Source organism: Denticeps clupeoides, chromosome 16 (genome assembly GCF_900700375.1).
Source record: "Denticeps clupeoides chromosome 16, fDenClu1.1, whole genome shotgun sequence".
NCBI lineage: Eukaryota > Metazoa > Chordata > Actinopteri > Clupeiformes > Denticipitidae > Denticeps > Denticeps clupeoides.
The window spans coordinates 11590133-11878490 of NC_041722.1; the positions used below are offsets into that span (position 1 = coordinate 11590133).

General features: G+C 44.6%; 7 protein-coding genes and 1 long non-coding RNA gene across 19 annotated transcripts; 4 read left to right on the forward strand and 4 right to left on the reverse strand.

Moving 5' to 3' along the window:
* Positions 1-6165: 6165 nt before the first annotated feature.
* LOC114766112 (protein FAM92B-like) lies at positions 6166-9411 on the reverse strand. Of its 3 annotated transcripts, none has more exons than XM_028956730.1 (9): positions 9275-9411; positions 8675-8909; positions 8298-8366; positions 8101-8202; positions 7851-7856; positions 7559-7663; positions 7205-7315; positions 6955-7113; positions 6166-6563 (listed from the first exon to the last, which is right to left on the reverse strand). In XM_028956730.1, the coding sequence occupies exons 1-9, from the start codon at positions 9292-9294 to the stop codon at positions 6408-6410; spliced, it is 963 nt and encodes a 320-aa protein (XP_028812563.1). In that variant the 5' UTR covers positions 9295-9411; the 3' UTR covers positions 6166-6407. The 3 variants fall into 3 exon arrangements, with proteins under 3 accessions (XP_028812563.1, XP_028812562.1, XP_028812564.1); XM_028956729.1 differs by having other exon boundaries at positions 7205-7318; XM_028956731.1 differs by lacking the exons at positions 7851-7856; positions 8101-8202; positions 8298-8366 and having other exon boundaries at positions 7205-7318.
* Positions 9412-78194: 68783 nt separating this feature from the next.
* On the forward strand, positions 78195-194214 carry gse1b (Gse1 coiled-coil protein b). 7 transcript variants are annotated; one of them, XM_028956069.1, is made up of 16 exons: positions 78195-78357; positions 169628-169825; positions 179599-179807; positions 183986-184152; positions 184583-184780; positions 185289-185468; positions 185585-185931; positions 186340-186676; positions 187763-188409; positions 188513-188625; positions 188741-189008; positions 189550-189663; positions 190174-190548; positions 190854-191156; positions 191425-191528; positions 191736-194214. In XM_028956069.1, exons 1-16 carry the CDS (start codon positions 78330-78332, stop codon positions 191871-191873), a joined length of 3726 nt encoding a protein of 1241 aa, XP_028811902.1. In that variant the 5' UTR covers positions 78195-78329; the 3' UTR covers positions 191874-194214. The 7 variants fall into 7 exon arrangements, with proteins under 7 accessions (XP_028811902.1, XP_028811903.1, XP_028811908.1 ...); XM_028956070.1 differs by having other exon boundaries at positions 78196-78357; positions 179599-179798; XM_028956075.1 differs by lacking the exon at positions 78195-78357 and adding an exon at positions 124379-124592.
* Positions 194215-194778: 564 nt separating this feature from the next.
* Positions 194779-197664, reverse strand: gins2 (GINS complex subunit 2). The gene is made up of 5 exons (XM_028956971.1): positions 197504-197664; positions 196632-196746; positions 196453-196552; positions 195327-195453; positions 194779-195045 (listed from the first exon to the last, which is right to left on the reverse strand). The coding sequence occupies exons 1-5, from the start codon at positions 197591-197593 to the stop codon at positions 194923-194925; spliced, it is 555 nt and encodes a 184-aa protein (XP_028812804.1). The 5' UTR covers positions 197594-197664; the 3' UTR covers positions 194779-194922.
* Positions 197665-197808: 144 nt separating this feature from the next.
* emc8 (ER membrane protein complex subunit 8) lies at positions 197809-200483 on the reverse strand. The gene is made up of 5 exons (XM_028956281.1): positions 199734-200483; positions 199578-199654; positions 199422-199491; positions 199255-199349; positions 197809-198551 (listed from the first exon to the last, which is right to left on the reverse strand). The coding sequence occupies exons 1-5, from the start codon at positions 199944-199946 to the stop codon at positions 198392-198394; spliced, it is 615 nt and encodes a 204-aa protein (XP_028812114.1). The 5' UTR covers positions 199947-200483; the 3' UTR covers positions 197809-198391.
* A 34-nt stretch (positions 200484-200517) lies between these two features.
* On the forward strand, positions 200518-202060 carry cox4i1 (cytochrome c oxidase subunit 4I1). Of its 2 annotated transcripts, none has more exons than XM_028956282.1 (5): positions 200518-200598; positions 201111-201187; positions 201286-201450; positions 201575-201706; positions 201781-202060. In XM_028956282.1, exons 2-5 carry the CDS (start codon positions 201112-201114, stop codon positions 201915-201917), a joined length of 510 nt encoding a protein of 169 aa, XP_028812115.1. In that variant the 5' UTR covers positions 200518-200598; position 201111; the 3' UTR covers positions 201918-202060. The 2 variants fall into 2 exon arrangements, with proteins under 2 accessions (XP_028812115.1, XP_028812116.1); XM_028956283.1 differs by having other exon boundaries at positions 200544-200624.
* A 3119-nt stretch (positions 202061-205179) lies between these two features.
* On the forward strand, positions 205180-218241 carry dusp22a (dual specificity phosphatase 22a). Its single transcript, XM_028956818.1, has 7 exons — positions 205180-205499; positions 206247-206280; positions 206688-206770; positions 207362-207411; positions 213410-213484; positions 213616-213787; positions 217300-218241. Exons 1-7 carry the CDS (start codon positions 205479-205481, stop codon positions 217492-217494), a joined length of 630 nt encoding a protein of 209 aa, XP_028812651.1. The 5' UTR covers positions 205180-205478; the 3' UTR covers positions 217495-218241.
* On the reverse strand, positions 213184-218658 carry LOC114766170 (uncharacterized). Its single transcript, XR_003742750.1, has 3 exons — positions 218586-218658; positions 218371-218487; positions 213184-213515 (listed from the first exon to the last, which is right to left on the reverse strand). It is a non-coding gene; the product is annotated as an uncharacterized LOC114766170 (long non-coding RNA).
* A 102-nt stretch (positions 218659-218760) lies between these two features.
* Positions 218761-223076, forward strand: irf8 (interferon regulatory factor 8). Of its 3 annotated transcripts, none has more exons than XM_028956528.1 (9): positions 218761-218877; positions 219224-219398; positions 219773-219956; positions 220123-220223; positions 220349-220457; positions 220855-220902; positions 221201-221587; positions 221810-221925; positions 222135-223075. In XM_028956528.1, exons 2-9 carry the CDS (start codon positions 219225-219227, stop codon positions 222243-222245), a joined length of 1230 nt encoding a protein of 409 aa, XP_028812361.1. In that variant the 5' UTR covers positions 218761-218877; position 219224; the 3' UTR covers positions 222246-223075. The 3 variants fall into 3 exon arrangements, with proteins under 3 accessions (XP_028812361.1, XP_028812362.1, XP_028812360.1); XM_028956529.1 differs by having other exon boundaries at positions 218811-218877; positions 219190-219398; positions 220126-220223; positions 222135-223076; XM_028956527.1 differs by having other exon boundaries at positions 218811-218877; positions 219190-219398; positions 222135-223072.
* The last annotated feature ends 65282 nt before the right edge of the window (positions 223077-288358 follow it).

Here is a 288358-nt window from a genome sequence, read left to right on the forward strand (position 1 = left end):
GCTGATATTATATTGTACCAATCTGGGTGGGTTCTTTCAATGTGTTCATTGCCACTTATACCTTAGTTTCTGAGTATTACAGATCCAAAAGTCTGTAGAAATGATTTGTGACAATGACCATAAATAAATGTTAGTCCTTTGTCTCTTTGTCTTAAGGTAACATTACCCAGAAACCATCATTTGTGTCAGATAACGGAATCTAGAATGTAATGTTCTGCTTAAGTTCAAAACAGCTGACAGAGGGGCTGATTTAAGTCTAGAATCAACGTCTGCTGGGCACAGCTGCTGTGACACACACACACACACACACACACCTGGACTCACCACTAGACCAGACAGGACAGCCTCTGTGTAATTGTTGTGTAATTATTCTGAGATACCTCAATCTAATTCAAACTTCACTCACTTGTGTTTTTGTCTTTCATGGTGTAAAACTTTCACCATGCTGTGTCTTTCAAAGCAAGACAGAGATCACTGGGTCCAATGAGAAAAAAAGATATTTCCAAAGAAAAGACCCGCTCTGCCCAACGATTATCGAATAAGTCATGATTAATGAAAGCATTGATATGTAAAATATCTTGTGGAAACAGATTAGTGTGGAGCAATTCCCCCTAAAATTAAACAACACACCAGTGCTCTTTTCATTTTTCACCCGTCATCTGCCAAACCAATGGCCACACTTTAATCAAGAACTTTTCCACCTACTGCTTTCACAAATCTTAATTACAAATGGGAATGAATCAGGACTTCCTGTCTTTGCCTGCTTGACTGATGTCCGTCAGGAGGTCATCTAGATAATGTCTTTTTAAGAGCTTCCTTTAAATCACCATCCCTGCACTGATTTTAAGAGGATTAAAACGATTGTGTCTCCAATTGTAAATTGAAATGTTCAGTCTACAAAAGAAAGATCTCAATTCAACCCTTCAGACTGACCTCTCCAACCCTCCACTCAGCCTTCAGATGTAACACACACAGTAACCGGGAATTCTAATTAAAATAAAGGGAATGCTGCAACACCGGACTACGTCAGGGTAACCTGGCAACTGCTCCATACGATTACCATTAACCATTCATATGACACACAGCCATGTCCTCGTCCTCGTCTTCCTCCGCTTATCCGGGTCCGGGTCGCGGGGGCAGCATCCCAAGTAGGGAATCCCAGACAGCCCTGTATGTAAATAACAGAAATAAAACCCTGAGGGGCTTAGACAACATCGCACTAGGTACAAAGTGTGTTAAACTTGAAAGACAATTACCATTAGAGAAAAGCAACAGTGCACACACAATACATTATATAATGCAGGATTTCACATGAAGTAAAGAAGTTTTTTGATAATGTAGGAATATGGAGCTTGAAATTATGCAGCAGGTACTAGACAGACTGAGCAATAACAATCTCTGCAACTCATAAGAGACAGTGCATAATTGCATAATATCACTGCACATTAGTGCATGTTAAGCAGGTTTATTGCGGTGGGGTAGAAGATGTCCATGAGTGTTGCTGAGCAGAGGGAAGCGTGACCTTTACCGCATTCCACCCATTCATGTCTTAGTATTTATGAATGGCTAACAGATGCCCCTGAACTGAGAAACATTAGCTCTACACTACAGGCCAGTTTAGTTTTAGTACACATTAGAAACATATCAGGAGTATCTGCAGCTCATTGGAGGACTCAAATGAATAATCTGCGCTGCTGTTGTAAAGAAAAGACGTCCTCTGGTAGGAATGAACTGGATGAAAATTCAAATCCATGAAAATCCAGGTGGTAGTAGCCTAGGGGTAACACACTCGCCTACAAACCAGTAGACCCAGGTTCAAATCCCACTTACTACCATTGTGTCCCTGAGCAAGACACTTAACCCTAAATTGATTCGGGGCGGACTGTCCCTGTAACTACTGTAAGTCGCCCTGGATAAGAGCATCTGATAAATGCTCTAAATGAAATGTATTATTTCTTTTCTCATTCATGGCCTGAACCCAGCTGGTCTGCTTAATGCTCCACAGCTTACATGCTTTGAAGTGTAAAGTGTGCGGGGGGTGCTGTGATGCCCCTCATTTTATGCTGCCCTCTGTTTTTAACCTTGTCCTGTGTTTTCAACATTCTCATCTTCTCTGCCACTGACAGAGCCACCTTGAGGGTCTGTAATCAACTTTCCAATAACCCTGGCTCCACTTGCCGACACCAGACACCCTCCATCACCAGTCCTGGCGGAGAGAGGTATAATGCACTGCGGTCATCAATAATGAACGTGCTGAATGTGCCAATTTGTGGGAGTTCTTCTAGACTCCAAAACAGTCTCAGCTCCTGCACCAGGACATTCATCCACAGTTACAGGGAATTTTCTATGCAGAATTATTTTCTAGCCAGCTGTGCACACTCAACTCTTATCATGCAACTTCCCCCTGAGGGCCTTTTACTGCATGAGCTACAGTCCTTTGCCTGAGGTCTGTGGTAAGGTCATCTGAAGGATTAAGAGGTTCCACTCTGGTGGCCCCCAAGATCCCTGCACAGCTCACAGCTTTCGCAGCTTGTGACGCCATTTGTGTTCCACCCCACCCCCACTTGACTGGCGAGCAGCACGTCTCAGATGTTAGCACGGCTCGGGAAAACGTGACTGCTGTCTCGACGGATAACCATCTCCCCATCCTCCTCACCCTCTTCTGTTTCCCCCACTCCCGAGCATTTAAATGTGAAGAGCTCGGATGCTCGGTTACCGTGTGTTACTGTATGCATGAGCTGAGATGTTGCAGCAGAATGGTAAAATGCACATCACTGTGGACCCAGAGTGGTTTCCTAAGACCGTCTCAGATTATGCCCTGAGCTTTAACACATTATGAGGAGCATGTCTCATAAAAAATTACACAGCCGTGGTGATACTGCCCTTTTCTCACCCTCTACCATCATACCCAGCTCTTCTTCAATTGGCCCATTTATAAAAGGCAAATCCTAGTTTCTAGGTTTTGATTGGCTGATGCCTGCGTTGAATGTTGCTTTTTATGGCCATATCTCGGGACCATCGCTTGTTACTGTATTGCTGTCTTCAGGCCTATATTTTATTCAGTGGGTTTTTGTTCAGCGAGTGAGATCATCTGCATTTCAATGCAGACTGGGAGCCCTCGTCCACACTTGCAATGGGACATGTCCCAGCGCCTGTTCATCCTAAGTGGTATTCACAGTGTTGGGGAGCCCATCTGTTTTGTTGGCCAATCTATTCAAAGAGTCTCACTACCATAAGTGAGCCACGTCATACCAACTGCGGTTGCTGTGTGCGAGCATCTGTGTCCATTCCGCACTTTTTGCACGTGTGACTCTTCACTCAAGCGGATGCACAGCTGAGGTCTGCTGCCCTCTCCTGGATTACATCCTCTAGCAGCATGGATTTATTAGTGAAGGAAAATGAGCATGTTGTGACACTGGATCTGCTCATGATTCCACTGTCTTTTTTTTTGTGTTCTTGATGAACCTTTTCATCAGTCAGTAAGGAGGTTGTTTGGAAAATTTATTGTTTCCAGTAAGATAACCTTACCTCAGTTTGAGGTGTATCTTAAAATAAAAAAATAAAAAATGTGTCATAATACACAGTGCATCACAGTTGAGGCTGAGTAGCTGTAGATCGGGTTATTGTGCCCATGCTGACCTGTATGCATCCGCAAAAGTATTGAAAATGGGCATTTGAGCATCAGAACTGGACCACAAAAGAATGGAAGACGCTGTCCTGGTCTAATGAATCATGTTTTCTTTGACATAAAGTGGCCAGGCGCCTGTGTGTCTCGTCTGGGGATGACATAGCTGACATTGAATGGATGACATTCACTTTCACCTCACATCGCATGGCACCCGGATGTACGATGGGAAGAGACAGTGTGATACTTGGGTCAGAGTTTTCCTGGGAAACCTTGGGTCTTGCACTCATGTGGATGTTACATTGATGTCCCACCCTCCTAAATGTTTTTGCTGACTAAACCCAACCATTCTTGGAAACAGAATTCCCTGATGGCTGTGCATTCAGCAGGAATGTCACACTAGAAAAGAAGAATGGCATAAGAAACAAACCACCAGCAGATACTGGAAACTTGCAACACCATACATTTTCATTTACAACATTTACCAGACACACTCATCCAAAGCGCATTAGAATCAGTAGTTACAGGGGACAGTCCCCCTGGAGACACTCAGGGTTAAGTGACCTGCTGAGGGACACAATGGTAGTAAGTGGGATTTGAACCTGGGTCTACTGGTTCACAGGCGGGTTTGTTACCCACTAGGTTACTAGAACAATACATTCCCCTCAAGAAAGTCTGGTCACTGCGCATGATCTCTCAGAAAGGTGTTTGATGTCCAAAGCTGAATAGGTTCTAGTATTCAAAAGCAAGTGCTTCAGCTTCAGATAAGAGAGCTGCTCCTCTGGAACCTGGTAATTGCTCTCACCCTTAATCAAGACATAATCAGCTTTTCTCTATTTTTTTCCATGGATCCATGCCCACCCGTTTCTTTCTCTACCATTCATCACCCTTCCTTTGGTGCTTTATTGCTCTTTATCTCCTACTCACAGCTCTCTCTATCTTTCTCTTTTTCTCTCTCAGCCAGTTCTCCTGGCAGATCTCCTCTGTCTCTCCTCTAATGGTCTGTTTGGGGAATAGCTTAGTTGATGTCGATCGCAAAGAGGAAGGGGAGCAAATGTCAGCGAGTTTAGGCAATATACACAATATAGACAGCCTACACAAGACAACAGCAATTCCAGGCATTGTGGTCCCCATTGTGATGGTTATTCAAGGAAATATGAAATATTTATAGCCATTCTCTGTGAGCTAGAGGTCTTGGCCTATTGCTGTCTGTCCTCTCTGTCTCCCTGTCTTTCTCTCTCGTATTTGCCACTGTCCTTCAGGATATGTTTTGTGTATTTGCAGCAGTTACATGCCTGGGCTGTTGACAGTCCCCTGTGCTCATTTCACACCTATCCTCGGACTCTCTGACAATGTTGTTGCTATGGCAGCGCTGTTAGTACCAGATGACAAAAAAGTATTATATCAATATATATATATATATAGTTTCAATATAATTATTTAATAAATTGTAGATTAGTAGACAAGAGGTGTGACCCTGTTTTGTTATCTGCATTTGTGTGAATTGTACGTTATACATACTAATTGTACAGACATTTTCATTTCTATTTCCAGGAGTTCTCATTCATTGGCCTACGCTGGAGTAAATAAGTGAAACATTTTTAGCTTCGCCTGGTCAGCGTGTGCTTTCCCTTAAATGGTTCAATCTTTTTAATGATTCAGATTAATATAGCTGCAGGAACTCATAAGAAAAAAAACTGAACAATGATTCTATTTAAAAGCTGAAAGTTGTAGGTTATAAAAGAAATTAACTAGCTCTACACGAATGATAACAATATGGGGGAATTAGTAAATTAGCAGTAAATGTTCAGCAAGTTGTCATCGGTTGGCAATTTCTACCAGCTTCCGTAAGCGTGAGGTCTGACTCTCTCCGCCATGTCTGGACGCGATGACCAGCTGAGCCTCAGAGCCAGAGAGCTGGAAACGTTTTAAATATAGAACTGAGCCATCTCTCTGGGACCCAGCTGAGCTCTCCCTCTCCCCACACCATCACCGAGATGCTAAATGGCAGAGACACCATTGTCTCTGTCTGTTCCCGAACACGTTTTTACTGATGATGGCACATATGAAAACCGCGTGGCGGGCAGCTTTTAATAAAGCGTATGGGTTCTATATCACATTTACTTCACTATCATGAGAGATTTGAAGTAATCTGTTTGTTTAGATGTTGTTTATCCAATAACTTGTGCTAAGCACATTTTATTAAATCTGCCAGATATGATTATAAAGAACAATAAAGAATACATGTTTTACTGACAGTTTAATGAAACATTTGTGTCTAAGGAAATCAAATTCAGAAGGTAGTCGCACAGAAGACAGGTCTAATCCCATGTTCTTGCTTTTCCAGCATCACTCGTGCTGGCAAAATGGCAGTAAAACAGGACGTGCTGGCAGCCCCGCGCTGTATTCATCAGCAAAACAATGCACATTGTTACCCTCTTCGTCAGAGAAGTGAGGTTATTATGGCCAGATCTGCTGAGAGTCACAATGAGGAAACTCATTTTATTTTAATGTTATGTGCAGTTATCCAGGGAACAGAATCATTTTCATATAAATATATTTTTGGAATAAGGCTAACATGTGGTCTGAAAGAATGTGATTTACATTTCTTGTGAAAGTCCCATTGTTCTGCATATATTTCACATTGCTAATCTACAGACAACTCATTTAATGCTGTATGCACATAAACATTCCAGGGATTAATATCATACTAACATAATAACAGACTCAAAGTTACTTGAAGGGGTTTAATAATCTAAATCGAAAACTGATCCTCAGTGTCTTATTTCTGTCTGTGAAGTCGAACATATGTTGCAGCATATGACTCCCTCTGGCTCTCCGACTCCTCATATGGGCCCTCTGAATCGTACGCATCCTCCTCTTCCTCTTGGTCTCCATCATTGTCATCATCCACCTCTTCCTGCCGTCGCAGTATCCGCTTGTGGGACCGAATCAAAAGACATTGACAAATTTTGCTTTATAGGATTAAGGCACAAAAACACAGTAGAAACTGTCCCCTGGTTATTCTGACCAAATCTACTCTTTATTTTCTGTCTTAAATGAATCAGGCCGGTCCTTCTTTTCTAAGTTCCCTTCAATTATGTCCTTTTACCATTATCCCCATTTCATTTATGTGAAACTGCCTTAGCTGAAAGGGCAGCGTCTTCATTCTAACATCAAAAAATCTGCATGATGACAGAGTAAATGATCAATAATTACCTCCATTACCTTGATTCAAAATTCCAATGTTCATTATGAATATATACTGTTAGCATAACATATTTTCTTGAATGCTCACATATGGACAAACACATATTTTCTGATCTTACACGAGTTTTGAAGCTTTTCATCTGTCTCAAGCTGCTGGTTTGTCTGAAGCTGGAATGTGTTGGGCTGGGGTAGGTTGGCCCAGGGGAGCTGGAAAGTGGACTCTGCAGCACCTGGCTCTCGAAGGGTATGTCTGTTAACTGGATCCGCCTTCTGAACAGCTGAGAATGCGGAGTTTTCATAATTACGATTATCTATCATAATGTGATTTTAAATATAAACAAACAAATAAATGAGATTTCAGGAGCATACTTCTAAATCCTTCTCAACATCCATGGTCTCCAGGTTTTGAAATGTGTGTGTGTAGACTTCCAAGGCTTTGGCATGGAACAGCATTTCCACCATAATGAATTCTGAAAAGATCTTCTGCAAATATTTCAGTAACAAAGGTTTGTGTCATTCCCCAGACTTCACATTTTTAAAATGGCTCCGCAAATGTAAAAAAGGTTTGGTTTGCATGATGGTTCATTATCTACATTATATTAAAATATTGACTATATTTTGTACAAACACAAAGCACCACCTTGCATAATTTAGGGATTGTGGAACATGCAATTAAATTTAGTTGACATACAGATAAAATAAAGGTAGGTTTTTATTACTGACCTTTATGTCCTCTAGTTTTTGTCTCTGAAGATCCATAATTGTCTCTTCCATCTTCTTGGTGTTTCTACTGGCGTTCATGGATGCATTATGCGCATTCATCTCTGCCTTTGGATTAAAAAATATAATTTCCTGGTGCAGTTCACTTTTATTGTGATGAATATTGGAATTTCTGTATCTACAGTATTTTGATTATTAAATAGCAAACATGATATTGGAATATGATAGCCTAATTGACTGAGAAAACATTTCCTCTAAGGCACAATGTCCAGCTCATTTGCTATGACGATGGTACCTGAGTCTGAAGAGACAAGTTAAGGTAATGAAGCGTGAGTTTATGATGTATGAGCTCAGAATGAATCCCACGACTCATTCATTATCACATCTTAAAATGATCAGTAACCGAATTAGGAGCATTAATTAGCAAAGGAATGCAGATCTATTCTTAAGATATTCTAAAGCGGCAAGCACTTTTTTTTTCTACATCTGGCCAGAGAAGAAGCTTGTAATTAAACTTTGTCCCATCTGCAAATGATGAAGGATACGATGGTTTGTCGGTCTGCTGGGTTTTTCTGCCTGATATTGTTCAGTTTCTGAAGCTCTTTGATCTCCCTTTTGCGATCTGCACTGAACCTTTTCAGATCTGCCTGTTACAACATGATGAATATGACAAATACACATAAATGTAAATGTACTCAGCATAAAAATTCAAGCTTGAAATGATCAGTCATGGCCTACTCACTCGTTTAATCTTAAATATGTCCCCATATGCCTTTAGTGGACTGACAACTCTAATTTCCAGTCTCTCAACCTGTCAGAAAACCAGAAACTACATTACTTTAAGAACAGTCTGCCAAATGGCTTAAATGTAAATGTAACAGTGTGTTCTGTTTTTTGTGAAAAGCAGGAATCAGCGTGTTACAGGGAACAGTCTGAGCTCAATCAAACTTTGCACTTTGAGTATGAAAGAGAAGGTGGTATTGGATTCATTGCATTCCAGGTGAAAGATAAAAAGCCAAGTTGTTAAAGGAGCCCAATCAGCCAACAGGAAGGAGAAACCCGGACAATGTTTCATCAATGTTTCTGCTTTCTGAATCTCCTTTTTTTCCACAGGCTCACCTCAGCTTGTCTGTAGTCCTGCACCATGGCCAGGTCCTCAGCAAAGTTCTTAATGGAGTTCCGGACCTCAGGTTCCTCTCTGCTGGAAAAGTTGTTCAGTTCTCTGACCAGCAGGTCGGCCTTGTCCCTGAGCCTGGCGGTCTTCCTTGTGTACGAGGCCAGAATGGAGCAGAACTGGCCAAGGTGCTTTTCGGAGTCATCCAACATAGCTTCCATTTGCTTTATTTGAGAATCTCTGTTTAAAAAAGCGTAGAAATCTATATTTAATTATTCCGGTGTGTAATGCACGTGCTTTAGTTGTATACGTACATTTTCCGGGATTTATAGATATTTTTTTATACATGAACACATACACCACCAGAGACTCAATCCACATCTGCGTGCATAATTCCACAAGGCATAATTAATCATGAAAAATATTACACTTAAGCACACAACTTTTTTTACAGCAGACTGGAGGGGTGCTAATTAGACCTTGCATCCATGGTATACGCTGCATTGTCTTAAAAACTTAAAATATTGTGGAAATAGTCACAATCAGTATTAATTATAAACTTCCAACATACCCTATAAAAATGATAAAACTTAATGCACCGTTACCTGGAGAAAATCGAGTTCATGTCGACGCTGTTTGTTCAGCAAAGTGCTTCCTTCTCTCAGCGCGTACCTGCTGCAGGTGAACTGTTTCTATGACGACAGAAATACAAATATTCCATGTTGCAGTTGCTACGGATGACCACATGATGGGAGCAGGCACCAATCTATCCGCCATGCCCAACATCGTTCCAGTTCTTATGATGATGTCCATTGATCTTCTCAAACCTTCTGCCTACATCATACTTATATCTCAGAATTCCAGAGAAAACAGCACCTTGCCTCAATAGTAATATTGTTTTTTTCATATTGATTTATTTGTTTTTTTTTTACTTAATGATTAGAATATTAGGGAATGTGTGAATTGAGCTTCTGCATATCATTGTTAATGAAACATGATATGGAATGAGTGTGTTTCATGGCTGTCACAACAGACTACTATTGTCTAATTATACATAAACATTTTTATGTGCAATCTCTCCCTCTCTCTCTCTCTCTCTCTCTCTCTCAGCGTGTGTGTGTGTGTGTGTGTGTGTGTGTGTGTGTAAAAGACAAGGTGGGCTGTGAATGGGAATGGAGCTTTGATGTTCCTTGCCAAGTTTCCCTTGTGGACAGCTGTTCTGATAAACACTCCTGCCTAGTAGCAACAGATCCTTCCCCAAGGTGTGGCTCCACCCCTCCACTCGATCTGCGCTCAGCCCGGCCCCTGCGGACGCGTGCTCAGGTGCGCGCACCTGTCTGCTGTTGCCGCCTTTACTGCCCATGTCACGCGCTGGCTGTAAAGCACGGTGCTTGCAGGCAGAGTGCGGTGCCGGCGTGGGCCTGCGACGACTGAGAGGTGAAGCCGTCAGATAAACGGTGTCCAGATGGAGTCGGTAGTTTGCGATCTGGCCAGGCACACTTCCACTCCCTTGTTCTGGCCACCTGCTGGCTCTCTGTGAATAAAGGACCCTTGCCAGGAAGGAAGGGAGGATTAAAGAGGAGGCACTCCATTGAAACAGAAGTAGCAAGATGGGATAGAAAAAAATGTCACTCACGCGCAAATCATTCACGTTCAGCATTCACGTGGATGAGAGCTCCCTGTTCAGTTCAGGCCACATGATGTCAGCACACCTCCTGTCGGCCTCTTCATTCCGCCATGATGGAAGAGGTGCGTCGTCGCAGAGTTATTGCAAAGGCGCCGGCGTAATAACACACGTTTCCACACACACACACACACACACACACACACACACACACACACACACGAATGCACTTAGCGCCTGGCGAGCCAAGAAACCACAGAAAGGCCACAGGGCGAGGGAGATGCACAAGGTTTCCGAATGCTGAATCAAATTGCTGGAGCTGGAACGAGGGAGAGGGGAAGAGTGAGATCAGACGTGATGACATCTTCCTGCTTAGGAGCCAGGCTCTCGTCACCTCTGAGATACGGCTTTCCTTCGCGCCCTCTCACTCTGACTCTGTCTTACACTCTTTCTCCTTTGCTGTGGTCAGGATCATGTCTGACTTTGATGTGGCAAGCTGAGCTTCCTATTATGCCAGGAAAAGGAATACGCATTGAGCCTTGAACTGGTTCCTTTCTGGGATGAGACGGTCCGTCATACCTAGCCAATGTCTGCATCGTCAGTGGGAACTGTAGGGACCAGATCAAGCTCAACGTCTCGAGCGTTTGTCCTCGGTTCTTCCTTTAGATTATCCCTTATGATGGTCCCCGTCTGGAAGTTCTTCTTACACAACGGCTTCTGATTAAGTGCAGGCCATGTCTACCGCCCAAACACACTCCTCTTCTGTGGTTTTATTGAGCTTCTCTAGCATCTGAAGAGGTTTGGTGATTTGGTGATTTGAAGACGAGATGTTCCTCGTCATGGCCTTCTCATCATTGTGCAGTAGGAACTGGTCACGGAAACCCGCTTTCCTCGTTGGCTGCCGCCTCCCCCGGCGCCACGCATCATTCGGCGGGCAAATACATCACCAAGACTTTCTATCTTTTGCAGTCAAGCTATATTGCGGCGTGATTAATGGGGGAGAGGACATGGAGTGGCGGCTATTTTCCTTTCTCTAAAAATGTCCCTCAAGTGTCCTAAGGAAAACAGATCCAGGGTGGGCGTGGGGTTAGCAGGAGATGGGCTGATATGGGAGATAATTGATGGATGGTCCTCGCGTAGAACGCGCTCTGGTCCCCAGAAGTCCACTGGGCAGTGAGAGGTCATCCAAAATGTGCGAACAGCCCCTTCAACAATTTATGAGAAAAACAACACACTTTTAAAGGTCTGTGACCGAGAAGTGTGTGTTCTACAATTCTGGGGTGGGGGTGAGGAAACCAAGTTAAACAAGCATTGAGATTTATAGAACATTTAACATCAGTTGGAGAAATGACCCTGTGTTAATCACATGACTTTTATGAATTGAGGTTTAATAATATGAGAAAAAAAACTGTAATGTAACATTACCGGCCCTAGAATGCTGCATGTGGTCTCACGCACGAGCTGTGCCAGTTATAAAGGTCCCACTAGGTTCATGAAAGAGCTTTTCATGACTTGCTGAAACTTTACGCCTGGTTTTAAAGGTGCAAAAGCCGACATGAGATAAGTGGCACGATCGGTGAGGGCGCTCATTGATTCCGCTCCCGCCCCGGTCTCTCTAGCCCTGCCATTCTACCACTTCACCCACCACTCTTCCACACACTGCAAGAGACCTCACGCCTCCTGGTCCTTTTCCTGGAAAGCCTCCCTGTGACCTCCGTGTGTGTGTGTGTGTGTGTGTGTGTGTTTGGGTGTGCGCCTCAAGGTTGGGTGTTTGCATGTGGATGTGAGAGAGAGTGGAGTTGGGGAGGGAGGCTTGTGTGATGTTTCCACTGCTGCCCGGATGAAAAGTTTCCCCCTGTCTTTGAGACCCCCTGAGCTAAGTAAACACTCCTAATTGGCTGTGGAGCCCCAGAAGTCTGAGGTTTCGACTTTTTTTTTTTTTTTTTTCGCAGGGCTGAAGAAAAGAGAGAAAGCGGGTGCAGGAAGGCTGGAACTGAGAAAGGGTAAAGGTTCTGTATGCCACTTAATGTGAAGTCATCCTCTCGACATTAATAAAATTGTAAAAAAAAGTTATCATCCGATGTGACAAGACCTCTAGTGGTGGATTAGTGAACTGCAGCTTGAATTCAAATATAATCATGTTTAGATTCAAGAGAGGTTTATTGTCAGGACAACAGAATACACAGTATACAGTGTCTTGAAATGCTATTTCACCCCACCCATAGTGCAAATACAAAAGACATATATATACAAGTATTACACATTACAATTATATTGAAGAAAAATGCACCGAAATTAAACTTAAATACCTATACAGTTTATAAAAACTTTCTGTACACTAAACAAGGACAACAACAACAGATGCTCAAAGCTCATGTTTAAACCAACATGTCTGACATGTTTTTTTTTTTTTATATCTAAGTGTATATAGAACTTTTTATATTTTTGTTAGACTATATGATATTCTATTCTTCTGAACCTCACTGATGTATGCATTTAAATGTTCATCTGTTGGCAACATTTGTGCACTTAACAAATAAAGACAGCTTGAACCGGAACTTATTATTATGTGTGAGTGTGTTTGCATGATAGCTACAGGAAGCTGTGACATGCTAATTACACCTTTGGTTATCTCAGTCCCATTTAGCACTGAACGTTTTACAAGGAAAATAGTGTGCAGAAGCCAGTGATATAAATTCTATCATCCCTGGGAAAAATGTTGTGTTCAGCTCCAGTATTTACCCAGAGGCCACTGTGTGCCAATTCCTAACATGATTACTATTCAGTATGGATAGCTGACATGAGCTCCCTCAAGTGTTATCAATTATCCTCTGTCTTGAAACAGACTTTATTGGCGTCATTTCTTCACAGAGCTGTCGTAATGACTCAGATCAGAATTATTCCACAGCTTGACACATGATTGTAAAAGACGTCATGATAATCAACGGTTTATCGTATGCCCAATAGAGTTATATCTATATTTATGAAGACATTTTCCAGATGTGAAGACGTAAAATGGAATGATTATTTTATTCTCTGGAAACATTTGAACAGTTATCAGCGGGAATATTTTATTGGATATTACCAAAGCAAACCAGCATTATAAATCCATGCATAAAAAATGATTCATGGATAACAATACATTTTAACACATTACATACATTATAATAATATATCTTTTCAGAAAAGGTTTTAGCTTGTATGGTCTTCTGGACTGGTGCAGTCCAGTACAATGTTGGGACCGGACACTTATCTGCTCCTTTCATCGGCGTGTCCAAGTGATGTGAATCTAACTTAATCAGCTTGTGGAAGTCATCCAGTGGTTCGGAATGAATGGACATGGGACAGAGAAGCCACTGGAGCGGTGTTGTTCCCCGTGCGGTTGGACAGCTCTAGGTTTTTCACTGGAACCCTGGCTTCTGGCCCACCATGCCTGGAAGAGCGCACCAAGGATTGTGAAAACAGTCATTCTGCAGGGGAGCAGAGAAACTGCGCGAGGGAGGGAAAGGAGTCCGGAGCCGAAGGCAAGACCTGCTGCTGTTCATTTTTATCTCTTTACTTTATACGCTAGGATTTTATGGGATTAGGCTGTTGCACGAGCGCTGGGCCAGGCAGACAGGAGGAAAGAACGAAAGGGAGGGAGAAGTGGAGAGGCATGTCCATAGATAATGATGACAACAAAAATGCAGAAATCTGAAAGCAAGAGGAAGTAGACATACAAATCATTGCAGAGAGCCGATTGCAGAGAGCCGCATGAAGAGCCAGGCTCCATTTCAGCTCTGCTGTAGGTGAACGGTTCTCATGACAGCCCATTGTCAGGATGCGTGTGATGGTTGGAAAGCCACTGGAGTCGGGCTTTCCAGTGTACTGATTGTGCTCTTTGTGTTCAGAGTGTCTGGTTATACTGTTTTTGTGACAGGCAAATCATCTCCACAGGCCAACTACAATAATGTGAAGACTGGAATCAGCCACAAATACTTACTGTCAGTTGTATCACATACATGCCCAATGCTCACTAAGGGTGATGGGTTAAATGCAGAGGACAAATTTCACTGTGTGCACTGTGTGCAGTGTGTCACAATGACAATCACTTTGCTTCTGATTACAGGGTTTCTTCTTTACCATTAACTTTCAGCAGATGATTTTTCTGATTTTCTTTCCAGGACCCACGACACTTGCTTATCATACTCTGTTCTCCTGGTCTCTAATTCTTAATAACATGATGCACTGCAGCCCAGATTCTCACAATTTAGATACAGATTTTTTTATTTATTTCAGAAGAATCCTGTGAGCAAAGGCCTTCCTGCGTTCTTTGTTGTGAAATTTTAAACAACTCTTCAGCCGTTCTCTGCAGCGAACAGACCTTGGCTCTCTCAGTCAGACACTTCATGGATCACCCAGCGTCTGTTCTCTTCCCTGAGGAAACGGTCCTGTTCTACAGAGAGAGATCTCCTGCCGTGCAGGAAGCAGCATTTATGCAAGACACACACACACACACACACACACACACAGTAATAAAAGTTACATTACACTGAAGATCCTGTTGGAAAGCAACATCTGAATACCCTTGTCAGGGTAGAAGAATGGGGTGATTGGGCGTGTATTGCGTGAGGAACATGAGGGTGTTCGTGGCCTCCGGCATGAGGCAGTAATTGGTGATGTAACGCATGAGACTGAGAGGATTTTGGATTTTGTTGGTGTAGGTGATTTTCATCATCATTTGAAAGGAAGGACGTAAATGTGAATGATACGTTCTCAACATTGTGTCCTGAGCTCAGTGAAGAGAGTTGGATTAGTATGTGTTTGTGTGATGTGCACTACAGATTTATGTGATCTGCGCATAAATTGTTGAATAGTCATCAACTCACACCCAGTTACATGTGTACATGCATATTACATCTCTCCCACCATCTCTCGCTGGTGTGAACCTAAGTGTGGCACTTGCGGCAGGACAGTATTCAGTGGGTTATAGAGGGGACCGAGGAGGGAGTCGGGCCAGAGCCAGGGGGAGCAGGGAGGAAGGGAATGAAGGGGTAAACCTGGGTCTGTGAGTTGGTTTCTCTGTGTATGTGGGAAAAAAAGACACTCATTCTTCTTCCTTTATCTTGCACATTCAAATACAGTAGAGGCAATGATTTGTTTTAATATTATTATAGGAAGATATATCATTTAATTTCAATATTTTCTGGCTTGTTAAGATTTCCTTTTTGCAGAGTAAAAGAGAGAGAGAACTTCCGACATGTGTAGGTACGACAGGGCAGTGTGTGTGTGTTTTCAGAGACAGATAGACAGCTCCTGTGTGTGTCCTGGTCCGAACAAGTATAGTGCGCTTCTGAGTGTGCATGCGCAAACAGTGTGTGTGTGTGTGTGTGTGTGTGTGTGTGTGTGTTGTGTGTTGCTGAGTGTGATTTTTTTGTGTATGTGCGTGGGGGGGGTCATCCCTAGCTGATCACTTTTTCCAGGGACCTCTCAGCAGATGTCATGTCATCAGCATTTCCACGGCATCTCGCTGTGAGTGAGTGGGTGAGTGAGTGAGTAAGGGAGGGAGGAGGCTCTGGTGTTGGTGGTGGAGGGGTGGTGAACCCAGGCTTCTTCCAAAGGCGGCAGACAGCCAACAACAACAGCCGACTCCAGTAGGTCGGCACAGGAAGAGAGGGAGGGGGGGCGCTCGAAACTGATTTGTAAGCCTGCCGTTGCCGGGGCCAGAAAGCCTTCATTGGGTCTGCTCTCCAGGGACCCGTTACAGCCACAAAACAGCACATTCCTTTCACATTATCCCCCCTCTCTCCTTTTATGAGCAGCTTGATTTGCCGATTTTTTTTTTTGTGTGCGTGTGTGTGTGTGTGTACAGTCAGGTAGGGCCTGTCTTTGTCTGCGTGTGGGAGAGGAATGTAAGTGGACACAAATAGAGTCCTCTCTAAGCTCGAGTGCAGGACGGAAAAATGGACGTACAGTAGTTCCTCTGTACGGGGTGGAGTGGAGCGCAGACATGCTGACTCCTCTCTCGTTTTTTTTTTTTTTTTTTTACAGCCGAGGTCTCGCTACGCCTTCATTGGGTCTGGGTGCGAGACCAGCGTGCGTGGACAGCCGCGACACTCCTGCCTATTTACTGTAAATCCTAAACGGCGGCGAGAGAGTCAGTAAATGTTCTATATCTGTTAGCGCCGAGCTTTTTATGAGCAGGGAGGGGCCGTAGCTGTTATTTGTATTTTGACGATTTCGTGACACTTGTCTGTAATTTGACTCGCTGCATGCAAGCGTGTTGGCAGCAGCTGTATTTTTTTTTCCTGGTGGGTGATGGGAAAAGGAGTGGGTGGGGTGGGGTGGGGTGACGGGGACACAGTCACCCCCCCTCCTTCCTTCTTCCTGCCTGACTTTGCAGAGAACAGGTGTTCCAGGCAGGCGCCCTCTCCAGGGTGTGGGAGGTGTGTTCACGACAGTGGCACACCTTTGGGATTTGAATCCCCAGCCCCCCGCCTCTCGCTCTCTCAGGATTAGCGGTGACCTAAGGGTGTCGGTATGTTGTTCACAGATACCCCAGAGGTGTCGGTGTCATGCGGGGCGATTGACAGATGCAGGTGACGTGCGCTGCCGTTTGTGCAGAGCCTGCAGAGAAACTAACACTCATCATGGCCCTTATTAAAGCAGGAGAACAGTTGGCTTATAATAAAAAAAATCCCACATGGCAGTGCATTTGAGCTGTTGGTGAAAATAAATACATAAATAAACAAGTCAATAATAAATACAAATACATGGGGCTAAATATACACACTTGGGGCTGTATTTTAGTGAGGCCAACACAAATTACACATCAAGTGTATCTTGCATCATGAACTTTTTGCTATTTGTCATTTGCTGACTACCCAAACTACCTGAGCTCAGGCTCTCTGGTGCTCGGACCCTTCAGTCTCTTGAGTTGTACGTAGAGGTTGCATCAGTTAACCCACAAAACAATAGTTTGTTACTGTAAAAAAGTAAAGTAATAGATTGGTCCAAGACAAACTCCTGTACATGTACAGACTGTCCTGTTCTACATGGGACCACTGTGAAACCAAACAAGAACATTCGTCACTCTAAAGTGTTACTGTGGGCCGAACGCCATGGTAGTCAGTAGATGGGACTTCCTATCTGCCCGAGTGAACTGTAACCCTCTAGCCGGGTCACTTCCTGTGTCAGTGGGCCACATTGAGCCCACTTCCTGTCAGGCAGGATATTGAGGTGGCAGGGCGAAGATATGGGCTAGATCTCGGCAGCTCAGACAGTTCCCCTAACTGTCAGGCAAATAAACATGGCCATCCGAAGACTGGGCAGGAATGGAAACAAGGTGCTAGCGTTGGAGGCTTTCTCTCTCCTTCATGTCAATGATTGAATGGCTTATATTGTTTTATTTGATCTCTCTCGCTCTCTTTCTCTCAGTTTTCCTCCCGCTCCCCCTCTCATCCTGGTTTCAGTGCACTAGGAATGTTTTAAATTAAACATCTGCCCTAAACTAGACGTGTCTCTGTCTCCACTGGCGATGAAAAAAACGTGTCTGTGAGGGCGACTGGCTGCTTCGCTCTACAGCTGGAACGCATAAGACCCTACTTGCTCTCTACCGCACACCACACACACCCCCTCACGCACAAGCACACACAATCCATTGCTGTAATGCCAGACTGTCAGTCACCCTCTCCTGCCTTCCACAGTGAAGCCACAACAGAGGAAGTTCTGCTCTCCTCACACCCGGCCTCCTTCTGGTGGCTGTGACAGGAGAGCGGGTGGCCTGAGGGACAGTCAAAGAGTTTCAGCTTTTTACCATCGTGATTCTAGTACCAACAGTGGGCCTTTGACAGAGCTAACAAGACAAACACTCTAAGCCCAACCGTAGAGTGTGGTCTAAAATTTCACCATGTTCAATGCGTAGTGGCTAGAACGACAAAATATGTAGAAATAATGAGTGTTGTGTTGAACATAACACAAAATCTGCTGTAGATGCATACATTGGGATGAAGGTTGAGTAAATAAATAAAGAGCAGATGAATTTCCCATTGCTCTGTAATGGCCCTCTTCCACTGTAAATGGCTGAGCACAGCAGCCATCCTGATGTAGCATGAAGGGGCAGACAGGACCTTCTCTCTGTGAAGCCAGAGCGGGTGGCTCCACGCGGCTTCCTTCTGCAAAAACGGACAGAACAGGGCTCGGCCGAGGTGTTTATTGTTTTCCCATGATCCCTCTTGGCCCAGGCCGGCGCTCCGAGTCAGAGCGGACCACTTATCTGACTGTGATGGCCCTGTGCCATAACACCTGGGCAGACAGAATTCTGGATCAGGGATGCTGGAGTTATATGACACACAGGGGATGTGAAGGGAGAGTGAATGCACACACACACACACACACACACACACACACACACGTATACATATACATAGACTAGGGTTCATGTCCACAAACAGTGAACTACGTAAAATATATTCACATAAAGCATCTGTCCATACTTGCACATGACTATGGACTCTATTATTCCATATTCATGTTAAAATCATGACATGAGTTTATGTAAATTATATTGACCTGAGAAGAGCAAGACAACCCTGCTCAAAAGATAATGTACATTTGTGTTCTGCTATTATGATTTATATGCAACTATTATACATGTTCCTTATGTAACTTTCTATATTCTCTGTCTCCAAATCTACTCCACCTACTTTTAAATCGCTGAAGGCTGTCTGCTGAGGAAAGAAATCCGAGGTGCATTTTGATGGAATATGAGATGTGTGAATGTGTTTGTGAACTGCATTTTGGGTTTTGAATGTGCATGTGTATGTATCAGTGAGACGAGACAGGCTCTGGTTTTGTGTGAGCGTATGTGTTTCTGTGTGTAAGCGTGCCAGCGGCCTTCAGATCTGTTCCCTGCTGTGAGGATTCAGTGGTTCTGATGGGAAAGACAAGGAGCGAAGAAGTGGGATCACAATGCAGCACTGCTGGGTCTGTCAGGTGATGTCTCGCATTACACACACACACACACACACACATACGCACACGCATGAACATGAACACGTGGAATTTATTCTCTTCATCTCTGCAGGATGCTACTGAAACTTCAAATGCTGTTGAGTGTATATACTTTATATATATTCTAGAAAAAAAAATCTGCACAAGTTTATGTTATAACACTGAGTTTGCTTAATATGATATTCTTATATGCCTATAAGCCTTTCACACGCACACACACAGGGAAGCCATGTTAGAACAAGGTATCTGTTTAAAGGGGTTCAGCAACTGAAACAGGTCAGCCATTGTGTGTGCAGTGAGTCTGCTGAACGCTGAACTGAGATCAGAGGACAGAGAGGTAGCAGATAGAGCTCCCTAGACTGTGTGTGTGACAAGCTGTGAGTGTGTGTGTGTGTGTGTGTGTGTGTGCACCAGCCCCAGACAGTGCTGAAGGTTAACAAGGCACCCAGAGATCCTGCTGTCAGATTTGGGAGTCTCTAGCTTTGGCAGCCATCCCCCGACACCCCACTGTCATCACCACCCTCCACACAGTACCTGTGAGACATGCACATGCAACACACATGAACACACCCATATTCAACAAGGAGTTACCTGTTCCCTGTACCATGCCCTGTCCAGGCCACCCAACACACACACACACACACACACACACACACAGAGAGAACGTTATGGAATAGGACGTTGTGCCACATAAGGAACATCATGAGAAAAAAAAACATTTCAATGATTTTAAACAAAGTCAAAGAAAACACCAGGCATGACTCTGCTGAGACATGGAGAAAGAAACTTTCACAGTGGATCAGTTTCAGTCACTCACACGATCCCCGCAGCCCCCCAGTCTCTTTCCCTCTCAAACGGTCTGGCAAGGAACCCAGATCACATGGGCAACCACCCTCCTTCTATGAGAAATAAAACATCACGCACATCTGCACTCTGTGTGGGAGTGTGTGTATGTGTGTGATTTTACGTTATAAATGTCACTGGAAAGGTTGCGGCTGCTGTATATTTTTCATGAGCCTCTGAAGAACAGGACTGTAATGCTGCTGTTCCTACAGTGGAGGGCGCTGTTGCGGACACACTTCATCCTTCAATCATGACTTACTCTAAAAAACAGTTGAATCTTATGATGCTACGTAGAAAAAAAACAGACAGACTAAAACCCGAAGTAATAAAAAGGGGACCTTGACTCCATTCACTCTGGTGCAGAAGAAACCAACCTGTCATATGGGATTAATAGGATTTCTTTAATCATATTGCTATTATTTTAATTGATTCTAATTTATTTTCATTCACATTTTTTACTATTTTGTATTTGTATTGGTTGTTTTATAGTTTTTATTGTAATTCTGTTTTAGTATTATTATTTTTATTTATGAATATTATTTTATGTCTTATAATTATAATTAGTAGTAATAAGGAACGTGGTGTAGCTATGATATGTATGATATGTTCCTAAACAGCGTGAGAACTTTAAGGTAGAGTGTGTGTGTGTATGCGTCCTTATCACTACTACAGGATTATTACGTTTTTTTGCTGCTTATGTGCAAAAACAAAACAACAAAACACAAGTGTTTAACATCTGTATATACCTTTAATAAGTATATCTGATGGTTAGAATTAATTAATTACACATTAATTACACATTCGGTCCCCCACATAGGGTGGCACATGGGGTTAATTGTGCAGAAACACACAGGACACCCCCCACATATATAGGCCCTTCCATTTTGTGTGAGTGAACTGGTATGAGGCAGTGACGTGTCTATTACCGCACTCTGACTCCGTATTGTGCGGACAAGAGAACAGGTGGGCTGCAAACGTGTGTGTGTATGTGGGTGTGTGTGTGTGAGAGAGGGGGGGGTCAGACTTCTGGACACTCTCTGGAGACCTATATACTACCAACCCCATTAGCACTGGTAGCCATGAGAGCAGTATGTAATTACTTTGACCCAACTGACTTTGGCTGTGACAAATCAGATGCACACCAACTTCAAAAATTCCTCTTTTATTTCACTCTGCATTAGGCTGGGCTGATTATTATTAGGAAAAAGGCCATGGTCCTGCTGAATAATTATATAAATATTAATAATATCTGAAACGCAAGCAGGGACACATGAAGCCAATTAATTGACATGTTAATCAAACTGAGGCCTGTTATCCCCATGAGCCAGGCTGCTTTAGGAGGGTATCTAAAGCAGTGACAATCAAGCCAAATTAAAAGCATAAAAAAAAAGTCATGAATATGATTCTGTCAGAATGTTTTAACTGGTAGTAACTATTGATATACAGTACTGGCTAAAAATTTGGACACACCTTCTCATTCAATGTGTTTTCTTTATTTTCATGACCATTTACGTTGGTAGATTCTCACTGAAGGCATCAAAACTATGAATGAACACATGTGGAGTTATGAACTTAACAAAAAGTGGAGACCTGACCTCCACAGTCACCGGACCTGAACCCAATCGAGATGGTTTGGGGTGAGCTGGACCGCAGAGTGAAGGCAAAGGGGCCAACAAGTGCTAAACACCTCTGGGAACTCCTTCAAGACTGTTGGAAAACCATTTCAGGTGACGACCTCTTGAAGCTCATCGAGAGAATGCCAAGAGTGCAAAGCAGTAATCAGAGCAAAGAAACTAGAATATAAAACATGTTTTCAGTTATTCCTGGGCCGGTTCATTCATAGTTTTGATGCCTTCAGTGAGAATCTACCAATGTAAATGGTCATGAAAATAAAGGAAAAGCTTTGAATGAGAAGGTGTGTCCAAACATTTTGGCTGTACTTTATTAGAAACAGGGGTGGTAGTAGCCTAGTGGGTAACACACTCGCCTATGAACCAGAAGACCCAGGTTCAAATCCCGCTTACTACCATTGTGTCCCTGAGCAAGACACTTAACCCTAAGTTGCTCCAGGGGGACTGTCCCCTGAAACTACTGATTGTAAGTCGCTCTGGATAAGGGTGTCTGATAAATGCCATAAATGTAAATGTAAATGTAGAAACTGGTGTCATACACACTTTTACTATTAATCGTTATTATGACATATTATTTAATATATAATGGGTCCAGTGTTGTAGAGTCCTATCTATCTATCTATCTATCTATCTATCTATCTATCTATCTATCTATCTATCTATCTATCTATCTATCTATCTATCTATCTATCTATCTATCCTGAATGTTCTGATGAAAAGTGTAGTGAGAATGACCACGTGTATTAATAAACCGTGACCGGTAGAAAGCAGCCGTTTCGTGGCCCCCAGCGAGGCCCGGACTCTGGATGCGGCTCCGCTGAAGCTGATCCAGCAGTTTGGAGATGGCGCTGTGTACAGAGTGAGCGGCGCAGGCAGCGCGCAGGGAGAGAAAGTTTCGCCGGAGGAGCCAGACTTCCCCCCCCCCGTCTCTCTCTCTCTCTCCCCCCGTTAAACCCACGAGATCCAGCGTGGACGTGACAGCGCCGTCGCCGTGTTTATTTTTTTTTATGGATTCTCGGAGCTTTCGCCTCGTCTTTCCAACTCGCCGGCCGAGCCGCTCCGCGCAACAGCTTCAATGGGACCGCGGCTGCTCGGCGTGAGGAGCCGGGAACGCGCGCGTTTCGGAGGGTAAGAGCCGCGTCTCCGGGACCATGAACGACCCGGTACCGACTCCGCGGAAGCACCGACTCATGGCCGCAGCCCTGCGCGGGGAGGAGAGCGCGGCGCCGGACCGCAACGGGGTCGCGCCGGTTCACTGCTTCGTCTGCGGCAGCGGCGTCACGCCGGGCAAAGAGCTGCCGCTGCGGGTCAAGCACCAGCGGGACAACGCGCCCTTTTTCCCGTTCCTGCAGAGCCAGGAGCCGGCCCCGGGCGCCGCGGAGGTGGGCGCGGACGGGTGCGCCGCGGCGTGCGCCGTGTGCCACTGCTTCCTGCGGGAGCAGTGGAACGCGTTCGAGCGGAGCAGGACGCCCGTCGAGAAGCGCATGTACTGGCTGAAGAGGCCGTACCAGTGCGACTCCCGGCGGGCGCCGCAGGAGTGGAACCTCTCCTACGACCTGGAGCGGAGGGTCGGCGCGGGCGGCCACAACTTCGACGGCAACGAGTCGGACTTTTCCTCCTTTTCGGACAACGACAACATGTCAGACCAGGAGCTGGACTTCACGGACAGAAGCGGGGCGAGCAGGAAGTATTTCCGGCCGTCCGGCGGCAAGACGCCGAGAAAAGGTGTCAAGAGCAGCCCCGACCCCCCGGCGCCCAACCACGCGTCCCGGTCGCCGGTGTCGCTGGCACAGCTCCAGCGCCGCTACGACGCGCCTCCTGCCGGGCCACCCGCGCGGGACAACGGGCTCGTCCTGCGCGACAAGCGGTGGCTCCGCTTCGGCGGCGGGGACTCCTCCGACAACTCTGACGTCAACATCACCAGCGACGACGAGCGCGGAGACGCGTCGCACTTCCGACCTCGCAGGGGGCAGGGCCAGCCCTCCAGACCCCCGCCCGGTCGCGCGTCTCCGGACGGCTCCGCCTGCTACGTCTGCGGGAGCCGCCTGTCCCAGGGTGGACGCTTCAAGGTGTCCGTGCAGAAGCAGGAGCAGGCGGCCCACGAACCCTTCTTCCCCTTCCTGTGCCTGCACAACCCGCCGCCCGGCGCTTTACCCATCAGCCCCGGCGGCTCCACGCTGGTCTGTGGCAGCTGCCACTCCTCCCTGGTCCAGCAGTGGCAGGGCTTCCAGCTGGCCGAGGTGCCCGTGCTCCAGCGCCTGTACGTGGTGCCCCTCCACGCCGCCGGACGCCTGTCCCCTCCGGCCCCGGCGGAGGACGCCAGACGGGAATCCAAACAGCCCCGTCCCCTCCTGCAGCCCTCGGCCTCCGCCGCGCCGCTCCCGCCCGCGGCCAAAGAGGCGTGCTACCTCTGCGGCCAGGAGTGCGGCCGGGAGGCGAGGGTGGCCTACGCCCGGGCGGGGGCGGGCAAAGCACGCGGCTCCATGTACTTCCCCTTCATCAACCTGCTCCCCTGCCCGCCCAACGCCCGGGGCGTGCAGGACGGGCGCGTCCACTGCTGCGCCACCTGCCACTCCGTCCTGGAGGACATCTGGGCCGCCTACCGCCTGTGCCTGAGCGAGGAGCTCATTGCCTCCGTCAACACCTTCTTGGGGAGGTACCACCAGACCCTGAACGGCGGTGCCTTGTGCGCCGCCTCGGCGGCGTCTGCCGGCGGCCACGTGTCCTTCTGCTACCTGTGTGGAGCCGAGCTGGGCGCCGGGGCCGAGCGGCAGCTGCGGGTGAACCCCCCCGGGCGCTGTGCCGAACGCGAGCCCTTCTTTCCCTTCCTGACCGTGCACCCTCCCGCCCCCCGGGCCCGATCCCCCGACGCCACGGGCCTGGTGTCCGCCTGCGCCCTGTGCTACCACGACCTCCTGGGCCAGTGGGCGCAGCACGAGAGCCAGAGCTCCACCTCCGGGACCCCGGTCAGCAGCCCCTGGTCCCGGCAGTACAGCTGCGACTCCTTCGTCTGCTTCTTCTGCCGGCGGGAGAAGAGGAGGACCCTGGGCCTGCGGCCGGTGAAAGTGGCCCGGCTGCCCGTCTTCCTTTACGCCCCCAGGGTCGGCCGCACCCTGATGGTGGACACCGGCAAGCAGCTGATCATCGGCTCCTGTGTGGATTGTAAGGCAGTGGTGCTGGCCGGGCAGAGCGCGAAGCGGGATCCTGACAGGCCGGAGCGAGGGACGCCTCATGCCGGCGTTAAGGTAAGGCTGCGACGGGAGGTGTTTGCTTTGGAACGGGGACGCGCGTATATTTCGCCCTGGCGTCCTGTTGAGCGCGCGCCAGTTTCCTCTCGCCGCTCGCGATGCTGTTTATTACTTTTGCGCTCGGCGGGGCCGAGCTGTCCCACGGCATGGGAATGTTCCTCTCAAACAGTGATAAGTCCGATAAGTCAGCCCTGTTTTTCCAGCCATCGGAACAGGGAGGATAAGAAAGGAGCCTCTTATATCAGGATTAAACATTTGGATACGAACGGAAGAACTTTTCACCTTCACACTTGAGCTTAAACGACATTTCCGGGCCTCGGTGGTGCCGGCGTTTCATTTCATTCCATGTTGTGCGTGGGCCTGGACACGGAGCTGTTAATATAAGGGCAGTGGTGGCCTAGCGGTTAAGGAAGCGGCCCCGTAATCAGAAGGTTCAAATCCCGATCCGCCAAGGATCCACTGAGCAAAGCTCCTTCCCCGCACACTGCTCCCCGGGCGCCTGTCATGGCTGCCCACTGCTCGCCAAGGGTGATGGGTTAAATGCAGAGGACACATTTTAGTGTGTGCACCGTGTGCTGTGCTGCTGTGTATCACAAGTGACAATCACTTGACTTTATAACTTTATTTAAGGAGATAACCCAGAGCTGAGGTGATTATGAAGGGTCGAGGTGGGGGGGGCTGCTGACCAGGGAGGGGCATTCTTCAGCAGTAACAGGGTAGTCTGGGTCACTGGGCGGATGGATAGGATTTCTGGATAAGTCCCTGTGTTTTTTTTTGTTTTTTTTTGCGTGACAGAGAGAGATGGGGGGGATTCAGGATGGAAACCTGTAGCCAATAAAGACTCGGTTCTCATCTGTTTTAAAGACTTCTGAGCATTCCCATGATGCAGAGGGCTCCAGCTGTTGAAGACAATGGATAGCCCTTCTTTTTTCTTAAGCAGCTTGCTGTGGGCGTGGTCCTCTCAGGCCGCCCAATCAACGCCCAGATGAGACATGGATTTGTGCAGACACACTGAGGAGCAGAAAATACTCCAAATACAGAGAAGCCATTAGAAATACTTAAAGCTAATAATGATTTTTGGAGTGTACTTTAACAGTGTAATTGAACGCATGTGAAAGTTTATGCACGAGTTTCATGTTTTGTCACAGCATCACAATTTTTTTGTAATGTAAATGCACAAATGCACACCTGATAAATACGACCAGTATTTTGAGCCTTTGTGGCTAAATAATGTGTTCATACGGCCAAAAAAAGGACTGAAAAACAGTTGAATTTGTTCTATGTATTTCATATACAACATTTCTGGCCTGTAGTGCATGTGAATATGTGGTCAACATGTCCCTCGTTGTCTAAGGTGGTTGAGAGAAGAGAAGAGTGTGAAATGCTGCCATCGCTGCTTTGAAGAGCCTAAAAAAAAAAGAGGGTGTGGCGCCTGTTAACAGGCAGCGTTTCTCTGTATCAATGTGTGTGTTTTTTGTGGGTCGGTGTAAATAACTGAGAGCGTGAGTGTGTGAGTGGGTGTGTGCAATCTATTGCAGTCACCAGCTGTCCTGCAGGGGGTCTCAGCCAAAACCATTAGATGGAACAGAGTGTCTCTCACTCTCCGTTGGTCCATCTCTGCCCTTTGATTGGCTGGGCCGCAACTCTCCCAGATCCCAGACCAGGGACTCGACCAGGTTGGACCAGGATATCAAGTGTTTTTTATTCATCTGCCAAGAGATGATCTCATGGCTGAGTGAGGGTGTTGGGGTGGGGACTGCGAGGTTGATCCGGGGGCCGCCGCTGGTCCGAGGAACAGGTGCTGTGTCCTCCCCGGACACACGATCCCCTCCGCAGCTCCTCTGTCATCACTCAAACGTCAGGACAGGGCTGCACATCTGCTCCGACTCTATCTGTGAGGGTGAAAGAGACATGAGACGCATGGACGGGGAGGGCGGGGTGGGGTGATGAGAGTGAGTAAGAATGAACAGAAGTAAGGGAAGAGGAAGCTCCAGCTCCTAGGCCAGATGCTTTTAATCCTCCGTCCCGCATTTGTCTTTTTAACTTTTCCCCCCCACGAGTCCGCTGGTGTAAATTAGAGAGACCCTTGGCTGTTCCTTCGTTAGGTCCAAATTAGCTGTGGAAATGGGAGCTGCAGGAGTGTCAGAGCCTGGGAGCCAGATGCTTTTTTTTAATATATAAGCCCAGGCGTGCAGGCGGGCCGTAATTACACGGCAGGCAGGCCTGCCCTCTGCTCTTGTTGGAACGAGCATCTGTCCCCAGGCCACCAGGCCTCTCCGTCTGCAGGACAGTCCCCGCTGTGTCACTAGCGGCCACCCAGCGAGGGCCCTGAAAAGGAAGAGCGAGGAGGAGGTAGACGGGAATGAGAGGAACGAATCCCTGCCAGGGATCCCCTCTCTTCCTGTTGCCTCTCTCTCTCTCTCTCTCTCTGTTTTATGAAATTCTTCAATTGGAGTGTTGCAGCTCTCAGAAGGGACGATCAGTCTCATCTGAGTTCAGTCCCCTTTTAGAACCAGAGCATTGAGAAGGGCTACAGCTGTAACGGTGCACACTGGGTATGTCAGTCAGTGACAGAGTCGATGTAAAAATGCACATTAACACAGAGAATAACACACAACACACACTGAACCAGAAATCCTGGAAATGCTGTTGGTGTGAGCATGTGTGCTTAAGACAACACGCCTGCCAGCTGACCCCTTGGAAATAGGTGTGTGTGTGTGTGTGTGTGTATATGTGTGCATGTGTGTGTGTGTTTATTACCCTCTATAAAGATGTGGTTCTAGGTGAATGACTGCAGATGACCCCTGTGAAGAGTGGAGACTCAGAGTCTGTGGAGTAAGAGTGTCTCTGGTTTCATCATTGGGAGCCTTGTGTGTGTGTGAGTGAGTGAGAGAGAGAGAGCGACCGAGAAAGAAAGAGACCAGGATTTCAGTTGGACAATTCTGATTGATCATTTTAAAACATTTATTTTAATGTTTCCTGTGTGAGCCTGGTGTTTTCAACACAATTGAGGAATATTGCTCTATCATTATTATTAGATGCTGATTGGAATAATTGTCCCTAAAGTCCCTAAAATGCATTCAATTGTATGCACTAAATTATACCTAACAAACTGTACATTTCTCCAGCACACCCAAACATGCTTATTTTTTTAGGAGATATATAAAACAATATATAGAAAAGAACTACATTTTAATACCTCATATAGAGGCATAATAAACGTCTGGGGACTAATGAACGTGGGCACTAATAAACATGAGAGCTAGAGGACATGGCCCATAACAAGCCCGTTATGCAAGAGTGTGTATGTGAACCTGATGTGTGCCGCATGAATTGCGACCTGTGACGGGTGTCAGGAACAGATCTCAGGCCTGGTAGCGAACCAGGCTGATTTTCTGATGGTCGGGTTTTACTTTCGGCCATGTTGCAACTCGCCTCCTGCACGAGACCTCAGCCCGACCAGCTCAATGTCGTTCGGTACACGTGTTTTATTTCTCACTGTTTTGGGGGAAATTGTAACAGACATTTGCATTTTGGTTGAGATCCTGAGGTGCATTATTTACCACATCTCAGCCTTCCCTGAAAGAGTCAACTTTCCTCATGTTTCCTCTAGAGAAGGAGGCTCCTTTTTGCTAAACATTAATGGGGGAGTGTTTTTTTGACACTTTGAGATTACATTTACATTACATTTTACAGCATTTATCAGACGCCCTTATCCAGAGCGACTTACAATCAGTAGTTACAGGGACAGTCTCCCTGGAGCAACTTAAGGTTAAGTGTCTTGCTCTGGGACACAATGGTAGTAAGTGGGATTTGAACCCGGGTCTTCTGGTTCACAGGCGAGTGTCTTACCCACTAGGCTACTACCACCTTGGAAAAATAAATTTCAGGTGGAGGTAGCTCCTTTGCGCCTGGGGACACATATCTGGCTAGATCTCCTCTGCATTCCCCCCATTATGCCTTATGTGTGTTTTCACTCATGTCATATCTACAGGGATGCTGTACGCCCCACATTCCTCTGCCTTGAGTGACATCGGTGTCACGCTGACCCAGCCAGTGGCTCTGCAGCCAGAAAGAGTCTCTGCAGCCAGAAAGAGCTGCGTCTCTCATCGCCATAATGCCTGCTCTTAATAATGTCACCGAGAGAGAATGAACACAATGACATCTTATGTGGGCTTTGGGTGGCATGCGTTCCAACAGCTATTACAGCCACTTGTGTCGCAGTGACCTATGGCACGTAGCGCCTCATGTCTCGTGTGATGAGACAATGCATCCTCAACACAATATGGGCTTGACAATTCGGTTGCCAGACAAATGGCTTGAAATCAACTCAATCAATCAATCAATCAATCAATCAATCAATGATTTTTTATTTACACAGCGCTGTAACAATACGCCTTTCACTTAGCATGGTGAACCAGGCACAATGTCAGATTGTAGGTCAAAGAGGTTAAAGGTGTACTATCTGCTGTGTCATATTCCCTGTTTCATATCTAGAGGGTAATGGTGGGGTGGTGGGTAAGGAAGCGGACTTGTAATCGGAAGGTTGCTGGTTCGAATCCTGATCCGCCAAGGTGCCACTGAGGTGCCACTGAGCAAAGTACCGTCCCCACACACTGCTCCCCGGGCGCCTGTCATGGCTGCCCACTGTTCAATAAAGCAGAGGACACATTTCGTTGTGTCACCGTGTGCTGTGCTGCAGTGTTTCTCTTCACTTTCACTTTTTTTCAAACATAACGCCTTATCAGAATATGAAGGGAGGGACACACTGATTAGATTTAGCAGAGCACTAAAGTTTAGTTAACTACCAGGGAGGACTAAAAACCCAGATGGGATTTGGCGGAAGCGCCAAACATTTTCTCCAGGCCCCCCCTTATTTCTCAGTCTTGTTGATCTTTTTGATCAGAAAATAAAAAGAGGAATCTTGTCCTATGTGGGTCCATCATTTATATAATTAAGTGAAAAATGAGAGCGCTGAGTTTGACAGTTCTATTATTAAGTGTGTAAATCTTCAGAGCCCTTGTGGATTTCATCTCACCGACTGGTTCCTTCTTGTCACATGGGACTGTGTGCCCTTGCGGCTTAGAAAAAAAGTCGAAATACTTTTATCTTTGTCAAGCTGCCCATACAGCTTGGAAAAGAGACGTGTCAAGACGCGAGTGCAATGTGAGCTCAATTTAAAACAATGGAAATGCATGTGCAGCGTACATTTTTTCATATTTTTGTCACATCACTGCCAGTGCAAACAGCTTATATATTATATCTTACAGTACAGACCAAAAGTTTGGACACACATTCTCATTCAATGTGTTTTCTTTATTTTCATGATCATTTACATTGGTAGATTCTCACTGAAGGCAACAAAACTATGAATGAACACATGTGGAGTTATGTACTTAACAAAAAAGGTGAAATAACTGAAAACATGTTTTATATTCTAGTTTCTTTGCTCTGATTACTGCTTTGCACACTCTTGGCATTCTCTCGATGAGCTTCAAGAGGTCGTCACCTGAAATGGTTCTCCAACAGTCTTGAAGGAGTTCCCAGAGGTGTTTAGCACTTGTTGGCCCCCTTTGCCTTCACTCTGCGGTCCAGCTCACCCCAAACCATCTCGATTGGGAATCTACAATTGTAAATGGTCATGAAAACACTTTGAATGAGAAGGTGTGTCCACACCTTTTGACCTGTATGGAATATAATATACGCATGTAGTACATTTTGTCCATGTACTGTATATAATATAAGATTGTCTAATTGCCCGTGCTAAACATATGGGTTTGAGTGTGTGTTAGAATAGACTCCAGCTTCCCAGCAGAAGCTTGAATGGATGGGTTTGAAATATATATATTTTATAATAAAATAAATAAAATAATTAAAGTTTTAAGTCAGTTGAATAGCTCTGGTATCCTCAGGCAGTAACAGGATCAGTGATAATGATAGTGCTGGCCTCGTCACTTCCTGTCCTAGAGCCGCGTGGACGTGATTGAGCTCTCCTCTCCATGTGTGGAGCTCCAGGGCCGAGTGCCTCTTTTCAGATGTCAGCTCGGCCCATCACCGTCTGCCATGCTAGTGTGATGTCACACCTCAGCACGGAGCATGTCCACAGATGAAGGGCAGAGATTGTGCTGTCAGTACCGAGTCGGATGGGTGGAAAGCAAAGAACGCTTTTGATGTGCCGAGGCGAGGTCTTCCTGCCAGGAGCACAGTGCCGTCCTTCCTCTCTCTGTATCTCTATCTCGCTATCTCCACCCTCCTCGTGTACGTCTGTCTCTCCTCCATACTTTCGGAGCGGGAACTGGCATGCAGAGCCAGAGCCGATCAGATACAGAGGACAGGGTTCCAGCAGCGTCTGGCAGGAGACGAAAGGGGGGTTTCCACGACTGAAATGAGGAAGAGTTCCGTCTGAAATACTCACCCTTTATCTTCTTCTCCTCTCTATTCGTCTTCTCCATGTTTTCACTTGATTGCAGCCATGGTGTTTTGGGACCTTGTTTGCCAGGTTGAACAATGTTCTTTTTTTTTAGCTGTGCTGTGTGTCACTGTCTTTACTGACTATATGAACACGGTAATTTAGATAAGGCAACTAACAGACCAGACATTTAATAAATCTCACAGCAGAAGTAAAGATAAAGAATTTTTTCTTAGCCTATAATCTCTTACATTGTTTTTTTGCAGTTAATCATACACACCTTTTCTTACTTTTGGCAAAACGTCCACAGCTCATGTCATCTCACAGCAATCCTTTAATTATCGGGGTAATAAATCTACACAATGGGTCCTGCTGTAGGCATGTTTCAAAGCTCATTTGTTATGGGTAACGTAACATATAATGATAAAAAACAAAAAACTGGCCCTTCCTACCCCAGCTGAAGAGTGACCTGTTGGGAGTGTTCTGACTCAAGCTTAAATAACATAATGGAAATTACCAACATGTCAATTATTAAATGTGTTTATTTGTAAAGTTGTTCATAATATACAGTTCAGAAAAGGCAAAAAAAAAATCTTCCAATAATAAATGTACTGTGTAAGTAATATGTACATGATACATATATTCGTAGGTTGTTACTCGTGTTGCAGTTATGGTCATGTGGATTATCACCTCTTTAGGCCAGTCAGGGCTCTGTTGAAAGCATTTGTGCAAAGGCCAGGGTTCGAAGGTCAGACATTTGGACATGACCGAACAACCTCCTCACTGTCTGAAGTCCTAGCGTCTCATTTGTCATGTAAACAGGTGTTTACCAAGCCGGTTTGGGAAAATCACTTAATCAACACTAACCAGATGTCACTTTTGTTACCGTCCGTTTTTTTTTTTTTTTTGGGGAGCCTTGAACCTTTAACACATGTTAACAAATGCAACTGAATTGTAACAAAAATAGGTACTTGAGAGTCTCACTTTCCTGCGGGGCCAAGGGTTGGAACAGAGAGGCTCTGTGCAGTTCTCCCTGCTGACCCTGCCAGGCTTCAGCGGCGGTGGCACCTCCTGGCACAGTTGCGAGCGGGCCCCCAGTCTGCTGAACCCGGCCTGAACTGAATGAATGACGGCGCTCCTGGTCCCGTGTGAACCTCTCCTCCGTGCTTCCCCTCAGCAATTATCTGTTGACCTGAGAGCTTGACTGGAGCCATCGGGGGCTGGAGGGCCTGGAAGCGGCCAATGAGAGTTGGTTTGGGCCTCCCATGCTGCGGCCCTGAGACTTGGCAAGCGGCGCCCGACTCCGGTCCGGTTGCGGTGCGAGCTCATCTCCCCGGAACACAATGTTGTTCTCAAACACTGGGCAGCGGGCCAGAGCCCTCTTATTTCTCCACTCCTTTCTTTCTTTTTCTCTCCGCCTCCCCCCATCCTCCCCTTCTTGTTCTAGTGTCTCTTGTTGTGGAGCATGGGATCACTGCCGATGGAGTGAAGCCGTCGCTCTGAGAGGCGTCAGTGTGTCAGGGCTGACTGGTGCTGGATGCTGAGGATATGAGGAGATCTCATGAGTCACTGTTCCGCAGGCATTTCAAAGTAAATATCTACTGCAGCCGAGCAGGATCGGACATTTGGACGGGGGTCCTTCTAGATTTTTACTGCTGGAAGAGGTATTGGTGTGGTCAGGGGCGTCATCCTGTGTTCTGTGTACAAGATCTGTTACGTCTTAATGATCTCCTTCATGGAATTTGGCATTATCTCTCAAGTGCCAGTCAACCTCATAGCGTGTGTGTTGGTGCTATTGTCACCAATAAAAGCCATAGCTACATTATCCAGGGATGGGCACATTCATCATCATCATCATCATCCTGAAGACTGTTCTCCCATCAGAAATGTTTCATTAATAATATGAAGGTGATCACTCACCATCACTTTGGACTGATCTGCAGTGGCCCCCACCCACTCCGCAAGTTGTAAACTTGTTACCGAACGTAATGTGGTGTCTCATGTTTATTTTTAATAGAGCAAAAATAATTTGTCATCATTGCTGAGCCTCTCTCCACCCAGAGAGAGAGTGAAATCAGTCAAGGTCACGGCAAAGCAAACTGGAATTTTCAGCAGACCGTGGAGAAGGACCAGCAAAATGAGAGTGTGTGTGTGTGTGTGTGTGTGTGTGTGTGGGAGGAGCAACAGGTGACATGTGTTGCGTGTGTCAAATTGAAAGACCCCACACGCTTCTGGAGGGCTATAAACTGACCACCGTGCCGCTGTTTTTATATCTTCTTTTAAATGTCTCCTCAGTCTGTGTCCCGGTTTTAATGCCAGAGTCGCAGTCACATGCCTTGCTGAGATTTGCAGTGTGTTCTCTGTTTAATCCGTGACTCAAAGGGCAGCCTAATTTGAGACATTATCTCCCTTTGCAGCCGCGGTAGGGGCTTGGTTGCCGATGTTTGGGTGCTGTTGTGGAATGAGTTATATGCAGATTTCAGAGAAGTGACTCAGGGACTGGAGACGTTCTGTTTTGGGTCTGTCACTGACTCCAGTCTTCATTCTACATGTGTTCATGATCAGAATTTGTGAGATGGTGGGTAACACACTAGCTGGATAGACTAAACTACAAATGGTTTTATATTACTTTCTGGCAACACATTGAAACAAATTTCAATGCTAAAAATGATAGATATAGAAATTTGTTTATGATCACTGTAGCAATGTAGACGTGTATGGCATTTAGCTGTTTTGATATTAATGTATAGAAATGGGGGTGGGGGGGGGGGGGTGGATAAAACTGAAAAACCTCTACTGGCACACTGGCACCTGGGAAAGGAAGAGGGGCGACCGCAACATTTCCCCGAGACCTGGATTTACTTTAGTAATTACAGCTGCGCACGGAGCACAGCGCTCCGCCGCGTCCCAGCCAGATCACCCAGCGTGTGCCGCAGCCCACCAGGAGCAGAGAGGAAGGGAGTGGAAAGAGAGAGCAGGATTTGGATGCTTGTGGCAGCGCTGTGGTATAGGATGTCCTCCAGGTGTGAGGGAGTTGTAGCAGGTGGTGGAGTGGAGCACAGCTGGACTGTGGCACAGCTGCTGTGTGGGAAGGGAAAGACAGAGAGGGCTGGGGTGGGGGGATCGAGAGAAGTCAGGAAGAGGGAGAATGGTATGAATTAAGCCGATTCCGCATCAAGATTGTCTTACTGTATATTCTCACATATTTAATTTATTCAGCATGAAAATATAGTTATGCATATCATTGTTTATATTGATCATTGTTTATATTGATTCATTTGCATATAAACAACATATATACTGTGTAAGTACAGTATATGAGCAGTCATATGCATACTTTTTTAAAATTAGAAATATTTATTGCTGATGAGGAAATATTATTGGCTTTTGAAGAATATAAGCGGTGCACCAAATGAAAATTAGCAACAGCTTGGCTGCATTATGAAAAGTCTGGCGGTTTTGGACAACAAAATGATAAATACTGCATCCATTGCATCCAAATGAATTCACGTATTTCATTACAGTATGTTCTGTTACAGCCTAATCAGAATCAGAGTTGAACTCTATTGCAAGTTTTTACTTGGTGGAATGGTGAAACATCAGTAATAATAAGACATCAACATTTGAAAATGAATTTGATCCTTGAGAAGGGATTGTTTTAAAATGGGTGTATAATGTTGCCAGTTCATCAACGTGTCACCTCGCTTAATCAGATGTGTGGTATGTCCTCCAGGTGTGAGTGGGGTGCAGCAGGTAGAAGCTTTACTGTGGCACGGCTGCCATGTGGCCGAGAGATACAGAGAGAGAGAGAGAGAGAGAGAGAGAGAGAGAAAAGAAAGACATTAAATGAATGTGTGTGGTATGTTCTCCAGGTGTGTGGAAGCAGGTGTTCAGTGAGACTTTTTAATGTTTAAGACTGTGTGTGTGTGTGTGTGTGTGTGTGCCCCTGACTGCCAGAAAGCAGATGTCTCAATCAAAGCACAACAAACCCAGAACCAATGATGACACTTTCTGTGTTTGGCTGAGTGTGAATTCAGTTCCAGTGAGTTTTGAGAAGCGAGTGTGTTAAACACACTCAGACTCCGCTCTGTCCATCTGTCTCGCTCGCTCAGAGGCTCTGTCTGTCTGTTCCTAACGGGGTGTGGAGACCCTGCTCAGCACTTTGTACGTGTCGGGGATGCGGCGCCGGGACAGCTGGTCATTCCAGCTCAGAGGGGGAAAGTTCAGCTGACCAGGTGCTAAATTTACCCTACAGACCCCCCAACCCTCAGTCACATACACACGCTCACCTTTTAAAGCGCCGTGTTGCCAGGGAATCTCGGGGAAGATGGTGTAGGCCTCCCGCCGTGCATTGCCACCTGGCCCTCCATATCCTCTTGTACCGCACCGGCCAGGACAGCTGGAGAGAGGAACTGGTCCCCGACCCGGGTCACTTGAGAATGGCCATCCCTCCCTGAGCCCTGGTTGCTAAATACCCTCCTTCTGTTCTCCGAGTGGGCCCTTAGGGACACGAGGCCTGAGGATCAGGGCCCGTTCGACGTTGTCTGTTCAGCCGGCGCCGGCACTGATAAACACTTATGCCGGTGTTAGGCAGGCTCTGGGCCTCTCATGTTTTACTCACCCTCTTTTAAAATGCCCACGGGTGTGTTTCCCAAAGCTTGTTTTAGCATTGTAACATAGCTGGACCCATTCACTCGCATGTTTCCAACTATGTAAGCTGTAACATACCCCAGATCAGTGGTAAAATATCCATTTCAATAGCACGCTATGTCTTTAAGAGCATGGGTAAACTTAATACATCATTAATCAATATTTCACTGGAATAGAATTTGGCTTTAAATTTGCCTGTGACCTTTATTCTCAAATGTTAATTTAAATTTTTTTTTTTTTTTATTTGAATCTTGATGATTATCTAAATGTGACACAGATACTAGTACCAAGCCCTAGTATATGAATTGTGGAAGGGAGGTTCTGAGGGTGTTGTTCTAGTCCAGTCTAGGCATTAGTAACCTAGACATCTTTAATCATTTTAGATGTAGGTTTGTAAAAACCATAATCTGCACTCAGAAATGAGTCGTTCCTGTGAATGCCATTTTATCCAACTATTGTGTGTGTATTTGTGTGTGTGTGTGTGTGTGAATGATACAGACAGAGCCTCTCTGGAGATTACTGCAAATCAGAGGGCCATCAGCTCTGAGTCTCACCACTCACAAACCTGTTCAAGTGTGGATTACAGAGACCTTGTGTTGTGTGTGTGTGTGTGTGTGTGTGCCCATTTTATCCACTTTACTCATTGTGTCAGTGGGCAGCCCTCAGACATATGTGCAATTACACAGCACTGGCACAACGCTGCTGTCATGACTTATGCACACAGATCAAGGAAGGGATTAGAATCTGTGTGTGTGTGTGTGTGTGTGTGTGTGGGTCGGTGGGTGGGGGGACTGGAATAGTTTCCGATGGATGGATGGAGAGGAATGTGACATCCCTGACGTTCCAGACAGACGAAAATACAAGCAGAGATACAGAAAAAAGCCGTCCACACCAGTCCCCTCAATGTTTATTCAGCCGTCAGGACCAAACCTCTTTAGGGAGTACACAAACACACACACACTTACAAATATACAGAGCAATTACCATATACAGCCAATGATCTGACACTGAATATCTGGGATGTTATGTTATGGAAGAGATGAAAATGAACCATGTTTATTGAACATTTTTGGCCACGTTATCTCAGATTTCCAAGTAGTCCATAACATCCCATTATTGCATTATTGAGTCCATACAGTGTTTTGTTGTCATTAAAGCAAGAAAGAGAACCACATTCTAAAATGTATTTGTAATTTTAAATGAGTAAATTTGTAATAATAGAATGTTGTTAGAAAGAGTTGGAAATAGAAATATTGTCATTCATAGATACCTCTGAATTACCTCTGATGAATGATTGAAGGTGCTTCATCAACTGGACGAGTTTATTATTCCCTGAGTGGCTCTGGACCCCAGTGGCTTAAAACACATTTAATTCTTTCCACTTTCCATGTGCTGTGTTGTTCCAAAGCCCCACCATGTGATCCATTAGATAGCTCTGACTGAGTGATGCCTCGTCCCTGATAGTTTTTCCATCTGCGGCGCCGTATAACAGACTGTAGACTTTTATAGAGACTCCCCTCAAACTCCTGCCGCAGGACCCGTGTCAGGATTTAATTCTTACGGACACGTTTGGCTGAAGGTGTTGGCCTGAGCTGAATCGAACCACACGTCTGCGGCTCCGTGTTGTGGTTGCTCTGTGTTGTCCTGGGTGGAGTGGTGGGTGAGGGAACTTGTTCCTACCTTGAAGACGGACATAGAATTCCCTGCATTAGAATTATTTTAGACGTTTGTGTGTCTGTGTAATTAATTGCTTTATTAATTCACGCCAAAGGGCGACAAAACTAAAGAAAACATTATTCATTTCAAATTCAAGTGATTAATGGATGCCAAAATATATATGGCCTTTGTTGAAACTGTCATTCCCTGCAGTTTGTCCTTAATATGTATATTTTGTCAACACATGATAATAAATAGGAAATGAATGGAAGCGAGCAGATATGAATGTCTGGTCACATATTGTACAGGTGAAAATATGTGTTTTGATTTGCATTCATTTTATTGGGCTGTCCATGGCATTCAACCCATGGAAATAGAACCAGATCCTGTTCCTGGTCCAGAAAGGAAGAATTTAATTCTAATTTGCAAAATGCTGTATATACATATATTTCGATTGCATACAGTTAACCTTTATTAACTTAGGTCATCGACTTGTGTATTTGTGTGTGTGTGTGTTAATTGTTTTATACACTAAAAAGTCTTTAACAATTGGGTTCCGTGCTGTAGAATGCTCAAGTAAAACATGTTTTAAAGGAAGCTGTTGAACCGACCTGTGCGTTCTTCATAAATCTGTGTGCCATGGGAGGAAGCCGGAGTGATGCCTCTGAGGAGCTCCGGGCTCGCTGCGTAGTCTTGTAACGCCAGCGGCGTGGCGCAGAGTGACTGCTTGTAATGGCAGAGGTGGCGCCTGCTTCGCCCCGCTGGCCCGCAGTCCAAACACTCAGGAGCCGTGTGTGTTGGCCCCGAACCCCTGGCAAACACATCCCTCAATCGAAGTGCATTTATTCAGCTGAGATGCAGTAAATGTTGGATGACGGGCTGTTTAACGGCGGGGACTGTCCACATTGACGCTTGGCTATGGGTGGCCGAGGTTACGGGTTGGTTTGCAGTGTGTGTTTGTGTGTGTGTGCGGTTTAATGCATCTCTGACCCCCACATTTGCGGCCTCAGTTGTGCTCATGCATGAAGGAATGCGTGCCGGCCTGATCTCCGGTCAGTGAGTGACAGGCCAGGCCTGGCCCGCTGAACAGACTACAGAGCTTTCAGTCTTCACACGTTCCCTCTGGCCCCACGCACACGTGTGTGTGTGTGTGTGTGTGTGAGAGAGAGAGAGCGCCGCTCGCCTGTGTTCATTAATGTGTTTTAACCAGGCTCCGCTTCGAACCTCTATACTGTATTTGTTCCTGAGCGCTCTTCCTCTCTCTCTCTCTCTCTCTCATGTGCGCTCGCTCGCCCGCCCGCCCGCCCGCTCCCTCGCTCCCTCTCTGTCTGTGAGGGATTAGTGTGGCCACATGTTGGTCGGCGGAGGCCAGCGGTGGCTCCAGGCAGGCGCGCGGGCGGCGTTGCTCGTGGAAACCCGATCGCTGGCGGCTCAGCGCTGTGTTTGATTTATTCCCCAGACCCAGCAGATGGCTGCAACAGGAGTTTGTTTAAGTTCGCTTCAGAGCCGGGCGAGCGGCCAGGAACACGGGGAGGGGGGAGGGGGGGCGTAGAGGTGATGCCAGAAAAATGTTCAGCATCTCTGGGCGCCCACCCTCCGCCGCTAGGACCCCCCGTTGACACACACCAACACACACACACACACACCCACACACATCCACACAGAGAACCCGCATTTCCTTAAACCCAAACAAACACCCACACACTTGCTCACACGTATCCACATGCTCGCACACACATTCGTCATCATCATCATTTTCCTTGTCATCCTATTACATTCATCTTTCCATCTGCCGCACAAACGCACACAGAGATACACACTCTGGCGGCGTGTCGTTTCACTTAGCACCTCTGGGTGCTGCGTCCAGTTTAACTGCGTTGCTCTCGCACCTACGGGACCCTGAGTGGCCTGTCTGTCTCTCGCCAAGCTGGCTGAAGAAGTTGGAGGTGTCTGTCGGCCCGAACGTGTGGCAGCTGAGCGGAGCCATATGTCCGCTTCCTCTCTCTCAGCATTCAGGCCAGACCTGCAGTGTGTCCCGGCGCTCTGGTTAGTGGGGACAGAGGAACATGTGCTGAGTGTCTCAATGCGGCTTTTTTTTTAGGGGAACAGTATTGTGAGTTTCTCAGAAGCGCCTCTCGCAGGATCTCAATGGTCTGGGATAATTGATTGTCAAAGTGAATAGAATTACACACATGCACACAAACACACGCAGAGGGGGAAATGCAGCCCAGTGAAATGGATCAATCGGCATGCCTGTGGCCTTTCTCATGTGCTGTGGGAATGGGTCTCCTCTCCCTCTCCCCTAATCTCTCATCTGGACTTTGAATTTGATTCATTTTTGATCTGAGTCATTTGGAACTGACCCATTTTGGGTGTTTTAAACACTGGCCACTCGATGAATCACTTCACCAAAGCCTGAGCCTGACGATTTCCTCCAGAGTTGTTTGATGGGCATCGGACCAATTTCATTTTATATGCAGAATCAGGGGAAAGATTGTGCGTGGATTGTGCGTATCCTATTATTAGCCACGTCAGTCTCAAAACTTTCTATTTCATTAATTCCTCGCTTGTCTCATTTGTTGCTCAACGCTCATCTGTGTATCCTCCTACACCCAGAGGGTCAGTGTGTTCTGGGAGAACGAGGGAGAGAGAGGGATAGAGTAACAGCATGAGATTGGGGGCAGACGGAGGGTCAGGTATTAGACAAGCCCTTCCTGATTTATGAGCAGCCAAAGGGGGTGGGCAGGGTCAGACTTCGGTGGGCATGGGACAGGGTACAGGCAATCAGAGAGGTTGCTGTCGGGGGGCAAAGCTCACGGTAGCTGCCCCGACTTTCCGGATGGGGGTGAGGCGACGGAGGTAGACCGCCGCGGAGTCTCGCGTAGGAGTCTGCATACCTCGCAAAGCCAGCAGGCCCACCGCCATCCATCTTCTTCAACCCCTCTCCCCTCTTGCTCAAGGCCAACGGGGAGGGAGTAGTGGGCTGGGGAGGTGTGACATCTCACCCTGAAGATATGCCTGGAATGACCGCACTCCCATCCCAGCGTCACAGAGTCCGGGCTGAATCTCCATATTAGGGGGCGACATCTTTTGTTGGCTGCTTGTTTTTTTGCCACTGAACACATGTGTCTAGGAAGTGAGAGATCCCATGTGACTGCGCTTAGAATTAACATATGAGATGCCAAAACATGTTGGGCCACTCAGTTGAGATGCTGTAAATCATGCACACGTCATTTACAGTTATCAAGGTGTTACCGGAGGGATTCACACATTGTACCACAATACTCTTCTTTTACTATAGAGAAAGTGAAAGTGAAGTGATTGTCATTGTGATACAGTGCAAAGCACACGGTGCACACAGTGAAATGTGTCTTCTGCTTTTAACCATCACCCTTAGTGAGCAGTGGGCAGTCATGACAGGCGCCCAGGGAGCAGTGTGTGGGGACGGTGCTTTGCTCAGTGGCACCTTGGCGGATCGGGATTCGAACCGGCAACCTTCTGATTAACCCTTGGGATTAATAGCTTGCCTGCCACTATCGATAATCAGTCACAATCGATAATCAGTGTAGGATTTTGCTGTTATTTTCTGGGGGGTTGCAGAACAAGTGAAAAACAAAGCAAAACATTTTTTTGTATAATTTGTCAGTCAGAATACAACAGAAAAGTGTTTGTGGGTCATTTTGTTGGTAATTGCAAGACATTCGTGTCACACATGTGGCTGCCTGAAGCCCAGTAGACTCTTCACAATTTTCGACAGCATGCCTATGAGTTCAGATTCCATTTTTAATCCACTTTAGTCTGGGTGCGTGCGACTGGATGCACCCACTGCTGTCACTGGTCGAGCAAAACTTATTGGTCAAAGTTTAGGAAAGGTAGCTGATTGGACAAAATTGCAAATGCTCAGAGTGAAATGTTGTCCTAGAAATATTGCTAAATCTAGGAGGGACTGAAATATGTGAAGGATCATGATCTGCTTCATCCTCATAAAAAACACTATTGAATCACAGCATCGTCAGTTAGATCATAATGATGCCAATGACCTCAGAGCAGATCATTTTAATGGGTGATCTGAGGAAATGGGCAAATATTCTGGAAGCAGAAATTGCTTCCACTTGTGTTTTCTGGAGGGCTGCGGGTGTCTCTGTGGTTCCGCAGGCACTTGTGTTTTTTCACGTGTTTTCAGCTTGTGTGTGTGCGCGTGTGTGGAGATTGCTTTAATCGCCTCATTCATAAGAGGCTTGTGGTTGGAACTGATATGGGGTATACCACACTACATGGCCTGCCAGGGCCAAACCCCATCTGGGGGGGAAAATTCAGCAAAACAGCAGTCATAATGGCACGGGAAAACCTCTTGGTGTTGAAGCTCTTTTGGCTCTGTATTTTCTTCATAATTGCATTCGTGGGCAAATTTTCCCTGCCTTCCTGCTTTAAAGAGGCATTGCCGGTGGCTCTGGCGCACAGAGCGCTGGTCGTGATGGTCACACAGGAAAACCGCTCTGCAAAACCTCCGTGGCCAGAGTGGGACCGAATCGGAAGGCGAGGCCAGGCCTCAGATGACAGCTGCTGCACTGTTCGTCCAGCCCCTACATTTGATCCCATGGGTCCACACTGTTGCAGCGACTGCATGCAGAGCACAATATTTCCAACAACTTTAAACAATAAAATGTTGTCATTTTGGTCTATATTTACTCCTGATCATTTTGATGGTCTGTCAACCAAAAAAAGACATGAGAAGGTGAAAACCCCATTCTCCATGTTGTAAGTGACTCTGGTAGCTGTAAATTTCAGTTAATGACGGAATATTTGCACACATGTAGAGAGGAACTTTGTCAATGGAATGCTGTGTTTGTTAACACAAGTCTGTCACTTAAAAAAAAAGCTTCATTCATTATTAGAAAAACATTTCAATGATCTTAGTAGAGCTGAAAACAGTTGCACTGATTAAAGAAGCAATAAAACTGGCCAAATTCACAGTAGTACAAATAGTACAGTATCTAGTACATCAGCAGATGTGAGATTGACTACATCATCATTTCACACTTTGTCAATGATTATTATTCTTATATTAGAGTAAAAATACTCTATTTAAACCCTTTTCATTTCTAAAATGTATGTGTGTAGTATGTAATAGTTTTATTATGTCTTTTTTTGTACAAGTCTTCTTTTTACACACATGTACAGTACCTGTGTATTAATGAGAATTGATGTGAGAAACATGTGTGACTTAAAAGAGCATGTATGTATGTAACTGCTCCTGTAACAGGTCCCATGTTGCTTTCTGGGAACGGAGCCTGGTGTGTGTTCAGGCCACAGTGTTAATGCAGCCGCCCTTTTCACCCAGGGGTCACAGGTTAAGCAGGTTTTTAACATTAAAGCCACGAAGACCTCTGGAATGCAGCTAAAGGGTTCAGTCAGGTTTGATGTCAGGGATCTAGGCAGTTTGACACACTCTGGGGAAGGTGTGATGATAAACAAGGTTGTTAAATGATGGTAGCTTTTATCATGCAGCGGCTTTTGCTGTAGTTTATAGCACATTGGGAGACACATGGGAATTTGCAATGTGGGTGTAATGCTTTGTTGATTTGGCTACATTTTTTGTACTTAACTATATCTTAATCATTTTGTAATATTTTCAACACTTTCTGAATGACCCTACATTTTTGAACATCTTTTGAACAATTCTCTATGTACAGTCCATGTTGTATTTTTGTAATGGTTAGTGGCGTGTAGGTACAGTGCTCTTCAATAGTTTTTCGTCTGTGTTGATCCCCACACTTGCTTTCTCCTTTAACCCTGGCTGTCCCACTTCTCCCCTAATCTCCACTCATTGTAACGGTAAAGCCCATTAACCCTGTTATCTGGCCCAACATGTGTGACACAGCCTGTTTTGGGGAGAGGTTGGGTACATTTTTGTTTAGAGATCACGCCTGGCTGGTGGGATCAGGGCGTGGTTCAGGGGGGCTCACTATGGTGCCTTTCTGGTGGGATAGGGGAGGCCTGATAGGGCACCTTGAGCCTGTGATTGGCTGACAAAGTATGAATGACAGCAACGTGAGCGTTACATGCGTAACACATGCATTGCTTTTTGGGGAGTGGGGTGGGTTCCTTGGTAACTGTAGCCACCATTCCCAAGTCTGGAACTGTCACAGCTTGGGGTAAACTGGTGACTTCCTCAAGCACAATCACTTTGTGTCTGTGTGTGTGTCTGAGTGTGTGTCATTGTCTGTCTGTCTGTGATCCTTATCTGTGTGTTTGACCAACTGAAATTGGAAGGATAATGTTCAGCAGATTATTTTCGCTAAAGCCAGTCACCTCACGCTCGCAAATATTTACAATCTCCCTTTGTGATTTAGAAAAAAAAAAAGGCTTAATGTGAGCGGTTCTTTTGGAGAACGGTCCCCTCTGCGAACAATTGCTCCGCTCCCCGACATAAACAAAGGTCCCTTAGATGTGTGCCAGGACCCCAGCAGTTCTCCAGTTTATCTTATTTTGGACACTTCCTTCTCTCCAGACCCCGTCTTTGCGGCTGAGTTGATTTTAATCATCAGAGATGGAGGAACGATCCACACTTAGCTCCAATGGTGGCTTCAGAAGATCATAGATACATAGATAGATAGATAGATAGATAGATAGATAGACAGACCCAGAGGGCCTTTTTCTTCCTCTCCTGTTCTCTTTTTTCTTTCCTTCTCTCTCTTTTTTCTTTTTAAGAAAAAAGGGGAAGTGTCTAATAAAAGCCTGCTGTAGAGGAATGACTGCACAACTCTGCTACGCTTTTGCCCGGCTCCCCCCTCTTTTTTTTCCCAAAGCAGGAAGCCGAGCCGGAGCCGGTGCCAAGTCCGACCTGAATTCCTGCCAAGAGTCGACTTGTTTGCTCGTCTCGCTGGAGCCAGAGGCTGACCTTATTAGCCGGGAGGGCAGCCGTCTTATTAAAACACATCTGGCGCTGGGGGAGCCCAAATAGTCCTCATATTGTCTTCCTGCTAGCTCCTGACCTTGCGTTACCTAGCAGGAATGCTGACAAGGGCTTCACGCATCTGTTGAGAGTTTCTGCAGGTTTTTTTTTTTTTTTTTGTTCCTTTTTTTATTCTCTCTCATTTTCTTTTTACCTCTCTCTCTCTCTCTCTCTCTCGCTCTCTTTCTCTCGCTGTCTCCCTCCCTCCCTTGCTGTCTTTACTGGCGCCTGCACGGTAGCTCTGTGGGACCTGTTTTTCTTCCCTTCACCACCCCCCCTTCCCATTTTTTTTTTCTCCTCTTTTCCTCCTTTCTCCTTCCTCCTCCCCCTGCCAGCGCTCTCCCGTACCCCCCACAGCTGTGATTTTTTTTCCTCCCCTCCTCCTTTCCAGTTGGCCGTGTTGATACAATTATTCCTGTGTATATGGGTTATTAGTGGCTGTATTCTGGTGCTGTTTAAATAGTGTTTTGCTAGTTATTTTTAAGTGTGAATGGAGCCGCTGCCTGCCGTTTGCGGCGCAGGTTTATTGTGTGTTTGGGTTTTTATGTGAACCTTTTCATAAAAGGGCCTTGGGAGACCTGGCCTGCATGGGTCCAGTGCTCTAGAGGGAACATGTTCACCTCTGCAGCTGCCTGGTGTGTGTGTGTGTTTGAGTGAAGATGCTGTTTTTTCACAGAATTATTTGCTTTGGATTCTCATATTACGTCTGTCTCACCAATTATGCAATATATAACATATGCTTTACAAATTACTTATGAATTATTTATATGCAAAATGTATCATTTTATCTCTTTGTGAAGAAAAATTACACAAATGACACAATCACACACTTCCCATGTGTGGTACCCTGTCACCTCACTGCTCCTATATGCACAGTTTTACCCATGAGCCCTCGGTGTTGTGAGTGTCCCATGCAGGCCGCCCACAGTCTTTATTCAAATATCCTCATTTTAACTTTCTCTCTCTGTCTGGCTCCCCTAATGACTCTACAGCCGGGTGTAATTGCAGTGGGATGCCATTTGCCGCCTGAAAATAAACACGGCGCTGCATCATGACTGCGGTTTATTTAGGCTTTTGTCAGGGGAAGTTCATGTGAGATTAACCTGCCTTCTTCCACCAATACCTGCTCTGTGTGCGATAGTGGGGGTCTGTATTTTTGTGGGCGTGGTTGCGGTGGTCTTCTCTCGTTCAGTCATGTGAACTAGATTTGTTTGATCAGATTGGTTAAAGAGTCTCTCACCTTTACCGGAAGAATTTTTTAACCTCTCTGTATAGAAAATACTTTTTGAATTCCAAAACTTTTGCAGACCGATGCAACTAACGTTATGTTCATGTTGCAATGATTCAGACATTCAGTCACATCCATTTTACACCCAAACACACTCACAAAAGTGGAAGATGTCTCTTATGTATTAATGGATGTGGAATGAATGAGGATGTAGAGTGTATCAATCATCAGCTCCTCCCATTTTCAACTCTGTGTAGTACACTTGACAATGAGTGTCTGAGCTTTAATCAGCTTCCATCCATCGTTCCTTGGCTGGGCCTGCTATCAGTCACGCAGGGTTGCCTGCTCGGGTTAGATTGCCCTCGACAGGCGCGCACACATCCACAACACAACAGGGCTGAGAACAGACCCAGCTCTAAACTCTGTACTGCTCTTGCCTTCTCCTCAAGGCTCCACACTTCACTCAGGGTTGAGTTTGGGGTCCAGTCCTGCCCTTTCCCTGTCAGTCTGAGTATATTGTTCTTTAAAAACACAGACACTATAGATCACATATTTTGCAGAGGAGGGTCTTGCCTAATTGTCTTTAATGAAATAGCTGAGGTTGTGAATAATGAATGGAGCTGTCTGTGGTGCTGAATCCTGAGATCGTATGGGGTTAATGAAGAAAAGTCCCGACTGTAGGGCCTAGAGGCAGGCCGCCTGTGTGTTGAGTGAAGGTTTCATGCCTGCTTCAGACTTGGACTGGATGAGCAAGACTCATGGGCAAGGCTCAGTTGAGAGCATATCTTGTGTCCCTGGTGAACATGAGTGATGGCTGATGAGGAAGTGTTTTTCCACCATTGGCGTGGGTCGTGGGGGCAGCGTGGGAAGTGGCATGCGATCTGCAGTAAAGGGGCAGGGAGGCATCTTTTAATGGACTTTTAACCTCCCCTGGTCAGTGGTGTCATTGCTGGGGTGATGCTGGGCTAGAGGTCAAGGGTTAATAGGCAGAGCCAAGTTTCCAGGTGCTGGATGACCTCACTTGTGGGGTGTCAGACGGGGGACCCCCTTAGGGTTGTGTCAGCAGCTCACGTGATCAGACATATAGTATAGCCACTCATACATGATATTAGCACCCAAGACAAATTATATTATCTATGTAATGTAACCCACCGGAACTGTAATATGAGCATTTGTTTCAGTGTCTATGTGGATTTGAAGGTTTTGGTTTTAAGGTTTTGGAAGGTGTGTGTGTGTGTGTGTGTGTGTGTGTGTGTGTTGAGGGGATGAGGGTCTGTGTTGAAAGTCTCAGCCTCCTCCCCAGAGATTCCTCACATTCCTTCACTTCCCACAATGGCCGCTACAACACACACCGCGTTCCCTTCAGGCTCATTACCCACTACTTCACATTAATTTTTCTCAAGTAAAACAATTTCAATTGTTCAGTGTAACTTAATAAGGACAATTTATTGTCATTTCACAAAATTGTCAAATGAATGCAAAGAAACTGATGGCAAAAAATGTTGAAAACCTATTGAAATATCTGGACCGTCCTTTTTCATAATGGATTTTTTGTTTAAAATGATGAGACACTTTGGACTAGATTAGATGTACAACAGCAGAAGGAACGAGGGAGCAAAACAAAGTCTCCTTCCTGGAGCAGATACACTCTCCCTCACACACACATGCACGCATACACACACTCAAACTCCTGCGTCCTTCCACTTGCCCCCCCCCCCCCCCCTTGCAGTTCCTGCACGTGTAAAAGAACAACACACACAAGAACAACTGAAGACACATGCAAGCAAGCAAGTACAAGAACACGCACACACACACTCCCTGCAGGTATGTTTCCTGTTGCTTCCCACTGAAGTAATCTTATACTGTGGGCTGCTATGTGCGTGTAGCAGGTGTGTGCGTGTGCAATTTCTTGTGTGTTTTTGTTTATTTCCCTCATACAATTTTTTGCATGCTCTTTATTTGTGTATATGTGTTTCTATACGCATATATTTTTATTATAGTGGTAGTTACAGAGTATAACACTTATATTAATTTTATATTTACCATAGCTTCAAGGCCAAATGTATGTGTGTGTGTGTGTGTGTGTGTGTCTGTGTGTAGAAGTGGGTCCTGTGAGCAGCTGCCTTGAACGCAGTCCCATCAAGCTGGAAGGCAGGCCACACATGGGTCTGATTAGCACACCATGACACAATCTCCCCACCACACAGACACACACACACACACACACACACACACACACACACACTCACCCCCCTCCGCCCTCCAGCGGAGCCGCGGCACGGTGGCGGCAGCGGCAATTTTAATGCCTCGTCAAGAGTCTGCCAGGAGCTGAGGCTTTCTCCTCTTAAGCCTTGATCCGTTTTTTTCCCCCCTTCCTCCTCTCTCCCTGCTGCTCTGTGTGTGTTCAACTCTGACCCTCTTCCTTTTTTCCAACACGTGCTCCCCTCCTCCTCCTCCCCACCTCCTCCACTCCCTCCTTCCTTCACTCCAGCTGTGGGAACATAAAGTAGAAATGCTTGTTAGTCCTGACGTTGTTCTCCATCTGATGCAGAGGTCCCAGCTGTAGTAGTGCTTCGTGTTCTGGTTCTGCTGGAGAACATCTGCGGATCTACATGTCTTATAAGTTTTTAACTGGATGCCAGTATGGATGACTGTCATTACTGTCCTAAAAAAATGTTGTCTTCAGTTTAATTTGTACTCTGCGCTGCACCTTCCTTTATTGCATACACAGGTAATTCCTAGAATCCTGCTTATAAGAAAACCAAACTTTTATGTCTTTATATGATACAGTTTGTATAAATTACTGAGAAGGTCCTGTTAATTCCCATATCATACCAGTGGAAATATTTCCAGAATATTTCTAAAGCTCCCCATCTTAACTGCAAAGTCTAGAACGTTTGCAGGCCTACTAGTTTGTCATGCTGGTTTAATCTGGTCTGTACCATGGGATAAATGGACAGATCTGATTACTGCCTGTGATCTCTGATGACCAGCATGTATGTTCTTCAGCTCCTTGTTCTGGTGAACCCTCATTTACATGCTGAAGACATGTCTGTCATGTCACTGCGCTGCCTTTGGGGAGTTTGGACAAGGGTGAACATAAGTTGATGGGTTGATGGGCGCAGGCCACAGGCCTCTATAGCGGAGCTTGCTATGTCACAGAGCCGGATAATTCATAATTTGGCCCTTTTAAATGATACCAGAGATGCTGTTACGGATGTGTTAGCACTTTGTGAATGATTTAGATAATTTAGTAAACCTTAAACCAGGTGAAAAAAATGGGATGATAACATCAGAAAATAAAAGTTCTGAAACAATGAGCTCAATGAGCATCTCTGCTGGTAACTAATTTAGTCACCATGCTGACACTGGCAAGTTTATTAGGTCACCCCTGATTTATTGATTTATGGTTTCTTTTGAATTGATATTCAGCACATATGTTAGGGTCTAAGGTCTGAATGTTGTGGAGTCAGAGGGTGGTCAAGGCTGCACTTCCTGTCAGGATGTGGTCTGCATGTTCCAGAGAGATAAACTCTATTGCTTCATCACAGAAGCCGTTCACTTTTCAGGCATGTAGGGTCTGTACTATGTAGCTTGTTAGAAGATAGCACCTTTTACAGAAAGAAGACAAATTCTTCTAACAAGCTGCACCAAACAGAACAAAAACCTTTTTGGACGTTTTCTTCCTTGAACATCACGGGAAAATCCGTTCAGTTCTACAGCCTTCTAACCCTGTTACAAAATTATTTCTCAATTACTAATTGGTGATGTACTGAAGCGTTCGTTAAAGCCTTGTTCTAGTGTCGACACAGATTTACACTTTCGCTGTGAGCTGTTTAACCTACAAGTCATTCAGTCCTTCAGTTAAATGGGTTGAGCCAACTTGGTCAACTTGAAGTTCATGTATGCAGTTCAATGCAGCTCATGTAGGGCTATACTCCCCATGCACCCCATACATCTGTACGTACTGAACACTAGGTGGCGACAGGGTTCCACTGTAATTCTGTATGTGCACCATGTGCTCTTGTTGCGTCACAGGAAGCGGTTGAACTGACAGTTGGGGTGACCCACCATGCTGCTTTCTGTTTCTTATTAGCTGTTCTGTAAAATTTGCCCATGGGACTCAATGGACAGATTCCGACTCTGCTCTGTTTTTGTACTGGATATGGCTCTACTTTGGATGCCTGAGGTTGTGCACGCCAAACCCACCCTAATCTCAGGACAAGCCGCCATAAGCCTGAATGGAGGTGGTGCTCAGAGACAGGAAAATGTGAGAGGAAGTGAATGTATGGACTTCTCGGGCTGACCGCTGCAGGAAGGAGAAAGCCTCACACTTATTCCACAAGTATCCACCATAATGTTGATATTATTTAGTTTTTTGGTGGTTTCTCTATTTCGTTTTATTTCACTTAACACATTCCTGAAAGGTGCGTTCTGCTCCTGACTGAAATTGACAAAATTAGTCACATCCTTTCAATTGACATAATTAGAAAGAATAAAAAGTAAAACCCATTTTCTACCAATTTCTATATTTATTGAGTGTTTTTGTCTGTGTATGAAAATTGTCCTCTATACACAGCAGGCACGTCCTGTCTTTCCCAGAGAGCCAGAGATAGAGAGACACAGAGGGAGAGCAGCACTGCTATGGAAAAATGAAAAATGGCCTCTCCTCTCAAGCAGCTAATAGGGTGAACATTATAAATGCCCAGTGCATGATATGTGTGCCCGTTTGCATGGGTGGAATTATAGAGTATCTGTGGAGTAAAGTGTTAAATTGAAGTCTGCTCAGTTCGGGTGTGTGGGCCGGGGTGTTTTGTATGCTTTGTGATGCAATGGACTGAAAAAAAATCATTTGCATAATTACAAGTAGGAAACTCTACCTCTGCCTCCTACTGGTTGACTCCTCAAACACCTGGGCTGTGCACACACACACACACACACACACACACACACACATAAACAGGGCACTAAACCCACCGCCGACTAAACACTCCACACTGAAAGCATACAGTTGTTTCAGCGATGCCCCTAGGGGAGGGTTGGGCCACGGTTCAGGAAAGATTAGGGAAAGGTTGAGCTAAGGTTTAGGGACGCACCCGGCGGGGGTGGATGGTGAGGGTGGTGGGCCTGTGCACACAGCTGCAGGCGGAGGGGCCGCACCTGCAGCCACAGCTGTGCACGGCGGTGAGCCCTGACCCCGGCCATTAGGCTTCATAAACTTCACCTCCCTGATTTGGCTATAGAGAGTCCCGTTGATCATGTACACAGTGGTCCAGCTGCCTAAAAAATTCAATAGTGTCAACTAGGTGGCTTCTTTCTCTGGCACGACACAATCTGGTTCTAAGGAATATGCTGAATAAATTATTTTATAGACTCTTTTGTGGGTTCACTCCACTCCAATTCAAACTGATTGTGAATGCTGATGGTGTCTCCAATCACAGAAATGGCTGATAAGTATGAAAATTATGTAACTCATCAGCCTCCAAATCATGGCCAAGATCAACACCATGGGAGACTGGAATCTGTATCTATAGGTGGGTGTGGTCCAGATATGTCTGTAACAGAGATCTGCTGACTGTCCATGCACGAGGTATGCATAGAGAACTTTTGCCTGTGACATACTGACAGTGGTCAGTCATCACAGCAGGATAAAAACTAAATTAATTCACCTTCTAGTTGGGTATTTAGTTTCTCTTCTCTAAGATACAGATAGGTCTCTAAAAAGCCGTATTGGAAGTGATAATAAGCAACATGCCCGATACTTATATAGTGCTGTAGACACCTTGGAATGCTTTCATTGGTTCCTAGGTGTCTGATATATTATTATGATTGTAATGTTCTGTATGAAGGACCAGTAGGTATTACGGTATTTACACACACAGGCCAGACTGTTGCACTGCAGGTGTTCGGGGCCTGAATCGCTCACTCATGTTGGCGAATCTGTCCGGGCTCTGAGGTGCTGGTATATGGGGAAGCCTGCTGCCAGTTGGGCAATAAACGGATCTTTTTCTCCCTGGCTGTGTCTCTGTATATTCCTCTCCTCCTCCTGAAGCTCTGTGTCTCCCCTCCACGCTGCACGGCTCTGTGGCGACAGGACCCAAATCGCGTTGGCTGGGCGTGCTGTCTCCGCTCTGTGGCGTAAAATAGATTAGCCTGCATAAAACGAGATAATCCCCGCCTCTCCTCACAACTGGATTGTAAGAAGGGGGATAATCTAAATGAGGTTTTCTCGAGCAGCTGGGTGGTGGGGAGTGGGTGAATGAAAACGAGTTGACTGCAGAGCTGTGGGGTTTGGGGAGAAAGAGGGAGAGTTTCCTCGTCAAAACTGCTGCTCTGGCTGGCAGGGAGGTTTTTCCTCTCTGCAGTTTATAATAAATTATAATAAATGTTGTGAACTGAGTACACACCTTGCAAATGGAGAGAAATGGACATGATAAGTATCTACATTTAAAAGGTCAACTGTAACCGCAATGTGCTCCGATTAGATCAGTGACCGGACGATAAGTGTAAAAAGGGATCCTGAACCTCACATCATGTCTGGACATGACGATCTGGATAAGGAATGATCCAATCTCATCTATGGGATTAGTCCCAGTATTTAAATATATGATATCTATATATTTTATTGTAACACCTAGCTCATAAATTCATGAAGATTGCAAATGCAGAGTGCAAAAGTGGCCACTGATTCTGATATGCTGTATTGGATAATCTGCATTTTTTTCATGCTGCTGCTGAAATGACCACTGAACAAGAGTGATGGATCCACAGAGACCCAAATCACTGCCACAGTTATATTCTTTAGCACTATTAGTATGGGATATGGCAATGTAATCACACAGGGGAATTGAGTAATTGGTCTTTATTTATCCAGAAGTGTGGGTATTATTAAGTAATGCCACCCTGGAGCAGGTTCAACGCTGAGTTCGCTCTGGTTTCAATTAAACACGTTTCGGAGGCAGAAAGATTGAAAAGGGAATTGCGGCCTCCCCCACTGCTCGCCACTGCGAGTGCATCAAATGGTTACGATCGGCCAGCGCGGCTGGATGCAGCACATAATGATGTAGAGATGACGTCTGCTTCTGAATCTGGATGTTCTGAGCCGGGATTCATGGCAAAAATGTCTGGCTGTTCTTAACTATAATCAGGGGTGCACATAATATTTTTAGTGAGCTACTCAGGTGAGTACCAGGAAATGGTGTTTGGTACTCACCCCATACATAGCGTGGTCTTAATAAGTGCAGTCTTCCTCACTGTCCTCCTCAGTATTGCTCCCACTGACCTCTGCTTCAGCTTCCTGCATGGTAGATGATGAACATGCTGCAGATGCACCTGCCTGTCCTTGGTTGAGCCTCCGATTAACGGTCTCCATCCACAGGTCAACAGCTGGCTTTGGGTCAAATGTCTCTGTGGTCTGCTTTGACAGGTGAATGTGCAACAGGGCTGAGAGATGAGCGTGTGACAGACGAGATCTGTACTTGGTTTTTATCAAGTTGAGATGTGAGAATCCCCTCTCACAAGCTGCACTGCTTAAAGGCAGTGTAAGAGACAGCTTAACCACCTTGTTGATGTTGGAGTAAGCATCTGGGTTACTTGTATTCACTATTTGGACCAAGTCATACACAGAAGAGGCTCCCAGGCGTTTTCCTGCCTGCTTTAAGCGCATCCATTCTGTCACAGTGGTGTCTTTGTCAAGATGCAAGATGGCCTCATATTTCTTGAGAATGCTGCAAACAGTTATGTTTCCAAAAATGTGGAGGTCTTGCTTTTCCTGAGGCCATGTTGAAGGATCAAATACTAAGAAATGATCACATGACTTGAGGGAGTCATATCTGATTTCAAACTCTTCAATTAACCCCCTGAGTAAGTTTGTCTTGTCTCTGTCAGCATCAGCATTAGAAACAGTGTGTGCTCTGTAGTGGCCCTCACTATCAAGCAGAAGGGTGAACTGTCCAATGGCCACCATGAGTTCATCCTTACATTCTCCAATAATCAGCTTTTCCTTCTGAAACCTAATGGATGTGGTCTTTAAAATGTTGCCAATGTCAAGCATGTTTGACAGAAAGCATTGAAAACGCTCTGTACAGATATGCTGCAAGTCACTGTTATCACTCGTAGCCAGTTGCATTTTAATGGCTGGCAATAGTCTTGATATTTTTAACAGTGTTTCATGCCTCCATGCAGACCACCTGATATTATGAAACTTACCCAGCTTCACAAAGGGGATCCCATTTTCTTCACACAGCTTCTTCAGGGCAGCTATTTTTTTTGCTCCACCTTTTTGCAAATAAAACTGCAGCAGCTTGACCACGGAGCAATTAAATGTCTCACAGTAAGGAACGTTGCGATCAGCTGATTTTAAGCAATTCTCCAGTGTGTGTGCCGTGCACAGAATGTGCACAAGGGATTCTCTAACTGCAGCAAGTTGCCGGAGTTTTGGCACAACGCCGTTGTACATACCGACGTTGACAGCAGCCCCGTCTGTGCACACAGCGACCAACTTTGTTGCCCAGTCATTCAAGCCTGCGTTCTGGAAAAGTCTCACAAGTCCGTCTGTTATGGCCTGCGCGGTTCGATCAGTACCCAGTTCAATCAGTCCAAGAAAGTCCGACGTAAATTCTCCGTTGCTGGACACAGACACAATGTAAACGATTTCCTGCTCAGTTTTTGTGATGTCCTCAGATCCATCAAAAAGCAGCCCCCAAAATTCGGCAGACTGCAATTTGGCTCGTAACTCCCCGCTGATGGTGTGAGCGATGGTCTGCACGATTCGTGTGCCCCCTTCACGTGAATGATATGCAACTCCGACATTTACTCCTAGCCGCTTCAGTAAAGGAATATCCTCAGAATATGAAGACATGGGACGTGCGTGTTTAGCTTTATGGAAAGCGAGGAGAAAAATATTAGACAGAGCTGCTGTTCTTCATTTAGCTTGTCTCGCCATCTATTAAGCGGGCGACTGGACATTTCTTCTCGGCTAGCTTGTTTATTAGCAATGACTTGCGCCACATTCACATGCTCCTTGCTCTTTTCATGTTTCTCAAATAAAGGATGGTTAAAATTCTTTGAGCCCCTGTAAAACGCACCTGATTTGTCTGCTATATGTGGATGCGAGCGGCAAATCTTGCACCACATTTCAGTGCGCTCACTGTTAGCTTCCAGCCACTGCACATCTTGGAGCCACTTTTCCGAAAAAAATCTTTTCTTCGGCTCTGGCTCCGGTTGGCGTTTCTTAGCTGGTGGCGAAACGCCAAAGAAGCTGCTTAATGTCTGTTGTTTTTTGGACATTTAGTTGGTGACAAGCAACGTGTAAGATTAAATGAGATAGTGGTGTTGAAAACGTGATGGTCAAGTACGCAAAGGCGCGTGGTGACACAATTGTCACTACGCATTCCTAATTTTTGTCGCGCATGCGTAACTGCGTACCAGTTATGTGCACCCCTGACTATAATACTATTCCCACATTCTGCAAACTCTACATTTCACAACCAGTCAATTATAATTATTATTTAAATAATATAACTTTATTATGGTCATATAATCTAACATTATAAATCACTATGTTAAGCATAAACAGCATTGTAATGGCAGTAGTTTTCCATTAACAGTGAACAGCATATAAAAATGATAGCAATAATGTCCTATAATATGCTGTGTAATATTCCTGGTCCCTGGCTTTGAAGAAGGAGCTGCATGTTCAGGACAGCAGCCCTCAAGGTCATTTTTCATTAAGGGCTTTTGTGTGTGTCCTCTCACCTCCTCTCTTTTAAAAAAAAACGATCAGGTGGGCGTTGTGAGCGCCCCAGTTCACTCGCGTTCGTCTCGCTGGGCGACGAGTTCTGTGTAGTTAATTAACGCCACCGGCACAGTCAGACAGTGTGAGACCCCACACGTCTGGGATTACTGCTCTCCTCTCACCGCCGAACGTCACCGGATCCAGTCTCACTGGATTAAAGGGGAGGCTTGTAAAGCTCGTTGTCTAAAAGGCCTGCGCTTTGATTGGCTTTTTTCACTGTGGGGCAGACGAGCCAAACCTTGCCATGGAAGCACACACACACACACACACACACACAGACACACAGACACACACTCGCACGCGCTTGCTACCTTTCTAACAAAGAGTGTACCTGGAGATGCACGCTCACACACCGACACTCAACCTCATGAGCTGCGACTCCCCTAATAACGAACAAATCCTGAGCTGCCGTATCCACACACACAAACACATCTTTACGTCATGCTAATTAGACATTTATAGATCACTGAAGAGTCCTGAGCTGCAGAAACAGACACACAGAAACGTTCCTGAGTAGACAGAGCTGAAGGCTGTGTTTGTGTACGTTGTGTTCTATCAGAAAAATTTCATTCAGTACAAATGAGAATATTAAGAAAAAAATGCTAATTTCCAAAATGTACTATTGAGTCAGAAGTCTTACCATTTGTTTTTCTGTGCAATTATAAAATATATATTATGTTAGATATATATTACTCTAGGCACTTGTGTGTGTGCTGTGCTCAGATGACACACAGCACTGATATTTTACGCAGCTGTCGTCTGACACAATGCATATACTGTTTCTAATCCCATGTCAGCGGTTTACGTGTGGCGTTTAGGCAGGATTAGCAGGTCCAGAATGAAGTCACTCTCCAGCTGCACCTCCATCCATCTGTCCGTCCACACATCCTGCTAGCAATGCTTGGTTAACAGAGCGCTGAACGAACAACAGCCCTGCTGCATCCAGACTGGGTGACCTGAAACCTGCTATTGTTGTTTGTGAAGCCATGCGGAGCGCCTTCTTCTTCTTCTCACTCCCATTCTAGCCTTGACCCTTGACCTCTAGTTTACGGACAAAGAGGTAAAGGACTTTCGGTACTAGGTGAGCTTTACACAGAGGTTACAGAGTATTTATCTCTGTTTACAGTTCTCTTTGGAATAATACAAGGATAGTCTATACGTCTATTCATGTGTTCATTCACTAGTATACTCTAGTATAATTGATCTGAGACTATATTTTAAGTATTTTAACCATTTAAATAAATGACCATTAAAAACCAGAGATAACCTGCTGTCCAAACCTCCAGCAACTTCCTCCCATGTCTACAGGGTGACTCTCGTGTATTCTCAGGCCTGCTGTTGGATATAATCTAATGCTGGATGTTCTCTTTATCCTATAATAGAAAGTGAGTCCCAGCAGCCATCAGCACTGATAACAAGTCATCTGCTCAGCATGAAAAGGCAATAAAACGAGTTGCAGTGGGCCAGGGTTCGGGGTGTAACATCCCAAGGGCACAAGGCACAAAGCAGAGTAGCTACAGGCATCATAAACCTCGACAACAAAGACTGGAATGTGTGTGTGTGTGTGTATGTGTGCGTGTGTGTTTGTGTGTGAACCAGAACATGGAATGTTCCAATACTTTGCTGGCAGCAGCACTAATAAGGAGGTTAATTACGGCTCTGTTTTGTGCACATCACCTTCAGGGAGTTAATGAAGGCTTTCCTTCTGACTGGCTGTGATTAGTGTCATTGTTATGTTTTGAGTCACAAAGCTTGTGACTCAGGCTACTGTATGTATCGAAGAGCAATATAGGTTTATGAATCTGACATTTTCCCTGACTTCACTAGCATCTGAGTTGAACTCTACCAAGTTATTAAAATCTGTCCCAGGCTAGATTACTTATGCATTATACTTGTAATTGTACATGTGGTAGTAGCCTAGTGGGTAACACACTTGCCTATGAACCAGAAGACCCAGGTTCAAATCCTACTTACTACCATTGTGTCGCTGAGCAAGACACTTTACCCTAAGTTGCTCCAGGGTGACTGTCCCTGTAACTACTGATTGTAAGTCGCTCTGGATAAGGGCGTCTGATAAATGCTGTAAATGAGATCATGAGAGGGTACTGCTGTGAATCTTAATAGAACGTTTAAGATCATAATTATCACATTCACCTATGAACCAGACGACCACACAAGTCCCAGATTCAAACCCCACTTATGACCATTGTGTCCCTGAGCAAGACACTTAACCCTAAGTTGCCTCAGGGGGGAACTGTCCCTGTAACTACTGATTGTAAGTCTTTCTGGATAAGGCCGTCTGATAAATGCTGTAAATGTAAGTCCCCCACCAACCTGAGAGAATGCTTTCATTCCAACCTCCTGTGCTTTCAACTCGCCACACATGATTAGGTTGTTAACAGTCAACTGATCCTAATTAACTGGTTGGCAGGTAAACTCCCTGTCATGGCCGCCCTCCAAGAACAGGAGGGAAGACCCTCCTGTGCTAGACTCCGGCCTGAAGGGATCCGCGTCGTGTTTTACTAAGATTTAAACACATCTGGCTCTAAGTGGTTCATATGACGTCAGTGGAGATGAGTTGGGATGAATGGCAGCACTGTAATGGCAAAATGGGCAGCTGCTCCATCAGCTTCATACATAAGTTTCTGGTGGATACCTTTCCTATCACAGGACACCCTGTGTGGGTGTCCCCTTCCTCAAGGAAGGGCATTTTGTAATAGCTAGGACATGAAGATTTGTTCAGGATTATTGAGGTTACAGGTTTATGAATTGTCTAATACAATTCATCATAAATCCTGACAAACAATGTAAAGCATATGTTTCAGATTTGCCCCTCCTCTTCCATCAAGCAGTCATGCAAACACTCTAACAAGTAGCAGTTAGTGTGAGGGACTGCATGTGTGTGTGTGTGTGTGTGTGTGTGTGTGTGTGAGCAGTAATCCTATTGAAATCAGAGATCCAGATCTGCACATGGCCTCATGCCCCACAGCATCTGGCCAGTTCAGTGCGGATCGCTCCACTGTGTACAGAGGGGTGGGGCGTAAAAAAGGAAGATCTCTGTGACGGATGCTTCGACACATGCACCTCCACCTCATTTACCTTTGCACCCGCTGGCTAATCAGCTGCCGGGATGCCGCATCGCACCGTGAGCCGTTTCCACTTCTCTCCATCTCAGTGAGAGGTGATTTCCCCCACCCCTGGTGCCGCAGATGAGTTGGTAGCTCCTGCCCGTGGGCTCTCTGATGCCTGTGAACACACAGTCATTATCTAATCTCCTCCTTTATGTTTAATTTACAGGATTTGCTCCTTGAGCCATATGTTCCCTTTGTCTCTGGATTTGTGCTTTATGGGCCTGGAGTCCAGACGCCTCCAGCGCATTTACCTCAGCGCAGTGCAGAAAGAAATTAAAATAATAATTTATAAATAACAGATTTTTTTATTTTTTCGTTCTGTGCTCATTTCGTGTCATGAAAAATTGGTTAATGTCTGTGTAACAAATATTTTTCCACTAAAAATGTGGTTGAGGGTGTGTTGTTTTAATGGGATGAAAAGGTTAGATAAATGACTTATTACTCATTCACTCCTCCATCTTGTTTTTTTCCTCCCACTCCCAGCATGCCTTGTTTGAAGTGGTAGGGCACGTATATTTTGCCCTTGTGTTCTGTACTTGCTCCTGTATGACAGAGAATCATCCGTCCACCTCTTCACCCGCACCTAGTCCTACTCCCTTCCTCCGCCTATCTCTCTTTCTGCACTCTCTTCTCACAGCCGCATTATTTGTTGCCCTTGTGCTGGGAAAGCGCATCCTCTCCACTCCTCACCTCCTGCCGCATCGGGCTGCCGATGATACGAGCCCTTCAGCCCAGGCCTGATTCTCAGCCCACTCACTCACTCACTCACTCAGTCCAGCTCCTCATCTGCAGCCCCAGCTGGAGTAATGCCTCTGTCTCCAGCTCTGGTCGAGAAGGGTGTTTAATGTGTCTTTATTGTCCTGTGTGAATATGCTTTCGTAAGTAGTCCTCCAAACGAGTGTGTGTGAGTGCCTATGTGTGTGTGTTAATTGTACCCTTCTTCTTTTTTTTTTTTTTTTAAATATGCCGTTCGTAGAAGAGTAATGAACTGACTCGCTGCTCATTCAGACTCGTGCACTCCGGTACTGTGACTGTGTGTGTGCTTGTGTGTAGAATGTAGGCTCTGCTGAAGAAAAAAAAAAATCTAGATTCTAGATCCTGACAGAGTTCCTGGTGAAGATTAATGACAGAAAGAAGAAACAGCACAAATCTGTCAAGGAGGGTGTGATGAGAGAGCTGCGAAGATGGAGATGCAGGCTTATTGTATTTGATAAAGTCTCTCTTATGTATTTTGGTTTAACAGCACAGCTATCCAATACTTTCAAGACTTTTCTTTTGCTTGAGCGATGGAGCAGAACCCTGTAAGAAAGTCAGTTAATTTCATGTTATGCTCTAAATGAAAATGTTAAATGCTATCTGGGAATGCTGGTATCTCACTATGCAGCATGTGATTGATCACATCTTTTCATTTCATTATCATTTTAAGACATTTAGCAGACGCCCTTATCCAGAGTGACTTACAACCAGTAGTTACAGGGACAGTCTCCAGGGAGCAACTCAGAGTTAAGGGTCTTGCTCAGGGACCCAATGGCAGTAAGTGGCATTTGAATCTGTGACGTTATGGTCTTCTGGTTCATGTCTCTTTAAGATGCCTTTAGTTCAATGACTACCTAGCTGACTGCTGTGTGAATAAAACAATGGAATTGTAAATTATTGTATTTTTCAAGCCAGAGTCTCAATCTATGGTTTTACAAAGAAGGATTTTCATACAATCCCGATCCACCAAGGTGCCACTGAGGTGCCACTGAGTAAAGCACCGTCCCCACACACTGCTCCCCGGGCGCCTGTCCTGGCTGCCCACTGCTCACTCAGGGTGATGGTTAAATGCAGAGGACACATTTTTTGCTTACGGCCATACCAGCTGAAGAACGCCCAAGCTTGTCCTATCTCGGAAACTAAGAAGGCTTGGACCTTTTTAGTACTTGTATGGGAGACTGCCTGGGAATACCAGGTGCTGTAAACGTTAACTGGGGCAGTGGTGGCCCAGTGGTTAAGGAAGCGGCCCCGTAATCAGAAGGTTGCCGGTTTGAATCCCGATCCGCCAAGGTGCCACTGAGGTGCCACTGAGCAAAGCACTGTCCTCACACACTGCTCCCCGGGCGCCTGTCATGGCTGCCCACTGCTCACTATGGGTTAAATGCAGAGGACAAGTTTCACTGTGTGCACCGTGTGCTGTGCTGCTGTGTATCTCATGATGAGTAGAATGTGCCTAATGGCTTCTGTACAACAATTAAATTGTAGTGAAGATACACCATCAGATACAGGTTTTGGCAATAATTTGAAACAGACCAGGTAGAGCCGTCTGATGCTTTCAGGGGTGCCGAGCAGAGTAGAGGTTCCATCACACACAAACACAAACACACACATCCCAAGATAAAGCAGTATTGATTTAAGGGAAGTGGGGAAAGGTGAGCATGATCGATCTTTTTAAGCTGGGACACACAGTCTTGTGCCACTTAGGAAGCTGCAACCCCCTCCCCCCCCCCCCCCCCCCCCCCCCCCCCCCCACACACACACACACACACCCAACATGATCAATGCAGAGTAATAGAAGGAGAGAACAGAGACCGTCGTGGGCTGGGATGAGAGAGTGGAAGTGGGAAAGCCTGGGGTGAAACTGGTCACAGGGGCATCTCCCCAGCTTTATACGCTCTTTCAACTGCGCCTCAAATTGCTCAGGGAGCAGGGCCAGGCTGAGATTGCTACCAGGTGGGGACAGAGAGGGGGGGTCTGGCTCCAGCTGCAGATGTGCATGGGGAAGCTGTCTCTGGGTACCAGTCTGTGGGTCGTGCCTTGAGGAATGGGATAAGATAACAGGGAGGTGCCCTTGTGGGGCAGGGTAAGTCATCTCTGGAGAACACGTCACATGACACATCACATGACTCAATGCTGCAGAAGGCTCCATTTCATTGTTACTGTACAATATTAAATGGGTTAAAGGCAGGTATGTGTGTGTGTGTGCATTTTTGCTACTTATTTTACTGCTCATATACACACTCACGCACAAAACACATTTTAATGAGCCCATATAAAACATGTACACAGGATGCCGGGTCTAAAAGTGCTGAGGGGGTGAAGGGTGTCTGGGTAGAGAAACAGTGGGAGGGGTTTTATGGCTTCGAAAGGCCCTGATCTGCTGGGTTTAGCACCACATACTAAAAGAAATGCCAGCAATGATACAGTTATTCCTGAATGAGGCAGTCTGGCGGTTAAGGAAGCAACCCAGTTAATGGAAGGTCACAGGTTAAAGGCCACCAGCCATACAGCTGCTATTGAGGTACCCTCGGGCAAGCTCCCCACACTCTGCTACCCAGCGCCATTAATGGCTGCCCACTCATCATGATGGGTGAAGTGCAGAAAATGTGTTTTATTGTTGCACAATGACAAATAAGGACATTCACAAACATCACATTTACATTCATTACATTACATTACCCCATCGCAAATGTGGTTCAGCTTCAAGAAATGTATGTTTCTTGCGAAACCATGAAGCATATTAATCTGCATTGAGCTCTGTATGAATATTGTCTATGCATTGTTGTAGTGAAGGGGACTCTTGACTTGACCCTTTATCCCTGGCCATGTGTAATATGATTTCTGTGAGGGTGGGGGAGGAGTAATGAACGGTGTGAGTGATGGGATGTAGTGGCCTGTCAGCTGCTGATTAAGCTTCTGCGCGCTGAAAGTCAGCTGGCTCTGCGGAGGAAACCGCACAGAAAATGGAGTCAGCTTTCCTCCCCACCCTGGGTTTGGCTCGAAAGCACGCACGCACACACACACACACACACACACACACACACACACACACACACACACACACACATATTCAGAAACCGCTGTCTTACAGTCCCTTCACATAAAACCCAGATCCTGCCAGAACAGCTCTGCTCTGTTCTGCTGGGGTCCCCCTGGCGGAGATTCCAGCATCCGATGATCCAACCCCCTGCTGGATTAAGGAGCCCTGTGATTGCACAACTCCACTGAGGTTTTACCCCTCTCTCTATTCTTCCCTTCTTCATTGTTCCATGCATGATTCCAGACGTGCCGCTAATGTCTAAAACTGGACCCAGTTGCGATGAGAAACACGTGTTTTAGTTCCCGGCTTCTTTTAATGACGTGTCGGGCATTAGTTTGTTCTCCTCCAAGGTCAGTGGCTGGGGCTCTGCTGGGGTCCAGCTGCTCACACGTCATCTGGCACTGGTTATTTATTCTGGAGGATTTGGGGAGCTCCTGTCTCGGAGGTGAAGCAGAGCATGGTGGAGAATGAGGAAGAGGAAAAGAGCCCTAATTCTCCCTCCGCCTTTTCCTGCATCTGCGTGTCAGCTGATAAGGTGTTGAGGTGTCACACGTGTCGCCATGCAGCCGTGCCGAAGGCACCAGCGGGGACAGTGTGGCCCTTTTGTAAAGCTTTTAACTGCAGAGAGCAGAGTAGTAGCTGCAGGGGGGTCGCTGTTCCCCGGGATGTGTCTCTTTGATGTCTGCTGCTAAACACTGGCAAACAGAGCGGCCCTTTCTGTTTTTCAGCATGTACTGTATCTTTTATTTTGGCCATTCAGCTATTTTATACTATAAAAGGCTTATACTATATCTTACCAATGTCCTGCCTCCAAAAGGAAAACCGAAAAATTGTTAAAACCATTAAAATTGCATCTTACATTCGGCTTATAGACAAAACATTTAATGCTGGTGGAACCAACTACAATATATTGTAACACGTTTTTCTGCATTTGGATAATTCGTTGGAATAACAGCTTATCCGCAAATCATTCTACTTTGCACATGCACATACAGTCATCTATGTGGCAATCAAAATGATGAATTAAATTGATTTAACTATTTGATTTAAAAGTTTACATAGTTTTAAAACAGCCTCATCACCATTGTTTTCAAATAAAACAATATAAAATATAAAAAAAAGATTTTCTTTTCTCAATAGTGTTTACTAAAACATAAATACCAATGGCGTTCAAAAAGGCAAAATATTTATTACCCCAATGACGATGACCCTGCATGATGGTGTGTGTGTGTGTGCGTGTGTGTGTGTGTGTGTGTGTGTGTGTGTGTGTGCACTGCCGCACTCTGGTCCATTAAGCACAGCTGTGGACTTGGTAATGACATGAGTCCAGGTTGCCATTAACTGCATTACCATGTGTAACGGAGGCATGACCAACACCTGCTTGTTACACAGCTCAGCACACGGACACACACACACACACACACACACACACACACACACTTCATCACGCCCCCGGTGGCGCAGGGTCATCGCCGCCAACCACACAAGCCGTATATTAAGATCCATGAGCTGCCGCGGAGCCGTGCGCCGGCCAAATTAAAAACAGCACTAGGCCACAGTAACTGTCTACATTTGTATTGTCTACCGTGCAGTAAAAGTTCTAAGCTTTCGCTGCAGCGAGCCCGGGAGCGTATAAAAGATTTATACGTGGCCAGTGCCGTGCTAGCAGCCAAGCCTACTGTGGATGTGCGGAGCAGTGTGTGCTGGCAGATGCGGCGGCGGCGACGGCGGCGGTGCCAGCACTTCTGACGGTCGGCCGCGTGCTCCTCAATCGATCAGATCACACCTGACGCCTCCCACACTCACCAGCTGCTCCTTGTGCGCCCGGCGAGTTGCTAGGATACGTGCTTTTTGGAAGACATTAGCACGTGTTTGGACATTCTGCAAAAGAAGCCGTCCCAGTTGAGCTCGAGGAGGGATGGTTTCCCAGCGCCTGCCAAAGAAAATAGAAAAAAAAAAACTGAATAAAGCCCGGCACACAAACACACGGTGCCTGTGAAACAAAACAAACACACACACACACACACACACACACACACACTCCACCTTTCCTGTAAGCTGCTATTTGATGAAATGCGCAGCATATGGTTCATGTGGTAATCAGAGGAGGGATGTGCTGGAGGAAGAATGGCAGGTCATGATCTTCGGGAAAAGACGGGAGCAAGAGAGAGAAGGAGAGATGAAAACAAGATGACAGAAATGGCAGGCATAAGAAAAAAATGATAATTCAGGTATTTCCCATTCCCATCATTTAGTGCTTCAAGGCCAGCCGTCCAGAACGTTAGTAGTGGCTGGTTCTTGGGTTTAAACTAGGCCTGGTCAACGGTAGCCCATTCACAATATGAAGCATATCATATAGATTTTTTAAGTGTCAGCAGAATATTGCTGAAGGAGCGTCGTGTGATGTCAGAGCTGGCCACTGGACAGAAGGTGGCAGTGTGGTGCTCATCTTTCCTCACCCCTGCCGCAAAGTCAAATTGAGGCCCAGTGTGAGCAGATAACAGAGACGCAGGGAGCGCTCACTGCCCATTGAATCCGAACACGCGGCTGTTGCCGGCTGTTATACGTCCGGATGCGTGTGTTGCCGGCAGCTCCAGTGTTGCTCCTTTGTGTGAAAACAACGGCGACTTTTGAGTCGTGAACTCTGAAACCCTGCGACTGGTGAGCGCCGCCAGTGTAGATAAATGCGTGCCATGATGGCAATTACAGTACCTGCCGATGCGCATGGCCTGTCATTAGGAGACGGGTCCATTCGCTTTCGAGGCGTCTTTGTTGTGTTTATTGTTGCAGTTGAAGAATGAGGACACAGCGTTGTGAGAGTGTGTGTGTTTCTGTGGGTGGCTGGCTTTTAACAGCTAACTAGTCTGTTATTACAGTCTGCCCACTAATCATGGGCCTCAGCACCATCAACAGCCACCAACCAAACCGACAGGCTACAGTAGACTCAATTAGAATATATTTAAAATACTTTGGTCTATTGCCATTTAACTGTTAAAAAATATAATCAGAATCAGAATCGTATTTATTGGCCAAGTAAGTGCAAGCACATACAAGGAATTTGATTCCGGTAGATGGTGTCTCTCAAGTACAGTGTAGAAAAAAAAACAACAACAAAAAATCGACAAAAATTGAAATCCTATATACAGAGTGTACATAAAGTGCAGTGTGCAATGTTGAAGGTGATTTGCAGATAATAGATAATAGAAAATAATAATTGCAGATAATAGATAATTAGATAATAGAAAATTTTCTTAAGTAATGGGCTTGTGTGTGTAAAATATTACACGTTTGTCATATTCTTGAATTATCTACTGATCAGCATATAGTAATAATAATAATTTAACTCAGGAGGCTTACATCCACAGCGCTTGTTCCGGGAAATGTAGTTTTAGCCAATCATCTAATCATCAGCGTTGGTGGATATGGATAATGGATATGGAGCGGCCGCCATACATGCAGTTTTGTATGTGCAGGTCACAGTAAAAAAAATGAGTAGCCTGTTGTGTGGCAATGCCCTCTGCCAGTTGCTGCATTTAAAAAAATGAAGGTTCGGTGATGTGGAGTGTCAGGCCGCTGAGGCACACTCATGCCCAGCCACGAACACGGTGTACAGTAACACTGACAGTCTGGTACAGCGCCGCACCATCTGTTGCCATCATAGGGGCAGCAGAGTGTAACGTTCATTCTGGCACAACAGGGGGCATTCTTACACACACACACACACACACACACATGCAGAAATCCATGTTCTGAGGTGCAAGAGAACTAAGAACACATAGATACACACGCAGAGACAAACATAAAGACAGAAATCTATCAAATGAACTCACACACACACTCACCTCCATATACATACACACAGGTAAACACACAGCCATGCACATACAGGCACAAGATAACACACAAACAGAATGAAACACAACTGTGCAACACATACACCTGAAGATATGTAAGATACACACACTCATAGGTGTAGCCACAGTACACAAACAGCAAGACACACAAACCCAGTCCACCACAAATCTTGGCCTGTCAGTGCTCCCCATTGTTGGTTCTGTGAGTGTTTTCATGCAGTGTGACTGCCAGCAGATGGTCGGCACCGAGCTGTGTGTGTGCGGAGCTGCCTGCCTGGGGGGCCACACAAAGGGCTACAGGGACCCCGGGGGCCCTTATCGCACCCGGAACATATGCACAATGTATGGCCAAGCCGAGCACACCGCGGCACGACACACTCCTCTCTCCACAAACATCACAAATCCTAGTCAGGAACATTAAACCAAGTTTAACTAGAACAACAAATGACTCAGAGGACGTGTAATTATATAGCGGCGATGTGCACCACCAACCTCCAGCCATCCAGCCACTCGTGACCCCCTTGATGCTCCTGATGCCTGTGATCTTTTTAACTTTGCAGTTCCTCCGTTTTCATCACTGATTTATATTCTACCCCATCTGAAAACCTACACTGCCCAACACAAACATTATATCAAAGATGTTACCAGTCATTTTCAAGTGAAAAAGGGGTATTTATTATCAAAAATAACAATAGCAATAATTATCATCATTATTGCAGTGAAAACATTTTTGAAGCATCTGTAATGCAATCATGAAAATGAAACTGTGAGAGACATGGGTTTGCAGTGCAACCTTTTAGGTGAAGTCAGAGATCAGTTCAAGTGTGTGTTTTGTTAGAGTGTGTTTGTTTATATATATGCATATATGTACACACACACACACACACACACACACACACACACACACACACACACACACATTCCTGAGGTGGCTGTGAGCTCCGCTGGCCGTGCACCAATAGGCCGTCTTTTATAGCCGGGTTCCCCCAGTGTTTCGTCTCGCGCTTCAGCATGGGACACAGATAAAGAGTGGTGGGGGTGGGGTGGGACATTATTTATTATAGTACCTGGAAGAACTGATGAAGTCACATTAAAGCTTTGGGCAGCTCCTCTCTCTCCTATTGTTTCCCGCTCGCTTTCGCTCCCATTTTCTTCCTGGGTGGAGATGATTAAGAGGAAGTGACACTGGGTTCAGCCGCCAGTGTTTCTGCATGACCCCGCCTCCCGAACAGAGCACATCATCCACTTCAAGCTGCAGTCTAAGTCACTTAGTGCTAACCTCACACAGGCACACACACACACACACACACACACACGTACACCTCTCGCCCTGACCTACTGTGAGCACTCATCCGTGAGTGAGAGGGGATTAACAGCCCCCCCCCTCACACACACACATACACAGAGAAGACGCTGTTCACCCACACATACATTCATTGTTTCGAATTGGGCGCGTCTATTGTCACGACACGCACACACAGAGCCCTGCTTCGATCAATAACCCCGGGAACCGGCGAAGGGCTTTCTAACCGGCGGCCTCCTCTGGCTGCCCTTGCTCTCCAGCTGTTGAAAGGGAAGAAGGAGGGAAGGAGGGAGGAATAGAAGGTGAGGGGAGGAGGAGGAGAGGGGGACCTACACCCGCCTCGTCTTTATTGACTCCGCTGCGAGCGCGGCTCCTCGAGAAGTTGTTTATCAGCCGAGACAAGCTCAACAGCGGAGTGCAGCGTGGAGACCTCTGGCCCAAGTCCGCCTCCTGACACAAACCCGGCGTACGTCTTACACACTCGAGAGGTCGAGCGCACTGCCAGCCATTTCTCTCTGTTGCTCTCTGCCTCTCTCTCTCTCTCTCACACACACACACACACACACACACAAACAGTGTGTGATGGACGGGAGGCTGTAGAGCCTGGAGTTGAGGATTATGTCTAGGACAAATTTCTCCTCATGCATGAGACTGGTGAAAATAAAGTGGGTGCTTCCGATCTAAAAAAATGTCTGCTGTTGCTTTATGGAGACTCTCTGACCCGGCAACCCCTTTCGATGGTCGAGAAGATCAATAGTTTCATGCAGTGGTGGCAGTGGTGGCCTAGCGGATAAGGAAGCGGGAGGTATATATTATGCCACTGAGCAAAGCACCGTCCCCACACACTGCTCCCCGGGCGCCTGTCATGGCGGCCCACTGCTCACCAAGGGTGATGGTTAAAAGCAGAGGACACATATCGTTGTGTCACCGTGTGCTGTGCTGCAGAGTATCACAATGACAATCCCTTCACAGTGGTCTGCTGCCCAAATTCTGCTGTCCAAATGCTAGGATATTTTTTTTTTTTATGGTCTGCCTGTGGTGTTGCATATCAGGCCCTGTCAGCTAAACCCTGACCCCGGTGCCCAGCTTTGGACTTATTCGTGTGTAATCGGCCTGTGCTATAGTCTTTGTTTAGTTCAGACTGAAGGACAAAATTTCTTCCACATTTCATTCACATACATTTACTACACAGAGCAACATACTGTAGATGCAACACAAGGACAGCATGCAAGGGGGGCGGGGGTCAATGGAAAATGTGGCAAAGGTGAGGACAATAATGAAAACGCTGTGATGAACAAAACAGGAAGTGAGCCAGTATGAATAGCGGCTACTCATGTCCAGATTTGGTTCGACCCAGGGTCTGGTTAGCCTGGTGACAGGCTCAAAACACCATCCAACGCTGTCCAGTTTAGGGTGGGAGTCATAGAGAGAGGGAAATAAAGCAAATTATAAATGTACCGTTTTAACGCTGATTGATAATTAACACATTCCATTTGATAGAATGGTGTCATTGGGGTTGTTCTTGCCCAAAATGTTCATCCCAACCCTGACCTGTATAAGTGGGCTAAATAAACGCATTAACTATAAAGATGAACCCTGTTGGATGTGCACGAATGCGTGTGTGGAAACCAGTGTTGGCAAATGAGGAGCATGCAGGTTCCACGTCACTTGGGTTTCTGGTTATTCCACCTGTGGCGGCCCGACAGTGTATCAGCTCCCCTCGGTATTTGCTAATGTGTGTGGCACGTCTTTATACGGCAAACAGATAAAACGTCTCTGAACGAAGTTGATTTATCTTTCGTGCGTGCGTGTGTGTGTGTGTGTGTGTAGATAAATTGAATTCTGCGCGTGTGTACTCAGTCCTCCTCACCTGCCAGCAGAATGTTGACTCTGCTGCCCTCCCATTTTGACCTTGCCACCGTGCGGGCCTGTTTGCTTTGTTAGTGTTCCTGGTAGAGGATGACACACACACACACACACACACACACACACACACACGCGCGCACGCTCAGAGGCTGTGATAGTGAAAGGTGTGCCGGGAGGTGTTTTGATTGCTTGGTCGCGGGGTCAGCGCTGGTCAAGTGTTGGTGTGACGAGGGAGGAACGGCTCTCCGCGAAGGCCACGGATGAAGGGCTTTCATCCAGGCAGCCATGCGGCCGCGGCGCCGCCACACAATCCTCCCCGCGAAAGCAAACATGCTCCAGAGTATCTGCTCTGTATGGACTTTCTCATCCCGTACTACTTTAAAGCGAGACGGGCAGCGGCTGTGCGGAGCGGAGCGGAGCCGGTGCTGCCAAAAGGATCGAATTTGTGTTTCTGGTGGCGCATGCTTGTTATTCTCTGGCTTTTTGGGTTCCGTGTGCTTCTTCTCTCCCCTTCACTGTTATTTTAAATCTATCACTCTGAATACGCACCCCCCCAAACGACACACACACACACACATACAGCGCCCCCCGCTCGTCTTCCAATGGTGAAATTACACAGCTCTTAAAATTGAGTAATTGCTACTGTCTGGCGAAGGCGCCCGCTGACTGTTTTGAAAGGAGCCTTTCATGTCTGCCTGGGTTAAAGAAGAAAAAAAAAAACCACAGAGAGGGTGTTCGGGGGGTGCGGGGTGGGATGCTTCGTACTAGCAAGCCATTTGTTATTGCTTGCCTCACCCCCCCACCCCCTAACCAGCCCCACCCCCAAAACATTCTCCCCTTCCTCTTAGCATGCCCCCCCCTCTCCATCCACCTCCCTCGCTGCTGTTTGATCCTGTGGAGCGATGTAAGGTTGGTGAGGCGAAGAAAATACAACCCTGTTTTGTGTGTGTGTGTGTGTGTGTGTGTGTCTTTAAATGCCAGCACTAAGGAAAGGGGGTGGGTGGGTAGGTGGGTTGGGAACATGAAAATTCCCTCTTTGAATGCCACACAGGCACACAGGAGAAGTGGCTTTTACTGCACCACCCCGGTCCATTGGTGGGGGTACTTACTTCCTTCCTTCCCTACCTTCCGGGCATCCCTCTGTTCAGCGCCAGAGCCGAGTTTCTATTCCCAGATTGAAGCAGGCCCTCTTGCTGAGGCTAATGCCTTAATTACAAACAGTACGGAATCAAGATACACTGATCAAGCCCGGGAGGCAGGATATTAATGTCCTCACAAAGCACTAACAGTAATTGATTAAACGCTATCTGTTTTTGATGAACAATAAAACCTTATTAGTACAATATGGGCAATTATAACAACACAGAAGAGTATCATGATATTAATATTAATATTTTCAGGACTTTGATTAACCTGCATAACAAAGACACATTATCTTGCCTAATAGTCATTTGCTATATATATATTTTCATCCAAAAACTCAGTTGTGACCACGAAACATTATACCTTAATGTCTTTGAAGGATGGATTTGAGAATACAGTGTGTATTGTGAGATATTATTGTATTGTTAAAGTATCCTGCCCAGTCCTACAGCAGTGTGCAGAAGTGTGTAGTACTAACGTCAACCAGCAGGGGGCAGATGCAGCCTGCGGTGCAGCTAGAACACGAGAGAACTGAAGCGGAGCAGACAATGATCTGAGGACCTGAAGTTGAGCATTTGAAACCTTGAAGTTGAGCAGACACAAAAGGAGCAATTAATGCGCTCAGCAGATAATTAATCTGGCGATGTGTAATTAAATTACACGATAACTCTTTAAGCCTCTTCAGGAACGTCGGTCTGCAGATAAGAGTGCCGTACTCATTACTGTTTCTGAGGAACCGTGCCACTTTTTAAAATCCCAGCTCTTTAGCCAACAGGTTAATCTAACGTTCCTCCTTTTCATCCGCCTTCAATTATTCCACTTTTGATGAGGCCAAATTGTATTAGCACTGTGACTCATCTTAAATCAATGTGATGTCTGATAGTCTCTAGGATGAATAACTGGAAGAACGTGCTCTTGAGCCTTTTCCTGCGAAGGTTATCTAGACGTTCTTATATGTGCTTACCTGATATCCTTGCCCTGGTCTCTAGTTACACCCGTTAAACTGCACCACTGGGTTTTTTACACGTTATTGTTCTCTTATCTTATTTGACATTTCTATTGAATTACTTTGTGTTTTTTTTTTGGTGTTGCTTTTTGCCAATAAGTCAAGTTCCACTGAACCAAGCATATTTATGTAGGTGTGGGGGAAAATTCACGTGTGCAGTGTTTGGTCCTCTGCACATTGGTTTGAAAAGGAGGGAGGGTGGAGGGTGGCTGCTGTAGGTTGCTGGAAAATATTAGCACCATGTCACAGTGCCACTGACTCATTATTTTCTGCTGATAAACAGGCCTTCAAAGAAACATCCTGCAGAGCTTCCACTATCAGCTAGACAGCCCTGCACGTCCTGGATTACTCAACAGATACGTGCATCATGCACACACACACACACAAAGTTTACAAGCTTCACTCTACATGCTTCTACTGTTAACTCAAATACCCGTAATCACCCCCCTGACCCTTGTTCTAAGAACAGCGGGGGGGTTATCAGTGGTCCCTGGGCTTTAATCGTGCTGCGGTTGTTGTGTCAGGTTGAGGTCTTGTCCCTTTCCCCCCACCGCTCTTCGTCTTTAGATTTTTCCAGTCTGTCCCACGGCTCCGGTCAGCTGCCCCCCCGCCATGCACGTCCGGTCTGTGCGGAGCAGCAGACAGTCAAGCGGTCAGCTTGCTGCACACCAGCGGCCTGGGAAGTGTGCAAATCGATAGCACTTACCCTTTTCCTGTCCGGCCTCCCTTAGGGCCTTTGATTGCATGCGGCAAGGCGTTAATAATGAGCACTATGTGTGTGTGTGTGTGTGTGTGTGTGTGTGTGTGTGTGTGTGTGTGTGTGTGTTTATGTGTGTATGTGTGAATGCATGTGGTCCTGGTCAACAGCAGCAATAGGGTGAAAGGTTCAGATCAGTGTACTTTAATATGAAAAAAATGAATTTGGTTTAAACAATGTCTTAGAACATTTAAATCAAATCACTGGAAGACTATGAAAAATGTTTTATCTTAATACTTTTGTCTGGTTCACAAACTGGTTCGCCCTCTACCACCTCAGAGTGCAAGCATTTTGTGGTATATAGTGTAGGAGTTAAACAGGCTTGATAGTTAATAAAATTCTGTAAAAATACTGTAAATCTACATTCCGAATTTTCATGTCAATTCTATCATAGAGCCCACTGAATAATGAGGGACAGTAAAGATAGTAAAGAAGCATCTGTGTGCTTCACTGAACATCAAACACGGGAGAATATTTTCACGAGTGCTATGTGAGACGTGGGATCTTTTGAATGCTCATGAATGTTTGCCAGTCAGAATGCTGCTAATCTATCTGCAAATTTGGTTTGCCAGCACATGTGGTCCTGAGATGGCTGCTATTAATGATTATTAGGATTGTTTAATAGGACGTTGAGATGGTGCTATGGCTTATTTCACCTTTTCAGCCTCTAAGGTCATGCTAGCCACCAGAACACACATCCAGAGACTTACTCATCTCTCTAGGGAGGGCGCGGGTTGAATCCTGCCATCCTTCGCCCTTTCATTTAACAACAGTGGCGGGGATGACAGTGCTTGATCAGGGTGTGATCGTTCTCCTGCAGCTTCCAGTTCACCCAGGCCAGGCAGGCTATTTGATTCCCGGCTCATGCTGAGGTTTGAAAGAAGCAGTGGCGGCTGGGCACTGAGATAAGTGCCTGTGGCCCTGTGATTTTGCTCGCGGCGTGGTCATGGGCCTACACGCCACAGTTAGCACTGAGGTGGAAAACGAGGACAATGGAGCCATGAGGCGAAGTCGGGAGGCAGGAACATAAAAAAAACAAGAAGGAGTGGCAAGAGAGAGAGACGGGGGGGACGGGGGGACGGGGGGACGGACGTGAGAGCTCCTTACAGCACTTCCTTTTTGGAGAGTGAGACGTCAGACTCTGTCAGTGCGCTCGACTGGCCAGCCTGCAGTGGAAGGGAAGCTCTCTCGGGGCGCCATTTTCAGCTCTAGAACGAACGACTCCTTAACTTCACCCAGAGGAAAAAAGATCAGCCTTCCTGCACTTTGGGCTTCGGGACTCTTCGTCTAATGAGAATACATTCACTTCTCAATCTGCATCAAGCAACCAGTCATGGCTTGCTTTTTAGCTGTAGCTGGAAGAGAACTAACTACCCCCCAGCACTTTTTTTGTTCTCTTGCTTTCATTTACGACATCATACAAGGGTTGTTTTTTTGTACTCCAACACAGACTGGGAATCTTCCATGCTATGTAAAAACAAAAACCTTCCCTATTCAAGGACACCAGTTAACTACATTTCAGGTTGACACCCCTGTATCACAGATGATAGGGTACAGTCGGGCTGCTGCCAGAAACACGACTCTTCTTACATTTACATTTATGGCATTTATCAGACGCCCTTATCCAGAGCGACTTACAGTCAGTATTACAGGGACAGTCCCCCCTGGAGCAACTTAGGGTTAAGTGTCTTGCTCAGGGACACAATGGTAGTTAGTGGGATTTGAACCTGGGTCTTCTGGTTCATAGGCGAGTGTGTTACCCACTAGGCTACTACCACCCTTCTTGATTCGGATGGATTCAGTTGTAGGATTGAGATTTTATATGGTACAACTATTCACAAGATATTCTACGTCTTACCTCTATGCATCCTATCCGATAAATCGAACATCTCTGCGGCTGCACAAAGCTTGATCTCCAGGTCAACTATTGAGCCAACAGTCGGTGTAATCATACCAATTAGAGCCCTGAGTTAACACAGTCTTGCGTGAGGGACGGTTCCCTGCCAGCCGCGTCGTGCAGGATGCACTATGGTTGCAACACCGAACGTGGCACTGTCTCAATGCACAGGCCACGTGATGAACTCTCCCAGACCTGATGGTCGCCCACGCCCACTTCTTCTGGGGCACAGCTAGCCTGTCATCAGCACTCAACTGTTTCATTTATCACAATTCAGGAGTGCCCTAGACATCCTTCATGACACACACACACACACACACCGTGAGTCCTCAGCTCGTTTTCCATTCTCTCGCTGCCTGAGTGTATTATATCTCCTTGCTCTCACGCTCACTCCTATCTAGCCAGTTCCACACTGATGAATCCGGTTAAAGATCTATCTACCATGACCCCGTCTAAGGGGGCATTATTGCCAGAAAACCAGTTTCCAAGCAGTGTGGGATGGGTAGCGATAGCATTTTAAAGAGGGTGAAGTAGACACACGAGAGGTTAACACTGGCCTGAAATAAATGCGCTTTGGATTCAAGAGTGATTGAAATAGAAATTTCACCTCCATTGTTATTAGGACCTGTAGTTTTATTGATCCACCTTCTCTCATATTGACATTTTCTTCCTGTCTGAAGTGTCAGCGTCGTTTATGAATGCCCACCTTTTCACGCTGCCAGCAGTTACTAATGGGCCATTATGTATGCAGCCGCCCATGCAGCTCTCTTGGGCTTAATTACAAGGTGCATTCTGGAGTCCAAATGGCACCTGGCTGCATTGATGCTCGCTACGGTGATGAAAGACCCTGCCTGTAGAGGTCACAGGGCTCAAGTCAGGGGAGTGGGGCGGAGCAAGGGACGTGACCCAGGGCCTTATGGCTTGCTCGTGTTGTGGGAAGAACGTTCTGCTCACCACATCCTCTGGGCTCACGCGGTCATGGCTAATTAGCCCCTCAGAGATGATTTGGTGCGTCAATGGGTCATGTCAAAAATTTCTTTTGGCAACATGCCCGTGTTTTTTTTTTTTTTAATCCTGATTTCCCCCAATCAGTGATCATTGAGAAACTGTGCATTTGACTCCTTGGATATTGAGATGGCCTATTGATTGATTGCGCAATCGACTGTGCCATTATCTACACACACTGGTAAACGTGTTGTTAGCAAAGGTGAGCAAGTGTTTCCGGTTTCACAAATAAGTGAAAGTGCAATAGTATTGACGTGCGCTGTACGTGGATGGCCCTGCTGATCTGACCTAAAACAGATTTCTCTTGAAGCTACAGCATCATGCCGCCTGTAGTCGTTATAAAAGCGTGATGCAAACACACACAATGTCTAAAATAAGCTTTACATGCCTAATCTCTGTAAATACGCTTTCCATAACTTTCAACCTCGGTACCATATGTACCAATTTTGTTATAGTGCCAATGATATTGCTAATTATAAGTGCCATATGAGCGCGCTCAGATCTGTGAAGGTATAATGAATTCTTGGCATCTCACCTTGTGGTGTGATGCACATTTATTCTTTCTTACTTCTTTTTTTCCCCCCTCGATTCACCATCTGTTCTGGGGTGTGGATGTAATAACAATATGCAATAATAATAATAATCCTCAGCCTGGTTTACTGTCGCTTGTTAGGGGCCATTTGTATATCACGGTGCTAATTGTCTGTGTCTAATAGCAACATGTGTGTACTAGTCCAGCAAATGTCCTGTAGGAACTGCTCATGGATACATTTTTGTCCTCGTCTAATATAATTGCCTAATATAATGGTCATTCTGTACATGTCCAATGATTTTTTAATAGTGTCATGTAATGCAGATTGCCGTGCCAGACTGACATCATATTCAGCCTGTGTTTTCCTCTCCCCCACTTTCAGCTCTTTTGAAGTTTAGATCTAAGTATATAGATGTAAAAGTGAGTTGTGCCGAGAGCATGGCCTACGAAACGCCCGCGAAAGCTTGGAGTAGGTTTCTGTCTGGAAGCTCTGCGCAAGTGGGCTGAAGGAATCCCCAGACACAAACGTTAGAATTTACCTGGAGTTATTTTTTACTCAGAGTGTTACCCGAGTGTGCAAGGCGGTCAGAACGGCGCCCCCAGCCTTGTGTGGAGGCTGGCGGAGCTGATGCGATTTCCATGGACCCCTGTGGGCTCTAGGTCGGGCTGAGTGCCTCGCTTACATCTTACAATGGACTCCCGTTCAGCAGGAGCTCAGAGCACTATGGATGGGCCTTGAGGCCATGCGCTAACCCACTTGAAGTGCAAAAATTAATATTTGTTCAATGGCTAATTGGGGTGCCGTGGTTAGTGCTGCTGCTGTTCTGGCCTGGAATCACTTTGGTTTTGCGCTACTTTCCAAAGGCAAGTTCAGTGAATCGGTAATAATATCTTGCCGTGTGTTTTGTTCATTCTGCAATTGCTGACTCCAGCTTTCACGAGACCTCTTGGAGCAAAAATGGAGGGATGTTTACAGGGTTGTTCAGAATAGCCAAGTTAATCCTATCACTAAACTAGGCCTAAGTGCTTCTTAAATGAGTGGCGTGATTGACAGGCTCATGAGTTGGAGGTGGATGTTCAACTGCTCCGGTGTTTGGTGGTGTTTGTCGCTAAAAGATGAATGCGGTGCTGCGTGCCTCCGACTCGGAAGAAATCACCGCGGGTTTGGTTTTATTTCGGCACGTCCTGCCCTATTCTGTCTATCTGTCTCTGGCTGAAAAAGCTTCACTCCTCAAGAGAAGTAATTAAGGCCAGTGAGGGTTTATTTTTAGTTGGCTTTGCATTAGAATCGCTACTTTTTTTTTTTTTTTTAAGGAAGACGGGCTCAGGCTCACTCCAAGCTCTTGTGTTCTCCTGCATCTCTCTGTCTCCTGCCGGGAGTCATGTTTATTTCATCAGGCGCCGTTTTTTTCCTCTCGTGTCACATGCACCGCCTGTCTCTCCCTGCCACTCGTCAATGGCGGGAGTCATCACTGCTGCTTTTAAGTCCCCTCCCAGCTCCCTGTTCCAGTCCTCTGTCAGTACCTCCCTGCTTCTCCTGTCTTCCTTTTCATGGTCAGCCCACGTCTCTTCCCTTCAATGCTCATCCAAAAAGCAGCTTCTCCACATCTGCCACCCCCTCCTCAGAGCCAAAAGAAGCTGCCGCATCCGAAGAGGGCTGTCGCGCGTCTAGCCCTTGTCACTTCAGTGGAGGAATGAGCTTTCATATCAATTGCTGGATACCCTTTGCTTTCTCACATTCCCATACCTCTAATCAAAACGGCAACGGCTGCTGAAAGCCTAGGCAGGGTCTGTGAAATGCTGGTTGTACAGTCAGTCATTATCCCACAGGGGACCTTACGAGTCACTGATAATGGACCATGTTGTTTTCCCCATCAGCAGAAAGGTGCAATCCGCAAAGAAGTTAAGCTGACATGCTAAAAGACAGTCTCAATCCCTGAATAACTTCACTGCAGGGTTTCCTAAATTGTAGTGGATAGATAAGACAGTGTTCCACGTACCTCCACTAGGGCTGCAAATTATGACCAAAATATAACTGTCGTTAATTTGATTGATTATGTGATTAATGAATAGATTTACTGATATAACGTTCCAAAAAAAAAAACGTTCTCAGCAGTATTTGCCATTTAATTTATTAATAGAGATTAATGTAAACTGTGCGGTAACGACATGTCTTTCTTCACATACAGAGTTCTGCTCTGGAGGCTGTGGTTGGAGGCAGGAGAGAGGGGGAACCTGGCCAGCTGAAAGTCGCACCAGCAGAGGTACGAGAACACGGCTCCATCTCAGCTCATGACCCCAGGGACAGCGGTGCCTCGTCACATCCCGTCACCCAGGAGATGCAACCTGCAGACGGCGAATCCTCTGGTGAGTACCTGTCAGTCTGAGTGGAGCTGAACGCTGCTGTCCTCTCACATCCAGCAGCCTCACCTACTTCGGTTGAGATGGACTTTCATAAAAAGCCAGGTGGCACATTCCGGAAAACATTTTCACATTTTACGCTATGTTGAATGTGGGCCTTTTTGGTTGAGAAGGAAAGTGCAATAAAGGGCTTTTTCTCTAAACACATTCAAAATCCAATACTCCTAATTATAAAACCAAACACATGCAACTGGTGATAACGGTGTAATAAACGGTACACAAAAACCAGACACTTCCTGTGTCCTTTGGTTCCACCTCATAAGACGCATTGACCTTTGGCATTGATCACTAAACAGAGTGTGGTTGAAAATCTGATGAAGGCCCCCGCAGAGAGTGTGTATCTTCCGTACCTGAAGTGAGCTGCTACTGAGAGAGAAGGGGATTGCCGGTCTCACATTACACACGCTTCAGCTTGATATTTAATGCCTCTAGAGTAATAAATCCCTGGTGCTTTCTGGTAAAAGAATATGATCAGTACACCTTTTCTGCTTGGTTGCAGACATTTAACATCATTAAGCTTTCAGAAAATATTGCTGATCAGTTCTCAGAACTCACCACTTCATTGCCAGCATATGTGAAATCAGAATTGCTTTTGGTTTGATGTAGAACATTTGAAATCTCTAAGCAAGTCAACACAATAGCAACTGTTCTGAACTATTGCAATTTATCAATTAACTAACTAGTTAAAAAATGAGTTAGATTAGTGCATGTGCAAATGGATGTGCAAAAACGCACATCCGACAAACTTTTAGCTGAAAAACAAATCCTTTCTTGTTTGTATCAATTAATACATTTTATTTAGTGCTGGGAAAATATGGCCAGTAAAAAAACAGCAACGCAAGTATTGGGTGGTCATGGTAGTAGCCTAGTGGGTAACACACTCTCGTCTGAACCAGAAGACCCAGGTTCAAATCCCACGTACTAGCCTTGTGTCCCTGAGGAAGACAATTTTGTAAGTACTCTGGACAAGGGCGTCTGGTAAATGCCGTAAATGTAAATGTAGAAACGTTTATACGTGACAATGCACATTCAGCAAATACATAATATTGAAGAAGTGCAGCGACTTGTGGAACTTTGTGTGACAGGGTGATTTCAGTGTGATGCTAGAATTTATAATGCAATGTTCTTCTCACAATTTGTTATCTTGCTAATTCTTTTGAATTCAGTGTAGATGCTGTGCTAATTCACTGTGACACACTCCCCCTACACCCGGACTTGTCACACACAATAACAGGAACTACACCTGCCAACGGAGTGTGGCGGCCATATTTATCATCTCAATAAACCAGCCACATAAAATCTGACAGCTCTAGTGCAATTTAAAATTTTCAGGATCACAAAGAGTATTACTGCAGTGGGCTGAGTGGAATATGATTCAGAGCGGATATGAGGGAATAGCACATTATTTTGACAAAGTGCTCCGAGTTATAGTCGGCCTCTCTGTACTGTTTTCCAGAGCATTCGCATTTATTTCTGCTCAATCAGAAAGCAGCCAGAGGCAGATTGTCAGCTTTTATTAATTCTGTTCATCAGTGTACCGTGTAGCATAAAACATTAACATTCTACACTGTCTGATAGGGAATAATAATGTTTTGTGTTCAATAATGTTGTTGTGTTGGAATGGATGTGGTATCTTATAGGTATTCCTATTCATAGGTATTCCTATTTATCTGCTAAAAACCTCCATGGCCAAGATAAGTTCACTATGTGCACCAGAGCAGAGCATATGTTTGTGATTTTATTGTTTGATGAACAGCATTCCTACATTTCCATTGGCTACAAAATCAATTTGTCAGTAATTAAGTAAGCATGCCCAACCCATCTAAGATATTTGCAATTATATCAGGTGAACGTGGGTGGCATTTGTTTCGGCAAGCTTATAGAATGTTGCCAACAGACATCCATTTCTCCAGCATACCAACCATCTTGCTGCAGGGTGACTCTGGAACAGCGAGGCTTTACTCCGAAAACACTGCACTCACACTTCTGAACTCCCCCACTTGCAATGGCGACGTAGAGTTCATGCTTTATTTAAACCTGGACTGAGCATGTGCCAAAGCCCTTCACATTCAACATGACATAACCCATTTAGCTGCTAGGTGCTAGTGTGTGTGTGTGTGTGTGAAATGTGATTTCTTATCTCTGGGTTCCAGCTCTTAGTCTTACCCACGTGCCAGTGTGCCTGTAATGGTTTGTGCTCTGTCATGGTGCCCCAGCTGCCCCCCAGCGTTGTTCACCAGTTCCATTCTCCCCAGCGAGGCTAAACTTCCCCTCCACATCCCCTTTGTGCCTTGCTATTCCTTGGAGCACTGCGTACAAACTAACTCTGTACATAGAAATATGTTAATGCTCAAACCTCTAAGCCTTTGCTACTTGGTGACAATGGTTACATTTTTTTTTTACTCTGCCTGACTACACTACCAGTCAAAAGTTTGAATGCACCTACTGTGTGGCAATTGTTCTCCATTTTGAATTCCAATGAACATATTTTGTATTTTTGTACAAAAATACTAAATATTTCCAACAAAAATACTATTTTTTTTTTTTTTTTCACATGGTATAGCCAAAAACTGCTGTTTCACTTTGAATTGCTATTGCTGTTGACTGCCATTTAAATGGAAGCCGACTGTCTCTCTTGCCTCTGCTTTCATATATCGCAGTATGTTTGGGTCACGTGGCATAGTGTCTGAGGTCACTGGTCAGAGTGACTGAGTGGAATGGATTTGGGGAACTTGGGGAAATACAGTTTATAAGAGCTGTCGTAGTTTTATTTTGCGTAGCATTTGAGAAGGGAGCAGGAAGATAAGTTGCACTCTTAATAATATTACAGTTAAATCTAATAAAGGGCATTCAGTGGAATCAAAGATAATTCAAACGACTGAGCTACAAAGACTCAAATTAGCTCCTGGACATTTAGATTTCCCATCATGGCTGTTCAATGGATGTGTTTTCCTCCCTAGTTTTTTCTTTGTCTTTTTTTGCTTTGTTTTATTTATCTTTTGTCCTCGTGAGGCAGAGCTTGCTGCCCCATTACCTGTTATTAATGCATAAGTGCTGGACTCTAGCCTGGTGTGTATGTCTTTGTTCCCCTGCAGTAGAGGAACAGAAAGCAAAAGCGTCCTTGTGAGAGAATGGCCGAACCAAAAGCCGAGTCTCCCCTACCCCTCTAACATGTTGTGACACAGAATAAATGAATAGATGCCAGAGGGCAGGAAATCCAGCTGAGCCACAGTGGTGGGTGAAGCCACATGAAGAGGAGAGATCAAGTCCATCCCTTCAAAGGGGAAGAGAGAAAAAAGAAAAGTGGGGAAAGGACCGAGAGAGTGAGAGAACGAGCAGGTTTCCCCTCTCATTCACATCCACGATACAGGAAGTAACCACGCGGTATCTCGAATCTGACTGACCGCAGTCCGGCCACAGGGGCCTGGGGCACGCCGAGCCGCGATGTCTGGGCCGACTGGGGAGAGATAGCATCACCACCCAGTCGAACACACGCACACTCGAAATCCCCACCAGCATAGATCTGCGAGCTCTAGATTCCCCCCCAGCCTCGTCGTAAAAAGTCCAGACGGCCTAGGTAAGCATTTACGTTTAGAGAATTTTCCGCGACAGGAGAAGCAGACTGTTAGAGACTTTGTCTGTGGAGGGGTGACCTGATGGACAACCGCAGTGGAGAGGAGGCCGGGAGGAGATAAGCTCTTTTTACCAGGAATATTTGCAGCGACATTTTGAATGCTTTCTCTCAGTGGGATGTAAACGCCCGGTTCGGTGTGGTGTTCTAGCCCGGCTCTTCGTTTCCTTGGCCGTATGCGGACACTAACAGGCACAGAGCGGCGGGCTGTGCACTTTGGCCGTCTTTCTCCAGGGGCCGACTCAGGGTCGTCACTGATGCATGCAGGCTCCCGCCCAGACTCTCCGACGAGGGCCACGCTGATTGTCGAGTGCCTCATCGAGAGAATTTCCCTCCAACCGTGCGTTATTACAGCCTGTAGTTGTGTGCGGTTAGGAGCGAGGGGGGGGCTTTTGACAAGTGTGGAGTGAAATATGACTCACGGCGGCGGTGCCAGTGATTATTCTCGAGGAGACCTCGTGCTGAGACGAGGTAAAACACAGCAGTGTCTGGCAAACGGGGACGCTCTGTTTACGCGGGCGTCTGGTCGGGAGCCCGGATCTCGGTCCGAGCTGTTGATTCAAACGCCTCTCTGGCTGGGACTTGTGTTTCAACGGATTCCTGAAGGTCATTAGCGGCGTGTTTTTTTGTAATGACGCTGCTGGCGGAGCTGCAGTTAAAACAATGGAGTGCAGCCTGAGCGCTGCCGTAACAAGCTGCCATTGTCTGTGTGGGAGGGACTGGTTATAAAGCCCATTTAATTGTGCACTGTTTCCCTGCCCTCTCGTTTCGACTAATCCAGACCCACTCGGAAACACACACGCACACATACACTCACACACATACACAAACCCACTCTGTGTCTCTTATCTCTTCGACGCACAGAGCAGAGCTGTAAGGTGGTGTGTACAGTCACGTGGCTGTGGGTTATTATAGCAGCCACCCAGAGAGGTGGGGGACTGTGTGTTGTGTGTGTGTGTGTGTGTGTGTGTGTGTGCGTTTTCGAGCGAGTGATTGAGTTGGGAGGTATTAATGAGCATTCTTTTTTTTAAAAGACACACCCCGTGGCATCTTTCTCTGCCTTTCCTGGGCCTGGTACTGTAAACAAGCACTAAAGGGCTCCCTCCATCACCAAAAAGAAAAGAAAGAGAGAAGGGGTGATAAGATGAAGGAGGAAAAGTACACTCCTCTCTCTGTTTTCTTTTTCTCCCTCGTAGCCGTGCAGGTGACAGGAGGGTGGGACAGCTGCGAGTGACAATGACAGGCAGGCTGTTGAGAGGAGAAGCAGATGGGAGTGTGTGTGCGTGTCAACATGAGTGTATGTAAGAATTTGCAAACTGTGTGTGCACTGAGTGTCATTTTTAGTGTTGTGTGTATGTGTAAGACAACCTTTTAAGCCTGATCCTCAGCCTCTCTCTGTATGTGTGCGTGATTAAAATGCCACTGGAGACCCTGCATTCTCTCGGTCCCTTGGCAGTGCCAGGCTTGGCAGAGTTCCATTCTGTTCCATTTTTTCCCCCACTCGGCGCTGACTGGCTCCTCTCAGAGGAAGCAGCAAGAAAAGTGAGTACTCAGAGTCACACCAAGCATGAAAGACGGGGAGAAAAGAGAGGGAACCGGCGAGGGAAAGAAAGTGAGAGTAAGAGGGACGAGAGATATAAATAAATCTAGATCTAGATCTCCAGGCGGCACTTGGGCCGTAGTGTGTTTTTCTGGTTCAGAGTGTGTTAGTACTAGGCTGTCAGGCAGGAGACAGCAGGCCTATTGGTCTCTCGCTTGGTGGGCAGGAGGTTGTGCCCTCAGATCTTCACTGCATGCAAGCAAGTGTGTGTGTGTGTGTGTGTGTTTGCGTACATTTTATATTTTGTATAACATGTACTACTGTTCAGTTGCTAACTGTTTTTAATGTATGGTATTATATGGAAATGTAATCAAGATAAGGTGGTGTGCTAGTTTATTTGTTATTGCTAGCTATTTGCTATGCTAGTTTGTTAGCTAGCTGGCTAATTAACTCTCATACATTCGGTTCCGGTAACATGGTTATCAGATACCAATTTGATACCTAAAATACATCTGAATAAGCAGTGTCATTTTATGTTCGTGGTCCAGACATAAAATGCGGCACATACAATATTTTGTAACCACTGTTTTAATATGGCAGGGGTCTGTATAGTCAGAAACATGTAGGCCAATAATGCATATACCTAATGTGTTTATGGTTAATGCATTAATTATTATTATGAATGGTTCCTTATTAATGATTTGCTTGTCTTTGCATAGCCCTTTGATTTGACACTTGTCTTGTTTTTTTAATTGTGAAGTTTAATTCAAATTTGATTTTTTTTATTTTTTATGTCTTTATGCCCCGTGTGGCATCAATTCTCATCTGCACCCATGGCGACCCCATCAATCGGCATTAAAAGAATTCCATGTCTAAGTGAACTATTATTTCCCAACTAGCCTCCAACTTACTCCCTTTAAGCGGGCCAGCTGATCAAAAGATATGCGTTATCAGAAGAATTTTAATCAGAATCACTTTTTTTCCCAAGGCCTTTTATTGTTTTGCAATTGTAAAATCATCTCTTCATCTCAGCAGCCAAAAAGTTTGTATGCAATTGGCGGCGCACTGGTCTGGCGTTTGGCAGCGACCAGCAAGAACCATCATATAATTACAGCACACTGTGTAGGCACATAAGGGCATCATTTGTCTGCGGTCATTATAAACGCTAGCTGGGTTTGTTGTTTCTGGGCAAACATCCATTTTATCTGCCTTGTTCTCCCTCTCACTCTCATTCTTCCGCGTCTTTTTTGCATGTGATATACCACACACAGCTCATCTCCAGGACTCTTTGTTGTTTGATGGTGTGTGTTTTGGCAGGGCTGCCCGTGAACCTCTCAGAAGTTTATTCAGGGTCTGTCCCCAACTGACCTCCGTTTTCCCGATGAAAACAGGTGTTGGACTCGGCTCCTTGGTGTTGCCCCAGTGTCTGACCTCAAGTGTTGGCTGAGGTGGTGACCTCTGACCATGTAATCGGAAACTAACGGATTCTCCCTGATCCTGTAATTCTCTTTTCCTGTCAGTTTAAGGTCGGTTGCTGGAGGTCCATTGAGCCCACAGCCATGAATCCCTGCAATATTTCCCTTGCTGCTGTTGATCAAGTCCCCCAAAAAAGCCACAAATATGATATTCAGAGGCAGTGAGAGGGGAAAATGGTACAGCTCTATGTCACAATTCACTGTTTAGGCTTAAAAATATGGTTATTGTGAGCACGGTAGGCTCTGCTTAACTGGTGCTGGGTGTTTAGGCTCTAATGGCCTTTTTCCTTTACTAAAGCATTACATTTACATTTACATTTACATTTAAGGTATTTGGCAGATGCCCTTATCCAGAGCGACTTACAACGTGCTTTCAAGTTACCATCGATGAAGAGATCAATTCTGGTTCACTAGGACCCCAACTATGAATACAATCTTTTTATTCACTCTGTTGTAGATTCTACACAAGTTCGACAATAAGAAAGTTACACGTTAATCTAAATATTCTTTAAAGAGGAAGGTCTTGAGCTGTCGTTTGAGCATAGATTTAGAGAGTAGCTGCTCGTGCAACAGTGTGGGTTGCTCTTCCACTTATTGACCAGGTTGTCACCTTAAGATAGAAGGACAGCACTCTAACATTGCAAAGGTTATAATGTGAGTATTATAATTGCACACAAAGACGTTTTCCACAGAACTGCGCCTGTTTGTTGACAGTGACATGGTCAAATTTGTATTTGAACAGAGAATGTGTAGGAGAGACGGGTGGGGCAACCTGAAGGTCAACTATCATCGACCCACAAAGTGTGAATTTCGTTACAACTCCCCAAATCCTTGTACTGCAGTTATGTTCCTGTTCACCACGCATAAGGGCATCAACTCAACAAATAACAGTGAGCTTGAAAAGCCAGCGAACTGACAGATCGGGTAAAGACAGGGCCTGAGTCATGCTGCTCAGAAAGCGGAAGTCTGTTGGAATGATTTAGGTGTCTCTCACCTCAGATCTCTCCGCTCACGGAGTTCAGTTCTGCTTTTTCTTTTTTTTGCGGTTGCTGCGAGCGCGCTGTTATCCCCAGCACTCGCTCCACCCTGTTGTCACTGGCTTGTTTGTCGGGAGATTTAAAGTAATGTCAACAGACATGCTGGCTTAAATGGGTTTTACAGGGAATTAATGGTACAGGGAGCTACAATCTTCTGTACACATGTTCATGCCCATTTATAGCATCCTGCTGAAGTGCTCAGTTGACATTTGGAGCGGCGTGACCCGGGCTCACCTAACAAAGGGCTTAATTTGACTCAGTGATGAATTATGGGAAATCCGTGTTTTCTTTGAGCGAGTGTCGAGTTGCTGATGGGCAGAAGGGAAAGCCACTTGCCTTTTGAAGCATGTTGTATGCACTGTGTGCCGTACCTGGCAACAACGCCTCCCGAAGCAGCAGGGAGCGTGCTGAGGTGGCGCCGCCATGTTTCTGTACGGCTCTTCTGTGTTCCCTGTCACCGTCAGATCAAGGTGTTCGCCCCACGTCAGCCTTCAAGCTGCTCCTGGAGGCATTGAATATTTCCATGGCTTCTCATTTCAGCGACACAAGGGCTGATGCTGAGCTTGGTAGAGTAGTAGCTGCAGAGACGGCGTGGGAGAGCGTGCGTTTGTGTGTGTCCATGCACTTTGATGGCGGGATTGTGAATCGCGCATGCTGTGATGCGCAGGTCTGGTGTCTTCTGTCTAATCAGCGGGGTTTAAACGCTTTAATGATGACAGCCATCAGGTACCTCGCTCTGACAGCGGGGAACAGGCTGCTGTGGCAGCTGTACGGATCTCCTGCTCTCCCTCAGAATCAAATGAACTCGCAAACGCACACAAACAGGACATGCGTCCGTATGCACGATCACTCAGGTTTAGTGAGGCTTTTGTTAAGATTTTGTTAAGGTTCCTGTATTGAGTTATATGTGTGTATGTATGAGTTTGCATCTGTAATGAAGTAATGATGAACAATTTGGTTATTTATAAATCTCTATTTTTGAGTGTTTAGTCATTATTTGTTATAAACCCTCAACCTGGGTGTATCCTTAATTCATGGGGATAAAAGCTCAACAAACATCATTCAAACTTTTCCAGTTTCATGCAATTAAGAGACTGTCATTAGCACCAACATCACTGCCATGGGTACATCAATTAGAATCTCTAGTCGCCGCTGTGTCCTTGTGAGGTGTTTTATGTCACTCTCTGTGTCATTAAATCTTTCTCTCACACACACACACACACACACACACACACTAATAAGTCTGATAAATAGGATAATGCTATATCCAATCTAGATTGCCAAAGGATGAAGGTACAATCCTAATCCCTGTTTACATCAGATTTATAATCTGCTACTCTGTTCAAATCTGCCATCGTTTTTGGTTTAACCCTCCTCCAGTGAGAACCTCACTGGGCCGTGAGCGTCATTTTAAGTAAGCGGATTTTTCCATGATCCTTGGCTACAGGTCCTGGTGTACAGAGGCAGGAGCAACAGGATCCGAAATGAATAGGATATAAGCGCTGAATCCGCCCTGTGTGCACTGTGGGTATTTTGCATGTGTGTGCTGCTCTTTTGCTCATTTTGCCCCTGTAGTTTAAATACCCTCTGGGTAAATTATGCTCAGTTGAGTATGTTTGGCTGGGTAACCACTTGGCCACTTATTTTGGTGTTCATAGCTCAGCATGGCACTGGGAGGGAAATGACTGTGGATTTTAGAATAAGTAGTAGCCAATTCATGCCGATTTGGAAATTCATCAATATCAAACTTGAAACAGTGGTGCCAGTGGTATAGATACATGTGAAGCCAATTAGTTTAACCATTTGAATCAGTTTCATGCACAAGCAGTCTTAGAGTCAGATAAAACGAATAGCGGCCTATTTGTTTTTATAAAAGGAATATATGATATGAACTAGTTCATTTGTGGAATGATGAACATGAACTAGTTCTTTTTCATTGTGAACTGGCACAGTAATGTCTGTTGGATTGTGTGCTAGCCAGTTTGCTAATTACCATAGCTGGGAAGCAAAGATACAACAATCTAAACCACAAAGGAGGAGACATGTCGTGTGTTTTTGTGCAGCATATTCAAATACGGGCCTCAGTAATGAAGCCTTGTGTGCTTTCACACACATACAGTATACACACGGATAATGATTCACAGTGGTATGAGTCAATTATTGTTTAATTCATTTGGGGTACTGATTTTAATTAAAAAGGGGCAAATTTCTAAAGATAACTTTCTGAGCATATTTAATGATTGTATTTGTTGAAGTGCATGGTTTCGAACACATGTTAATACGCGTTAGTGTTGAGCTTCCAGCAGACGGTAACATGTCATTTGTAAATATTTCAGTGGAAGTTAGAGACATGGGAAGCAACACAGTTAACGTTTCCAGCGTGATTTACTTTTGTGTTTATTTAAGTAAACGTTTTTAAGTCGAGTGAGACTACATCCGTTTCACTTTACATGATTCAACCCAAATGTTGCGGCTGCTATTGGTGGAATACTAGACAGTGCCGATGAAATGTCAGTAGTAAGTCATGAGTAGGATTCGTGTGTCCCGTTCCTCCTAATGTGTGTGTACTAAAGGTGTGGCAACATTCCCATTGTCTCCCCTCCTCTCAATGGCTAATCCAGGTTCTTATTCAGATATGATTATTAAAACATGTAAGACTTCTCTTTAATATTGTCTTGTGTTGTAGTGATTTAAATTAGAAGAAAGCACCTGCAGGTCATGTTCAGAGGCACCCTCCCATGTACATTCTCTCTAGGTTTGTTTGTGGGTCAGATCTGCTGGTTTCCTTGCCAACAGCACCAGAAACACCAGAGAGGGCAGCAACAGGAGGTCTTCTTCAGCACGCATAAATGGCAGACACACACACATTTTTAAATGTATTTGTCTTTATTGAATATATTTGACCCTAAAATCATATTGTTTATAAATGTATGTGTGTGTTTGTGTGTGTTTTGTGTGTGTGTGGCAGTTGTCCTTTCCCGAACAGATAACAACCCCATGTCTTCCCACATTATGCAAATTTGCTCAGGTGAATTGTACTGTGTACCCAGCTGCACCCATTTCTGAGAACACAGACACACACACACACACACACACACACACACACACACACCACAATCTGCATGGAAATGAATGTCCTCAACAGCAAACAGGAAGTAATTTCTTCGGTTGGCCCCACGCTGTGTTTTAATCTATGAACATCAGTTCAGCACCACTATTGAGTGTTTTATATGTATATTTAAACATTTTACACAGTGCACATTGAGTGCATTCAGACTATTTGCAAAATAGCCCTTGAAGGGTCAGCCCACCTCTGCTGACAGTGAGTGCACTGTCCTATTTGTCCACCGGGGGCTCAGCGCTTCTCTGCAGCAGCATCAGAGTGGTTTCCTCTGTAGATGTTGCTCTCCTTGACCTTCTTTAAATGGTTGTGGATTGTCATGTGTTTTTTCCCCTTTCCACTCACGGTCGTTGTCTGGCCATGTTCATCACCCTACAAACACGGCCTCTCACTGCTACCTTTGAGCCGGCTGCCAGAACAGGACCCTTTGTTAAGTGACATCGACTGCTGAATTATTCAGCTCCGCTCACATTAATGCATAATGCTGCAGAGCTGACGCACACACACTCACCAGAGCCCTGCTTACTTCACATCACACTTTCTCTCACTCACACACCAGTGCACTTTTCGGTGAAAAGCTGTGTTTATGTCATCATTACCATTGTGGTTTTTATTTTTATGAATTCAACCCAAGGAGTCGGCAGTATACTGACCTCGGGCCTAATGTGATTTGGAGAGAAAATGAATTACGTCCAGTTTCTGAATGTGCACTGGATCATCGGAGTTGTTACTGTAATGCGCCTCATTCAGCTGTGATCTTTTCAGCCGAGCTCTCTGAATAGGGTGGAGGTCTGGGGAGACTCACGGGGGATTGATTTTGACATGGACTGGGCTCAGCGTTCCCAAACCAGACCCGGCTGGCTCCAGACTGGCTGATAGGGACCAGCTGAGAACGGAAACTCACCCCCCCCCCTCTCTCCGTTATTTCCATTGCTTTTGTCCTCTTTTCCTTTCTCCTGTCACTGTGTCTTGCTTGCTTCTTCCTGACACCTTGTCTGGCTCTGACAGTGTGTGAGGGCGGAGGAGATCACAGGGCCAGATCTTGAGAGATGAAACACTCCTAAGTGCCAACGTTCGTTCCCGAGTCCCACAGGGGCAAGTGTCAGGACCCCCTTTTAAATCTTAATGCTGTCTAAAATGTCTTCCTGTCCGCCCCTTTGCACAGTTAGAAGGGCGGTGAAGTGCATGCTGTGTGCATGAGAGAGGACAGTTTGCATCCCTGCCCCTGTCGTTAATGTTTAATCGTTAACCGTGAAAACGCCAGGCTACCAATTTACTCCACCACCTCATCCTGGAGAGGATCACCGTGACAACAAAAATCACGACTGCCCTGCAGATGCTTCTTCGCTTTGTTTTTTTATTTTTTTTTTATTAGCCTGCCAGCGGTCGCCGTAGTGACAAAGCGGCTTGGTTTAATTAATTAGTGGCAGAGAAGGTGATCCCTCCTTAAGTCGCTGTAATTATGGGTGCTGAGAGTGAGAGGGAGCGCTGTAGTGATCAGAACATGTAGCTTTCACCCTGCATGATGTCCTCAGACAGCAAGCAAGCAGGGAGGTGCTTTTTTTTTTTTTAATCATCCTCTTTGTTTCCACCTTGTTTTCTCTGCCTCTTCTCCCAGTAGCCATCTTTAAGGGAATTGCAGCCCCCAGCAGGATGCGCTCTGTACTTCCCCGGTAAACCGAACCCACCCCCTCTACCCACCTGCTGTATCCCCTCGCTGCATAACAACATTTCCAGCCCTACACCTCCCCACTGTTCCTCTCACTGTCAGTAATCAGAAGGAAAGTCAGTTCTTGTTAGTCAACACTACACCTACACAAATGTTTGACAAATGTTTAACAGCTGGAATTATACAAAACAAGAAGATGAGCAAAACATGAATGAATGACGTCTCGAGTAAAAAGAGGGGGCCTATAGTAACTGTTTATCTGAGTCTTATCTAAGTCTAATTGTATGTAGCCATATGGGTGTGTACTGTGTCTATGCAAAATTCATACACCGTAATGTCAAGAACAGTTGGTCAGCTGTAGTTACTACTGTGTTAAACACGTTTTTAACAAGTAGTGCAGTATGGTAACAACTTATATCACTGTGTACTCAATGCACACTGTACAGTGCAGACAGCTTTACTGTGTTTGTGTTGTATTAAGGAGCAAATGCTATTGACTATGAGAACAGGGAGTGATGGATGATGTCTTTCAACGAGCAACGTTTCTTTTTTTTTGCTTCGGACAGCAGGTGTGAAACGTCCAGGCAGAGGGGTTTACCACATTTTTTGTCTGCTGAACAGGTGTCACTAAATCTGGCCAGTTTTGTCCCATAGATTTCCATTTCAAGCCCTTTGGTGCTTGGCAGCCAACGTAGATGCTAATGAGGTCGGGAAGGTAGAGCACAGCGAGCTGTTTAAGTACAGCTCTGAGGCCCGCTCACCGCACTGGCGGTGTGGTCTTTCACTGAAAGTTGCACACTTTTACATCCACTGGAACCTGCAACACTAGCTGCCTTATATATCAGGCTACTGTGGACGTACATGTACGCACATGCACAGAGACATATATCAAAAGCATGCACAACTGAGCGATCTGATAGCTTAATGGGTCGTTTGGGCAGTCCTGACGGCCCATCAGCCTGGGCAGCATCACGGATGACAGTTTTATGGGCCGTTTGGCAATGTCACTGGAGTTGGGTGGCTATTTACGGCACCACGCATGGCGCTCTGCACACTGACAGTTGGTGTAAATTTCCATGAGGGACGGGTTAACTGTTATGGAAGCGGACGCTGCAGCGGCCCGTTCCCAGAGCCACGCTCTTTCAGACCCTCCATCTTGATCTGACAATTGACAGGCCGCACCGTTGTTACCGCTCTCTTATTTATACCCCCCCCTGCCACAGCATTAACGACACGCTCTCATTTGTTTTCCTCTCCCAATCCCTTTCTTTCCCTCTGCGCTCCCTGTCGCTTCCCCTTCGACTATCATTTAGCTTTACGAGGGGCTTTAAAAATGGGGGCCATATCGTTTGCGCCTCCATTTTAATGTGCGGTATATTGATATCCATCGTAACTCACGTCTGTGACGTGGCTGTTGCCCTCAGGGTTTGCTCGACAAATCCTGCTGCCTGTGCTGCTGGGGTTTCTGTGGTGGTCCAAAGATCAGAGTGTACGAGGCAACCCTGCACAGACAACAGAGAACAACACAGGTAATATAAAGGAAGGGAGAGAGAGGGTTAATTGTAAAATCGTTTGCCTTTGATACATATCGGACACAAAGGTACTCAGGGATGCATTTAGCAGCAATAACTATTGCTAAATCTTTAGACTCAGTCACATGACCCCAGCATCTCTGAGCTGTTTATTGATGTCCCCGCTGTCTACGCTCCTGTTGCTATAAACAATGCTCTCAGCCTGGAAACCCGCACATCCACACCATACAACTCTCAGGCCTAGGTAGACTTTTAAAAGTGTCTTCTTCTGAGTGGGGCTGTGCATTATTTCCGGATGGACTTATAAAGCAGCCCATAAAAAGGCCCTCCAGTATGTGTGTGTGTGTGTGTGTGTGTGTGTGTGTGTGTGTGTGTGTGTGTGTGTGAGTGGTGCATCTATTGCAGTATGAGGTAAGAAGCCTGATCACTGTGCTGTAGCTAAGGAGAAAATTAATTTAATCAATTTTAAAGTGATTTAAATTGCATTTTAACTAATTTCAGTTGTTTAGGTTCTGACTTCTATGCCAAATATTTATAAGCTTTATAAGCTTTTTCTAATTTGAGTAATTTTTGTTATACACAAATTATTTAGATATTTCTTACTATTTAAACAAGTAGACATACACAACACATCATATTGTTAATATATGTATTTAATGTCCTCAGAAAACAAATCAACCTCCACAAAATTCATATAATTACTTTCTAGACTAGACTCAACTGCTTCATATCAGATGAAACTATAAGACGTTTTTACAGTTTTACTGTATTTACTGTGTGTAAGAAGTCATAACATTACTTATGTGGGCAAATCTGAGCTAATCTTTGCCCGTCACTCCTACCTTTGCAGCTTGTCAGCCTGTTAAGAAAACCTTATGGATAATGCTCATCAATATCTTACATATCTTACATAGTTACAAAAGGTTGGTTTGTAAGAGCTAAACTTCTCTAAACTTCTAACAGAATGCGTTTTTGTGTGTGTGTGCGTAAGTGTGTGTATGGAAGTGCGTATGTTTATATCTTCAGCAGCTGTGTGTGCTGTAAAATGCCTGTTTGTGTGAAAACGTTTCTCTCGGCATCAGATAAGTGGAGTGTGTTGCGACTCGGCCTGTGTGTGCGTGTGTGCGTGTGCATGTGTGTGTGTTTTTATCCTGTACAGAACCATTAGAAGCCATCTGCCACTCAGGCTCCGACGGAGGCGGGCCCAAGCGCGGTGGCGGAGGATAACAACACCTGTAACTCGTTAGGGCGCGCTGACGAGCGTCTGCCGGGTGTGACTGCGGCGCGGGGAGAGAGACGGAGCCACTGACACCTGCTCACTTCGGCGCTAGCGTCTCCGCGCGCACACCTTCTCCTTCGAGGCAGCTGTTAGCACAAACACGTCCTCGCACTTTCCGCACGTGAGAAGACTCCCTTCGGTCTGTGCGTCTGTGCAGTGTACGCTAGGACTCTGCTCGTGTTTTGACTGTTGCTAATCTGTGTACAGCTTCCATGGCCTGACGGGGGCTGTCCCAGCGCAGAGGCTGCATCGACGGGAGCCCACAAATACCTACATGCGTCTTTTCCCAGCCTGGGAAGAGTTGATCTGGCAATCCAGCCTATCCCATGATTCATTGCATGATTCTATGTGTCTGTGTATATAGACCCACACCCATAAAGAATAGAAGTAATATGCACTCACAGGGGTCCATCACATGTTGGGAAGCAAACTAGCTTAACCCATCATATTTCTGAAACTAAATTAAACTGATTTTGGGTCATTTTGTTTCCTAAGGCAGGAAGGGTGACTGATCACCTTTATATTACGATGGAACATCACTGTCCTGATGATGGTGACGATGTCACCCCTCCGTAGCACCCCTATATTCAAAATACCAACAATAGGTCATAATCACACCGCACACACACCTCCACCAGTGACAGCTTGTTGTGAAATCAGGCGGTTTTCGCAGGTCATTTCAGTGAGATGGACCCCAGCCGCCCGTGCCGCGTGTCGCCATGGAGATCACAGCGAATTTACCCCCTGATCCGATTAGCCCTTTTATTGTGTGACGGAGGAAAGAGGGGGCCCTGGTGCTAGTGGCTTAAGGATGAAACGCAAAATAGGAGGGAAAGAATAAAAAAGGGAAGACCGTTCACGGCACCGGTTTAAATGGGACGAGAAAAAGGGGAGCTGAGTCTGAGTTTGATGCACACCCGGGCCCGCCAGGGTAACAGAACACACCCCTCCCAAAAACCCCTCTGCTCCAGCAGTCGCTTCCTGCCACATCCCTCTCTTCCCCCGCATTTTCCCTCTCACCCCTCACTCCGCTGATAAATGGTTTGATGGCTCTGGAATTAATAATTTATCATTCCAGTCGAGGGTTTTTGTGCTCAACGGGTTAAGTGCTCGGTTTCAAAAAATGCTACAATTTACCTCGAGCGCATGAATAAAAGATGATGGCATCCAGCTGAGGAAGAGGCTGTCAACAGTTCCCCCCTTCCCCTGTTATTTAGATTTATATATTTATTTGTTTGTTTGTTTGTTATTCTCTTCAAGAAAACTTTCGGGACTGATGTGAAGTGATGAAGTTGTGTTTTGCCCGCACCTTCATCTCGCCTTGACAAAGCAGCGGCGCGCTTTATGGCTCTTTGTTCCGTAAACTTTCTCTGTCTATCGCTCCATCTCCTGCCCGTAACTGGGGTGGAATGAGAGGCAGCCTACATTTTTCCCTTTAAAGTTTGAAACGCTGCTCGAGGCCTCGCTGTACACAGACTGCAGTGCAAGCGCCAGCGCCGCGTACGCGACAAGACCAATTTTCCCACCATAAATGACGGACACCTTCACCCTCTGCTGTGAAAACAGACGTCCCGCTGACCGACTTTTCCCATTGTGCGTTGCAGTATAGTGCAGGTCTCGTTCATATCCATTAACCTCGGGCCATACATGTTATTTTTTATTTTTTTTTGTAAATCGGTGAAAATGTCCTATTAGATAAAAGGGCTGTACTGCATTCTTTCCTCGGGGTCACAGGCAACCTATGACTGTTGATTATATGGTTAATAGGCTTCCACATTTACAGAATTAGACAGGGTGACCTGAAAGCCAGTCGATAGGCTCAGCTACATTTCTTCAGTTAATGAAGAAAATCAAAGTTTGACAGCAGCAGGTAGCCCTGATATAAGATAAGGGTGTTATAATATGTTAACTTAAGTTTCGAGATCATACTTATTCCAGACTAGTAATATGGACTATTTCACATTTTCACGCACAAGATGCTGAGGGAATGATGGACGCCTAGGGTGGGATCACAGGGAAATAAAGTCATTAACTAAGCCACCATGCCACGTGCTGAGGAAAGGTCCTTGGTGTGTCCTGTAGTGTGTGTCACTCCGGGTTGCTAGGCACCGCTGCCCATTAAATAACAGTCACAGGTCCTATGCCTCGTACTGCGTTCTTAGGAACGCAGTGGCTACACACGTATGGCACAAACACGTAAACACAGCACTGATACCAAACGTATGGAGAGACGTGAGACATGGGGAACACCTCAGGATTCGTGTTGGATAACATCTCTGTAGATCTCCAGATTACACAGACTTAAATAAGGGAGTGGATGAGACATAACAGGCCACACATGACAGACGTTTCACCGTGAGGGTCACTCTCCGTGACTAGGTGGAAAGTGAAAGTGACAGGCGCCCGGGGAGCAGTGTGTGGGGGAGGTACTTCGCTCAGTGGCACCTTGACGGCTCGGGATTCGATTACGGGGCCGCTTCCTTAACGACTAGGCCACCACTGCCCCACCCACCACTGCTACCTAGGGCCCTAGGTGATATGTGTTCCACAATCCGGAAGTGAGAGATAGGTACGCGAAGTGCACACTATGGGATATGGACTTAACAGGAAGTTGGCGGCCACGCATGACACGACACGCAAACACAGACATAGCCTATACACACATATGGCCTATATTGTAACAATATTAGTATACTATAAAGGGTATTGTGGGTATGGCTCTATGATAACTTCATATATGTAACCTGTGAGGTTATTTATTGTTATTTTTTTACATTTATTTGTAATTTTGGACATTATCAATATGAAGGCATCCACCAGAATGGCATTAAAGAGTGTTGTTGTTACTGACTTTTTAATGGGGCTCATTTGAATTATTTGAAAACAATAAAACTGAGGCCACCTCTTCAGGGAGAACAAACTCTTTGGCTTTTTTCCCCTCCCCAGTGTGTGTGTGTGTGTGTGTGTGCGTGCATGTTCACTGATCTGTCGAGTGGGTGTTGTGTAAATGTTTTATGGAGAGGGCGGCTTGTTCTGAATGAGAGACAGGGCTGTTGAGGGCGCTTCGGGCAGAGACAGCTAACACAGCACCTGCTTCACGCCACCTTACCAATTTATGAGCCCCTCTCTCTCTCTCTCTCTCTCTCTCCCCCCCCCCCTCTCTCTCTCTCTCTCTCCCCCCCCCCCTCTCTCTCTCACTATTTCTCTCTCCACTGCTGGTTTACCTGCTCCTGATCGCTTACTCTTTTAATCACCATGTTTATGAATCTCTTCCCTTTGGGGGTGTGTTGTTGATGGGGTGTCACCAGCACCAATCAGCCTTGAGCTTTGCCTCTCCCCACTGGCAGCATCCGTTCACCTCTCTCGTAAAATGAAACCTGCCTCAAAAGTGGTTTTCACTGGAGCAAACTGTACAAATTGGTGAGCATGTAAATAAATAAGTTGTTAAAATAGCAGCTTGTGCCTGTAGCCGAAAAAATCACGAGAGAAACCCCATGTCGTTTCTCAGACGGACAGACAGACCGATCCTCTCTCCAGCTTCAGACCCAGCCGCCAGGCAGTCCTGTGATCAGCCCTCACGCTCCACCATTGTCATTTTGCAGGTTGGGCTTTATGTGAGTGCCCGTTTTTGCTCAGTTCTCCTCCTGGGTTTTTAAGCACCAAGTAGGGCAGCCTTGCAGCTTGCCAGAGAGCTGGTTTCTGTAAATGGATAGAGGTGCCATTTTTGTCTATTTATTTGCTGCTATTAACATTTTTAGCGTTTTATTCACTGTGCAGGTGCACACTCAGCTGAACAGGTTTGAGTGATGTGTGTGAGCATGAGATAATGAGAGCTTGTTTACGCATGTGTGTGTGTGTGTGTGTGTGTGTGTCTTTGCTCTGCGCCTGTCAAACATATTGAGCAGTCTCCACAAGCTGTAATGAGGATTGTCACAACAGAAGGGCAAACAGCAGTGGCAGCACTGGAGAGCGGTAGAGAGAGAGAGATGGGCGGAGGGATAGCAAACTCCACTCAGGTAGAAAGGCATCCCCGCTTTAATTGTGATTGCGTTTAAATAGTCTTTCAAAATGAGCATGCCATTTTGCAGTCTGCTCTGTTGATGGTGGTGAGAGAGTGTGCAACAGAGAGAAAAGACTTTTAAACAGATTATTAAAAACACATTAATATACATGTTGCATAAATTATAACAATCAAGTTAATTAACCAAGCTTGCACTCAAATTAATAGAATTTGAATCCGTTTTTTGCTCACCGACAAGGTAAAATGGTTCAATGTACCCTGTTTTCATGGCATTGTAATACACATAGTCTGTTTGCTAATATCTCATCCTGGATGTTCTTCAGGGTTTTACAGAAATAATGTAAACAAGAATACTGCTTTCTAGACAATTTTGCTGAGTGTAATTATTTCTGACACCTAGAAGACAAACTTTTAATGGAACTTTTAAACAAAGTTTAAAATTGAGCCTACATGCATTTTTAGCAGCTCTCACATATTTCCTCATTATAGGAATCAAACCCACTGCTGTCAAAACACACCATGCACAACTGTTTCTTAGCGTCCATCTTATTCATATTCCTCCTTCATTTCCTGCCATTTTATCTGCTTGTAAAACCCCCGGTGATCTCAACCACTACCAAATCAAACATACAGATAGATTATCAGATCTTTCTTTTTTTTTCCCCTAATTGCATATAAATTAATTGACTAATGAATGTGCCATTAGCTTAATCTATCCATATGCCACATTTTACATAACTTACACATAATGAAGGCCAAAGTGTACAGTTACATTACAATATTTATAACATCGTAGAATATGTTTCAGTATCCTTAACTGGCCCGACTACACCACAACTCATGGTTATTTATCATGAGCAGCAACAGCCCGCTTCTCACTCACCCTCTAAAAACACCCGAAACACCCAATGTCTTATCACGCTTGATGTTTTAACACAATACTGAAATGAAAAATGCTCAGACGGACAGACAGGAAGAGAGAGAGAGAGAGAGAGAGAGAGAGATAATGGAGGCTGCTGTACGCTTTAAATGGTGAAACAGCAGATAAAGTGGACACGTCCAGGCGGGCGCAGCATTTAATAATTGAATGCCTATTAAACAGAACAGGGCCAGCGCTCTCGCTGTAATATATTTTTTCCTCCTTCCCCTTCCCTCTCATCTGCTTTTTTCCCCTTTTCCCTTCCTCTCTTTCTCTGTCTGAACTCTTATATAATTTATTATATATGTACATTAGCCCTCATCACGGTGTGCCAGTGTGGGCTTTGACAGATGCTAGGGGGCATGGTGACAGGGTCGTACCCAGCATGATGTGCCCCGTCCTCCTCCAACCACCCCGCCAGGCTCCGCCCGGCGCACCGTGCAGATCAGGGGAGGTGCAGCAGCCGCCTGCGGGCTGGAATCAGCCTCGCTGACAGCTTCATCATCAAATGCTCACACACACACACACACACACACACAGAATGCAGCCTTCCCCCAGAAGCCCACCACATTGCTATTGTTCCCGGCATCTGCTTCGCCTGGTGATTAATTGCAATTAGTGCGGGGTTTGAAAGCGCGTGGAAGAATGTGTGGCGAGAAGACACATCAAGATTAATGAGGAGAGGCAGTTGTCAGAAGGACAGCGGGCTCATGCGGCGGGGCAGGGAGATAAGACAAAGCCAGTTTTACTTGTGTGGGAGGGAGAGAGGGAAGCTCTGTGTAGGTGTGCGGTTATTATGTGTGTGCCGTGCGTATGCGCGTGTGTCTCTGATGCCAGTGGGACCCCACTCAGGATGTTTGGGGAGCCACCCGGGGGGAGCCATCAAACAGACGTCAGTGTGTTTACAGCTTATCAGATATCAGTGCTGTGCTCCCCGCTGCCAGAGACTCTCTGTGTGTGTGTGTGTGTGTGTGTGTGTCACTACAGGAACAGCAAGAGAATGGGAGAGGGGGGAGAGGGCGAGCACAACGTCCACCCCAGGGGGCTGATTAAATATGGAAATTATAATTGCTAATTGACCTTTATTAATCAGAGCGGAGGACTGTGTGGAGGCGTGCTCCAGCTTAAGTGTGTATTAGTTTTAATGCTAAGCCTTTATTCTCTCACAAACGCTCCCAGTCCAACAGAGCAGCAGGGGGAGTGTGTGTGTGTGTGTGTGTGTGCGTGTGTGTTTGTGTGTCAAAGGGAGGGCAGATGCGCCTGCAGTCTGCAGGTTAAATAGTCAAGTGAATAGCCGTAGTTGGGATTCAACAGTGACTCTGTGGCACAAATTCTTATTTATTTTAGTTTTAAGAGTAGTATTATGCATATTCTCAAAAACAGAAGAAATTATGCCTTGTTTGAGAAAAAGTCCTATTATTCCATCGGTCTCATGATCCACTATCAGCATACTTTCGTTAAATCGAACCCTTACTGAGAGCAAATGAACCGCGGCTGCTAAATGAATAGCGGCCTGTTTATCTCTGTAGGCTTTTGCTGTGGCTCTTTGATTCTCGGTTGTACTGTTTATCTATGCCATGGTACATCTAAGCTGAGGCCCTCTAGAGATTTATGTGTGTGTCATCTACACACACTTCTGTCACATGAATATCAGAACAGAGCTCTCTGCTTTTTAGTCTGTCTGTGTGTGTGTGTGTGTGTGTGTGTGTGTGTGTGTCTGTTTCTCGATCCATCATCACTTGCCCCTCCGTTTGCCCTTAACCCCATGCACACTCCCCAAGCTGATTTCTCCTTGTTAGCCTCCCCCGCTCTGGTGCTGGTCCGGCTCCCTGATCACACACATCCAATTAGAAAGGTCTTAAGTTGATTAGTTCAGTTTGATTTAGTCAGGAGTCGTTAGATGGCTGTGTAATCGAGGCTGAGGTGGAGCTGACACTTCTCCTCTCCTGTTGTTCTATGTTGATTTGTTCAGGGACACAACGGTAACAGGGTTTTTTTTTTTTAGAGATGGGCTCTGCCTAGCTTGGTCAATTTCACTGACCAGTAGGCTACTTTCACCTCCTCGTCTGACGGCTCCAGCTCTTGTTGCCCCGCGTTTTGCTCGCTGTCCTTAGACAGTGGGATATGCTGGTATTCGCCAGTCTCTTTCTCGCTCACGCTCCCTCTTTTCAGAATTGTACTGAGCCTGTAAAACTGCTGTTGCCCCAGGGAACAGACTGAAAGAGATTTTGCTCTCGCAGACATGGGCGCTGCTAATCCTGTTAGCCGAGGCCCTGGATCTCCTCCACACTTACCCTGCTCCACAGGCCCCAAAGATGCCCCACACAGACCCCTCACAGGACCAGGAGGATCCCTGTGGCCTTCACAGTGAAAGGGACAATTGTTGCTGCCAATAGCCACGGGCATTGGGGGTTAGACACCAAGGCGTAAAGCCCTTACACGTCACTGGTGCCTTACAGAGGGGTGGGGTATCGTGTTGGGGGTTATCTGCACCCAACAAGCTAAATGCTCTGCTTAACTGTGTGTTATAGATATCCTGTGTAGCTCTCTAGCTAAGGCGATCTAAACTCACACAACATCGATGCACATGGAGACTTATTAGAATAAAGGGGAATCGGGACAGATTTCATGCCCACTGGTAAACAGACACTTTTGCCACCAGAGTGACAAGACCATCTGTAGAGATCTCACAGAACCCAACGCAGGACACTTCAACCGACAATTCTGCCTGAGAATGACGGCTTCAGGGGAAGGAGGCTGGCTGTCACCTCACAGTGGTTGGTCTCCCCTGATCGCGAGGCCGCGCTAGAATAATGACAGTTCCCAAACGCCGCCTTGTGCTTTAAACACGCGCTGATTAATAATTCAGTCGCCATTAATTACACGTCGAGCACCCGGCATTCAAAATGTCATTGGCGATTAAGGGGCTTTGATAGGAGAGGAACGAGAAAAGCCACTGATTTGTTTTGGCCTATCAATTTTGACAGGGCGCAGTGGCAAGCCTCTTGTTTACTTCTCTTTCCAGGGGATTTTAATGAAGGTTTTGTGCAATAAAACTGCCTCAGTACTGGACCGTGTTTCTGTCACCGCGTCACTCGGCACAGCAACACCCCTTTTTTTTTATCACCCCTGCATGACTATCCTGCTAGGATTATATATCATGGGTCAAGGGTGGAGTGCGCTTAAATCTCTGCTTGCAACAAACTCCTTCCCAGAGGCCAAGCATCTTGGTAATACTGTCCATGCACTTTTAATGGCCACTTTGAAATTAGAACTGCATGTGTAGAGTAGAAAAATATCAGAAATAGATAAAAGTCAACTTAAAAATGCTGATAGCATTGCTCCAAAATAATTCACAACGGTGCACCTGTGTCAGTGCTGCAACGCAATTGGCTTATTTCCTGGTTCTGCTGCTATAATAGTGACGACTGGCTTTTGAGAGGGAAGGGGACATTAAATGTTCACACGGCCCATTGCAGACATTCTGTTCAAAATTCTCCTGCAGAACTGAAATGATTAAGTCAGCACATGCTCATGGGCTGGTACTTTTGGAATGTTCAGTGGTTTAAGATATTCTATATAATGGGAGTAAATAAATTCTTCAGAAAGTCATTGCCACCCTTTTGCTTTATATTTATTGCAAAACAAAATTCTTGCACTGGGTTTCCAAATTTCTGTAAAATTAGAGAGGTATGTAGGATGTTCCTTTGTTGGTGGTGGAGGAGATGGTTTTACTGATCCTGACCCCTGACCTCTGGCCTCTCCTTTAGGCCAGAGTTCAGAGTGGATGAGTTTGCAGTCAAACTCCTGTTGGTTGAGTGATGTCAGCACTGAGTCGGGGCAGGTCAGAGGTCAGCTGGTTAGGTCCTGCGCTGGCTAGGGCATGTCAAGGGGCATCACCCCAGGGGGTCTTACAAAGGCAAATACTGGGGTTCACCAAAAAAATGTGTGGAAAGGGAGGTGTTTTCTCAGAGAGTTAGGAAGGAAGTATGGCTCCCTGACCATGCCAGAGTTTAGATTTACAGAACACAAACATGCCCATGGAACATAAATATACTCAGAACAAAGCTACATACATGCATGATTGTCATCAATCACATTTATGGCTTTTGTGTTTGATGCATGGGCAGATAATGTGACGCAAAGGCAGGGTGGAGGAAAAAGGGTTTCACGGCTTTGTGGTTCAAACCAACACTCCTTATCAGACACATGAAACACCCTTTTGTACTCAGAAATGAACACGCAATTTGCACCCTGTACCTGAGAAAAAAATCACTAACAACATTGGCATTGTATTGAATGACAAATGTAGAAAAGTAAAAACTGTAAAAGTAAAATTATTGGACATTGAATAATGTTAATGATAATACTGCAGAATCTCCCAACATTAATCAGATTAATTTTGTACTTATTAATTAGCTTTGTTTATTTCTACTGCCTATTTGAGGTAATATAACTTCAGCCGCTACCCCACAAGAGGGCAGCAGGTGCAGGCAGAGGCGGCTATAGATCTCATGGACAGGTGGCAATATAGCGATGCCGTTCTCATTCAGATTCCACTCAGAGGTCAACAGGAGCTGAAAAGTATATTAATCGTAGTGGCAGAAACGCTTCCCCTGTCCAACCTGAATTTAGCCCCTCCTCATGCGTACATGTCGAGGTCTGTATGCGTGTCGCACATTCACGTTACGCTTTCATTAACAATCGAACTGTATTCGTAATGAGATCAGCCCTTCCCTGTGAGTTAAGGTTTATGCCTGTGAGATGGAGACATCACTCCCCCCCTCTCTCTGATTCTGACTAATTGAGGGCTCAGAATCAAACACTGACCTCCACACCGGAGGCTACTAGAGCTCAGTGGGAATCCTCTATCTCTCTCTTGCTCTCTCTCTGTCTGTTCTTTATCATGCGGTTTGGCCATGCGGTTTCAAGTCGAGGCTGTAAGCGAGTAAACGCTTCAGGTTCTGAGCTATACAGTAATGGTGACCAGCCTCCAGGGCTTCAGACAGTTCAGGGAAACCAGAGCCCAGAATGCAGTGCTGCAGGACAAATGTTGAGGCCAGCTTTAGAGACCAAAGAAGAAATAATCACACAAGAAACTAATTTATTGGTAGAACGATCCTCACTGATTTGAAATGATCAGCCTGCCAATTCATCTGGTGCAGAGTTAGAGCTCACAAATTAATCCTGCTTTTGAATCTACACTATGTGTAGTACATTTTCCACTGTACCTTTGGACATTTTATGAATCCAGAATTGACCCATACCAGAATTATCTGAATTCAATTCTTGAATAAGTGGCAAGCCGAAGGTGTTTCTAATAAAGTGGCCACTGAGTGTATCTGTGTTCTTAAAGAGAGGACGCATGGGGACAGTATAAATGATGGGTGAAGGGCCGGACAAGGGCTTCTTAAAAATGATTTTTTTAAGCCCAGTATTCCAGGTCCCTGGAGTTTTGCGGCCGCCTTCGGGAATGTTCCCTAATCCTCTTTTCCAGGTAACAAGCTTTTTCCCCCTTCCCAGACTCACCCACCCAGCTGTCCTCAAACCTTCAAAGCCCTCCTGCATTATGCATATTCACTGCGCCATGCGGGGGTATGATAACAATCGCTCTCAGATGCATGAAACACACTCATGTAATTATAATAAACCCGCTTATTATTGTTTGTTAATCTGTAATTGATGAACTGAGGTAGAAATCAAACAAGAGCCTCCTGGTGCATTTTGCTGCAGACCCAGCTGTGTGTGTTATCAATATGATGAAACATGATGAGCTTCAGATCGCCATACATTTAAATGATTAAGATTGAAAAATGGGGATGATCTGATATCCCAGTGCTCAGATTCATAGTGGAATTACCTGAAAAGCAATCTAGATTTTTTGCTCTACTTATTGATTGGTTGATGTCTAGTCAGCTTCCTACCCATGTATCTTTGGTTTTCCCATCATTTCTTTATTTTGTTTTGAATTAATGGAATTGTCAGTATTTCCATTAACATATCTCCTGGCTGCTTAAAAAATATCTTCAGCTGAAGAGGAGTGTGACAATGACATGATTGAGAGAGGCTTTCATCATTGGGGGATCATCTTGGTTTAGACTGGTTTAGCTGTAATTCCTCTGTGATGCTTGAAGTTAACCATGGTTTTCTCTGAAAACACAAACTAACAGCAACACCCTGAGCCAATCAGGTGACTGTGATGTGATCAAGTTCATCTGTGACTGATGATCTCAATTTGCTCCTTTGTCAGCAAGTGCATGAAGTGAAATGGCGATGCACCATAATGAGCAAGGGAGAAGAGAGAGCATTTGCTGGCCGGGACCACTCAGTGTGTGCATCTCCATGTTTGCACCACCACAGCAGCCTGTGGGAACTGGCAGAGGTTGTTGTCGGTGAGCTTGGTGTTTGTTTGGGCAGTAACTCCGAGCTCCACTGTCAGCCTATCAACTCCTCCCAGGGCCCCGTGTCATTCGGAAAGTCATTTGCTTTATTCCTCCTTCCTTCTCATCCTTTTTTCCCTGCCCTGTTCCCACTTCATCCTCCTCTTGTATCCCAGTGCTTAATTAGCATAGCCCCCTCTAACTCTGCCTCCTGTACTGATGTAGTCGGCCTCATGTTTATTAAATGCATGCCTGTGTTGTCCCTGAGCCCGCCTTCCCATCCCCACCCTCCTGCCCTCTCTCTCATTCCCTCTCCCACCCTCTCGGGTATTAAAGGCTGTTTCTGTCTGCCGTCAGTCTTCATAAAGCAGTGTCACGCTGAATGCGGTCCCCCGTCTCTCCGGTGAGCGGTGGCCCCACTCTGAATGGAAATGAGGGGACTCGGTAATGAGCTCCCCTCACCCAGGGCTCCTGACCCTGCTGCCAATAGCCAGTTAAGAGGGGAGAGAACCAGGAGAGAAAGGACAGAGAGGGTAGGGAGCCTAGAGGATACAACGAAAGAAAGAAAGAAAGAAAGAAAGAAAGAAAGAAAGCAATAACTGTTTTTTTCCTTTAGCCCCCTTTCTACGGAGCTGTTGCCAAGCACATGCAATGTTAAGCTGCCCTCTAACCCTGACCCTGGGCAGTGTCACACTGAGTTTAGTAAGAGTGGGTAAGAGCGCTGTCTGTGGAGGTGACAGCAGGTATACTCACTTTGATGCATGCGGTGAACGCACCTCAGCCATGCTTCCCCATGCCAGGTCCTTCAGTCTTTGTGGTTCTAGCTGTTATTGTTCGACATTATTACAGCAGTGCTGATAATATTCAGCCATTTGAAGAAATTGCTCTTCTTGGAAAACAGCTTGCTAATGATTTCTTTGTCAGGTTGGGGGTGGTTGTAGTTGTCTGTGTTGATGTGTGTGAAGGTGTGTGTGTGTGTGTGTGTGTGTGTTACGGTTGATGATGACTCATAGCAGGTGCTATTTACCCATGGCTTTGCTGCACAGCCCTGTTCACATTTGAAAAGTCTGGCTCTGGCTGTGCAGGAACCCTGTGCTCTGGTTGAATGTGATTGCTGCTCTGCTGCTGACTCAGTCCCAGAGCTGAATTTGAAATGAGTCTGTTTGCCCCCTACATCCCTACAGTTTTGCACCGTCTTGATCCATAGCCAGCAGTGCAACAACCAGTCTCAGAGGTTACGTGCCACAGTTGGTTATATGTTGGTGGCATGTGCTGCAGGGTCTGTGACACAACACACGCATACACACACATATGGAGTTGCAGTAGTGCATACATAAGCATATTTATTTCTGCAGAAGTTCTGTTTGCAGTGATGTATGTATGTGTACTTGTTTTCCTTACTTAGGATTGTGTGTGTGTGTGTGTGTGTGTGTGTGCAAGAGAGAGAGTGAGCAGGATCAGGCCTACGTGGTGTAACTGTGTATGTGTGGCAGATGACTCTCTGGGCGTGAAGCCCAGGAATGTGTGCAGTGGAGTGGGTAATGGCTGACTCCACTGCACCTCTGACCTCCACCGGCCACACAAGTCCTCCCCTGTTCCGGCTCAGACTGATTACAGGGTCAGGGCTCGCTCTCCCAGCCATAAAACACACACACACACACACATCGTGCTGTCAGCATTATGTAGAAGGAGAAAGAGGACATTTGCTGGCAGAGAGAGAAAAGAATAGAAGAGGCTGAGAGGGGGCAGAAGGGATGGCAGATGAGTAGAAAAGGGGGACAAATTGAGGGAAAAAATGTCAAATTAATAGTTTTGATAAAGGCAGGGAGGGAAGGATAGAAATGCATGAAGGTGGATAAGTACAGAGCAACTGTAAAAAAGGATCGAGAGAGAGAGGGAAGATGTTCTCTTCATTTTTATTCCTCTTTTTCTTTTCCCCTGAACATTTATTTTTCTGGGGGAACAGAGAAATTTTTGCTTTTGTTCTTGCCTTTGTGAATAAAAATATCAGAAAGGAGGATGGGGGGCAGGGGATAGACACTGGGAGCGAACAAAAGCGAGAGAAGGAGAGAATGAGAGGGACGGAGGGAACCAGATGAGAGGCTAGCTTCATGGCGGTGGTGCTGACATTTGGACTAAGCCCCGCAGAAGCGATAGGGATAGCGCTGACCCATGTAAAGGGCTGACGTGTGAAGCATGCATAATGGATGCATCGACATACACACGCACGGAGAGAGCCACGCGAGCAGGGAAAACGAGCGAGAGAGGGAGACAGAGTGCTGAGGGAGGAGGAATATCAGCTATAACACCCTTTCAAAAGACATGAACCCTCGTTCCTGCACCCCCGTTAACATTCCCTCACAATGACAAAAGGCGAAAGGCCCATTCGCCTCGCGACTGTCTGTGGTACTGAAACTGGGTGAGAATAATAGCAGCACGACATCAAGAGACAGCGGCGCTGTCCCTGCGCCGTAGCTCCATTATGCAGTTTTTTTTGTGCTGCTGCCTTTTCATTCGGCTGATAAAGGAAACCAAATGAGAGGACCCTCAAAGGCAGTCGCTTTCGTAGCGATTCAGGAAGTCCTCTTCACTGCAGCGCTCTGCCTCGCCGTCTGATCAGGCCCATCGTGTGTCTGACGGTGGCGTTGCTTTTTTTGTTAGGGGTGGGAGGGGGTGAGGTCACTGGGAGCGTGTCCGTAGGGAGCAGCGTGGCGCTCTCCCCTAACAAGCTGCCTCTCTGATTGGTGTTGCGGCCCCTGCCGCTCGGAGCGGGCGGCCCTAATTAAAGATCAGCGGCGGTCTCCTCACCTGTGAGTCGCCCCCTGACTCCCGGTAACCTTCACCTTGACTGCTGTCCTCTTTCCACGCGCCTCTCTTCCCCGCCCGCCTCCATTTTGTCCGTTCTCTTGTCCCTCTATTTCCACCTGACTCTTCCCTGGGGTGCTCTCACCTCAGCAACATCTGCTGTACGCTGTGGGCTTCTTGTTAATGATTTGTGTGTGTGTGTGTGTGTGTGTGTGTGTGTGTGTGCAGTGCGTATGTATGATATGGCTAATGGGTGGTGGTGTCTCATTATTTTTACCGGACCAGTTCATTACCTGATGGAAAAGCCAGCTAGGCAGGCTACAAAGCAGACATACACTTTGTGAGCTTGAACGAAGCTACATCTACAATTGCATCGCTCGCAGGGTCTTTTTTTACCTTGGAAGTGTAGTCATTTAAAACAGAAATGCAATGGGTCCAAAAACAAAAAAAAAAGTTGAATATATCCATGGCAAATGAAAATGAAGGGGATGAAAGATGAAGACTTGAAAATGTTTGAAAGCATCATTGTAAACATGTATATTGAGTATATTTAGCTATTTGTTTGTTAGGGTTTCAAATAATCATTCAAATATGTATTTGAATTATTATATTGATAACTATATATGAATCATTATATTTATAGGTTTCTTATACAGCACTTAGCACTCTGGATAAATTTCATAGCATATTTTACAGCTATGTCACACTAAAAGAACTGAAAATATTCAACAAAAAAGTACACAACTTATAAAAAATGAGTAGCATTAGCTCTTGAACTTAACTAAGCAATTCTTTATGTACTTTCATCAAGGACATTGCAAGGACATCTAAGGGTCATTACTGTGAGGCATTTGAGTGATGATATTCATCCCTTTTAATGATGCTTATACTACTACTATCAATGATAAATATATTAGATGTGATTTTAATGTTAAGGCACCTTATATGCAGCTTTATTTTTAATGTGACTATCCTCTCAGTGGCTTATTTATATTGCCAGAAGCGGAGTGCAACAACTTGGAAGACTGAAATCCCAGAACAAACCAACCAAAGCAATCATTAGAGACATCAACTATTCACAACCCAGAAATAATGGTCCATCATGCCGCCACACATGGCATGCTGGGTGGTGAATTAAGACTGGCCACAGCCATTATATTATTTTGGATTTACTCAATATTCTGTCTACAATATTTATGTTTTACTTAACTAGAATGAGTATGTTTTATTTTACATACTTATTGTGCTTAATAGATCAAGGATTAGGTACCTACACTAGGTAATTATACCTGTTTTTTTTACATGACCAAAAAAAATTACATTGTATTACCAGATCAGCTTAACACATGTGACGTTACATAAGATGTAACTTAAAAGTTATTAAGTTGATCACTTGTATGTATATTATACGGTATTAAAGGGCTCAGTCAGTAAGGCATGCAGATCCTGAGAAAGAGGCAGCAAGGCTGAAATCTGCTTACGTCTGATCTCCTGACCCCACAAGCCTGCTGTACCACCTGCTCTCTGTACAGGTGGAGCCCGGTGACGGAGGGCTGAAGCAGGGTCAGGGGTCAGAATTCGATTTGACCGGGCAGGCAGACAAGCCGGCCTGGGCCAGAGAGTTGACCCTGGGCTCATAAACCTATGACCCGAGCTCATTCATTCTGTATTCCTCCCGTCATGCTTCTGTGGCAGAAACGGAGAGTAAATGAGCTCCCTGACTTTCTCTCTTTGTTGTCTTTCATATTTCAAAGGTGTGGAGGCCTTTAATGGCCAGTTAAAAAAAATAAATGTCCACAGTGACTCACAAATACACACACTTCAAAGAGAAAACGCTGGAGAACTAGTCTTTACACACCGCTCTGTATGGAGGGGTGAAGTAGTTCAGGAGGGGGTGTATCCAGGGCAGGGGGGGTGTGTGTTAGGGGTCACAGGGTCGCGTCTGTGAGACAGAAGGAGGCAAGGCCAGGCTCCACTGATGTGTTATTTAAAGTGTGACCTATGACCCTATCTCCCCCACTCAAAACACACACACTCGCACACCACTGGATAGTGTGTCAGCAGCCAATGGTACGTGTGTATATGTGCCTTTGTCTGTGTCCCAGACTGAGTAGGAGTATTGTTGTTGCTGGCAGACAGTGCTGTGAAAGAATGTAGCATCTACCCACCCCCCTTACGCATTAGCCCGACGCCCACTGACCCCGCAGTAAACAGACACGGAGGGAGGGAGAATGAGATGGGGGTAGGGTGTCCATTGTCAGGGCTTCTAACTGAAGAATCTGGGGCATTCAGGCCTTGAAAGGAGCCTCCGGTCAGTTTGCTGGAGGCACTTGAACTGTTGCCTGGGTGCGGTAATTAGTGAGCGGAGGTGAGGGGTCAGCCACAACTCCACTGTCCCTGACAGGCAGACTCTAAAGAAGGCTGGCAAAGGGGGGGTACAAATTCAGGGGCGCTGAGCTTGGGCGTTAAATGCTTTTCAAAAGAGTGAGGAGCAGGGAAACACACTAAACATACAGTTACTCAACTTCACACACACACACACAGATACATAAATAATGAGATTTGCTAGCCTGTCCAAGAGAAATCCTAGAACACACAAAGAAAGAAAAAGAGTGTTGGTTCAGTAACAGATGTCGACTGCACATTGTATGTGGCCGCTTGTGTGTGTGATGGATAATGAATTTTGGGTACAACTTGCCATTCTATAGGTGTACCAGTTTAAATACCTTTGCAGTGAGAATGATAATAGAAACAGGCAAACTATTTGGACGAGGGACAGGACGTTGAGGAGTGGAGGCAGCATAACAGTACACAGGGCTGAAAGCTGAGGCGCAGACAGAGAAATGAAATAGAACTTAAAAACAAAGAAAAACCACTGTAAAAGGAAGAAACAAAAACAAGAATTTCTGTATTTCCGTTGAGTGTTCTCCGTAAGATGCTAGAACATATGCCTGAGATCTGTGTCTTTAAATGTCTACAAGACTTTCATACATGAACAGGAGGAAAAGAGAGCCATGATCTTTGACCCTAAACAACCTGAATGTGATCCTGTGTTGCACTGAGGTCCTGAAAAGTTTAAAGTGTAGTACCATATAATAACAAAATGACAAAATAAGTTATCATGTAAATTTTGTCTTTTCAATTTTTTGTACAGTTTTAGATTGTTGTTTGACAGAGAGCTGAAATCAGTGATATCAGTGGTGAGCCAATATATGACTAAAGGTTTTTGTCACTTTTTTTTTCAGTCAGTTGCTGATAACAGTATCTTCAGTCAGGGTTTCTTCAGCCTTCACTTATAGCTACGGGGATTTCTGTATCACTAACATACAGACAAATGACAGATATACGACATGTGTGGTCCTCATGATTGACTTACTCAAAGCTGTATGTCTTACAGCCCAGAGTCTGCATCTTTATTGTCAGGTGCTCAGGGTCATGGTTGATGTTTAAAAAAAAGCTGCAAAGTGAACCAGGTACATGTTGGAGCCGTACTGAATGAGTGAGTGTGGGTTTAGTTGACTTTTTCTTCAAAAACTAGGGGTAGGCTTCCAAATATGATAGCTGAGATGTGGTGGGTGGCTGGAAGGACATCAGAACATCTAACACATCAAGAAAGGAGCAAGAGCAGGAGGATGAGGAAGAGATGCTTCTCTCTCTTTCTGTGTCTCTCTCCATCCTGGATGAGTGATTTGTCTGTGTGCCCCCCCTACTCTCTCCCTCTCTCCTCCTGCCAGAGCCTTAGGGCTTCTTGCTATGCGTGGCATCTCTGGTCTCTCCTCACCTCAGCCTCTACTTTCCAGTACCCTTCCACACCTAACAAAAAAAAAACAGGAGATGTGATGTGCTAAATGTTTTATGGCGTTGATTTAAAATTTATTTAGCAGAGAATACACTGAGTGATACAATATACTGAAACATTGAAGGGGACATTATAAAAAAAAGTTTTTTCAGGTCACACACATTAGGGTCTCAAATGTCCCTACCACCCTACAAAGTGCTGCATAACTCAGAAAAACTTTTTCTAACATTCCAACGTCCCTTCACACATTATGCTGTAAGTGGACTCAGTAGAACTGGTCTTCTGAATCTTTCCACTCTGCAATGTATGTCTCTGTGCAGATAAAGCACTGTAAATCTGAAGACGCATAATTGTTTCTTGCAAGAAATAGACCTGCTAGTGCTAGTAGTATAGTGGGTATAGTGGGTATAGTGGGTATAGTGGGTACATTTGCCTATGAACCAGAAGACCAGATCCCACTTATTACCATTGTGTCCCTGAACAAGACACTTAAACCTGAGTGTCTCCAGGGGGGGACTGTCCCTATAACTACTGATTGCAAGTTGCTCAGAATCGTTAATGTAAATGCCATCAGGTGGATTCTATTTTTTTGTGATGTTTCTACTGACACTGCAGACTGTATACGCATTTTCTGTGCAAAGCTGTAGTTCATCTCTCCTGCACGCTGAAGACATAAATTGGTAGGTGAGGGTAGATTTTTAGACGAGGTAGCAGCCCTCCCCACTGAGAGCTAAATGCAGAGGCTGCGCTGCTATTGTCATGTTCTAAACTCATCAAAAATTCACCCATTTGTGCCACTCAGTGCTAAGTGCTTTTTTAACCGTGACAAAACTGCAGATGAGGGAAATTTTTGTATTTTAAAATTAATTGTGCTAAGTGCTTCTTCAACCATTTTGCTACTTATAGCTTAACATACTTATTTTATGTAATTTCTAGAACATTAGCTGTTAGCAAAGCTAAGGTAATATATTCATGTCATTTTTATGAATCTAATTTTATCAACTAATTACTTTCAACAGGTATGCGATGCAGTCTTTAGGTAAGCTAGCTTCTGCTAGAATGGACAGAGAACTCCTCAGGGAAGGCAGGAGTGTTGGTCATTTGGACCATTACAATAGCTTCAATGCACCCACTTATTTATTCCTTAATCATTGTAGAATAAAGCAGCATTTGTTTCAGCACACCCCACAGCAGGTTGATGTGAATAATCAAACCAACCATTTTGAACACGCCTAATACTGCAGGCTAAGCAAGACGCTTGGTTCTTGTGGTGTTTTGACCAAAGCATATCGTGGACACACTGTTTTTGCAAGTATTTGATCTTTCTTGCCGCTTCATAGTATATAAAAAGACCATTTGATAGACTGGCACAGCTGGCACATTTGAATGGGCAACCACTCGGATGGTAAAGGAAGATGGTAACTGTGGCGCGACTCCTCCTCTGCTCCTCAGTGCTCCACTGGAGGGGAGAGTTCCAGTCAGAGAGCTGCATTTAGCTCATTAATCACCCACTACCCATGATCCTCTGGGCTCCGCTCCCAGACCCTCTCTCGCGCTGCCCACCAGCGGCGACGTGGAAACTGTGCGCTCTGCTCTCTCTGTGAAAACAGCCCTGAACATGTTATGTTGTTAAGCAGGGCTGGCCCCGTCACCCCTGTGTTATTCTATGATTGATTATATGCTGGGGTTTGTTAAGGTCCCTTGCCCGAGAAGGTGTGTGGTTTTTGTCCAGTTAAAAAGATCAGCTCTTCGGAGGCTGCTCTAGAGGAGCGCTTAATTAAGAGCAACCTACATGCGCCGGTGCTGTGACTTGGACACGTGTGACACAGAAAAACAGTGCAAACCGAAGGGCTTTCACAGCCCTAGAAGGCTAGCAGAGCCTCATTTGTGTGTGTTTACAGTAACGTCTCACATTTAAGGCCTTGAACGTGATTTGGAGTTCATACAACAGTTTAACTGTTGACATTTATAAACAGCTGTACTGACAATAAACACATAAACCTTATTGAGAAGCTTTTATAATGAACAATAATTTTTGACCATTATGTTGCCAAGAAACGTAATTTAGTCTGCAGATAGGTCACAGATGTTTGCCACAGAATAGAATATATTATACTTCATAATCAAAGCAGCTTCCTAGAATACCTCTCAAACAATTGAAATTTGAGATTATTTCAAAAATCACCCATAACACAAAAGGCTTTTTCATCTTTCTGCATACATATACAGTGATAGATACCATAAAAAGTATTTTTAGATCTATTCACCTGACTGCTAAAACTGGTTTAGCACACGCATATTAATTTTAAGAGTCTGAAAGATTGTGTCTGATAGATTTTCTGCTGTGCCGCAGCAAGGAGAAGGTAATATGGAGGACGGTCTACTGAGAGCTCCGTTTATCCGCACGCTTCCATGCCGACTGGACTCCTGCCAAACGAGAGATGAAGCCCTGTCTGTTAGGTGGCATATGGGAATCCAGCTCTTTATGCTCCTCAAAGATGGCATCTGTCGTCAGCTTGTGCATTTGTGTGTGTGTGCGTGTCTGCCTGTGTGTCAAAGTGTACACATCAATCTATCGTTGTTGGTGTTTATGCTCCTGAATCAGGAGTTCTTTGCCTTCCCTTGTTTTGCATCTATATGTGTTATGCTACATGTATTGTTCTTGTTGTGTGTGTGCATTTGTGTGGGCGCATATGTACACTAGCATGTCCTGCCTGTGCAGAAAGTCAGCTGTCAGTGTGCCAGCTGGCTCTGAGCCTCCCTTGGCAGTGCAGAGCGACTGGCGTGCCCGCGTAGATCAGGCCACCTGTCTGTTCCTCTGGAAGCCTCAGCCGCATCCTGCTGGGCGACATGGTGGCATCAGGAAGAGGGGGAGGGAAAGGGGAATACCCTGATGGATAAGCTATCGTCGCAGCTCTGGGTCTTGCAGAGCCAGCCTCAGCCACCTGCGAGAGCAACCCACTCCACGGGGGAATTTGCCAGCAGCAAAGAGGCCTGGCGTTGACGGTGGGTGGTGATATTGATTGCCAGTGGGGGGCCCTGAGGGGTCATTTAGCTGATCATGAAATTGCTGCTGTCATATTTTAATAAGTGTTATCAGCATTTGAATAGAATGGACTAGCGCTTTCTGTTGTCACAAACACCACAGTGTGACAGTGACCCCACATGACCATGGCACTTATCAGATCAGTACTTTTGCTGATGCAAGATTGGTGAATCCACCCAGAGTATTTACTGCCTTTTTTCAGTTTCTGTAAACAGATGAATGTTTTTTTATGATACCCCTAAAGCATCAAGCAGCTGCTTAACTGTTCACTGGACCATGGGTCCTGAGTGTTAACCTGATAATGTTATGGAGATGCTTTAGTAGGCCCAAAATGTGCAAAATTATATTTACATATTTGTAAATGTGAGCTGCAGAAGCCACTATATTACAGTAATGTGCATTGATTATATAAACACCACTTTTGTGCTTTATCTCTATACATTTTCCAGCGTCTGTTGTTTTTTTAAGCCTACATGTTATGATATTAAAACACCCAGTTCAACCACTTTCATATCTGTTCAGCAGGAAAAACAACAGGAGCCATTATGGAATTTTTTTAGTGGTGGGTCATGGGTCATGAACCATTCAAACCTGTTGCTGGCTCTGTGTTATAGATGGTCTTCTGGCTGTTTATGGGCCTAAAGCTGGCCTTTTGGCTTTCCCTGTGTCCACTCACAATAAGCTCAATGACCCCATACCACCTCAAGGGTCATTGACCCTAAGGCTCAGGCAGCTAAGAGGCAGGGGATATTGATAAAATGTGTCATATTGATTGTTTAGGATTATGCTTAAAGAGGCTTGCATGTAGAAGCAGATAAATCTATTAAAAACAGCATCACAAATTGGAAACATTCGAAAAACTCATTCCAACAGATTTCATACTATGAACATGCAATTTCTACCTTCTGGTTTTACTATTTCTGTGTGGCCCTGATGAAATTTAGATTCATTCTGTTGCTATTTGAGGACAATGTGCTTTGTTGAGTCTTCTTCTTGGCCAGAAACAGAAAGGAAAGTGGTTGATCAGTGTGTAAGCTGATCAGACCCGGTTGGCTGGAGCGCTGATCTGGGTCAGTGCTGAATGCAGATAAGGAGGCTCTGGACTCAACTCTGTGCACTGTGAGGCACTGATGAATCTTTCCCTCGCTCTCTTTCTTTCTGTCTCAGATTATTTGCTTTATTGGATTTCCATTTCCTGCCTGTAATCTCCTCCCTGCACACACGTCCTCCTCCATATCTCTCCTTTCACCTCTCCGCCCCTTTCTGCTTTCCCAGTGTGATACCCTCCAGGAGAGAAGGAAAGGAGGATGGCGGGAGAAGAGAAAGGAGGGATAGATGGATGAGTCAGAACACTCATCTCTTAATTCAGCCCATCCTTCATTCCTTATCTCCAGGCCTAATTTATGGGGGTGTTGTGGGTTGGTGCTGGCGGATTTGTGCCCTAGACCTTGGCTTTCTGAGGGCCAGGCTCAGTTATGTCTTCCTGTCTTCCGGTGCCTTGGTCCCATATGGACCCTATTTATCTTCATGTTGTGTGGATCTGTGACCTGCCCCCTGTCGCTCAGGCGTAGCACTAATGTAGTCAAGGGTGCGATAAATCCTGACTGTGAACAACAGGCATCTCAGAATAAATCAACCCCTCTGACGACCTCTGACCCTGACCCCTCTGACCTTTTACCCCCCTGCAACAAAAACCTTAATAAACAGAGCCAGGGCTCTCCTTTTGTACCAGACATGCCCGCCTCTTATTGCATTGTTTTTCAATCACTCACTCAACAGCCACTTTATTAGAAACACCCACCCTATAGGTCCACCTTGTTGGTGTGAAGATAGAGTCTGTGGTCCAGCATGTACAGTTTGAAAAAAAAAACCTTAATGTAGTAAGTTTGTAAGGATAGCAAGGTGGCTGACTGGATATTTTAAGGTACTGAATAATATCACATTCCAATTGTCCAACAACTATATCATATCTGGTCAGCAGGTGGAAACTGATTATTAATGCATGGGATACTGAGTTTGCCCAGCATTAGAATAGCTACACCTTTAACTGTACACCATTAAAGTGTGGTTATGAAGTGTCACAGATAAACCTAAGAGATTTATAATACTGTATAATACTAAGAAATATACTGTATGTACTCACAGTTGGTGGTTAAGAAGCACATTGCTAGCTGTTGAAAACATACTCCACTCATACATATAACTTTTTCATTTCATCCCACTTTTTTTTCATCCCATGTTTTTCCATTCATCCCACTCACAGAAAAAATAATCAAAAGTGGCAAATCAAAATCGGTTCATCATGGGTTCTACTGCATGACACTCACTTCCTCTGAATGTTTTGGAACCTCTCTCTCCGAGAGTGTTAGAAGAAGAGAAAGAAAACCATGTTAAAGTCTCTCTCATATTTCAGAGATTCGGTTGTGTTGCGAAGGAATTTTTTTTATTTTACTCTCTGCACCGTGACATCCTAGAGCTACAGAGAGATGTCTTGAATGTGTAGATCACACTGCTAGTATGTATGTGGCTTTCTTTTCTGTGTGACAGTGACAGGACTGGCTCTGGGCTTTGAGCTTTGTGAGGTCTGAGGTTGAGGAAGACATGACTGGGACAAAAGAGCGGAAAAAAAAGGTTGGGTGAACTATCAGCCACACATCAGATCCGAAGTCGGCGATCAACTGTGTCACTGCCGCTGCTGTAAACAAACAGTGGTTTTTGAGGGAGAGAATAATGAAAAGCTCACACAGTCACAGATTGTCTCTTTCTAGGTCTGCTGAAATGATTTATTAATTTCCTATATAGTAAACGAGGCATCAAACTTCCAAAGAAGGCATAAAATCAGAGGTTAAAATTTGCTCATATTTAAATGTTTGTCATTGCTTTGTTGTAATGAGATATTCTTTTTGGTTGTGTCGTGCTGCAAAAAAGTGTGTGAGTTCAGCTGTGTGTTCCCTTTTGCTTCTTGTATTCACCTATTTATTGATTTTGTCAACGCGCCCCTGGATTTCAGGCCATTGCGTCTGTCCACCGTCTGTGCTGGCAGATGGACTCTCTGACCAGACAAGGAGAGATGAGGGGGTGAGAAACGCTCTGTTTGAACAAGATGTGCCACTCAGTGTAATATTCATCATGTGACCTTCTGCTCATATGGTGCAGTGTTTCTTTCTTTCTTTATAGATTTATTCAAACAAGATGCTGAGGAATTAATGATAAGCTTATGAAATCTCTATTTATTGCCGCCTTTTTATAATTTAAATCTCAGGAGGGCTGCAATGGCCTCATGCCTCAGGGGCTTGAATCCGTTAGACGAGCGAGCCATGAGATCCAGCGCCTGAGTGGATGTGGCAGTGGGCTATGCCATTAGCAGGACTTGAACTGGAGGCCTAGCTGCATGTCTGCTGCCTGTGACATTCAAGTGGCATTTTCACTCCCAACTACCCCGGCTGGGGCTGTCTATTCACTCTCCAAAATCATTCCCTGTTTCTTTTGGCCTCATTTTCTTATTGAATGTGTAGTTGGGCAGAAATTGTGCAGCAGCTTGTTTTTGTGTGTGTGTGTGTGTGTGTGTGTGTGTGTGTGTGTGTGTGTGTGTGTGTGTGTGTGTGACTGAAGGAAATGTGTGTGCATAAGGCATGTTTTTTTTTGTTTTTGTATTAGCGATCTGAATCGCAGAACTAGTAATGATATATCAATACTACCTATTCAGCAATAATCAATATGCTGTAGGACAGCAGTCGATGTAATGATTATAACTGAATAAGCCAAACTCAACAAAAAGCAACATAGAGTTAATCAATGTATTTTGAAACAACGCACAAATCTAACGCATAAAAGTCATTTGTTTTTTCTGTATGCTATGCTATATAGCAAGAGTTCACCATTCAGTCAATCTTTCAATCCGTACAGACATATCAATAATGCATCACTGCCTCTATCTGCACTTTTTTTTTGGCTGTAACGATTTGGCCGATGTTCTGTGTTTGTAAATCACCAGGGGGACACTGGCTGGTTCGGCTCTGCTGAGATTCTGTCTGGGCTGAGTGGGGTTCCCTTGGTCCACTCAGCAGGAAACAGGCCCGGCTGTATCCCAGCAGACTCTTCTGGGCCGACTGACTGTGTACATTCCCATGCTGCTTCTGTCCCCTTGACCTCTCTGTACTCCTTTCTCACCTCGCACATTTAACTCGGTGTGTGTATCAACAGCGCGTTCCCTAGAGATCTCCGTGGCAACCCCGCAGGGCAAGGGCATGGTGTTCTCTGACTCCATGACAACAAGGAGCTCTTGTAGGGCAGCCAAGTTCTTCCCAAACACTAGAGGCTAGGTAAATGTGCTGTAATAAGTGTGTGTGGTTCTTTCTTTACTGCAAAAATCATTGCATAAAGAAAAAGACTTAACAGAATTTTTTGCACTTTTAATTCAATGCGCAAATACTAACTACAGACAGTAGGGTTAGAAAACATGTGCATTGAGAGCATTATGAGAATATTATACCCAGGCACTTTATTGTCTTAAAAAATCTCACAAGTTTAGTTAATTCCATGAGGATTGTATTTTTTACCAATTGAGCTCTACATGTGCTCCTCTGAACAAATGCGCAATGATCTGTAATATCTGACTTGTGGACCTGTTGTCACTATAATGGAAATGAGTGAGGAAGAAGATACAGCAACATAAACTTAATTGATAATTATGTCTTAAAATGTATAAAATGTTGTTCCTAGACCTCAGACTCAAATGCTGATCAACTAGTGTCCATACACATTTTCATGATGAAGCCTCCCAGAGGTGTTGTGAATGACGACCAGGCCGGGGGTTAATAACACAGACAGTCTGCTGACCTGTAATTAAACCCATCGCTCTGGAGAGCAACACCCTTGATGCTGTGCAGCCTTTGCTCCCCATAACAGAAAAACCCTCAAACCACCCCTGAGAGCTCGGCAGTAATTAGCCGCCAGTGTTTAGTCGAAGTCTGCACTGTCCCCCATGGTGCAACTCCTTATTGGCTCGGCCCTACCGCTAACATGTGCAATTAGCCAATAAACACATAGAACTCAATTGTACTGGCCGCCATGCCGCCCCTGTTTGGCAGTAAACAATTCTCAACAGCCAATGGCTCTAAAGAGGCCTTCTATAGCTTTCATTATGTTCTGAACAACATCCCCCTCATACTCCTCAAGTACCCAGTTAACAAGGTCAGAGAGAGACCTCCTGCAAAGAGCTCAAATTAGCAAACCTGGCAACCTTCACTTCCCATAGCAGCAGGTAGGAAAGCGCTGTAGTATCCTTGGTGACTGTGCACTGTGGGATGCTGGTGGTCTTCCTCATCAGGAGGATCGCCTAGATCACTGCATCTCCTGGTGATCTCCGTTCCCTCTCCAATGTGTTAGTGTGGAAAGGAATACCTCATGGATTAAAATTATGTTTTTCATCATTTGAAGTTAATTAATTTGTAGTGCATAGATATTCCTGACAGTCAAAATATACTGAAAAAGTCACTGTAATTTGCACTCTGTACACAAAATGTCTCCATACAAGTTTCAGGGTGTAACGCCATTGTTTGAAAATACAAATGCCCTGATGAAGTATATATATTTTATATTAATAGGGTCACAGCAGATGCATGGTGACCCTGTGAATTAGGTTTAATGCTTCATCTTACCAAAACAACACTTTGAATTGTGAAGATGTGTGTCTGTGGAGACGGATCAACACCATTTCCACAATGCCAGCTCTGATGTGCTGTAGGGTGTGCGCTACAGTATTGCCGAAGCAGGAGAATTTGCCGTCTCATGTGAATGCAATAGTGTGGATTTACTGTCCTCCACAGGACAGCACACTATGTTTTGCTGTGTAAACATAATATCTTTTTTCATCTGTGCTCCTCTATGGAGGACCCGTTAAATTGGGATGTTTGTTGTGAGGTCAGTGCAGAAGGCGTGATTTGATACGAATTATGTTTCTTTTAGTTTATTGTCTTTGGTACTGGTGGTAGGGCTTTCTCTCGCATTCTTTTTGCACTCCTCTCTTTCAATCTCTGTCTCTTTTGTGGCGTGATAACTGTCATGAAAGGCATTCACCCCTTTGCCCCGTTAATTAGCCCCGCAAATTACGGTCTGGTCAGGGCAGGGGAAGTGGAGCGTGTAATTTATCTGCACTGTCTGAGATGAACTGAGGAGAGAATGGGGCGTGAGGGGACTCCAAACAACACATATGATCTCTCCCTATTCTCATTTTTTCTTCTCTCTTGCTCTCTCGCTCTCTCACACATCAGAAGAATCCAATTTCCTTCCAAAAAGGCTCATTATTGGTGGACTGTTTTAATTTTTTGAGGGAGCTTTTTAGGGGAGAATGGATGATTAGAGGGGGCAGGTAATGACATATTCTGATGTATTGGTTTGCACGCAGCTCTGTTGAAACTCACATGCAAGGGCTGAATAACATCAAAAGAATAGCAATATTAGTTTTCATAATTTAAATAGAATTTTTGTTTTTCTTGTTGCTTAAGCTGCATCAGCTGAGCGGCAGCCATGCAAACACACACAGAGTCCTTATCACATGGCATCAGGCGCTCTGCTGCATCGCAGAGTGACACTCGTCTCCTCAGTGTCTCTATGGTGATACATCAGTGCCTTCTCATGTTTGCCTCCTGCCTCCTTCGTGTGACTGCAGCCCGCTCTACCTGGCAGTGAGGTAGTGACGCCCCATCACTACCTGAACCCTTCGCTCCAGTTTACAGTGATGGGACATCCGTCTGCAGGCACTTGGTGACCTCTGTTCTTTTGTGAGCATCTTTATTATACTGACCAAGACTACCATGTCAGTGTCGCTGCCGTATTCACAATGGTCCCACATCCAAAACAATATGTGGTCAACTGTAGTCATTTTGAGTGAAGACTTAACAATGATTGTTTGCTGGCTTTCTAATAGTGCATGTTTAAAATCCTACCTATACAGGAGCTGTATCTAATAATGTGGCCAAAGTGTGTGGATACAAGGTCCTTGAGTATAATAATGGCTGGTGAGGGTACGCTGAAGGATTGTAGAGAAAACCAAGGTCTCGGTTCAGTCTGAGAGGTGAGATTAGTCAGGGACCCGCAGCCTCTGTGTTTTGCAGCCAATTAAAGCCTTCACAAACGAGCATTAATCTTCAGCACCAAGGCCAATCAAAGCCTGTAGCCTCCTACATCCGGAGGTATGGATTACCACACTTCCTCTGAGAGAGCATCTGAGAGAGTGTGTGTGTGTCTGTGTGTGTGTGTGTGTGCTTCTGTGTGTGTGTGTGCTTCTGTGTGAGCTTGACTGGGCTCAGAGGAGAAAGCCTGACCTGTGCCGGCTAATTTGTTTTCAATGGGCTCAGATCAATGGTCCCAGCTCTCTCCAGTGAGGGAGAGGGCACAGGCAGTGCTAATTGGCCAGTATAAATGGCTTGTGAGGACAGCTAAATGGATGACGTCAGGGTCCCTCTCCACCCTTTTGGTTTTAGGAAAAACAAGCAAATTGGCAGCACACTACTCAGTCTACGTCTCTCGTGTGTATGTGTGGGTGCGTGTAAGAGATAAACACAAAATAGGAGAAAATGAAAGCGGGAGCAGGGCCGCATTAACCTTGGGGCGTAATGTGCTGTAAGCAGGTGAACCTAGTGCTCTTCCTTCATGCTGTAAATTTGATCTTAGCAGCAGGTCCTCACAGTTTACATTCAGTAAGTGCATGTGGCAGTGTGTGTGTGTGTGTGTGTGTGTGTGTGTTTTTGTGTCTATTTTATACAATGGTTTTGTATTGACATCCATCCTGGACCCAGAGACTTTCTTTTTAAAAATCCACTGCTGCTCATTATCCCTGGATGAGAGTCTGTTAATGATGGCTGGTGGCAATGTGACACCTTTCTTTCATTATTACCTTATATGGAGCAAAATCTGTATTTGTATATTATGAATATTGTTATATATCATCAATTATATACCATCAAATGCCAGGACTAAACAAAGAATGGTGTTTCTGTATGAATTTTACAGTAATAATATTTGTCATAAGGAGGCAAGAGGGACATTCCCTCAATCAATGTCATTACTATGCTTACTGTATTCAAATGTATATTGTCACTTCTCCGTGTCTTAGGAGCATTTAGGACCACAGTAGGCCCTGCTGTGTGTGTCCAGATCCTGGGCGTCACATATACAGATAATTTGTATACGATATACATAAAACCTGATGTTTAACAGGTATGTTATGCAGCAAATTTGAATATTCAAATTGATGTTAGTGTTTGTTTTTATATTCAAAAGAGAGAGTAAAAGAGTACTTTCTGTTAAAATGGTTATGTGTTGGAGGGGCTGGAGGGTAAGTGTCTATTTTGTCCAGTCTAGTGATAAAGCTATTTAATTTTAATTCAATATTTAAAACAGCAAAGACTTTCTACAAGACTTTGCGATATCCATATTCTATCCAAAAAGAAAATGATTATAGTAAAACTTAAATGAATGAGAGGCCACATCATTCCCATCAGTTGCTGGTAGCTTCATTCTTTCATTGGACCTGTGGTTTACTGTCACCTCAACAAGTTTGCAACAAGTTCCAGCCAATCACATTTAAACATGTGGACTACTACAATCTACTACATCTCTGTAGTAATTACCCAGGAGTATTATGAGACTCACTATGAGATCGTACCACAGTCCTCCATAATTATTGTCACCCCTGGCTGTGTTAAAAGCATTAAAATTAATTCCATTTTAATTGTAGAAGCCACTCTCACACTGAAAACTGTAGAAAAACTTAACCTTCAACAAAATGTAACCTTTTGGTGCCAAAAAAAAATTATATTTACTTTCCATACAATCTTTTCATACAATCACCTGTTTCACAATTATTGGCACCCCTTCAAATTCTAAGGAAATAAATGTAATTGAAGTATTTTGTTGTTTGTACAGTAGTTTTTACAGTAGTTCATCAGATTATCTAGGAAGTAATTCTAGAAGAGTTCTAGTGAACCATTTCTATTAGAAATGGTTCACCAGACACAGAATCAAGCTTCCATGGCCATCTCCAGTCCCCAGACCTCAACCCCATTGAAAACCTGTGGAGTGAAGAGGAGAGTGCAGAGGAGAGGAACCAGGTTGCTGGATGATTTAGAGGGATTTTGCAAAGAGGAATTTCCCCCAATCTGTATTCCCCCATCTTCTGAAACATTATAGGAGAAGATTATGTGCTCTCTTGATGGGAAAAGGGGGTGCTAATAATTGTGGCACAGATGATTTGAAGTAAAATAATTGTTTCTTTAAGTGGGATTTTTTCCCCCACTAAATAAATGCACTTGAATTAAAGTTTTTTCATTGTAGTGCTATATTGTATAGAACAAAACTGAATTTATTCGAAGCTAAAGAACAAACCTTAACCAGGGGTGGCAATAATTATGGAGGGCAGTGTATGTATAGCAGGGGCACTATTACTGCCTTTACAAAAAACACTAAAAGATGCTAACAATTAGCATGCCAACTCTGTGAAACAAGAGGCGATAATTAGAATAAATCTTCCTGGAAAGGTATTACAATAACAGGGTTTGAATGGCATAAGGCGTTAACAGTAGCAGTTGCTGCTTTGAAGGGTTTAACCCATATAAGCAGGATTAGCACACTAGGGGTGTGAGTGTGTGTGTGTATGTGTGTATTTGTGTGTGATTGCCTCTCTGCGTGCAAGGTACGCTGCCCTCTGCCAGCCCGCTCTCCATGTGCCTGAGGAGAGGTGGCGGCACTGGACCGATGGATTTGCATAGAAACCGAAGACCCTGTCACCCTTGTTTGTCAGGCACCGATTGTCACCACATTTTTCCTTTTTTTTTCTACTGTTCTCTTCTCGGAGGTGTGGTGTCGTCTTTGTCTCCACCAAGTTTGGATGAATAGAGCCTCTTCTCCCAGTGCGCGTATACCGATGTATGTATTGTGGTTGCTCCTCTGTGCACAAACTTCCGCAGCATGAGTCACATTGTGAATTGCATTATTATCTTTTGTATCATGTGCATTTGTTTATGTGTGTGCATTTATGTGCTGTGCAAGTGTGTGTGTTTGTGTCTTTACTGAAAGGACGGGCATCATCAGGTTTGAGCTGCAGGGGAAACCAGACAGGAGAGGCCTGTTGTGCTGTCCTTGTCGATATATTGATCTACACGGGGTGCTTTTATTTTGTCTGCTTTGCAAAGGCTGTGCTGTTCTATTTTGTCTACTCGGCAAGTGCTGCCTTTCCTCCCTCTTGTGCCCCCCCCCCCCCTTCTTTTTTTTTATCTTGTTCGGTGAAAAACATCTTCACAAAGCCTTTGTTTGTCGAAACCCCCCCCCCATTTTCTGTTTGGCCCTTGTTTCAAAGCCTGCGTACGTCCTGCTTCCACACACACGTCCCTCACAAATGCCCTTTAACGGCCGACTGCTGTGTTTATGCAAAGATGTGTCAACATGAAAAGCAATTCATAGCGTGGGATCCTTTCGCCAGCCTGTTGCAGGCAGAGCGTCATCCGTCATGTGTCGAGCAACTGGCTGGGGACGTTTATTTGAGTCTCTTCTGCGCAGCTTATCTAAAGGAGATGGAACTCCTCCATCATGGTGCTGTCACTCCGGATTGGCTAAATTTATGGAGTGCTGAGCGTTAAGTAGCCGACAGACGTAAATTCAGTGACATCATCGCCACAGAGGGGACAATCGATGTAGCATACAGTCCCTTACTTCTGTATGGAGATCTCTGTCTCAGAGTGAAGGCGCAAGAGGTGTGGGCCCTCATAAATTCAAGGTGCCAGGGGCCATTTTAATCGCCTTGTTGACATGTACACGTCACGCTTCCCTCATCAATCCAGAGCACTGTAGGAGGCACACACAAATCATACACATATATAGTATGGTGACAGGAACAATGTAAAGTGATTCATTAAGATGTTGGTGTGAGGCATAGGTGCCCATGTCACCAACACACAGGTTGGTGCAAGGGTTCCAATCACCTTCTAATCAGATGCCACTCACTCGGTGTGGGTCATTAGAACCCTTCATACGACATAGGGTGTCGTGCATTATTGGTGGTTAATGTTTTCATGTTACTGCCCGTATTCACCGTGTGTTCTTTTCTGTTTTGGCCACTGCGCCATTTTCTTTTCTTTTATTAAAGTCACACATTATTGTTTGCATTTCTCCCTCACCCGTGGTGTTCAGCCCTCCTCTCCCCTATATTGATACAAATGTACACACATTGACACCCACCGAAAACAATGCCACCTTGTGAATCATATATGAATGTTTGTGTGTATGATGAACTTGTTCTGTACCATGTGCTTTATTGTTCTGATAGACGAGTAATGTGATTCCAATGGTGTCTCTGGTGAGTTCTGCGTTTGAATTAACTCACCAAAATGGTGTTTTTCCACTTCTGAGGCCGGAATGACAAACACTAAAGAGCTCTTTAAATAGCTGTGGCACGGAAATTGATTTGCGGGTTGAAGAAACACGTATCAGGCCATTTGAGCTCGTCTGTGGTGCTGTCTGAGTGTGTGTTCATCTCCGGATCTGGGCGTCTGTGGCTTTATGTATTCCTTCAGAACAGAGTAGAGTCACGTAGGCACAGCCAGGACACTGTGGTATAAAAACGTGTGGAGAATCGCATTGAAAAGAAAAGAGGAGAAGAGACGATGGAAACAAAAGACATGAAAAGAGCCTTTCCAGGTCCTAAGAATAAATTCCAAATATTATACATAAATAAAATCTGTCTTGGGGAGCTAGCACTGCCACCTCACACCGAGGGGACTAGGGTCCCTATTCCTGATCTCACACAGTTTGCATTTCTTCCAGTGTTCCAGGTTCCTCATTAAGTCCAAAGACATGAAGGCCAGGTATACCAAACCTATCCTTCATTATGTGTGCAACAACATCCTGCAATCAACTGGTTCCGTTTGCTGAGATTGGACCAGCATGTGAACATGGAAGGATGGACAGGAAAAGTTTTTTTTATACTTCTATGTCATTTTGAACATTGCACAACAACATTCTAACTGAGTATAAGAGTATAATACTTGGTAATCTGGGTGATCCGTATATATTTTTTTGTTTGTTTTGTTTTGTATTATTGTGAAAGTTGAATTTGTACCATCATCCACATGAAAGCTCATTAACACAGCTCATGAGCTCACAAGCTCTTCAGATGAAGGCCAATAGCTTCAAATGGTGAGCAGAGGCACTAAGTGCTTCTGTTGTCTTTTCGTTTCTGCAACACAAATGTTTTGATGCGTTGGCAGTGACTTCTGTAGTCATTATTATTTTAAACGCCTGTTTTGATGAAGGTGTGCATATTCAGGCGAACGCTGCGTGGTGTGTCTTTCATCTGGCCAGTGGAGAGGCTATAAGAGCCTCCAATCCGAGTCCATCCGTTTCCGTGGTGCAATAAATAGGCACTCAGCCCACCAAAGCCTAAACAGCTACCATGCCCCTCCCCACGGTTCATATCAAAGCCACTGCCCTGCGCTGACTGGCCCGATCAGAGTGTGTGTGTGTGTGTGTGAAACCAAGAAAGAAAAAGAGATTGAGAGGTTTGAGCATGCATGGCAGTGTGTGCATTTGTGTGTGTTTGTGTGGTGTGTGAGTGAGTGAGTGGCTTTGTGTGCTTTTGCTGGCAGAAGATCAGAGAGCGGTTAATTTGGTTGTTGTCGGTGACTGAAAGTGGAGCTGGCTGCAGTGTGTGTGTGTGTGTGTGTGTGTGTGAAGTAAGATACAGAGAGAATGAGTGGGAGGGGGTGTTGGCACCGGAACACAAAGCCAGTCACAGGCCTCCCAGCACAGCTCTGAACTCAACCGTGATTGGCTGGCACTTCAGGCCAGAGGCCGTCCTTCCGCCCCGCCGAAAACGACCCTGACTGGACCCTGCCTGGCAAGGGCCACTTCACAGCTCTCCTTTCCCCTCCTTCTCCCTCTATTTCTATACCTCTAACCCTTTCCACCCTCTCTCTCCCTCTATCCTCCTCACCTTTCTCACCCTCTCTTTCTCTTGCTCTCGTTTTCTCCCACAAAGGCAGCATTTAAGTTTTTTTTTTTTTTTTTTTTTTACCATCAGCTGACAAGCATGTGAAGAAGCTCTCTGATTGGAAAGGTCACATTTTTTGGACATGTCTGCACATACGCCGGCACCAAGAAAAATGCTTCCACTTGTATACCCCTTTCCACGTACACACACAGGCGGGGTGGGGATGAGGCTCCATCACAACAACTGCCTGCAGTGTGCTTCCTCGGTGCGCGCCGATTGGCTGGCCGCGTCGGTGCTCGCCGTGCCGGGGCCGTCCGCAGTCATCAGCTCCCTGGGAGAGAGGTGGATAATTGGTGCTGTGTGGCGAAAATCTGCGCTAATCAGTCACCACTCAGCTCCATGCTGATTAGTGAGTGCCACGGGAGCCGGGGGCGCGGGGCGTTCCGCTGATGCTCGCGTGTGTTTATTGTTTTCCTCGGTGCGGATCATGAAGTCGCGCACGCGTGTGCGTTAGTGCCGCTGTGCTGTTTTTGTGTTCCTCCTCCTCGTGTGATTGTGATTTGTTTTAATGCGCCGGCTTCTCCCCACTGGCTTGGTGCTCTTATGCAGAACTACAAGTGCTGTATTGATCATCAGTGGCAGCTCCTGCTGGGTAATGAGGAGATGAGGGAGCCTTAGGGCTCTGCCTTTGTCCTCCCTCTCTCTCTCTCTCTCTCTCTCTCTCTCGCGCTCAAACACACACACCTTTTTTCTCTCTCTCTTAATCCCCCTTTTTACCTCTTTCTGTCACTCACCTACACCCCCACCTTTTCTCCCATCACAATAACACACACACATTGCAAGCACACACTCGCGCTGTCTTTGTGAGTATGTGCTGTACATGCTGGGGTGTGTTGGCACCCATAGATGCGTGTTTAAGTACAGAAAAAAAGGCGTCGCTATGCACTTTCATAGGTCCTGAGCCTGTAATCAGACAGCTCTCTGATTGGTGGAAAGTCATCTGTTTGTTTATAATTTAAGTCTTTCCTCTCGTGGCTTTGAAATGCAAGGTTGCGCTCTGTGTGTGTGTGTGTGTGTGTGTGTGTGTGTGTGTGTGTGTGTGTGTGTGTGTTGGGTAACTCACCCATATAATTCAGTGAAGCCCAGTGCCGTCTGACAGCAGGAGCAGCAGCTGTCACTGCTGGGAGCCTGAGGGTTAACCGAAAGTGGTTTAAGCTGAATTCAGCAGGTAACGGAGTTGTACCTACTGTACATATCTAATCTCCACAGACAGAGCTGCCCAATTCTTCCCTTCCTGGCAGCTCCTTACCTCAGCAGAAGTGATCCAGCTCCACTCTTTTACCTTTCAGCTGTCAGAAACCAATGAACACTGTCCCAGACGGCAGCCAATGACAATAGGCCTGTCGGATCAACAGCCAATCAGCAAGTACTTGTTTGTGTGCAGTATTCAGTTGAAGGCAAACCCCGGCTGTTTCCCTGCTTTCCACCTCGGCGCATCCTGTAGCTTCACTGTGCTTCTTAATTAATCCAATTGAGCCGCTTAGTGGCTCATCAATAGGCATTGTTTAAAGATGACTGGGTTAGTAAAGCAAATCCCATCGGCTGCAGCTTGCTTTAAAAGCACTCCATAATCACCAAATAATACATTGTAGAACAGAAAAAAAGCCTAGATACTGAACCACATGCTGTGCCAACATATTACGAATGGCAGAATTTTCCACACAACAACTTCCCAGTTCCCTTTGATGGTGACCAGAATGAGAGCAAAAGGCAAATTTTGGTTGGATTGGACTGGATTGGATTGAACTGAGCTGGATGGGATTGGAGGGTTTATAGTTTTATCATAGAGAGGAAGCTCAGCCTTGCTCATTGATTTTGTTTGCATTGTTACTTTTCTGACAAAAGACTTTCAGGGATGTTGGGTGTACCTATCTCTCAGATCATAGGAAGAAATTCAAAAATAGTTAAAAATGTCATAAGAGATCTACGTTGTGAAGTTAAAGGAATTTGGAGATCTGATGATGGAGTAGATATGGAGAATTCTAGCTTCCTGCTACACTGAAATAAGATGAATAATTTGGTGGTCAAATTAGTCCCACCATCTTTTATGAAGGGTTATTTGCAATGAAGGGATATTTGCAAATGCAATATTCAGTAGTTCGCCAAGTAGAAGTCTTTGAAAGTAGATCTGTTAATCAACGTGCATGTTTTATTTGGTTGTGGAGGTGGTCCCAAGATGACTTTATTTTAATTAGGCTCATAAAGTTAAGGAAGTTTTGTTTGTGCTTTGTTGATTGTCATCCTTAATCATTCAGTGATGCTTAGATCCTGAGGATAGGGTCACCACCATGTTTCATTACAGGATAAGGATGATCACTCTCTAAAAGGTATGAGAGCTTCTTCATTGATTGATTTGAACCCTTCATTTGAGACATTCTATATGTTCGGCATCATGAGTTTTATGTTATTGTAAAGAGATACAATGTCTAGCTGCTGTGTTCTCTAATCCCTATTGTTCTGCTGAGTGGTGCAGTAGCAGATTTTTCAAGTCAGTTTTGCCCTAGGTCCCATCTTTCCTTGCCGATATCAAGTCCAGTCGGTACAAGGGGCCTTGAGTCAAAATGGCCCTTCACTCTCGCATCACTGTCAGCATACTGTACAGCATTCTCCCCAGGGATCTGACCTATCAGACGTGCAGAAGATCAAATAATGCAGGAGACGTCTCATTGGACTGCCTTTGACCCGTATGGTAGTGGCGCTGGTCTTGTGGTTGGCACACGACTGGGTTTATGGGGTGTAGCGAACCCCAAGGCGTTGCCAGGACACAGGCTGTCGTTGTCACAGAGAGAGAGGAGGAGGGTCTGGAGCAGCGGTGTTCCATCTGCTGCAGCACGGGATCGTCGCCCAGAACACACACACATACACACACACAAAAATGCATACACACTTGTTTTGTTTTGCACCAATGTACGATCTATTGTAATAACCATGCAACAAATGTATTACAATTATAAAAGTACATGGTAGAACAACTTTTAATTAAACTGAACATGACTACATTTATTAGATTTTAACAAAAGGTTTGTTCTCTGTGTGTGTGTGTGTGTGTGTGTGTGTGTGTGTGGAATGAGGAAACTGCCATGCCTTGCACTTAGACAGAGACTGCAGTTTTTCGAATAACAGGACAGTACTGTCCTCTGTGTGTATTTTCACTCTTCCCCTATGTAACACACGCATACACAATCTGGGGTAGGTAGGATTATGCGGGCGGGGCAAGTGGGCTGGAGGACAGAAGAAGAGTGTGTTTGACAGTACATTATTCGCCTAAGAGAGAGGAAGCGATTGGAACACCCGTTCCAGCACACTGTCACAACGCAAAGATCAGCTGAGAATGTGCGCACTGCTTATTATAATTTTTTTTTTTCGGAATTTTTTTTACGTGTGTGTGTGTTTGCCCAGAGGCAAATCTGTCAGACAGTGGGTCGTGTGTGTGCACATGTGCGTGTGGGTGGGTGATAGTAATGCTTTGAGCTATGCATGCGATTGTGTGTTATGATTTGTGTTGATGTTAACACATACACACACAGAGGTGTATACTGAATGAATCACTATGCTAAATTAAGCAGTATTGTGTGTGTGTGCACTCATGCATGCATGTTTGTGCATGTGATCATCTCTCTTTGCTAAAGCTCTTTGTCTCATTCATCCCCTCTTATCCTCCAGCTCCTCCCCCACTTTTGAAGCTATTGGCCTTCATCCCTCCTTCCTCAACTACATGCTCTTTTCTTCAGTTACCATGTGTGTTTCGGTATTCTTATCTATATAGTCTAATCTCAGTTGTTCATTGCAGGTGAAAAAAACATATTTGACCTGACTCGATCCAGTCTCTAAAGGTTGTAAAATGTGTGTGTGTGTTGTATGCATGTTTTTCATTAGGTTCATTTTCTCTGTTGAATCAGCAAGTCACCCAATGAGACTTTATCACCTCAGTGCACTGGCGAGACATACTCCCCCGTGTGTTTCAGTGTGTGTGCTGTAGTAGCAGTAAGGCCGGGCTTTTCTCCCGCTCGTGTCGGTTCTGTGAGGCGGTCCTCGCTTTCTTTTGCATACCATGCACCTGCCTGCAGGCAAAAGGGGAGATATTTGTTAATCAAATGAGATAAGCTTTTAAAGAATCTCTGTGTCTCCCCACACCACCTCTGTTATGCTCTCTAACAAAAAAGATAAAAGAAAAGAAAAACAAAGGAATAAAAAAAACAAAAAACAATTGGCACAGAGATGAGAGGAAACATGAGTGGGGGAGGGATGCGTTAACGGCAAGCCGGAAAAAAGCGGCAAAGAAGGCAGAGAAAGTTGAGCAGACAGACAGGTTCTCTGTACCGAGTCCTGCAGGAGACTGCGTCGACACAGGGCTCCCAACTGGAGCTACAGAGTGCCGCAAGGCATTCTGGGAAGATATTTCTTCAGACAGCGTCTGTCCCCCTTTCTGTCTCTTTGTATGCGTACATTCAATGTATTTGTGTGGGCGGTACCTGCACAGGTCACTACACTGCATGCTCAAGTGCTTTTTTACCAAAGGTTAAACTGGGCATTAAACTGTAAAAGTGAAAGTGAAGTGACGGTCATTATGAAACACTGCACAGCGCACACAACAAAATGTGTCCTCTGCTTTTAACCATCACCCTTGGTGAGCAGTGGGCAGCCATGACAGGCGTCCAGGGAGCAGTGTGTGGGGACGGTGCTTTGCTCAGTGGCACCTTGGTGGTCCGGGATTTGAACCGGGGTTTGCTTTCTGACCAGCTAGGCCACTGAACATCATTTTTCTCTGTCACAGCTTCCATACAATCATAAGGTTAATCATAAAATCTAGATAGATAGATAGATAGATAGATAGATAGATAGATAGATAGATAGATAGATAGATAGATAGATAGATAGATAGATAGATAGATAGATAGATAGATAGATAGATAGATAGATAGATAGATAGATAGATAGATAGATAGATAGATAGACAGACAGACAGATAGATAGATAGATAGATTATACATTTTTAAAATTCTATTTAGTCCATAAATGAAGTGCACTCATTTTAAAAATAACTGATGTATGTCGCTCTGGACAGGAGTCTCTGCTAAATGGCAAAAATGGCAAAAAATAACAACAATAAATCACCTACAGAAGCCTCACGAGTGCGTGACTGACAACTCTGACAGCTCTTTGTTCTGCTTCTCTTCCATGTCTTGCTGTTGCCCCTGGGTTTCCTGTCGGCCTGATTATACAGGTAAGTGCCACATTGTGTGTGTATTAGACTGCAGTGTGGGATCCGCATCAGACATGACAGTATTTTTTTGAAGCACTTGCTGTGAAAGGCGTGGATCAGTGCTGTGGAACATTCCTGTGGTGAATACTATGCAGTGTTTGTTTGTGTTTTTATCCCCATTTTTTCCGACACTGCGACACGTTCGTGGTTAATGGTTCAGTGTTCTGGATTGCTGTCTGCTGGTTGTGTAGGAGGGATCCCTGATTTAATTTTCTTGTTTCTCACAGTGTTTGGTTTGTGGCAAACCACCTATTTTACATGTGCATTGTCTTTTGGTGAATAATATCTGACGAGTGAATTAATTAATTTATGCCTTTGATTATAAATTTGCAAGCAATTAGTGATTGTAATTGAACAGTCTGTGTGGAGCCTGCGTGTTGCTTAATGACAGAAATTAATTTGATATAACGCAGCACAAACACTGCAACGGGCCCATGGAAAGAGGCGTCTGTGTAAATGAACTGAATCTCCTCCAGATGTTGAGCTTCCGAAGAATGCATATGTGCACATACGCCATGTCCCTGCACAGAAATTTACCGTGAAGCTAGTTCAATCGCTTCGCCGGCTGCATGCTTCTGGAGGACATTAAAAACGGAAATTGCAGAGGGAACCGCGAATGTGGTTGCCGCCCCTTTTGTCACTGTGAAGGGACAAAATTCTGCATGATGCAATATGTGGTTATATGTTTCTTACAGTTCACAACATCCCTTCTCCGTGCTGTTCTGTGTGCCTTGTGGGGCATTAGGTTTTGATACAATGATTAAGTGAAACTGTAATTAAAAGTCTCTGTGACAAGAAAGGTTGTGTCGGTGTGAAGCTGTGATTTTCTTCCTTTGAAAAGAAATATCCTCACAGCAATGTATAAACACGCGGAGATATCCATATGCACACAGGCACAGTTGCTATTCTGGTGCCAAAACAGCTGTTCACTTTCGGATTGACGTCCTCTCGGGCGAGACAGAGCGGGAGAAACAGAAGACAGACTTCATTTATTTCAGCCGAGCTGCTCATTGTTTAATCTGGGTGTTTAGTGAGGCACATCGTTCATAAAATCTCAATCTCCAGTGTCTGGCACACCGAATCCTGGATCAAACTCTCCTGGACTTTAACAGCTGCCAGTGGTCAGCTGCTGTTGCTAAGAGACCATGTTATGGACAAGGCCACAGGTCTTGTGGATTATAGGTGCTCAGTTGTAAAGAGAGCGTTGATTGAGGGAAAAGCTCAGAATCAATAGGAGACATCTGTATCAGTGAGAGAAGGGGAGATGGAAGGAGGAGTCTCTGGAAAAGATAAAGCAGAGAGGTGAAGTGAAGAGCACTTACTGACTTGAGACTGCGCTGACTGACAGAGGTTGATTTTTGAGCACTATTGCCGGACAAACACCAACCTTTTTTATTGTTTTCATTTTTTATTTGACATGAGAGCTGCATGGGAACTTTTTTTGTTCTAGTTTGCATTGCACTTGGAAAAGCTCCAAAAGAAACCTTTTAAAGAACCAATGCCAATCTGAATGTTAGGATACTTCATATTAAATCAAATTAATAGTTAAGGTCAAGGCATGCTTAGTATAATGCTGTTAACATTAGCATTGATATATTTTTTTAAAGTATTAATTAGGCTGCTTTTACTATCTGCTTTTATGACAATGCCCACATTTAGAGTAAAACAAAGCACATACTGAGAATGAAGTATCAATACACTGAAAAAAGTGTGTTGCTAATCGAAATGTTTAGCAGTGTAAACTCATTCAGTTCCATTCATATATGTTGACACACATTTCCATCACTGCCTCAGCGGGTTCTGGCGAGGATGTAGTAATCACATCTTCTCCCCGTCATCTGGACGGGTTTGCTGTCTGGCCACGGCCCCTGGTGCTGCTCGACACGGCTGAACAGCTTGCCGGTGTGACCCGAGCCATGCGTTAGCTGCGCCAGCCGCGTAATTACAGGCCTATTGCCATCGCCGCTGATGGGTAATGACACATTTGCAAATGAATTCTTTGAGCTTGGCTACAATTAGCATATGGCGGGAGAGCGACTCCATGGCCACACCTGGAGCTCGCCTGCAGTCAGGAATGGAGGGAGATGAAAGAGAGGGAAATGAGGGGAGGGGGAGGAGAGAGAGAGCAAAGGTCACCCATGTTCTTCTTTTAATGACTGAGCGACATTTTTCCCCCTTGGGTCCCCTGCTCTCGTTTCTCAACCGCCCATATTTCAACCCTCTCCTGAGTCTGGAGCCGGCAGGGCAGGGAATTCCAGCCTGATGCTTTTTACACACAAATCCAATGGGAAATTATTAACAGAGCAGACTGGCACCTCTCTGCATGGTTTTATCTGTCAGACCACACGTAGAATGGCTTTCATTTCTAATGAATTATTTGGTACAATTTGTCATGGATTGTTAGTTAAAAAGCCCACTGTACCTTACGTGCTTAATATGCACGAGGCCCTTTTATTTCTTTTTTAGCAGAATATTACATAATGATTAACTAATTATAAAGAGTTCATTAGGAGGTAATTAATTCCTTTAATTAGTGCTGATTTAAGTTGCAGCCCATGTGAATTTTGAAAGCACAGAATAAACACTTAAAAAAAACTTTGCTGAACAGTTGATAGCAATATTTTATACCAATACATCTCTTAGGTTTTTCTTTCCGTTGTTCTTATAACGACCCATCAGCAGGTCCAGACACGTAAAGGGGAGCTGTCTGTGGTGCTGATTCCTGAAGAGTCAGGCAGTTATGCGGTTTCAAGCAATTCAAAAAAATCACTTGAAGCCGGGAAAAGATTGATTGGTATGTAATTATCCTGATTATTATCATGGCATTATCATGATTGTTTTGACCCTATATCACTAGTCCTTGGTCTTATGGAGCCTGAAGAGCCTGAATGATGAAGCATTGGTGATCTCATGAAGCACATGAGCGCTGTAGGGATTTTTCATTATTGAGCAATACTGCGTGAATTGTCTAAAATATTAGTAATACATAATAAGGCAGCCCATAAAAGCCAGCCCATGTCGGCCTGGGTCAAGCAGGCACTGATTCCCTCACCAAACACAAACACAAGTCTTCCTTATCAGCTGAAAATGTCCAGGTTGATCTGTGTTCTTCAGCATGTTCATGCTAACACTGTGCAATGTGCAGAAAGGAAATGCACTCCATGGTTTGGGGGCGGTGTAGGGTATGGGAGGGGCATGTCTCTTCCTCACACCCCATCTCTTGCTTACTATGGATTGGGAAGTGTGCCTGTGACAGATTAAGAGATCCGTTATCTGTTTTTTGCCTGCTGTAGGGGTTGATAGACACACACACACACACACACACACACACACACACACATAGCCCTGACGCTCATTTGTATGGAGTGAGTTCTGAAGTTTTGGGGTAGGAAGCTGTTACAGAAGAGATAGGCCGCCCTCACTGCAAATCCAGTCTTACCCCTCGGCTACTGTTGGCCATTTCCTAGAAAAAAAAAATCCTAATCTCTCTCTCTTTTCCTCAGTTTTTCTTTCGCTCTCTCTTCCCCCAGTCTCGCTTTCTGGGATAACATTTTCCCATACACAGTAAACTCCTGTTACATAAATCCCGTCTTCTCTCCCTCTCTCCTGTTTCTTCATCAGGAAGGAAGGTGGTCCGAGATGGGGGGGTGCTGGTGTGTTACCGCTGGTCTCAGGGGGGTTTTTATAGCTGTGAATCGGCTGCCTGACTCATTACCCACACCCACAGGGGCTGCTGCTGGCACCGGCAGCCAGGGGTGAGCAGTCGATCATAGATGCAGTACGTGTGTGTGTGTGTCCTGGATTGATAGATGAATTTCCCTCAGAAGCTGCTTGTCTCTCTGGCAGAATCCAGTCTATTTGTGTTCGAACAATAAAAGGAATTTGTCATTTCTCTAGACATCAGAGGGAGGGGGAAAAAAACAGATCCAGCAAAGACCTGCTTAAAAATGTAAAAATATCCGCAGCGCCGCGTCCCCTCATTACTGTCCATCAGACAGCTGCCCCGCCACACCCAGACTCCTTTAAGACTGCACGAGAAGGTGCTCTAATCTAGTTCAGCACCGGCTGGGTCGGCCTGTCTCTCGGCTCGTACCTGTCCTGTCCTCTTTATTTTTAGATCAATCTTCTGCCTCCCGCTCCCCGAGTGCGGCAGAGGTGGCTGCATGCGTCCCCCGGGGGGGGGCTCCACACGCTGAACCCATTTTACAAGGTGTGAGGCACTCCTGCACCTGTCTGAGAGCACAGAGGAAGGGGGCGAGGAAGACAGCGGCACTTGTGCATGTGTGTGTGTGCGCGTGTGTTTAGTGAAAGTGTCAGCGCGTGGAAGAGGTCGGTCGTCCACTGAACATCAGTGCAGCGCGGAGCTCTTTTAATAAAACTGCCTTTTTCACCACAAGTGAGCCGTAGCTCCCCCCCCCCCCTCTCTCTCTCTCCCTCCCTCCCCTCATTTTTCTTTATTAGCGGTTATTTGCCCTATTTGCCTGTGAGCATGCTTCTCTGATGTCACTGATTCAGAGGCAGAGGGCTGCTGTCAGGAGCGACGCTACGGTGGAGAGATGAAAAGGAGGATGAGGGGAGGGGGGGTCATTCATTTGTTTCAGGATGCAACGGCGCACACACACATACAGACACTTCCTGGCACAGGCATACCTGCACACACACACACACACACACACACACACACGTCTCCCTCCAGCAGCGAGGTTCACACAGAGAGTTTGAGAGCAAGACAGCCTCCAAGGCACAAGCATTTGGCAGAAGTAAACCCCCCCCCCCCCTCTTTTTTCTTGCCTTTCTTATGCTCTGCCTGTCTTTTACTCATCCTCTAATCTCTCTGTCCTTCTAAATTTTGTGTCTCGTTTTATCCTTGCGGTCCCCCTCTCCACCCCTCTTTCTTTCCACCTTTCTCGTGCCGTCCCCTCAGCAGCCCTGCCAGGTCAGGTCCTCAGTCTGTGCCCGTTCGTATGAGCGGCCGCGTAAGGAAGGAGAAGGAAAGTGACACAGGAACCTTATAGAATTCATGAATGTATGTTGAACAGTTGCCTGTACTACTGCTGTGTTTTTAAGCACAATGAATCTTATTGGAGATGGACAAATTCTTTCCCTCACTCTCTCAATTCAATTTAGATTCAATTTATTGCCAGAGCTAATGAAATGCATGCATAAATCAACAGCATTGTGAATATTAGTAATAAAAGATTTTGAATTAAATTGAAAATAAACAACCAATACAATTATTGATGTGGCAATGTTTGGGTTTGATATGAAAGTGAAAGTGAAGTGCTTTCATTGTGATACACTGCAGCGCAGCACACGGTAACACAACAAAATGTGTCCTCTGCATTTAACTCATCATCCTTGGTGAGAAGTGAGCAGCCATGACAGGCGCCCGGGGAGCAGTGTGTGAGGACGGTGTGCTTTGTGAGTGTGTGCTTTGCTCAGTGGCACCTCAGTGGCACTGAGAGGATTATTGGCTCAGTGGCGGATCGGGATTTGAACCGGCAACCTTCTGATTACGGGACCGCTTCCTTAAACGCTAGGCCACCCCCAAAATAAAAATGAAAAACTATGCACAGTAGTTCTGTGTTCTCTCTCTTTCTGGCTCAGTCATGAAGACCGGGTTACGGTGGCACCTTGCCTGTGGCGAGCAGTCACCAGAGTGGCACACGACCAGATGCCCCCATAACACTGCCCTCCTCCTGCCAGATACACACCCCCACGCCAGGTCAGCCTCCTCCTGCCATCGAGGCTGATGAATCAGCTGTCAGCCAGGCATGATTCCACTTTACGGGAAATGAGTCTCGTGTGAAAAATCAGCTCTGCCTGGTCCTCCCTACCCTCCGCCCCTCTCCAGCTCCTGCTCCACATCCCCCCCTGCTTCTCCTCTTTCCCTCCCCCCTCTCTCCATCGCTGTCTCTCTCCCTTGCTCTCCTCCGCTCACTCTCTATCAGGCTGTGTAGTAGCCTGGAGGGACTTTATCTGCCCTCCTCTTCCTCCGTGCTTACAACCCGGCACCGGGCGAGCAAGAGAAGCAGCTAAAGCGAGAAGAGAGGGAGCGAGAAGCGCACGCACAGGAGTCGGACAAGCAGAAAGAGAGAGAGAGGAAAAAGAGAGAGCAGCAGCAGCAGAGACGGAGGAAGAAACAGTCGCTCCTCAGATCCGCCTCGGCGTTGGATGTGGGGATAAAAAGGCAAATCGGTGGACCCTTCCCTCCCAGCAGGATTATCATTGTTTCTATTTTTTCTCTTTTTCTTCATCCTCTGCTCTCGCAGAAAGCCGAATTCCATGCCGTCTTTCATTTTTCATCCCTTTTGAAGGATCTGAATCACTCTCCGGACTCCCGTGCCTTCCTTCCGTCTCTCTTCCATCCCCTTTTCCTCTGCCTGGAGTTCTGGATGAGAGCGCTCGGTTGACCCCTGTGTGTGACCCACTGTGGGGGGCTGGAGAGTCGCGACCAGTAAATGACCTTTTGCTTCCCACACACAGTCCCTTACACACACACACACACATATAGAGGACACCCTCTGTGTGGGGTTATTCCCTCAAGCTCCGCAATCCAACAGCCTCCAGCTCTGGAGATGACAGGCTGAGTCTGAGAGCGGCTCTTCCACGCGACTCACCTCCACCCGGGGTGGCACTGGGGGTGCAGCCCCCTTCCCCAGGCAGCCCTCCTGGACAGATCCACTCACGCGCCTTATTGCATTTCTTCTGCGGTGAGCAACATGAAACTGTAACAGAAACCATGTTTGGACTAAAGGCCCCACTGTATTACCTGCCAGGTGAGTTCTCCTGCGGCAGATTTATCATGTTTGGGTGTGTGTATGCAAATTTGTGTCTGTGAAGAGCACTGCATTTCCTCCATTTTTTTTTACTTGTTAATGCTATTTTGGTTGATCTCGCCAGAAGTAGGCTGCAGCTTGCATGACCCTCTGCGCTGCGATGGGAGAACTTTGTCTCCCATTAGCAATAAAGAGGACTACCCTTTCTCTGGCTCCTTTTTTCTCTCCATTATGAGCTGGTAAGTGGCGGAGCGTGTTGTATTGAAAGAAGGAAGGAAGAGTGAATGAGAGGGTGGTGGTGGGGGGTCGGACGTCGGTGGGGGAGGCGAGGTGTTGAGAGCAGACCGGCGCTTAAGTGCGTCTCACACCTCACTGGGCTCTGATTATGCAGAGGGCACAGCGGCACAGCGGAGAGCGGATACATGAACCGGGAGCAGGAGGGATGGGAGAGAGTGGGAGGACGAGTGAAGCCAGTTGTCACTCAGGGCCCCTGTGAAGCATTTGTTGGCCAGCGTAGGTTCATTATTTTTTCAAACGAACCTGCAGGAGTATGAATGACATCCGCTCATCCCCATAATAGCTCTTGCCAAGAGTCAGTAAACGCACACCTACGCAGCCGGTTTGCTTGATGAACGGGCGCATGATTAATCTGTCATTAATGTGGTGAGTGTGTGTGTGTGTGTGTGTGTGTGTGTATGTTTGTGTAGGTGTGATTTGTTTTGAGAATTGACACTATGAGCTGTTTTCAAACGCCACTCTGCTGTAATTAAAAATGAACCTGATTGGCTGATTGGAGCAGGTAAGAGATCCGATGCTTCCAGGTAGCAAAAAAAGAAATAAAATTCAAATAGCTCAGAAAATTCAGAACCGTACAGTCTGCTTAAAGAGCAGGGAATCTCCCCGACTGGGATGTATTGTATTTAATCGAGTCAAATTGGATTTACAGGCTAATGTGACTCTCGATAATGCTCAACAGGTCTGAGTGTTACTCCTCCCTCACAGCAGTCAAGAGGATCACTGTTTCAGGAACAGTCAGGGGTGAAGTCTGGGAAATCCTAAAATGAGCTCTGGAGTCCTCTGTCTTTTTGTAGTTGGTGGAGAGGCGGAGCTTAGAGTGATGGACGCCGTTCAGGGCTGAGAGCCAGGCCTGGGTGTTTCAGGGCGGCCAGGGGCCACGGCTGCCCGGCCGAAGAGCTGAACTCTGACAACAAGGCCATTCTGCTAAACTGACACTTAACACTGCTGAACTATTCACCAGTTGAGCAGCACCACTCTGAGCCAATAGGGGCAGTGTGGAGAGGGTCTGGTGCTAATAAAAAAATAATAATAAACATTTTTAATGCATGCATGCAATGCAAGGATCACTAATAGTGCCTATTATTGGTCTGTATGTTTGCATTACCTCTTCTGCTTTAATGTGCGGGAGTAGCCTAGTGGGTAACACACTCGCCTATGAACCAGAAGACCGAGGTTCAAATCCTACTTACTACCATTGTGTCCCTGAGCAAGACACTTAACCCTGAGTGTCTCCAGGGGGACTGTAACTACTGATTGTAGGTTGCTCTGGATAAGGCCGTTTGATAAATGCGGTAAATGTGAGCAAATAAGGAAGGGCTGCTGGGTAGTTGGTTGAATAGTTCCTCCCCTCCCACCTACAGTCAATAATTATCAGGTCATGCCTTTTCACGTGTCACTGGTAAATGTGCCCTCAGAGGCGTGTTTGTGCTTAATACACAGCCCTGCATTGTCTGACTCTTCTGTGTATGTGCCTTGTCATTTTCGGCTGTCTAAACAGGGGGCGTCCCCCCTTGTGCCCTCCTGGCCTTGGCATGACTGCTATAACCCCGGAGCAGCGGGAGCAGAGAGAGGTGCACACACACACACCCACAGTCAAAACCTGAGCTACAAAAGAGCAGGCGACCTTTCTGTGTTTAGGAAGTGTGTGTGCACGTTTCTCCTACTCTCTGCCATCTACACACAGATTAAACCCCCCATCTTCCCACCAGCCCCTCCTTTTACTCTTAACTGGCGTTTCCTTGGAAACGGTGTCAGACACATGCTAGTTTTCAATGATTACTTGACAAGGGGAAAGAGAGAGGGAACAGTAAAGAAAGGAGGAAGGAAGAAAGAAGGGTTGAGAGAGGGAGGGGGGGTGAAAGAAAGGGAAGATCTTGCGAGAGGAGGGGGCGGGCTCATTATTACACTGCGAGAGCAGGTTGATGGGCGACGGGCGGGTGGCACTGGTGTTACACTCCCCGCTGTCGGCTCATTTCATTTCCTGAGCGCAGGGACAGGAGGGCACTGTCAGTGTGGCCTTTAAACCAATAAACCTCCAAACGCCGGAGCGGCGGTGGCAGCGACACGCTCTCAAAATGGAGGATGAAGTCGGCTCGCATGATAAACATATCGTACGCCACATTGTTTTCTGCTGTGTGTGTGTGTGTGTGTGTGTGTGTGTGTGCTCTCAAAAAGGAAGATTCCCGGGTGTGATAATTCAGCCAGTGTGGGATTTTTTTTGCTGTGTTTACATCCTGAGTTTAATTGAATATGAGCCAAATTGCTTGTGATTGAACAATGTGCTCACTATAGCAGTGAAAGCTCGCCCCTCCCCGCCTCTCTCTCTCTTTTTTACCCTGTCAGGAATTTGAAGCCCGGTTTTAGAACCTCGGATACATTTTGTGAGCCCATGGGAACTCAGATATTTTCTTCCTTCCCTTCTTTCCTGCTCACCCTGTTGGTGTGTTTGCCCGAGGGGACTCGAGGGAAGGCAGCTTGACAGGACAGACCTGTTAGCAAAAGTAACAGGGAAGAACGATATATAAATATCCCGTAAATTGCTTTTGTGCATGTATGCATTAATAGTTGGTTTTCTTGCTTTTTCGTTTAGGGGACATTACACTTAAATCTATATTTAATCCTGGATCCCCAAATCATGGCAAGCAATTGTTCCACTGCAGTATTATGCCGTATGATCCGATTTTCAGATTGCCCCTAATTCTACCCAGATTAGCCGCGTTGTTCTTTTACTGTCCGTATCAAGTTCATGTGCAGTTACGCAGTAACAGAGCGGATCGGATCATCCTTCTGAAAACCAAGGGGCATTGTGGAATTAACAGTGAGTCAGGTCAAAGGTGATCCACGCACAGGCTAGAAGAGAGAGGAAAAAAATAGATTTTATAATCAATTTCTGCTTTGGTGAGTTCAGTGCCCTTATTTGTCTCCGGCCACATGCTAATCAGTAATGATTACCAGGGGCTTGTTTACACCTCACAGCCTTCTGGCTTTTACTGCTGTCTTAATTGTTAAGGAACCTCTGAGCCATATGCAGAAGCTTGTATTTTCTTTCATGTCTATCCCAAAGGAATGATTTTTCAATGACTTTGATCATATGTCAATCAGTAAAAGTTGCTGTTACCATTTAAAATACAGTATCTCTAAATATCTCATCTAAGAGAAATCTTGAAAACATAGCCCATTTGCAGGATGCCTGATAAACAGCCAGCACAGCAACTCTATCACTGAGTTAATCAGACGCCGGTTAAAAAGGAACGGGGGGGAAAGGGAACAAGACAAAGTGAACGCCTCGCCTCCCTCGCTGAACCCAACAGGTGGAACCAGACAAAGGGGGAGGAAAGTATTACGCCTTCATGCAAATTCTCCTGGATGATTTATGACTTGTTTTTAATAAAGGTTGCTGTCCATTTGCCACCAGACTTGCTTCTGTTTTTATGATTCTGCTGTAGTTAGTGATGTCCTTTAACCAACTGCAGCTCCTCTTAAGCAAGAGTGCACCGCATTCACAAATGTGTGTCTGTGTGTGTGTGTGTGTATGTGCAATCATTCTCAGAACCAAGGCTACCATATACATATACTAATACATTTGTGTTGGCACAACGAATTATATTAATTAATGATATATTAATTTATCATAAACTATAACTATTATTTCAGAAAATACAAGGACATTTTGTGATTAAGAACAGAATTAAGGGCAAGTGGTGGCCTAGCGGTTAAGGAAGCAGCCCCATAATTAGGTTGCTGGTTCGAATCCCGATCTGCCAAGGTGCCACTGAGGTGCAACTGAGCAAATCACCGTCCCCACACACTGCTCCCCGGGCGCCTGTCATGGCTGCCCACTGCTCACTCAGGGTGATGAGTTAAATGCAGAGGACAAATTTCACTGTGTGCACCATGTGCTGTGCTGCTGTCACTTCACTTTTTTCAATTTAGTTTACGCATACTATTCACAGGACATTTTGAAAAGCAAGTAGTAGGTGGCAAAGGAGAATGATTACCCAGGGTTCAACTGGGTTGGAGGGCCTAAAATTAAACTTGTTTGGGAAAGAATAGAGGCCCACAGAGGCTGCCTGGTTAAAATGTTGTGACCCCAGTGTCCCTTTTGGTTAGAAGGAAAAGCAAAGTGAGGTGATTAGACTGTTTACCATGATCCCACATCACAGCTATAAAGCATGTGTGCTGGAAGCCCCAGTAATAGCTGGGCTGGCTGGAAGGCGTAGGTTTGTGTTATAGCCGAAATCTGACACGCTCATTGAAGGTGACACTGGAGAGAAACTGGTTGGCGGGTTTGTTTTCTGGGTCTGTGGCGATGTGTTCGGGGAAAAGCAGTTGGCTCTGTTTGTGGCTGACCCCGTACCACGTTGAGTGCTAGTCGTTAACCTCAGCATCGATTTTCAACTGGAGTAAAAAGGACACCTTGGCTGCAAGATTAGACGGAAGCGTTGACTCTGCCGACTAACATGTCCTTCACAAACTGACCGGGTGTCACCTTCTGCCTGTGCTTAGCACCACGTCAGATCTCTAAAATTTCAGGAGAAATTATGCTTGGTTTGTGGACATAAAGGGTCATCTTATCTGTCACACAGCCGGTAGGAAGACAGGAGGCGACGGGATGTTACGCTGCAAAAACAAATATGACTTATTTGTCAGCAGTGGGTTTAAATCATTCTGAATAAGGATGTACGGTGCATGAGAGCTGTCAATCATCACTCACTTTAAACTTTGTTAGTGACAGCATCGTTAATGTTTGTCTTCTGGGTGTCAGAAATAGTTACCCACATACAAGGGCATGTGGGTTTACCTTCTGCAATATACGGAAAACTAGCAAACAGTCTGTATCTGTTGTTTTTTTTGTAAATCCTGAAGACATACTTGATGTGACATTAGTGAACATGTACCATGCTCTACATCTTATATAGACACATGGAACTTAGGCCCATGTCCACAAAACTGCAAAGAGTAAATACTCAAATGTGGTTTGCACTCCCTTTTTATACACCTATGTGTTCCAGTTACAAAGCATGCAGGTTGGTGACACTAAAGTCTTTGGCAATGTTAGATTTATTGGTATTGATATGAGAGAAGTCACTGCATAACATATAAATTAAACATGACGTTTGTCAAGAGTTGTGTCCCTTATGCTAAGACTTTTCATAGCATAGCACTGAAAATTCATGCTTGCTAAACTTTATTAAAAAACGTTATCATCATTCACCTATGTTTTATTCTTCAAGTGTCGAGGTTGCTTTGCATGCTAGTTCACCAGCAAGTGTAAAATGAATCTTTTATGTGGCAAGATGTCTGCACTGCAGCTATACTGAACTAACATTTTTTTTAAATACTGAAAATCTGCCTGAACGGTTGTAGCATATGTAAACGCTCCAGGCCGACTGTCACCAGATGAAGAGGGTGCGACCCGATCTCTCTCTTAGCTGAAAGGGGAGTGGTGAAGGAAAAAAAAAAGCCCCAAAAATATGTTGAGAGGCTAATCCTCCCTTCTTGCTGCTGTAATTTGGAGCAAATGCCAGGAGACGAGCGCTCTACCACCCACAGAGCAGGGAAATTGAGATTTCAAGACTTTCTCCTCTGTCTCACAAGACTGTCAAGAATTATTTAAAGGGAGATTGGCTTGAGTGCCTGGCATTCAAAGCACCATCCCTGGAGTAGATAGAGCTCCTCTCTCTGTCTTGTTTCTGTCTCTCACTCACTCAGTCTTCCTATGGCATACAAAGAAGCCCATAAACCGATGTCCTCTTCATTCTGGTCTCTTCTCCTGTCATTCCAACCAGTGCAGCAGTAGGAGGTTATTAAACCTTGGTGACCTGTGTTATTAAACTTTTGAACAATCTCGACCTATGCAAAGTGGCCCTATTTCCCACCATTACAGACCCCTGTGTGTATTGCTCCTAGCCAAATGCCATTTCTCTCTGAAAAAGCTCCAGAGACACAGTGTTAAATAGGTGTGTGTGTGTTTGTGTGTGCAACCAGTGGCTTTCCTGGGGACAGTGCGGTGGGTAAAGCTGCTGTGTCAACGCATTTTCTATATTTAGCTGCCAGATGTATGCTGTCTGAGCTTCTGTGTGTGGCGTAATGTATCTTCTGCATGCAGCCATTTGGGTATTTTACCCTTGAGGGAAGGTCAAAGGTCACTAATACAAATTGGGGACCCACAGAATGAGCAGAATGAGGTAACATTTACATTTACGGCATTTGGCAGACGCCCTTATCCAGAGCGACTTACAACGTGCTTTCAAGTTACCATCGATGAAGAGATCAATTCCGGTTTACTAGGACCCCAACTATGAATACATCTATTTTATTCACTCTGTTGTAGATTCTGTACACAAAGTTCGACAACAAGAAAATTACAATTTAATCTAAATATTCTTTAAAGAGGAAGGTCTTGAGCTGTCGTTTGAAGGTGCTCAGTGACTGAGCTGTTCTGACCTCGATGGGAAGTTCATTCCACCACCGATCGGCCAAGACGGAGAAGAGTCTAGATGAATGTCTTCCTTTTACCTTCAGAGATGGAGGGACCAGGCGAGCAGTACTGGAGGCTCGGAGTATACGAGGTGCAGTGCGAGGTGTAATAAGGGCTGTGAGGTAGGATGGTGCTACTCCATGTTTGGCTTTGTAGGCCAGCATCAGTATTTTGAACCTGATGCGTGCAGCTACTGGGAGCCAGTGGAGGGAACGTAGCAGAGGGGCGGTGTGGGAGAATTTGGTAAGGTTGAAGATTAGTCGTGCTGCTGCATTTTGTATTAGTTGTAGAGGTCGGATGGTATATAGAGGTAGACCAGCTAGAAGGGAGTTACAGTAGTCCAATCGTGAGATTACTAAGGACTGAACCAGTAGTTGGGTGGCCTGGGTTGACAAATAAGGGCGGATTCGTCTGATATTGTAGAGAATATTGTCTGATATTGTAGAGAATTACTCACACTGTGTGAGTAATTGTCTAGATGCCATTTGCTCAGTCATTTGAATGAATTATGGTGAAACCCCATAACTTGATCATGTGAGCATACTAACATTTTTTGAAGATCACATGGTTGTGTTTCATTGCCAAATGACAGGTACCAAGCACTGTCCTGTTTCCTTGTCAGTTGTCCGTCTTTTGACTAGTACATCTTAATCATCTCCAATAAACCATGAATATGAATGTGTGTGTGTATTTGAGCAGCAGGTTGATATTGGATCAAAGCCACTGCCTATAATTGTTCAATGGACCATCTACCTCAATAATGATAGGAACTCATAGGATTATGTTTCCATCAACATCAGTCGATTTATTAAGGGCTCAGCGGAGGAGACAGAACAAATTTCATAGTGGAACGGATGTACTGAACTGTCTGCTGTGTGGTCATAGTGTGTGTGTGTGTGTGTGTGTCTGTGTATTTGATTAACTGGCTGGAATGACGCTGCAGTTTGTCTTGGATAAGAGTCTGTTTGTATGGATTTATGGGTAATCTGGAAATGCAGCTCTCAGCATCACACTATGCACACACCCACATATATGCTCTAGTTCATCCATTTCTCAGTACTCGTTGACTTTGAAAGCAGTGGATGAGGAAGCAGGAGGAAGAGAGGGATGAGGGTAGGTTGAGAGAGTGAGGTAAAGCAAGGAGGGTTATGTGGCTGGGAGCCGTCTGCTAGTGGGCTAGAGTGGGCCAGGTCGCTCTGAGGGGGGGGCGAGAGGGTGTTGGGGTGCCCATATGGAGGAGCTGGTCTGTTGGTCCGTCAGGGTGTCACAGTGGCCCAGGGCTGCCCTGCTGTCCTGGCATGGGCCCTGTCAGAGAGAGAGGGGGGGGAACAGAGAGAGTTTGGAGGTGGGTGGGGGTGAGAGGGACAGATTTGGGTGCCGTGTGCCAGCAGAGGCGGCTCTGCCCTCGGTTGGGGGTGGCGGGAGAAGGCTGGCAGGCAGCAGTCGGGCATATGGAGGGCAGCTTGGTGCTTTGGATGGCCGCTGTGCTGCACACCTGCAGTGGCCCACTCCGCTCTGCCCGCGGCCCGCGTTTTCCCATCACCCCCCGCCGCCGCGCTTACTGGCCTACCAGCATTGGCCGTAGCAAGAGAGGAGGCACGCTCATCCAGCATGGGGTAAAATCAGCCTCCTCCTTACACTTCTTATTCCCCGTTCACTTCATCCTCACCCTCTCTCTTTTCTCACCTTCGGTGGAGGCTGGCCTCTCCTGTAAAGGGGATTATTCACGCTGCAGCGTGTGACACGGTGGTTTCTTTTTCTCTGTCCATGCAATAGTCGAGTTGAGCCTCCTTGTTACCGGAGCGCAGTGTCAGCTAGTTTACATCCATCACGTCTGTGTGTGTGTCATGTCGCACCTGTTATTGGTGTTGCCTGTGTCAGAGCTTAATGAGGAGGTGTGTGGGCTGAGTTAATGAGCGACTGTGTGTGTGTGAGTGTGTGTGTGAGAGAGAGAGAGAGAGAGCGAAACAGATCTTGTGCGCATATAAAACCATCCATGTTAGTCTTTGCGTATGTGTATCGGTGCATGTGTGTGGACTCCTGTGTATCTGTGTGTGTGCATGTTTGTGTGTGTTCAAAGAGCTCATCACAGGACAGGGGTTCTGGCTCAGGCTCTAAATCAGTCCTCTGAAGGGCAGTATTATTAACGAGGAAGCTAAGTGCCGCAGACAACTGTGGGACGGCTCCCAGAACCCAGAAAAAAACTAAAGGTGACTGGTATTGAACTCTGACTCCGTCACAGACGAAAATAAACAGCCGCCGAAGACTCACACAATTTGTCTTCTTTTGAGACAAGAGCCTTTGTGGGGAAAACACTGAAATAAATAATGAAACCACCCTGAAACTGTTTCACAGGGCAAATAAGAGGGATGAGGAAGAGAGAGGGAAGATGAAGGTGAACGAAAGAAAAAAGAAATGACGTTTAATGTGACAGAGCTGCCACGTTGCTAATAAACTGCACTGATTACAACACGTGGAGTGTACTTCAACTACATCAATTAACAAACAATACCATTATAATTACTATTATTGCGATGCTTAATTATGCACAATTATTTTTGCTTCTCACCAAAAAATGTTTTGTTGTCATTATGGATTTATTATATAATAGTAATTATAACAAAAAGAGCATAAATATGTATGTACGATAAAAAAATATATTGATTTAGCATATTTAATCATCACATTAATAATGATATAATTTTTTCATTCAGTAATTTCCTCACATCACAGTTCGCTCTTTGTGCCTCTATAAAATGCTACACTCTGCACTGGAGGGCAGATGTTGAAACAAGATAGCAATTATGTAGAGAGGCTGCCCAATTCAGCCCTCCAAGTCCCAGGAGGGGCTGGTGCAGTAGGTGTGGGAGCAGGTGACTGGAGGTTGCAGCCACCGCTGTGGACGCAGACCTTTTACTGGATGGCCAGCTGTCCATCCGAGCTCCGTGTGTGTTGAGTGTGTGCATGTGTGTGTGTGTGTGTGTGCGTGCCTGTATGTCCGTGCCAGGCCTTGCGCCACCCTGCTAATGCCGCACAAATGAGCAGATGTTGCGGGTGGCTGCACGGTGCTGGCTCTGTTGTCCCACACAGATGCGTGGGAGCCGAAGGGCAGTCGCCTCGTTAAGCCCCTGTCAGTCCGGGTTAGTTCCAACTGAGCTGCGCCCCTCCTGGAGGATTTGAGGCACCATATTAAAGACCTCCACCTTCCACACACGAAATGAGTCTGTGTGTATAAATATATATATGTGTGTGTGTGTGTGTGTGTGTGTGGTTTCTCCTCTTGGTTTCTGTGGAATTTTACAGAGCAAAGGACAGGACAAAGCTTTAACAATGACACTAGATGTGCTAACATGGGGAGATTTATTCAAGATTCATTTTTTTCAGTTTATCACTGCAGGTGACCTTTTTTTAATCTTAATTTGTTGTATCAGGTTCAACCAAATTTTTATGATCTTGAATTTTATTTTGAAAAAATCTGATCTGGCTGAGTTGAGTATATAATCTTTGTCTGGTAGATGAGCTCTAGAGCTTTTTGTCCAGAAAGCGTAGTATTGCAGCCCAGGAAATAACATTTTAAGATGGAAGGCCTGCTGTTGACAGCTCTGCGCTCACGGCTGTCAGGGCACCCTTAACCTCTCCCAGTCCCGGCGCTTTCTGGATCAGCATTAGCATTAGCCACGGGCAGCAGAGGCTTTGGTTTGATAGGCCCGCTTGACGACCGTTGTTCATTAACCCCCTGCGCCACAGGGAGGGGGAGACGCTACGCCGAGCCGTCCGTCTGCAGACCGCCGGCCGGCCTTCGCCACCTATCATTAGCCTCATTCTGCTGCTAGCGCTGAGCCGTGGCCCACCCTAATGCAGGCGCAGGCCCCTGCAGAGAAAGAGATGAGAGCGCGAGCACGAAAAAGGCAGACAGAGAGCCGGGGATAATGAGTGGACATTTTGTGCCGGAGCCATTTGTCATTCCCTCTTCCCCCAGCCACCACCGGTCCTGGTGTGACAGTTAATGCACAGCACTCGCGCTCTCTTCGCTCCATTCTAACTTGGAATTCTCTCTCATTCCCTTCCCTTTATTCCCTCCCAGGTTGACTGTCTTTCCATTTCTTGTGCCTGTCAGTGCATCACCAGGCCCAAGACTTCTAGGAAAAGTCTGGGTTTTTTTATCCCTCCCATTCTGAAGGACAAATTATGGGTGAGTGTGGACGGGAGGCTGGCGCGTGCGAGTTTGTTGTTGGGTAGGAGGAGGAGATAACACGTCCGCTCTAAAATCCTCTCATCCTCCATCCCGTCTTAGCGTCGCAGCCCTTTTTTTCAGCCATTTTTCTCTCTCGACTCTCCCTGCCATGTTTTTGGCTCCCGCTCAGTCCACTTATCCGTCTAATTCCTGTGTATTCTCCCTAGAATGAACCGGTTTAGTTCCACCTTATCGCTTTACTGCACGCTGGTGGAGCGGCTGTTAGTGGTGGAAAGGGGACGGTGTGCCGAGGTGGAGGTTGGATCTTGCCAGAATGGAGGGGGGGGCAATATATTACTCCCAGGTAACCACCAACGTAAAGTCCAGAATTGAGGTTGCCTTTGAACAAAGATACTGGAGATACTGGTGCTTTCCAGATAAGCTTGAACTACAAATCCCATCAGCCCCCTCTTGCTGGCACAAATGAGCGTGCAGTGAATCAGATCCATCATTTATTTTTGGCCAATGCCGGAGCCATCTGCCCTGAGTAATTTTGTTGTGTCTACTGGTGGCGTACATTTTATGAGGGAAGGGTCTGGCTGGTCCGAGGTGTGTTCCGGCAGTAAGAGTGGTCTCCAGGCGCTCTCCAGGGCAAACCGGTTCCAGCTGGAAGTATTTGCAATGCTCTTTTTTTTTTTTGGTCTTCTAGTACAGCTGCTCTCATTACCACTGATTCTCTTGGTTTTATTTTTTTTTTTCCTTTTCAATTTAGTCCTCACTGTGTGTCACAGGATGAACCGTTTCAAGGCTAAATTTATAGAAGCGCTTGGATTTCGTGTGGTTCCTTAAGGACGAGGGTCTACATGTTCCCGTTCAAACCGTAATGAAGCTTCTTGGCCTATTTCTCCTGCACCTGAACACTGATGTTTCTTAGAAATAGTACCCTCTGGAGCCCACATCTCTCTTTATTGCTCTTGCTCACAGAAGAACACACGTATACAGACACAAATGCAAGGTCGCATACAGCGCATGAACATGTGTTGTCTCACACACACACACACACACACACACACACCATCCCTGTCATCCTTCCATTGGTGGGTCAGAAGGTGTGCGTGTCTGAGCACATGATCCTGTAACATTCACTTAAGCTCAGTGGCAGTAAATCAGTGCAGAGCCATGTGGGGGAGTCTGAATCTGCGCTCCTTCCTCATACCCTCCCCATCCATTGTGTAATATAATGCAGTGGGGTGCGTTTAAAAAGCCCAGGCGAAAGACGGAGAAGTGGGTGAAGTACATGTCAGCTGTTAAACACTGGGCCAAAGGCAGATAGTGAGACAGACCGAGGGAGATGTTTAAAAAGGCCCAGAGAGTTCAAGCCCACGCTAATGGACTAATCGCATTGATTTTCATTTAACCGTGGTCTCTGATGTTATTTATCGCATTAACAAAAAACTGCTCTGGCCTCTCTCTCCCTCTCTCACGTACACACACACACACACACAGCCGGGTTTCTTTCGTCCAAATCTCTCCTCATATCTACAAGCTGACCCAAACCCTCACCTTCCCTCTCTGCTGATATGACACGGATCTACTCACTAGCATGAGTGTGTTATCTCTTACTTAATTGTTCTGTTCTGATTTGCATAACCCCCCATAATCGCCCTTATTTGAACGATTAACAATTCAGAGAAAGATTATGCAGTTAAGTGGTATCTCATAATTAAGCAAATAATTGGTTTGGCCATGGTGCGCCTCAAACTCCTCTCCTGCCTGCCATCTGTTAGCGGGGTGGAGAGTGAGGGGAGTGTCTGGGAAGAGGAATGAGATGAGAGAGTGTGGGGGTAGAAGTTTTTTTTTTTTTTAATACTTCATGTGATTACCATAGGCATCTGCAGCCCACCTGCTTTCTTCAACACTTTTCCACAATTTCCTTTATGAAAGGAAATCATTTTTTTAGCCTCTACACAATTCCAGGGATGTGTATTGCAGCTCATGTAATCAACAGGTTGCCGTTAAGGTGCTTTTGAGATTTATTTTTGAGACTTTTTTTATTAGCAACAGCCCATATGCAGTTTCATATCACCAGTACCAATCCCATTTTTTCTGGCCGTAAGGGTTGAGTAATGGAGCAGATGGGGACTTGTTGACAAGTCTAAATTATCAGTTGGCTTATTGTTAAGTATAAGCTTGCATCAGCCAGTGCTGATGTATTCATTATTAACAAAACAAATGGATAATGCACACATGGTCCCTGAAATATGATGCATCTCTTGTTTTTATTGCACATATACCTATTCTGAGACTTTATGATACCTTTAATAAAAGCTTGCACACATTGCACTTAGTGAGCACAAGGAAAGCATTCTGTGCATTATAAATTATGCTGAATATAAAAAAGAAATCTGAGGTTATTAGCCTGCTGTGTTTTGTTGTTGCATAAACAGAGCTTAACTAGGGCTTATTAGTCTGTACAGTAATGCATTGTAGCATATGTTGCACCCTGCGCATTTGTGTGAAATTGCTGTGTGCATTGCCCGCCACTCGCTGCTGCCGTTGTCAACGTTTTTTTTTTTTATTAGATTTTTTGTGTGTGTTTGCTCGCAGCGTTTGAGCTGGCCCAGCTTCATCCTACACCTCGTGCTACCAGATGCAAAAGCAAAGCAAAGATCTTTCTAGGACAACAGAGCCTCATAAATCAGAGACCTTGACTGTTCTGCCGGACCACACAGAGCCAGTGCAGCGTCAGTGAATAAGCTCCACATATTAATCAAACCGCTATCACACTTTCACAGTGATGGATTTTCAAAGCAGCCTTGTGGTTAACTAGATCATTTTTTATTTTTTTTATAAATAATATGGATACCCAACAGAAGAAGTGTGGTTATAGTAATAATTTAAAGGTGTCTGTCTCTCTTTTGTCAGGCCTGAGGAGCCTTGATTAGGTTGGAGGATGGACTCGGTTCCCGCTGCAGATGAGGCTTGATTACAAGTGCTTTGATTTCATACTTAGACGAAAAACTCTTCTCGTTTTTTTTTTTTTTTTGAGTGCGCCTGCTACTTCTTACATCAATTATACAATGGCGCTGGAGTCCCTCTAAAGTGTGTTCTTGTACTTGTGTCTGAAAGCATTTTGAAGCCGAGGCTTTTGTTCCTGAGCAAAAGGACCAGACCAAGGCCTTAAACCAAAATGAATGCGCCCTGTGGATAAAATGTTGTGGGGCCATTTTTCTGCAAAAGTGGCCATCATCGTCCCCATTTGTGAGGCCTCTAGGGTTACCATTCCATTGTCAATACAGGCCAGTCTTGAATTTATATACCAAATGTATTGGTATATAAATTAATTTTTTCTAACTGCGTGCTCCTGCACCACCAGGTCAAAAGGACCCAGCTTACATGGCACTGAGTGCCAAGCACTGAGGCGACAGCTCAGTCATCTTCCCTGTCCCCTCTCCATCATTCACGGCGTAAAATATCCATTATGATAATCAGCCCAGGGCCGCTAATGATCAGAACAGACTGTTTTGCAGCGAAACACTCCATCTCTCTGATTATAGAGTGAGGTGAGCATATTTGGGGCTAATTACCCTTTGAAATATTGTCAGTGACACTCTGGCACTCTGCTAACTGGCTCCATCAAAACAAGCGAAGCGTCCCACCGAAACGTCCGCGCTCTTTGTCTCCGGGAAGCCGGTCGTGCTCCATGGGCGTTCTGGCTGACAGGTAGTAATTAGCCACTGTGAATGTAATAGAATTCACTTTTACCCCTCCCTAAAAAACGAATGGCTTTCTAATTAGAACAGAATGCGTTTGAACTATGTTACAGCAATGTTACAGGGGAAACGTCATATATATTTTTTTTTTTTTACATTTTAAAGTGCTCCAGAGTAGTTCTATTAAATACAATGCATGCTGTTTCCTAATTATTTTAACCCCTTAACATCTTTAGGACACCAGACACCCATTCTGTGTATTTGTCCAATGTATTTACCACATAAATAAAATGTAGCTACTGAATAATAGATAGTAACTGTCTAATGGGTTCAAAGGTTACACATGTTACAATGTGTAGGTTACAGTAGATGGCACTGGGTTCACGAATGGGAGATGCTCTGTCACTGCCATTACTGACTATTATCCTTTTCGTCTTCATGGTGTTTTAGGAATGCCTTGGAACATTTAAAAATGTAAACTGGCAGACCCCATTTTAACGAGTGCTGGCGTGGATCTGTGGTGAGCTTTATTTTTATAATATAGGACTATTTGCGGATCTGCGCATCCTGCGCAGATAATCCCGGGTGCGTCTTTATGATGTATGTGCAAGGTAATAGATTTTTCAGACAGTTAGTAAGGCTTAGCTGGAGTGAGTCAGAAGATAGGAGCAGGGGAGGGAGGGAGACAGACAGACAGAGAGAGCGAGGGAGGTGGGCTATAAGTACTTTGCTTTTGGTTGGTTTGCCAAATCAATGATCTGTAGCTGTGTGATCGATGAAAGGGCTTACGAGAGCGGAGCGGCTAACGGGCGGGTCAGCAGCTTGAGCAGCGCTGCGTCTCCTGCAGCTATTACTGCTACATCTGTTAATAGCCGCGCACAAACTCGCCTCCCTGCCACTTCACACACACTCAGCACCTTAAAAACCAGTCAGACATGAGGGCAGAGGAGAGCATGAGTGTGTGAGACAGAAACACAGAGAGCATATGCATACAGATGGCTGAAAAGTGGAAGAAAAACCCAATAAATACATGTCTGTGAATACCACAAGCTTCCTGACCACAGACATGCAGTAAAATCCTCTTGTAGTCACACTGAATGAGATCTGGTGACTGAAGGCACCATATAATTAATATAATATTCATACCTTTCCTCCATTCAGTGATTTTGACCCTGATTGTGTTCGCCTGACTTTGTCTCAAGTGTCCCTTTTGTTCAATTGTCGTCTGTGCAAATCACATTGTTACATTTCTACATTTTTTGTTCTGGGCCTTGTGCAGGTTTGTTTATCAAATATGTAAGTGAAGTGAAGTGATTGTCATTGTGAAACACAGCACAGCACACAGTGCCACAACAGTGTCCTCTGCTTTTAACCCATCACCTTTGGTGAGCAGTGGGCAGCCAGGAAAGGTGCCCGGGGAGCAGTGTGTGGGGACGGTATGTTGCTCAGTGGCACCTCAGGGATTCGAACCAGCAACCTTCTGATTATGGGTTGGATTCTGCTAGGCCACCAATGCCCCATAAGTAAGTATACATAGGATGAGTAACACATTCGTCTATGAACCAGGCAACCACAAAGTCACAATGTGTCCCAGAGCAAGGGGACAGTCTCTGTAACTATTGTTTATTAGTCATTCTGGATAACTCATGACAATCATTTATTGTCTTTCTAAAGACAATGAATGTTAACACAACTATCATGCAATTGAACCTTCAGCATCTCCCTTATGCTCACATCCATGCACATCCCCATGCCATCGTGAAGATGGAAATGCTTTATCACATAATAAAGGCGCTCACCCTGTATTACTATGCAGTGAACCCTTTCATCAGAGGATCATCGTCATGTGCAAACGTATCCAGATATAGCTCACAATTTGCACTAAAATGGTCTACTTTATACCAATGTAGACACAGAGTTTGCTCTCTGTAGTTCACCCTCATCATGTACGATAAATCCATCCTGCTGTGTTGCTGTTTACTTTAAGGATGCCCGCTGTCCAGGCGCGCCCGCTAGTGAAGTGGCCTTTAGCAGAGAGTCCTGCCCAGCCCACCGGGGCTCCGAGAGGCAGCATATGGTGACTGGAGTGATGAGATATTTAGAGACGCGTACAGTAAATACGGCAGGGATTACAGCACAGCCCCCGCTCTTAATCCCTTCAAATTCTGCCCTTCTCACCAGGCGATTTTACCCTGCCCCCGGCACCTCCCATTGGCCCAGCTCCCACGCCAGCAGGATTCTCTGTGTCATGACTAGTCATCTGTTGCTGTCTGTTTCTCCTTTTTTGGGCTTTTTTGGGCTTTGCCTAGGGGCCCGGAGGTCACACAGTGATCCAGAACATCTGTTTCTTTTATAATTAAAAAAGAAATCCTCGTCAGGTGACCTGTGCCATTTTTGTGTACATTTTTGGGTGTGTGCAGCTGATTTATTGACAGTGCTGTGCCGTGTGTACATTAGCCGGTGTCAGCGTTCAGAAACGGAAGATATCGGGGAGTCAAGTGCACTTCACCTGGTTCCTCTTTCTCCCTCCCACCGTCCTGCTCTCCGCTGCCTCTCCACCACCATCTGCTCTCAGCCAGGCAGGAGGTGTTTTCTGCACCAGGCTGTTGTGTGAGGGTGGGGACGTGCGGAGGACCCGGGGTCTCACACAGAGACAGATAGACAGGAGCGGCGCGCAGGGAAACGGGAGGCGCACCTGGACCGCCGGTGCCATCTGCGAACTCACACCCCCCCCCCTCTGTGGTCAGGAACATGTCAGAGTCACGCGGGCGGGGAGCGCATACTGGGAGACAACTCCTATCAGTTTCACAGCTGGAGGCGGCAGCCATCTTGGGGAGAAGAAAGGACCGTGTGTAGACAAATTTGTCAGACGGGAGAGAAGGGGAGACGGAGCGGGGGGAGAGAGGGAGGGGTCGCTTGATAACCAGTGTGGGCCTGCCTTTGATGTGCTGAGTGCAGCGAGAGAAGCGCGGCCCGTTAGCAGCTGTGCATTAGTGGGCCACGGCCACCAGGTCACACAGAGAGGGGTTAATGACAGCGAGGCCCCTCATTCCCCGACACGTACCTCCTGACACACTGCACACACAGCCACACACACACAGGCAGCACACAGACCTCCCCAGCTGGTTAACTCACCCCTCCAATTTTGCATCTCTTTAGCATTTTAATTGGGCTCGTTTCCCACCCAAGCTCTAATTTAATAACTGTGCTTAGAGCAAGGAAACCGTGGCCCCCGAGGCCCCTAAGACACAAGCCCTCTCCTTCCCTCTCCCTCACTCCATCTTTCTCTCTCACCCAAACACTCACCCGCCGCACCGGGGATTAGCTCCTCTGCGACAGGCTTGCATGGAACTTTCATCAATAGTTGAAGGACAAAAAGCTGTTCCGTCGGCAGCACTTGTAAAAGTTTAGACTCTTCTCTCTTCTGAGGCCGGTGAGTCTCTACACTGGGCAGGGCTTAAGGAGGGGTGGTCTGAAGGTTCAAGCCAATGGTCTTGGCTTGGCCTGGATCTCGAGGAATCTTTTTTATGAGCTACTTAGACTCTGCCTGCTGTGGAACATGAAAGGTTCGATATTGTGGAGGGGGGGGGTGAGAATTGTGGGCCTTTCTAAATATAGAAAAAAAGTGATGGAAGAACTATACTGCAGGGTGCTAGATTTTAGAGCATAAAATAACTAAAATGATGTCTCTGATAGTTAAAATAATAGTAGTAACAGTTCTAATTACACAGAGGAAAATAGAGTTAAGAGGTGAGAAAAATGGCTTGATATAAAGAAAAAAGGTGGGACCAGAGCAAGGCCTCTCGTTATTTTTGATTTATTCATTAATGCATTCATTTATGCACAGCCCACTTCATGCCCAGAAGGTCTTGTCTCCTGTGGGTGATATATTGTAATGAATTTAACAGCAGTAAGAACCTTCAAAAGCTCATCGTAAGCTTAAGCCCCCTTTATTAAATTAAGAAAATGATGCCCAAGGCCAACCACGCAGGGAGACAGAAACAGAAAAGGAGCGAGAGGGAGCGAGAGATAAATGGACAAAGTGGATGATTAGGGAAAAAGAGGGCGGCTGAACGCCCTGCAGGCCCTGAAACTGGCGATGCACCTGCAAGCTATAACAGGAGCCCAATAATTACACCCTCTAAACACAGGACATGGTGGAATATGAAATGTAAATTATGTGTTTTCTGGAAAGCTCTGTCTGCCTAAACATAAATGTTTAATTGTGCAACAGCAATTATGTGCAGTTCCCATTCTGTGCTTTTTGTTCACTTATATGTGCAGATCATCAGTGTAGGTGAAGGTTAAGAGGTTAGACAACATATGAACTGCATAAGTGCAGCAGGACATACATGCACACACGCATACACAGTCATATAACATCATATCACTTCATTTGTCGGGATCACACGGGCAGCTCTACCTGCTCTCCAGCGGGTCACTGAAAGTTGAAGCCCGGCTTTTCAGATAGATGGGTTTCCTGACACACACATACACACCCCCTTCATACACCATTCCGCTTCTTGTCTTGAACCCCTTTGAAAGACAGGAGGTCAAGCTGCATGTGAAGTGCCTCTGGCCCAGGGAGCGTGCAGTGCAGAAAAACACGCCCCTCCGGATCTTCATTTCCTCACTGTAATCCCCCACACCAGCGAAAGGTGGGGAAGCTCTGAGATTCGTCTCCGGCTAAAACGTAAGGAGAGTAAAATCATGCCGTAAAAAAAAAAATCTGATAAAAAAACGCATTGCACTGAGGTCATCTGCAGTTTATCGTCACAATATGAACCCTCGGTCCCACAGCCCTCAAGGAACGCATTTGCATATGTAGTTCTGGATATCCCAGTCTGGCATTTTTCAGTTTTTCTCCTCTGTATGTCATTTCAGAACATATAATAATAAATAAATATGCCAAACATCCACTATGGGGTCGGGTAACACTGAATGTCATTGGTGCGTGGTGATGAATGGCTGAAGCTGCTCTGAAATGGCAAAGTAATCTCCTGAGCTGAAGCACCACTTGGCAGTGCATAGGTGAAGCATTAGTCAGAGCCTAAGCCATTTATCCCCAGAAATGACATGTGCCATTTTAAAGACATGTCTGAGTGACACGGCAGACTGCGGCCTCCTGTTCCCCGGAGCCAAAGTGTGGCAGGGGACACACCTTTTACTTACACCCTGAGCACCGAAGCCTACTTACGTTTGCAAATGTCTTAGCTCAGTTTAGACGGCGCCTGTTTCCCCTCGGGTCAAGCAAGTTATGTACACCGCAGGAAAAGAGCCCGCTGGCTTCTGGTGGCTGTTGTCCAAATCAGCTGTGTTTGATCTGCTCTGTGTTTGCTCACCCACTTTCACCCAGGGCAAATTGGTGGGGAAGGTGTAACAAAAGGAGTAACGCAGTGTTTACACCGGTAACTCGGGTATTTGACACTGGTTATTGAATGGCTTTCTGGGCAGATACACTGAAGAGGGGGAGACGCCTGAAGTGCTTGCTTGGCTTTGACATCGGTGGGTGGCTGGCCCCTGGTGGCCACTGGAATTATTGGCTGCTAGTCTTTCTAGATGTTTTTTGTCCTCCGTCTTTGCCAGTTTTAAGTGTTTTCATCCTCACTGTTAAATAACAACAATTTTCTGGGTTTTTAATATATTATTTGTCAATTAAAATAAATAACTAATTTATGACAATTAATAAAAGTAATAATACACGACCATTGCACTCTTTAAAATATATATAAATATTTGACATTTTGGACACTTTTTTTTATTATTATTATTATTATTGACGGATCGTGCGGGGTCGGTTCCTCCGGGGGGCGTGGCGCCGCTCAGGAGCAGGTGCGTGTGTCCCCGCCCCCTGGGGGTGGGGGCCCGGGATGCCCCGCCCCCTCGCGGCCAGCCGGCGTCTCCACTGTGGCCCTGGCGTCGCAGAGGAGCTTCCCTCGTTAACAAAGTAGCCCACCGCTGCCCCCACGGAGCGCCGAGAGGCGATGGAGCTGCGCGTCCGTGTTTACTGGCTTCACTAACGCGGGATCGGGTTTCACGCACGGGTTTGCGGTGAGTCTTTCACTCTTTTAATGCGTTTAGAGCGGCGACTCTTGTTTCCGTTTATAGTGGGAAGAAAAAAATAAAGAACGAAGCAGGATTTAGTGAAGCGGTCAGATCGCACTCCGGGAAATCCTCGTGTTCAGACTCGGACGGTGGTAGGTCAGTGCTGGTGTTGGTGTTTTTACTCTTCCATCGATTTGAACGTCACACGCTGTGTAAACAGAGACGACGCGACGCGCATCCTACCATTGAGCGGATCGGATGTTTATCGCACGGTTTCGTGCAGCGGTCAGTCGTCACGTTGTCTCGGTCGCTTAGAAGGAGGTGGGGACGCGAGCACTTTGTTTGGGTCTTATTCTGCCTTTTTCTTTTCAGATAAAGTCTGCGTGAGCCCTGCGTGGATGTGCGCGCTCCGAAGGCGCTGTGGGAAGTGCGACCGCGTTGCGTGGGTTTCGTGCGACTTCCGTGGCCCCTGTCACGGTGTATATATAGACACGCAGTCTGTGGGTTCTGTGATCTCGACTCGGTGTTGGGAGTTTTACTTCACGGCCACGGCGGAGCGCGCTGTGTGTGTGTGTGTGTGTGTGTGTAGACAGCAGGTGGAGTGTGAGCATCCACGTTCGCGTCGTCTGTCTGGGACATAATGAGCGGATTTCGTTTGCGGCCTGCGGGGTATGGGGCCAGGAGCGCTTTTCCCGGCATTCCCGCTGAAAATAATCGTTTGACCCCAGTCACGTGCCCTCCCGCCGGTCAGACCGGGATTTATGACTCTCTGTACTGTCTGTGAGTAGAACTGCACAAACGTCGCCCTCATCAACAGAGGGGGTTAATGTTCTGGACAACCGTGACCCCCGAACCTCCGAGAGTCCTGTAGGCTGTATTCTCTGTGAGGTTAAATTAAGCCGGACGTCTGACCTTTTGACCTGCGTGATTAATCGAAGTGCGTGTTATCGCTGGGCGGCTGTTTGTTTTAGTCGTGTCGTAGTGACAGTTTCCCACTTGCCACTCTCGGGTCTCTCGGCATGTTTACATAGGCAGCTTAAAGATAAAGCCGATCCAGTTTTGCATGTTCTTATCCCAACCAAATGCTCAGGGGGGAGGCGGCCGCGCTGAATTCGACCTCCCCGCGGGTTTGCATTGGTTTACATACAGGCCTGCTTGGCGGGGGGGGGGGCGCAGGGCATTTGCCTGTGTCCAGCATGCATTTGACTACAATTAAAAACTGCATTCTGGCGCCCTTTCAGTGCTCAAAAGTTAGTGAAACCCTCTGAAGCCCCGCCGTAGCGAGACGCTCGCGGTGGGGTCCACCGCTCCGCGCACCTGACTGATACGTCTGTCGCGAGCAGAATAAACAGGAAGTAGCCCGGCAGCTGTGTAAACGCGTCGTAAACCACCTGTCCGCGCAGAGCCGTTAGGCACCGGAGGTTTTTTTCTCTCTCTCTCTCTCTCTCTCTCTGTCCTCTTCACGCCCCTCTCTCCTTTTCTCTCTCCCAGACGAGAGTGACGAGACGCCTCAGGCGGGGCTCGATGTCCCCTGACCTTTCTTTCTCTCCTTTTTTTTTTTTTTTTTTTTTTTTTTTTCTGGCTCTTGTCAGATCCCTCCGAATGCCTTTTTTAGGTCCACCTCATCTCAGGCAAACCCTCCAGCCTCCGTAGATGAAAGTGTGGCGATCATGTATGGCTTGTAAAGGTGAAGGTGACATAAGTGTGTAGTTTGGAGGCCCCTGAACGGTACAAGAAGTATATATCTCGAATTGTAGAAAAGCACCGCCTTTCTCTCCATCGCCGGGCATCATTTGCTTGTGACTGTGAATAAGTGCTGTGTGACAGTCAGTAACATGACCGACTGGGTTTTTTTTTTTTTTCCTTTTTTCGTGGCTTCCAGCATGCAGCGTGGGTAGGAACAGGAAAGACGGGCTCAGCGAGGTGTTCCTCCTCCGACTTGGTGACAGGAATGTCACACGTTACACTGCAGTAAAAATGCAGAAGATCACACTTTCTTCCACTCCCCCACCCCTCTCCTGGAGCCATGAACGGTGTCCTGGGTGCCGTGACCGAAGGCTTTAACTCAAGTGCCTGCACCCACCTCCACCGTATTTAAACCCTCCTGGTGGGAGTAAACCGCGCCTTCGGGGAAGGGAGCCTTTCTGAATGGCAGCGCCACAACAGCGACTATCAGATCTTATCAGTGACACCCGAGCGGCCTGAACATGCCCCACCATTCAGAGGGAAGGTTGCTGCCATCAGGACATTTAACTTTCAGAGCTCCACTTTCAACCACACACGTTCACTGCTGCTCTGAAGGCCTGCCTGCTTCAAAGATGCCAGTTTGATTCGTAATTAAACTCTAGATTTGTCTAATTAGTGATTTGTGTTTTCATTAATGATTTCATTAATGCACCACAAAGATGCTGTGATTTGCTTTTTAATAGAATCTCATTGTTCTTTTAATGCTTTTGTAATATTTCGGGTTTGTCTGATCTCCCTGCAATGGCTGAGGTCAGAGGTCATCTGGTTTAATTCTCTGCTCTTGGCAACTGAGGGTGCAAAGTTTGAAATGATTGGGGTTCAAATTTTCAGCCTGCGAACCTTTTTGCAGCAGTAGTTGTGTGGCGAGATGCCACGTTGGGTGACTGTCCGAGTTTGACAGCGCGGCCGCAGGTTCACGTGCAGACGTGAAAACGAGAGCGGGCAGGAACCCGGGCGACAGTGTTTGACAGTAGCCGGCCTAATCCCTGAGCCGCTGATAAGCGTCACTAAACAAACGTCACACAAACAACACCGAAGCAGCAGATAAGAAGGTGAACGGCACACGCACACACACACATACACAAATACGTATGCTCAGATAATCACACACACCCACAAACCATATGCAGTGCTATCGCCCACGGGCTCGAGGAAACCTGCGGCAGGGTTCACATAGCCCTTGGCTGTAAGAGGGTCGGTGTGCATGCATTTTAAGCATGGCCCGCTCCTTTTCTCTCTCTTTTTTTTTTTTTTTTTTTGCTTCTCAGGTTGCCGCTTGTTCGCATTCACATGCATTTTTAGTGTGTTCACCGTGAGCGTGCAGCTCTGTGTGACACAGCGGTCATTAAAGTGCATCAATCACAGCTAATTTCCCAGTAATTAAACCATGGCCCTTTTATTTCCTCTCCAGCCTAGCAGTTCATTTCCAGGCTCCAGGGAGCTTGCTGTGGTTTGTCTGGTAGGGGGGGCTCTGGATGGAGCCCCTGTTTTTTTTACATGGGGGAAGGGCGATGGCATCGGGGGTCTCTGTTCAGCCTGTACATTCGTCTCTTCTACCGTCAGCCATGCATCTTGAATAAACCACCATCCAAATTTAACCGCATCTTTCTCTTGTGGTGTAGAATATGCCAAATGTCTTTTCCTGATATAATAATCACATATATGCCTGTGTGATTTGAATGCACGTACAGTAGAGGCTCAGAGGTCTGGCCAGAGTGAATAAATTAGAGAAAGGCTTCATTATAAACGGCCTGGAAGTGCCACAGGCAGCTGCCAGATCAGCTGAATGTCATATGGTGTGTGTGTGTGTGTGTGTGTGTGTGTGTGTGCACGCATCTGTGTGTTGGTGGACTGTGCTGTGTGCCTGTTTGAGTGTGGAATTGATGAAATATCTTGCTTATATTCTGTTGCAGCTTAATGCCTGTTGTTTACACTTTCATTTGTTACTTGCTTTTTTCCACTACAATTCCCAGAATTCCTTATTGACTCTTTGACCAAGATGTCAAATGGCTTCTCTTGGTATTAAACACCCCGCGTCTTGTGTGCTAAGAAGCAGCTAGACTATTAGGTTGGAATTAGTGTGTGTGTCTGTGATTCTATTGAATACTGAGTCCAGGATTTTTTTGCAGGGGTCGTAATTAACAGACGACAGGCAACATCAGAGTTCTGATTAGCTGTGGATCTTCTCTTGTTAATAAAGGAGGCAGGCAGAGGGAAAGGAGGAGATGATGATGATTATTAATATGAGAATGAATGAAAAAGAAAGAGAAGTAAGAACGCAGACCCTAAAAACAAGGAAAGTGTGCTGAGGATGCAATGCCTGGGATCCTAGAGTTCTGTCCAGATTTCAGATTGATCAGCAGTCGGCAGAGCTTTGAAACAGACTTACACGCACAGAGAAAGAAAGACGCTCTGAGTGAAGAACACTCTGAGAAGGAATGGAATCGTGGGAGGGGAGGCGCTGGGTGTATCACACTCACTGCTCATTAGAGAGGAAGGTACAGCAGCGTTTGGTAGGTGATTGAAGCCGCCTGGCTCTCACAATGTGCAGAAATCAGCTCATTAATGCTGCCGCTTTCTATCACACCGTCTGCTGGGTGCTGCGGGAGACGCTTTCATCCGCTGCTGGGGCTACTGCGCGCTCATGCTAAGCTAACATGTTGCATTTTGTAAGTCACTGATGGGGTGGGGGAAATTGATTCCACCAGGTATTTTGTGTGTAAGTGTGTGTGTGTGTGTGTGTGTGTGTGTGTGTGTGTGTGTGGTGTGTGTGGGGGGGGGGGGGGGGGGGGGGGGGTATTGCAATTAGACAATAAATACATAGCATATGATTTATAACTATGTATTTACCAAACCCTACCTCAAGGCAAATATTATTTATATGTTCTGTCTCTCTGTGTGTGTGTGTGTGTGTGTGTGTGTGTGCCCTTGCTGGGTGGGGGCTTAAAAGAGACTGAACAAAACCAGCTTATCAAAAATGGTCAGAGCGGTTCCACTGTCTGCAGAGAGGAGCAATGCTGAAGGAGAAGGGTAACTGAGAGAGGGGGGTTGTGGGTAATTAAAGCTCCTGTGGGTGGGAAGAGGAGGCTGCGCCCCCCTCCTCATTTGCCTGAGGAGACGTTGTTCGAGGTGTTACCAGTGGCAACACGGTGCTTCTCGTTCTGTGTGATGTGTGTTCGTGAAACACCCGGCGCCCCTCTGGAAGCGGACCTCCCCGTTGAGCATTTGCACGCATGTGTGCGCGCTTGCACCTGTATGTGCAGAAATGTTTGTGTGTGTACAGTACAGGCATCACAGCAGGGCGTAAAACAGAATGTTCAAATGTACGGTCTTGTGTCTGGGTCTTGTTATTTTCCGTATTTGTGATGTTCAGGTGGAGCGCAGTGCTAGCGGTTCTCGAGGTTATTGGGTCTTTGAGAGGTGGGTCCCACTATTGTTGCCTTTCACGGGTCCAACAGCAGCGCCACCGAGGATGAGGAAGCGCACAGCCATCCTTGTGTATCCTCTGTACTGTGTCCCTCCACATGTGTGTGAATGAGAGAGGGAGATGTGTGTGTTTTGTGTGTTGAGATTTTCCTCTCTCTCTCTCTCTCTCTCTCTTTGAGTGACAGCAGGTGAGGGGTGAGCTGAGCTCACAGTAGATAGCCACATGTTCTGATAGGCAAATCTATTCCTGGTTAAATATTAACTGCACTGGAAAGCTCCCTGCGTTATCTCCCAGGGGATTTATTCTGTGTGTGTGTGTGTGTGTGTGTGTGTGTGTGTGTGTGATTACACAACAGCTGGAACTGGAGTGCAACCATGAATAGGGCCTTTGTTTTTGTTTTGCTTTTTTTTTTACGTTGTGTATGTGTGCACTGCTTCTGTTGCAGGTTATGCTGTCTGATCTGTTCTTTTAGACCTGTGCTGATCCCACGATTAGCGTGTGCACACACATACACACTCACACACTCTGAACGGAGTGCGAGCGCGCAGCGTTCTCCGACTGTTAGGGGGTCAGGCAGCTCCCTCTGCTGGAGAAATGTGAGAAGCACGGGGGCAAACTTTCACCAGAAAGAAATGAGAGTGGCAGGGAGGGGATGTCACCATGTGCTCTGCTTGATGTGCTTCATGATGACACTGACTTCACTTTCACTTTCTTTGTTTGGCTGTTATGTTCTGTTGCTGGCCACTTCATTGGTTTTACAGACCAAGCCATCTTAAAATGTACTATGCTGTTCCTCATTCATTTTCACAGAGAATTGACCTCAGAAACATCCCCATGTAATGACATCCGCCTCGAGAAAAAGATCAACGGGTCACACTGACTTGGGCTATGTGGGTGAGCCACCGCTGAGTCAGAGACCAGAAGTGTAAAATGACACTTTGCGGCAGCCTCGCGGCTTTAGCGCTGAAGACCAAGTCCTGTGATTGGATCTCGTTGTGAGGGGCAGGGCTGTCGCCCTGACGGTGGCATGGCATGTCGGTGTCTGCCAGGGCTCGGGCATGCTGTGGTGAGAGTGGGTTGCTCTAGTCACTAAGAGATAAGTAAATTTGTAATAAAAAAATTTAAAAAGTGCATCCCGTACATCAACATAATCAATCCACGCCCCTCCCTCATTTGTTGCCGTCCATCTTTGTGTTTTAAACGTCTCTGTCGTCTCGGGGAACCTGAGGGGGTATATCTTCACACCACATCTTTCACTGGAAGAGTGTGTTTTGTCACACCCTAGGCGTGTGTGGGAGGTGGGGCGGAGACACGGTAGGTTGTTGCGGGGCAAGGTCTTAGTAGATGCACGCCAGAACAGGCCTCCACCTCTGCCTGAGGCGCAGTCTTTCCTCAGAGAGAGAGAGAGAGAGAGAGACTGACAGGCGACTGAGAGCGTTGGGAGGGGCCGTCGGTGGGCTGGGTGTGCGCGGGGTGGGGGTTACGTCACAGTTTTTAGCAACCCCCCCCACTCTTTCTTTCTTTAGGGGGGTCAGTGTGGCGGTGACCAGGGCCATGTGGAAGTAGAGGCAGCTGACACACAGAAAGCCACCACCCTCCCCCCGGCGGCGTGAGCATGCCTCTGTTATCTCAGAAAGGCTGAGGAATTATAGGTTGAGTGGGGAGCGGGGTGGAGGAGGGGGTCATGTGACATTGCAGCAGCTGCTAGGCTGAGAATTTCTGTTTTCACTTGGCGAGGGAGCGAGCGAGCGAGAGAGAGAGAGAGAGACTGAGAGGGAGGCAGGCAGGCAGAGTGAGAGATAGGCAGAGTGTGTGGTGTGTTGCTTTGTTAGATAAGCTCCAAACGGTCTTTGTGAGAGGAGCCGGCGCGCAAGTGAGCGAGGGAGCGCGAGAGAACGGAGGGAGGGAAAAATGGTGTTTCCCTCGGCGCCGCTGAAGCGCTGGACTTGGCTGGAGATGCAGCGATGGGAGACAGAGGCAGCTCCAGTCCTTTGTGCGGTAAGCAGACGCCGCTTTTCTCTTCTAACTCCGAGGGGGGTCAGGGGAAACTGCCGGCAGATCGCCGGTGAGCTTTCTCGCTCTGTGTGTGTGTGTGTGTGTTCAGAAGCTGCAGATTGCCATTATGCCATTTCTCAGAAGTTGGTGCAGACGACTCAGCCGTCCTTTCAGCATTTTTTCTTTTTTTCTTACTACTGTGGAAGTGCGAGATGGACAGTTAGTCATTGGTGTGTTGTGGGGTTTCGTGGAAACAGATGAGTTGTGTTTTTCTTTGATCTGTTCACTGCTCATGTGGTCATTTTTCATCAGATTATTGGGTGCACATGTTGTGAGTTACTACATCCATGAATGTGTGTTGGTGTATGACACTTTTGAGACTACACTGTGTGTGTAACTTCACATGGTGGGTTGGGACATGGTGTCTTGTGGCTGTTTGGTAGGTGCGATGGCCATTCAGGGGCCAGCTGAGGGCAGGACCAGCAGCATTGTTAATTTCATTATTAATTACTCTGGAAGGTTCATCTAGAGGACAGTGGGTGAAGTAGAGGTTAGCGCCACACTTTTTAGATCCGTCTCCCCCAGTTCCAGTTATGCCACCACCTCAGTTCGGGGCTCTTTACAGACTGTACCTCCAGCCTGTTGCGTAGTTTTTGGGGGACTGTGGACGGCCGCATTATGGCACAGCAGTGCTGCAACACTATGTGAACTGTTGATAATAATTGGTGACTCTCTTGTCACTAGGTTAGTATGTCATGGCAGGCTTTGACCCTGTAGTGACCCCATTCTGAGAGTGTATCTGTGTGCGTGCGTGTGTGTTTGGAAAGTACCTCATTAAGCGTGCCCGTGTGTGGGGAGCATGGGCGCATGCGCATGGCTGAGGGATTCCATCCAGCCTGTCGTCACAGTGTCCCCTTTCACTGGCCAACAGATCCAGTATGGGCGCTCGTAAATCCCTCGCTGAAAAAGGACGAGGGGGTAGAAGATGCCCGTGCAGGAGCTCAGGTCACCCCAGGGAGAGTAGGTGGAGGGTGACTGAGGGTAGAGAGGTCACAACACTGTTCTACATGTTGTAAAAAAATATTGCATATACAGAATAAGCATTAATTAAAACAAACATATTGATTATTCTTATAGATGCACAATTAATATTGTTATTGATTGTTACTATTGTTTGTGCAATGCATTACACATTTGTTCTGATGCTTTTGATATTTTGACATTATTATACACAGGTGTAATCTAGAACGTATTACTATAGACACAACAAAAACACACACTCATCTCTGGCAAGGCCTTCAGCACCACAGACAGAGCATTAGTGCAGTTTATTTATCTTAATAAATACGATAATTGTGCCTGATGCAACTACTTCAATTATTGTTGGCTGTTTGGATAGGTGACTACCAACCCTGGAGCTCGATCAGCAGGCGGTTGAAAATGTCCCTTCTGTCACATGATGTATAAATTGATCTCACACTCAGCATGTAGCAGGGCTTAAACAAACTGCAGTGTTAGAGTTCAGCACTCATTGGCTGAGCTGGGTGAAGTTTGCGGTGGCTGTTCTGAGGTTTTGTTGTGATGCCAGCTGGGTGGAGGCTGAAGGAGTGGAGAAATGGAGCATGCTCTGATTGGTCACTGTGGAGACAAAGCCACTGCCGCCTGAGCGGGCTCGGGACACCCGGCCTTGACCAGGGTGGGCTGCCTGACCTTGGGCGTGACCTCTGATTCTTAGCCCCAACGCTCCAACCCCTACCCCACAGCTGTTGGCGTCTGTGTCTGTGTATCTGTGAGCGTGCGTGTTCATCTCCAGACTGTGTGCGTTCATACACACCGTGACCGAACCCGGATCCCCGGGGCTGGTTATTCACAGCATGACTCAAGAGTGGCTGACTGTGGTTTTTAACGAGGAAAACCCGCCCCCTCAATTCATGTCCCTGGATGAGGCCAACCTCCGAGACTCACTCTTCATCTCTGCTCTGTCTTTGTCATTTCAGGCATGAGCCATGAGCCAAAGTCACCTTCCCTAGGAATGATCTCAACGGCCACACGCACCACTGCGACGGTCAGCCCCCTCACCCCGTCACCCCTTAACGGCTCCATCGTGCCCAATGGCAGCCCGGCAGCCCAGTCTGGCCACTCGGGATTCGCCGCCGCCCTTCGCAAGCTGGCCAAGCAGGCAGAGGAACCCAGAGGTGAGTAATGCCCATCCTGACCCTGACCTGTAACCCTTGACCTCTGAACCGACACAGCTGTCCCAGGGCGCCGGTTTCCTTTGTGTTTACGGCACAAGCTGACGATGGGCTTTAGATGACTGCCTGTGTCTCCGTTTGCAGTCACTAATAGTCCTTAAGTGGAGTTCACACTGGATTGAATTAAGCGGCGCCTCCTGGGAGATTTGGATGTGGGGGTGGGGGGGTTCTGTGTTCAGTGACCCACTTTGAGCCTGGCTACTGTATTCAGCACGACTTGCCACCACCGCCATGTTGTACCAATGTTTCAGTTTTTAATCCTTCTATTGAAGTCTGCTGCTACCTCTGGGTCTTGGTATAGGATGGTAGTGAGGTTTTTTTTTTTTTTTTTTTTTTTTTTGGTATGGGAGTGTGTTGGCATGTTGGACCGTAACGCGGTTGCAGCGGGCAGCAGGGTTTGTAAATGTTTATGTGTGGGTCACTGCTTTAGCTGCTCTGGTCACGGCTGAGCAACACACAGGCAGGGCCCATCACAATGGTAGTCTCTTGAGCTGTGTGTGTGCGCGCATGCATGCCTGTCTCGCTCTGCAAAGGAAATAAACAACGTCCTGCAGTTAATAAGCAGCTCTCTGGTCCTTTACTGCTGTTTATCCCTCTGTGTGTCACAGTTCAACAAAACAGTGTGGCTCTGGGTGTCTCACTGCAGCTGTGTGTGTGTGTGTGTGTGTGTGTGTGTGTGTGTGTGTGTGTGTGTTTGTGAGCAGTAGTGTGAAGGTGAGTGTGTATAGAGGAATGCAGACGTCTCTGAACACTAAGCACCATGGGACTGGATTGGTGGTTATTGCATTGTAACCCCCCCCCCCCCCCCCATCCTGAACCTCACCTCCTCGGGGGCCCCAGAGTCTCTGTATGGCCCTTACGGGCACAGCCAGCCCCCAGCAAGAGCACACACCTCTCAGAGAAAAGGCCCAGATAAAGAGGGGGCGTCGTTGGGACACAGCAGGCTTTTAGTTAGAGTCTCCAACCATCCATAGCGGCTCCGGCACCCCAGAGAGTCCCCGGCAGCGAGGGGGTGCTGGTCTGTCACACATGGCCCCCGGCCAACACCCTTCCCAAAACACACGTACGCACATTGTCTTGTTTCTATCTTTGTGAGGACTGAGTTCAATAATTGTTCCTTGCCACAGTAATCAATCTGAAATTTCTGAAATAAAACTTTTCAGTAAATAAGTGTTTTGTCTTGTAAGGCATATAAACATCTCATATTTTCTTCTATCGCTGCGTCTGTGTATCTGTCTCATCTTTTCTTCTCCCCTCTTGTCTGTTTTTTCCTGGTTTCTGTGTCCCGCCTCTTTTCTCTTCTTGTCAATGAGAGAGAGAGGGGGGACAAACTGCATCCCACAACTTCCTTTCCGTTTGTTTCCTCTCTCCCTCTGGTCTGGGATCTCTGCATTCGACCTGCTAATTAATTGAGCTGTTAGGAAGGAATCTGTGACATTTTGCTTGCACACCCTCACTCGGACTACCATTACTGTTCTACGCGCTTTGGCTGTTACACCCTTAACCTTTCAGCACGCTGCCCTCAAACCCGGCTTCTGCTTACATTCCTTGTGTGTGCGTGCATGTGTGTCTTTTCCTGTGAAGTGGGTGGAGTGTGCAAGTGAAAACTACACTATCAGACAACACCATCTTATCTTCTGCAAAGTTGAAGTTCAGTATGTTTGGAAAGTGTCGTTTAACAGGGAGGGGCTAGTTCAACAGAGTGCGCATTTGTGTGTGTGTGTCTTCATGCACGTACTTTAATTTAATTTAGAGGTGTGTATTATAGTGTGTGTGAGGGCTATGGGCTATTTTGAAGCTCTCACCAGGCCGGGCAATGCTTCACTGTCTGTAGGTGGCGTTAAAAACAGCTTGTGGGTGAAGACACATGCTATGATTAAGTCACTGAGTCAAGAAAACACACACACACACACACACTCTCTACAAAAACTCCCTGGCTGCTGCTTTTTGACTGGTCTGTGGGTTCGGATGGGTGAGTCATTTTCCAGACTGACTGTCTGGGTCCTACTAGTGACTAGTGCCAGAGGCCGGGGGGGGGTGGGCTGACTGGGGACACCAGACAGATGGGGAGACCCAGCAGGGGGCTACAGATCCCACTTTACAACAGGTAGAGGACTGACCTCCTGGTGGGAGCAAGACTGCTGCCTCACAGAATATTGTGCTTCTCAGCTCTACAAACGCTAACTACACTTCCTAGCAGGAACTACGAGTGCAGCTAACACCGTAGCTGCTGCATTTTTATTATTGCTCGAAATCGGCCATCTAATTGGACTGCTGTCCTTGTCCCAGCATAGAAGCATGGGAGAGGAATTTATCATGCGTGATGATGTGCCAGTTTTCAGCTTGTTAGCATTACACGTTTTCAAGTTGACCTATGATGTCACAGAACACAACTACAAACGTTTATTTGGCAGCGGATTGGTACCATGCTGTGCATTTCATAAGATCTGTAATTGTTGCTTATGTTGCAAATGAGATGCGCGTTATCCCTTGTGGTTATGATGTTATCTGAGGGCAGACGGCGCCACCCGGAGAGGGAATTGTGGAGCACGCGCAGAGCGTCCACGTGAACATTTACATGTGGGAGAAGCTCTAAACTAACAACTTCGTTATTCTGATGTGTTGGTTTAACTTTGAGAAGTATGCTTAGTGTGATTTTAATCAGATTAGCATGTCTGTCTGGTTGAAGTGAGCGTAACACAGTAATTATTATTTTATTTTTGTTATGTTACCTGATTCTAATGGACTGTCTGTTAACCTTAATCAGCTTGAATGTCACAAATGTGTCCCCTTAATGGATGCAGGTTTGCTTTTAAGTCCTGTAATTGGACACTTTTATTCCTCCTTGGCCCGTGACACTTTTTTATTTTTTTATTTTGCGGCATAAAAACCGCACATGCTTTCTTTCTCTCTCTCTCTGCGTGTAATATATTCAGCTAGAGCGTTATCAGTCAGGATTGAGGGTGATTAATGTGAGTGCGAGGCGATTGGCTAATGAGGGGTTGTGGAGCAGCAGCGTGTTGACGAATGACTGGCTGCGTATCTAAACGGGTTTTGGATGGTGTGGTGATTCGGGTCGAGCTCTCGCTCTGGGCTTCTGTTCTGTTGCACATGCAGTGTTAAGCTGTTTATTTCTTGGTCCTGTGTCCATTGGCAAAATTAAAAGAGTCCTTTCCACATTTTTATGTGCATCGTTCTTTTGGTTTTAAGATGGATTTTTAGCTGAAATAAAATGGTTTCACGATCATAATGTGAAGAAAACATTTAGATGATATGGAATATCTCTTGAGTACAAAGTCAGGAAAAGAGCAGGAGGTCAGCTCTGTGAGTCCAGGCCTCCTCGAGGGTGGCTATGCGGTGCTGAGTCCACAGCCGGCTGCAGCAGGGGGAGGCAAGTGGCCCCTTCCCCTTCCATCTGGAGCGGAGGGGACAGATCCAACACGCATCACAACCCTGAGTGAGGTGTCTGACCCCGGGCATTAATGTCTGCAAGAGAGACACCCAAACGCATGGAACACGGGCAAATACACAATCCGAAACACACACACACACATCATCATACCTCACACAACCACACATCTCATCACACACCAGGCACGCCAGCAGCCTTTCATGTGCTCACACTGTCCATGTACACACACACACACACACACACACACATGCACAGGTACCACCTCCTGCACACAGCGATTGTCCTCCACCCCGCGGCTGGTGCAGATTAGAGGCTGCGCGGTGCGGCTGTGAAGCAGCATATGGAAGCAGGACCGTCGGAGCAGCGCTATGCACACCAGGTGTGAAATGGGCTGTTTAATTAAGTGCTGATGTTGTTCTAATGCAGGCCGGGAGGTTGGAGGAGGAGGAGATGATCTGAGTGTGTGGGTGGGGGTGAAGAACAGTCTGCCACTGTGTGGGTGTGGGAGTGTTTGTGTGTGGTTTGCCGCTTGTGTGTGTGTGTGTGTGTGTGTGTGTGTGTGTGTGTGTGTGTGTTACACTCAGCAGACATCCTCCCTCATAACACAGGCTAGCTTGGGCAGCCATGTGAGAGTGAGAGAGAGGGAGAGGGAGTCTCGCCTAATGGAGGAGCCGACAGAGAGCAGGCTTCCACATTAATCATACAGGCGCAGTCACCAGCAGTCCTCCCTCCCTCCCTCACTTCACATCCCTCTCTCACTCCTTCTGTCTTATCTCCTCCTCACTCTGTTCCTTTTCTCATCAACAGACGCCAGGCGGCGGAAGCCTATGTGGTGTGGGTGTGTGATGTGTGTGTATCTCTGGTCTACGTTGGTTAGCCATGCTCCAATTAGGACCCTAAAAAGACTCCTGGGCTGCGAGAAACAGCTTGGCCACTTGGCCAGAGTGATGTGGGCAACGTGATCATCTAGTGGACTCCTTCTGTGAATTGTACACTACACGGAATAGATTTAAATGGCATTTGCATTTTCCAGAATGACACCACCGGGAGGAGGATGCACACGTGTCATCACACGTTATCAAGCTTCCATCTGCCACTGGGGTGACTCCAGACTTCCCAGCCATTTTAGTCGCAGTCTCTTTAAAAGTTGTAATTGAACATGGTCTTGTGTGTAAGTGTGGTGATATGAAATCCCCGTCCTCACCACTCCACCCTGACGCATCACAGCGCTTTCAGAGGCCGATCCTAACCCCACCCCCCCGGTCTTTAACTTGCTGTAACTGCTGTAAACGCGAGTATAAAATATGGATGGCCGTCTGACAGATCCGAGGCTCGGGCGGCTGGAGATTGGAAACGGGAGGGTGAGGGGTGGAACAGAAGAAAGGGAACGCAGGAAGATGAGCGGGGAGAGCGGGATGCTGAGATGATGAGCAGAACAGATAAGTGCCTGGAGGTGTAGGAGATGATGATGATGACGACGTCATCAGTGGGGCAGGATGAGGACGTCAGTGCATCTGGAGGAGAACGAAGGAGTGGCACAAGACAGAGAGAGAGAGAGAGACAAGAGAGTCGCTCTCACTCCTCACCTGCCGGCGTTCCTGCTGCTGCTGAATTATTCAGCATGTCCTGCTTCCCTCCCCACCTACTGCTCCACACACACTCACACATGCACACGTACACACGCCCACAGATTTGTTCCAGGCGAGGGTTAAGCTCCTCAGTCGTGCGGCCGTATGCCACAGCTCTGGGCTCTTTGTCTGTAGTTAACGCTTTCACTGCCGACCAGCCTTCTGTTCGCAGCTTTGCATTTAGTGTGTGTGTGTGTGTGTGTGTGTGTGTGTGTGTGTGTATGTGTCCTCCTTCATTGTCCTCCTATGATTCCAGTTGGCTAAATGTGTGTTTGCACACATTGCTATGATGTCTCTGCATGTACAGTACGTCCCGGAGGAGGTGTGATGATCCTGCCAACAATTTACCATGTTTGATGAGTGTTTGTGTGCGTGCATTTTTTTTTAGTAAACACAACAATCACGTGTACCTTTCAGCCTCTGCATAGGAGCATGTTTCACCTGTGCCTAACCAGGGCAGAGTAGGCCTTTGTGTGTGTGTGTGTGTGTGTGTGTGTGTGTGTGTGTGTGTGTGTGTGTGTGTGTGTGTGTGTGTGTGTGTGCGCGCGAGTTGCATGAGTTAAGCCATAGTAGAACTATGCAGTTGTCATGTTCATGCAAGTAGTGTTTGTGTGTGCGTGCTTCGTAGGTGTGTTGTGTTTTGCCTTAAATGGCTTTCTGTACTGTGTGTGTGTGTGTGTGTGTGTGTGTGTATGTGTGCCTGTAAAGGGCAGATTTTGTGCTGATGGATTCTGCTTTGATAAGAGTGTGTAGACTGTGGTGTGTGTGTGTGTGTGTGTGTGTGTGTGTGTGTGTGTGTATATATAAAAGTGGCAGATTGATGTGCTGATATGAGGATCTGTAGCTGCCCTGTATTTATTAGAGAGAGTGAGATTTCAGATTTGAGGCCCGAGCTGTGTTCACACCCCTCTCACACCCGCACACACACAATGTTTAGCATTGAAGAGCCTTTATACGACATCCCTTATGTGATCTTTTTCCCAGCCTTGTTCCTCTCTCTCTATCTATTTATCTATCTATCGCTCGCTCGCTCTGTGGTGGGCGCCGCTGGCGTTGAGTGAATGCAGGGTGCCACCAAGGCGGCTGTATTAACAGGCAGCGCTCCACTGAGTGAGTATTGATTGGCTGAGTCGTGCAGGGGAGAGTAATGGCCCTCTTTCATGGGATTAGGCCACTAATTGCTGTTGTGCAGACAAGACACGCTTCCACATGTCTAACCTCACGTCACACCTCCTCCACAAATCTCCCCTCCACTCCGTTTTGCCCTGCCGTCGATTTGCGGTTTTTAGAAAAGAATTTTTTTTCCTTCCTCTCCTGCCCTCTCGATCCCCGCAGCAAGTAAAGGGTCACGTGATGCTCGTCAATGTGCCATTCTCGTCACCCTGAGGCAGACATGAGATACGGGGGAATGGGTCAGCTGGCCTTGTGGTTTCCAGTCAGTTCTTGGGGGGATAATGGTGCTGGTGGATGTACAGGCCTTTGTTCCATTTTTAGGCCTGTGAACCGAGGAGAGAGCTACAGGTTTCTCACCTAATAGATCTTCAATGACGTCATTTATTTCCTCCGCAGCAACGGAGTAATTATTACATCCAGCGGGCCAGCGCGCTCCACCTTTCCTCCTCACCTTGCTTACATTGTGCGATCATTCTCTTAAAAGCTTTTCCTCCTAAAGGTCAATGCATCTTTGGGGTGCAGAAGACTGCTCATTTGGGTAGGAGAGGTGGAAGAAAAAGCACCTTAGAGCTTTTAATACCTGAGCAGCGGGTTGCAGGATGCCCCCTGACACGCAAATTTCAGTTCCAGCGCTTTATGCCACGTCTGCCGATTTAAATGAAGCTCTCTCGTGTGCAGCAGCAATCCGAGGGCTTTGTCTCGAAAAACCCAACTCTTGTTGTGCAAACCCGATCGATATGTGTATTCCTCTGTTAATTAGCCAGGGCATGTTGAGATTAGAACAGAACAAATCTTCATTAAAACAACAAAGTTGTTGTACAGAATAATGTGTAAATGACCACTTTGCACATAAAATGCCACACAAAGCCCATCTGAACACTCCTTTCTGTTGGTTCTCATCATTGTCTTTAAGCCTGATACTAAGAGGGGAATTTATTTATTTATTCTGTATCAATGCAACCTTTTGACTTAATCTTTCAGAAGTTTAAATTCTCTGTCTAGTATACCATCTGTATCTCGGTCACACGAACATGTACAAGTTCATCGATGCCCATGAATAAGGTAATGGGCCGTTCCATTTTTTTTAATAGTAGTTCATATTGCAGCTCTGTGTGGCGCTAGGCAGACAATCATTTTTCCTCCCACTGATGGATGGGATCTTATGCCCCCGCGTCAGTCGATCTGTTGACCTTGTGGGCTGTAGGTGAGAATGTTTGGGTGAGAGGGCAGAGTGTTGTGGCGCATTCTAGATAAAAATGGTGTGTGTGTGTGTGTGTGTGTGTGTGTGTGTGTGTGTGTGTGTGTGTGAGAGTGTTGAGGGTGGTTTAAAAATCCATTCCACGGGAGGATGTCAGCACCTTTTAGCTTGTTGCTGCTGAGTCAGTCAGGCATGGCTGAAATCTGCATTTAACGCAGTGTGAGTGAGGCTTAGTGGTGTACAAGCCCCCTTTACACCCACCAAGCTCGGCGCTGCACCCTGTTCACTGACAGCCAGCGCTGGGCAGCCGGGTGTGTGCAGAGGAATGAAGGTGTTAGTGGTTTATAATTCACAAGTTTACATGTGGGGGGGTTAAGGGTGGAAGCTGGTCCAAGGGTCCCCCAGGAACAGGGTGTGAGCATCAAATCCATCTTGTTTGTTACAATTAAGATCTGCCTCAGCTCTTTGATGATTGGCGTCTCTTTTTGAAGCTGGATGAACGACAAAAAGGTGTTGAGTAAAGAGTCACAGAGTGAAGGTTCCCCTCTAGAGTAATAGTCAAAAACAGCAGCTGCCTTTGTGCGAAACAAGGTAGGTCTTTTATTTATTTTTTTAGATTACTTTAGCCTCATTACAAAATATAGTATTTTTTACCACCTACCGGTAATGCTTCTTTTCTGAAAGACTATGAATATGTTTGTTATATTCATAGCACTATGGTAAATGTCCAGTTCTTATTGGAGTAAAATAAAAGTATTTTGTGAGTGTGTTGTAATACACTGTGTTCAGTTGGCCGTATAGAAATATTAGCAGCAGTGATGGCGGCCAGCTGACTCGTCCTTGTGTGGAATTCAGTACCCGATGTGGGTGTTGGAACTGAACTGTGGGTTTTTTTGTTTTTGTCAAAGCATTCCTGTGGGGTTCAGGACCTGGACCTCTGCTAGTTTGGCAGTAAATTCTCTACAGCTAGGATGTTCGTGTGTTTCCTGGGAAGATGGACTGTTGTTCTAAATAAAAGCTTGTGTGGCCGTGCATTTTTTTAATGCAGCATGTGTAAGGTCTCCCTTTTTATTGCTTTAAAGCATGTTTCCATGCTCATCAGTGGTTACAATGTAAACACAACAATGCAAACTTGTCCGATTGATTAGTATTTAAAGTGTATTAAAGTGAGATTCATATCATTTATTCAAAATGCAGTCTTTTTGATGACATTAGAGATCAGTGGATGGTTGAAGGGACCCTGACCAAGTTTGTGTGTGTGTTTATGAGCAGGTGCTGTAACAGTAATGCCGTAATGAGTATAGCATCTTCATTCATTCAGCGTTGTAGGGAGAGAAAGAGTAAAGACCGGCAATTCATAAGCAGCGTCAGAGCTGAATGATCGGCTGGTCATATGACCTGCCTGTGACCCCACCCTGCAGGTGTCACCATCGCTCTTTCCATCCACTTGTCCCGCTCAACCATATATGTGTGTGTGTGTGTGCTATAGCAGTGACTGGCACAGCCCTGCTCCTCCCAGTCCCTGCCACAGTGTAATGGCTGCCCAGGGCCATCCATCTGTGTGCATGCCGGTGTGTGTGAGAGACACTGTTTGGTGATGCTGCATGTGTTTATTGACCCTCACAGTAAAAGCACTTTCTGCATTTCCTGTTTCGTCTGTGGCTACTGGTTAATGCAGCTGTAGTGTTTACAGTGAGTCTGGATCTGCTGATTTGTATCGTCTGTATTACTCCATGTTTTAAGAGAGTTGGTGATGTCTATTACATTATACGTTGGACAAGGTAAAAAAAAAAAATCTGTAAATTGAAGCACAGCACACTGTACACACAAAGAAATGTGTTTTCTGCATTTGAGAGGTGGCCAGGGAGCAGTGTGTGGGGACGGTGCCTTGCTCAGTGGCACCTTGGCGGCTCAGGAATTGAACCGACAACCTTTCGATTACGGTTTCACTCCCTTACCTACTAGGCCACCACTGCCCGTTTTTTTTTTTTCCCACATTACATCTTTTTTGTGAACTGCTTTTAATTTATACAAATGGTGGTACAGCGTTTTAATACTCATAATTTTCTAACATTGTATTATTTACAATATTTGTACCAACAATTTATGTCAACATGTTGACAAAGTTAAATTAACATTTATAGGACTCTATTACAAATTGGTCCTGTTTCTCTTTTACTGTACATTGATCTCATTAAATAAACATTGTTTGATAAATGTCATTATGTTTTAAAACAGTTGTCATGATTTGTATTTTTGATTAGTAATTGGTCAATTTTTTGGGGTTTATTTCCATCTCCTCCAGGCTCCTCCATCAGTAGTGAGTCCTCCCCCGTCTCATCCCCAGCCACCAATCACAGCTCCCCAGTGAGCACGCCCAAACGGGGCCCAATGGGGCCAGTGATAGTGCCTCCAGGGGGCCACAATGTTCCCAGCACTCCACCTGTGGTCACCATCGCCCCAACTAAGACGGTCAACGGGCTGTGGAGGAGCGAGAGTCGGCAGGTAAAAGCAGTGAGTCCCCTGGCTAATATCACTCTATACTTCCCTCCCTCTATCACCCCACCCCCTCTGTCTTTCATCACTCTCTTGCTCATTTTCCTGCACAAAGGAAGTCTGATGTCTTTTTACACCCCTAAAGGAGTTAACTGGTCCCTCAGAGCCTTAGCTGCAGAAGGAGCACACACACACACAGCTCTCACTCTAGGGGATTAGCAGATTTTACAGCTTTCCTGTGGACCTGTGGCATGGCAGAATATATGTGACATATGTACACCACGTAGCTCAGTACCCCCTCCTCTCAGACACGCATACTTGCGCACACACACACACACCCCTGCTTACCGCATTAAACAATGCCAGCTGCCACCAGGCCACAGAGGTGACAGCCTCAACGGCAAGAAACATCTGTGCTCTGCTCTTCTCCCCCCCCATCCTTTTCTCTTCTTTTCCCCGCCTAGAGCAGTCAAGTGCACCCCTGCCCCCGCGCCTCTCTCTTCCACTCCCATCATTTTTTCCTCTTCCTCTCTCTATCTCTCCTCCTCCTCCTCCTCTCCCTCTCTGTGATGGACGCTCGCTTTGATGAGGGATAAGGGATTATGGCCATCCTCTAATCCTTCTCTTATCTTCACCCGCTGGTTAATGGCGGCAGAAGCAGCAGCTCACGCCGGAACATTCTGGCCCGTTTCCCTGGAGACCCTCACAGCCTGGGCGGCCGCCATTAGCTGGGAAGTCGGGGTAGAGGAGTGAGGGGCTGGTTATGAGGGAGAGGATGCTGGGGGAAGTCACAAAACGACACCGAATGAGCACCGTCCCTGACATCCCCCCCGCTTTGGCCTGCATTGACCCCCATGCCCCCTCACATTAGCCCTGTGCTTTAGAGGAGAGCAAAGGTCGCCCAGCCGCCTGCTGGGCAGGGGAAGCCTGTCTTAATCACAGCCTGTCTGAACCATATTCCCACCCTCTCCTCCGAAATGGCTGTCCCTGCACACTGGTTATAATATACCATGCTGAACAATATAAAAGAACCTGTAGATCCGTAGGAATGTTCTAGACCACTGGCCTTCTTAAGAGTCCTGGTCCCTGATTGGGTGCAAGTTAGGGTAAGATGCTGGGGGCTTGCTCCAATGGGCAGTTTATTGGGACTTCCCAGCAACGGGCACACAGCGAGGGGAGCGCCACTGTGTCTCTACATCCTGACCGGGTGACGGCTGGAACCCTGAAGCTGCCCACAACTGCCCCCAAAAGTCCCTTCGCTTCACAAACAAAGAGCGCTCTGTCTGCTCTACCACAGTCCAAATCGTGTGCGGGGGGAGACTTAACGTTTGAGTAAGATTTCAGCCCCCTTCCCCACTTAGCTGTCAATTCAATTAGTCTCCTAAGCTGTGGCTTTACTGCCCTGGCTGATGCTCGGTGCACTGACCCTGGGGTGGGAAGGGGGCTTAGCTTGCATAAGCACGCAGAGCGGGGGCCAAGGGCCAGCCAACTAAAGAGGACACCCCCACCACCACCACCACGCACTCCAGCCCCTCCCCCCGCGCTCCTCTCCTCCTCAGCATTGATATGCAGAGGCTGCCTGCGCTCTCATCTGTGGCTCAGCTATCCACTGCCTAATTTACTGTGAACAGCTTCAGTGTGTGTGTGTGTGTGTGTGTGTTTGTAGGGGAAAGGATTTTAATGTACTTTAGGCATCTCTCTCGCTCTTTCTCGTTAGAAGCAGGTCAGTGGCAATGTTTTGCTTTTAATGGCAGCAGTCGCCGTGTAGCAGCAGTCGCTGCAGCCTGTAATTGCATTTTAATTGGCAATTTGAATTCATCACTTCATCTGGGAAGCGCAAACGAGAGGCCCGCCGACACACGGAGTCTCCCAACCTCGGGGTGGGGTGGGGGGGACTTGAGTGTGCATTCGGCTCCTTGAGTGTTTACCCCTTCCCTCTGAAAAGCTGCGACGCTTTCAGGCACACGGGTCAGTGAAAGGTGAGGGGCGAAGTCGTCGGCCCATTTTCAACAAGATCTCAGGGCTGGGCTCTGCCTCATTAGAGGAACCACTCGGTTCTTCACAACCACGGAGCAGCATGGTTTTTGTAGCGTTTTACCTCTGTGCTAAATCCAAAGCACTTAATGGTGGAGACAAAGCATCTCTCGCTCTCTCTCGCTCTCTGTGAGAAGAGGAGGAGGAGGAGGACCTCGGACAAAAGACAACAAAAGGATATGCAGGCTGCATTAGACAGGGCCGTGCAAGCTTCGGGCACAACAGGCTCCTCTTTCATTTTTAATGTGCGCTGGCCCCACCGTGCACCTGCCGGCCCCCGGGACACAGCAACAGCCCTGCAGCGAGTGTGACGTACCAACCACACCGCCCCAGCCACGGCAGAGGGCGCTCGTGCGCTCACGGAACAGCGGGGGGATGCTGTTAATGCCACAGTTCTCTGATCGGCGTTTGTTCGTGTTTATAACCTCGCAGGATTGTTGTGCAGAGCCTTTGTTCTCTTCCCAGCTGAGGTTTGATGGGCTCTTGTCTTATTGGATGAAATTAAAAAACAATCAGTGCCTCACATTTTGACGAACGCGTTGTATGGTGTAATAATTGAATCACACAGTAGCCCACATACAGGAGGGGAAAAAACATAAAATCGAATTTTTGTCATTTTAAACATATGTTGTAAATAGAAGCTGACGGCCAGTCATTTCACAGCCGAGCCGGAATCGGCCAAGAGGCAGTCGTCAGAAGCGGCCATCAGGGGCCGCGCGGCCATAAAACAGCGGCGGGGCCCTGTTGATTTACGGCGATATTATCGGCGAGGCAGAGCGAGCGCTCCTTCAGTCCGGCTAATATGTCTTTATGGGTTTCTGCAGGCCCGGGGAAGCAGTGGCTGAATGTCAGGAGCCGTGCCACAAATAAAGAAAAACAGGGGCTGCTAATGGCTTAATGCCCTTCAGATGGGCAGCACTCTCAGGTCGATATGGGGAGAGATGGAGATTAAAAGGGTCGGGGGGGGAGGGGGCAGCTGAAGCTAAGGAGTCAGGGCAATGTGTGCGTCGGGTCTCACCAGCGCCTCTCTCTGACTGTGACTTCTTTTGACACATCAGAACCTCTTTTCTGCTTCGGTGCACATTTAGGGTCTAACCTGCGCACTGCCCCTACCCCCCGCCACTGCCAGTGCTCACAAAGCCCATTCAAGGCTTGGGGAGGGGCTACATGTTGGCTGGGGCCACCTTATTACCCAGTGAAGCACATTAAAAAGCAAGAAAGAGTGGAAAACTGAAAGCTGAGTCAGAGACTGAAACATTAGTGACATTTAATATTGCATCCTTTGGTGGTGAGCGTGGACGGGTCAGCGCCTGGGACAGAAACACAGAGGTAATGGTCCACTAAATGGACTTTCTTTATCACTACGGTGCACGAGAAGGAGGGTTCAATCTGACAATCATCCAGCCTCCAGCTTTTCCCTGGAAACTAAGGTTCATTCGGGAGGCTGTGTTAGCCCATCTCACACACACAGCCTCTGTTGACAGTTCAGCTTCTGGCTCTCGTGCTCTTATTCAAGCTTTCTTTCCTTCCCTCTTCTCATTTAGTAATGAAGACAAACATGAAGGGTTCCTCAGTGAGAGGGGTGAAGTTACACTCTGGAAAGTGCAAGACGGGAAGCTCTAATTAGAGCATAATGAGAGTTGGGGGGCGCAGAGAGGAATTTGAGTGTTTTAGTCCATATAACAGTTTAAGTATCTGATAACCCACCTTTTTGACACCTGTTCCCCACCGTTCAAATATGAATCGCTCTTCAGCATCAGGATGAAAGTGATGACTCTCCTTCTTTTCTGCTGTAAGATGCTGAGACCTCAGCTTTCCTTCCTCCTCCAAGAATTGCAATTTGATATTTTTTGCCCTGGAAGGGAGAAAGAGATGGCCATTACCTCGCATTTTCTAGGTGGAATTTATTTTTTGTTTGTCTTGTGTATGAGACTGGTCTGTGTCCGAGAAAATCACTAATGTTGCAGTGCTTTTTGTCAGAATAGCTAGTTGAATAGCATTTGTTTCGATAGAGTGAGACAGACTGTTGAAAGCAAAAGAAAGCTCCTCCGTGTATCCCAGGGCTCTGCTCTGTATGTGTGTGGACAAGCGTGTCGGTCACTAGGCTCTGGGGACAATGAAACATCCTGAATATTCTCTCCCCGTCTCTCTCTCTCCATCAGACTGATTCAGGTCCCCGGGGCTCCAGCAGAGACCGTCTGACCGCCGAGAACGCCCTGCCGCAGGAGAAGGGGGGTCCCTCTGTCCCAGCACACCTCATTGGGAACCCGTACGCATTTGGCCTGACCCCTGGATCCATCATGCCGGACTCCCGCTTTCAGCCCCTCAAGTGAGTGCCCTTCACAGCCCAGTCATTAGCTTTTACATTTACATTTACAGCATTTATCAGACGCCCTTATCCAGAGCGACTTACAATCAGTATTAACAGGGACAGTCTCCCTGGAGCAACTTAAGGTTAAGTGTCTTGCTCAGGGACACAATGGTAGTAAGCGGGATTTGAACCCGGGTCTTCTGGTTCACAGGCGAGTGTCTTACCCACTAGGCTACTACCACCCACAGCAAGAAAAAAAAAAAGCAACAAGCTCATACTGCCTGAAAATGTTAAAAATCTGTATTATATTCTTCAAAGATGCACCAAATTGCATGATAGATTTAAAGAAACATTTTAGTGCTGTGTGCTTTAAAGCTAAACACTAACTTATTTCCATCTCAGGCCTGACTGTAAAACTGCAATCTCCTCACTTCATTTCTCTAAACAGCCTCCCCAGGCAGATACCCCACACGCTTCCCCCTGCTGGTGTCCCAGAGGAGTACCTGCGGGGCTTCCGGCCGTATGCCACCCCGGAGGACCTGCGCATGCCTTCTCTGCCTCTGGGGTTGGATCCCGCCACAGCCGCAGCCGCTGCAGCCTACTACCACCCTGGATACCTGCCTCACCCGTCCTTCTCCCCATACAGGTCAGCCAAATACCATAGAATACAGGACAAAGAATACAAGACCAAAAACAGAGTTAAACCAGTGGCACGCAAACACTTATAAAATATATACTACACATACACACACACGCACACAAAACAGTGGATGTGGATCAAATATCACTGAAAGAATTTTTAATAAGATCACACATGACTTTTAAGTACATTTTAATTTGATTTTGGTAGAATATTATTCGTGAGCTACTGTGGTAAAACCTGTGTCTTATTGTGCTTAGCCACACATAATAAGCATCCACGTAATGGTTTTAATGAAGGAATGAAGAAAAGTCTCGTCTTTCTCTCTCTCTATCTCTCTCTCACACACACAGATATAAGTTGTCTCGCAGGAACAGAGATGTTTTCATTAGCACATAAATGGGCACTAATGTTCTGCCGAAGTGAGGGAAATGACAGAGAGTAATAGACGCATGAGGAAGTGAGTGAGACTGACATCTTTCTCTCTCTCTCTCTCTCTCTCTTGCACACACAGGATGGATGATCCATTCTGTCTGTCTGCACTGAGGTCTCCATTCTACCCTTTGCCAGGAGGGGGAGCTTTGCCCCCATTGCACCCGTCAGCAGTCCATATGCACCTGCCCGGGGTGCGTTACCCAGGTGACCTATCCCATCCCTCCCTGTCTGGCCTGCAGTCTGAGCGTCTAACTGAGAGGTACACAAACACGGGCACCAGAAGGGTTCTAGGATTCACTCTGGGTACATTCTGCAATCATAACTGTTTTTGTTTCTGTTTCTCTCTTCCTCTGCTGCTATTCTATTTTTCCACAGGCTCCAGATGGAGGACGAGCTACGCCAGAGAGAGAGGGAGCGTGAGAGGGAACGAGAGAAAGAGAGGGAGAGAGAGAGAGAGGCTGAACGGGAGAAAGAGCGGGAGAGGGAGCGGGAGAGGGAACGAGAGAAGGAGCGCGAGCGGGAGAGGGAACGGGAACGAGAGAGGGAGAGGGAGAGGGAGAAGGAGAGAGAGCGAGAGAGGGAGAAGGAGAGAGCTGCCAGGGAGAAGGAGCTCCAGATGTCCAAGGGCATTGAGAGCCACTACCTGGCTGAGCTGCATGCCCTCCGAGGGCAAGTGGAGGACCGAGCCAAGCCAGGAGAGAGGCTCACCCCCAACAGATCCGGTATGCAGCTGCAACGATCCACCCGTTCACTGTTACCGTTACCAAAACCCCATTATGCTTTACCACTTTTTACCACAGGTATTGCATTTAAAGGAAACATGAAAGTGATTGTCATTGTGAAACACTGCAGCACAGCTCACCACGAAATGTGTCCTCTGCATTTAACCAATCACCTTGATGGGCAGCCATGACATGCGGCCGGGGGGCAGTGTGTGGGGACGGTACTTTGCTCAGTGGCACCTCAGTGGCACCTTGGCAATTATGGGTCCACTTTCTTACCCGCTAGGCCACCACTGCCCTTTGTTTGGTTTAGATTTAGATCAAACAAAGAATTACTGTATTGGACCGAATTATGTTTCTTTTTTTTTCTTTTTCAACAATACTGACACAGATTATCAACCCTTGCAGATAAAACCAAAGAGCCTGTACTGCCCATCCCAAAACCCATCCAGCATGGCCTCCACCAGTCTTTGGGCCCTGTCTCCAATGCTGTGCCCAGCCTGGTACCCTCTCACCCATTGTACCTTGGTCCACCGGGAGGTCCTGGCCCTGGGGTCCTATCAGGTCCTATGTTGCTGCAGCGTACCAATGAGGAAGAGCGCTGGCTGGCCCGGCAGAGAAAACTACGGCAAGAGAAGGAGGATCGGCAGTACCAGGTGTCTGAGTTCAGGCAGCAGGTCCTGGAGCAGCATCTAGATCTCGGTCGGCCAGGAGAGGGAGCCGATCTACGGATAGAGGGCCACAGGTAAGCAGGGATGACATCCATCAGTCCATCTAGATGCTACATTGCTTTTATTGATGCAGAAAAAAAAATTGTTAAAAAGAGTCTGCTGTAAAGTTCACGCTAAAGAAAGTTTGTCTAAGAATAGTCTTCTCAAGCAAATGAGTGAAAAAGTCTTTTAAAAAATAAATAAATAAAAAGCTGTGTTGTCTCTGTGACTGGACTCATTGGAGTCTGAAGCTCTGACACACTCTGATATTTCTTCATGTCACTTGTCACAGTGACACTTACACGTCCGGTCTGCTGTCTCCGCCACTCACGCTTCCATGTCATGTTGCCCAGACGGGTAGAAGCAGACTTTGTGTCAGAGAATAAATGCTTCATCTCTATTGTAGTGCTTTAAAAACTGCCCTTGTGTATCTGCGAGGTGGACAGCAGGAGAATTCAAATTTAGGCCTATGATGCTGTGTGCATTTATTTATTTGCTACACGTTCTCGCCAAGGTCCTAATTGTCACCCCCTCATCAAGAGGAAAGGAGCAGTTTGCCTCTGTTAGCTGCTAATCCCCAGAAGCTTGTTCAAAGCTGCTTTGCTGCGTGTGTGTAACTGTAGGCGGTTGGCCCCGGCCCGGCCGTGCATTAGGGGGTCAGGGCTAATGAGAGGCTTTAATGGCAGGCGTGTTGTGCTGTGGAGAGGCGGCACTGTCCTTAATCCTGCCAGATAATTGCTTGCCGTCCTTCTCTCTCAGCCCCGCTGGCCCACTGATCTCAGGTGAGATAATCTTGTTGGAGGGAGACGGAGTGGGATTGAATGGTTTGTCAGGCAAAAAGAGATGGGCGTTTCAGAGGAGCAGGGTTCTTTTTAGGTGTGGAATAATCTTGGCCAACATGTGAAGTTTGTTCGAATCATGCTGAATCACAGAAGACCCAGTGTAAAACAAACAATCTTGTCCGCTTTATAAAATAATGTAACAAATTGTGAATCATGAAAACAAATTAGCACTTATTGATTTATGTTATGTACCTAAAAAGAAGAACAGCTTCTGTACAGACTTATGCATATCCATGTGTTAGAAGGATGATCATTCTGTTGCTTCTTCCATATTCACAGATCTGTGACAAACCATCACGATGCAGCCAGTAGCAGGGACGGTCGTGACCTCCACCTCGGCGCACCCCCACCTCTCATCTCCCCCAAACCCCAGCAACGTGAGCACATTCCGCCGCCTCCACCCACCACTCTCTGGAACCCAGCGTCTCTCATTGAGACTCCATCATTGGACTCCCGGCGAAGCAGCATTCACGACCCTCCTTCCGGCCTGTCTGCTCACTATGACCTCAGCCGTCTTCCCTCCAGCTCTGCAAACAGCAGTGGCAAATCTGACCGGCTCTTTCCCCCAGAGAAGCTTGATGAAGGTGCCAGAGGCAGGAAAGAGATCCTGGACAGGTTCCCAACTCTCCGGCCGCCGCCACCGGGAGCTTTCCCGGAGCATGGCGCCTTCCTGGCAGAGCTGGAGAAGTCCACGCAAAGCTTCCTTAACCAGCAGAGGGCCTCGCTGAGCCTCAGCTCCCAGAACGGGGACCTGAGCAGCTCACTAAAGCACGGAGGGCCCTTTAAAGGTCTCCTGCAGGGGCCGCCACCTCCTCGGCTGGGGCCTGAACCCGTTTTGATCTATGATGAATTCCTCCAGCAGCACCGCAGGCCAATCAGCAAGCTGGACCTGGAGGAGAAGAGGAAGCGAGAGGCCAGGGAGAAAGGTGAGGAAAACAAAGGTGTTTTGTTTAGTTGCTCTAGCTGTCAAATATTGGGTCACAGCTAATGAAATTGAGCCTTACGGGTCCCTGCTGTGCTTCTCTGCAGGTTATTACTACGAGCTGGACGACTCGTATGATGAGAGTGATGAGGAGGAGGTGCGAGCCCACCTCAGAAGAGTGGCAGAGCAGCCCCCACTCAAATTGGATGAATCAACAGAGGTATTGTAACGTTCCACCAGTATTTTGTATTAACTTCCTTAATTCGATTAAAAATCCTACATAGTTCCTTTTTCATGTTCAGTGGGTTTCATTTCTTGTTCTGTGTGCCTGGTAGAAAGTGGAGTTCCTCTGCACAGTCGGGCTGACAACCGTCTCACGGCGTGACGATCTGATGGAGCAGAAACGCAGGAAGAGGAGGAGGATGCTGAGGGAGCGAAGCCCCTCCCCGCCCTCAGTGCAGAGCAAACGGGCCCCGCCCCCTCTGCCCCCACTCAGTACGCGCTTCACCCCGGAGGAGATGGACAACGCCCCCGAGCTGGAGGACAAGAAACGCTTCCTCACCATGTTCAGCCTGTCACATGTCACTGTACAGCAGCGGAGAGGTGCGTAATCACACAGAACACACATCACACAGATTACATGCATCATGATCATGATAATACTGTATAGTCCTCATTTAACATCCTGTGGCTGTCTGATCAGTGTGTTGGTGGAACACAAATCACAATCTGTAACGCCGGAGTGCTGTAGCGTGTTGATGATAAAATATCAGAAATGTTGGTGGAACAATTATACAAATTCTGACCCACACCTTTAACACTTAATGCAAAGCATCTGCTTCATGATTTAGTGTTCTCTTCTCACAAATATACACATTCACTCACTCTCTTTGTACTCGGTGCTTATCCTCCTAATACACAAAAGGATTTTTTGCATGGATGCTGTAGGTGGCTGAATCCCACTCTCACTGTGTGTTTGTGGAGTCAGTGGGATGTTAACGATGTGGGTGACAGCCTCCCATTTTCTTCTCTCGATGCACTCCTTGTACAAAAGGTTGAATCGTCTAACTCAGCTCAAGGCGAAGGAGATGCCTTTATTTTATTTCATTTATCTCCCCCCCTCTCTCCCTCTATCATCTCACAGACAGTGAACGTGTGCTGGAGCTGCTTCAGGCCATCAGACAGAAAAGTGTGACCTTGGACACAATCAGACACAACACTCATCCACTGTGCAAGAGCCCATCAGCCTACCCGTCTGGTGAGAAATCTCAACACTGGCACTCGCAAACACTTACAATCACACCAGAATGCATTACAAACGTTTCGTATCCATAGTCTTAGAACACACACTCACTATAAGCTCAGTAAAGGCCCTGAGGCCTGTCGGCAGTTTGATTGAGTGTGTGTCGGCAACAGCAGCAGCAGCAGCTCCAGCTGTTCCCTGTGTGAAAGTTCTCTCTGTTTTGGCCGTTTCTCACTGGGAGGGTTCATTAGTCCATCGACCTGCTGCAGTGTTAACTCGCACATTAAACAGCTTCAGTAACATGGTCCTACGTGTAATCATAGAACATAACTGCATTATTGCAATCTGTGTCAAATGTATGAACAGTGAGCTTTTAAATTAGCTAAAACATGAGATGGTAATTAAAAATATAAATTATTATATCGTTTGTTTACAGGGAGCAATAGACAGTTTATATATATATACACACACACACCTGGTTATTGGTGTGTGTTATTGATGGTGCGATGTATGTCTGTGTATCAGACTCTGCCACAGTCCAGCCCCACGCCGAATCAGATGAGCCTCCCAGCCCCACTCCTTCTGCACCAAGACCCCCACTCCCACCTGAGCCCATCAGCATCCCAGAACAACCTAAGAGCTCAGCAGAGCCCCTGCGACCAAAGGACCCCAGTCTGCCCACCTCACTGCCGGACAAGGCCAGACTCAGTGACTGCTCCACCACCAGGAAGCCCTCCAGCCTGCTGAACAGCATGAGGCCTCCCCTACAGGCCAAGGAGGATCCTGCCAGTCTCAACGGCAGAACCAAACCCTGGGAGAGCTTCACCGCTGAGGAGTTCGCCCAACAGTTCCATGAGTCTGTGCTGCAGTCTACCCAGAAGGCTCTGCAGAAGAGCAAAGGTATCCTACCTTCTCTACATGGAGCTAACAAATCAGTGGGGGAAAATGTTATTCAGCAGCTAAACTGTAAAAGATTTCCAGGCCTACGTCAGATCTTTAATTAGCTTAGTTTAAAACTATGTAAACGTGTAGCACATAGTCTGTAGTCTGTTCTGTTATTATTATGAATTGAATTAATTTATATTTAAGAGACTAGTATCATGTGAATATTTTAAGCCAGTTCCCCGGCTTAACTAAAAGATTTCATTAAGATTCCGCCCCATTGTTGCTCCTTTTGTTTCTAAATATTTTAATTTCTCCACCAGGGGGAGTTGCTGTCATTTCAGAGCCCAAGCACACGCTGGACTCTTCAGTGCACTACAACATTCCAGAGCTCCAGAGTATACCTGGGCGCTCCTCCTCACTACCCCAGCATCTTCATTCTAACCCACAGTCCAACGGCCAGCACTGCCCCCTCCCACCGCGCCGCAGTCTACCCAGAGCACGTGATGAGCTGTCGCCTGAGGAGGACTCAGAGGACGAAGAGTATGATTATGAAGAAGAGTCACCTGGACCTCGGTGGCAGGGGATAGAAGCAATCTTTGAAGCCTATCATGAATATATTGAAGGTTAGTGTTGGCCTGGGCAGTACTAAATAATGACAAGTTATATGGATGAATCATGTTAGTAGCCTAGTGGGTAACACACTCGCCTATGAACCAGAAGACCCAGGTTACTATCCCACTTACTACCATTGTGTCCCTGATTAAGACCATTACATCTCCAACCTCACACACAACATACATACACACACACACACACACTGTTCTCTGTGACCTTAACAAACCCATTTTCTAAATGGCGGACCTGCTGTCTCTCCCATCTCTGTCTCTCCAGAACAAAGCATCGAAAGACAGGTCCTGCAGAACCACTGTAGGAGGCTGGAAGCAAATCATTACAATCTAAGTCTGACCGCAGAGCAGCTCTCGCATACCATGGGAGTAAGTGCATCTTTGAATAATATTTTATATATTTTATATAGTAATATTGAAAGAGTAAATAGGCACAGATTGGTTGGTTTTCATTAGGAGTGAAATAGAAACTAATGTGCAGCAGAAGTAGAGAAGGCAGAGTAATAATGCTCGGCAGAGAGAAGGAACAGACCCAAGAGGAAGTAACCGACACTCACATACATCTATCTCTCACAGGAACTAATGGCGCAGAAGCAGAAGCTCGCTGCAGAGAGGGAGAAGATGCAGGCAGAGTTGGAGCACTTCAGGAAGTGTCTCTCCTTGCCTCAGTCACACTGGTCCAGGTCACATTTCAAGGGCTACCCACCCAGGTGACATGGCCCCAGGCCCACACCTCCCAAACACCAACCCTTACTGCTCCTAGAACTGCTGCCCCAAAACCGCACTCCTGCCCCCAGCCATCTCACCCAGAGCGAGAGGTAGAGTGAGATAGCAAACCCAAGGGAAGCTGGAGGAAGTTGGCCTGTGAATGTGCCACGTGTGGGGGGCTGGGTGTCACTTGCCAACGACCTGGGTGGAGTTGCGGGTGCGAATAGCCTAGTTGGAGCGGTTGGCTGGGACACTGAACAGGAACACACTGTTTTGGACAATAGCTTTCACTGGTGCTATCCTGAACCCCAACAACTCCAAAAAAAAAAAAACGCAGGCGTCCGGCACTGCTGGACCCGCCTTCAAGAGTGAAACTGTTCCAAAACAGAGGCCCAGTCCCAGCATCTGCCCCAAACTGCCTTCCATGTCTTCTGTCAGCACTGCTGCTGTGGGACACGACCCCCCCCCTTCACCCCCTACCCCGCCCCCTGCCATCAAAATGAGCTTTCAACTGGAAATGCACTTATAAATGGGAAAAAAAAAACAATGATGAAGAACTACCTGGAGGTACTGTGTTATAGCAAAGGAACTCTTTTCAAATTAGGGAAAGAACTTACAAAAATTGTAATGCACATTTTTTGGAAAGAATAAAGGAAAATGTTTTATTTCAAAGTTAAAAAGAGAATAAAAATTTTAAAAATGGGGCTTCAGCCTTATATTGTAAATAATATTAAAACAAAAAAGAATTTTGTATCTTTTTATTACTTTACTCATTGTTCTTTGAGAAAGAATAGCCTGCCATTTTTTTTATAGGTTCATGTTTTTTTTTTGTTTTTTTTTTTGCAAAACTCCTTGCTTTTAGTGTGTTTGTACTGCTGCTGGTCAGGATGAGAACATTTTTGAGGAGGGTTTTAATTCATGCCCTGTCAGGAACATCCGCCCTCGCCCCCACCGCCCCCCTGCATACCTAAAACTAGAGATCAGCATGCTCTCCCTTCATTTTGTAGCGGCACTGTGATGGGTTCATGGTGTCCTCCATCCTGCTGTTTATTCACCCTCTTTGTGGGTGGGGTGCCTGTGCTGCACCTCTCTGTTTGTATGTGTGTCCTTACCATGTCAAACCGAAGTCCTGGCACTCTACCCTGACTTTGAAAGAAATTTTCGTGTTAAGTGAGGCACAGAATTGCTGTAATTGGTCTATTTAAAGGTGGCTTTTCCTTTAACTACCCCCCAACCACACCCTTCTTTACAATAAATGTGCCAAAATGCCCTGCTGACAGATGATCATATTTCTCCTGCTAGAATAATTCTCAAGCTTCCGTGTACAAATTGATCTCTTTCAGTGGGGACACACTGCAATGCCAGACACCCTCTTTCCTTATTTTCCTTTTTTTTCTTGAAAGGGCTGTTTATACAGGGATTAAGCTTTGGTCGTGATGGACACATGCTGTCCAGACGGAGATTAATTCTGGTTCAGAAATCCTGAACAACTTGTCAAATCCTTTTCTTCTTTTTTTTCTTTTTATTTACTTTGCCATTGCCTGCAATATTACTTTTAAGGGTCTTAATTTGCCAATCTTTTCTTTTTCCTCACAGTCTCATGAGTAGGAAGACTGACCGAATTGTCCACTAAATTGTTCCATGTTTTTGTTTCATGTTTTTTTTTTATGTCATATTGCCCTTAATGAGTGCCAGAAACAGCAACAAAAAAGGTCCTGTCATGAATTATTTAGTACTGTATGCTTCTGAAAAACTGTTCTCTGTTAAGCAAGAAATATTGTCTTATTTCTGCCCCAAAATATCATTTGGATGCAAAAGCCCAACGCAAAGTAATTATATGAAGTGTTTATGCATGTAGCCACCGTGAATTCACCTGCCCTTTGAACAAAGTCTACTTTATCGTCCACCCAGATATGTGGTACTGGAGTATACGAGGTCATAGTCAAGCACTCGACCCTTTCACTGACCCCATATGAAAAATGACTTCATTCGTTTTTAGAAAAGGCAAGGGATCCCGTCCCGTCTTGGTCCAGCCCCTTCACTTGACCCCAGAGGTACAGCGGGGAGGAGGTACCGTGTTTACAGACCCGAGGCTGGCCCTAACATCCACTGTCCTGACAGCCTTTTTTTTTTTTTTTCTGGGTGGAGAAAACACCCGTTTCTCACAGGCGCACATGCAATAGCCCCACAGAGGATGTCTAGATGCTGTGAAATCATGTTTTTAAAATGTAATTGTTTGAATTCATTCATGGTAATGTAATATATTATTTGTTGAATGTAGTAATTAGGTATTTATGAATATATTGCTGTAATTTCAGACAAAAAAAATAAAATATTTCAAAATGCACTTCATGTTTCTTGAGCACTGCCATGTTGCCATAAATCATCTCTCATCACTTTCTGTAATTGCATAGTCATGTTAACCAGGGATGTGGCTGATGGAGCCCATCACCGTGTGCATGGCACCAGCCCGCCGCAGGCCACACACTAACACAGACAATTCACCAACTGACTGTGGGAGGAAAACTCTGCACACACAATTCAGTCAAACTTTAACCTCAAATGCCATGTCACCAACCAATGGCCTTAAATCCACAGCGTCACCAATGACCCTAAATCAGTCACATTTATTAGTGAATCTGATTAAGGCTAAAGCATGCTGAGGCCTAGCTTTAAGAACGTTGAATTATTTTTCCATTAAAAATGACTTCAGTTTTGTACGTTCTCAGGACAATTTTAATGAAACATTTACTGATCTTAAACATTACTTGAAAACGTTAAAATTAAAGAGTACATAATATTGCCATTGATAAAATTACATACATGTAGTCACGGAACACATTATTCAGTAAATCTTCAAAAATAATTTTATGAATCACAATTTTACATGGAATATTCATCAGTGCTCCAGATTTCACATCCTTTCTATTTACATGCACAATCATGCACAGACGTTTCCATTGTTTTTTACGCACTCAAAGTGGCAGCAGCGAGACAGAGTCTCTCACGAGCGGCCGTCTCGGAGCGGTCAAGTCTCTGTGACCTCTGTGAGGGGTCAGTAATCCTGGGACTTGCCAGATCCGGGCTGCAGGTTGGAGCGGAGCTTGTACATGTACTTCAGGGAGTCCAGGAGGAAGGTGCGGGTTGTGTTGATCTCCATCAGTGTGAGGTTATCCAGCTGGATATGAAGGAGAACTGGATATGAACGTGTTCATAATGCTACAGTCTGAATTTGTCCGACACCATTTCATGCATCTCAATTCCACTTAATCTACTGTAAGTAGGACATGATAGAAAGGGCACTCTCCCTTTTCAGAACTGAGCAGTTCCCAGTTCCATTTGTCAAAAAGGAGTGGACAAAAAAGGGCATCATTACAGCACACCTACCAACCACATGACTAGAAAATTAATTCTAAAAAGAAACAACTTCAAATCCAAGCAATGCCTTCTCAGTTTCACCTTGGCATGTGCCTCCTGCTGAGTGATGAAGCTGTCTGCAGACAGGCGTAGTTTTGCAATGCGCGTGTCCCAGATGTCCTTCACTAGAGTCCGGATTTCATCAGCTTTAGGGATGTTGTCTGCAGCACTACAAAACCACATCACAAAAACTGACCAACAACACCGGGTAAAAAAACACAAAGAGCATTTTCCAAGAAAGCACAAATATTACATTTAAAATCAGTACACAAATCCCACTGTACACTACAGAATTTACATGCGTTTGACATTTCAGTGATGGAAATATCATTTTGTGGTATTACTTTTAAAAATCTCATTGCATGTTCAGCTCCAAAAAAATAGTTTTAGAGTTGGCCTAGGATGTAAATTTAAACAGTTGTTCTAAGACCACGAAATACATAAATTTTTCTTTTTATTAGCCTTCATAGGCGACTCTTTCCCCCCCAGAGTTCAACTTTTGAGTCACTGTTGCTATGATAAAAGTGTACAACTACTAAAACAATAATCCCAATCAAACTGTTTTATACAGTGTGACGGAAATGACAGTAACAAGCAAGAGACCGGACATAAATTGTCAGAAAATGTCTGGATTAAGGACAAAGCAAACCTATTATATAATAAAATGAGTTATATTATGTAATATTAATCATTTATGTTCCTCTTGATGTGACATAAAAAACATTGCATTTTTTCTTGCATGGACACAAAATACAACCCAAATTCCAATGAAGTTGGGACGTTGTTGCAAACGCAAATAAAGACCAAATACAATGATTTGCAAATTATTTTCAACCTAAATTCAATTGAATAGAAACCTTGTCTTGGTAGAGTAATGTTCAAACTAATAAACATTATTGTGTTTTTTGCTAATCTTCACTCGCTTTGAATCTGCAAAACATTCCAAAAAAGCTGGGAAAGGAACAGCAAAAGACTGGAAAAGTTGCAGAATGATAAAAAAAAACAGCCGTTCTGAACGTTCCGCAGGCAAAATGCTGATAAATGCTCTACATGAAAATGTCGTTTGCCATGATGAGGCGAGGTTCACCGCTTCATTGGAATCGGGGTTGCATGCAACAAATGTCTTCATCTACGCTGAAACAAAGAGAAATATTATTCTAGCGCTCACTGGTTTAGGAGGAGTTTGGTAAGCTCCATGTAGTGGGGACTCGGTATTGGAGTAAACGTGTCTTCTTTCCTCTCCAGCTCTCGGATTTCCTCCAGTTTGTCTATTAGAGAAAGGAAAGGACTTGGTGAAGAATTCTCAGCTTGGTGTGAAAGCGACACCGAAGCTGGCCGTCAACTCACCCGCGTCCATCCACTCCGGAGGAACAATTCTGCATTTCTGTCTCTGTTTCAGATTCAGTGCCAGCCAGACGGGCACCGACACTGGCAGGCCGGGATTAAAGGGACCCAGGTCCCCCTATCAAGGCACCATTTCACACACAAACAGACACACACAGGATCAGAGACACACACAAACAGACAGACACAGACACAGGATCAGAGACACACACAAACAGACAGACACACACACACACAGACACAGGATCAGAGACACACACAGACAGACAGACAGACACACACAGACACAGGATCAGAGACACACACAGACAGACAGACAGACACACACAGACACAGGATCAGAGACACACACAGGATCAGAGACACACACAAACAGACAGACACACACACACACACACAGGATCAGAGACACACACAAACAGACAGACACACACAGACAGACAGACAGACAGACAGACACACACACAGACACAGGATCAGAGACACACACAGACAGACAGACAGACAGACAGACAGACACACACAGACACAGGATCAGAGACACACACAGACAGACAGACAGACACACACAGACACAGGATCAGAGACACACACAGACACAGGATCAGAGACACACACAAACAGACAGACACAGACACAGGATCAGAGACACACACAAACAGACAGACACACACACAGACACAGGATCAGAGACACACACACACACACATACATACGCACAGACAGACAGACATACACGCGGACACAGGAACAGACCCAGACAGACACATATAAAAGAATTGAGTAAAGTAATAAAATCACATTAAAAGTGATTTTTAAAAAGAAATAGTCGTGTGTTGAGAGGACGCGCGCTGGGCTTGTTCGCGCTAACTCACCCCTATGAGATAGACTTTATCGAGGCTGAAATTCGGTATAATCTTCACCGTCTCCTTTTCGGCCAGGAACTCCACCTCAGACGGATCCATTTCTCACCGAAAGTAAAGCGATTTACGAAGCCGGCGCCACGGCGGAGAGATGATTCCCGCGCAGTATTCAGATAAATTAACCACTTCCGGGTAAAGGCGGAAATGTCGCGTCTCACGCGAAGTATAGCCACTAGGTGGCGGCCTGCGTGGCTTATTCTTTCAAATTGAATGACAACAATACCAACAGTTAATTTAATGAAGACAATTACACAGGGTTTTGTAAATCTCAGAAAAAAGTTTATTTTACATTCAGTCAATCCAAGTTACAAAAAGCGTTCATCTTTCAAGGTTTGTTTGTACGTTACACTTATTATACAATCTGTTTGATTAGCAAAAGAAAGTTAACATCTCTCTGAACACAGACTACTTCACACTCAAACATGAAACCAGGAAAACATTCTTAAAATAGAGACTTATATATTAAGACTTGAACAATTCAAATTAGAAAGCACCCATTCCACGTTTAATTTATTATTCTGCGGGACATAAAAGAATAAAGAAAATCATTGACTTAACAGCATTTGCTCAGTCAGGCTAGTGTAACCAGAATTCATAAGCATTTTACATAAAATTCAGCAGGAAGATAAGCTGAAAACTGTCAACGTGCCCTCGAATGTGCACATTACAATATGCATATTAGAATAGTCTGGAAACTTTATGACACATGGGGTCAGGGCAGCTCAGTGACTCCAGCTTTCATGAAGGACAAAGTATCCTGCCTGGACTTCCTCTATGAGCACATCTTGCATCCCCCTTTTGGCATCGATGGCTTGAATCTGAGGGAACGTAGGGCAAACTCTAACAAAGGTGTAGAACTGACTTATTGATTTCAGGATTCGTCCAGTCATTCCTGAGGTCATCCAGATGGTTGTCGAAGTCAATCAGGCTCTCATAGGATCTATTTTCTAAAAGGGCTGATGTAATTTTCTGAGCTTCTGACCAGTCCTCAAAGTAGTCTCTAAAAGACAAAATAATGTGCACATATCAAAGTCAACACTTTCATATTCTAGTCAACCTAACAAGCATATGACAATACTTAGATTCCATTCCTGCCCAATTCAAACTCTACATAGATCCATCATTCAAAGTGATTGTATATGAAATTTGCATAAATCCCAGGATGTGAACATTCTAATTGTAATCATTCAGATCTTTTTTTTCCCCCAGATACTGACAGTACAAACTTCTGTCAACTGTCTGGGGAATGAGTCCCCAGACAGTTGACATATGTAACCGGTGTCATGAGTCAAAGAAAGTTCACTGACTTCCCAACGAACCGGCAGCCACAAATACAAATGTATTCAAACGTCTAGTTAAGAAATCTTATGTCCTCTTATAGGCGTACAGGAAAATACTATTTCCACCATTGTGCTTCATTATTCTTACATTTACAGCATTTATCAGACGACCTTATCCAGAGTGACTTACAATCATTAGTTACAGGGACAGTCCCCCCCTGGAGTAATTTAGGGTTAAGTGTCTTGCTTAGGGACACAATGGTAGTAAGTGGGGTTTGAATTTGAGTCTTCTGGTTCAAATGAGAGTGTGTTACCCACTAGGCTACTACCACCTCCACCAATAAATCCTCAGGCACCACTGATGAGACCAGAACAATTTTTTGACCTTCTTAATGAAAACCATAAATAGATAGCACAACTTACACATTAGAATCCCGGCACTTCCACTTGTTTTCATGATGATCAAAGACGCTGAGGATTGGTTCAAAGCAGCCCATAGTGAATCGGCTGTTGTCCACCTATAAAACACAGCGCATTGTTGAGCCCAGTCTCCCATTAGTGTCAGCCATCGATTTGACGCTCATATTCACCATAATCATTGCAGCCTCGCTGAAGTTTTCAGAAATCCTGGCAGCTACTTTTTCAGCAACTTGGTTGGGTCTATTAAAAAAATAAAATAAATAATAACACCAGAACAACCTTAACATTAAAAAATGTTTAACGTGATGTTACCAACTGCAAATTACCTTGCGTCCTTGATCCGCTCATTGGCCTGGTAATACCCAGCAATCACATATCTGTTCTCTTTACACCATGTGTCAATCTGAAAGAAAAAATAAAATAAAACATTAATAATTAGAATAATTATAAAGACACACACATATTTATATATATTTCCTTACCAGTGTCAAAGCTACCTCCAACATTGGTGCCAAAGCCAGAGTTCCGTGGAAAAGAGGCACGCAGTCAACACACAGGACAGGGACATGGTGGCTGTCCCGCTTCTTGTCCTTCTGCCTCTCGGCCACCAGCAGCCCGTTGACGGCGCAGTGCGGGTATTTGGCGGCGTGCAGCAGCATTTTGCAGTACGCCTGGGTTGTCAGTTTGACCGGCATGGTTTCTGGCGAGCGCAGAGCCGTTCGCGGACCTCGCCGGGCGGTAGAGTCGATCCCGCGGGCTGCCGCCACCTTCCAGCTAACTGGTGGATTTCATAGCCGCCTTGGTAACCGCTTAGCCGCTTCACGGAGACAACGTGCTCGCTCCACGGACGACCGACTATCATCCACGGTCGTTCTATCGCGTTAAATAGCCAAATGCAGGGGGCTTTAAAACTTCCCTTTCCCCCTGAATTTTCACGCCGTTAACATTCACCGGTACCGTAAAGCATTTTAGCTCTCATAAAAAAAGGCATTATAAGGGACGGCGCTACCGCCATTAAGGCTCCACGGCCAACGTCATAACGTATATTATATCGGACTGTTTGCGCCGTAATGGCGGAGGCAGAACATTTGTTTCCACTACTACGTCACTGTCGTAAAGTAAAAGTCACATTTCCTTAAACTCAAACCAAATACAACGAAAGTTATCACACAGGCTAGTTACACGTCCATGTTATATCCATTTATTTTCACTGAAGTCTAAATAGGTCGCTGTTGGTTTTGAATGACCTTTTCCATTTTGATACCATATCCCACAATCCCATGCTTGACGCACTTCCGGCCCGTCGCGCTTCCTTTAGTCGTCGCGGTGAACGGACGCAGGAAAGAGGTGCGTGAGGAGCGGAAAATTAACAGGTTTCACCTCCCGAAAAAGCGCTTTGAGTGTTTGTCTTGTGTGGGCTACGTCGAAGCCACAAGCGCCGTCGGTTTAATGCGGTTTTTTCCTTTTGGAACGTCGCAATGACATTGAGTTCCGCTGGTTCGTGGAGCCCGGCCGCGCAAGCCGGCCGGCCGTGTGTGTCCTGACTAATTATTTTCTTTCTCTTTTTTTCCGACAATTGCATCGATTGGCTTTGTTGGCCTTATTAATGAAACATGGCGCGCGTTTTAGGCATTGCAAACGAATGAACTGGCTCTGCGTTTTTGCTGTTATCTGAAATGACCTTGCGCCGGTGAAGTTAGCCAGCTAGCGGCACAGTGACGTCAGTGTGTTTCTGATTTTTAAAAACGAAGAGATCCTTGGACCTAGAAACGTCGGAACTCTGTTTAATGTTTTGTTTTATTTATTAATTAAATTTTGCTTGAAATTTAATTGACTGCGCGTCTATTCTCTTTTTACAGCATGTTGGCTACAAGAGCTTTGCGCCTCCTGGGCAGTCGTGCTCTGCCCGCTTCGGTCTGCGTGCGTGGTGGACATGGTGAGATTTCTGTTTTGATTTTTTTTCCCCCTCCCCCTACTTATATGTAATAATAGTGTATTATTTATTTTAATTTTCTTTAATTTTTTTCTGCATAGGTGTGGCCAAGGTGGAAGATTATGCCCTCCCTGCTTATTTTGATCGCAGGGAGAATCCACTGCCGGACATCCGGTTTGTGGCGAATCTGAGCCCAGAGCAGAAGTCACTGAAAGAAAAGGAGAAGGGTCCATGGGCATCTCTGTCCAACGATGAGAAAATTGCTCGTAAGTTTTATTCTGTCTATCTCGAACTAAGTGCAGCAGAAAATGACCTTTATTCAGCACATCAGTTATAAAAACCTGAATGTTGTTGGCACTTGAGTTGAGTCGGCGCTCATCCTCTGCGCAGTGTACCGCATCAGCTTCAACCAGAGCTTTGCTGAAATGAACAAGGGAACGCAGGAGTGGAAGTCTGTTGTTGCTGGGATGCTGTTCTTTATTGGAGTGACCGGCTTTGTTGTGCTTTGGCAGAGAAAGTTTGGTAAGTGAGCCACTTTAAGGTTTACAGTTGCCTTTTCATGCGAAAGTGCTTGAATTTGTTCAATTTGTCTGCAGTGTATGGTGATGTGCCCCACACCCTGAGTGCTGAGTACAAAGAACAGGAGCTGCAGAGAATGCTGGACATGAGGATCAACCCTGTTGAGGGTTTTTCTGCACATTGGGACTATGAAAACAAACAGTGGAAGAAGTAAATTCATCCGTTGGACCATGTGACATGTTTTTCCTTAACCAACCAGTCTGTATTTATCAATTCTCATTACCTCAATGAGTTTTGGAAGTCTCCTTCCTCTTAAGGCTCTTGTAGATTGGAAAATAAATTTCCCAACTTTACCCAGCCATCTGTCCTGTTTTTATGTGTATGTGGGGCACTACAAACAGGTGTGTACTTTGGCATATATTTGCATCACAGGCAATTTGTTTAAAATTTGTTAGAAATGCTACCCACACAAACGAAGAGAAATTATCCCTGGCCGAAGAGTGTTGGTCAGAAATTGTAGTCCTCCTGTTTGCTCGCAACTGTAGAATGTTAGGATTTTGGGTGGTAAAAATTAGAAGCATCCACATTTTGTAATGTAATAGCCTTAGTCCAAAATTTACTTTTTTTTTTTTGATTCTCAGAATTCTACACAACACCCCATGATTACAACATTAATTTTACTAGTGTTTTTGGCAAATGTATTAAAAAAAAACACATGAGAGAGCACGTGTACAAGTATTCACAGCCTTTCCTGTGAAGTTCAAATTTGAGCACTGGTGCTTTTACTGTTTCCCCTGATTGTCCTTGAGAGGTTTCTACTGCTTAATTGGAGTCCACCCGTGGGGGGGTTGATTGGACCTGATTTGAAAAGGCACACACCTTCTATATAAGGTCCCACAATTGACAGTTAAAGTCAGAGCACAAACCAACCATGAAGTCAAAGGAATTGTCTCGAGGCACAAATCTGCGGAAGCTTGCAGAAAAATTTCATCTTTGAAAGTCCCAATGAGCACAGTGGCCTCCATCCTCCGTAAGTGGAAGAAGTTAATAACCACCAGGACTCTTCCTAGAGCTGGCCGGCCACCTAAACTGAGCGATCGGGGTGAAGAGCCTTAGTCAGGGAGGTGACCAAGAACTTTATGGTCGCTTTGTCAGAGGTACTCCGCGGACAGAGGAGAACCTTCTAGAAGGGCAACCATCTCTGCAGCAAAACACCAATCAGACCTGTATGATAGAGTGGTCAGATGGAAGCCACTCCTTCGTAAAAGGCACAAGGAGTTTGCCAAAAGGCACCAGAAGGACTCAGCCCATGAGAAACAAAATTTTCTGGTCTGACAAGACAAAGTTGAACTCTTTGGTGTGAATGCCAGACATCACATTTGGAGGAAACTGGACACCTGGTCAACACCAGGCCAATAGCATCCCTACAGTGAAGCATGGTGGTTGCAGCATCATGTTGTGGGATGTTTTTCAGCTGCAGGAACTGGGAGATTAGTCAGGATAGAGGCAGCATGCAGAATCATCCTGCATGAAAACCTGCTCCAGAGCGCTCCTGAACTCTTTAGGCAGGACAACGACCCTAAGCACACAGCCAAGATATCAAAGGCGTGGCCAGACAGAGCCCAAACTTGAATCTGATTGAACAGCTCTGGAGGGATCTTAAAATGACTGCACTGATGCTTCCCATCCAACCTGATGGAACTCAAGAAGTGCTGCAAAAAGGTATTGGCAAAACGGTCCAAGGAAAGGTGCACCAAGCTTGTGGCATCACATTCAATGCCAAAGGTGCAACTGACACAGAATTGAGCAAAGACTGAATACTTGCCAAAAGTTTGGACACACCTTCTCATTCAATGTGTTTTCTTTATTTTCATGACAATTTACATTGGTAGATTCTCATTGAAGGCATCAAAACTATGAATGAACACATGTGGAGTTATGTACTTAACAAACAAAGGTGAAATAACTTCATAACCTGGCATCCACAGTCACCGGACCTGAACCCAATCCGTTTGGGGTGAGCTGGACCGTATGTAGATGTGTTTGTTTACATGCTTGTTATTCCTGAAAACATTATTTTTTAATATTAATTTAGACATGTGGTAATAGTATATTTTTATTTTATAAATGCTTAATGTTTTCCTTTAGTTATCTACTCTTGCCTGGTCCATCAGATCAATTGTATTGAGTTCTACTTAGTTTTCCCAGAAAAAGAATCCTGACTTAATCGCTAGGCCAACATCCAAGAGTCACCTGGATTGCTCTTAATGCTTGTTCTGGAAAATGATGCACAACAGAAGTCCAATGGTGCTCCTAGTATACATCAGATCCAACAGCAGAAACATCCAGGTGCAAGATTTTATGTAAAACTGAAAGGGTGACATTATTCCTGGCAACTGTGGTGTGTATTTTATTGATAGACACTAAGACTACATTTGCATTACAGATACACCTGCCCACTCATGCCACCTTTCCTTGAAAAGAAATCTGCATTCATGTAATGTTTTGCTCTTGATTGTGCTTTTGTTAAAAGGAGCCCTACTGGCTATGCCACTCCTTCAAAGAACATTGCAACTCGCACTTCAAAGTCAAAGTCAGCTTTATTGTCAATTCTGCCACATGTACAGGACATACAGAGAATTGAAATTGCGTTACTCTCAGACCCATGGTGCTTACAAGTAACATTAAATACAAACAGTAACATTAAGTACAAAGGTATAAATAAAATTTTAAAAACACAATATACAAATAAGGGCACATGGTGGAGAGTGCAAACCATGTAAACGTCTGCAGAATCCAGAAAGCTTTGGAAGATGATGACCAGAAGAATTGCAATTCTTTATTGTTTTCTACTCAATATGTTTTTTTTTCCACTGTCATGATGAAAAGTGAATATGATTTTTTTTGTCATTATGATGCACAGCACAAGGTGCACACAACGAAATGTGTCCTCTTCATTTATAAGTGAAGTGAAACACTGCAGCACAGCACACGGTGACTTAACGAAATGTGCCCTGTGCTTTTAACCACCACCCTTGGTGAGCAATGGGCAGCCATGACAGGGTAAGTGTGTGGGGACGGTCCCTTGCTCAAGGGGACCTCGGTGGCTCAGTACCGCTGGACCACCACTCGCCATCTCGTGATTGAGTGCTGTTCCAACAGCAGAAAAAAGCGGCCTAAAAACGGTGCAGACCTGAGCTTAAGCTGCGAAGCATCCCCCAATATTTGAATAATTACATACAGGTTGCCCTAAAAAGATCTTTCCTTTGGTGGACACAACACGTGCAGAATTGACCAAACGAACAATTAATAAAGTGCTGACAGACAAGCATGTCCATTCTGTTTAGTTAAGTCAGAGGCTATAAATGTTATTTAAATGTATTCTTCCCAATCGCGAACGTAAGAAGGTGAGCACCGCGCCCCGACTCGTGGTCCTCAGCAGAACCTCATGAGTTAAACTCGGTCTCCTGATGTCACCAGGCGCCGCTCCGGGATCCGGAAGGGCCGCAGAACGGGCGGCGTTATGGCGCTAACATGTCGTCGCTCGGGTCCGAACTTGCTCGGTCCTGACGTCTCGCGGGCGGCGCCTTGACCCGCGGACGACCTTTCGGCGGACGGCGGGAAGCTGAGGACGCGCGGCGGCGGACCGACGTCGCGTCGAAAGTCCGCGCTTTTTTTTTTTTTTTTTTTTAACGGTGTTTACGGTGTCGCCGAACAGCGTGAAAGTCCAACAACGTCCCCTCGACGCGCACCGATACAGCGGAATCCTGCGGCCATGGGGAACGGGATGAATAAGGTAGACGTGGTGTCGGCGTGGACATGGTCGCCCATGTTGACGTAGTTGTGACAATACGAGGAAGCGAAGGAATCCGGGGCTGCTCCCCCCCAAACACTTCTTCTACGGGCTTCTAGAAACACGAATATAAACACAACAGAATACTGACTCGTTGAGAAACTGGTTATACATGTGTGTATATATGTGTGTGTGTATATATATATGTGTGTGTGTGTATATATATGTGTGTGTGTATGTGTGTGTATATATGTGTGTTGTGTGTGTGTGTGTATATATATATATATATGTGTGTGTGTGTGTGTGTATATATATATATATATATATATACGTGTGTGTGTGTATATATGTGTGTGTGTGTGTGTATATATATATATATATATATATATATATATATATATACGTGTGTGTGTGTGTATGTATGTATGTATGTATGTATATATATAAATAAAACATTCTGTACAATTCTGGGGTCCAGCGCACAACCTTCACCAACACCAAAGAACAGTGGGCATAAAAACGATACACACAAACTACCGGACAATCCTGTCATTAGTAATGACTGTTATTTTCAGAGCGAGGGCGTCTTTTCTTCTTGAAAAGGTCACTCTGTGATTTATTATCGTCCGTATTGGCAACTACAGGACGCGGGCCAGACATACTGGTTAAATGATGCTTTCCATATGGATACCCGAAGTGAGTGCTTTACATTGCAGAGCCTAAATTTGGACTCTCTTCCCATTTTCACAGGTCATTGACGGCCTCTATCTCGGAAACATAAGAGGCAAGTACATAATTGCTTTGTTTGTTTGTTTTTTTATTCAAGGAATTATTCAAGTTAGAAGATATACTATACTATATACTCTGTAGCTAAAGAGTGGCATGTGTAAATGTAAGAGTCAAGAGTTTGCCATGGTGTGTTCTGCCACGGATCTGCAAGGCGTCTGCCGTGGCACTAATTATAGTGCCGCTGATGATCGCTTTGCAAGATGTGCACGTAGACTGAAAATAGACTAGAGAAACACGACCCTGCAACGTTCTTCACTGCGGTCCAGTGAAGCAGTGCCGTCATAGTAACAGACTTCTCCAGTCGGCCTGTACAGAGCTTCAGACGTTGTCGGTTTTGTCTGTGACGGCACTTTCCTGGAAAATCGTTTCTAGATTGAAAAAATTTGCAAAAATTGTCCCCAGATTCTGAGAACAGAGACAGTCTGGCCAGGAACGGTATCACCCACATCCTATCTGTGTACAATAATGCAAAGCCAGCGATGGAGGTAAGTGCTGCACCAGTCACTTCTGTTGTCCAGATTCCATGTTAATCTGTATCATCCTGTGTGTGTCTGTACTTTTCGTACATTCAGCCATAAAGTCGTGCATGATTTACCAGCGTCACATGGTTATTTTGTAGCACGAGGTTTAGGCCACTTGGGGGTAGTGTTGTTTCACACCACACATCACGCCAAGCATCTCTCTAGCTTTCGCACAGTCTCTCTTGACACTGCAAGTCCTGCACTTTCTGCAGTGTGTTCATTTTCTCAGGATTTATTCTGCTGATTTCATGCATGCAGTGGGACCAAAACCATGCTGAACCATGCTGAGATTTCCACATATTCATCAATTGCACACTTGTAAATTCCGGCACCTTTATTGTGTGCAATCATTTAAATAAAAAATTAAACTATTATAAAGAAGATTAAAGATTAATTTAGGGTAATGTTGCTGATGCTCCCATAGTGTACTGTGTACTGAGCTAATTTCATAAATTGTTCTTACAGTTTATTATACAGACAGCTATTTGAATATTTTTTTTCCTAAAATGTGGAATGGAACATTGTTAAATCTTACTTTTCTCTTAATTGCTGTAGGATATGACATATCTTTGCATTCAAGCTGCTGATGCCTCCAACCAGAACCTGTGAGTTAATTACACAAAACACACATTACTGCTATCATTAATTCAAAAGTGATCATTAACAAGTGCAAGTTTCAATATAAATTGTCATGTAGAAGCACAAAATTATATCCAAAGTGGGGGACATGTTTTTCTATATTACAAAATTAACTTACGGTGTTTTGTGTAAGTATTGATCCAACTCAGCATTTGGTCTGGCACAAGTGAGTCTCTGATAGTGGTCACAGTTACTTGTCTGGCTGATAACAATTGCAGAACAGGAAGGAGAAAAAAACAACTACTTCTTATGGACCCCTTGTGCTTTATCATGTCAGCAACCTGTACCAGCCTACTTCCCTGTAGTAAAGAATGCAAAGATGGGAATAATTGACAAATGACCTGTTGAGGAACAACATGTGGAAAAAAATATAGTCTTAATATGTGACCTGTTAATGCTCGATAATGATAAATTAAAAAAGTTGCACCCAACACTCTCCGAGCATGCTCTTCAATGACAAGTCTAAGCCTTATCAGGGCTCTTAGTTTGTATACTTGATATTCTATAGAAATCGAACGAGAATTGCTGGTGTCTTCCCATTGTAAGTCGCTTTGGATAAAAGCGTCTGCCAAATAAAGTAAAGTAAAGTAAAGTAAATTACTTAAAATGTTAATGGTCGGTTTTTATTAGAAATGAACTTCAGATAACGCCGCTGCTTCGAATTTATCTTAAATTAGTAACCTTCTGCATCTTTTCAAGGAAATGAGACTTCCCATTTGAGCATATTAAAAGCTTTGAAGCTGAAATCAATGTAATGTTTACAATTTCTATATCAATTTATGGGAAATGTTTAAAGGAATATTATTGTTACAGTTGGTGGATCTAACTGTGTACTTTAATGAATAGGCGCTTCTCACTGTTTTTACTTTTTAGATTTTGGATTAAATGGTTCGGTTGTGTTTGGATATTGATCCTAATGTTGGAAAGGGAAAGATGCATTACTGGGGGGATTAAACCCCTTGTAAAAAGTGGGTGCATATTGTAATTATTTCATGTACTTATGTTAGGGTTAGAGTTATGTTATGTCTGTTATCTGCAAGGGTGTCGACTACACATTAGCATTTCATTTTTATTTTCATTTATTAATTCCACAACTATCCTAGTGAACAGTGCCCACTGCTTCAGCTCCATTAGTCATCCATAGAGTCACACAATTGCACATACACACCATTGGAGCCTTTATAGGCCAGCTTTGGACAAGGGAAAGTGTGTTTGATGCATGGGGATGAGTGTTGCTCTGTTTATTTTGTTAATGTGTTCTCTGTATGATTTGAGGGTTATAAATTATCAGGGTCAGTGGTGGAAGGAAACGGACCCCTAATCAAACAGTTGCCGGTTTGAATTCCGAGCCGACGAGGTGCCACTGAGGTGCCACTGAGCAAAGCACCACACAAAACCACACCAAACCACACACTGCTCACCAAGCGTGATGGTTAAAAGCAGAAGACACATGTGCTTGAAGTGTATCACAATGACAATCACTTCACTTAAAAAAAAAAAAAGAAATTATACTTGTACGTCCCTGCTTCACACCCCTTTTGCAATCAACTGGCCTGCTGCAGGAGAGGAAGGAAACTACAAACATCAGGCAGCGCCTTAGCCAGAAAAAAAAAAAGTGTCTGAGGCCAGAAAAAAAAACTTTGTGTCACAATCCTCAAGGCTTTAAAAAGAAGGATAACGGTTTGTCTATTGATTTCATCACACTTAAAACAATGCTATCTATCCAGAAGTGTTACACTTTTGTCCTTTTGAACTGGGAGGACACCTGGAAATTTACTTTGTTTTAATTTGAAGTTCATTTCAGCCTTTTGCCTAAATCACGCTTTTGTCACCTGAGGTTATATAGATGCTCTGCATATTCTGTTATGGCCCATATTTATATTGTGCCACTGACAATTTAGCCATGTTGCACAACATGTCTGGGTTCAATAATTTGGTTCCTGATTTGAATTCTTCCCAAAGTGAATTTAACACCATGGGAAATGTAAGCGAATGAATCATAGCACTGTCGGGGTCATATAAGCATGTACAAGCATTTTCAACCACAAATGCTTATGTAGACCAAAAATTAGGATGCAGGTTATGCTCCTGTATTGGGGTTAACAGTAGTTCAAAATGGTCCCTTATTTTTTAAAATAAATGTTACGTATAGGGCATATGTCATTAGATTGTTATTGCTCTATATTCTACACTGGCCATGCTTTTATATATTTAAAAAATATAGTTACTGTCCCATCAAATTAAATTTCAAGGTACCTCTGTTAACATGCCATGATTATGAGACACTAACAACTATAAAAAATATAATGGACTGTCCATTAATGTAACAATGTCTTTTTAATCGAAAAAAGGAGGGAATGAATTAAATGAATCCCTGAAGACAAACTGTATTATTATACTTTTTTACTGAGATGATTGACAGCCTTCATGCAACCTACTTCCTACAGGTCTAGAATAGTTACTATATAAAGTAAGTACTAAGATAAGTGCATTTAAAGGGATGATCGAGCATATGTACATGGTGGTATATATACAGTAGAGTGTGTAATATTACACAACAGTTATTAACGGTGGCCCAGAAGGCTCAACACGAATGCAAAAGCCACAACATATAAAAGCTACAACATGAAAGCAAAAGCTAGAATGGGAGTCACAGACAAACCTGAGTACACTTTCTAAAAATATTAGCATTTATTCAGACAGATTTACAAAATGATATACACTTCTACCAATCACCAAATCAAATTCACAAGCAACAAATCATATGTAAACGATAGGTGCTATAGACCGGAAGTTTGTTTGCTGATTGATCATTTACCGTGCTAGCTCGACACGACCTGACTAAAATTATATACATTGAATATAATATTTATATAATAGAAATACTTCCATTTTCTAGCAAGCTTGGTGCAGCAGAATTCTTTTTAAAGTGTTTCTCATGTAAACATTGGGTCCTCCAGATAGCTGTGGGAGGGGCTGGCCACTAAATTGGTGTAGTCTGCCGGCGATTTCTGTGAACTGGCAAATGCAAAACTGGAATTTAAGTATTGATTCCAGTGCTAATTGGTTTAGAAATTGATGCAAAATGTTAGTATTATTTAATATCTGAGGTTTTTTTGACAACCCTTGAATGCTGTGGCCATCTCAAAAACCACATTGAACACATTTTGCACATTGAACAATATGGCCGGAAATCTGTGACCCAGCAACTATTAAAACTGCTGATGGCAACATCTTTTTGACAAAAGTTTTCTGGCACAAGGAGAAAAGTGGCTGTCAATCTATTTTTGCAACAGACTTCTGTTGAAAATGATTGAGAAATCTGACACTAGAGTTTGAAGGACCACATTTGCCACTATATGGCCTTTGAGTTGTGCAACAGCTAAGTGTTTCTCAATAAAGCTTTAATCACATATCCAGAATCAGGAGAAATCTTAATGCTGCATAGTGTTGAAAATTATTGCTTTCTTTGTATGAGATGTTCTTCAAGAACAACAGAAGAGGCTGCAGGGATGTGGACTTACATGATGTGGATTTTCTCAGTTCACACATTGTGCCATACAAAAAAAAAATATTTTGATGTGCCATGGCTTCCAAAACTCGTGAAGCATTGCAGTTGCTTGGTGATTGAATGTAAAAATGAGAACAAATATTTTTTATATTGGGTCACTTGAAACTCAATAATAATGGGTTCATTTTATTTTTTATAGAAAAAAATGCAGACGCGATTTTCTGTCTTCGCCAAACATTGTGATTGGTCAATGGTGTTGATGATTCGGTTTCCGCGAATGCATGCTCACTTCTATAGGCCGCTCACCTAATTTGCATTTAAAGCTACAGACACCGAAATGGTGCGTCCTGGGTGAATCTCATTGTGGGACTGGATCAAAGGGGATGTCAATTTTTGAAGAGACTTCAGATACAGTATTAGGGGACCACTAAGACCGATATAAAAGCAAAAATATATAATGTCAGAGGACCTTTAAAATGTTCAACAGTAACAGGTAATGCTTATTATAAAGTACAAACCTCATAAGAAGTAGAGGTGTGAACTTTCACTCATGATTCGATTTGATTATTATCAGTGCCTCCATATCGATGCATTGCAATCATAAATTTTCTACATGGTCACATGATGTTTTCAGAGTTAAGGTCTCGTACACTGTGTGGATGCTTTGATTTGCTACAATAAGCAGAAAAATGTTTGTATTTTTCTCTTCCAAGATGGTTGCCTGTATTCACAAAACAGTGAAGAAGTAAATGCCAGTTTTTCAGTGTTTTATCCACTCAGTGACAGCAAAGAAATTAGACATTTTCTTTTGAAAAAGGTTACAGGCAATCACTTTGAAAGAGAACAATACAAAGATTAAATTAAAATATTGTCAAGATTAAATAACATTTGTAATTGTAAACAATTTGATGTAACTATAGACCTGATTTATAGAACAATCATTTATTTTAATGTTTATTAACTTTCTATTAACATTATTTTTATTATTAATTCAGGTAAAAATTGGTAAACAGTTGCATGTCAAAACCTTTATTCAAATATAAACAGTGAACAGCAATACTGAGTGCAAACAAAATCCAACCCTGATGTTATTGTAGCATCTTAGTTCAAAACAGTATTCTTTAGAGGATTACATTTTTAAATTAAACTGAATTAAAGTAAACATCCCATTTCACAGGTCCCTGGTTGGACTATTTAGACTGTGTACAGATTGAGAACTGCACACGTATGAGAACTGTACACTATGAGGACGCTTTGATTTGCTACAGTGAGCAGAAAAATGATCCGTGTTCAGATGTCCGTGGCGTCAGGTGAGCGCAGACCGAACACAGACTGTTTCAGACCGAATGCGTTGTAGGTGCCGCGGGGCTCAGTGCGGAAAAAGTAAGCGTGTTTTTCTAAACTCCTGGTAAGACGATAATGTCGTGTCGTAGAGAAACATCAGCTTTTCCTCCATTCCCACTTCATGTGTGTGTTTCGAAGTGGTAGAAAGAGATCTCGGCTGCTTGGATTCTATTGGTCACAGGAAAATACGTCACGGCCACAGGGTGCACCACGCAGCGTGAAACTCTGACACGGAGCGGTGCTGTAATCTGTAGATCAGGCCATCATGATCACTACCGGCACTACTTTTTACCGAGAATTTTTATACCGCTCCAGAAAAATCACCAAGTAATGTAATTATGATATGATCGATTATGTTCTGCACTGCAGCGATGCAATATCGATGCATGTCTGTATTGCGATGCATCGATTATACGATTAATTTCAACACCCCTAATGAGATGGCAGTGATTATTTTATTTTTTATTTACACCAGTCATACCAGTTTCTGCTTTCATTCAGACCAACAGGACATTCAGGACATTCAGGACAATGTACAATGATCCTATACAGATCTTGTGGTTTTATATGGTACTAATACTAACTACATCTATGTATAATAAACAAAGACAGGAGACAGTAAAAGTGAGGTTTGTGCAGGTTGTATTTGAAACCTGTTAGTCAAATACCATCTGCACAAATCTCACTGTACTGTAATTGCACGTAAGCACTTTTACTGTCTCTTTGTATTGTACATAATTAGTATTAGTACTTGTTACTATTTTTTTAAGTACTTACTTACATTTAGCTTGTTTTTATGTATTTGTAACTTTTATAGTTTTTATAGTAGTTTTATATTTTCTGAGAATATAGTTTGATATTCTTATAAATGCACCATGGGGGGCTTTGGTTGAGACAGTATTTCAATACACTGTAGGCTGTTTATATGGTAGTAAAAATCTTGACTGTAATGATCAACCATATTTTAAAGTGCAAAATAAGGTTTTAAATGATTTCCTCAATAGATTTAACATTTGTAAAAACACATTTTAAGTTCATAGGACCATTCAGACACTTGTATGGCTCTTGTTAATGTGTTATGTATGCTTAGTATGTACTTCACCTCACAGGTCACAGCATTTCAAGGAGTGTATCCGATTCATTCACGAGTGCCGACTGAGTGGAGGGGCTTGCCTTGTACACTGGTAAGTACCCAGGTTCAGAATGATGTGGCATCTGTGCAGTGAAAAAATGTTGTCATAAAAAGACATCAGGATGCTTCAGAAGGCTTTCCTGTGATCTGATTATGTTTGATAATGCCCCGTTCCTTCATTAGCCTTGCTGGAGTATCCCGTAGCACCACCATGGTTGTGGCCTACCTAATGACCGTCACCAACTATGGCTGGGAGGAATGTCTGTCAGCAGTCAAGGCTGTTCGCTCCTTTGTAGGCCCAAACTATGGCTTCCAGCAGCAGCTCCAAGAGTTCCAGATGACCAAAGTGTCTGAGGTATGTCTGTTGTGAATTGGAACTCTACAGTGTCATTTCAATAAATTACCTTTATTTACTTGAGCAACCAAGATGTAGCATAGGTCCCTAACTTTTCTGTAACTTCTATTTTATATTATATATATTTATATTATATTATATATAAGCTATATTTAATATAATATAATATAATATAATAATTATAAGCTATAGGTGCCAATAAGAGGGTGCATTATGTCTTTTACAACCAAGTAGTATATTGGCAAGGATCTCACAATACGATACGCATCATGATACATGTGTTAGGGCTGTGCTATTTGGCATCAATGTATATTGCAATATAAATTGAACCATAGACAATATATATTGCGATATATAATTTGATAACTAAATTTAAATATAACTGCTTTTGAAAGGGTAATGTGTGTCCATACCAAAGGCACTGCAGCAGGAAGTTGTATAATAAACAACCCTTCAGAAAATATTTAAATAACACAAAGCTCGTTCATAATTTATCATGCAATCCCTCTAGGATTCGAATGTTTTATTGTGTGAAAAGGCTAGGACTGCCCCAGTTTGTAGTATTTTTAAGACCTTTAAACTCAAATTCACGACTTTTTGAGGCTCCGCAGAAACCCTGCTGTGCGCTCTGTGCTTTCGCCCCAAAACTAATGCCTTGTGCTGCACACAGACATTCCCTATTATCAGTGAACACTGTGCAAATTACAGAAAATAAGTCAGTATGATGTTAATGATGTTAACTGATCAAAAAAATAAGATATCCTAGATCTGAATGAATTAAATATTCTCATTAAATACTTTGTTCTTTACATAGTTGGATGTGCTGATAACAAAATCACACAAAAATTATCAACCCATGGAGGTTTGGATTTTGAGTCCCACGCCAAAACAAAGTGGAAAACACTACGGGCTGATCCAACTTTTATGTAATGTCCTTAGAACATGAAAAAATGAGGCTCAGTAGTGTGTCAGCAACAGCCATTGGAAAACCAACGTGCGTGTTCACAGACATTCTAGGTTTTTGTTTAATGAGTAAGAGAAAATCAAGAAAATTGTTAATGTATGTCTGAATACAGAACTTACTGCTGACTTGACTGAGGTGCTCCCTGTAGTGCTGATTTTTAAAAGCTGCTTATTCTTCCCACCCTTCTCAGCAATCAGGCCACAGATGGTAGCTTTAGCTTGTGCTGTGAAATTTTCTTCAACATGTGAGCAACCTGCAAATTGCGTTTCCTTTATCCATGTCCATACTGCCTGGTTTATTTTATCATGTTGAACAGGCCGCTATGATGACAGCGGCTTGATCTGTCACATTTTGCAATTTCACTCTGCCTGAAATGCCAGCTGTACAGCGCCATCTACAGGAGTGGAGGTTGTAGTTGCATGCTGACTCAGCTCTGCTGACCTCACTAAAGATAACTAACTATACAAAAATATCAATATTTGGGGTCCCTGTATCAATACAATATCACCACATAAAATATTGCAATATATTGTTGCATCATTATTTTCTACAAATAAGTAAGGAGTCCATGCTAAAAACACCTCAGACAAGCATAAAGGCCACAAAATAAAGAGCAAATTCATTTTGCTGCATTTATATACTGTAACCTCAAAATAAACACATTGAAATGAAGCAGCTGGCAGAAGATGAACTCCGCTTAAGTCTTTCTGCTTCTATTTAATTTTGGTCATTAGAGTGACATATGGTATTGGTTTAATCTAAACACCATGAAGGTGAGAAGATGATTTTCCTGTTGCTGCTATTTTAAAACGCGTGGTTGCTACAGACACAGCTTAAACGCATCTTGCTGTAAGTTTGCTGGTGACCATGGCAGTGTGTGAATTTAAGCCCATAAGGGGAACTCTGGGGACTTGCTGAAATTGCATTAGGCCAGTGTGTCTCATCACGTGGCAGTCATCATGTTAGGAGACTTGCAACATTTTCTTCATTACAAATTTTTTTTGTATATTTTTGGTTGCTGTATAACTTTGTTCTGACATTAAGAAGCCATCACAGAAACTGTTGTGTAGGACCAGAGTCTTCCTCTCTTGGCATTCCAGTCAACCATAATGAGGTCTAGGAGATCACTGACAGTGTACAAGTAAATATTTGCTGTTGTCACTTGTTCAGTAATGATGACATCTGGATTTTGCACTGCCCCAAAACTCAAACACGCATGCACAATAATACATGATGATTCAGACTACTGTTCACCATGAAGACTTACGTCCTTCCAAAACAACACTCTACTTGTACATAATATTATTGGTGGGAATTTTTTGTTCTGATTATGAAAAATCTCATAATCACAAACACAGACAGGCCACCAGTTCATATAATAATAAACCTGACATGGCCAGTTCTGTTCATGCATAGAAATGCATAGAAGCAGTATAATTATATTTTAATTTTGCCTGTTCTCAAACCATTTTCTGATGGTGCTGTTTAAAAAAAAAAAAAAAAAAAACCTGCAGAACTGTAATGTGAAAACACCAGTTTATCCTGTTGAACAACTTTGCTCTTTCAATCAGGTTATTCACCTTCATCCCACCAGTGTGGGTGTAATTTCGTTGGGTAGGTGTGTAATCCCAGTCATTGCAATAGTTACTATACAAATACTATAGATACTAAGAGATTGTGTAATTCATTAAAAAAAATGCACATAATAGGCCACAAAAATATAGTGTAATTAATAAGAAAAGCTAAACTATGAAAACATGTTAAAAGTAAATAGCATTGTTAAACCAAATATGTGAATGTGTTCTCAAAAACACTTTCAGTTCAACAAATTTCATAATACTCTGTAACCTCAAAATAAACACAGTGAAATGAAGCTGCTGGCAGAAGCTTCTATTTAATTTTCACTTGCCGGTCATTACAGTGACATATGGCATTGGTTTAATCTAAACACCATGAAGGTGAGAAAATTATTTTCCTGTTGCTGCTATTTTAAAAGCGGCTACAGCCACAGCTTGAACGCATATTGCTGTATTTCTGTCTTTTTACATGTAAGGATTAATAACAATTAACAACAATCGTATATTTAATTTAAAGGATGCCAGAAGTCACTCTTAACACTGAAGTGTATGTGGGAATCTGTTCTTGCTGAAGTAATGTGGCTAATACCTATTTTCCCTGCATGGCCTCAATCATTAGCTCCATCTAGTTTTCCATTCAAAAGTGAAAGAATTAGTGATAGAATTAGTACGGAAGGGATTGCCATTGGTGCACTTCCCCTGCATCATCCAGGCCTCATTTCATATATTTTTTTCATTTATCAACTCTAGATCAAAGAAATATTCCAAATATGATCATTTACAATCTAATATAAGATTTCCTTTGAAAGCCTAATACATAGCAACATGTGTTAAGGAATATTTAGTATTTACTTAGGTTGTCAACAATTTTCTGGAAAATAGAAGAATGAAATAATTACAGATGGAGTGATGTGGTTGATGTATAAAAATGATGTGTTCTTGATCTCTTGCTCTTTCTCTTCTCTTCTTAGTACCGTGCCTGGCTTCGTGCGAGTTATAGACCCGGCCCCTTCAAAGATCAGGAGGAGGTGGCGGCCCTCATTAGCCAGTATGCTGATCAGCAACAACGGGAGCATCAGCATGCTGGAAATCAGTCCTGGATGAACCAGGCCACTGGCGTTTACCCCCTGCCTTACAATGCTTACAGTTCGGGCAACAGCAGATGAGGGTGCAAGTTCCTCTTCCACCAGCCAAGAATGGGGAGAGACTCTCATATCTACATTCCCCAGAGAAACTGAACCCAATATTCCGACAGCAAAGTCCCAAGGATCAGGAAACCCACAGCACTTATGGCATCATCAAAGCTATGTATTCTTCACAATGGCATGTCAACCTTCAGAAATAAACACACAGCTTTGGTTCACTTTCTGATTCGATCAGAAAATTAAAAATTACAAAATTGCCTGCTGTAGACTTAATTTTTGCAGCACATTTGGTACATGTAGACCAGATTAAATGCCTATATGCCTTGCTTTCTGATGTAATGCTTATTACTTCAATATTGTTTTCTGAAATTGTTGTGAATGTTAAAATTATATATATTTTTTTTAACAATGAATGTGGTCTTTTACATGCCTTTTCTAGCAGTTATAACAGCGCAGATGAGAGTTTTCTCTTGCATAGAGCACAATTACTTTTTTCCATATATTCATATTATTGTAAATTCTATTCATAAAACTGCACAAAATGTCATAAATACACTGACTCATTATAGCCATACAGTGATTATTTTCACCTTCCCTGCAGATGTGGGCAGAGGTGAGAGAAGAGCCCACAATTGCGACTCACATCCTTAAACGACGTGTAAACATGTGACCCTGCCTTCCCAGCATCCTCTTTTGTTGTTTCCAAATGATATTTAAGTCCGACCACAGATCTTCTTGGGCTGACATTAAAGGTTAACTCTCTTTCAACCTGCTGCTGTCTGCTTCATTTCCTTTCATAAACCATTCAGCAACTACTTTTTAAACGAGCCGTCACCCAATGTGATTCATTCACTACAACAACGAATGAATGAATGAACACCAAATTTCAGGATTCACCTTTAAAGTGTCTTTGTGCTTCAAAGTGTTCAAATAAGAAGCAGAAACACAGCAATTCCAGTCGCCTGTGTACACTGATAAAGGTGAGTATCGGAGACGGAACATCACTCTTCGCTTCTGGAAAGAAGGATAACAGATGGGAATTACTTTAACCACCGCTGGAAAAGGAGAAGAACGTGTTGAGTTACTTTGTGTGTGTAAAACTCCCTCCTTACGATCAGACTGGTCCCTCAGGGAACACGAATCCGGACGATTTCTTGTAAATTTGGAGGCTTCAAGGAACACCACTTCCGGATGTTCCTGACGCTCCGCCCACCCCCGCATCTGATTGGACGGAACGAAACGTCCGGCCCAATCGCGTCACGCACAGCACCAGTCCCACACGTGAATGGAGAAAATAAACTACAGACGCGGCGCCGCGGCGCGCTTATTCCAGTCTTCTGGCCGGCGGGGAAACTCTGACGTGTAACTTTTACACAATCGGGAGCTGTTTATCATTCTGACAAGGTACCTTCACTGCACACACACAGTTTTATATTATATTTGCGCAATAAATGTTGAGCAGTATCACACCTCTTTACTTTTTTTTAACTCAATAATCTTATTGCCACTTTAACCCACTGCTTACTTTAAATTGTTAATATTCTAGACCTTTTATCTTTTATCTGGACCTTTTATCTTTAATTCTAGACCTTTTATCTTTTTTACTTATATTCTATTTGTCTTTTTTTGAAAACCCTAGTTTTTATGTGTGTTTGTTGGTGTACTTGTATGGTGATGAATAAAAGGATCTATCTCTCTGTTTGTTTCTGTTTTTAGTGTATAGTGAAAGGTCCCCATTTCTGCCCATTAGGATGACGCTGAATCCCGGGGGTCGCAGGTTGAAGCAGTGGCTGGTGGAGCAGATTAACAGTAATCTGTACTCCGGCCTGCAGTGGGAGGATGAGTACCGTACTATGTTCCGTATCCCATGGAAACATGCGGGGAAGCAGGACTACAACCAGGAGATCGATGCCTCCATTTTCAAAGTAAGAGCTTTTCTTTTTTTCAGATATTATCTGGACTGGAACATATGAAGTCATCCACCACAAATAAATAAATAGCTTGCAATAATTTTCCTTAATGGGACGTCAGTGCTCTGGAAATAAAAGCATAGTTTGGTGTTAGTGTTCTGTTAGTGTTATTCCAGAATTGAGAGTATATATAATTTTTTATTATTATTATTACTTTTTAAACATTAATTTGAACATTATTTGTGTTATGAACTGCGTGCAAGTATGTTGGTTGAGGCAGGATTTCTGGGGTTTACACCCTCAAATGGTGATTTGGGGGTGAGTTGACGGAGTGTAAGACACATTTGTCATGACCGTAAACAGTACTGTACATTTAAATCCCTTTCTAGGCATGGGCTATTTTTAAAGGAAAGTTTAAAGAGGGGGACAAGGCTGAGCCGGCAACATGGAAGACAAGGCTGCGCTGTGCCTTAAATAAAAGCCCTGATTTTGAGGAGGTGACCGACCGATCGCAACTGGACATATCAGAGCCATACAAAGTGTACAGAATTGTCCCAGAGGAGGAGCAAAAGAGTAAGTCTTTTAATTAATTTAGAAGAAATTTACTTCATTGCTTTTATTGTTGGTTATTGTTGAGCTGCGTGAAGCCTCTAGTCGTCAGCATTATGCTTCAGCGTTCTCACGTTCAGTCAAGCGGAGGAACAAACCGAACCGTGATACCAACCACGTTTCCCCTCAGCAGGTAAAAGCGCCTTGTCAACCATGAACACCAGCAACTGTGCTAATGATGTCACCGACATGGACTGCAGCCCAGCAGATTTAGAGGAACTAATCAAGGAGGTGAGGCTTTACCCCTTTACTCGCACGGCCCATGTGGCCAGAGCTGTGGGCGCATTCTGGCAAGCAATGGTACCGACGGTCTTCGAGCATTTTTGTTCCACCAATATACTCTGTTCACGTTTTAGACTTCGAACGATGACTATCTCAGCATAATTAAGAGGAGCCATTCCCCTCTCCAAGGTCTATGCATCATGCAACCGATGCAGGAATGGTGGGACCCAGAGACCCCAATTGGTAAACTTTTCATATCTTAATATTTTCAGCACGTGTGTTTGTGTGTGTGCTCCTGCTAAGATTTACATTCAGCATTGACATTTGACATTTGTTGCAGAAAAATGCCATGAAATGACCCTTCATGCAGAGCTTTTAAAAGAGACTTTTGACATGGCCTTTGGATGTAGAGACGATTGGCTAATTTCCTCTATAATGTTGCTGACTTGACTTTTGTCTTGTCAGCCTGAGTATTTGTGCAAGAAAAGCTTTATTTTTTGTTGATTCAATGGGTTAAGTGTGGTTTTAAAAGGAAGGGTCACGGTGTCTCGCTGCCCGTGGTTTAACTTTTCCCAGTGAGTCCAAACATGCTAGAAAACCTCAATGTAGAACTGAAACGTGCCTTTCTGTCCATTCACAGGTCATCCAATACATCGCGACTCTTCACAAGTAGGCTCTCTTCACTATGGTAGGTGGTTTCTGCCATCTGTTAATATTTCTGTTATTTCATATAAAATTTATTTCAACATAAATTCCCCTTTAAACATAGCGTTAAATATAAATTGGAATGTTACATTTACATTTATAGTGTTTCGGAGACGCCTTTTCCTAAGTGACTTACATTAAGTAGTCACAGGTTAAGTGTCTTGCTCAGGGACACAGTGGTAGTGGGGTTTGAAACTTTGTGGTCTTCTGCTTCATAGGTGAGTGTCCAACCCACATGGCTACTATCACATTAAGCAAGTTCTGCCTCTTGTTCCATTTAGGGTTCTCCCAAATGGTGATCTCATTCTATTATGCGGGAATGTCAATGGGATGCATGATGGTCACTCACCCTGAAGGCTGCCGGCTATCAGCTTGCCAACCTCCAGTGTCAATCGGATTGCTTCACGAGGGCGACAGTCTCCAGAACATCTGCTTCCCCTCTCCGGATCGCATTGAAAACGAGCGCCAGCGCCAGGTCACCCGAAAGCTCTTCGGCCACCTGGAGCGCGGGGTGCTACTACGTGCCAACCGAGAGGGCATCTTCATCAAGAGGCTCTGCCAGAGCCGCGTTTTCTGGAGCAGCCTGGGCTCCCAGTACAGCCCAGAGCCCTGCAAGCTGGAAAGAGATGCCGTTGTCAAGATCTTTGACACAAACCGGTTCCTGCAAGGTATGTCCTGTATAATAATCTCACAATGTAACTGTCCCAGTTCACTGGGCCATTCACCATGTCATATGTACATCAATACATGCACATAGAAATGTCCAAAAAATGCACAAGGTCTAAGTCTGAGAATCTGTTATTTGTTGTCGTTAGTCTGAAGGTGGTGAATGTGAGCATCATAAAGCATGTCCAATGGTTGTGTAATCTTCTTTTGTCTGGTTTTTATAGCCCTCCAGCTGTATCGGGACGGCCACCTTCCAGCTCCAGACCCTAATGTCACTCTCTGTTTTGGAGAAGAGTTTCATGACATCAGCATGGCCAAAAGCAAATTAATAATTGTTCAGGTAAGGATGTGTCAACATGAAATTGAGCTTTTGTGTGGGGACGTCATATAGAATAAACTTCATGGATTAAAAACACCAGCATTTATAATAACATTATTACAGTTGGTACATTGAGTCAATGAGGGAGGGAGGTTTTAATTTTTAAACATATAAAATATTATTCTCCTGTAATACATGCTAAAATCAAGTCTCCTTGTCTTCTTGTGCAGATTACTACAGTGAAGTACCAACAGCTGATAGAAGCTGTGAATGATGTCTGCAGCTACAGTGTTCCTCAGCACCCATCCTGCTTCCGTGACAATTTAGCCATCACGGCATAGAAAGCAACACTGACGACAAGACGTAATTCAGTTCTTTAAGAAAATGTTTTTTAAGAGCATTAAGCTTTTGCTCTATGGACTCAATGGCCAGTACATGATGAGGTATAGCTTTTAAAAGCAGCTCTGGTGACCAAAACCCTGAGGGTTTTCTGTATTAAAACTGTAGTTGGGGGAGGGGGGTTATTGCATTTAGTCACTGGTGGACTCATGCTCCACAGGCACTGTCCACTTCTATAGCTGTGCTCCTGGTGATCATGACATTCTCTTTTTTATCCATTTGTGCTTCAAGTGAAAAATAATTGACTTCCTATTTTCCCGATTTCAATATTTTATCATCCTTATAGCTGTACAACTGAATCATTTTAAATGTAAAATAATGTTTTTTATTTATTTTTGGTCTTTTTCTTGCTTATTTACCCAAAGCTGACAGTTCTTAACAATACGTTTAACTGCAAATACTGTTTTGAAAGGTGCTATGTTTTTTTTGCATAAAAAAGTTTTTTTATTTGATAAGCAATTAGGGCAATGTAAAATATATACAGATAGGTTTTACTATCTTGTACTTATTTTTCACTAAACATTTTTAAATAATGCATTCATTACTTTCATTTTATTAATTTTCTGCCTTGTTCTTCTGAGGTTAAAGAGAAATAAATAAAGCATGTCATTTATTGTGCATGTCTTATATGCTTTTATGTTTATGCCACACCAGTAACCAATATCTTGATGTAAGCAACATAAAGTCTGTGCAACATATAATTTGTAAAATCATATGCAGACAAAATTCATCCTGGAGCAAGGGTCCCAGCTCTATAGCAGTTATAACATCATAAATCATAAATGTTCTTGGTAAAAATGTACTGTACAAATGAAAAATAACCAACACCAATAAACTGCATACATAACTGTAAAGCAATCTGCAAAATAATTTATATTTTTCATTGGGTTTAATTAAAATACACTCTGACCTCTAAAATATTTACATGTTATAATATAATTTATTATAATGATGACATGTGAAGTGCACAAGAAATTTCATTCACAACTTTAGTGAAATAAACCTCATGCATGATATGAGTCACCAAAAAGTCATGGTTTAGGGCCAGTGAAATGGAAATGGAGGGTGAAAGGAAGGTTTGAATCTGAGGGAACACAGGAGGCCTCCAGTGAGTAAGCTATGAGTGAGAGCGAAACGAGGAAGAATGGACAGACACACAGGAGAAGAGAAACGTTCTACTCTGATTCTGTGCGTGACTCACAGAGAAATCCCTTTTCGTCTCAGCCCGAATCCTTATTCTACTGTACAACACATAAGAAAAGAGATTCATGATAACAGGATAACCAAATCCGATTCATAACGCAGACCTATGTTTATATTCCGCAGTGTAGAATTGTCTGGTTGAGTTCGCTCTGTAGGGATCTGGTCCACAGTATGATAGCACTATTGAACACTTCATTAGTTTATCAGGATATAATTTTCCGTACACTGTAAACTGTGGTTGTTTTTGCACCTCTGCCCCCCCCCCCCCCCCCTTCCCCCCAATCCTCATCTCTCTCAGTTCCCTTTCACTCAGTTCCAGGGTCATTGCAGGGTTGAAACAGAGATGGTCTGTTGCACACTGACCTGCGCTGCGTGGGTGAGATGCTTTTGCATCCATGTGATTCTTCGGAAGATTAAAACTTTATTTTAGGGGATTTCTGTGGTACTTTCATTGAATCTCACAAGACTTAAATCACATTGATGTACCCACAGGTCACCCGGTCTGGATTAATTAATGTTAACTCCTATGTGTGGTCATGAGATAGCCTCAGAGACATCACACATCAAGGGAACATTTGAAAGCTGCCAATCACACTAAGCACATAAGAAACACATTACAGATAATGTAATAATGTAAATAGCATAATGTTAATTACATGACATATAATGTACATGTTTCCATGTTAAGGCTCATCAGACACTGGGCAGGCGTATATGCAGGCGTACTGTCTGAAAGCAGCAAGCTGCCAACACACTGCTAAGTGTGGAGCACAGTCGTCATAAAAATCACCGGTGATCCAGAACATAAAATCATGCAGAGATACATTATGTGGTCTGATTATACCAATTTATTTGTAGTTTTGTACATTTTTATTTAGTTAGCTGTGAATGGAAAAGCAAAAATACATTCACTTCACATCAAGACCAAAGTATGATTTCACATTTATGAAAAACCATGATGTTTATTGTAAACACTCCCCATATTGTCATATGTCATATAACAGGAACTTTCTGTAGGCCTTCAGAAACCAGAAAGTGACACAGGAAACCAATCTTAAACCAAAGGAATCTGTCTCAGACTGTGTTTTAATTTAGCACAGCATCCTCAAAATGTGCAACATACATTAATTCACCATTCACAGAGGTGCAGACTTTACCACAAATCTGACAACATTTTAGACAGCATTGTATTTACATTTACATTTATCAGACGCCCTTATCCAGAGCGACTTACATTCAGTAGTTACAGGGACAGTCCCCCTGGAGCAACTTAGGGTTAAGTGTCTTGCTCAGGGACACAATGGTAGTAAGCGGGGTGTGAACCTGGGTCTTCTGGTTCATAGGCGAGTGTGTTACCCACTAGGCTACTACCACATTTACACATCAGTAAAACATTTCACAGGTGAACTACACTTTACATGGACAGACAGAGAGATAGATGGCATTAATCAGACGCTTTTATATTGAGCAATTTACTTGTGCAGGGACACAATGGTAGGAAGTGGGGTTTGAACCTGTGACTTTGTGGTCCTCTGGTTCATAGGTGTCAGAATAAAGAACTAGAAGTCTCCTCAATGCTTTGTGTCAATTTAGGGAAAATAAATATGGGTTTTTAATGCTGATGCTCAGAAGATGAAAGAGGGGTTTGTGGGGATTGACACTGGGGCACGTGATTCTATGTTTTGTCTGTGTTTCTTACTAACAGTTGCTCTGTTGGCAGTGTGGTCTGGAGATTGTTGCAACACAATTCTGTGGTCATAATAGGCTTCACATCAAACAAACCATAGCAATATCCCAGATGTGCAGCTAAGGCCTCACAGCGCAAAAAGCTCAGGCCAGTCCACTGGGACCAGACGCACTGCGAATGCTGCATCTTCATTCATTAAAATCCAGGGGTGAAAAGAATGATGAAGTCTGAGATACAATTCCATGTCAGTCCTTTTCTTTGTTGGTTTTTGTGGTGTGCTTGGTTTGCATCACTCCCTGGTGCTGACTGGTCAGTTTGCAGCGTGCAGGCTGCTGGATGCGGCTGCGGAGTCAGCAGTGATTTCCCCCACCGTCCATGTCAGGGTGTGAATCCCCCTTCCAGAGCCACATAACTGTGAATGCACGAGTGTATGGGATTGAATTTGAGTCGGGCATTAGCCACTGATGAAAAGAAATAGCGCAAGAACTGTATTTAAAAACTCACCCATCCTGACGGTACCTGGCATGAGAGAGGCGTGGCACAATAGAGGTTATAAGAATGAACAGTTTCTAATTTATTAACAACAGAAGATTGCTATTAAAGTTACATGTAAATATTAAGGTACTGATGTTACAGAAAAACCCAAAATAAAAGAAAGGATAAAGGGATAGAGGAAGAGAGAGGAGAGCCAGGAGCCAAGCTGCAGAGTGGCTGCTTGGCCCTTGAAAAACATGTGAAGTGCATAGACTCAGAAACTGGGGGGAGAACCCCCAGCTCCCGAAGGAGGAGGAAAGTGCCCAGCCCAAAAGATAAAATTATTTTATTCATTTGGCTCCCAAAAAGTTCCCACAGACCAATCAGGATCTTTCCTTTGATGTCTCTGCTCATCGTGAGACCTCAAGCAAATGGCTGGCTTTTCATGGCTCTTGCCAGGAGGAGGCCGTTTGAGACAGAGGTGGGGGACCTCAACGCAAGACAAAAGCACAGAATGCCACGGACCTGGGACTTCCCATCTTACACTGATATCATGAAATAATAATACCAGTTAGCTAATGAAATAGTTTCAATTCAAGTAGCATTGACTGAAGGTGGGAACACAAATAAAGCAGGAGTGATTCTCACCACGTATCTACTTCTGAAACTGCACACTGAGTGCACATTCTTGATTTGCATGATTCTGGAGCTCGGGTGAAAGATGAGCGGGTCAGCAGTGGGCTGCTGTTATGTAATGAAAAGTAATAGTGGGGGATTTGAAGTGCGTCCCAGGGGAGAACACAAGCTAAAAGATGAAAATAAGCCAGAGAGGAACTAAAGTCGGCACAGAGACGACCGTGGTGGTGTGAGGGTGGGGTGGTGAGGCGCCGCAGGTGGATGGGGGGTGTTCACATCCTGGGTATCGGCAGGAGAACAAACACCTGACCACACCCATTCTCACTGGCTAGCAAGGTTGGACATATTTCCTCAAATCAGTATCAGTTCACTCACGTTGTGGCCTGAAACAGGAGCGTGGACACACACACACGCACACACACACACACACACACACACACACACACACACACACACACACACACACACACACACACACACACACACACACACAGGTTTCTGGACAATTCAGTCATAGACATTAATATTCTGGAATTTAAGATGAATCTAAGATGAATCTAAAAGCAGGCCTCCACCAGGGCGGGGTGTTTATGTATATGTATGTATTAATTTATTCATGGATTAACTGCAAGTAGAATTTAATTTACTTTTTTTTGGCAAACGTGACGTGTGGAAGCCTGTACAAGATTTTCTGAAAGTTATTTATTGTTATTCAAAGATTTATTTATTTTAAATCAATTCCTATTGCAGGGGTCTGGAGGTGAAACATGACCAGGATGAAACTGATTTGTAATAATCCACATTCTCCCAGCATGATGGTGAAGACAAAGTAATTGTAAACTGCTTAATTTGATTAAAATTATTTCTTAATGTATATAATGTCAGCAACTGAATGATTCGATCCTTTGCTACAAATTCTAAAGTAAAACAGGAAAAATCTCACCAAACTCGCAACTTCTCTAAAGAGCAGAAAAGAGGAAGAGAGACCATGGAATGTCATTTAAAATAATTACTCCATCATTGAAGAAAAGTCGGAGCAGTAACAGGGCTTAATACGTTTAAAAACTATATGGTTCATCAATTAATTAATTCTCTAAATCAGCTTATCTTGTCAGAGTTCATTCTGTGGTGTTCGGTACACAACAAAGTTGGATTCAAGCCCAGCAATGGCACAAGACAGGAAGAACTCGCAACAAGCCTTCAGTCCACTGCAGTCGTCCATTCATTCAGCGAGATCAGGAACAGCTCCAACCTCCAAGGGACAGCAGACAGAAAATCTTGACCTGACTCCATCTAAACATTTACACTGATTTCATGATTAAAGATTTGTCTTGCGTCGTATCCCTCTCTGCCCTGGCCAGGTTAGTTAAGACTACTCAGTGGATTAAAAAGTAAAAGGGCTATTTACAGTACTGTGCTACATCAACACAAACCAATAAACCAAAATTCCTTCCATTTGTTTTGCTACTGCACAAAACATTTGCCCAGAACTGTACATCATCAAAGACTGAAGTACCCAGAACAAAGGTCACAAATTGTGTGTCTCACTCACATCATGTAAAAATTACAGGACAATTAGGACTGAGGAACCGCTTCTTCTCCAGAGCTGCAGCCTCCATGACACCTCCATCCCTCAAAAAGCCTAAAGACTAAAACACACACACACACTTTGCACATATATATTCTTTTAGTCAATGAGGACAGTGTATAACAAAAAACTTCCCTTCCAAGCTGCAGCAAACACTTAAATGCAGAACTGCATTAATATTATTAGAATCTCTGAAAAAGTATTCATATCCCTTGAACTTGCATGCCACACAGATTTTTATTTGTGTACACCATGTGTCCCTTGCCTTCCCCTTCCCATATATGTGCTCCCAATAACATTTTAATGGTTGAAAAAAACAAGAAAAAAACAGGAAAAGATCAAGGGGTATGAATTATAATTCTATAACAATAATAACTACTAAATGTATATAAATTATTTTCATATCATAACTATTGCATGACATTATCATATCTCATGTAATCAGACGATAAGATTCGTCAGACACCCCACACCTTGACCTAGCTGTGAATCATTTCACATGCAGCTCTCTTTGTGGCTTTACTCATCAGATTTACACGCATGACTTGAAATTAAATATAGAACAAAGCTATGAAAAATACACCAAAGAAATTAGTGTGGTGGTTGTGTTGGGGGGCTGCCCCAAATCATGACTTTCGTATTCTCATGAAACCATGAGAGAGATCTCATGAGTGCTAGGCTCGGAAACATGGCCAAGGCCGTGGGACTTTTCTACAATCGGGAGCTCAGGTGGGCATGTGGAAAAAAGGTGGGCGATTGCTGCCCGTCCGATTCTCACCACGTTATCTCGCTGACATGCATGAGCTCAGATGAATAAGTTCCTCTTATTCAGAAATGCAACTTAAAATGTAAATCATTTGGAATGATTATTTGAATACACAAGCCAACAACCCCTGGTGCTGCCGTAATCCAGGCTGTTGTTTTGGTCGTTTTCAGCAGCGGGGATTGGTAGAACCGCGTTACCCCCTGTTACACAATCCTATTACAATGGAAAGACCACAGAGGCCACAGGTGTTCAGGCGGGTTATTAAAAGACGGCTAAAACTGTATGAGTGCAGCTGAGGAGCCCCGGTGCTCAAACCTCAGCCAGTCTGTTCCAGCAGTTGCCCCCCCAACCCCACGACCACACACTCTCCTGCTTCTGCTTTACGCACACTCGCACCCCCACACCCCCACACCAGCCTTTACAGACCTCATTCAATGATTCGAAATTAAGCTGTTATTGGGACATACGTTTTTCACGCTAAGTACAAGCTCGCAGCCAAAATAATAAAAAGGCTGTTATGCAGGATGCTACTATTTGAATGTCTAAAAATGTCCTTCAGGTGAATTCTTCAGACCGGGACATTTGCATGTAGGGGGCCAGACATGCAAGACCCAGTGATTAATGAAGCAAAGCTCCTGGCTTGCTGACCGAGCTTCTCCCAAAGGGCCCACATGCCTTCAGGTACATTTTTTTCTTCAGTAAAATCCCACAGTTGCTGCCAAGCTACCATAGCGTGTAAATGATGGTCTTGACTCATTAAGGATGAAATCAGTCAACTTTCGGTATTTGACTGACATTTAATTCAAAGAGTGTATGTTTAAAGGGGCTGCAGCAAAGCAACAGATAGCAGCAGCAGCAGCAGCAGAAAATGCCAGTCCTATACTGCCCTCTACTGGTAGGGTTTGGAAATGAAACACACTCTTGCTGTTATAAAATAAAACATTGCAGATGAATAGTGTAAATGTGTGTCTGTTACAATTTTACTAATTACTTTCTTAAGAATGAGTAAATGTGGAACCATTAATAAATACACCTTCTGCTAGTAGTACTGCTACTACTGTTACTACTAAATGCTAAAAATAATAATTTAATGAAAAATGAAAAATTGTATACAAAACAACAGAAATAAAATAATGACTAAGCAAAACTGTCTTTCCTGTTTGCAGAAGTGTGTACAACATACAGTGTTTAAGAATCCATCACATTTTTTCACCTGGACTATGACGGTGTAAGTCCCGAGTTGTGTTGTGCTCTACACTCGTTGAGGGCGGCCCAAACCACCAGGCTTCTGACGCACACGAATAAAACCATTCCATTCCCTAATTTTCCATGTAGGCCAGATGAATTCCTTCGGGACAAACAGATGCTATCAGGTTATGGGCATCTATTTATCTTAAATGTTTATTTGGTTTCGCTCTGCAACATTAAATAATAATTTAGGCCAAATTTGACAAGAAGGAACACATGCTGAATAATGTAGAATGTGTAGTATTTATTAAAATGTGGGCAGCAATACACACATGGTCTCTGAAACCGGCAATGCTTTATCGGGATTATACTCGATTAAATTATTAACACAAGCAATCATGAATGACATGCTGTACTGCTCCACCCTATGTGCTAATTCCCCTCTATCTGTGGTGAACACTATAATGCTGCCTCTGTCACAAGAGATTCACATCACATGTCCATTGTAAACCACAAATACACTAAGTAGCTCTGCAAAATGACAGGGCATTCCCTATTGTACAGTCCTGTTAGTGCTGACTGTTATTATAACAATTAGAGTAATCTGACAGGAAATATAAACAGGAAAAATGACAAGAAGATAAGCTCCAAGTGAGTTTGGGCACTTGGCGAAGGGTGGAGCATCGGCCTCATTCCTGGAGGTTTTTTTTCTTCTTTAGTTTGTTCTGCAGTTCAAGAAGACAACCGTGCTAATCTATGAAGAAAATGATATTTGCTGAATTATTTGACAAAAACAAGAGGCTTTCTTCATAAAACTAAAAACACATTCCTGGCAAAAGGTATCATTTAACATTGTTTAACGATAAATAAAACCTACAAAAAAATTGTCAGACCTCAACATTATACGTTTTAGGTATATACACAAGTGAACTTAACATAAAAAAACATGAACAGATACATGATTGTCTAAAACCACCTGATGGTCTAACACCTGAACAACTGAAATATATTCAACTGAAGTGATGCCGAGGCGGGTGGCGCATCAGGGCACGACTGCCTGTCTGATGCACAGTTTATGGGCATTTGGGGCCACTGCGGTGACGAGCCAGCATCAATCCTGTCTGATGCAGAGCATCAACGGAATACACCGCCCTCGCGGCGCCTGGGTAAAGCTGAACTAAACAGTCGTATTTGTAAACAACAAAATAGGAGAGAAAAAGGCAAAATTCCTAAAAAAAAAAAAAACGAAGACGTTGACCACCAGTGAGGGCTCTGTGTCTGTGGCGTCGTATTTGTTTATGAACGGCTTTTAAAAATGCTTGCCTTGCTCAAGTCATCCTGGACAGCATGGCTGGCTAAACACACACCGGGCCATTTCCCAATATTTTCCACATGAAGCCTAATGATGCGCCCTCATTTGTCTCCACCACCCAATTACTCAAAGCTCCTAATTGAAGACTTGGCAGAGTTCACCCTCACTTTGTCCTTTATAGAGGAATGCCTGCCTTGGCCCCTTCTGACGAAGATCCATCATGGTCATTGCTGTTCCATTAGACAGACTGCTTGACCTATGATGTCACTGTTTAAAGGAGGATATGTAAATGGCACTATATAAATGTACTCTAGAAGTCTTGTAAATCTCCTTTTTGTGCCCTAAATCAGAATAGGTTTATGTTAATATTATACCAATATGTACCAATCTAGAGACGATGCTGTCACACTCATGTGCAAAATATATTTTAATACAAACACCATTTACATTTAGATTTACATAGATTTACATATGTCAGATGCACTTCTCTAGAGCGGCTTACTGTATGCCCGTGCCTTGAAGTCACTATCAGAAAAAAACGATGAGTTTTGTTGTGCAACTATTTCACTGTAATTAGCTAGAGTATAAATTATTTATATTAAATAATTTTAAAAGTATAATATTAAATATAGTGTATTTACACAGAAAAAATAAGGCGTCCTTCTATATAAAATGATGTTCAGTACTTTGTGCTAATAATATAATATAATATAATATAATATAATATAATATAATATAATATAATATAATATAATATAATACAGAAAATGACAGAATTAGCAGGTCTAAACATTTCTGCTGCCTTGTGCGTGACCAAACTGAGCAGGAGAAAGCAGAGAGAGAAAGGGCTCAGTCCACCTACACCAGCGTCCCACTGCAAACAGGAATAAACAACCCAGAGGGGTCCTTTCAGCTCGGCCCTGACAGCAGCACTCTGTAATGTAAACATGCACCTCGCCACAACACATCAGGCCTTCAGCACGCTCATACAGGCCGCTGATGCTCTGAACAACTTCCTGTGGATGAGAAAGCGAGGCAAACGCAGAGTGAGAGAGTGAGACAGATGGACAAACGGACCCCGGACCCTCCTGAAGCTCAGGCCCATGGTTTAAACACACACGCAAGCATAAATCCATCAGCGACCATCTCCTTCACACCCCCGGTTATTTATGTGAACATCTGACCTCATGAGTTCGTACGGCAGAGAGGAGGAGAGAGTGCGCACGGAAAGGGACAGCTTGTTGTAAACAGTGGGATGGCTGCGATTCCTCAGGAAGACACTGGCTGCCGTGCAGCTCTGGACGTCTAGAGACACGTGGCTGACCTGTCATTGAGAGAGAGAGATTGTGTGTGTGTGTGTTTAACGCTCACATGTTAACAAGTATAAATGCACCCAGATTCTAATAGCAGAATCAAGAAACATACATGTGGGCAGCTCTGCTGCGAGCGTCCACGTCACCCAACAGCTGAATGAAGACCCTTTCTGGCCAAACCCGGCCGCTTTATTTCTTCCTGTGTTCAGAAATAACTGCTGCGGTGTGGAGAGGACAAGAGAGGGAGTTTTGGTGGAGCTCTGGTCCCCGTGTTGCTTGAATTACGATTTCCTGCCCCACACAGGAGGACCAAGGGCGAGAGCAGCACATGGCTCATTCAACAGAGGCCCGTGTCCCCATAGAGAACCCGGCATCGTCGCCCAGGCCTGGCACAGGAACGGGGTCACAGACAGGGTGACTTCCAGCCTGCTATCAGACCTTCGATTCACACCGACCCTGAACATCTGGCCAACACATAGTGTGAAGTTAAAGCAAATAAATTGCCAGGTCTGATGCCATGAATGCAGTCCAGTTACAACCCACAAACCAACATGAGAGCTTTTTTAAGAACACTTCTCAGTCCCTTTAAAACAATTTATTAAAAAATACTTTATTATTACTTCAATAATAAACCATTAAGTATTACTATTGCATTATTTTATTTGAAACATTGTAAACATATTTAATTCCATTTGGTTCTGTGTTAAGCTCTGTTAAGGCTTTTACAGATGTTCAATTTTTTTGGATAATCTTTCATACTTTAATAAAAACGTCTGAAAATATTTACATATTTAAATATATGATTAGTTAAATTCCCTAACAATTATATTCAACTACAACATAAATTTGATGTATTCATGACTTTATCTAACCACTAAGTAAAAGTAAAAGGTCAAAAAAAGCTCAGAAAACAATTCATATGACACCTCATTTAAACCCAGTTCAAAGTCTGACATGGACCACGTCCTGCAGATAAAATCAAATCAGAAAAATTTGGGATGTGGACGGGCCTCTGTTATGTCTCTGACCCTGCTGGTGATCTTGGCTCAGACCTGTGTGAGTGTGTGTAGAGGCATTGCGCCGATGGAGCTCTGGGACGGAGGATGCATTCTGCCGCTATCTCTGCCTGGAATCTCTGGGTACGTCTGGCTTCAGTCTGCAGCTGGCTCCACCACAGCCTGCCTTTTCACTCCTTTCTGTCCCAATCTGTTAAAGTAGGAGGCCACACACATGGCCCAAGCAAATATATTCCGGTGCATCAGTTTTACCACATTCACATAATTTTGCCTTTTTTTTGGCTTGGACTCCAAACAACACTAATTCACTTTTGGCTTGGTGGGTGAACGAGGACTTGCAGGATGTTATCAGCATCCTGTCTCAGTGACCTGCCAGCCAATAGTATGTAAGGAGAGTGACCCCTGACCAGGCCTACCCCTCTGGAGACGACCTTTTGCTCTCGTCTGGACGTTGGTCGGTCTCAAAGATGAATGTGTGTCTTAAAGAGCTGAATATCACTGCTAGAAAAAAAAGACAGGAAAACATGCACTTAATTTTCATCCACTAGCTCATTCCCACTGGAACCAACCCAAATACACACCAAAGTACAAAAAGAACTAAAAAAAAATATTTTAACATAGCAAGAAGTTTCTTCAATCTGGTTTCTAATATCTCACTCATGAACATTCAGTCTCATGAACATCACAGCACACAATGACTACTTTCACAGGTGAAAAATAACAGCCCAAAGAAATTAATCTGTAAATTGGGGACGTTAAAATTACATGCTAATCATTGCAATGAATTTCAAATATTTAAAATAATTCAACTCAATTAACACAGCTGCATTTTTGCTTCCATCTTCTGTGGGTCTGACCTAGCCAGAGCCAGAGCCATAAAGATGGAGACGGACAGTGAAAGAGATTAAGGGCTAATTTTTTATTATTATATATTTATATATATATAGATTATATATATTTATAATAATGAAATCAGGTGCAGTCAGATTCACATATTTAAAAGCATAAGGATCCATGTGTTACAGTGTTCACAGCATTTTTGGGTGAATAATCCCAATTAAAAGGAGATAAACAAAGACAAATAGAAATACTGAATATTGTGTTTTATAAAAAAAAGACCAGATCATATTTTCCTTGTCACTCAATGATTGATCCTCTTTTCAATGCTTGTCTCTGTCATATCTTAAAATATGATGTAAAACAAGTTTTAATCTTGATTAAAGTCGTGATTTATTCCTTGCAAAATGTGTAGATTTTTTGTTTTGACAGTTCACACACATATATATATGTATATATGAATGAATAAATGTGTGTGTGTGTGTGGTTGTGTGTGTGTGTGTGTGTGTGTGTGTGTGTGTATATATATATATATATATATATATATATATATAAATGAATTTCTTTTTTTAAGTTAGTTACACAGAAATTCTACCCACTGATCACATTTGGTAGCACAGCACTGAGAGTACCTCACATCAGCAAAGCCATCAGTGCTTCAGTACTTGTGTGTTCCACTCCCCTCTCTGGTCTTCATTAGCAGTGTAATACGAACTGTCCTCTGCATTTCGGAAATCTGGAGAAGACAGCTGTTCAAAGCCTTGTGGCTGAACAATTTGGTTATTTATAGGACAGAGTATTCAGCACATGTAATCCAAAATTCAGCACCAAAGTCGCGTGGAGACGTAAGGAACAGCTTAAAGTGCGGTGTTTGTGTAAATACAGATAAGCTCTTCGACAGCCCATGCCCAACTTTGTTTCCATGTTGTGGTCTGTGAACAGATGCTTGCACCCCCTGCCAGTGTTTTAATGTTATTTTTTTAACATGGGATTCTGTACAAAAGAACTCCCACTGACTCAGAGGCTTTTTATTGCTGTAAGCTGTCAGAAAGACACATTTTCAGCTGCACTGTTTTGTGGCGCTGACATAGAAACCCCCAGGGTCTCATATTATTCTATACTTTGAACCACTGAAACATTCATTTGCCAAGCTGTTTTTTTCACTAGTTATTTCATGTTTAATTGTTTTTACTTCAAATTCACACCATGCAATAGGGATAGGATACATAACAATGAGTAAAGAGTATAGCTCTGCATGCCTGAAACATACTTAGATGGATGGACTGTCATTGCTAGGGGCCTGGAAGCGTTTGACAGGGTGATATAGGGAGTCCGCGGAGTGCACCATGAACAGGAAAAAAACATTTAAGGCTGCTTGCGTGCAGCCAGAGGCAGGAACTGCTTCCTCCCCTCAGAGGCGGCCAAGGCAGTGCATGTGAGAGGGACCGAATTAGAGCTTCACGGCGACTTCAGCATCACGATTCACCCTCCTCCACCCTGTGGGAAAGGTGAGGGGACGGGGCAGACTGCTAGCTTCAGTGTGCCCCCATGATGGATGGACTAGACCAGGGAAAGAAGTGGGGAGGGGGTGACTTCCTGCTCTTATTTACTGCAGTACAAACTCTTTATTCATTCATGGGCTGTGAACAACTGGATTTTAGACCAAATCCAAAACCACACACAAACTGATAATTAAAGAAGTACTAATCAAAAGTATACAAAATATAAGTAACTTTTAAAAGTAAAAATGATCAAACATTAATTCAAACAGAACAATATCTGCTAAATTACTAAGACCAAGGATATGAAGCAACAATGGATTTACTGATTCACTGTAGTCATGAGCATTAGCGGTCATGTGACCAGATATCATGCTCTGGCATCAGCTTGGTAGCAGTATAATCCACAAACAGTCCTCTTGCAGGAAATTGCTTTGAAATAGCTTTTTTGAGCCGTTTGACGCTCATAGGAAACACAGAGGATATGATGGAGATGTGTGATTAAGACAACATGTGACCCCGTTTAAAACAATTGATTTCAATCTGGCCTCTGCGCTTCTGAGACCAGTTAAGTGGGGAGTAAAACAGACACTCCTCATGTCACGGAAAGGACACTTGGCTGCTTGCTTGTCCTGTAGGTGTTTCTGCATTGTGACCAACAATAGAAGCACAAAACTGGGAGGTTTTAAAATAGCTGATAAAACCTGTGAACCTGTGAATTTCATTACATTCATGTAAGCTCCACCCCATTAAATGTAAACCCTTAAACATCTATGTATACTGCTAAGGGCCATTTTTCGTGGTGAATGTAACAGTCCGGCTTGTAAGTAACAATATTTTGTACAGTGTGTGTGCGTGTTTGTGTGTGCGTACTGGATGTGTGCAGGCGACCATCAGCACTGGCCGCTGTCCAGTTGACTCAGACCGGCTACACATCACTCACTGTGATTACAATGCTGTCTCAGAGAGATAGATGAAGTCCAGCGCTTGGGCCGCCGTGCTATCTTTAGAAGCTGCGAAAGAGCTGCACTGTCTCAAGGCCCTGCCCACCAAAGCCGCGAGAGACGGAGAGAAAGAGAACTTTATCAATCATACTTTTTTTTTTTTTTTTAACCAACCATGGATAATAACAGATAACTGGAATAATTCAGTGCATTTTCAGCTTTTTAGGCTTTGAGAGAAAGTAAAGTGTCGCAGAAAAACAAACACACACTGACAAGATGGAAGGAGCGGTGCGATGAGAGTGACAGTCAGACGACTGCTATTCTGCTTTCCCTCCGACAGTGGGACTCTCTCTTGGCGTCGGCACGCTCCCTGGCTCTGGGCTTGGCAACCGTCACTGACGGAAGACAAAGCAGAGTTTATTCTGACCATCCTCCTCCTCAGCCGTGTTGGTTTAACCCCACCGGGTAGCGGACTGTGCTGGGGGTCACGGGTGATTTATTGGCCGCACTCAGCAGAGAGATAGCGCTGGTTTGTCAAAATTACTCCATTAACAAGGAGACCATTCTGATCGGCAGATACACACACAAATGAAGTGTGAACTCTGTTCAATACGTCAAAAATCACGACTTCAAATTCTAAATGGATAAATCAGATTTAAGTGCTTGCATGTATAAACACAGTCCCATTACTTAATATAAATATTTGTTTATATAGAAGGTTTAAAGATTGTGCAGTTTTTCTCCAACAGAGGGAGTCCTTACCAATAAACTTCTCAACACAAAACCATCAAATCTGCAACTGGGCCTTTGCACAAATACAGAAGAATTGAAAGGAAACTGCACTTTGCAGGCATGCTCGTATTTGGCTTTTAGGAAGTGGAAACTGTTTTTGGGAGCCATCATCCCTCCTGGGTGCACACCCCCGGTGCTGGAGGTCCAGGGCTGTGCATCGAGCGTAACTGCACACCCCGACCTCTGCTGTGGACCGCCACAACCTCAGGGCAGAGCGCAGTCTAAATATCGAGTCATGGCGAAACGCTCCATATTAAAATCATAAAAAAAAAAAAGAAAACACGCTGAGCTGTGAAATACCTGGTGCTGCACGGCCAAATAATAAAAAGGGATATTTTTGTGACAACTCGCGACTGCACATCTTTGAAAACAAACATCGTGCGGGGATCTAGTGAAATAAACAGAGCTCTATTTCTGTGGCCATGACACACTGCGGTCTGACTGGAAAAGGGAAACATCACTGTGAAACTAACAAAACGGGGCCACACAAGCATCGCTGGCAGTTTCAGCAATGAGAATATTCTCTTCTGCACATATACATGGAGAAAAAAAGGGAAGAGGGAGGGGTGGGACAGAAGGATGAGCAGCGAGGGGGAGGAGGCTGGAGCACCGTGGTCCCAGGAAAGTCGCCCTGACATTTGGAGAGGGCAGAGGGGAACATTCTCGCTCATAAACTCCACAGCTGGATCATTTTTTACTCTAGTAACAGAAAAAAAACAGGACACTCAGTGACGCACAGCATCACCATTCCATTCTAATCTACTCATTCCTGCTTTGTAATCGTTTTGTAATGTGTGACCTTGATAAGCTCCGCCAGTTTATATTGCATTGCTAGAGAGTACTTGGCCTCATGAATTCATATTAGTGGGCAGAAAATACTGCAAAATATTTTTTATCACTACTCTGATGATACTCCACCTGGTCACCAGATTACATATTGCATTGTTTTACTGATATACTGCAATGCCTCATATTTAAAAAAATCATTATTCACAGGATTGATTTAGTGCATAAGTCTGGTTACACCATTACATCCATCTCATGTGTAGGAACCTCCGGAAAAATTCTAACAGTGTCTTCAATTAACCTACAGAGCAACTGTCATTGGCAAAGGAACATATGTAACATGCCTGATTGTAAAGGAAAATCACTCATTTGCCCATTTTCCATAAACACCTGAAGAGGAAATGGATTTTTTGGATGGATGTGACGCAGGAACTCCGGATGCAGCCTTACTAGACAGGCGCTGCAGGAGAACAATACCAAGACTTCTCATCTGTGGAGTGTCTGGGATTTCACAATGGGCAATCGTGAGGATGGTGTGCAAGGGACTCAGTCTGTCCCAGTGGAGTAACGGCACAGGGGGGGACAGGATTAACCTAAGCACGGCTCAGAGAGGAGACACAGGATTGACCCTCTCATTACCCACCCAATCCGACCCATCAATCAAGGGATTAGGGGAAGCTGAGAAGTGCACCCCCTGAGCAGCTCTGAATCCACCGTCCACCTCACCAGATAGACTGCGGTGTTTATCTACAGCCGTGGAGGTGAGGTAGGTCGTACATCACCCAGGGTCACTGCCGTCCGGCGGCAGACAAATAGCCCTTACTCTGTTAATACAACAACATATGAACCCACCCTGACTGCAAGTCATGACTTTTCTCAAAACTCTGCATGCACGACATTATGAGATTGCTTTATGGAGAGGAGGGCATTATATGACACAGGGGTCATGTGACCAGACCACTAATAGGTACTATCATGGCCAGTGGGAAGTATATAAAGAGTGAATTCAGTGTCTAAATTTTTTTTTAATTTAGATGTATTGCAATGTCATGTAGAGACATACCAGGTTTAGTCTAGCATGCATTAAAGCGTCGTTTTTACCACAGTACACAACCGGCCTGGGGACGAAGAACAAATTGCAACACTGAACATTTTCTAAGAAATGTCCTTTACACCCACACACAAACACCGGTTATTGAGACACTTCCAAAAAGCCGAGAGTAGTGCGTGAGAGGCCACCGTCATCGCCTGCACCACCTGCGCACGACCGTAGGAGTAGAGTGATAAATGGATGCATGATGTACTGAAGTTGTCTTGGTCGGGGAAGGTCGGGGGGAGGGGGGGCAGTATGACACCAGTGCGTGGGAGTGATGCACTAATGGACTCGTCTGTTGTGAGATGGCGTTAAATGTGACTGTCACCACTGGGGGGCACTAGAGCAGAGGAATGTTTCTGCTGAGGAGCAGTCGCCTTTTTCCCAGTGTACTGCACCTGAACACAGAGAAAGCGAACAGATTACATTACAGTAAAGAGTCCAGAACTAGATAAGTAAACTGAGATTTATTCGCCATTCAAAGAAAGTCACCACATTGAAATACTGTCTATGTCCTCATTGGTGTGTGGAAAGCTCATCACTCTGGTAATGGTTTTGCTGTTATCCCTCAGCTGTAGGCCCTTGAGCATAATCAATAAATTAAAAATGAATTTATATTGGCTTTACGGTAGGGTTATATTAGAATTTGCATAATCCATGTATCAAAACCAATCACATGGGCACTAAATCGACAATAAATATCAGCATCTAATGCAATCTAATTTACACCCTAGTGTCAACTAGTGTCTATAGTGTCTATAAATACACTCACACACACAGACAACTCACACACTCAGAGCTCTGTTTTATTTCCATCTTCTCCAGACCCCATATGACGCACTTACTAAATAGTTGGGAAAATAATCATCGTTTTATTGCCCCGGTGTCATCTGACGGATAGAAACTCACAGTTCAGTTTGCTGCAGGCAGGGCAGCTGGGTGACTCAAGCTCATCCAAAAACAGAGTGGTGGTCTCTGACTGGGCCCAGGAGGGCAGGAGAGGGGAGGGTGGGGGGAGCAAAACGAAGCTGACATCTTAAATCGCCACTTCATTTTGTTCGCCGTGCTGTAATTTTCCTGACAAAAGAGGGTGGAAAGGGGTTAATAGGTTCTCCCTAATGCAATTTCTATGAAAATAACAACACTGACACACAATCTTGGCCATGTGGCCGAGGTCTGTGTACTGTATTCTAGTGTATCTGGGCTCCCCCTTGGAAAACTGTGATAGAGCTTGTGATAAGCGCCGTATCCATTTACAATCACAGCTTCTGTGATTGAAGCTTTTTTTCTGCAAAATAAGTAAATTACCTCTAATACTCTCTCTCTAGCCTTTAGGGTTTAGGGTCTTATGTAAACCAGATGTTTGGGTCCCCCCTACCCCCGTGCCTTGCAGAGGAGTAATGTATCCCGGAGCACACACACACAAACACATACACACAGCAGATAATGCACACCACATCATTGCATAACATCAAGACATAGAGTTTGACTTTGTTTAGAAGTAGACCTCCATTAAAATAAAAAAGAGACTGAATTCGGCAAACTGACTGAATAAACAGGGAATTCTGGGCCTCTTGTCCCAGTGCCTTTCAAGTCCACTAAAACTGGATGGTTATATTTTTTAACACAGGCCGTGTTTCATATCGCATTATAAGGAGGATTTTGGGTGAGAAATTTTGCCAGTGTCAACTGAAATAAGGAGAATATTACAAAGAAAAGTTAGCTTCCTTTCTCATTTGTACATCCTAGTCTAAACATATGTCACAGTTAACGTATATGTGCTGAAAAGTACTCAATTCTGCTGTCTGAAAAATAAAAAATGATTCAGGCTAGAAATCATTGTATATAATAATCTACTCTCAGGGCTTTATTTTTTAAAAAAGTATTATTTAAATAATTATCTCGAGGAAATGGGTGAATGAAAAAAATCTATATTTTTTTGGTGATACTGATTTTCAAAAATACAAAAAAGATTTTAAATTAAGTTTACTGGATTCATATGATTTTATGAATATATTTATGAATATATTTAATCGATATGAATGGTTTCATTCTCATGTAAATATTGCAACACACCACCAGGATTACATTATATCCTCTTCACTGTGATATTGTGTTGTAACATGCAAATACGTCGAAAATAAAAACCAACAAATCCAACATGGCCTGCACAATTGCAACATTATTCCATGGCTGTAATTCATTATTTCTTTTTTAATCCCACATCTTTGTCTAAACTTCTGACTATCCTCTCACAACACTTTTCATTCCATTTCACTTATTTCTAAATAACCTTCCACCGTAGATTGTCTGTGGGTAAGCCCCGCCCCTTATTTTGCATGGTGAAGTTCACCAACCCCTCAGCTCATTTGTCACCAACAAAAACAAACACACGGGCTGCAAGATGTGGCAGCTAGAGGGGGTCCAGCCTGATATACATCACTTGTCAAGGGGAGTGACCAATGGCTCTCCAAGGAAGTCAAGTGATCAATAGCCTTACAAAAACCCACTCCAAGCCTCATTACATGTTTGACAGTCCCCAAGTACTCCCAATAAACATCGCAATGCACATTTACAGAACACCAATTATCACACGCAAATGAAATAATCATTATTTACCAATCCTTTCACTGGCAGATTATAATAACTCCTGATCAGTAGTTGTATAGACATTTCGGACAAGGCCTAATATATAATAAAAATAACAAAAGAAGTGAAACTCGTCCCATATGGTTCCCTCAGACGGTGTTCTCGATAGACTTACCTCACCACAAGACTCTTCCACCATGGCTTTTTGACTCGGACGTGAAGGGAAATGGTCAGAAAGTGGAAAAAGGCATTTGCCATGTTTCCCTAAGACATTTTCCCACAGAGGTTGTGTCCTGGACACCCACCCCCCCATCAGCAGTGTGGGGGTCTGACCCAGAACACACGGTACTGGCTGTGACCCGTACCTGAGCAGCCCGTTTTACTGGCCGCTTCACACCACATCGCCACGCCGACAGGGGCCTGAACACTGGGGCCTTTGTGCCACCACAGCGGTGCGTGGGAAGGCGGCAGGGCCAATGGAGAGGCCTAACCGGACGAGGGCCGAGCCGCTGGCCAGAGGGGGGGAGAGAGGCGGACAGGCGGCATCTGGCTCTGTGCTACCACAGACATGCCCAAGGAGAGAGGACAGGAGGAGGAGGGCATGTTTGCTCTTTTTCATTCTGCCTCTCTCGTGCTGTCTGACCAGGAGCAGGATGGTGCAGGCTGGGTAATTATCAGACATCTGGAAGCCATTGGTGTTCAAAAGTGCCCTGAAGCAAAAAGCTCCTGTCTCCTTATCGAGCACAGGCCCTTACCCACTTTCCCTACCTCTCAAACACACACACACACTGTAAAGGAAAATATACAATTTGTGATAACTACACAAACGCAGGTACACAGGTAGAAACGTTATACACACTCAATTCATCAAACGTATTTGATAAAAATACAAGCAGAGGCCTGGAGGTCTGGAAGGTCTAGAGGTCTCGTAGCACTAGTACCATCCTCGCTGGCCCAGGCTGAAGCTGCGTCTACAGCCAGAGATGCCAATCAGCATAGCCCATCTGAGAGCATTATTGGATGAGACAGATCCCCGAGGGCCACAGGAAGTGCTGGAACCTCTCACTCTCTGTCAGTCATCCTCTGGGACTTGACGGACAGGGCAGGGATGGAGAGACAGAGACGGAGAAACAGACAGAGAGGAGTTTGTAGAGAGGCATGCAACCATGCACTTAATCAAAGGCACGTTTCTGCATCTCCAACTTCTGGAAGACTTTATGTGTGTGTCCGTGTGTGTGCGTGCTGTTGTTGGAGTGCCAGCCATTTCACCCTTTTCTATTATTTAAAAAAACACACTCCTCTTCATACTGTGGCCTGCTGTGGCCTCTGCTATCTTGGCCTGTGTCCCTTGTCTTTTCCCCCTCGGCCATCCATCACCCCACTGCCCAGCAGCCTCATGCCCCGGGCCCTTATCAGGGTAAACCTCACTCGACCCACGCGGCTGGCATTGACTGATCAGCCCCGCTGTCAGAGGTGAAGAGCGGAGCCAGTGGCACAGTGTGGGAGGCCGCAGCAATTTATCTACTTAAAAAACGTCCAGCAAACCAATCTGCATTTCAGTGCAATCTCTTAATCCTGAATTAGCAACACGATTCACATTTCATTCACTTTTGCCGATTCAGAAATCCTGACTCGGAGAAAAATCTGACTGATGATGAGAACTCTCCCCGCCGCTGAAAACTGTTAAAACTTTATAACACAGAAACCGGCCAGTGTGCATCTCCTGCTCTCTGAATGAGGCATTGTGGAGGCTGTGGAGCGCTGGTGTCGATAGGCTCCCCAGAAAGGCTCTCACCAGGCCGATTTCGCCCCCCCCCCCTCCTCCCTCCCGCTCCCTCGCCCGCCTCTTTCAGGCTTTTCATATCGAGGCACGGGGTGTTGTGATTTCACTCAGGCTTTTCCTGCGGCCTTCAACAGTTCACTTCAGCCCAGACTCTATAAACCCGCCGTGCCGGCCGGGCTGTGTGCGCTCGTGTTGCGCGACCACCCACACCAGAGAGCTGTCCAAACAGCATTAGTCTCTGTCTTAATCACTCTTCTGGAAAACACACTCACACACACACACACACACACACACACCGAACAAGACAGCATGCCCATGTTAAAAGGGGGTATAAAAAGGGCGGAGGCGTAGGGGAGAAAAAAAAAGATGGATAGGTGGCACACTAAACATGGACCCACCCCCACCCTTCCACCGCTGAATAACAAAACTAAGAATCCCATCTCTGCCTTTAATTAGATAGTCCCTGCGGTTTGTCTGGGTAGGAGTTGTTGTTTAAAAAAACGCCGCAGCCGACTTTAAGAGGCAGGGTTCTGCCGGCCGGAGCCTGTTTGGACCCTAATCCCCGTGTGCATTATCTGCTGGGTGGACTGCAGCCGCTGAGCCTGCTCAAGGGGGGATATTAGTGTTGGTATGCAGCCTCTGCCTTAGGAGCATGGGGAGACCCTGCCACCTGAGAACCGCCCCCCCCCCCCCCCCCCTCCTACATCCTCCTCTTTTTCTCTCTGTCCGTGTATCCCAGCAATCCAGACAGGGTTTAGAGGTACACCAGAGATCAGATAGACGGGGCCAGATCCACTCTAAACCCCTAAAACAGGGCTAACAAATTACCTCCACCTCCCACAGTCTCACACAAACACATAATCTCTTCTTTTAGCCGTCGCACACACAGACACACACACCAGAAGATACATCGTAGGGGCTCCACGTTCTCTGAATTATCTCACAGATTTTTAAAGGCTAAAGAACCTCATTTAAAAAAGCACAGTAACTAAACCACAAGAACCTGGCCTTTAATCAAGAAATCATTGTATTTTAGGCAAATTACAACAATTTGCTGACTGAAAAAAAATATCTACAAATTTTCTAATTAACTGGTCTAAATGGTTTGAAATATTAAAATACTGTAAGCAATTTCTCACCCGACAGCAAGAATGACTTGAATTCCAACTACTTCATGCTAATTAAGACTGTAAACAGAACAAGAAAACACACACACACAGACAGTGCACTTCCTGTGTGTAAAAAGGCCCATGCATCCAGAAATACGGTATCATACAGATGCACCAATCAACCTGCCGCAACGATACAACAGCTCAGGAAAGATAAACTATTTAGCTTAAATAGGGGGAGTGATAAACAGGAAAAGTGGATCACCTCCAAGTGACTGACATCCACACACAGCACTTTTAAGGCCCTCGGGCATAAATATTTAAAGAGGAAATCGTGTCGGATTCTGCTCATCTCTTGTGTAATTAATGTCATTGAGGCAGACTGTATGACATGTGACTACATCATAAGGAAGATAATATTGAACATGTAAAACCAGCTTGTGAATGGGTGTATTTTTCTTGTTAATGTGCGCTGTGTGGAAATGGTATGCACCTCTATGAATTTCACAGGAGAAGTTCAACATTGTGCATGTGTGAGTCAAACATAAAATAATTCACAAAAATGTTAACTTTGATTATGAACCATGTATATGAACCTGAAATTATATACATGGTGAATAAATCATATTAAAAATTCCTTCTTGTTCCTTTTGCATGTTACTTGTATTGATAATTTTAAAACAAATAAAATGTAGTGGTCAAGTGTAAGTTTCCGTGATCAAGTGATTTCTTTGGCCAAGACCATGACAATATTCTGCAGCACTCCCACAAAATGTGAATGTTTTCAGTGAAGATCATTTCAAAACAATGTTATTTTCGAAAATACAATAGCCAAGCATGTGGTCAGTAAGAAAAAAAATAAGTGAATTTTCGTCATCGATTGGATGCTTTTTCTCTTCTGAATTAAGACTTAAATCCATTCAGGATGAGAAATGCCTCTATCCCATGAAACGTATTTCTCTAAAACATGTCTTTCATTGCACTACTGGCCTTTGATGCTACAGTGACATGCTGAAAGGGAAAACACAAGGGCTCCTTAAATCAGGCATTTCTTAGTGTGTGGCACATCACTCTGGCAGTCATGTGGTAAATATTGTGTTTCCTGTCTCCTCCTTAACTGTTTTGGTAATTGGCTTGTGTTAACCCTGTGACCTGGAGACCAGAGGGGTGGGTGGCGGGGGTGGAGCGAGGGCAAGCGGCTGCAGTGCGGTGGCTGGTGCGGGTTTGGGGATAGGCGATCCAGGAAGCCGGGGGGCCAAGGCTCGGCGCGCACAATGCCCCGCGCTGTTCCCCCGACGCCCGGACCAGCATCCCCGGCGGCGGCAGCAGTCCGGACGGCCCGCCAGCGACATGGTTCATATTAAGAGAGATAAATGATGCCGGCGACTGGACCTCCACTCTCCGCTTATGCCAACTCCCTGCGGACCAGCCCAGCGCCTGCAGCAGAGACACACTGACCAGCCGGCAGGCAGGGGTTAAGAGTCATTCTCCGGCGTAATGAATGCTAATGCAATTAAGATGAACAAATACTGCAACATCCAGCTAAATCACCGAGGGCACTGTGTCACGGTGTTACACAGCAGACATCGGAAAAACTGCAAATCTGGGACTCAACCTGTGACTTTCTGTGATGTGCGAACAGACAGGGAGCGCTGAGGCTTTAACTGAAGCCAGTCCAGCGCTGACACCCCATGTCAGCCTCTGATAGAGGGGCAGTGAAAAGAAGCAGGCCCCTCCACCCAGGGTCCTGGGGAGGTGAAAGGAACCATTCAAGAAGCAGGTCAATTTTACACGCGGTGCTGAGGGCACACATACACAAATACACACAATATACACAGAACTTATAAAAAACACGACAAATCTCACTAATCTACTGCCCCAAGCAACAAAAGTGGCATCACTTGTTTAAAGCATAATTGCGTTTTTCATTATGCATTATGCTAAAAAAGTATATGACTGTACTTTGATTTTGCAGATAATTATGGAGCTTCAAAATTGATCAGTACAACACATCCCTACTCTTTTCTCCTCCTTCAAAATGTGTGTGGTCCTTTTAATTTTTAAAAAATTGCATGCTGTTACTTATTCTACTACGCATGCAGAAACAATTTCTCTCATTTGCAGAATATTTCAATCAGGGTGACACGCGGTGCCAAAATAATCACCCAGCTCTGACCAACGAGCTGAGGCCAAAGCTTTACACGATGACATCACAAATGGTCCGGCGGTGTGCCGTGTGAAGTCTCGGGCCGAGTTCAATTAGGCTCCTTTCCCCTTTTTTCGCTAACACATCCGACAGCAACACATGCAGAGGGGAGAAATGGGACGCAAACCAAGTAAAACAGCCATTTCTGCCTGTTTTTCTGCTGGGGCTCTCTACTCTCCGGCTGGATGGCGCAGCTCTCATTATCCCTTCCCCTTTGTATGCATAGGCAGCAGGCTGCGCGAGGCTAAATTTGCAATCACCATTTCCCAAACTCATTTGAGCTCCTTCCATCAAGGACACAAATCAGCACAAGGTGGTCCAACACACAAATGAACTATGACAGATGTTAAATGAGTTCGCATGTATTCTGTAAGTACGTTAAGTTGCGTGTGTCTGTGTATGTGTGGTGCATGTATGCAGCATGTGAATGTATCAGGGTTTTTTTTCCCCTCTGTAATTTTTGTGCATTTAGTGAATAACTTTTCCGGAATATATATATATATATATATATATTTTTTTTTTCAAAATTTCTGGTATCGTTTAAATGACTTGATTAAGCTGAGTGAAACAGAAACACGCTACACATTTTCATGTCAACATATTTACATATTTGCACATTATAATTTCCTCTAGACAGAGTGATGACCGTACAACCTGTGTGAGGGACCGTGGGGTCTCCCGATAGCATCAGCAGATTGGCTTCAGAAATTCAAAAGAAAAGGGAAGGGTTCTGGAGAATGTGGACTATTTAAGGAGGCATTCTGGGTAAATCCTAAAACAATGCCAGTAAATACAGGAGCTCTAAAAGGCTCTAGAGGCTATAGTTAAAAAAATGTAAAAAATTCAATTCAATTCAAAACTACTTTTTGAAAAAAACTCTAGTTTTCAGAAATAGTTCAAAAGGATTATTCGACATTTCAACTGAAGCACATTCGGAAAGAAACGCACAAGAAAGAGGGGGCACAAGGGGGCACAGTAGGTCCAACTGGCCAAGAAGGTTGAGCGGTGAAGAATGAATCCCATTATTCAAACGCTGTCAAACATTCCTTTCCGAAAAACACAAATGTCCCAGCCTGAAACTCCAAATGCAGCTTCTTTACTGTCACAAGCGAGGTACAGGGAATGGTTAAGCGGCGGGTGAGAAGTGCAGAGCCGTGACACGGTTACAGGCCCACAAATTCTCCCCCAGCATTCCAGGTGTAGCAAGTGCGCGGCGAAGGTCCCGAAGATACACAGAAGAAAAACGACGTATCATCCTTCTGTGACAAACAAACCGCACTGCGGCGCGTACTACATAAAGCGCCGAGGGAACGGCGCATTACACGCGTTCCTCAGGGATATGGACGATATGACATATATCTGTAATTTCAGAGTTCAGGAACCTCACAGAGTAAACACAGGCTCTGCACTAACACAGGACACGAGCAGAACTCTGCCAAAAACGAAAGCTTTCTGGGCAAAGGCTGTTAGTCCACAGCCAAGGCTGATCATGAAGAGAGAGCAGATAGAGAGGGTGAGGAGGACAGATGGCGAGAGAGGGTGTGTGTGTGTGTGTGTGTGTGTGTGTGTGAGAGAGAGAGATATGGGGTGAGGGGGCTGCTGGGAAGGTTGACTTTAGGCTGCTCGGCCTCCTGGGTGGCCCGTGTTAAGCAGAGAGCATAAAAGACAGGCAAATGCATGGATTATAAACTGTAGATCTGACCCAACATGACACTGGAGGTCCCACACACACAGAGAAAAGTCACAGGAGTGAGTGCCAGGCCAAGGGTTTTATCACCAGAGCAGAGGGCAACACAAATATGGAGAAGATCCTGTTTTTTATGGTCAGTTACCCCAAAATGTCCCACACTGCTGTGTTCGGGAGGTTGGCTTCACAATCTCACAGAGAGAACATGATGGCGTAAGGTCTTACTCAACAAAACGTGTAAACAGGAGACACCATACTCTAAAAACAAACCTGTAAAGCACACTGCTTCTGGACATATAGTTTATACGGTCTTGTTATTTAGGATCGGCTTAAAAACAGGATTGATGATTACCTTGTAGGAATTATCAGTTATTTCAACCTGTGTACCAAAATTACTTCTCACCAAAATGGAATCAAAACACAAATTTAAAATCTTTCAGATCCAAATTCTGATACACAAAGGGTCAAAGTCAAAGCGAACTTTATTGTCATCTCACCACATACACGTACACAGAGAGATGAAATCCTGAAGCTTCAGGGGTTCATGGTTTGCAAAAAAAAGGTAGTGCACTTTAAAATAACATGACAAAGGACATTGTGCAACAACCCATAATACAGTGCTGCTCAAGACAAACAAGATGGACAAGTAGCAGCAATGTGATAATATATTTCAGTAATGATGTATAATAATAATATTATTAATATTATGATAATAATAAAATTAAAATATGATAGTAATAATCATTTTGGACAGCAGGAGTGTGAAAAGTGCAGAGATCTAAAGTTGGTTTTGATTGGCTGTCTATTGTAATGTGACACAATTGGGGCTCCGGACTGCGAAAAAACATATAATGTGAGTTCAAATTTCACCTGGTTGCATTTGTGATTTTATGAGCTGTAAGGTGTTTTTCCTGCATTAAAACTTAAACATGTTCCACTGCGTGATCTGTAATGATAGTTTCCAGACTGTGTTCAGATGAACTGAAAAAAAAGAATTGCCCTGATAACATTTTATTAAGGCGTCTAACACAACCTGCTTCGAGCAGTTTAATTCTCCATGTTTAATGTATATTTTAAAATTGTCAGTACAATTGTTAGCAAAAATTCTGAACAATAACCAGTAATACCCATCATATGTGGGGACAATAAAGGCTTCTTTTTTCTGTAAAGACAAGCAACATTCAGTCAGTGTGCAGTGTTGCTGCACTGTGGACTGTGTGCTTGTATTCTGAATGTCAAACATGACAAATCTGGAGCAAAGTCAGATCTACATGAAAGGAAACCATCCTAATCTTGTAAGGATTATGATGCGTCATGCTCACGAGCCACAGCACGATCCCCTTCTTCTGCCGATGGCCCCTCAAACCAGCGTGACTCAAACACTGCGGAGTGCTGAATGACAACTGTTTGGAGCTGCTGGCCTTTCACAAGAGGAATATCAGACCCCAGAGAGCAGGAAGAGCGAGAAAAAGGCAGGACTGGCAAATGAGGAGCAGACGGCCCGAAGAATCCCATACCGCGCAACACGGGCAGGCGGGCAGCGTCATCTCTGTTTCCTAAATGATACTTAAAACAAACAATCAGCACGAGGAACCCAGTTTCCTGCCACCCTCGCCATGTAATGCTGCATAAAGGAGGGCGGGAAAGAGACATAATGGAAATTACACAAATGCTGCAGCCCAGGGCACAAACAGGGCAATGTGTTTTCCTTTGAGATGTGGCCTTGTTCTGCTGCTCTGCGGCATATTCCTATGCCAGCGAGGGAAAGCGAAGCCTTATTGTCATCATCTGAGTCAACAAGACAGCTGGACGCTATTCCCATAGCCGTGCCACCGGTGGAGAACCCACACACAGTCTAAAGCTTTTGATTCTGACACACAGGGAAAGAATGCAGTCCGTGCCTTAATGACACTTTCATGAGAGAGGACGGGTACGGTTACGTGAGATGAAATAGCAAATTGTGAATCATAATGAGAATTAGCAAGAAAAATTCAAAATTTGTTAATTTTATTTGGAGCTTCGTTTCATTACAAAAATTATTGATTAAATGATTGATTATTTTATCATTTTAAAAATGTATACATGTGAACTACTATTTTTATTTAATACATACATATTTACATATAGGTTACATTAAAACATGTTTCATAATATTGTTTAAATTATGGTGTAATTACATTTTTTAACAAAATCACTTTCACTTCACTTTTCACTTTCGTTTTAATTCACCGGCCCAAAATATAAACTTAAAAACTAAAAAGAAACTAAAATAGTAAAAACAAATACATGGTAATATTTTTAATAATCAATAAATAATAATTACATGCAACACTAGAAACATTTTTTTTTTCAGACCCCACACAGTAATACTCCACCACATTTAAAACATTGCATAACCACATAATAAACAACAGTCAAAGTCAGAGGAGGAGTGTAAGGACATGAAATATGACCACTGATATAAAGTACATTATAAATTACATTCGGCTCAGAGCAGCAATATCAGTAATGCAAGAGAACAAATTCCTCCCAACTCCCTGTGCTTCTCCAGCTGATGACCACACCCGTTTCCTTGGCAACCCCTCTCCTGGCACCCTGACTGTAGATAAGAGCACAGTGTTCACATGACCGTCACAGCTGGCCCCAGGCATTTCCTGCATCCTCCACACACACCCTGTAGAGGTAGTGGCCGCCGCCATCCGCCCCTCATGGAGGGTTCCCCCCCGGGGGGTGGTGTTGGAGTATCAGAGCAGTGTGGTCTGGGATTGCCAAAGCGCCAATGGAGTCGCAATCATAATCCCTGCCATGAAGAAAAGTCTCTATAATTATCTGCGAGTATGTGTGTTTCGGCATATTAGCCAAATGATTCCTCATCTTCCTCCGGGGAGCTCTGGTTACAACAGCGTCAGAGGCCAGACAAGCTGGGGATTCTTTCAGCAAGCAAATTACAGGCAATTAGGAGTCAAAAAAGGATAACATTCTTAAAACTGAAAGAGGAGGAGGGATATGTGTGCGTCCAAGAGTGGGAGGCCAGCAGACCCTCTGCAGCTCAGGGAGCTGCCCTCACCATGGCCATGGTGCTTCAGTCACCCTGCCTGACCCCTCCTGACCTACTCCTCCTCTCAGGCCCTGAGGCCAAGTCTCAGACCCCGCTGATGACCCCTCCATGGGTACAAACAGCGCCAGGGCCAGATAAGATAATGAGAGTCATCATCTAAAACCATTTATTTCTCCTTGGCAGAAGACGGTGATGCGGTTTTGGATGAATGCTGGCAGAAATAAACAGCTGGGCGAGCTGGGATGGACTGAATTAAAAAAAATCTGGATTTGAATGCTATTAATGACCGTGGTAATGAGATCGTTTGGAAGTGATGAAACGGCTTTGACACACAGATGTGTACACACCTTCTCACACACTCACACTCACTAATACGTACTCTGTCATATACAAAACAAACACCGAACACACACGTGCACAGAGTCAGGTTGCATGAACATGCCACCTTGCCAGAGCTTGCATGCAAGACCTTTAGACAGTTAAAGAGAGCAGCTGATTTCACAGAAGCACAATCTTTTATGCATTTATATGTCTAATTTTCAGAAATATAAAACAAATCAATAAATGAGACTGTAGAAAAGAAGAAAAATTGGACTCCCACTTTGGATATCCTTTGCATACTTCAATGCTTTCATAGAATATATATTTATATATTTCTACAAATTAAAACAATTGAAATACGAAGACTTTCTACTTATTTCGTGGATATGTAGCTTGTCTGTGGATGGCCTTGATGTGATTTTTGCATGTGTCACTGCTGTGGTTACACGATTGCCCTCCACGACCTCACCATCATTTAATTACAAAAAATGTTTCTTTGTAGCATCAGATCACTGTTTGAAGAACCTGAGAATAAAGTAAAGCCAGAGCTGACAGCTTCTGGAAACACTAATGTCGGTGGATTTTTTTTAATGCATTTATCATTCAAAAACAAGTCAGCATTTAAAGAGATTAGATCAAAACTTGTAAGCATGGAAATTTTTATTCTTCTCAAATGAGCAACATTATGAGATTTCTTCTAACACGAACATTTGGTTTGCATTCACCCTGACTTGAGTTCTGAGACTATTTCTAATTTGCTGATTTTTTTAATGAGATTGAATTCCATGAACACACACAGTAAGGCTGAACCAAGTTAATCCTGGTGTCAAGTGCGATTACCTGTTGTCCTGGGCTGTCAGTGCATCAGTGCATCACTGAAGAGCACAATGTCATTTTAAATACCACTGAGCATATGTGCATGTGCACGTTAATGAGCAGGAAAGAAAGAGGAGGTGGCGGAGTAGAGGCTCACTGTACAGCTGTGCATACAGAAGACCCTCAGAGCCAACATCATAACTCCAGGGCCCATCATTCTAATCACAGCTTCATCACAAAATGGATTTTGTCAGAGCACGCCAAGTCCACTAAGAGCTGCCTGGGTGAGACACTGCAGCTGCGTGTTCTCCTCCAGTGGGGGTGTGAGTTGAGGGGTGGGAGCCAAGGTTTCGGGGGACAGTGAACACATAGACAGGGTCGCAGGTTTATGCTGCAGTGTCACTATATGTCACTATGTGTCCACAAGCTGGGTCTTCTTCAGCTTGACGATGAGCCATCGGAGTCTTGCCTACATCTTGCCCAATCCAGTGGCTCCCTGACTCTCTCTTGCAGTCGAGAGGAATGCTGGGAATGCCTCTTGGGCTGGCTTTAACCCCTCCCTCGGCCTCTGCGGACTGGCCCACCCCAGTGGGGATTTGGTTGAAGGGGGTTGGGGTTGGTGTAGCACAGTGACAGCTCTAACACTCACCAGAGCCCACGCGTCCCCAACCAAGAATGGCACGGGCCACCCTCACCGCCAGAAGGTAGAGTTTATTTTTGTAGCTCCCGCACTCCTCTGTGCTGGCAACAGCAGACCACCGATCGCGGAGGGGTCTTTAACTCCTCTCTGCCGCTATGTCCTCACTCTTGTTTCCAATAGACATTCATGAGGGAGAAAAGAATATGAATAAAAGAAATTATAAAAGTTTTTCTAAAGGTGAACAGGTGAAATTCAGTGTAATCAGAAATCACAAAAGACTGTAAATGGGATGATAATGTATAACACACTCAGAGACATGTTCATGTGGTAGCTCTATACCTCCTTCCCAGAGCTGATAAATCCTTACATAATAAATAACATTTTTGTATTTATTTTGTCAATTAAGATGCCTATCATTTAAATTGTCAGAAATCTAAAGATCATCTTCCTGCCTGACAATTAAAACCGCCTTCACAAGCCAAACTAATCTCATATGGTGGGTATTATGTGATATTTGTTTTTGCAATGTGACGTGTCGTCCTCTTGTAAACTTTTTCATTTATTGAGTTCTTAAAACCTGTATTTAATAGAACCGCATTACGACGTGTTCCCTTGCACTGCTCATTTTGTTCCAGATTAGACCTTTAGTGTCATTGCCCTTAAAAAACATGTGATTGTGTGATTATAACAGCCTAAATAATACCCATCTTCATATTCATGTTTTTCAACATTATCTGCAAACCAATTTTTTCCTAAATGATTTTGTGAAAATGAATTCCAATATGCATGTTGCTTGCTTTACATCACCTCTTGTACAAGAGGGAACAGCAGTGAGACAATGTTCTTTTGTCATTGGATGTCATCTTGGCCCTCGTTATGCAGTGTTCCCGGGTATTTGGACACTTCGTTCCTACTCAAGACTCTGGGGCCAGTCAAGAAATGGAGGGAGAGCAGAAGCGCCAGGCCAGTATCCGAACAACGCTGAGAGTATTTCAGAAAATAAGCCCAGAGCTGACGATATACAGACAAACAGAAATGGCGAAAAACAAACTGAAGCGCTATCCCGCTTGGCTGAGGATGCTGTTGACTTGGCCCCGTGAGGAAGCGGCCTTACAGTGGCTGTGGTTGTTCGGGGCCAGAGCCGGGCCTTCCTGTCTAGACTGGGGGAGATAGGGTTAATGAAAATGAAGCACTGTGCCCGAACGCTGTCTGCGGTATCAATCCTCAGGTCATTCTCCCTCAGTGGACCTCAACTGACCAAACCATCGTGCCCAGGAGTTTTGGTGGGTGCACATGCACACACACAAAACTGCACAGAAACACTGTCATCTGTCCGACACCTAGTCACCCCCACCGAGCACCCAGTCCTTGTGCTCGTGGAATTCCAGGCCCCTCTTCTCTCTCTCTTTTTTTTTTTTTTTTGAAGGAGCAGCAGTGTTTATGAGACATTCCCAGAATAAATGGTGGTCAACAGTTCAGTGTGTTGGCCCACGGTGCTCTGTAAATATAGATGACTGCACCCAGCTACAGAGAGAGAATGTGTCTGAACCAGCGGCAGCCGCCGTTGCCAAGAGAGCACCTGGACGGTGTTAATCACGGACTAGCATAAACATTTCCCCCACGGAACATACGGCAGAACCACTCATCCCCTCCAGACCTCCCCCAACACACACACACACGCAGACATACACACTTCTTCTGGCTGAAGAAACGTGTGACTGAGAAGAGAGTGTCTTAGAGCTGGATCCTTTCACCTGTCATTCAAAGACAGGCCAGCTGTTGAAAAAAACACTAGTAGATGACCGAGAAGGTACTTCCATAACATCATGTCAATAATGACATCTTACGATTGATACAAAAGTTTGTGCTGAGGGTTTCAGTGTAAGTGGCTAGGAAAGATACCAAAACCCCAAGCTGGTAGCACAGCTGTCCCCCCTCATTCATATCACAGTGATCTAAATGTCATGTAAAATAGTAAGGTGCTCATTTAATATCAAATATAATGTATTTACATATTGGCTAGTAAATAAACTAGGTTTTAAAAGTTTAATTGCACACAATTTTTCAATAAATAATTGGGAACTCTTAAAACAAATTTGTAAGTGATACCTAAAATAGAGATTTTTTTTCTAATTTAACTTAATGTGCATTAAAAACAAATGTCTTGCAGGTAGTTTGGTAAAGGACCATTAAGGGTTGATCTTAATAAAAAATCATACTTATTTATCAGATCCAGAGAAATTTACAATCAGTAGTTACAGGGACATTCCCCCCCGGGGAGCAATTTAGGGTTAAGTGCCTTGCTCAGGGACACAATGGTAGTAAGTGGGATTTGAACCTGGGTCTTCTGGTTCATAGGCGAGTGTGTTACCTACTACATTTCCAGAATTTATCATTTACAGCATACAGCATTCATTAGGCTACTACCACTTTTTTTTGCCTAAAAATGAACAGCTATGATGAAAAATGAAACAAAAGAAAAAAGTTGCTCAAAATCAATACTTACCAACTTATACAATAATGTAATTTTATTTGCATTTGTTACAAATAAAAGGCACACAAAACCCTATTAAATGAATAGACTTTTCAAAATATAGTATTTTTTCATTCTCCAAACAATATCTAATCCCTGATTAGTAATTAGTCAATGATTGACTGGGAGTGAACTGTCAGTTCATGAAGTCTGAGTAATTTTGTCTTAGACCAAATTGGGGAGGTGCATCTCCACATCAGCACAGCATCAGCAGGTCTTGTGGGGTGTCCAATCCACATTCAGAAGTAAAGCTTCGAAAAGGAAGGTGCATGTAAGTCACAACTGGATGCCCCTGAGTGGGTACACACACAAACACACACCACAGTTACTTCAAACCTCGCATTTTGATTGAGTTACAAGAGTTACAATATCACTAATATCTTACTAATATCTTAATATCTTAAGAGCTTAATGTGAACCTTGATGTTTACAGTAATAGAATGATGAAAGAATTACACATTGAGTAACTCATTAATATATTCATTTTAATAGTTGCTAAAGCCATGAATAAACATAAATAACTAAATAAACTAGTCCTGATATTGCACAGCATAGCTCACCCCCAGTGTATTATTTCTTAAATATATCACAGTATCTGTACAGTAAAAGGTGCTGACTGCATTTACTCTGATCTTTTTATATAGCGAGGTTCAATGGGTATTCTTAATTTTTTTCCCACTTGCACTTGCTTTGAACTGTATTAAAAGTACCTGGCAACATGTAAAATGCATTACTCAAAAGTAAAATGTCCATTAAAATATGTGTATATATATGCCCTGATCCTTTACTGTGCAGCCACAAAAGTACATCTTTAAGCCCACACTTAAAAATTAATCATGTAAGCACTCCTTCAGTACATTACTCTTAAGAATTATTTAGCTTTCTGGAATTGTCATAATGACTTGAAATCATTCATGCTATCTCAGCACTTCAGACTACATTAGTATTCGCTCACTGCAGAGTGTGTGTTTGAGTCCAATGGGCTAACCAAAGGGTGATATGGCTCCGCGTCTGGGAACCTCCATTTAGCCCCTAAAGCCCAATCTTGTTCATCGTTGTTCATCCTCCATTTAATCACTGACCCATTACCTTCTTGACTACCCAAGTCCCCTTTTCCTCTTGGCTCAGAATAAACAGTGTTGTGACGACCGGGCATTTTCCACTCAACACTTGAAGTCCAGTTCAAAACTGAAGCAGACCATATAGAATAATGAAGAAACAAATGTCAGCTCAGGGAAAGCTCAGCAAGATAAACACTTCCTCTGCTTAAGCTACAGTAGACCTGCAGTAGAAAAAAACTGTATCCCAATTGTATTGGTATCAAATCTACTTCCTTCCTCATCACATGTGGAACAGCAGAATTTAGTCCACGCCTGAACTTATTGTACATACAGCCAACATTACTGTAACTCTAAATCCATGGAGCTTTTTAATGTCTCAAAAGGCCGTGAAGTTTACTAATAACTGTCATTCTAACAAAATTTTTCATTACATATGTGTGTCCCATTCTCACAGAAATGCTGTCATTTGTGCAGAGTTGCCTGATTTGCAGTAAACACTCTTCAGTCAGTCACACAGAGCATAAGATATATTATCTGTTTAAGCCTAATCAGCCAAATGACTCCACAGGAGTTTGCATGTTTTTATAAAAAAAAAAAATTCAAGCAAATATTTGACCTATCAAGAGCAGACAAGCAGTAGGTTTTACTGGTTGCCAGGTTCTTAACTGTTGCCTTGATCCCAAAGGAAAATTGAATGAGATTTGCTGCAATAATATAAAGTCCTACTATTTCCTCCCAGAAGCAAAGCTAGAGTGGATTCTGTATATTTGTTCTTAAGGCACGTTTTCAAAAATGTTTGGTTATACTTGTGTGGGATAAGCCGTCAATCTGGCAACTATGCTTCCCTTTCTGCAGCCACAAGCAGCCATGCCAGCATTTACAAAATGACAAGAAGAGCATAACCTTTCTCTTCATAGAAGGAGCAAGTGGTAGTCTAAATATATTATTTTTAACAGCACCTCTGAAGGCCAAGATGTCTACCTCCTCGAGAAGGTCCAGGGTGGTGTTTGGCTAAAGTAACAGGCAACAGGGTCTCAGAGAGAAAAAGACTTCAAGCAAAAAATTGTACCTCTTCTGCAATAAAGATGGACTCCAACTGCCACATAAATCAGCTGACATATCTCCTCTTGCCGCTCCACACCACTTTTCAGGCCTTTTCAGGCCGTGAAGGCCCTAAAACAATAGTAATGGGAGGTGGGGTGAGCAACTCACCTGCAGCCAGATCCAGTCTGTACTCTGCAATGAGACAAATAACAGAGGGGTTTAGAGTCAGAACTATGCAGACTGTCACTCATACATCTTACTCTAATTTAACCATGGAGCAAATTAGGAGATATTAATATGATCCCCCCCACCCCCGCCCTTTTTTAGACTTCTATGGGGCACAAACAATTAAGAAAATTAAGAAAATATTTCTTCCGCATAAAAACATCATGGGGGAAATGGTGGATCTGTAACTAGTCCCATAGGGCAGAAAGCTGGACTCTGTGCAATACCTGCTTGAAGGGCTTTACAAGAAGACCTCCCAGAAAACTCGGGCCGCTTCCTACCTGTAAAGATTGGGGCTTCACAATCCTGAAGCCAATGCAGCACAACGGAGGCCTTCTTTCTGTGCAGACATACCACCAATTTTTTTTATATCGTTAAATGGATATATGGGGGAATGGAGACGAGCGACGGCACAATGGCTTTCAGTGAGGATCGCTAACGGAAGCAGTCGAACCGCATGTGGGGGCGAAGACGCGGCATACTGTACAATAGCACACAGAAGATGTATATTTTCATTGGAAGCCTATGCCTCCGCTGACTCAATCCGAAATGTGCTGAGTGCAAACAGCTCGGGACTCTGCACTGCAACGGGCATTGAAGTATTTCACTCCACACTTTCATCACGCATCTTTGCCATGTTTATCTCAACGTTAACAAAGGACACACTGGGTCAACATGCTGAATTGTTGTTGTTTTTTTTTTTTTTTGGCTTTTTTAGAATCTTTTTAATAGTCATTTCGCAGGCACATATTATCCAAAATATCCCCATGCTTTCTGGATGATCCAAAGAGTAGAGTTAAAAGGAATAGAGTGATACTAAGAAATTATCAAGAGGAAGGAAATGTTTAAATCCTAAAAGATGATAGCGCTCTCTGGCTGTGTACCATTCAAAGCAATTAACTCATTGTAAAACCCAGTTCTGCTGATAAGCCAGTCCCAGTGAACAAAATCTAATCCCCAGTCATTATACGATGGCATGCAAAGATCAAGTATCACATATTTGTCAAAAACACAGCTCTCTTTTTACCATTTTATTTGTTTTTGTTTTTTTATGAATATTATGCTTATATTTTATATTTACTGTATTTCTGGGAACAACATTGTCCTTCAAATGGAAAAGAAGAGCATTTGAGGCCAATGAATCACAATGTTTTGGAGCTAACATCATATTAGTTCCCTGTATTGTTAGATAATGTGAAACAGTCACTGCCTGTCAAACTTCATCCATTACAGCCTACACCAGGCCCAGAAGAAACAATGTCTTAAAAGCCACTGAACACATCAGTGACACTAGGAAAGACAAAAATATTCTGGGGGGTATCATTTTAAAAGTGAGAAACAGAAGTACTGTTAGAAGCAAAATGAAACATTCTTAATTTCCAGAGTTCAAAGAGGTTAAGAAGCATGCAACGTCCAACCTGACTGGTAGGGCAGTCCCATGTGTTTTCCGCTCACTAGCATTTTGACCTCCCACGGTTCACAAGGCCCCACTGCATGTCGGACCACCATGTGTTAAGTCCACCTCAGGACTGGCAATGTGTCCAGGATGCCCTCCTAGTGGAATGGACATGCTGTGGCTTGGCCTGTGACTACGAGTAAGACTTCAGCCACATCCACCTATGGTGGAAGCCCAAGTTGGCTACTAAAACACAAACACTTCACGTATGATTGACCTGAACATCCTGACCTTCAACGTCCCTTGTTGCTCCACCCAATTCCTAAACTCATATAGAAATGGCTAGGGCTAAGAAACAAATTAGCTAATGCCTAAATCCCATAAGCAACGTATTTATTATATTTATCAAACATTGCAAGACTAAAAATATATTTACACATACAAATAAAGAGAATAAAGAAACTCAGAAACAAATGTATGACTTTTAATCAAGGGCAAACCTTTGAATGCCCTTAATTCTCACCAAATCTATTTAACTGGTTGTCTCTCCTACAGAATCTCCTATATCTCTTACAGAATGGACACTAATCATTATGAACAACTGGTTATTATTATTATCATTATTATTGTTACTATTATTATTATTAGTCGTAGTATTAGTATTATTTAGATTCCTTGTATTATTATACATACAGAAGTATTCTTTTGAACCTGGGTCAAGTATTTTTACATCAGCCTAAAAAAAATTGACCACCTTTTCCCTTGCCCCCTCTGGACAACCCCCCATGCCCAAGTGACGCAACATTTCAGCTTTATTGACAAGTTTTTGTTGCAAATGATCTGTGTAACGCGGCACACCCAGGCGGGATGGTGCACATGTGCTGGTTTAGTCTACCAGCCAGTGAGCAGCACATCTGGGCCAACAGGCCCCAACATCATGTGCCCACTGTGCCTTGCATTTCTGGCAACTCAAGAGCATATCTCTCAAAACACACTGACCTTTATTCCCTGTTAAACTGAACAATTATACACACATACACACACACGCACATAAAATAAAATGCTCAGCACAATTTTAGAACAGTTACAGTGATTAAAAAAGACACCTGTAGCTTTGAGAGTACAGGGAGATGGCTGTAAGTTAAGAGCTGCCTCACGTGGAAAAGACCCAAATATCTCCTCTTACATCTTCTAGTCCCTTTTAAACACTCCCACACAAAACACAGTTTTCCCCTCGCCTTTATACATGCAAACGTATGATCCCATTTACCACACACAGAGTCACAGAGTCATATTATGGCTTTCCGGCATGTGCCGCCGGGTCATTTTCTGCCATAATAATCTCATTTTCCATCCCATGTTCTCGGAGCAGAAGTCCTTTGTGTCCACACATGCAATGGCTAGAAAATTTTGGATGTATCAGCTTCCTGCCATTCTATATATGTCACCAAGCCTCTTCACTTTGGGAACAGGGCTGGCGAGAGATTTTTCAGCAGCTGGAACAAACTGATGCTAACACATAGCAGCCTTTTCTGGGAAAATCTGACCCATCTCCCAAGCTTTCACAGGCTTGTGGTTGATGTATATTGGGCAACTTGGGCAATATGACCTGCAATGGCAGCTTGGGAGGTCTGTGTCTGATGAATTTTGCATTATGACAGGACATGTCCACAGTAGTAGAGTTTCGACCCCATTAACAAGATCTGAACAGGACAGGATCTGAACATGGTGACCTACAAAAATTCACAGTCCACCTGCAATTACTTCACATGCCACCCCGAATTGCACACTTAAAACGATTCTTAATTTGTCCCAGTAGAACCCAAAATGAGTTCTCCTGCTGGGAGACAAAAGCCATTTTTCATGCAGCACAACCCTCGAAGGAATCTTATTAGTTCATACTTCAAAAATTATGAGCCTGTTCCCTCTGAACATCATTTGGAGTTTATGCACTGATATAACCACCATATGTGGTGGTATCAGTGTGCCACAGAACGTGAACATTTTACCCCTGGTTACACTCAATAAACCGAATCAGTGATAAAACCATCAATCACTCAGTTTCATAACCAGAAACCCATTTCATCCATCACTCAATGGCGTCGGCCCATGAGGGGCATGAATATGAATAGTTTGGCCGTTTAATGAGCTCTGACCATTCCTTTAGGGTCCCTGAACGTCGTGGTCTCTGTCGGCTGTCCCGCTCCTGTCCTGCTGATAGAATTATGGAGCATGTGAACCGTGCTGTGCTCTCTTCCTGAAGCAATTACCATTAACCAACATGACCATAAAATACCTTGGTGTGTGTGTGCGTGGCGAGCTTCTAAATGAGGCTTTTCAGGGTGCATCTCAGCACTCGTGTGGGGGTACTCGAATCATAACACGTCAGCACTGAAAGACAGGCTGGTGAGGGCTGGTTTTGTTTTCCATTTTATTTTCTAAGACGCCTGTAGTGCTACGAGCTGGGTGGGGGTCAAGTCTGTTTTCACAGAGTACAAGCCGTCACAAATCACCCAAATAGCATGAAATGTGAGGGAAATGTTACGTTACTGGCAGATGTCATTCGATTTCGCAGGGTTACCTGTTACACAGCAGCACATTAACTGAATGACAGAAATTACCTCAAAAGGCAATTATGAAAATAAAAATAGTAAAAGAACATCAACTCTAACAATATAGAATTAAAAATCTGCATTTTTTACAAAGAAAATAAACACTCCATGGCATACAATTTAATGAATGTATATGATGTATAAGTATTTATTTATTTATTTATTTATTTATTTATTTCTCCCCCCCCCAAATAACTAAATAAGTTTCTTGCGTTACCAAGAATAAGCTCACCTATACCTACAGAAAGGGTTGTCACACCCTGTCCATGGGATGCATGCTTTATTGCTGTTTATTTTCAGAACAGTCTGCATTAAATTTAATTACACAACAGCCTCCCCAAATCACAGGAATTCCCAGCCCCACCAAGGAGAAGGAAACACTCAGAGCTCAACCACAAGGAGGTCAGCATTCTCCTCCATGGGGCTGTGAGGTCCTCCGCCCGGGTGGAGGTCGAAGGTCACCTTGACGGCTCATTCGGCACTGCCCTGGCGCCTGCCGGCACAGTCTTCAATTTGTAAAAACGCAAACTCCGACCTCGGAGGGCTTCCCTGGCAAAACACAGAGCTTAAACGGTACCAGCCACTCCTGGACCCCAGAGCTCCACATTCGCAGGCCAAGATCATGTATCCATAGTCTCTCCCTCCAAACTGGCTTTAACAAGAGGAATTACCCCTCAATGGGGGCAGCTAAAAAAAACAAAGCCTAATAAGAGGAATTATCTCTCGATGGCGATGTCTATGACAAACAGGGCCTAATAAGAGGAATTACCCCCTCAGTGAAGCAACACCCTTTTCTCCACCTCATTACCCTGTGGATTTATGTGGGATCATATGCCCTGTGCCTGGTGGCGCACTTGGGTGCTTAACTCCGTGACCCTGACTGTAAATAAGGAAATTAATAAATAGGAAGTTAATCTTTCAAAGGATGAGTTGGCATCTGACTCTCAATAACAGAAGATGTGATGAAGCCTGTGCTTAGTGAGTTAATGAAAGACATTCTGTAATAAAGTAATACATCATGCATCATAATTAAAGTAACAAATCAATGGGGAAAAAAATTATAATAATGTAATCATAAACCAACAACGTACTCATATTTTAAAAAACAAAAATTCCAGAAAGAACTAACATTTCATAGATTTATAGTAAAATATTAAACTCTAATTGCTGAATAAATAAGTTTGAATCCATTTGAAACATTTGTTTGCATGCATGGTGATGTGCTGATCATGATGTGTGCGACAACAGGATGCCAAATAATATTTTTTTGATTGATCATGTCACTTCATCAGAATTAAATGGAGTATTTTTTTTATTATGTATTATGTTATTTAGTTGTTTATAGTATTTTTATTTTCAATAAACTGGTTATCTGATGCACTGAGAGGTTCTCAGAACTATTTGAATTGAATCAGTGTGTCGGTGGAGTGCACTGCACATGGGAACGTCTGTAAAAACTGAAATTGTCAGATTTGGTCTGGTCACAGGGAATAGTTGGTTTAGTGCTTTTACGGGGAAACTCTCAGCCTAAAAATGGATGGCGGATCAGTCAGCCTGTGAACCGGAGCAGGCCTAATGCCTTTTAACTCCAGGCTCCCTGACAATGACTATTGCTCCTTGACTTCTTTACAACAGTGCAGTCTGCCTCATTAAACCTTCTTAGACGAGCGTTTCGCCGGTGGGAACATCTCCCTGCGTAACATCACGGCCTCACCACTCAAATTCGACAGACACGGTGTCTACGTTTCAGACCAAGACGTCAGTCCGTCTGCATCCTTCTGAGACTCGCGATGTCCTGTTTTTTATATGCGGTGTCCGTGAGTAATTATCACGGCCGACAAGGCAACCCTCTGACAGCGTAATTATAGATTTTGTGTTCATGTGGTCTGAACATCATGTCCTGGACCATCAGTAAGTAAAGAGAGAGGCTGGGACAGTAGGGGTACATTTCACCTCATGGTGTCCGTCGCTTCAGAGTTCTTGGTGGTTGGGGGGGGGGGAGTGGGGCCGGGGGTGGGGGGGTCCCCCTTTCTTCATCTTTTTTTTTCTTTCCTCCTTCGTTGGGCCGGGTCCTGGGTCCTGATTTGGCCCAGCTGGAGGAAGCAAGTGATCAGAGCTCAGTTGGTGCAGACAGAGCTAAAGTAAACAGCCGTGGTCGCTGGGCAGGCAGTTAGCAGCACTCGGACAGATGATCGGGGGGCCAAGGCAGACCACACACGTACACATGTACGGACCGGAGGACCACACAGGGGCCAAGGGGCTCGGGGCCTGTACACGCGCCATCAACGCGGCTGCACTACAGGCAGAGGCTGGCTGTGGGTCAGGGCAGTGCTGCGGAGGGCACGGGGCATTAACGGCCTGGCATGGACCCCACGGTCACACACGCTGCACAGCACGCTGGAAAGCCCAGCTTTCACCACACCTTCGCAGTCAGACTTCACAACGCAGCTACCACTACGGCAGCGATCAGAAGCGTGCATAACACAAACAAAGACATCAGTCCACAAGCACTGTCTGCAATCCTATCGGTGGATAAATACAGTACGTGCAGACGCACGTGTGAATACCGTACACTTGAACGTGCACACACACTCTCGCCGATGCATACCCACACGTGCAAAATTCCTGCACCAAACACGGTCCGGACCATTTGTCTGAACGTTTTATCTGGACAGTGTCTAGCTGACCCGCGGGGCAGATAGAGGAGTAATGCTCTCAATCATAATTACTCCCCCCTCCGCCACCAATCACGCCGTCCGCCTTTCCTCGCGGAAAAAAAAAGGGAGAAGCAGAGCGTGCTAGAATTAGCACCCTAGCTGCAGATGAGGTTTACCTTAAGCTAGCGCGCCAGCACCACCGGCACTCACGGCCGGACACGGCGCAGCTGTGAGGGCAGCAGAGGTCCACCACGCCCCTGCAGATCCCTCACGCTGCAGATGGCGGACTTTCCACCCCTTATCGCGGCATTGGAAGGGCGCGCGATGGTGAAAACATGACAGCAGGCCTCAGCAGGCCTCAGCTGTGAGAACGGGATATTAGTATTCGTCATATTAATGGAGGCAGCGGCAGAATTCTCCCCCAGGTGCAAATTGATTTCAGCTGGCAATAAATCCTGCAATCTGCGGTACAGAATCCGTTAAAAGTTTTTCTGGCTGTCCGGTGGTGGATTGGGAAAGAAGTAGGATTGTTTCTTTTAGTTTTTTTAATTTATCGGCATGGACACACCGCTGTTTTAAACTCAATTGAAAGTAAGAACTGTATTGCTTCTGTGGCTGAATTCGGGCATCTCTGAAAGACTCATATAAAAAAAAAGGCCTTTACAATAAGAAAGATATAGCCCAGTACGAGGGGGGGTAAGTACACTAATTGTGAGGCCACTGACAAACCTCCAGGAAGGAGGGCTGTGAGGAGGAACGGCGAGAAGTTCAGGAAATCGGCAGTAAATGTCCTGACTGAGAGATGACATGGCCTGTGCTACGGAGGATCTGGTTCTGAGAGGAACCCAGCACTTGTCTCTGGACCAGCAAGGTCACAGAGCAGCAGTGAAATATGGCTGTCAGGTAGAGAAAGAATAACACAGACTCTGTCCTTCCTGCAGCGCTGTGAGGGTGTCTGGGACCCTGCCGAGCGACATGGGGTCATGACCCATCCAAGCAGGGAAGTTGGTTCTCACACACACTCGCCATGGAAACCACAAGGGAGCTCCGACCAGTAACACATTCACAACCAGTACGGTCATCCAGAATAATTACACAATTGCGCAAACTGGTCAAATTATTATTATAATTGTAATATTTATAATACATATTCAGAAGCCATTTTTAAGGCATTGCATGAATGTGAACTTCTTAACCCCAGTATTTTCGTTAAATTAAACTAAATGTTTGTGAATAACAATACATTAAATCCATGAAACATTTTTCCTTTCTGTCTTTAAATAACGATTTCATTTTCCCAATATTTCACGCTATTCCTTCAATTTACGTTAATTCCCTACATTTAAGTGTAAAAAAAATTGTATGCATGCTTCAATTTCACATGCTGTGATTGGATACACCAACACTGGTGCACTCCATGTATTGTTTAATAAATTGGGCTTGATTTTACAGTATGCATGTTGTATACATTTTCCCAGACAAATTTTTATTGAGGGCTGATAGAGGAAAACGCTGCTCACCTGGGAGGAAAGCTCATGTAATGCATTAAGAACAAAGCAAGTTCTGGCACTATTTTTTGCAAATAGTTTGGCATGTCTTCTGCCAAAAAAAAGGTCTTTACCAATTTACAGCACTACTAGTAATCAAAATGATAATATAAATAATCATTTTCATACAACAGCATTCTTTAGAATTAATAAACTAATATATATTTATGATTTATAAGATTTATATATATATAAACTCCTTTAACTTCTTTCACTCATAAATTTTATTTCAAACCATTCAGAACACTATCTAATTAAATGTTTTAAAGGAATTATATATTACATATTAAAATACAGATTACACAGTCCTAAATGAAAATGTATAATTATTATTATTAATTTACATAGTTTATAAAAGAAAACATTTCTACTTGAATAAGAGACTACAAGAGACTATTTTCATTTGGAAAGCTTTTAACATGCCATCTTAGACAAAAAGGACAGACAGAGGATACTAAGTAGACGAGATCTGAACACCACTTTTCCAGAGGATTGGGATATTTTTTTAATGGTACAGGCATCACAGACCGAGAGAAACAGTCGGATGGAAAAGAGGATAGCACATCCACGTACCAGAGGAGGCTGGCCAGGAACTTTTCACCTCGCAGGGTGACAGAATACAAATGATAACCTTGTGATTAAGGTAAATAAAAAAAATATTATTAATATTGTTAATATTATTAAGGTAACTTTATAAAAATTACAGAGAATATTATTATAGGCTAATAATTGGCTGCCCATGTAAACCAACACAAATACACACAGTGACATACACATGATGATAATTAGTGTAATAAATAATTTAGTGTACTAAATTAATGCAAATTAATGCAAAATGCAACATTTGCCATTCGCTGACTTGACAAATTTTAGACACTTACATTACATTTACAGCATTTATCAGACGCCCTTATCCAGAGAGATTTACAATCAGTAGTTACAGGGACAGTCCCCCCCTGGAGCAATTTAGGATTAAGTGTCTTGCTCAGGGACAAAATGGTAGTAAGTGGGATTTGAACCTGGTTCTTCTGGTTCATAGGTGAGTGTGTTACCCGCTAGGCTACTACCACCCTTCACACTTTGTTGTAAACTGTTAAAAAAATATGTACCATTTCATTCCAATGCAAGAAAAGTTATTGTCATGAGTTATTCTCATCCCATTAAAAATAATTACACTTGAGGGACTTGAGCTACAGAACTGAAGCTAAACAGCGAGTTTAAACTAAGTGAATAGTGTGACAGCCAGCGGGGTTTTAAAGAAGGGCATCCTCCTTTCCCATTCTCAAGGACAAAGCGACAGAAAATCATACTGTTGTGTGTATCGTGTAGAGGGGTGGGGGGGTTGGGGGTTATCTCCGCCCACCCAAGTGCCACCAGAACCTGAAGCTGAGCCTGCAACTCTTCACTTCAACCAAACTGCTTTAAACCATACAAAACACCACTAAACACTCTCTCACACACACACACACACACACATTAAATGTTCTACTGGTACATCCCTCCAGATGGCGTTAATCCACTTCACTGTGTCTAAATGATGTGTCAGTGGAAATAAATTTATTACTTCAGATATGGCCTCGCTTAACTTTAGCTTATAATGTCAAAGAAGCAGCTTATGTATTAAATAGGCATTAATATTAAGGAGGAGGTATTTATTTACAGTTGTCCTAAAATCCAACACTTTTCCTAAACTTAAAATGAAACGAAAGTGTGTTCTTTTCTGATGGAGATTTTTTATATTTCTGTGATTATAAAATACATGGTAAAATTACAAAAGTAATAGTTTCTCTTTGCAGAATTGTTTTAAATACAATGTGTATTTATATTAGTATAATTTAAAAATCTAAACCCATGAAAGTACCAACTTTTTCATTGAGGAGTTACCTAATTAATAGACTTGACAAATCATACAGAAATTTCTTTGCTCTTCTATTTTAAAAAAAGTTCATCCCTCTTTTAACCCACTTCAGGATCTTTTTATTAATCACATTATATTTAACATATGTATGCTGCTATAAGCAAAGTCTCCTGAAAGTAGTGCCATAATTTTGCCTTCTCGCTGAGTCTCTGAAAGGCTGCTGCTGACTAGTGTGTGCCAAGAATATCATAGCATTTCACCCAGCAGCTGATAGAGGACGCCAGGGATTGTACTGATTATGCTAAAGTGATGTGTTACCGACAGGAGACGAGCAGTCAGGCACACTTCCTTAACCCAGGTTACCCGGCCAGACTGGCTGCTGTCACACATACTGTATATGTTGTGTAATTTCAATAAAAGCCTGGGACAAATAGAAATGCTGTGGGTACTTTATGGAAAAAATATATAAACATTGTCCACACTGGTGTTGGTGGTGACCGGGTCATGCTCAGGAGCACTTTAGTCTGCCTGTTGCCCTTTCACCCATCCCTTGCGCTAAATGGGCATAATGGATTCATTTGTCTGTCACTTGGTAGCATATGACATTGTCTCTGGAGACACAACTAGCCCCCAAGCCCTCGTTCCGCAAGTCTGTAACCCTGCTCACACACAGGACAGCAGCAGCTCCGGATCTTCTGGACTGAGTTGAACGAATGAAGTATTACAGCAACACAATATGGTAAACCAGTACCACAAAATAACTACAAGAGTAAAGCATTAATAGCAGTACATGCATGTTAATACACCTGAGCACTGTAACACATTAAATGTATTAATATTTAAATATAATTATACTGGGGGTGTCATCCATTTATATAAGAATCTCAGGCAGCATGGTAGCAAGAAATGAAAATACAAAAAAAGGAAAACAATTTTGAATAATAATATTGTTTTCTGTGCAAAATCATAAAGCATTTTAGTTTTTTTTGTCATGGAGGACTACTATAATTTTGTTTGACATTATACTGTGTGTCTGTTATATGCTGAATCGGCTTCCTGTACTTTTTAAAACGTGATGCACTGAGGCCCACTGCATTCCTTCTAGCATGCAGTGAAGCCGGGAGAAGGATCGTTGTTTTGGCCTGTTTTTGCAGCGGCGAACAGGCCTCTGGTTGTTTATGAGAGGGGTCAGAGTAAGTGGGGGTCCTCTGGTAGGCAGCTAGCACAGAGAGGAGGAGAGGCCATGCGAGTTAAAACAGTAACCAGAGAAGAGTCCCAGGAGAAGGGGTCCCCAGAGACAGCACTCCTCAGGACCTGTGACTCATCAACGTGCGGCGGAGACGCAAGCAAGCCCTTATCAGAGCCGACAAATCACCAAGCGCACACACAAGACACACACCCAACCCCACGCTGCATGCCTGAGGAGTGCTAACACACAGCTGAAGCACCAACGGAAAGGAAGGAACAGACAAGGTGTCTGCAAGTCGCCAGAAACAATAATTAGTCACTGAGGCGTCTACATCAGACGGGGCTACGTCTACACTAGACCTGGTCTTGTGTGGCCTGAACTGACTCGGACGGGCAGCTTTCTCCCGCAATTTCTGTGTCAACCCGTGTTTTCGCTCCATACATCACCGAGGTGAGCCGGGCTGAACAATGGCTGCCTATCCGTGGCTCTATTTATTATTCATTCATCTATCTATTTCCTTAATCAGCAGAATGCACACCCCCATGAGTGTCCACACACACAAGAAGCAGACATCAATGCGTTTAAAACAGAACCAGAATCGAGCAGATTTTTAAAAAGGACGGACATTAATAGAAGAGTGAAATGACAGCACATTTTCTTCTGACTGAACAAAACCACAAAGAAAAAAAAAGTATTATATCCAGCCACAACTGCAATGAAATAAATATGCAGAGATGATGTTCAGCCATAAGACAAACTTTTATATTTGTCCAGCAGACAAATATGGGACTGTTTATTTAGAAAGGATTTGCCCTGAAAAAGCTTCTCTCCTTGTAATAATACCAGACTCTCTTACAGTATCAGATGGCTTCATGCCTCTCATGTGCATCAGGACCATGTCTGTGTGTCTTGCGTCTTTATGCGTCACAGAATGAATTATCTGCAAGTAAAAAAAGAAGCGGCGTGAGCCGACTACCCCACCGCTTACAGTAGTTACCCCACAGCGCTCTGTTTGCTACATACTGTAAACTCCCCGGCGCGTCATGATTTATGCTGCTGGATATAAGAAGTGCTGTAGCACAAAGGAATCTTCCCGTTTCACAGCTCAACATGCTGATCTCTGCTGAGAAGGTGAGGTTGGGGCTGTGGGGGGAGGGGTCCGTGAATCGCCTTGGCTGACGTAGTCCAACTGGTACACGACACCGAGCGCTCCGTTGGCCTGCTTGGTCAATGCCGAGTTTGGTGTCTGCGCGCCGGACCAGTCTGTGGGAGGTGTGAGGCCGTGTGGAAAAAGATAATGCGACTGGTCAACAGCCTGACGCTACTTGCCCAACAACCAGGGGCGTGAAGCGGTGATGCCGCTGATTGGTGCTGCTGCTAGGGACCCAGCCACGGAAACCCTATTCCACTTCCTGAGTCAGGAAGAGCTGCCAACACTGTGCGTGTGTGTGTTTGTGTGTGGGTGGCAGTCAGTGTGTAGACCCATCTCCATGTGAGAGCACATTTGAGTGGGTTGTACACCCACCAACAGTCAGATTGTCAGTGTAGTCTCCGGACATTGGACCACGCATTTATGCGTATGTGAAGATGTGTCTGGTCAGTGAATCAGCAACTATATACCGTGTGTGTATTCAGCATCTATGAAGGAATTTTTGTGTGTGTGTGTATGTGTGTGTGTGTAGGCATTTGTGCATAACAGCATAAGCTTGGGTGAAGACAAATCTCAAGAAAAGGGTTCAAATGTCTGCTTCGCTGACGTGTGATCTGTATAAATATTTGAAATGGTTAAGTCTGCCACCCCCCATCAAGAACAAATTCTATTAACCCCTCACTTCCTCGGGTCTCCCCAGTCAGAGCTCCTTGCCTGACTGTCGTCTCCTCTAATTTAGCCTTTAAACAGAGTCTGACCTGCCAGCTGATGGAAAACGCAATACATTCTAATGCAAAAAAACATTTTTAATTGATCAAATTCTCCTTACATAAAAGGAACAGGATTTTCTACATATGATCAATATAATATAAAAGTCCTAACAAAATATTTTTTCAAAAATAAGAATAGATTTACTTGTGTCCTTTCTGCATTTGTGTCTCTCTGTTCAGTTGAAGTTCTCCAGACATGCTGGATCCATTCTGCTGCTTCTGAAACCCTTTCTGCTCCAAAAAACATTGACATGATTTTCTCAAAAATCACGGCACATAAGAATAAAAATATTTTGTATTCATTAGGAAATAAATAGCAGCACAAAATCCCATTCCTGAGGCCTGGGGTTGGTGATTTCATTAGAACGCACCGCACTATTAGCTTGCCTCAGTTTGCTTTTCCCCAGCGTAAGACCTCCACATTTCCATAATGCAGCATGGGATATGGTTTCACACAAGAAGGGCCAAGTGCAAACCATTTCCTCCAAAAAACCACTCACTTTAGTTATTATACATACTCACAATAAATACAATGAGGGATGTGGCCAGTGCCAGGGCAGCAGGGTTAGCTTTGGAACTACATCACTGAAGGACTCATGCTGTCTGTGCCACTGCAAGTGGTCTCCACCTCTAGAGAAAAAAGACAGAAATATTCCACAGGTATGTGCATCTAGACATTACACTGTATAGAAATATAAAATCTTTTTCTTCAGCAGACAATCAAAATTATTATTATTCCAACTCTAACACACCTATTTCAGTCCTATAATTAGATAGTTCTACTGACTAGGTGATCACTATAGGAAAGGTCTGGGAACTACTGTAAATTTATTACAAATATTTCTAAACAAGTATTACTTGTATAAAACATTATTTAAAATAAAATTGCGTTATAACTTTATTTATAAACAAAGCAATATGATTTATAGTGTCATAAGTCAAAGTATATATTCTCCAGCATTTAAAATCATACTGACCTTGACAATGACCTAAATAAAGTTAGTGAAAATAAAGTCCCCTCCGTCCCTTCAGTTCTCACCTGTCATTGTAATATAATGTTACATTGTAACATATATATATATATATATAAAAGGATATAACTATTACAGTATATATCTTTAAACCATACAGCAAAATGAGTGTTAGTAAAGTAACAGGCGGACAAAGCTGAACTGATTATCATGGATTATTCTAAAATGCAGTGCCGTGTGCAGGCCCCGGGTCCCGGATTCAACAGATAATCTTACAGCAGATAAACAACTACAGGTGGGAAGCTACATGTTAAAGTCCACTGCCAATGGTCATCTAACACACAGCAAGAGCCAGAAGAGTCCAGCCTGTTCTCCGTGTAGATCGAGTTACTTCAATGCAGCCAGATGTTCATATTTTTCAAGTATTGGAAGAGGAGGAAAAATTACACTAAACCTTAAATTTCAGAGATTGGCACCCTGCGCGTAGAGCAGACTTCCCCCTAACCACTATCATTTTACCTTGCAGCATCACTGTGGCTTTAACTAAAACCGATGATCAAGAAAAAGCAATTGGAGATGTTTAAGAGAGCCAGCGGCTACACAATGCTGTCTTTATGGAGGAAGGGCTACTAGCTCTACAGCAGAGGGTGGCTATGATAGCTGCAGCAGCATTAGTGGACAAGCCGGGGGCCGCAGGGCTGAGTAATGTGAACAATGTGTTCTTGTGGAGGGACGTGTGTTTCTTCTCCCGCACATGCTGTCCTAATGCTGCTGGCTTTCAAAGTCATGATTCAGCAAAAATGCCCCATCTATCTCACCTCGAGCACCACACCCTGCCTTGTGCTTTTCTCGAAGAGATGCTCCAGGCTCTGACTGCGAGAAGTTCCTTGAATTCTGCCAACAGGGGACCAGCTTCAGGGATTCCAAAACTAAAGGTCTCAAATGAGTCACAACCAAAAGGTCACTTCGCTCATGGAAAAAAAAGTAAGGTCATTACTTTCTCACTAATGAGAAGGACAACGACTGTTTGATTATACAATTAGACAAATTGACCAACAAGGCTGTCAAAAATGTACTAATGAACTGCTCTGATGCCCTTTATTTTAAGAAAAATGAAAAGAAAATGACCAATGAGTCATTTAGTCTCAGAAATGGCCGGTTGTGACCACTCAGAGCTTTGCTGCAGACATAATAACAAATGCACACCATTAACTGCACAGTGTTTGCTTATGTCTGTGTTTGCCCCAGTGACAGAGGTTCAGGTCCTTTGTGGTTATATATAGCTGTCAGCAATACACTCTACTGAGGGACTTACTTTTCTGATTAATTGACACAGCAAAGGTTTGCAGCTTGCCAAGATGATGATTCTACCGGTTTCTGTGTAGTGACCGGCCAACATTGTTTTATAACACAACAAACAGCCCTTAGACACAAGTCGTCTAGGCCATAAGAAATGAAAACCGAACTCGGAATCTACATCTTAAAAAGCAGTTTTTAGCTTTGAGATAAAAAAAACGACCATTTAGGCCGATAACAACCAATGACATCAAAGCCCGTCTTTGTAGATAGTAAAATGCTTTAATTGGTCTGTAAAAAACAATACCAGTGGGCACTGAAATGGTCTGAGTGTTTTCTCCTATATAACGACTGCCTGATGGATGGATATTACTGAATCCCGTCGAGGGGTATGGATAGGTGGGAGAACAGCAGGGTTCAGGATATCATGCATCTGATAAAGGTGGCAGTGCTGTGCTGTGTCTGTATATTTGTGTGTGTGTGTGTGTGTGAGTGAGAGAAAGAGCGACAGATAGATTTTGCATGTAGTGTTGAGTAAGGGAACAAGTCAGGAACGGGGTGTTGGGAGGGAGCCTGGTCCCTGATTGCTGGTACTGGGCTCCCCACATGAAAGGGCCTCTCCCCCAGGGAAGGGATTCCTGGCCACTCGGCAAATGGAAGTCGGGGGTTGGTGGGGGGTGGGCGGCATTTGAAAACGACTCCCAGGCTTCTGCTGGCCCATGTCCAACCCTTGCTCCATCCAACACATCCATGAGTGAAGACCACACAAGATCTTTGCTCGTACCGCCATCTACCTCATCAGACTGAGCCGTCCCCTCCATTCCCCACTTCCCCTCCCCAGCTCCTCATTTTCCCCCTTTTTGCTTTAATTGAGAAGACAAATGAATCTTTCAGTGCCTACTACTGCGTCCCCATACATCAGTCATGACAATGTTAGCTTTATTAAAGAGGGCTTGCATTGAGTCAAGCCATATGTTACCCTGCCCACACACTCACACACGCACAGTCACCTCCATAGCATGTTAATAGCACCGTAATTAGCTGTTGTTTTATTATTAAAGGTAATTTGGGTCCTAATAGAAATCATTCAACACTGTTCAAGTCTCCACCCACGGGCAGCAAATATGGACGACAGAATAAACTGAACACGTTCACTAAATGTATGAGAAAAACGCTAATGATGTACTTAATGTCCACATTTTATACACCCATATTGCTTAATATTGCATGCGAGTGACCATTTTGGACCAAAATGCCAATCCAAATGCAGACCTGAGGAAAACTGAAGATGAGGGAGGAAAGACAGATAGAGATTTAAACCAATGTAGGGTCAGCTTGGCCTTAGCAGAATGCTTCAGCCTTAAAAAGCAACTAACTTCCCCTGCTCTGTCGAAGCAAACGAGGTCCTGAAAAGTGCTGCTAACAGCCATACCTCCATGATAACTACAATTCCTATAACTCGTGTATCATCCAGTTAGTCAAACGCATCTGGACAGATATCTCCATAGTGGGCAGATTTAAACTTAGCCCTTTAGTTTTCTGCATTAAAACAAGAAGCCATTTAAGGACAAAGTGGTGCTGCCGTAGAATGTGAAAATGTCCAGGGGGGCCTTGTGGAGACGCGGGAGAGTATCCCTCTCTATGGAGCTGAGCTCAGCTGCGCTTAACAGAGACATCAACCCTCCTCCCCCGGGTGAAAAAATACCATCTCAGATCGCATGAGCTGCAGTGTATGGCAGCAACAGGATGGAGGGGAAAAAAGTGTGTCAGATGACAAGAGCAATATGCTTCTGTGAATACACCACCCAGTGACTTGTGAAGAATCTTGGAAATTTATTTCACTGTCCAAGATAAGGTCGAGTGGGTCAGTGTGTAACTTATTATAGAATAGAAACGGGCAGAAGAGTCATGTGAACGTGATAACTCTAGATTCATACTTGATTCATACCCCTTTAAGAGCAAAATGCGAGGCTGGAACTTTAAAGGACAGATATTCCTAGATCATGTGAGAAAACGTGATCCCCGGACATAAATCATGGTGCTGCATGTGGACGCATTAAAGGGAAGATAAGATGGCGAGGTCAGAGGTGTTAGAGCCAGAATAGGAATCTTCCCCTAGATTAGTTAGAAGCAGAGTCATTGCTCTGACTGCCAATGCACAGCACTGATATGCAACCATTTCTCTCCAGGGCCAAAGATCTTGTGTTCTCCCTAGGGTTGGCTCCAGCTCTCCCTTCCTCTTCATTCCCTCCCCGCATCTCCTCTCCATTACTTCCTTAGAATCCTAGCTGGAACTGCGGGGAAGTCGTGACGCCACACTTACAGTCTTTCCCAACGTGGGAAGCAAGCTGAGTGGCTTTTAAAGTTGCCTGCACATCTCAGTGTCTCTGATGGATCCAGCATGCCGATCCTATGAGTGGAAACCTCTTATGTGGGGCCAAAGGCACAAAAGGCATTATATATTTTTATTTTTTCTCCACAGTGTCCTAGTTACAAAAACATGTCTCTTAAAGACATTCTCATGAAACAAGCTGCTACAGGGAACTGCCCGTGGGAGTCACAAACAATGCTTAAATTTGAGCCAAGCTATCGGACAATTTCATGTGTTAATGGAACAGTGGTACCATGCGAGGTATTCCACAAAACCGTCCACATGTAAAAGTCATCACCACAAGCAAACGGTCCGCTCAGTTTCTCAAACAGAACACATCATTTTTCTCTCTAATGGAACTTTAAAATGGGTTTTGTAATCAGAGCAGATTTTTCTCCACCCTTTCCCTCCATCTCTCACACAATCTTTTTTTTTTTTTCTCTAAGAATCGGGAGGCTTTGCAGAAGTCTGACAGTAGCAGACCATGGCGTATGAAACGTCACGGCCATCTATTCCCAGCAGCCTGTGAACCCAGGCCAGCACTTTTATCACTGGGCTCCAACAGGACTCCAGAGTGGGTTCCCAGGAGGGGCTGCTGGAGGAAGTCGTAGGATGATAAAAATGGGCCATTAGAAGGCTCGCACAGGCCCCACTGGGTCATTAAACCCCCTAATCTTACATATCAGGGCATTCATGAGCTCAAACTTGCCTGACTGAGCAGGACTGCTGTGTCCTTCCCCTAAAACACAACATTACATGCTAGCTACTTATGACCATGTAGCCATTCTTTTTTTTAGAATTTGCTTTTGGATTACCTGATATAGATAAAAAGAGTTCAGGCAATGAGGAAAAAACCCAGCTCATCTTGATATTTAAATCAGAAAATTACACATCACTTCAAATAATCTTTAAAGATACTGAAAATAACATGAAACAAATGCAAGGACCAGTTGGTAGTGAACCCCAACTGGACCACGAAACATCACACAAGGCAACAAGAGACAGGAACCAGTAAAAATGTCTCTCTGAACACAGGACCCAGACATCTCAACAAGAAAAAAATGACTCTATTCCCCAGAGAGAGCCATTTTCAGGTCTCCACCTTGTGTTGGAGACACACCAACACAATTGCAGCTTTGTGGAACTCTTCAACTCTTCATTCCAGTGATTTACCTAAACGACATTTGTGAAGCATAAATTAGAAGTTTTAAAGAATTAGCACTGCACTGTATAAGGTACAGAGTGATATTTGACCCTCACTTTGGCCTTAGATCCTCTGAGAGCATCTGGAGTGCTGAGTGATGACAGGGCGCTAATGTTGCTGACAAGGTCCGGAGTGAGGTGACAAATTGCTTCGCGTTTCTCTGGGACCTGGAGAGCAATCTGGACCTGTCTTATCAGCTCGACCACAGCGCCAGTTCAGGCCCTGATTTAACAAAAATGCCAGTTGCCACCTCTTATCTGTGCCAAACACTCAATTACCTGGTGTCAGACCTCAGCCTGGGTGGGAGGTCATAGGTGGCGGTGGCGGTGAACGACATGGAAGATTAAATATGTGTTCTCTGACAGCGCCATGATGCCAGGGTTAAGACACGAGAGAAAATGGTGACAGGTGAAGTCGCGCGTCTGCTGTGTCATGCCAGAGACCGTCCAGGACGACTCCTCCAAGAACTGGTTAATTAAGCGAGACCCCTTTCATGAATTTCTAACCCACATGCAGCGCAAGAGCGCACGCGGACACGCATTCCGTAATTGACTTTCCATCTCACCCAACCACCCACAATCCCCCAGACCGGCACTCATCGTGGACACTTTTCATTCTCGCCTGGCGCGCTCTGTCATACCGCTAATGTCAAACAACTTATGACAAAGTTGGCTTTCTTGGCAAAACAACAATTTGCCAAAGCGTCCCCTCGCATTGATGAACTCGACTATTCTGAAGTGCTGAACTGGCAACCGTTCCACACTTCCTCAGGGATGAGTCCTTGCCCACTAAACTTGTTTATATGAACAAAGTAGGTTGCTTTTCAACTACACAAACTACCATTACCGCTGGTATGACAACACAGAAATGCCACTTGAAGTGCCAAAGGTTCCAGATTCCGCTCAGAACCAGAGCACAGCTAGTACCAATTTTAAACCAGTTTATTATGAGAACCAAAGAACAGAACATTTAACAATGGAGGCATGGACATGAGCTTGGACTACCCTGTAAACTAAGACAAGCATTGATCGTCTTCGTGGCATATGGCGAGATCTGCAAGCTGGAGTGTGTTAAAAGTTTTTTTTTTTCAGAAAACATTGTGGCACTTTTAAGAACTGGATTACAAACATATTCAGTTGTGAACTGACAAAAACAACTAAATCGGACTGATTGAAGCTGGTTACAAGGAAATCTCTCTTACTTTCCTACACTGACAACAAGGCAGTCTACATACAAACGCACAAATATCATGAATTTGTTCAAAATTGATACAAGAAGCCGTCCATCTGTACAAAATTAGAAAGTGAAAAGCAGTTGTTTTCCAGCATACGAACGAGATCTTTCCACTCATGCAATTTCATAGCACGTGACTCAGTGCATCAGGTAAAACCATCTGGAGGCCCGTACCAGAGCGGTGGTGACAACCGTGTATGGATTACCGTGGTGTGAGTAATGTATTCCAAGTGCTTTACACTCCACTAAATCAGCCCCAATCACCTGTGCTGTCAGCCGGCCCGAGGTATTAGATCTGCATTAGGAGGAAATCCTTATCTGAACTCAGAGTAAGCAGAAAAGTGCCTCCAACATAAACAGTCTAATTCAGCCCTCTCCCTGGCCTACAGGGAGACAGGAAAAGTGTCGTTGGGTGATAACAAGCTCTCTAATTCCTTCATCAGAGTCTGACTACTGAGCTCTCTTTCTGCATATCCTCTTTAGGGTCATCTCACTAACATGGTTAAACTATTCTTGAGTCATTCTGGCTCAACTGAACAAATGGTCGAAGTATGTTGTACCATTTGTTTGTCTGTTCTAGCTCGTTTAGTTTAGGAAAGTTTAAGATAAAGAGTCAGTATCGCTGTCAAAAAAAAAACAACTGCACTTGGCATTTTCTCTGTTCTCTTGAGCAGTATATGCTACAGGTCACCAAACATCAGGGATTATCAATGGTCCCAGAATGTGTTAGATAATATGATAATGTGTATTGCCATTAAAAGATTCAAGTATCCTTAAATGGCCAACTTAGCATTGAACAAAAGGAAAACTTCGTTCAATTCCAAGCCAAACTATGCCAGAAGAATTTTCATTTTGGACCGAGTGGGGAATGGTTTAAATCCCCCTTTTAATGCATTTGACTGAATCTCATTAAGCGCACTGTACAATGGTTCTGTGCGCAGCACTAAAGGGCGAGCTGATCCGAGGACAAGCTGCTGAAGGCCTGGGAGTGGGCAAGGCGGAGCCAACGCACGGCAGGGCCAAGTCTGATCAGATGGAGTTTTCTCAACTGCCACTCCGCTGCACACAAGGCCTATACTGCAGACCACACAATTATAACAGTGAAATCTGGCCACAGTCATGTAGTAAGTGAGTGTAACAGAGAGTGTTCTATTCTGAGCTGCAGCATGTGTCCTGGCAGTGATGGGAACCATTTGGACAGGAACGGGAGAGTGTGTGATAAGTGTCCGCTGTAAAAGGTGCAAATAATTTAAAGAAACAAATACGAGACAGTGGGGTAGACTCTAACTGTAATAGGCATTGAGACGAGTTTTTTTCCTGCAAATTCTGCACAAACTGAGCAAGCGCGAGACAGCGACACCACCCAAGAAGGGTGTGTACAGCGCGCAGCACAGGCTTGTCCTTCCGTCAGGTCCCAGCGCTGTGAGCAGCCTCTCGCAGCCTTATAAGGCAGCACTAAAGTTTAGCACTCGAGTGTGGCAGCTGGAATCTCTGTTTAATGCAAACAGGATTATGCTGCTCAAACCTCACCACACACACACACACACACACACACACACAAACAGATACACCTTATTTGTTCTCTCAATCACACACAGGGCAAAGATAAAGGACTAAATGCCCTGTCGACACACTAAGCACACTGCTATCAGTTGTCACTTGCGCCAAAAGGGACACCATTGACAGAAGAACGTGGAGAGCACTCTCACTCCTTCAGACACTCACACCACTGTGAAGTGTACGTAGAGAAGCTGTGAGGTGGGAAAATGCAACCAACCAATCGTGATCCTTTTAGTGTTTTTTTTACATTATATTAAAATTGCAACATTGCTCAGTCACAATAATGTTACGCTTTGTTAAAATAAGAGTGATTAGCAGGATTGCTGTGTGCTTTAGAAATTTTAATTGAAACAACTTAATTAATTTCAAGAAAAACCCAAACCACAGTTTCAGTGAACACAACAGAACAAGCATGGTCTCTCTGTCTATACCTTTCTCATAAATAGAACGGTCTTTCATAACATAAAGCAAATTACATTTATTGTCTCTGGGGAGCTGCAGTGTCACCATTATACATCTTTAGTTGAGTGCTGCATTATTCTAATTAAAAATGCACATGCATAGAGAGGCGCAGCGCTTGCAGCAGTAAAAAAAGAAACTTCTGCTTCGATTGGCTCGTAGGAGGTTTAAAGGGAGCACTTAATGACAGTTCTGAACCCCTGTTCGTCCAACAGGAATGGGCGCGTGTGTGTATATGTAAGCGAGTGAGAGAGAAATCACAGGGAGAGCTGATTGTAGTGGTGGCCGAGGCTCTCTCTATGCCATGTGTGTCCCACGTGTTACGGCCACATTTTTGCAAATATTTATTCCTGGTGTGAAACGCTCTTGATCTCGCCACCATGTTTATTTCCCACCATTTTCTTTGAAAGGGCGAGGGGTCTGACTGACCTCTATTCATCCTGATTAGGACTGACAATGGGAAGATGAAATATCTTAATTTTGGTGTGAGAGGAAAGGAGATGTTGAGAGATGAATGAAGAAAGAAAGGAGAAAGGGTAAGAGAGTGAGAGGTAGAGGACTGATGGAGACAACTAGAGGACTTCTGCCTGATTGAAGGCTGAGAAACGAGCAGGAATCAAAGGACCTCTCTACCAACCCCGTTCTTTAGAAAAACAAGCCATGCCACACACCGCTGAGAGAAGATTGGACTAATTTTGGAGTAATTTGACATCTGTTGGTGTCAGAATATTCTCTCTGATGGAGAGACTGTGTGTTTGGTCAAGATAACCAGAAGAAGTAAAAATTCCCGTAAACCTCAGCGCACCAGTATAGTGTACATACGTCTGCATCAATATGTCCTGTGACAATTAAATCAATTTAATTATACTCATCATACAGTCTACAAAAAGTTGAAAAAGTAAAATAAAACAGAACGACCCACTTTACATCTCAGGTACTTGTCATTGCTTAGTTATGTGCCTTATACAGTACAACCAAATGCAAATCAGAATCATGGCCATTTAAAGTTTCAAACAAACAATTGAATACTGATAATCGTTTTGAAAATGCATGTTAAAAGTATTCTTTAAAATAAAAATGTAAAAATCACACAAGCTTTTATTTACAAGCATACAAGCATTTTTTTTTTTACTCTATTGACATGGGATGGGTGACAGCATTCCGACGGTTGTCAAAAAACATGACTGAATATAACTGGCAGAACCTTTCCTAGTCACTGCATGACCAGCGAAAATGGCCACTGTAGGGATGGCTGTCCTCAGCAGACCACAGATACACAGCGCACAAGGGAGTGAGAGAATAGGCATGAGAGAGCGAGAGAGAGAGAGAGAGAGAGAGAGAGATGAAAATCTCCAGCGATGCTCCACCCAACCCGCTTGAGTGCAGCTCTGTGGCTTGGCTGAGCTGAACCCCGGGATGCACGCAGCCTGTGCTGCCTGGATCAGCCCCGTGTTTTGTTTACATGGAGCTGCCTCCCTGCGGAGGGAGAGCACGGCCTGCAGGTCAGACCCCCCATGGAGCCGAGGCAGAGAGATCAGAGTCCTCGGAGCAGAGGGGCATTCTCAACAGCGCAAAGCCGTGCTCCTGGCCGCTCCCCGCAAAGCCACATTACGCCGTATCATCGAGGTGTTATGCATTATGTTGCCATTGGTAAGATGATACTCCCACCATGTTCAAACTACACTAACCATTCCAAAGTTGGGGATCACTTACAAATGTCCTTGTTTTAGGAAACAATTGCTTGTTAAAAATGTCAAATGTGTCAAAATTCCAGTCCAGACATTGTTCATGTTGTAAGTGACTCTGGTAGCAGGAAATGTCTGTTAATGATGGAATATCTGCATGTAGAAAGGAGCTTTATCAGCAACAATTAGTCTTGGGTTTCAGTTGAATGCTGTGTTCTTTAACCCAAGTCTGTCACTTTAAAAGCCTCATTGATCATTGTAAATCCCGTGTAAATTATCTTAGAAGAGCACAATTAGAGATGGAAAAAAACGGACAAATTTACACTAGTTCACTATCTGTGTCTGCATCAGCTGACGTGGGTTCAACTACATAATCATTTTAAAGTTTGACAATGATCATTTATTATGATTTTTTTTTATGTTTTGTATGTTACAACGTACAAACATTGCATCAAACACTTTATCACTACTGAGGGACGCAGTGCTCATATATCATCAAGCTGCATGCTGTGTCTGTAGTGCATCAGGAGGACTTGTTGTTTCAGTATCGGTAGGTATGTAGGTAGGTAGAGGTCTAATGTCATAGATGTAGTTAAGATTTAAGCGATTCATTACACGATGGGTTAAACGAGAGCCAGACATCGTATCCATTTCTTACCTCTGACCTTGCTCAGAGAAAAGGAGAACTGAAATGGAAACGTGCATGCGACCTTCGAAAGGCCTACAGGATCAGATGAGACCAGGCAGAGGAACTTGGAGTAAAAGTGTGAGGTGAGAAAGACATGTTGTCTCTGTGTGCCGGCATATGACATCACAGCATTCACAGCCTCCATTACAGTCTAATAAATGATGGGCTAACTAGGCTGGCCGGCCCAGTACGCAATGAAGCGCTCATATGGTGGCCCAATCAGAGGGGGGTCCTGCTCTGTCAGCTCCATTAGAAACACTGTAAGGAGGGGTTTGGATACGGAGTGGGCGAGAGAAATGAGGAAAGGCACTGATGCAGGAGAAACGCCATTAGAAAAAAATCAGCACAAAACTATAAAAACACACAGCGCAGAAGGGCTAAATCTCCCTGGTGTAAACAGAAGGTGGGTGTCAGCACCCCAAGACGGCCCTGACGGCCAGCGGCGGCAGTGATGAATTTGTGGAGTTATCTAATTTTCCACTGTTTTAATTAGAGGCCAGGTTGCATGAGGCCCAACAGCTGGATTCTTTGTACTGACTCCTGCAGCCTGACAGAGAAAAATGCCCGCCAACACTCCTGCCAAGCGTTCCATTTGAGCTGAGCCCAGCACAGAACTCACCATTTTCCAGACAAATTGCAAATTTCAATGTGATTTTTTTTTTCCAATTTTTTTAAACTTCTCTTTCTAGTGTTTTTTTTTTTTTTTTTATTCCTTTCTTCTTCCAGCTGCAGCTTGCTTGGTGTTGTGAGCTGTGATTACAACAAACTTCTGCTAAATTTAGACGCGCCTCTTAGGGACAATAACAGGCCGGCCATGACTATCAGGTGTCTCGTGCAGCAATACCCCACTTATCATCCTGGGAACCATCTTATAATTACAATGACACTGTATAGTCACACACAACAAATCCTGTATGGATTTTTACCAGGTTAAACAGTAAAGGGGTGACCTTGCTACTCCACACAAATCAAGGCATATATATATATGCACTAGTATGTGTGTGTGTCTTTTTAATCATTTAACTGTTATTGTTATTTCTGGTCACACAAAACAAAATTGAGGAAATTAAGTTAGTGATCAAATTTTTATTTTTAAAAATTTCAAATAAATGTGACAATGCAAAAAGGACAATGTGCTAACCTTTTTTTTTAAAATACAACACATCTTAAGACAGTTAAATTAGATTTATTAAAATTATAAAACAAACTTAAATGAAAAGCAATAAAAAACAAATGCTTTTCATGAAAAGCCTAAAAAGCGCTAAGCCCCTCTAAGCCCCAAAAGCTCAGAAACAGGGATGAGTTTGTCAGATTGTGAGTATGGAAAGATAAAACACACCGCTTATGTTTACAGTGTGATAACCCCTAAGCAAAGCCTTTTTGGTATTGTCTGCATAGTGTATGTGGTCTTGTATTTTCGTATTGTGCACAAAATTATATGTGTCTGGTAAAATAAAAATGCTTGTTTACTGAAACTCCATGCAAACAGCATAAAAAAAAAACAATGTGAGTCACATAATAAAATAGTACATGTTGAATGGCCAAAACAAGCGGAAATTATGTGTCACCTATCAATTAGTGCCAAACATTTCATTTAATAATTATAGTTTAAACAATTTATGAAATTTCATGCAATATCTTTAATGAATTAATGAAATTTCAATCCAAAATAAAAACATGTAAATATACCACCAAAAAGCATGAGTACACTAATGTTTTTTATTCAGTAGAACTAATATATATTAATCTTGACTAGAGAATCAGGCATTGTCATTATATCATATATAATTAATATATTGTTGTAAAGCAGCCAGAGCCTCCTCTGCCTTTGCTAACACCCACATTTAAACCATATTATGTTATATTATTATAAATAATATGTGAGCAATGTGTAGTGCAGTAATAGTTTAAGTACTAAGTGCAGTTTTTTTCCACACTTATCTTGTAAGAGCCATTGTAAGTCAGAATGGAGTACTGAGGCGACTTCCTGGTGTCCGGACAGGTGCTCAGTGACCCAGTCAGGGAAATTAATAGTGGCTTCAGCCTTCACCTTGCTCTGCACTTCCTGCTTGCACCGTTCAGGAACACGACTTTCCGCTACAATGGAATAAGCGCACTTTTTTATGAGCCCAGTCCAGCCTCCCCTTATCAATGTCTTACAATGCCTTAGACGCCCCACTCCTGCTCTTTTTCTCAAAGACTCTTATCTAGCAGTATGGCTGAGCTCAGGACATTTTTTGTCTCGTGTTCCCTGACTCCCAACTGTTCCTGAAGCAATGAAGGCCTCCCAAGATTATGACAGTGAATAAATGTATCTGCAACAACAGAGGCAAGCTACTGTACAGTTCCAAGGTTGGAATTCACACACACAGGGAAGAGAAAAGAGCCAAACACACAACCACAACAGTGACTAATGCTGTATTTTATGACAGAGAATTGCAAAAATAAATGTTTTTAGCTCTGATTGCTAGTAGCCTAGTGGGTAACACACTCGCCTGTGAACCAGAAGACCCGGGTTCAAAACCCACAAGGTTCTGTCCTAGGTCTGTTACCAGAAGACCCAGGTTCAAATCCCACTTACTACCATTGTGTCCCTGAGCAAGATACTTAACCCTAAGTTGCTCCAGGGGGACTGTTCCTGTAACTACTGATTGTAAGTCGCTCTGGATAAGGGCGTCTGATAAATGCTGTAAATGTAAAAAAATGTAAATGAAAAAAACACATGCAATGTAAATCTGAGCAGCGCAGGTCTTAGTGTGTGCTCCTGGTTGCTGGTCAAACGTCTTCAGAGAAAAGTAGATATCCAGGCTGAAGTCCGATCATCTGTTTACATAGATGAAAAATTAGTGCCAGCAGCCAAAGGATGTTTAATGTCAACCTGCCAGAGGCCTTTCATGGGCTATTCAAATTCCGTTCTAGATACTGATGGTTCATCATTAAAGACCAGCCCAAAAAGTACAGCTTCCTTACTAACTAATCAAATCTGAGTAAAATGATGATGGGAGTTTCCTACTTTGATGCTTGCAAAGAAATATGAAGTGAGCAATTAAAGTGTTTGTATGTGAGACAAAGAGAGAACTGATAGATACAATGTACAATCTACAGATGCTAATTATAAAGCCAAAAAGACAGTAGTGGTCTTACTGATTAAGACAACTCATTAAGACAAACGAAAGAAAAAAAAGGGGAGGTGGTGCTTCATGGGTGTCCCTTGGCATTGCGTGCGTCATTTTAACTAATTAGGATTAATGCTTTAATTGCGAAATGCACACACACCATCAACATCTGTACCCCATAGCGAGGGGAGAACAAGGCCAAAACAAACGAGTTCTGATTCAGACCGCCAGATTCCAATGAGAATTCAGGGGCATTGAACACTGAGGCCGGGATGGGAGTGAGCTTTAATGACAAATGCATTTCCAGAGGCCGCTGGTGCCAGCCCACCTCGCATGTTGGGGTCCACATCTGGTTTAACAACGCCATTAAGGAACACATGCACACAAGAGTGAATCCTGAGCTAATTTCTGTTACTGTTCCCTCAAGTAACATTAGCTTGTTAAGTGCATTAAACCTTAAAACATTACAGTTGCCAAGAAACAAGAGACGATAAAAATATGGGGAAATAATTTTTTTGTGGGGGTAAAATAGAGAGTTCAAAGGTCATGTAAACATTGGTTTTCGAATGGACAAAAGCCCAGAAGATGACCTTAACCAGCAGAAAAGCCAAACCCCACACAGAGGAGTAAACTGCAGTCCTGTTTAATCTGATAAAACCTTGTGATAATTATACACAGCAAATAACCTGAACTGCAAATCCTAGCTGTGTGTTTACAACAGGGTTATGCCATGCCATACTAAACCTTCAAAATAACCCCTGGCTGGTGCATATTTGCCTCTTTGCCTCATTGAGGCTAACCAATTGCCCAATTAGGTGGCAGGTTTAGTAAAAAAAAATAGCTCAACGGAAGTTATGATCCAGGCAACTTAACTTGATGTCTATACAGCTATATAGCCAAGCATTAGTGACAAGAACATAACCCAAACCCATAAAGCTCCTAGTGCAGTGGCAGAGGTGACCAGAACAGCTGAAAAATATTTAACCAATCAATTTCAGTCTAAATTATTTGTAATTATTTCAGTAGTATAATGAATTGTGGTGCTGTGTGGTCACTTCCAAATGGGTCTGTGCAACCATATGTGCCACCCTAAACCACGACATGGCAAAAAATATCATTTTCTGAAAAGTGAATGAATGAAAACATTGCACTCATTCAGATCCATATGTGACTCAGCTGTGTATACAGATGGAATGACTGGAAATATCTTTATGAAATTGCGTAAATTCCTGTTACCCACTTCAACTAATCAGCACCCTGTACCTTACTAAAACGCTTATAAGAAAACCTTACCCTAACAAATAAGCAAAAATTGTTTTGTGCACATTATGGACAATAAACACACACACGCTCAGCCACTCTCAGCCACTCATCGGCCACACGGAGTAGGAAGCCTTGATAATTATGAGCATGGGGTAAAACGAGACAATCAAGGTCTGAGCTGCTAAAATACAGGCCAAGAAACCAGACATTTTGGAGGCTGATTAATAGAAGAGAAACTCTGGGTTCAGGATTCAACCACAGAATGCAAAATGAATTATAACCTTGGAAATGAGAGGAGGAAAAAAAAAGATGGGGGTCTGTTTCTAGCAATTTCACTGCCAAAGCTGATCTTGTGTACTTCTCATTGCTCCCAGAGAGGGTTCGTGTTCATCCCTATGTCTTTGATCATACAGATGCTCACATCAGCATAATCAACAAGCAAACACTTGAGTTCAATCAAGGAAGCATTTCTGCCTATGAGTCACATTTTCAAAATGATAAAAAATGTTAACCACCACTATAACTGGACAAGAGTTTCAATGTTCTACAACAGGAAAAAAAATTCAATTGTGAAATTTGTGAAAAAGAAAAGAGAAGAAAAACTAATGGATAAATGATTAAAGGTCCCCTATTTTTAGATTATTTCACATTAATACTAGTTCCTGTCTGTGGTCCTGAAGGCTAGAAATGGTGATGTGTATAAAGAGTGCCATTCTGAATCACTGTTCAGAGATCGGCAGCTCAGACGGTCAGATCTGGATTGTCTCCCCTTGTGTAGTCATAAGGGGAAAGGTTACCTCCCCTTTCTCATGTCCGCCGAGAGA

Bases quoted from the DNA above. Each gene is read 5' to 3' on its own strand.
- gins2 (XM_028956971.1), bottom strand. From the start codon at position 197,593: ATGGATCCGTCTGAGGTGGAGTTCCTGGCCGAAAAGGAGACGGTGAAG. The intron at 196,747-197,503 runs GTGAGTTAGCGC...GTGCCTTGATAG, and splicing joins ATAAAGTCTATCTCATAGGG to GGGGACCTGGGTCCCTTTAA. The intron at 195,454-196,452 runs GTGAGCGCTAGA...GTGGTTTTGTAG, and splicing joins ACCAAACTCCTCCTAAACCA to TGCTGCAGACAACATCCCTA.
- cox4i1 (XM_028956282.1), top strand. From the start codon at position 201,112: ATGTTGGCTACAAGAGCTTTGCGCCTCCTGGGCAGTCGTGCTCTGCCC. The intron at 201,188-201,285 runs GTGAGATTTCTG...TTTTCTGCATAG, and splicing joins CTGCGTGCGTGGTGGACATG to GTGTGGCCAAGGTGGAAGAT. The intron at 201,707-201,780 runs GTAAGTGAGCCA...ATTTGTCTGCAG, and splicing joins GCTTTGGCAGAGAAAGTTTG to TGTATGGTGATGTGCCCCAC.
- gse1b (XM_028956071.1), top strand. From the start codon at position 132,889: ATGTCTTGCTGTTGCCCCTGGGTTTCCTGTCGGCCTGATTATACAG. The intron at 132,935-169,627 runs GTAAGTGCCACA...TTGTCATTTCAG, and splicing joins CTGTCGGCCTGATTATACAG to GCATGAGCCATGAGCCAAAG. The intron at 188,410-188,512 runs GTGAGGAAAACA...GCTTCTCTGCAG, and splicing joins GCGAGAGGCCAGGGAGAAAG to GTTATTACTACGAGCTGGAC.
- dusp22a (XM_028956818.1), top strand. From the start codon at position 205,479: ATGGGGAACGGGATGAATAAG. The intron at 207,412-213,409 runs GTGAGTTAATTA...TTCACCTCACAG, and splicing joins GATGCCTCCAACCAGAACCT to GTCACAGCATTTCAAGGAGT. The intron at 213,485-213,615 runs GTAAGTACCCAG...TTCCTTCATTAG, and splicing joins GGGGCTTGCCTTGTACACTG to CCTTGCTGGAGTATCCCGTA.
- irf8 (XM_028956528.1), top strand. From the start codon at position 219,225: ATGACGCTGAATCCCGGGGGTCGCAGGTTGAAGCAGTGGCTGGTGGAG. The intron at 219,399-219,772 runs GTAAGAGCTTTT...ATCCCTTTCTAG, and splicing joins TCGATGCCTCCATTTTCAAA to GCATGGGCTATTTTTAAAGG. The intron at 221,926-222,134 runs GTAAGGATGTGT...CTTCTTGTGCAG, and splicing joins GCAAATTAATAATTGTTCAG to ATTACTACAGTGAAGTACCA.
- emc8 (XM_028956281.1), bottom strand. From the start codon at position 199,946: ATGCCGGTCAAACTGACAACCCAGGCGTACTGCAAAATGCTGCTGCAC. The intron at 199,350-199,421 runs GTGAATATGAGC...TGTGTTTTATAG, and splicing joins GCGAGGCTGCAATGATTATG to GTGGACAACAGCCGATTCAC. The intron at 198,552-199,254 runs GTAAGTTGTGCT...TTTGTCTTTTAG, and splicing joins AAGTGCCGGGATTCTAATGT to AGACTACTTTGAGGACTGGT.
- LOC114766112 (XM_028956729.1), bottom strand. From the start codon at position 9,294: ATGAACTCGATTTTCTCCAG. The intron at 7,114-7,204 runs GTATGCTCCTGA...CCGCATTCTCAG, and splicing joins ATGTTGAGAAGGATTTAGAA to CTGTTCAGAAGGCGGATCCA. The intron at 6,564-6,954 runs GTAAGATCAGAA...CGGTCCCACAAG, and splicing joins TGAAAAGCTTCAAAACTCGT to CGGATACTGCGACGGCAGGA.